Source organism: Anser cygnoides, chromosome 1 (assembly GCF_040182565.1).
Source record: "Anser cygnoides isolate HZ-2024a breed goose chromosome 1, Taihu_goose_T2T_genome, whole genome shotgun sequence".
Lineage (NCBI taxonomy): Eukaryota > Metazoa > Chordata > Aves > Anseriformes > Anatidae > Anser > Anser cygnoides.
The window spans coordinates 130,088,937-130,377,294 of record NC_089873.1 but is presented as its reverse complement, the minus strand read 5'-3'; the positions used below and the strand labels follow the sequence as shown (position 1 = coordinate 130,377,294).

Genomic DNA, 288,358 nt, shown 5'->3' with positions numbered 1-288,358 from the left:
CGTGCCCGTGCCCTGCCAGCGGGTCCCAGGAGCGGAGGCCGGCGCCTGCCCCTGCGCTTCCCCTCCTCGGGAGGCTGCGGAGAGCAGCGAGGTCGCCTCTGGGCCTCCTCTCCTCCAGGCTGGGCAGCCCAAGTGTCCCCAGCCTCCCCTTACAGCACATGCCTTCCAGCCCTGCCGCCTGCTGTGCTGGCCTCCTCTGGGCGCTTTCAGGGACCTCAGCAGCCCTTCTGTGCTGTGGAGCCCAGAACTGCACACAGTACTCAGGGTGAGGCCTCACCAACACTGAATACAGCAGGAGAATCGCCTCTTTTGACCGGCTGGCTGTGCTGTGTGTAATGCACCCCAAAATGGGGTTTGCCCTCTGTCTGGCAGGGCACACTGCTGGCTGGTGCTGAGCCTGCTGCCGACCAGCAACCCCAGGGCCCTTTCTGCCGAGCTGCTCCCCAGCCACCCGGCTCCCAGTCTGTGCCTGTGTCCGGCTTTACTCTGTCCCAGGGCAGAACATGGCATTTCCCTTTGTTAAACTTCATGCCTTTGCTGATTGACCAATTTACCAATGTATATAAATCCTTCAGCAAAGAGAGATTTTGCAGCTAATGAAAAAGAAAAGGGGGGGGGGGGGGGCGGATCTTGGTGACCCATAGTTATAGTTCATGCTCCTCCGATTCCTTGCAAGGTCTAGTAATAGGTTTTGTAACCTCACACAGTGATGTGCAATGAGTAGTGTTCTCAGCTAAGTCAGACTTTCATTAAAATTTCATTATTCTGGTTCTCCAGGTCAAAAGACTCAGGAAAAGAGATGTTTATGGAGCAGTGACAGAAAGCAGTGAATGGGCAGGAAATGAAAAGGGCTTCTTCCCTGCAGCAGTTCCCACAGCACTGACTCACGAGGACACAGCTGAGAAGGGACTGAAATTGTTCTGATGTCTCAATTACCAGGGGGAGGTATGGCTTCTCCACTGCAGCACCTCATCCAGGAAACACAGCCAGAGCCCTCAGGATTGTGTGGTCAAAGGGAACAAAGTATGACAAGAAGTCTAACACGCGGTCATGACCACTCAGACATGATCAACATGTGTCTGCTGCTCCTCCTTCCTGCCTTGGGTATTTTTCTGCTTCTTTCTCCTTCTACAGTCCTGGTTACAAGAAAATGCTGCCATCTGAATGTATTATGCTTTTGGTGATATTTATGCAAGCTGTACTGGTGTTGTACATACTTCATTGTATGTAACTGGTGTTACTTCATTTGTGCACATTTTAAAGGTATATAAAGCTTCTATGCTACATTTTGGTTGCCTGATTATTCCAGCAGTTTATAGATGTTCTCTGACCCAAATATATCGGAGATGGACAAAGATGGTGAGGCAGAGCTTAATTCATTTCCAATATCGTGTCAGATGAACAAGAATGGACACTGTAAAAAGCTCTCTAGTGCTCTCTTGACCTGGAAGATGCAATTTCTTTCCCCCAAAAGTTAGAACGAAGGATAAAAAACAGTCTTTTTTTTTTTTTAAACTTTTCATATTTTTGGCATCCCTTTGTACAGTTTATGAATCATTCGATATTACCTCTCTGCCTTGGAAATGTTTCCCAGCTAAAAACCAGCCAGCTGGCAATGCATGACACCAGTTTCTGTAGCTGTGCACACCCCATTCATAAAAGTGCATGGAGACTGGAGGCAGTGCTTTGCATGCTGTTGACTGCAGGTGAGAGGAGGGAAGACAGCAAACCTGCCTACACTGGGCACAGGACCTCATAGTCTTAAATAAGCTGCAAACTGTGAAGAAGCAGAGGTGAGCAGGGGAGACTGAGCATGGGGATGTTTCAAGGGGTAAAGTCCTATGTGAGGAGTTTGCTGGCTGCAGGTAACAGTTTGGCTCAGTGACAGTGTTTAGGAGTAGTAAATGAAGCTTCCTCGCTTTCATTTTGCCTATGTAGCATTTACTCCCTTCTCTCTAAGTAGGCAAAAACACCAAATAAATTACTTTAGCTACTTTTAAATTTCATTATTACACAATAGGACCCATGGGGCAATCCCACACATCTGGGGCAAATATGCAGTAGATTTTGTTTGTTCATGCAGTAATCATGTTAAGTGTCACATTAGCTATTATTAAAGATTTTCAGCTGCTGTCACAGTCACTGGCTCAACTAAGAAGTATAGAAAGCAGGATAAACTTCAGAGAGATGTGTTAAGGGGTCTAAGTAGCTTCTCCTCTATCACAGGCATGAATCAGTGCAGTGCTTCCAGGCATGGCTAAATAGAGATTTTGCCAGACCCTTTCCTGAAATGCTCTTTTGTTTCTAGCAGTAAATATCACCTTGTGATTTACTTCTTGGATAGCTTCACTCAGTGAACGGTTTCTGTTCAATCCACACTTCAACACATTCTACTTTACAACACCATCCTACTCCTCTCCTGGAAGAGAGAGAGAGAGAGACGGCTGTGTGTTGAGAAATACAGCCTGTCTCACAGCTCCAAACACAATGAATACCAGTCCCCTTCTCTGAATCCCTTTGGGACCCTCACATCAGCTTTGTTTTGTCAGGGAAGAAGGCTCCATCCCATATGAGTGCCTTCAGCAGATTTCTTATCCCGAGAACACACCACAAATTAGCTCAGTTGCCTTCCTCCTTTTCCCCTCCAAGCTTAATACCTTCAGTTTAATACCTTCCTTCTTGACCTGAGCCCAAGTATATTTCCTTTGTGGTAAGCAGATGGAGTATACTCCATCTTCTGAGTGATGCAAGTGCTGAATATGAAGAGTTTGGTGGGTAATTAATGATGATAAATAATACAAATTCCCAAAGTTTCACAGAGGGAATTAAAAGAAGCATGGGATTGACGCAGTGCAGTGCCGATGACAGGTCTCAGTCAGTAGTGTGCAGACTCTGGAGGCCACGTAGTGATCCTCATTTTCTCCGGTGCCCTCTGTTCTCATTGTGTCCCCAGGAGGCACCAGCATCCTGCTATGTTGGTTTGTTGGCTGCCCTGATGTGTGCCCAGGCACCGTGCTAGCTGGAAAGCAGTGATGAGGACAGGATACAGACCATGCTGCATCCTATAGCCAGATTCCTGGCTCTAATGAAGCTTTTTTTCTGCATCATCTAATGCGGTGGGGACAATCCTGTAGGCAAGGATCTTTATAAAAATACAGTTATTCCTAATCTGTAAATACCACAAAGATGGTAACAGAGAAGGAATGAAACCATGTATATCCTCCTCCTCCAGACCCTCCAAGGAGAATGAAAAATGAGTCCTCTTGTGGCTAGGAGCTCCCACTGAGTGCGTCCTCTTCTCTGTGTTGTGAGGGTCTTAAAAGCCTAATGGAGCATGTCACTTCTTGACGATGCAGCTGGGGCCATATACTGCTATGGCATCATGTCTGGGAAAAAATGTAATTGCTGAGATCTGGACCCAAATGTTGGTGAAAAGAATGGAACAGCATATGTGTAAGTCTCAAAGCAAATATTATAACTGAGATACGGTTGATAGCACACCAGATCCCTTGATTAAACATAAAGTTACTGTGCACAATGTAGGAAGCTTGGGAAAGGGAAAAAACTTCTGACTACTAATTAGCTGTAAAAAAAGGCTATCAACAGGTTCTTTCTGAAAAGTTGTTTATTATGCATCCCTTTTCTGTATTTAGAAGAAAGGGCTGACTTGCATCCTGGGCAGTGGTGGGGATGGAGAAATTCTCATCTGTGCTATAGCTGAGCTAATGGAGCAAACAAAAGACACGATGTGAAAGCACAACTGATTTTGCAATGCTCTTTTGAAACACACTATGGGAAGGCATGACTTAGAGACTTCTCATTCTGTGATAATTACAAGTGGAGAGTGTAGGATGAATAGGAAAAAAAAATTGTCTAAGGATCAGATGATGAGAAAGCCTAAGGATGGTATGGCATGAAAGACCAGAAGTTCCCCATTGAGTGGTAAACAAGATCTTGCTTTGATACATAACAGAGCAGATTATTATGAAAAAATAGCAGCTATGCAGTAGTCATTAAAGTAAAAGGCGTTTAGAACATTAGAAACATTCAGTGTTTCTCTGCAGATATTCTTCCATCTGAGTCTGCTGAGGACAAGTAAAAACTAAAAAAATAAATTATAATCACAGGGAAAAGAAGAGAGACCATCTACTGCTTGCTTATTAGGAATTTTCTTTTCCTCATTGCATACTTTAAATCATTAAGTTAATAGATAGCCTTTGCACTTTGTAGCTCTTTGAAAGCATCCATGCTAGAAGTCGTGTTATTCCACATGTTCATAAGTCTTATGGAAAAATGAGGTAATGAAATTTGTTGATGACGCTCTATTATTTCAGGCAATAAAATAGAATTCAACTGTGAAGAGTTGCAGATGGCTCACAATACTGAGTGACTGGGCAAAAAATAGCAGATGAGATGCTGATAAATATTGCACATGGGTAAAACCGTTCTTAACCATGTATAACAGTGATGGGCTCTAAATGAGCTATCAGCATGCAGAAAAAGCAATGTTTGAGTTACTGTTGACAGTTCCATTAAAATCTCAATGCCGTGTTCAGGGTCCATCAAAAAGGTAAATAAAACATTAGGAATTCTGAAGAAAGGAACAGAGAACAAGCAGAATAATAATCCTCTGCCAATCCTTTTACCAGCTCATAAAGTATGTTTGTGTTGTGAATATTATGTGCTGTCCTGACTCTTTCATCCTCCAAGGGGACAGAAGTAGAAAATATACAAAGACAGGCAAGAGCCATTGAAGGTATGGAATTACTTTTATATAAGGAAAGTTTAAAGAGCTCAAAATGTTTTCATTGCTGAGAAAGGGCTAAGAGAAGATATGGTGTGTACAGTTGTGAATGATGTGTAGAAACGAACAGGAACTCAAATTCACTATTTCTTGCAACAAAATATTTGAAGGTCCACTGATGAAATTCTCAGGTAGTATGATTAAAACTTTAAAAATGGGGGTGGGGATAAGAGATGTAAAATGAATAATTAAACATGGATTAATCACCACAAGATCTCATGGCTGCCTGAAGTTTAGATTGATTCAGAAACTGATTAGATGAGTTTGCAAGGAGAAGGCCCATGCAAGACTACTAAGCAGGCTTTATTTTCTTTCTGGCTCAGGAAATATACCTTCATATGTTCACTATTTTTATAACATTTCCCTCAACCTCCTTTACCAGACCCAGTCAAGGACAGGATACAGAATTAAATGGGACTTTGTTAGACTGAATGTGGGCTCTATGGTGTTGATTTTTAAAAAGTGTGTTTAAAAATGTATATTAAAAAAAATAAATAAATGAGCAGACAGGGTTTCCTTCTCTTTTTGAAGGCACTGTGGTCAAATCCTCTCAGCATGTCTTGTTGTTTTTCTCCAACGAGCTCCCAGGATGATGGTCTCTTGTGGGACACTGGACTAGCTTCTCCAAGGCACCCAAGGGAACAGAGATGAAAAGCTGAGGCTATCCTGAGGAATTCATGAGCTGGCTACCTCTCAGGAACTGTATGTCTCTCTGTGGAACAAGGTCAAATCTAGACCCAAGTACCTTTCCTGAGCAACACAAGAAGAAAAGATCCGAGTACTACACAAGGTATCCTTAGGGAGCCAACAGAATAATTGCATCATTCAGATTAAAAACATTCTCACTCACAAGAGTGGTGGACAAGAAGCAGACTGATACATGTGCACCTCAAAAAACAGCATCTCCATGTCACATAATTATTTGAAAGCTACTTAGGACATTTGATGGGGTAGATTCCTCATCTCTCACAGGTTACCCTTGCTAAGCTTTCTGAAAGAAAAAAAAAAAAACAAAAACAAAACAAAAAAACACATCAAGGGAAGCTTTACAAAAAGCCAGGGGGATCTGGGGATCTCTCTTCTCTCATGTTAGACTCCAAATGAATTTGAAGAGCTGTCTTTTGAATTACTGACTCAATTTGACCAGTGAGCACAGACAGAAGTTCTCTTTCATAAGGGGATGGCACGCATTTTGGACTTGGATGAAGGTCATAAAATCATAGGCCTTGTCTATTTTTATAAGTCAAACGCTACAGAATATTTCTGTGTAGTACTTGTTAGACCAGTCCTTGGTTCAACTTAACTTGGGCTAGTTAGTACTCTCCTGGAGAACTGTAGGGCATACCTGATGAGTCAGCGCAGGCCAACGAACTGTCTGCCAACAGCCAGTTTTACAGGATAAAGGAGTTCAACAGTATGGACACACTGTCATTCTTCTTTTGACACTCTTCCGTTGGCCTCCATTTTCCTTGACCCACAGTGCCCAAAACTGGACAAGATATTCTTTCTGAGGACTTACTGATACATTAGGTGTTTTGCCAACTCCAACAGTACATGTTATGTTCTGCTGGCAATACACTACAATCCCACAGATCCTTTTCTGAAGAGCAACCCAACTAGCTAGTACCTATGCACCTGAAAAATATTTTCTTCGGGCATTCCCTTGCAGTTGTCCTTGCTGATTTTTTTTCATGACTTTAATTTGTCAAGACAACTTTGAAACCTAAACCTGTTTCTCAACCCTGCCTTGGGTCATCTCTAAATCATAAAACACAGGATGGTTTGGGTTGGAAGGGACCGTAAAGATCACCAAGTTCCAACCCCCTGCCATGGGCAGGGACACCTCCCACTCCAACCTGGCCTTGAACACTTCCAGGGATGGGGCATCCACAGCTTCTCTGGGTAACCTATTCCAGTGCCTCACCACCTTCTTAGTAAAGAATTTCTTCTGAATATCTAATCTAAATCTCCCCTTTTTAGTTTAAAGCCATTACTCTTTGTCCTATCCCTACACTCCCAGACAAAGTGTCCCTCTCCAGCTTTCTTGTAGGCCCCCTTTAGGTACTGGAAGACTGCTATAAGGTTTCCCTGGAGCCTTCTCTTCTCCAAGCTGAAAAAAACAACTCCCTCATTCTGTCTTCATAGGAAAGGTGTTCCAGTCCTTCAGTCATCCTCATGGCCCTACTCTGGACTTGCTGTAATAGGTCCATGTCCTTCATATATTGGGAGCCCCAGAGCTGAATGCAGTACTCCAGTTGGGCCTCACAAGAGTAGAGAGGGGGAGAATCACCTCGCTTGACTTGTTGGTCATGCTTCTTTTGATGCACATTGCAAGAACACATTGCCAGTTCACGTTGAGTTTCTCATCAACCAACACTCCCAAGTCCTTCTCCTTAGATCTGCTCTCAATCTGTTTTCCACTGAGCCTGTATTTGTGCTTGGGATTGCCCTGACTCAGGTGCAGAACCTTGCACTTGGTCTTGTTGCACTTCATGAGGTTCTCACAGGCCCACTGCTCAAGCCTGTCCAGGTTCCTCTGGATGGCATTCCTTCCCTTCAGCATATCAGCCCCACCACACAGCTTCGTATTGTCTGCAAACTTGCTGAGGGTGCACTCACTCCCACTGTCCATATCACCAACAAAGATGTTAAACAGCACCAGTTGCAATCCCAGCTCCTGAGAAACATAACTCATCACTGACCTCCGCTTGGACATCGAGCAATTCTTTGAGTGCAATCATCCAGACAATAAATTATGAGCAGCTTCACTGATGCAAATACTGAGCCGAATCAGTGCAGAAGGAACTCTGTAAGATCCCTTACTACCTTTTTATATTTTGTCAATGAGCTAATTCTTAATACAGATACAGACCTTGTTTTGTATACAATGTCCAGTAATTTCATCCAGACTGTATTTCTTTTGCTGGTTTATAAGAATATCATGTAAGATCAAATCAAAAGATTTCCTAATGTGAAGTTCTATGGATTAGTTCCACATCTCCTTTTTTACCACAGAGGAAAATTAGATTATTTTTATACAATTTGTTCTTTATGAAATCCTACAGTCTGCTTCTCAACTATTTCTTTATCTCACAAGTACATTCTAACTACTTCATTATTTGATCTGAATTATTTCTCAGAGCTCAGGTTAAGCTCACTGATGTATAGTTCTCCATATCCTCTTCTTTTCACAGGGAGAGACACTACCAGTGACCTACAAAAATGAGAAGGCTCTTTCTTTAAGAAGTAGAGGGAAGGAAAATGCTTGTTATGGAAGGCATATGCTAGGCCAATTGACCAGGTCTAGTGTAAGTGATGAGAACACCCACTGTTCATGGTGGACTGAAGAGATGCCTCATGGTGGCCTGCAGCTTCCTCACGAGGAGAGTGGAGGGGCAGCTGCTGAGCTCTGCTCTCTGGGGACAGTGACAGGACCCAAGGGAATGGCATGGAACTGGGACAGGGGAAGGTCAGGCTGGGTGTTAGGGAGAGTGGTCGGGCACTGGGACAGGCTCCCCCGGGCAGTGGTCACAGCATCTAGCCTGCCGGAGTTCAAGGAGTGTTTGGGTAATGCTCTCACACACATGGTCTGATTTTTGGGTGGTGCTGTGTTGAGCCAGGAGTTGGAGTCAATGATCCTTTCCAACTAGAGATATTCTTTGATTGTATAGATGTCTTGTCAAAAGAAATTTTTACTCAAAAGTGGAAGAGCCAAGAGGTCCAGGAATGCCCAGAGCCCTCACTTTGAAATAAAGCAGACCGACAGAGTTCTTGAATGGGTGTGAACTGTGTAACATATATATTTGACTGAAAGTAGGGTCTCTTCCCAGAAATTCTGCTGTAATAGTACTTCTAAATAAAGGAGTCAAAATAAATATATAGAAATAAATATTATTCATTAATTATTCCATTATGGAATTTTCTTTGCAATTTTCTAATAGAATCAATCCAGAATTTTATCAATTCCATTGCCTGTACTTCATCTGAAGAAAAAAAAAAAGAAAAAAAAAAAAAGAAGAAGAAGATAAATTTATTCTTCCACCTATCTTGCCTGCTTTTGGTGAAGTATTTTTTACATAATTGCTAAGCAATTTTTCAAAATTCCTAAATTCTTATCAATGGGATTGGGACCATGAAGGACAGCACTTGTGCAGAACAAACTGCCTAATGATGGATGGGACCATCCATGGAGCATTTTTACATGGCCCAGACTGACATAAATTGCAGGTAAAATACCATAAAAGCTAATGTAAGGATTTGATTTAAAATAATAATAATAATAATTAAATTATAGAAATATAGTTAGTGTTGCTCAGCACAATTTTCTGGATAACAAAAATCTTGTCAAGCAAATATGATTTCATTCTTCAATAAGATGACATTTAATGATTAAATGTAAGTGCACTGACATAACAGACTTACAGTGTGTAAAGGCATTTGATTTAGTAACTCATGACACTCTGATTAAAAACATAGAATTATAGGAAAGAAAAAAGCAGAGGCTGAAGAGAAAAATCATTATCTCATCGACAGATTTCAAGTTTCTTCCAACAGGGAAATCACTGAAGAAGGATTTATCTTCCTTGTAAATCTTCCCCATTACTCAGTAATCTCATCAGTGATCTGCAAGTAGATATACAGTCACTTCTGGTAGATCACAGACAGAAGTTAGTGAGGTGGTCAACAAACACTAAAGACCAGGGAAACATAACATGTTGGGTTATTCAGTAAATTCCCACATTGAGGAAAGTCCATTGGGTTGTAAGAGAGATGGGCATTCTTCTCAAAGAGAGGCCTGCACATGGAAAACCAGGGTGTCTGATAGATGTGTTGATCTTTCAGAAGAGAATCAAACCAATACAATCTTTATGGAAAATACCTTGGCAAAAAGGGTGAATAAAATTGGTCATCCTGCATAATGAACTGGGAAAGACCAACATTCAAGTGTTCCTTAGTACCATTAAATTGGTACTTACCAATTGGTAACAGAAATTAAAATGAGAACAAGGCTGGAAGGTGGCATTGAAAGCATGTTTTCAGATGCTCTGAAGCATCTGAAAAAATATATATTTCAGCTTCAGGGCAATACCAACAGCAGGAGAGTGCACTTGGACTGCTGCTGCTGCTGAGCCACCTAGGTACCAAACTACCTGTAAAGCACATATATACTCTTTAAGGTGAAGCGCTCTGAGTATGAGTGAACTTCATATGTAAGTGTTCTACCATGTCCACACAGAAAAAGGTGTGATGGCACAGCCTTCTGCTTGAAACAAAGAAAGACTAGATGTCCACACTTCATTTTTATATATTTTAACTAATCTAAGTTAGTCATGAAAAAATAAGTCTAATGAAAAAGTATGATGCATTGCATGGACTGAATTCAGACAGTATCTTAAGTTTTCATGACTTTTTTTCCTTGTAAATGCTTGCAATCTGGCAAGTGTTAGGCTACTTGTCACTACTGTTTGTCTTCTGAATTTAAATGTGATTTGCTGAAGTGTTTTGTAAGGTTCAGGCATAATAAAGATCTATGAAATTTCATAGACCATGCTGAGACCTTCTCTTACACTGCGACTTCATTTTATTTATTAGTGCTACAGATGTAATGGGCTCATGCTATAGAGAGGGAAAGAAAGGCTCTAAATAGGAGCAGTAAACATTTATGCAATGGCCAGAAAAGTGTAACACTGATTTATTATTTTATTGTTGAAAATGTGATTGTGCTTTTTAAATCTGTGTCTGATTACTAATTCATTCAGTGCCCTTGTCTTCATACCAGTTATCATGAATGATTTGTGAAGGTGGATTGGATGACAGAGGAAGTGCTCTTGGCAGTGGTGACGATGTGAAGGCGCTTGTCATCCAGGCGTCATTAATGGCCTGACACTGCAAGTAGTGAGCAACTGCAATGCTTGCTGACTTCAGTGTAAGGCTTAAGCTTTCTGAAATTCAGGCTGTAAGTTACTGTGCAATGAACCGAACCTGCCAAGACAAACAATTAAGTCCATGTGTCTGAATTAATTATAGGGGCACAGGGTATTGTTAGCTGTGATTGATATAACCTGGAATTGATTGGAAACAAAGCTTTAACATTCTTTGTTAGTGGGAAACGTACTCACAGTGCAGAAGGAAACAGACGCAGCATTACCTCTTTCATCTAGGCAGCCAGAGCACCAGGAAGAGCAGTCTGTGTAGTTTCTTTGAAGTTAATGGCATTAATTATGCTGTCTGAAGATGCACTAATATGGAGGCATGTTTTGAAGGCAGAGACACTGTGGTCCTGATCCTCACTGCATCCACTTGTGAACTCACATGAGGGCGGGATGTTTCTGAGTTGCACCCGCTCAGAGTGGCCTTCCTCCAGTTCCCAGGTATGAACAGCTTCCCCCCAAGGTTGTTTCCACAACCCTGTTGTGGACAATATCTCTTGCAGGAGACAAGCAGGTTCTCTTTACTTACAAGTGACAGAATGTCCAAAATGGTTGTATTTATAGGTAGAAAGCGAGACCCAAATGAGGACATGACAGTGGCTGGATCAGAGACAACAGGTGAGTGAAATCATTTGTTGACAGATATAGGAAGTTGAGTTTCTTATGAAAAGCTCCCTTATATGCTTCGTTTGCCTTTCCTTCCACCACTTTTTTACCTGCAAATCACAGCAACGACTCCATGTCACATATAATACATGCTACAGATCTTCTACTTCTGGCCTAGGGGGTAATTTTCATGTCACCAAACAGGCTGTTCTTGTTGGCAAGTAACAAACATGATAGACAAAGAAACATTTTCCCTTCATCTTTTAAATTCTACTTTTTTTTTTCTTTTTTTTTTTTTCCCCCCATGTCTTGCCTTGATATGTGTTCCTAACTCTCATTTTAAATTCTGTAACAGGCAGCATCCTAGAATTGTTGACACCAAACTCCACAGCGCAATCTGACACATGACCACTGGGGAGCGGGGAGAAACAATTTGGAGAGTTAATATATTTGAATTAATTGGCCCAGAAGAAGCAGAGGGAAGAAGACGGTGGAGAAAAAGGCGTGGGCTAGCTTTGTGTTTGGTACCGGTTGTCCAGTTTGTATTTGCTGATTGCACCGAAAATAAGCACCTGCTTCTAGTTGCCCAGAATTTTCCTTCACTGTGTTACCAGTTGTTACCAGAAGCTAAAAGATACATCCTAATTTCTACTGTTCTAGAGCACTAACAAAAATGGGGAAAGACTGGTGGATTGGCTTGTTTTTGTTTTTGTTTTGTTTTGTTTTTACTCATGATGATTGTATAAAAAAAATAAAAATAAAAAGGGGGTTTATTGAAAGTGGGAATTTCAGCATGGAGTCTGCAAGAGTAAATGACAATATTTTGGATGAGGTTTGAAGCCTCAATGTTCACTAGACTTTTGAATGACATCTACTGTGTCATTTTAGACTTCCTCTTCTTCAAAATGACAAAAGGATGTGTTGCTTGGAGACATAGAAATGCAAATTATCCTTACTAGAAGTTACCACATCTTCTTGACTTCTTTTTCAATGACTTCCAAAAATTAAGTTTTCAAATGTATGTTTAGCCCCATAAATAACTGCAACAAAATTTACAAATATGCATTTTGAGCCAGAATTTGCAAATTTACTCTTCAGTGCCTTAATGTCTCTAGAAGATTCTTTTTAACTATCTGTATTTTTTAAAAAAATGTTATTCTTGAATAATAACATAATTTACGTTACCTTTAATTCAGTCCAAATTCAGTTATTTTTACCATCTATATTTAGTGTTTACTTACTGGAGCATGCTTAGTCTTCCTGTGTAAAATCTCTCAGTGAAGGTCAAGTCTCTTTGCATGTAAATTTTCAAAATTTAAGAGGAGAGATGTATGGGTTAAGCAACTTCTTCTTTGGCAAACCCAACAGGCAAAACTCTAAGTTAGCTTGTCCATTAATTTTCCTGAAAAGCAGCAATAAATTAAGTTTTCTAAACACCCACTTCTGAAAAAAAAATAAATATATATATATATATTTTAATGGTATTTGGATAGCAAAAGATTCCTGACCATATGAATACACCTTCAAATCTAAGCTGAGTGTTCTCATTCCTGATTAGAAAATTTTGCTTCTTCCTTTGCTAGCTATTAGAAGTAAAGGCATTCCTTATTACAAAAGTAGGAATGTAGATAGCCTTCTAAATTAAAGAACATAGTCAGAATATTGTGTGCACAGTAAAGAAGTGTGCACATTTGACTATATGCAACTCAACATAATCGACATAGACATTAATTTCCTGTGCAAAATGCTATGAAGTAAGTGATGACACCTATAAGGTGGGGGGCAACCAACTCCAAAGTTACGGTGAAAATGGCAGATGAGCACCATAAACAATTTGCAGGAGAAAAAAACTTCTTTTGACAGTCACAGGCAGAAGGAAAGCAACTCACACAGCAGTTCTCCTGAGTTGCATTAGAAGTCAGACTGGGTTTCAACATTCCCTGGAAGCCCTTAACAGATCAACAAAGAAAAAGAAAGAAGGAGAGCACTGAAGGGCATACCTACAGCACCTGAGACTGTCTGAGAAAAAATGACAGACATATTTACGGCATGACCTTCCTTCGAGTTTGTATTCTGTAACAAGCAAAAGAGCAGCATTGACTCCAAGTGCACTGAGTCCCTAAGAACAGCTACTCATCCACTTTTAGGTACAGCGTATCTTAGAAATGCATGTGCAGACCATTAAGAACAATGATGATACAGACAGGCAGAGTACAAGACTATTATTCCTCTCCACTGGCCCTGCAAATTTGCTCTGTGTATTTTTTGTTGAATAAATTCCCTCAAAATCCCATTGGAGTCCTCAAGACAGAATAATTGTAATCCATCTTTTTCCCCAGTGTAATCCTCATACAGTCATTTAACAACTTTGAGGGGAAAAAAAAAAAAGAGCTTGAAAATAGCAATGACAGCTTAGAAGTGGTTAGAGTTAAGTGGTATAAAATTTCACAACAACCTGTTAGATTTTCAATATAAAATGTTTACCTTTCCCTTCCTTTCCAAGGACAGTAAAAGCAGAGGGGTAGATCTTGCAGAATACTATGTTTAGCTTAATTCTTTACCAGCAATCCAAGCTTCCTCCAGGGAAGGTTAAATGGACCGAACTGGAAAGCAACTTTTGTATTTGCTATTGACTGATTCACTCCAAATCTTACTGTCCACCAATATCATATGGAGCCCATTGCAGCTAGAGTTCCTGAGTGATAATTTCTTGATAAATATTTGGTGGTTTTCAGCCCAAGACTGCAGTCTTGCAAGAATACATCACTAAGAACAGAACTACAGAAACATAGTTCAACCTCAATAATAAATTCTGATCTAACGAAATGCTCTAGTTAATGAGATATACTGGTAAGATTTAATCAATTTCAGTACATGCCTCTAATCCCCATTTCCAAAGCACATGCTAGTGGTCTAAATATTTGAGTTTCTATTTCTCAACCTTCCCAAAAAGACTCGTGGAAAACAAGACTGACGTGTCGAAGGATTGCGAAAATTGCACCCTTTCTCCCCTGAACACCTCCAGGATACCGAGTGTTCACCTATTCCCAGTGCTTACACACCCTCCAAGATGCATCAGACATGAATGTGGAAAGTATTAAGCTTTTCTGAAGTCCTGAATCTTGGTTAGTTTGACTCATTATGGAGTCTGTTAGTCTTCAGCTGTGCCTGGCAAATATAACCTCTGCCAGTTTCTGAGGAAAGGACGCCCCTTTTCCCTCTTTCACGTTTGTCAGAACTCCTGGCCAGCTCTTGCACCTTGGCTAGTCTTGAACTTTGAGATGGTGAGCCAACGTAAAATGTCATACATGCCATATGTTATCTGTAGTCCTTTAAACAATTCTGGGAACACTGGCCTGCCCTCCTTACAAGCTGTCTGTGGGCTTTGTTGCGCCAGTAATTTCTTACATCCAGTGGGCTTCTGGGCAGGTTCTCTGTGCTGGCAGCCCCCTGGAATGAATGAGTTACTAAACAGTAGATTTCTTGTACTGAAAGAGTCACCACCACAATCATGTTAACTGGCACAATGTATTTAATTGGCTGGTTCAGGGGGATGATGGTAGTCCAAAAGCAATGTTTTACATGCCATCAGGAGGATCATATTGCAGCGCTTTCTTAATGATATCAAAGAAATCAGTAGCAAAGAAGCTCTTTCATTACTCATAAACTATGACAGTAAAATGGAAAATGAGCAAAGATGATCATTTGGTTTGAAGTTTAATAAAGTTATGAAGAGCCAGCTAGTTCTGCTGTCTGAAATGCAGTTGGGAACAAAGAAGGAGGCAATAATACACAGTAGAGCAAAACTGTATTTTAACATACCAGCACTGCAAACAGAGATGGAGATTCTCAGCTTTGTCTTCCAGAAAGGGCCTGCAGCTCCGTAATAAGAAACTTTGGTGAATCCAGCATCCAGGCAAGGCACAGACAACCCAGCAACTGTTCTCTGTTGGTTACAGCTTTTAACAACTTTTGGATGCAGAAAGCTGAGAAAAGAGCTGACAGGAAGACACTGCAAGAAGCATCAACACTGGGACTAGAATGGGGAGGCAAAGAGCAGCTGAGGATAGGGTGGCCATGCAATGACAGAATTCACATTTCTTGAGAAAGGAAAAAAATAAAGCAAAATAAGCTGGCTTCAGAAAGTCAGCCTTCCAGAAAATCATCTGAGATCCAAATCTGGAAGGGGAAAAGGGAGTTAAAGGGAGCTTGAGTGTCCTCAAAGGAACAGATCCCAGGATATGTTTTGTGGTGCAGCTAGCTAAACAGACACTGGGCAGAGTGAATGAGAACCTAAGCAAAGAAAAGATCATAGAATCATAGAATCATAGAATATCCTGAGTTGGAAGGGACCCTTAAGGATCATCAAGTCCAACTCTTGATACCGCACAGGTCTACCCAAAAGTTCAGACCATGTGACTAAGTGCACAGTCCAATCTCTTCTTAAATTCAGACAGGCTCGGTGCAGTGACCACTTCCCTGGGGAGCCTGTTCCAGTGTGCAACCACCCTCTCTGTGAAGAACCCCCTCCTGATGTCGAGCCTAAATTTCCCCTGCCTCAGCTTAACCCCGTTCCCGCGGGTCCTGTCACTGGTGTTAATGGAGAAAAGGTCTCCTGCCTCTCGACACCCCCTTACAAGGAAGTTGTAGACTGTGATGAGGTCTCCCCTCAGCCTCCTCTTCTCCAGGCTGAACAGGCCCAGTGACCTCAGCCGTTCCTCGTACGTCTTCCCCTCCAGGCCTTTCACCATCTTCGTAGCCCTCCTCTGTACACTCTCCAACAGTTTCATGTCCTTTTTATACTGTGGTGCCCAGAACTGCACACAGTACTCGAGGTGAGGCCGCACCAGCGCAGAGTAGAGCGGGACAATCACCTCCCTTGACCTACTAGCGATGCCGTGCTTGATGCACCCCAGGACACGGTTGGCCCTCCTGGCCGCCAGGGCACACTGCTGGCTCATATTCAACTTGCTGTCTACCACGACCCCCAGATCCCTCTCTTCTAGGCTGCTCTCTAGCGTCACATCGCCCAGTCTGTACGTGCAGCCAGGGTTTCCCCGTCCCAGGTGCAGGACCCAGCACTTGCTCTTATTGAACTTCATGCGGTTGGTGATCACCCAGCTCTCCAACCAAATCCAAGATAATAATTTCCTCTTCTTGGGAAGGACAGCAGCAGGTATATCAGATGTCTCTGATTAGGGGCCTGAGGATCTGCCCCCAAACAGGGGTAATCATGAGGCAGGCTGTGCTTTAGTACTTACTTCTAGTGAAGTTGAGTGTGCCTGTCCCATAAGTCACTATCTAACCAGTTGTCCCTTCAGAACAAAGTCCATATTATCAAGTCAATCAAAATAAATAAATAAATAAATAAATAAATCTATGGAAACCTCTTATAGATACTCTTCTACCTCAGCCTCCATGCTGCTCTCTTAACTTCACCATGCATTTCTTCCTGGCAAATTCTTGCCCTCCTATTTCATCTTCTACCACCTCTTCAGGATCTCTGATGCCAGTTTCAAATCTCTGTACCCTTCATTGTACTCACCTTTCTGGCACGTATCTGACACAGCAGAAGTGCTAGGTTTTTATGCAGGAGTCATATTTTATCCTGTTTTCCTTTAAACTGCAGATTTTAAAAAACCGTCTTGTTCATTCCAATATGTTAAATAAGGATTATATAAAAATAATAGCAGCAGTTTCTTCTGGTCATCGCAATGCCTCTTCTTTAGCAAATTTTCAATTAATAATAATAATAATAATAATAATTTAAAAGAAGATTAGAAAGAGTAAAGACAACCACAAAGTTCAGGTGTGAAACAGTGGGTACAATGCTATCTATGTGGTAGTCGATGTGAGTTTTGTTATTGCTTCCAGCAACCTACTTAGGGCTCAAAGTACCCCACACATTACATTACATTACTATCATGTACGCCAGAATGATTTGTCCTGCATTTTCTGTAAAATCTCATTTCTTCCCTGATCTTATTATAGACATTGCAGCCATGGAGTAGAATTAAACATCCTGGTCACTTTCACAGATAAGAAATTTTTGGCTTCTGTTTCTGGATTTGGGAGGAAAAACATGTAAAATATATTTATCAGAAATTGTCAGCACAACTAGAAAGGAACACCAACCTTCCACACAGGGCAGAAGAGGTGAGCAGTTTTAAGGGAGCAGTTCAATTGTGTCCAACTCTCTATATCTTTTCCCCAAGTATTCTATTTTATAGCATTAATATCAAGAAAATAACAAGATCAAAACATTGCTCTTTTCCGAACTGTAGAAACTGAGCCACAAAGCCTTTAATAAAAAAGTTGCAGTTCAAGAATCAAAGTTAACTGAGGCTGATGTATCATGCTCTTGCAGAAATAGGTAATCGAAAAAGCGGGTCTGGAGGAGGGCCAGGTGATGGGGAGGAGTACTGAACAAGTGGAATCAGCAAACAAAAAGCAAGAGTAGATGAGGCAGCAGTGGGTACAGAGTGGATTAGGGTCAATCTCCAACCTCCAAGCTAAATAGGGACTGAGCTATGATGGCATCATGGATTTCAAAGAGGCAATCATCAAAAAGTGGGAGAGAGTGCCCAGAACCAGCAGAGGTTGTCTGAATGAACCCAAGCAGCTGGTCCATCTTGCTAAAGGAACTGAAGTTCCCACAGCTGAGATGGCCAATGCAGAAATGAAGACAAGAAACCCAGAAAAAAAAATAAAAAAAAAAAAAAAATGGGCAGTTAGGAAAGAAGTTGTAACAAAATTAGCATGCAGTCAAGGCACATAGTTTGGAAGAAACAAGTGTTTATCTACTTTAAAAAACTCAAGGGGAGGAATATGCTTAGCCTTAAAAATATTGCTTTTTCTGTCTGTTTTCTTCAGACACTGCCTTTCTACTCCTCTTTGCAAGTTCAGTACACTTGAGCTGTGTGCAGTTTATACGCTGTTTTCTACTACCACACAGTTACTGTTTCCTTCTGTTCCTTAGGGAAAGATCTGATCCTCCCAGCACCAGTTCTGATTAAAAGACGTAGATTTCTTGTAACAAGAAAAAGTCTAATAGTATTAATTGATGCTTCTCCACACAGGCAAATAATGTTTTGCACATGTCAAAAGCTGTATTAAATAGCCATGTTAAAAACTCTCAGCAGAGAAATATTCACACAGGAAAGATTGTGCAGATGCAGAGTGCAGCACTTACAAACTTTGCAACATCTTACACGAGCCCAGATGCATTCATGCCAATTATTTGAGTAATAATTTCCAAGGATATTGGCCAATATCCTTGCTTCATTTTATTTTGGGAATACCTGATAAAACTCTCTGTTTCTAAGATGTGGCATTAATGTTTTTTTACTACCATTGTCTCCAGTAATTTGCCCTTTTTCCAATCTTCCATCACTCCCACGAACAGTATGATGACAATGCTACTTTTTTCAGCAAGAACCCGCCTCAGCATGTCATGATGAAGATTGATATCCAGATCCTCAAAAAGTTCATACGTGCTCTTCTTAAAACTATCAAAGCCTCAAAATATGGCCTTGATGAGCTTCAGTTTGTTATTGTATCACCCCACAAGCGCCTGTGGACTGCCACTTATTTGACCACAGTCTCAACATTGTGCTTGTGCCTGACCATACTAATCCCACCTTCCTGGAGACACTGTTAAATTCCTCCCTTGTAGCTGTCATTTGCTTTTCTTTCTGGCTCTAGCTAAAGTGCAGCATACCCTCTGTTTTATCCCCAGGTTGTTCACTTACTTAGGTAATAGTGCAGTGATTAGCACCAGTACACAGGCAATGGGAGAGCAGTGCATTATTTCCTCCTTTACCTAATATTGTATGCCTTTCTGAAAACCTTTTGGAGAGCAAATGGAGTGGGTTCTGATGGTGCACAATAAGGCTATTTTGCCAAGAATTGCATTTTCAATGAATAGCAAAAGAACAGGTGGCGATTTATTAAAAACTTCATACTTTTCAATTGCTCAAAATGAAACTCCAGCCAGAAAAACAATCCGGAGCTACTAATGGTCTTCCTTAACTGGTGTGAGTAGCAGCACCGACACTTTTTTGTACTGTAAGCAGCACAGATTGTGATGCAGGTCAACAAACATCTAATCCTTGCTCACCTGGTCACTAAGCATAGTTAAACAGCATCTGCCTGTTATGTCATTGAAAATATACCCACTGAAGAGTAACAATGCTGAAAGACATTTTTCCATTTCACATTTAGACTATTAATCATGTTCAGCATCAGCTCAGTGGAAATGTTTGCTGCTATACCTGGCCTTAGAATTGTTCAGCTCCAACTCAGGAATCAAAGCTGGCTAATTTGTGATTAATCACAATTCATCTGTTTCTTATTTCCTATTCCCTGTTTTGGTTTGTTTTAAATAATGAATATCTCCATACCTTTCATAGCCTTCTCCTTGCTGGCAAATATCTGACCCAGCATAAATAATGAAAAGTTCAATAGATTTCTGTTTCTTGTCTTTCCTTACTATGTTCTTTTGAAGTACGATCTCAGTGCATCTCTTTGTAGCAATACCTCCCTGGTCATCTCACCAAACATGACTTAACAAGGTTACCATAGATATACAAAGAGGGAAAGTCTCATCTTGGAAATCACTGAGCATTTTTCTCTTTTAAGCCACTTTCTCCTCTTTAAGTACTGGGAACTGACAGTAACTGAGATTCATCTCACTAGAGGTAGGTATTCACATTATAGATATCTGCATTGGAATTGTCATCCTGGGCTCCCAGTGCAGTCAATGAAGAGAGAGGGATCTCTGTAGCGTGATTCACCTCTGATCAACGAATGAATCCTGCCTGGAAATGTCTGTTTCTTTCCACTGCCCAGTGAGGGAGTCTGGATTCAGTCATTCATACATCATTCCAGTTTTTGACTGGTGAAACTCCATCAGCAAGATGAATCTCTAAGCTTTAATATTAATTCATACTGCCCAAACAGACAGAATGGTTTTGACTTGTGGACAAAAAGTATCCCACCCCTTTCTCCATGCCAGTCTTGCCTACTACCTATATCACATGCAAGGCATCCTCTGTGCTCTGGCTCTTGATACTCCAAGGTAAGGAGGGAAGTGCCTGAGCACGTCCATTGCTCTTAGCTGGACCCAGACTCTCACCCTTACATACTCACACAACACAACATGTCCAGAAATCAGCTTCTAAGCAGAGTGGGTGCCTCACCAGGTCTCAGTTGAGTTACGGGAAGCAAAAGCATGGTCCAAGCATGCAGACACAGCCCCAGAAGGCTGAGAGACTGGCCCTAGAGCATCCCCCTTTATAGCGTGCTTGTTTATTTGTATTGCCCACAGCACTTTCACTGAGCTGTGTCGGTTGAAATGGCTCTTTATTCAGCACGCACCATATTAACAAAAGGAGAATAACACCTGAAACAAACTCTTGTTTCTCTAACAAAAAGAGACAGCATATATTCACTCTGGCCCCATGCTAGTTTAATTCCTTCAGACTCAGTGGTTAGATTAAATTGACATTGGAATGATACGTGGGTGAATTGGGACCAAAAAAGAAGAGTTGTTACACATGTGAGCTTGACTTCTCAAGTACTCAATGCCTGATGAGCTCAGAGCTCTTCTAAATAACAGCCTGTATAACAGCTGAACTCCTTTGGGAAGCCCTGACTCCAGTTGTAAGTGATGCACACACCGGAAAACTCACTCCTATGTGACAACAACGGGTGCGGCTTGGAGCATCTGTCATTTTCTCTTCCTTCCCCAATAAAAATCTGTCAGGCAGCTTCATCTGCAGTGCAAAGGGCATGTAAATCAACATGCTCAACTGCTGTTGACTGGTGGAGAAGGTGCTTGTCATTACAATAGGAAGTTATGCCAACTGGCACTCATCCATCTTGCTGAAATCTCATACATAATAGAGACTGTTTATCAAAGAGATGAGATGTAAAACAGGACAGTCTTTTTGTAGTTGAAGGGGTGCCAGAACATAATAATAAATAAATAAATAAACGAAACCCTTAGTTACAGCTATGTTTTTACACTCCAAGTGCAGGACTATCTGATCAACTGGCATGATGTCTGTCACGAGCTTGTAGCAAACACAAGAGGGACTATTTATATTTGCACATGTTCTGTGCAGATGTTAAAAAAAAAATCAGCATTGTTAATGTGGATTTTTCTGGAAAAGTAATTTTGCTCAAGTGCTGTAATATTTCTCAGTAGGTCTGTTAGTTGGGAAAATTTCTTCCAGGCATATGCACAGCTGGTTCCTCTGCTTGTGTATGGTCTTCTTAGTCATGTAATAGACAGGATGACTGTGAGAACTGGCAAATACTTTTTCTTGAAAAGAGAGACTGAAGAGTGAAATAAACTATCGAGGGTTGCACAGTATTTCAAGAGCTGAGGGGTGAGGTTTGCTGGTTGTCTTTGCCTGCCTTTAGACAGATCCATTAATCCTCTACTTCAATAACTATCGAACACACTCTAAATTTACAGCAAAGCAAATTACTTTTGGGAGGAGCATTGACTTTCAGGGAGAGAGAATGAGGGTGAAAGAGAAGGAAATGCATCCAGTGTAAAAGTAGGGCTTTTGTATTCTGCAAGTACAAATAAGTAAATAGAAGCTCTGGGGTTCATTAAACGAACTGATGGGATGAGGGTTAGGAAAAATAAGTTTCTTGCAAAAAGAACTTCCTCCCTTATATACAACAATGAAAAATTGTTAATGCAGTGTCTGCCAAATCAAAAACATGTATGTATTTCACACCTGTAACAGTGAGACACCCTAACTCACACAAGCTGCAACTTTTCCACACATTGCTTCTGAGCAACTTCTGAAAATCACCCTGGCATGGGAGGGAACTTCTCTTATCAGCTGGCAGCTAGTTAGTGCCAGAAAAGTACCTTATTGTAGGCATCATGTACAACCCTGGTCAAAGGGTTTCAAGGTTTATGCAGTTTTCTTGCAGCACTGGGAGAAGGGAGGGGAAAGCTGCCTGCAGGCACGGGGAGCACCCAGGAGCACAGGCTGTTAGCAGGAAGGTGGGAAGTGTGGGTCTGCGCAAGCTGTGGCTGCGGATGGACCCAGGTGGCTTTCTAGGGAAGAGCCGAATGTTCAGGCACCACCGGGGCTCACAGAGATTTTGTTAAAAAGCACTTTTGTCCTGTTTCACATACGTAAATGCAATAATTGTGCCATCTCGTTAATCAGAAGCTTACAAACGCTGTGGCAGTGTCACATTAAACAGCACACGCCTGGCCACGTCCAACTGAGTATTTCAATTTATGTTTGAATCTGACCTCTAGCTTTAACATAATTCAGGGATGAGAGAATTTGTTTTGTTTTGTTTCTCAACAATTTAATGAGAAGCATTAGCCCAACGGAGTAGTGGTACCTCCGTTAGGGAAGAGGTTTCAGGGTCTAAGAGAATCCTCCTCCCTCCCCCTGCCCCAGCACATCAGGCAGAAGGCCTGTCCTCATTGTATTTGACAGGTGAAAAGCTGAATATCCATGCTGATATCAAAAACAGGAAATCTAACACCCCTTTCTTCTGTGTTTTAGAAGAAGTTTTATTTTTTAAGATTTCCTTGACTTTCTGTCATTAAAGCTATCTGATTCTATAACCATGTGCTCATTTGGCAGAGGGGCAATTTATAACAGTAGACAAGAGCTGATTTTGCTGTCATCATGGGCAAAGAGGGAGGGAGAAAGCAAAGCAATTAATTGAGCATTTGGGGATATGAAGTAAACACAAATCCATTCTCTTCCCTACCTCCTCCACTACACCCACACACAATCGCACAGCTCTCTAATTTGCTGTTTTGCATGAGACAGGACTTCAGGGAAGCTGTAAGACTGGATACATTCTGTTTAGAATAAGCAAGAACTAACCTAGAAATTGGATTTTAGGCTAACAATATGTGCCAGCCCAGTCATTTGTTCCAGAACAAACTTCAAAATACTGTGGGTGTTGTAAAGTCTAACCTGAAGAATAAAGGAGCATATTGCAATTTAGGCTATATTTTGACCTTATAACCTTTATGGGACTAGAAGTTCTTTCCTATTTTCTGCTAACAAAGTGCCTCATTTGTTCATTTGTTGCCTCTCCACTGAGATGTCTTGACAATTCTACCAATAAGATATAATCCCTGCCCCAAAAAGCTTGAAATCTTTAGGGGTCAAAATGGGGAGAATAAAGGTGCTGAGGGAAAGATGAGAAAAGCACGTCAGTTTTCAAGCTTGGCAAAGCTAACAGGACAAATTGATTTGCTACCTATAACAAGTTTTTCATCTCCATCCAGCTTTCTACCTTAGTGCTGCTTGCCTTCGCTGCGGAGCAGAGAGCTTGGATGTGGAGATCCAGACACAGAGCACCAGTGCATGTTTGTCAGGGGTTAGAACAGGAAAGACCCACTGTATTTGCAGAAATTCCTTGCTGTAGGTGCAGCCTGACAGTAGTGCAGTGCTCCCACTGGTTCCTTGCTTTGCTGCTGCAAGTACAGGTCGCTTTGGTCCCAGGCATGTGACACACAACTAACAGAAGGGCGAACTAATGCACCAAAAAAGAGTTGGAGTCTAAAGTAACCAGAAACGTGCAAGTTATAGCAATGAACCACATCCAGATATTTAAGACATGTTTAGCTCCATGTCTGTCCTCATGCAAGTGTATCTTAGGGATTTTGACAGAGGCAGAGATTTGTCTCTCAATACAGGTGTTTTAATTGACCAAATGAATTACTCTAAATGTCACAAAATCAGTGTTAAAGAGAGTTTTCCCTTGGTGAAAATAGTACCATTTCAAATCAAAGTTTCCAGAAGATCAGAAAAATTGGTTTGTTTTTGACATATATATTTAATATGCTAAAAAGTATAGCTCAGGTCATTCCAAAACTCACCACTGTTTCTGGCTGAGTTTCACTGCACCCACAAAGTAGCCACAATAGGGCATGACCATTCAGGCAGCCCCTCAGCAGTTACAGCACAAATCTGGGTTTAGGGCAGGTTCAATTTTTTCTTCTGGCCACAGGAGCCTGCCATGTGTCCCTTCTGCTCTCCCTCAAACCCCTTCCTCTGCCTGAAGCATCCTGAAACAGGAGCAACACTGGGGCTGTTTGTGTTATCTTCTGCAGGCAGTATTTTCCTTTGTGCACATGAGCTCTCACTTCAAATTGTTTAAGAGCTTTTTCGCAGACACCTCCTCCTGGGCATCTATCCCAGCCTGGCTACCCCAACAGTGTGAAAATTTCTCCTTAGTTCCAGCCAAAATGTACTAATACCTCATTTGGGGCCTTTTGTCTTCTTATTTAGAAGCGTAAAGAGTACTTTTCTTGTCCTGATATTTACTCCTACAAAGTTTTTAGAGGCAATAATCTTAGCTAAGCCTTTGTAGTTCTAGGCTGAACAAGAGAAAAGCTCTTTCATTTTCCTTCTGTAAAGGTTCATCCATGATCCTTCAGGTAGGTTATGTATATATGTCTTAGCTTTAATCTATCATTTTTTCACATCAGAGAATGGAGCTCCACATATTCCTATATCCTGTATCCCAGTATCTTATTTAACTTAACATGGAGGTCTCGTTATTCTGTTAGATAATATGCCCATATCTTGCTCCTCTTTATTTATTCCCAACTGAACAATACGTATGTGAAACATTTATCACTTATTCAGAACCCCTCCTTTTGCAATGAAAATTGATTTTAATTGAATTTTTAGAGCTAAACAAAACCATTCAGCCATGGCATTCAATCTCCATCACGCTTTCTTATTAACATGAGGAGAAATTTTGGAAAATCAGTTGTGCCAAAAGCTTTCCTCCTTTCCTTCTTCCCCCACCCCTGGCAAAGTTTAAATGGTTTTCATTTTTTATCTCTGAGACAATGTAGTGAAAACAACTTTGAATCTGAAACTAAAATCAAGAATGGAGGCGAGCAGTTGATGAAGCAAATGAAAAAGTATGCATCCATCAGGTAACATCAGTTGAGATTATTATGTTATTTGCTTAATGGGGTTCTAGCACACAATAATAGAAATTAATAACAGAGAATTAAAACTGTAAAATTATGTCAGGATCCATCTTTTAAAGCATCATCATATCAAGGGATAATTGACTGTATCCAAGAAGAATAAAAAGAAGTAAAAAAAACAAAGGCTAGCTAAAAGTGATTCTGCAGTTCGGTGGTGGAGGATCAGTCATCTGAATCCACAACAGTGGATAGATCAGGCAGCCAAATGAGTCTCATAGCTGTGGCTGTTTTTTCTTTACCACAAACTCTTCTGCAGATGCTGCCACCCAGGTACAAAGCTTTTTAATTCTCAAGCCAGAGCTTTTCACTGTTTTGTTCTGTTCCACCAAAAGATGACTCTTCGGCAAAATAAACAACATAGAACTGTAGAAACATAGAATCAGAAGATGGTTTGGATTTGAAAGGATCTTAAAGACCACGTGGTTCCAAAACCCTGGGATGGGCAGGGACACCTCCCACCAGACCAGGTTGCTCAAAGCTCCATCCAATGTGAGCTATCTAAAGTCTTTGTGTTTAAAGCTCTTTTTACAGAGTATGAATTTAAAAAAATAAATAAAATCTTGGAGAAGTCCCTTTCAGGATGGGTTCCTAAAAGGTTCCAGCTGTTCAGCTCATGGTGACACCTGTCACTTTTCATCCTGCTGGCTCGCTATAGACCCATGCAGGAGGCAAAAGCTGAGGAGAGAAACAGCAAATAGCTATTTACAGATTTATTTATCTTTTAATTATATAAAGTAGACGAATTACAAGAGTTTGTTTGGGCAATACAAGAAAAGAGCATGTAAAACATTTCATAAAGAAATACTTCCTTGCAGCACCTGATTCCACAGCAAGTCTTGCCACTTCAGATTGAAAATCAGGTGAACTAACAGGTGGCTGCTGCATACGGACTACATCAAGAAGGAGCATAGCCTTCAGGCTGCTGACATTGGAGGACTGTAGATAACATTGTAATGACATTGGAGAGGGAAAAATATTGACAACACGACTTAGTTCTGCAGAAGAGATAAAAACGTGCTTACTATATGGTTTACTAGATGTTGAGAAGGTTTAGAACATGTGTTATCTAGAATGATTTTTTATATGCAAGCAGTAAGTTGCCCCCATTTGCTGATTAGTCACACCATGAAAGCAAAGCCAAGTGTAACTTAACTTTTCTTTATCAACTACTGGGTTTTATTCATGTGGGAAAAAGTGGAGGGTGGAGCCTTGAGCTTCTTTTCTGGTTCTTAAAACAGTAAACCAGCTGGAAAACTGCCCTAATGGATAACAGAGAAAGCTGCAAGAAAAGTATGGCTTCCACTCTCCATTGCTGCCCTCAGAAGTATGCCTGAGCACATAAGAGCATGCAGCAGCCTAAATGGCCAAGGACAAGACAGGACAGGAGGTAGCTTTCAGAAAGGCTTTGCCGTCCCTCAGCTCATTGCACTGAACATCAATCTTCCAGATGAATTATTGACAATAGCTGTGTTATCCTCTGCCTTCTGCAGCTACTTCGAGAGGAACCACATGCCAAGTTTGTTTTTTCTTTCAGCATTTCCAAGGGAAGTTCTCTCCAAGGGCAAAAGTAACGCTTTGCTGCTGCTGCTGCTTGATGAGATTTGCAACACAGGCACAGGCCACACAAACATACAAGGCTTGAAGTGCAAATGGGAGGGCCTGTTCTGAACTGCTATTTTGGTGCTTGTTTTCAGATTAACGTCATTTTTAATGATGTCTCACTTCCCTATGCAGAGATCTGAGCTCTGATTATTGGCAAGCAAATGCTGTGTTGAAAATCATCCATGTGTCTGGATTATGATTAGGCCATAATGAAGCAGAGAAAATATCAAAAAATGAAATGACTTGTGGAGATTATTTACACAGGGAAAGAAATTTTAGTGTTCACATAAGAATTAACCTCTCTTCATCTATTAAATTCTACATAAAACTATAAAGGAAATTATTTACATTTCTAGTTAGCACTTACCTGAGCCAATTCTGAGGGAACAGTTTTTACTTTTGGCTCCTCTGTCTTTGTCTTGCACAGGCATCAAGAGTGGAAATCTCAGAAATATGGAGAGCGTGAAATAAAAACAGCAAGCAGAGGCGTGATTTAAAACTGTCAAGCTCTAGTAAAATAAACTTCTATTAGTGAATCATAATGCTGAGCATATATTAAGTTCTGCTTTGCCAAATACAGTTTTATATATCCTCAAGCGAACCATCAGTGTAAGAATGTGAATTGTACTATTGAGTAGATGTTTATGTAATTCTCCCAGAAAACACAGTTTAACTCTCAGCGCTCATGCAAGCTGTACTGCCTTGTACTTGCAGAAGGACAGACACCACTCTTGCAGGGTGTCCCAGCCTGGCAAACAACGGTCAAGTCCTTTTCCCTGCATTTGTTGGGGACTACGTCCCCCTAAATGTACAGTGTTACAGCAAGTCAGTAGAAAAATGAAAGTGTGGGACCTTACTGTCTGAAGGAACATATCTCTAAATTTATAATTACAAAATCAAAATCAGGTCTTAGAGTCTCACTGGCCACTAATTTAATATGTTAAAAAAAAAAACCAAAACACTTCCTAGCGTTCAAGCTAACCTACTGTGGAGTAAGAATACCTCCCCATGTTGCCATAATTCTGAGCACACTATCTCTCAGCAAGGTAAAGTGGCATTTTTGTCACTAATCTAAAAGTCTTCCTGCCAGAATGGTAACAGTCTCTTTTTTTTTAATTTTTAACCATCTGAGGAAGCACTTGCATTCCTGACAGCTCAAGACACATGGTGGTTTTGCTGGAGATATCCAGAACATACGTGAATACTAATAAGTTAGCCATGAACAAATGACCAAGTGTTAACATTTCTAGGACCTGGCCACCAGACATCATACACAGTTATTCTCAATCCTACTGCCTTCAAATGTCAGGCACAACTAATTTTCAACAGCCAGGCTGCAAAAGACCATGCACTGAGTGAAGCCGTGCTTAGACTATAGCTGCCAAGTTCAAATGAAGACCAGTACAATAAGACAATCAAGGAACATTACCTTTTCTTTTAAGCAATATTTTAGTGGTAGCACAAGACTTAAGCAATATCTCGTACCCCTTAGTTCTGAATTTGTTGTGGATGTGTAATGCCACATTAATAGCTACATGATAACTTGGGATTTATTTGAGAACAACAAATATATGACTTGTGGTCTATAAACACATTCACAAGCTAGAGTTGCGCCAGAATTTTATCTTTTGTTTATTTAACTGGGGAATGTATGTTGCCCCTGTTTGTTAATGAGAGCTTTTCAGTCCTACCAATGAGAATCATCACTCATCTAGGATGGCTCAATTTATTCTCATACATTTGCTGCAGAGCTTTTTGTAATTTATTTCCACAACAGTAATATACCATGATGTCACCAGGGGCTTCTGTGTGACTCTTTCTCTTTGAGTCTCTTTTTATTCATGAAGGTCTGTCTTGGGCTGGTTCTTCTCTTTTCTTATGGTCTCTCTAAATAATCTCACCCCTCATTTCACATCAACATCTGCAAACGTATTTGCAGATCTGCTCCATGTTTACCTCCCACACTCAGAACAGAGCTCCTGTGGCTGTTCTGCCATCAGGCACAGGCAATGTTATTGTAGTTGATTTTAATTACCGGTGACTGTTGAAAATACTCTGGGATTCTGGGAACTGAAATATTTCTAGTCAAATTAAACTGGAGGAAAAACAAAATTAAATGTTGTAACTAAGGATTCTGACTTCCAAATGACTTTTTTTTTTTTTTTGGGGGGGGGGGGGGCGAGGGGGATGGGGAGAAATTAAAGCCTCCAAATGAACACACAGCTAATGGCAACAAGGCTATGAAAATTACCACAACAGTTCTGGGAAAGAATAAAATAAAAATCATGAGCTCAGATGAAACTGAAGAAGAAAACAAAGATAGGAATCAACTATTTTCTACTAAACCTACCAAATGAGTAGCAGTATGATAAAGAACAGTAAAAAAAAAAAAAAAGAAAAAGCTATCAAAGGTGACTTGTGTCATACAATATCTGTCTTCAGTAAGAATCTGGTTTTCAAAAAAGAATTCTAAACTGCACAATGGATCATACCCATCTGGACTTACATGTAATAGGTGACAAGCTGCCCCACATAATAATTTATTGCTGAAGATGGAGAAGCAAATATAAATATGAGCACTGCAAAGTGATCAATTGGATGGATTTATTTTTTCTTTTTTTTCCTTTTTGTTTACTTTTTTGTTGTTTTCATTATTTCAGAGATAAAATTATGTCAGGTATTGAAAATGGCAATACTGGCATTTGGGAGTTTATCAGAGAAGTTTTCAAAGGTAGGGATGAAATTTTGAGATTTCTTTTTTCTCTTTTCATATCATTTTCTCTTTTCTCTTTTTCATCATCAGTGATCTGATACATCACTGGGATATTTTTCAATGACGTTTACAGGTGGTTGGGGTTGGGGTTTAGAAAAGGCTTGGGAGACCATACATGAAGAACTGGATGACTTTGAGATCTACAATTACAGACATGAGCTGAAATTCAAAGAAAGAAAAAGAGAAAGAAAGAAAAATGCAATCCTAAAAAAAGTCAAGAGATTTCCAAAAGAGGTATTCTGAGGTCCAGAAACATCTGCGGTGTAGGAGAAAACTTAGCTGCTAATGAGATATTCTAGCATGGCGACCAGTAGTAGCTGAGGACGCAACTGAAGAGATTCCTTCATAACTAAGAGATTCCAAATTAAAAAATGCCCCAAAATGAAAGCCTTCTCTTACACTACTTCAACTATATCTTATGTAGGACATTGTGGGCCAACTTTAGACAAACTAGCTAGGCTGCATGTGAGCAAGATGAAAACTCTGTGTGGGATGCCAAACCCAAGAGAAATCCAATTCAACTACTCTGGTAGCTACCTTAAATCTTTACCTCAGTTGCCCACTTCCAGAGCAATGGCTGGCAGTCCCTGAACTCAGTAGCTGGCAGAAGGCTTGGGGTTGTCTGCATGCATCCAAAGCTCTGTTTTGCTTTACAGCATAAATTAAACATTTACAAAATAAATACTAAAAGCTCCTTGTTTTTCTGTCATTACAGAAAGGAATGTTTTGCTCAAGAAACAAATAGCAAGAATATGCTGTTTAATCAATACATGGTAAACACTTAGATTTGTTACTGTCTAAGTGACTAATGAGATACCCAATTTCCTTCATTTCCATAGAAAGCATAAAACACAAAACTTCAAACATGTATTGAAAAGTTGCCTGCCTGCCTTTGAGCAGGCAGTATGACCACTTAGCTTGGTAACTGCCAGAAGCATTTTTCCACTGGGGAGAGTGTCAGCATTTAAAAAAAATAATAATAAAATTTGAATGGTAAGTAAAATTCAAATTGGATTTGTGTCTGTGAGGAGAAAGCTAACAAACCTCATCTTTGAAAAAGAAGGCATCTGAGGTAACAGAGACTGGTAAGTGCAGATAATGTAAATAGGAACAAGTGGTATCAGGGCATTTACATATAAATCATATTTGTACAAGACAATAAAATATTTACAGGTAGAGTTAAACTGAAAGATCATTTCTCTGTTAAAAAAAAAAAAAAGGCAAAAGGGAGCAAAAATTTTTTGAGGCAAATTGTGTTATAATCAAGTTCCCAGAAATCCATAGGAAGGAAGAGCTATTTCCTTGCCTTGCAGCCCTGAGCAGAGAGCACAGATGTGGCATGCGCAGGAATATTTGCCCTTGTGATATTGCAAAAGCTTTTGAAAATATTCAGTTGTAAAGGGAAGAGGATTTTGGAGGAAAATTCTGACCTTCTGCCACCTTCCAGTGTCAGAGAAGGGAGAGGAATGAGCATGAAACAGGGGGCCCTCAAGATGGGCACCAAGATAAGTTGGCAAAAGGGCATCAGTAGAGACAGACACATGGCTGGTGACGGGAGGGAAGACACAAAGAGTAAAAATATGTGAGAGGAAGGAGTCAGTAAAAGCCAGTTAGAGCCAAGCCATCCTGGCATGAAGTTACACTGAGCGGCCCCTTGTTCTCCCAGCACTGACTGCTCCTGCACGTAGGCACTGGTTTCCTCAGCAGAAAGGAGCCTTCACTATGTTATTGACAAAGGAAATCGGTTACGTGGGTGTTTATACCCATGTTGTGTGGAGCAGTGTGCTTTGTCGTTTTTAAAGCCCATGACAACTTCTGCAAATATAAGGCAGAAGTAAAGCTCAGTCTGGACCTGGACTAAACTTATGATACCATTTGTCCCCAGACACCTACAGCCAACCACAAATTTTATCTGGAGTGATCTCACTTCTATACCATGTGTGGTGAAATTCTGTCATTTTTATATAACTGCTCTCAGAAGAAAAGTTGCTCTGCGTTTTTGTCTGAAATGCCACCTGACAATATCAAAAAGACTAAGTGTTGCCCAAGGACTAAGCTGAAATGTCAGATGGTGGCTCACAGCGGTGCTCTGTAATACTATTCCAGCACAGTCTGGCTGATGGACTTATTGGCTACATGGAAATATCCTCCAGTGGCATCAACAGCAGAGGTGCTAATAAGAAGGATCTCATTCCTGATCCATAGTTTTAGCATGGAAAATAAATGATAATTTGAGCAAGAGAATTGATGAAGCCCAATCCCCTTTGCCATCAGATCCTTATGGATTTTTTTGGGGGGTTGACAATAGTCTGTCCGCTATAAAGGCACTACTGCTGTCTCTTTCATTTACCCGGCTGCTTATTTTCGGCTGGGTAAAATATTCTAGTGTAGGTTGGAACTTGTCTGTAGTTCAAAAGTTAAGAGAGTGGAATAGAAACACAGACACATACAAACACACAGAGGCCAAGGAAGCTTTATTTCCTTTGGGGATCAGGCTTAACAATAAGCCGTAGCAATCACTTCCCAGACAGATAGAAACAAGACCCATCAATAAAGAGAAAATTGCAACCTAAATAGATTTTAATAGTGATCTCAGTATTTGGTATAGGATCGGCTGCTAAAACAGTGTACAGCACTGCAACTTTCAGGTGTTTACTTCACATTCAAACAGACTATTGAAGAAATAAGTCATCATGCCAACAGTCAATGATGGAGTAAATGTTCTGAATATTTTTTTTTGAAGACCAGATTTCTCTCATACGGAAAGCCATGGCACTACAGCCCACTCGAGCACTGAGACCAGGTTTTCATTAAAAAGTCCATAAGCTCACAGCTGCTCCAGGAGCAGTGCTGGGGGAGCCAAGGATAAATCACATATCAGACACAGTTGACAACCAAGCTCTTTCAAGACAAAGTAACACATGTCATGCCCACCTCACAGCACATCTTTGGTGCCCAAAGCACATCTCTCCTGGGAAAAGGCAGCATGGGCACTTTCCACAAGTGACCAGTGGCCTCCCTGAAGTGGTGGTGGGACAATGGCCAAAGAGAACAGGAGTGGTTTGGCAAGCACACGGTCTAGGAGGTAAGAAAGGGATCTAGCTTTGCTTTCCTGCATCATATCAGCTTTCCCTTGTCCCTGAACACACATCTAGCTGTTAGGGTCAGTCCTGGAGAGGGCTGTGTTTGCCAGGGTAGAGCTGACAGAGATGTTATGGGCAGAAGTCACCCTCAGCTCCTCTGCTGCTGTTTACAGCAAGCACCTTGTGTGACTCCCCACGTCAGGACACAAACCAGACTGCTCATTAATATTCTGCTAACAGCACACTTCCCTCTCCCTTCCCCAACAGAGAGAACATGAAAAGGACAAAATCCTGTCATTCTGTTTTCCCTCTCTTATTCATCCTACTCAAGGGATATCTGGTCTAGTCATGAGAGATGTAGTAGTCCATTTTCAGGACTGAATCCATCTCCCTCTCCACCCCAGTTACCCCATAGTTCCCACAACACTCTGCAGTCAAACCCTGCAGCACCTTATTTTTAAATACTTTTTAGAGACATTCTAGCTCTCACTGCTTCCCCCTCTGAAGCTGAGAGCTCACATCCTTTCATTCCCTGTGATGGAGCATCTTTGGAACAGTTCCCTGAACATTTTTGGTTCTTCCTGGCAGCTATTTCTGCACCACCTCTCACCTGATACCACTCCTCAGGCCAGGAAATGTCCCCCAGGGTGCGTACTGAGTCTCCTTGTTTTAAAATCCCATGCCATAGAGGGTGTTTGGCATTAATTGTATGCTACAAAGCTGTGGTCCTCCAAGCAGTGCTGGCAGCCTGGTCCTCACCAAGACACAGACAAGCTATGCGGTGCTGTTTGCTGTACATCACTGCCGGGTGAGCTGTCAGGCGTGTGCTGCTGTGGGAGATGCCAATTAGCAGACCGTTGGGCTGGCATGACAATGATGGTGGTGGGAATAACTGTGGGGCGGGACCAAGTGGAAGCTCTTGCTCAGTTTATGGGCATCTTTCCCTGCAATAAGGTGCTTTTTGGCTTGGGGTCTGAAGAGTACATAAAGCCATGGTTTCCCCTAGGCCTTAAGGGACAAGGCATGCCTGTGATATTTGCAAATCAGAGCCTCAGGTCCCAATGCCTCCACCCATGTTATTTGTAAAAAATCAGAAAAAAATGAATTTAAGGGAGTTCATACACACAGTCCCTCTTCCAGCCCATCCTGCACCAGCAGACTGCTCATGCTGGTCTTGTCAAGGGAAAGAAAGCCCTGGGCAATCCAGTAAGGCTAAGAGACACTGTTGCCAGTCTGTGCATGATGAGCAGCCTGTCCTCCCATGGGCTAGCTTAGGAACAAAGGGGCTAGAAATCCTTTGGAAGAAGCAGAGAACTGGAGACAGTTCCACCAAAGGCTTACAGATACACCTTCCTGTCTCATAGCAGCTTATTGCCCTTTTGGTTCTTCCTCTGTACACAAATGGGCATTTCAGTTGCAGGGAAGATGAAACCAGGTCAATAATAAGCGGTTAAGGATGACATGGTTTATGCTTGATTTCACAAGGTGTGGCCTAACAGCTTCATTATGTCAGCCAAGGTAAGGTATTTAATTGCACAAACCAAAGCTCCTGTCATCGTGGTTTTTGGTTTTGTTTTGTTTTTGTTTGTTGTTTTGGTTTGGTTTGTTTGTTTTTCCTAATTGTATCCTGTAAATAATCACTACCTTATGTTTTTCTATCTCTCTGTAAGCACTCTGACACAGCATAAGTCTTCTGCTACCCTGCTGCAAGTACCTTGCCCATGCTGGTGCAGCATCCTAATTGTTCCTGACTCAGCATATTAAAGATACCTTATTTCTAGGATTAAAATGAACATAGTCAACTACAATAATTTTTGAATCACTCTAGAGATATCCCCTTAGTGAAATTTATTTTCATTTCATTTAATTCTGTAACACAATGACTATCACAGCATACATTAGAAACATCTTTTTCCACACTGAAAATGTCAATTTACTGGCATGCTCCCTAAGTCTAGCCTGAGATGAAAAGCCGTTGCAGGCAGCAGAGGCCGAAGGCTTGATGCCAAGTTGTATGATGCATTTCCTATATGTAAGAAGATCAGTCCACTCATGAATGCCACTTCGAGGAGATTTCCAGCTCCAGCAGAGAGGAACTATCAAGGAAGGAGAGAGAGATTCCACTTATGTGAGAACAGGCAGATGTAGGACCAAGAAGAAGTAGGAAAGGGAGTCTGCAGAGGAAGAGAAATTGGAAGAAAAGAGGAACAGAATAAAAGGAAAGCATGGCAGAATGGAAGATGAGAAGTGGAAAAAAGAGAGAGCTGGGAAAAGAAAATGCATTGGAGTTGAAGCAGTGTGGAGGATGTACCATGATGGAGAAGGGAAAAGATGTATGTAAAACATTGAGTGATGACAGGGGAAAGGAAGTCACTCTGCTTGTGTTTAATATTGCCATTCAGATCCTAAAAGTTTAGTTTGATTCTCTGCAGTGCAAAAGATCTTCAGTGGTATTTGGAACTAGTTAGCACATCAGTCAAAACAATGATCAAAACCCAAGACTACTGTATGTTACTGAGGAATAAGATATAAACAGAAATTACCACTTTAAGGGGCTATTAGTTGCAAGACCCAACATGACATATAACAAAGTGTATCATCTTCTCAGCCCAAATAACCAGGACAAGTGACTGAGGCTCCCTAAAGGGGAATTCAGACTGAGCTGGTTTTGCCACCAGACTCATTCATTGCCTTTCGTCTTAAAAAATGGTGTGTATAGGGTCATAATTTTGATTTTTTAATGTCCTTACAACTCTATACATCTAGTCAGCAAGTAATAGTCCTCATTGCAAATTGCCATTCTAGACACTATGTACTCATCCTACACATGCCATCTTTTTCAAGGCAGTTAAAGAAAGAAAAAAAAAATCAGTTTCTATCCATATTTTAAAGGTATAAATGCACAAGAAGATCTCATGCTGGCCAGAGAGATGAGAAAGGCCAAGGTTTAGTCCAGCGCTGTTTCTCTGCCCCATGACTCCATGCAGCTGGGGAGAATATCTTAACGCTTCATCTCCTACATTTTTTCAGGCTAAGCTGTACATAGGATGTAAAATTAGTATTTGCATATGGGCAACATTTCCAAAACTTTCATTTAAAATCTCAACTATCCCTCTTACCTGGCAGACCAGGCTCTAGTTAAACGTGAGAACAGGGCAAGAGTCTGCAATATGTCTCTAGCTTCTCAGATTCTGTTGCAATATTACTGTATTGATTTCTTTCCCAAAGAGAGCTAAAAATGAGATTCAAAAGTTCAAGGGCATGAAAATCAAGAAATACTGACAACCATTAAGAAAGATGTGTTTTCCTCCTGTAGCTTTGTCCCAAACTAAAACCTTTAATTTCTAGCCTTCCTTCTCATGTGTTCTCTATTTCTATGTTTACATCCTTTTCCTAATCTGCCTGAGAGCAGGTTGTAAAGTTCTTGATTTTGACTTTGACAAGTCTTCCCCACCCAATACAAAGTGTGTTTCACAGACAACTGTTGTGGTTTGCTGCTTTCAGCACAGCGTTTACCCCTTTTTTATCCTTCTGCAGTACATCAACATAACTTGATTGGTCTTCGTTGGCAAGGTACTTTATCACCAAGGCTTACTCTGCAGAGTATTTCTTACACAGTTAATTTATAATCCTTTCCTTACACCCCAAATGATGTCCATCTTGACCCCCTACTTTAGATTTCTTTTTCCATTTCCATCTTGGTGGTTTTTCTCTGTAACCTCTACCTTAAAATTTGTTTTCCAAATGCCTTCAGAATGATTTCCTTGTCTTCCTTCATATTACTCTTTATGATGCTCCTCTTTTTTGTGGTTTCTCTAAGCTTTTACCTACTACTATACTGCAGTCACTGTTTCACTCATTTTTTCCTTGGTTCACAGCTTCTGGGGAAGGTTCTTACACCCAACATATTTCTCAGTATCCATCTGTAGTCTCACAGTTGTCCCTCATCTAATCAGCTCTTAAATCAAGCTGTGGTAGCCAACAGGATGCTGGCTTCTGGACAATGGTTACTATATTTTCATTATAATTTGTACAGTGATGATGTGAAATGTGCAATCTTTGCAGTCAGAAAGGATGTGCTCACTGGGAGTCTCTAAAAGAAGTATTTTAATAAAGCCACACTACTTTCCTAAAGCTGTATCTTTTGACCACATGTAAAACAACAAACAGAAATAATTAATATGCACAAAATGTGCATGAAAAATACACATTTGTATCAAAAATATGTTACATTCTTTCTTGTTACTTCCCACCAAGGTAGAAATGACTCCACCAGCATGCAAGTAATGTGACATCTACAGTTAATAAGGACAGCAACGATACTTTTCTACCTACAATAAGTCTAATTCCAATCTTCCTCTTGGTGAGCAACACTATGTAATTTTCTTTTTAGTATGCTCTGAGTATTACTCCTCATTGAAAAGAGTACGGTAATCATAACTTCATCCCTTACAAAACAGTAATTAACGCTGTCTTCGTGTATAGCTGAACAGCATTTGTCACTCTTTGGATGTCAAAGTCTTGAGCTCAGGTAATGTAAAACAAAATTATTCCCACTTTTGAGACAGAAAGGTAAGCTTAGGTTAATTGAGCTGTGGGACTAGCAGTGTTTTGTATTCTGGTTGATTATCAAGGTAATACTGGATTTGGTTCAGTTTTGCTGAAGAAGAAACTGATAAACTCTCTTCAACAACTTTTTCTTAAAATTCTTGTCAATCTACTCCCTGACTTTTTGTGCTATGTTTAGAGTTTTTTAGAATCTAAATCTACAGACCTTTTCTAATTGAAATTTAAAAATGAATGCATATTCTTTTTCTTCTTTTTTTTTTTTTTGTTTCTTTTTTGTTTGTTGGTTGATTGGTTTTGTCTCCATCAGGAAGACATCCAAATACTGAAACGAATGACCTTTTCTACTAACATAGCTGAAAGGACGGCACTGTGCACTTTACAAATATATAGCAAGAATGGGATGGCAGGAATTTCAAAAACCATCAGAAAGGGACAGAGTGGAGCTTGGGGAGATCAGGAGAAATATAAGTGTTAAGTTTGTATTACATGTGACTGAAAAGTCAAAAGACAGGAAAACATTGTGCTATGAAAAATGTGTGTACAGTGAACATTGCAGGCATGAATTACAATGTAGAGAAAGCACTTCAAAAATGTAATTTGAAGAAAAACAAGGCTGGATAATGTCACTATTCTTTAGGAGCAAAAAAAAAAAAAAAAAAAAAAAAGAGAGAGAAGAGAGAGAGAGAGAAAGAGAGACATACCTAGATAGAAAATTAGACGAACAGAAAAGAAATCAAATCCCAGAGAGCAAGAGAAGGGAAACTTGTCCCCCCAGCACTTGGCCAGAGATTTCTGCATAAATCCTCTTGCACATTTCTTGACTAGAAGAACAAAGAAGAACCAGGATAGTGGCACAAAGAGAGGATGGAGGGAGAAAAAAAGAGAGTATTATAAAGAAAGGAGCTGCTCTGCTTCACCTTCTTGTTTCACCTCAGGAAGGACGGCATCCCGTGGGAGGGACCCCACGTGGAGCAGGGGCAGAGAGTGACTGTGAAGGAGCGGCGGAGACGAAGCGTCAGGGACTGACCGCAGCCCCCATTCCCCTGCGGCGCTTGGGGGAGAGGAGGTGGAAGAGGGTGGATGTGGGGAAGGTGTTTTTAGTTTGCTTTTTTAGTTTCTCACTGCTCTGGCTTGTTAGTAATAGCTAATAAATTATATTATACTCCCTATGCTGAATCTGTTTTGTACATGATGATAATTTTTTAGTGATCTCCCTGTCCTTACCTCAACCCATAAGCCCATTTCATCATATTTTCTCCCACATTCCATTTGAGGAGGGGGAGTAAGAGAGCAGTTGTGGTGGAGCTCAGCTGTCCAGCTGGGTAAAACTGCCACAGTGAGCCAGAAGAGAACTGGTTGATCCGTATTGCTCATGGCATCTGATAACTGAGGAATAAAACATGAGCTAAGCTCTTAGAATAAAAGCCTTTAGATGGAGTCTGTGATCCATGCAGATTTACCAAGGAGATCAACCAAATACAGAGTTTTGCTAATTACCAGCACACTGTGGATTCCCCACTTTCCTACTAAACCAGTGCTAAATGCAACAATGTGATAATAAGCCTATGTTTACAGCTCTTTCTTATCTCCACTCCTGTTGAGATCTCAAGTCTCTCTTGTTCACATTGGGGCCACAGACTCTCTTGTCTACCACCTTTGCATTTGGCTGATGATTTTTATAGACCATTTAGGCCTGTTGACTTTTGCTTCTGTTTCATGCTCCATGGGGAAGTCAGTGCTAAAAGCAACATAGTCATTAAGACATAAACTAAAAATAAAAGCTTGTAATTGGTGCTCAGAAGTGATCTGACAAATTGTATATTATGTTCCTCTATATCGCTATGCTTAAATGGACAATTTTAATATTTACTTTACAATACTTCATGATCATTGTCCTATGCCTCAATGCTCTTTAGTTCAATGATCAGAGGAAACCAGAGACTGGTGAACACATCCAAGGGGATGTGGAAGAGTAGACCACGTACCAAGTTTTTCAGGACAAAAAACACAAGACAGAATAATGAGCACAAAATCTGTTTTAAGCCATTCTCTTCCCCTTTCTCAGGTGCCTAATAACTAGAATTCTGCTACCCAACTAAAATCTACCTAATGTAAACAGTGATGTTCTTATTATTTATTCTGTATAACCCTTATATTTCAATTGTTTGATAGTTGTAGGAAAAAAAAAAATATTAGGTATATATATCTACACAATGACTAGACCATGGACTAGTGCTGGGACCTGTTTTATTAAACATTCTTGTCAATGACCTGAACAAGAGAGTTCATACTAAAATCCCCAAGTCTGTAGATGATACTCAGCTCTTTGCAGTAGCTCAGTGCAGTACCAATGGCAAGCAACTCCAGGAAGACCTCATACAGGCAAAAAAGTTGTCTATTAAGTTCAAGGCATATGCAAAATGATGAAAAAAAAAAAAATCTAAAGCTTATCTCCGTGATGTTGAACTCCAGTTTATCAGGGAAGATATCTTGGAGTCATCATTGGTAGGTCACTAAATCACTGAATGAACACTGGCAGGTGGAAAGGAGGCCAAGAACATATTGAACATCATTAGGAGAGGAACTAAGAATAAGGCAACCGGCATCATCTGGCTACTTTAATAAGACAATGAGCATCATTTTGCTACTGTGTAAGATCAAGTCTACATCTTGAGTCCTGTGGATAGTTCTGGTCTTCATATCTCAAGAAGAATGGAGTGAAGTTAGACTAAGTGCAGAAAGGTTTAAAAGGATGGAGTTCTTTGTTTTAGGAGGAGACCTACAAGAAGATGTTTTTGAGGTTCAAAAGACCTTTAAGGTGGAAAGTAAATTGAATGCAGAACTATTGATCATCTAATCTCACAGCATATCTCAACTTTAATGTGCCTTATACCAGAGTTTTGGATGCCAAGGTAGCATCAGGGTAATGGACCACTGAAAATGCCGAAATTTGCATACATTTAAATAACATCAACTTTTTCTAGTGTTGGATGTGGAATATCCATCTGGATGGGGCTTGATCTGACCTGTCAGGATAGTTCTTTGTTTAATTAGATCTCTGTCCCTTGGGCTGTGTAGTGCATCTCCTCAGGTTTCCCTTAGCAAGCATCAAACTGTTGAAGGAAACAAACTCTTCCTGCAGCTACCCTATACATTTTCCCCCAATTGCCACATGTTCACATAATTCCTAATATATATAATATGAAAATTAACTGATCATAATTGTCCTTTTTTCAGTAGAAGATATGATAACTTGTTCATATAAAAGACTATATCTGCTCTGAAGAAGTGGATTATTTCATCCCTTCTATGTCCAGAATTAGAGTGCAGAGTGAAGGTTTTGTATTCATTGCATGTTTAGGGAGACAAAATATTTCTCTTTTTTGCCTGTTCACTAATACAGGCTTATTTTATAAGCATTCATATGAGATTAATAGCTGTACTGATAAAATCTTTCCTCTAGTGAACAAATGATGATGTTATAGTCATGGAAAGAAGCCTACTGTTATCTTTATTTTCACATTTGAAGAACCATTAACTTCTGATGTGACTACCAGAGCTTGTATTTAATGAGGAGCTGTTTACACTGACAACTACATACAGGCTGTTGAGCTGAAATATTCACACTGAGTTAAATGAGCAACAAGAATATCCTTATAACCTTAAGAATATCCTTCTTACCCATCAAACGGTAATAGTACTTACCTGGGGTAACATACTGCTGCAAACTGATCTTATATTCATTCACATATGATCTTTGTGGCACAGTTTCCCCTATGTAAAATGGGGATGATAACAGTAAGAACTTGGCTATAAAAGTAATGTTTTCTTCCATCAAAGTCAAGTTGTGGGGATGACTAATGATTGCACATTTAAAGTATTTGGGTGCTTTGCTCAAGTTGCTTGGTAGCTTCCTTGTGTGTGAATATACACAGAAATGGGCATAACTAATTCTGGAAACTTACTCTTGACATTTATTTTCAGGGAGTTTGGCTCATCAACTTCCAAAAGATCTGCAAGAACCAAGAGCTAATTTCATCAGAAAACTATTAATGAGACATGGTACCCCAAAGATTGCCTGTATGAAGATTTTATTAGACTATGTTATATTTCCCTGATAAATGTAACACACAAGAGGCAAAGGAAGTCTTCCTAACTCCTACTCACTTTATCAGTGAAGTTCTAATTGCCCTCTCTCACTTGAACTGATGCACATACAAAGAAACCCATTAATTGAGTTCTGCTAAGATAACACTCATGAGAAAGAGGAATTAACCTCCATGGTCTAAGTCTAAGAAAGATGAAAGCCTCTGTGAGTTATCTTATGATTTATTCTTTTTAGAAAAATTGTTCAGTCTTTCTGAAGATAAGATTTATTACTATTGCTATTGTTATTACTAAGATTTATTATAATGATAAAAAACAAAATAGAGAACAGAATGGGCAAAAGAACTGATAAGCAAGTTTTTTGGACAACTGAAAGGGATGACTGTGAGGTGACACTGTCAGTCTGGCTAGTACCACAGAAAAATATAAAGACAGAGAGATTTTTGACTAAACCAAGGTGCTAGTGTCTCTGGGTGAAACAAAATGAGTGTCAGTGGTAGAGAGTACTTGGAGCAGCTGGCTCCAAGCATGCTAGAGTCTACAACAAAGGTTAAGCATTTCTCCTTATTAATTTAAAGGGAAATAGATTTGCAATCTAATCAAATGTGAGCTTGTGGCATATTATCCTTTATCTAACACTACCTTCTATTTTAAAAAAAATATAAATTCTTCTTCCCAGCTAAATGTGTACATCAATCTCTCAACACAGTGAAAGCAAACATCACAGATATTTATAGATGGAAGACAATGTGTATATATAAAGCTATAATTTTTTGAATCTGGGCCATCAAACAGAAAGGTTTACCCAATCGTGTTTGGTTGTTTGTTTGTTTATTTTCAAGTGGGTATAAGAGACCATTACAACACTAATTTACGCAGCTCTGTGTTCGCTGAAATAGATATGACCATGTGTCTAAGCCATCCCAGACTGATACATGCATAACCCCTTCCCAAAAACCTCAGCCAGGTACTTAGCCTATTTCAGTGCTTTGCCAACTTTACCAGAGAGCTGTGAGAAGATGGGCAAGCCCTACATACTGGTAGAAGGAGCAAGCTACTTCAAAGAAAAATGTGAGCATTTCATCTCCACAGTGGGTGCAAACGCTTGTTGCAGGACATTGTAACTTCCTGCTTGAATATGAACATGTAATGGAAAATGTGACTGATTCAATATTTGCTGCCTTCCCTGGTACAGATATAGGGAGAGGAGACTGTGTGACCTTCTTACATGGGACAGGCAAAGCCCTAATAATCTGACCAATAAATTATGTATCTGTATACTAATCCAGGAATGCGCAACCAAAGCAATAACAACGACTGTAAGAACTTGGGCAAAAGTAGCTAAGATCTGGACTTTTCAATACAATGCAAATGTTCTACCACAGTAAACCAAGGCTCCACTGGCACTCTCCTTTTCGTCCTTTTCATAAAAGGTAAGTTTGCTTTTTTTCATTTCCTAATGTCTCTGTACTTGCAAAAGAAAGGCATAAATAAAGTTTAGCTACTCCAGTGGCTTGTTTTACGTTCACAAGGCAAGAGAGGCTCTGGTTTTCACTCTGGCCCCTTTGAAGACAGAAGTTTAGCACCAGAACATATAGAAATGGACCTAAAATCTCCAGATGCTACACTCACATAGTTTCTTTCAGACAACAGGACAATAACAATTGTAGGTTTTGTACAGAAAAAAAAAAAAAAAAAAAAAAAAGAAAAAAAAAGAAAAAAAATAGTTAGACAAGGTGACTTAAGCCCTGAAGAAAGGCAGATATTATGTTGCCCTTGTGTTACTGTCTCCTGATGCATACGGCAAGTGTTTTGTCTCCCTTTAGGATCTGAGATTCAAGTAAGCAGTATGGGGTAATGCCTGTCTGCAAAGGCAAAGAGAATAAAATTGGACCTTGTCCTTGGAAACACTCAGTGTAGACAAAATGCATCATGGTGGCCAGGGAGGTGGGCAGCAGGCTCTCACAGAACTAACTCAGATAAAACATATTTATCTGAAATTGAGGTGCAAGTAGCCTTGGGGGCTTGGTCCCTGAACCTGTCACATGCTGAGGATTAGCAGGTTTGCAAGCAGTAGTTGTGAGAAACTGTGCAAAAGTCTCACAGGAAATCTTAATTTTCAGGAGACCGATAAAATTCTTATAATAATCAAAATGATACAAACAGCTGAGTTTCAAAGAGGAATGTTAAGATTGACCTTAATACAAGATAATAATTTGTTTTGTGAAATAGTCAGTCTGAAAAGGACACAGTCCTGACTGAAGTTTTCAGTCTAACTGAGCATAGACCTTCACATATTAGGGACTGCCCAGCATGCATGCCTCTAATTTCAGTTCCTCCTCATTTAACCCCTGTTGTATAAATTGTTTTCTATCACTGTCTCATAAAACTTCTTTTTTTGATTAGATGTGAGTGAGTGACTCACACTAAACCATGTGTTTAGCAGGAACAGAGAATTTTTTAGTTTGTATCCACAAATAATCTAATTTTTATTCGTTTCGTTGCTATGCCAAATAATTTAATGAATGCTTTCTGAAACAAAATGTCAGCTTGCGGCACGATTACAAAGAGTTCAATAGATGTATTCCTACCTCTAGTCATTATTCTTATAAATCTGCATTCAAATACTGGCTGGCCTCAATGATTGATGTAAACACTCAATGTCACGAATTACCTGAGCTTCCAAATAAGCCTTTCCTGTAGCTAAATCCCAGGTAAGCACTCAAAATTTATTCTGCCTGTATATTTAAATGAATATGATAATGCAGACAAAAAAAAATTGGAAAAGAAAAAAAAAAAAGGCAGACTAAAGAGGAGATGAGCCCAGTGAAAACCACAGTAGAAGATAATACTTTCCCTCCAGACTTTTCCTCCCTCCCTCCTCACTGAAGAGATTCACTGCTGTGAGTCCATCTTCTAAGCTGTAGATTGCCCCAATCCTGGATACTAAAAGTATCCTTCTAGATTCTGAATTTTGTAGTCAAGTTGCTAGCTCTGTTAAAACCTATGGCAAAGTGGCCATAACACTGGGGAGGGTCAGAATGCTGCCCTGTGTATGAAAACCCATCTGCATTTCACAGAAACAAGCTCCTGTGTCCAGGGTTGCTAACGTGAGTCAGAGTGACAGAGACCAGTGCAAAACAGTGAGTTTTTTTCTTCAGTTTGTCTATCACTTCGAACCTGAGGCAGAGATTCATCATCAGCAACAAGTGTTTAAAAGAGCAATTCATACATTTTTTTGTCTTTTGAATTTTAAAAAATATTTTCAATGTTTTTTTGTTCTTCTTTTTGATTTGCTTCTTAACCCCCATAGTAATGTATGGCAGAAATGAAGCTAAGAAGTGACTCTGCAGATACAAAATTAAATTCTCCACTCCTAAACATCATCAAACGACATCAGTCCCATGTCGTGTTTTTATCCACAGAGGGCTTCTTCCTGTGCTTCATCACAGCATCATGGTCACTACCAGCATCATGTATAGGCTAAGACAGTTGTCCAAGTTCCCCATGTAGGTACCAGTTTCCCCAGGAAAACAGGCACTTTCGGAGGGCAATTAAACACTAACTTTTGGATACTGCAGATAGCTGAGAGGAATCCCATCAAAAAAAGAATAGAGAGAGACCCATACACAGCTCATACCACAGCCAAGTTAGCCAGGTGAAGACAGGGTGAACAGAGTGTAGCAGGAGCAAAAGTAGCAGCACACAGACCACAGTCATTTATAGCTACAGCCATTGAAAATATTTGGCTATGAGTGAATCATTATGTAAGGATGTACCATGCTTTGCTTTACTTAATGCTGCCTTTACAGCTAAATTACCTCCAGCATTTTCTGTCTCTTCAGAAGCTGGTGCTATTTTCCAAGTTACCTTGCCTACAAAGACTGAAGTCTCAGCAATGCTAGGATGGGAGAGAGAAAATGCATAGTGAAATTGATTTCAAATGTTGAGTCCCAAGAAAACAATGGTAGTAGAATTTTGAAATAAGAATTTTAAACCAAAATGATTTTTTTTTTTAAATCTGCCAGCAGGTTTCATGGTTGCTGGAGAAAAGGGATGAGTCACATAAGCTAAAGATAGTGCAATACCATAAAGCCTATTCCCTTAGGAAATCAAGCAAGCAGTATACTTCAAAATGTCCACTAAACAATTTGTATGGGGGAAAAAAATAAAAGGAAATCTGTTGTCCCATGCGTTCTGTGTAAAACATGCCATGTAAGACTGTAATGATGTATGAAGGGTGGAGAGGACAATGTTCAGAAAGAAGAAAAATTAAATATGTTACTGCTGCAGGCAGAAAAATGGCAAAATGGATTCTTTCCAAATATACATCATGAATTTTCAACCTGGTATGATGCCAATTAAAATTGCCTGTCTCCAATTATGTGGCACTGTACAACCATTATTGCATACTGCATTTAAGAAACATTTTTCTAAGACCAGATGATTAAGTGGATCAAAAGCACCACATTTTAGCAAATATACATGGAAAGGTTGTTACTTTCAATCTTCATCTTCATTTACCTAAGCAGTGATGATGAAAGAACAGGATGCTTCAGGCAGACTCAGGTTAATAGGTATAAATTGTGCTCTGGAGTATTGACTCTCTCAAGTAAGTTATTGATTCCTATAAAACAGCCTAAACCTAATTATTTTTTATCTTACTGTAGAAAATGTATAGGAAATAACCACATGCATGTAAAATAAAATTGTGAAATTAATATTCAGCTTTCAGTTCTATATTTAATGAAGTGTGCTCCCCCTGAAGTTCAGCCAGAGATCAATTGTAAGCTCTTCTCTGTCCATTGAAGCTTTCATTCCAAAATGCCCATTTCACACTGAAAGGCTGCGAAACACACGCACACACACACACACACCTAGCAGCCTATCCAGGAGTTTGGTGTCTACATGCTGTAGAAGGTCGAGCAGATCAGAGCCCTGAATTTAAACTGTCCACTTCCCAGATAAGTGTGCTGACCCCTAGGCTACGTGCCAGTTGATGATGTGTTTATGTTAATCACATTTATTTTAACTTGGAATGTCATACTGGATACAAGGAACTTTCCCAAGGAAAATTTTCACAACTGGTGCATTCCTTCCAAAATTTTCATATCTGAAAAACTGATGTCTTGTAACAGAGGGGAAACAATATAACTCACGTTCCAAATCATTCTGATTTGTATTAGAGAGATCAAGAACTGCTGACATTGGGATGTCACTCTAGCAAGAGTGGGAGTGGTAGTGGGATTCATTGCTCAGACTGAAATAACTACAGTGTAGATATTGAATTAGCTACCCTCAAGTATTTCTATGATCACTGGTGAAAGTCATTCCGCCCTATCACAGAGAGCTAAAATAGACCAGATGACTCAAATCCCAATAGTGTCTTTTTTCACTCTATTTCTTCAAGGCAACTTAGTGGTGACCAGCTAAAGTGTAGATTTCTGGAGAATAGTAAGGTATATTGCAGTCCAAGGGTCCTTGCCCTGAAGGGATAAGGGAACAGAGAAGGGAAGTTATTTGCTTGTTGTCATGCTCCAGACACATCACCAAGAGTATCTGTATTTCTCTAGCTACTAGACAGTATGGCTGCCTTTTCAGATTAAAATCCCATCCAGGACATTGAGGCAGTGTTGATGAGTATTTGGGAGTGGCAGAAAAAACATTCACTTCATACGTAATTAGTTCAGTATCTATTGCTCCACTCATTAGGCAGTCTGGCTACATAAAATGTCTTACTGTTGATAAAGACCTCAGCCTGGCACTTGGACCCAGCAATCCTCATCAGGTAGTACTTAGCAACTGATGTACCATAAAATGTAACACTTTTCCTTTTAAGATGCAGATTTAGTTAGAATTAAGTGACATTCAGCACAATGAACATTTACACCTTAAGTATCAAAAGTAATAACTACACAATAATACAGCTGCTGTTTTCCACCTGTTCCACTCAGACGCATATCTCAATATTTCCATTTGTTATAATGAAGAACTTCCTTGGCAGATGTGTTTCTTCTGCGGTTAGTTTGGTCTGTTTCAAGCTCCATGAATTTGCTTTGCTTTAGCAGGGCTAGCCTCTATCTCTTTTAGCCTGTGCTCAGGAAACCCTAGCACACATCTGTCTGTCTCAAACTTCTGCTGCTTTTCCCAGCTCACCGCTTCAGTCTTGCTGAGATGCTTCAAGAATAACTGGGATTTGTAGCCAAAGAAGCCAGAAAGAAACCTGTTGGAGGGGCCAGTCTGAAACTCAGTCTTCTGTGAATAAAGTCACAACATCCCTTTGAACATGTATGTTGTCTGACAGATCATCACATGTGTCTGCTTCTGAGCTTATGTCTTCTCAGCAGCAGAGCAATTCTCACTGTATCAAAACTGGTAATTCACATATGCAAAACGAATGCGAGTTTAGATTTAGTGCTCCATCTGAACTTCATTTAACTTAAATATCTACTTAGAGGGTTCCATTTTCTATTCATTTTTTGCAACATTAGCTTTGTCTTTCAGCCCCAGTGGAAATCACCTGCCCTCTCTGTGAATGAATTGACTCTGAGTGGCCAATTCATTAGTGTGTTATAGGCAGAACTTATCACAGAAACTCTCTGCCAAGCATTCCGGTTGGCCAGCTGATGCAGAATAGTCAGCATCAGTGGAGTGATCATACCTCATTATCTGTCAGAATATGTATATTAGTAAGATTATATACACGAATAAGTGCTGACAGCATCTGTAACCTCTTAAGAGCATAGCAGCACAAATGTGTTGACGTTATAAAAAAAATAAGCACACCACATATTATTTTGCATTTTTTTAACCTTCATTTGTAATATATTTTAAGATTGATACTATGAACATTAGAGCATTTATACAGGTCCATCTACACCATTGTCCCATCTGTACTGCAGATGTATATGTTTTTTGGAAACCACACAAGAAATAGGGGAGATATATTAATCTTTTTCTCCTTGCGTGTCCTCCCAGCAATCTGTGGAATAGGGATGTCCTGAGCTCACGGTTATGCGTGTGTTTAATTAGTTTAATCATTGGATTTTTCACACCTTTGATTATCTTCTTTTAACCCATTTATAGCTTTTGCCTCCACACGTGTTAGTCATTAGTTTCACTGCTTAATTATACATTTGGTGAAAAAATATTCATTTTCCTTTGCAATACAATGGCTTCCCAATAATCTCACTGGGTACCTTTTAGAGACTGTGTTATGAGAAACAGTAAATGACTGTTCTTTAATCACTTCTGTGCACTAGCCATTATTTTATGTTTTACTGTCTTATACTTCTTCACATATTTCTCTTCCATCCAAGCCTGTTTAATTTCTTCATATGGAAACTAAGCTGGGCTTTTGATCATCCTCAATTCCATTTTCTGCAGTTTTTTTTCTTTCTGCGATATATGGAGAATTCAGACCAACTTTGTATGCAATATTCAAAATGTAAACACGCTGTGGATTTATACCCAACATATTAAGGTTTTCTGGTTTGTTCTCTATTCCTTTCCTAATAATCCTTAACAAGCCCATTTGATGTGGGTTTTTTGTATTTTTTGTACCACTGCCAAGACTGAACTATTCTTTACAAAGAATGAACGGCAATAGTCTCTGCTCTGAATGATAATAGATAATTTTGAGCTCGTAACTGTGTAAATACAGTTAAAGCTAGTTTTCCTTGTGTATCCTACTTCGAATCTGTCAATACTGAATTTCATTTGCTCTTTTCTCAATAAAATAAAATCCTCTAAGACTCTTTGATGAAACCTCCTTTTTTTGTTTTCTAAATTCTGGTCCACAACAAATATTGCTACATTATTATTCAATCTTTTTTCCATATCATTTAAAATACAAATCTATTTTGTACTTCATCAATAACCACTCTGTTTTAAAGACTGACTTTAAATTCTTAACCTTTGCATCCTGCCTTTTAATAAGCTTTTAATTCTGGAAAGAATCTTTACTCTTACAACCATCTTAAGTGCAGGAATGTGAAAGAACATGTCAAAGCTTTTTCGGAAACCAACGTAATACCATCTCCTTCTGGCTCCATGCAAGATTCTAACAGGCATAATAAATTTTATTTTTTGGAAAAAATGGAAATTTAGAAAATACTGATTCTTCCCAATTTTGTTGTACATATCCAGGAGTATAGCAGTTCTCTTCAATAACATAATTTCTTCCAGTTTTCTAGGTAAAGAAAACATCCTAGTCTGTGATCCTCAATGACTTCTTTCACTTGACATTTTAAAAAAAATTAATATCACATTTCATTTGGACCCTTCTGTTCTTGTTGTAGTAGGACTGGTTTAAGAGGTAGATATACATCACTAATAGTAGTTTGGGATTTTCACATCTGAATTCTTTGAGAATACCATGAATTATTTGAGAATACCTGTTAGTCCTGTGTGTTCATTACATTTTACATTTTTTTTTCTAAGATGAATTCTTTGGCCACTCCAATTCAAGATAGTTCTTCTGATCCAAGAGACAAATGTATTTTCTACTCCTTTTGCAAGAAATTTAACACCTGTTCTTTTGATGTCTCCTGTGACATTACACATTTTACATTGTATTGTTTGTTGATTAAATGTTTGAATCACAAGAAAGTCTTTCCCTAGGAAGCTAACAAGTTTCACTAGCAAGGCTTTCTTAAGACTTACAGCATTACTTACTTCAGTGTTACCATATTTGTATTCTAACCCAGAAGCTTAAGTGACCCAAGGAGAATGCCATCTCCCCAGCTTAAACTAGTCTGTAGCAGTTTCAGATCTGTGTAATGATAGAGTCTAAAGTATATGAAGCCTCTGCTCATATTTCTCAAGGAAGGTTTTGCAACTGGGATACATATTGCTTTTGAGCATCAGATTGATGTGAATACAAAAGTCATGTGGTGGAATGATACGGATTATTGACTGCACTGCAGGGAGTATGAAAGCAGAAAGGAGTGCATTAGTGTGTACATATAGCTGAGCTAAACAAGGATGCCAAATGTTCCCCACTAAGAAGTATTTGAGCCATGACCTCTAACTAGCAATTTTCATTTTTTCCAAAATACTCTTTTTCAATTTAACAGAAATCACTGCTAAGGGGGAAGCCTTGTTTTTTTCCTGCTCATTTTTCAAATTGTTTAAGTGCCTGAAAACAGTTGAGCTGCTTAAGAAGAGCACTGAGAAAGAAAGAAAAAAAAAATCTGCCAAAAAGGTGTGTGAAACAGCTACTTTCACTACTTTGAGAGTAAAAAGCTGAGTTTCCTCTGTATGGGATTTTCTTCCTCCCATAAAAGCTCTATAAAGTGTTGTAAAGTTTCTCAGTGCACAGTCAGAAGTAAAACACAACTGCATAAGGACAGGCATAAATACTCATCCTTCATGAAGAGGTGTCAAGGGCACTGGCTCGGGGAGAAAGTCTAGAGTTTAGAAGCACAATCTGGGAGAAGCTGTTTATTTGCTAAATCTCCCATTGTGATTTCTTTGCTGGGAAGAAAAGATATGCTTAATTTTCTTAAACTTCCAAAACGGGGAAGCTTAAATAATGGGAGAGTCACCATTCACATCAGACATAAATAAGAGAAATAAGACCAGAGGAATGTGTTTGGGATTGGTTTTTGCCTTCTTCCAGCTGGTATGGAGGAAAACAACTGTATCTCTAAGAAAATATGGTACAAACCAGAAGGCCTGGGAAGACCCTTTTTCCAGGGGAAAAGAGGAAGTGGGACTGAGAGTTCATGTGGTATTAAAAGCAATCAGCTACCTCAAGCAGAAAGTTGTGAGGGAAAGAGAAAAGAAAAATCACGTCCACTATAGGAACTTAGCGTAGTTCTTTAAACATACTCTGAAGACACCTTGACAGATCGTCTCTTCTTTCCCAGGTTGTTTACAGAACCACTTGGAAAACACTTACTAGAATTCCTACTGAGAAAGCTGAAAACAGGAGGAGGAGTGGGAGGAGGGTGGTTCCTCCTTTTCTTATGATGACCTTTGACTCTTTTTTTTTTTTACAACCTTTGCATTTTTTTGATTACCTTTGTGATCTTTGCTGCATATCAGTTGGGAAGAGGATGATTTGAGTCACTTCAGGTAGCTGCTGTTTGGATTTTCTCCCAACAGCTATAATCTCTAACTTCTTTTCTCCATTGATTTGCTGATGAGGCACTGTCTTGGTAGCAGCTTTAGACAATTATCGTATTGTGGGAAATAAGTAAAATCACACCTGATTATAACTTTGACATGTTTTTGTCATTGTATCTTAGTCCATGCTCCCAGTTTGATTCAGGAAATTACCAAGGACAAGTGAGAAAAAAATCATAAATCTTGTCAACTATTTTAACATATTTTTTCATTATTATTTCAGTGGTATTTGTCTTAATTTTCCTCTTAAATTAGATGTTAATGTCTCCCAGGGGAGACGTATTTTTAGGTATGTGAGCTAGGTCCAGGAGCATCAAATCAGATGGTTCAGCAGCTGTGCTACATGTGTCATAGGGCTAGGAGTCACCACACTGTACGTGTCATTGGGAGCACCACCTTTACTTTCTGCCTCTGTTTCCTCATACAGTTTATCTGAGTATCAGAACTGCCATTTAATGTATTGTCTAGCAGTGTAGAATGAGGGAAGAAAATGGCAAAAATTATCTCCTTATCACCAATGCAGTGACTAGTCTGCTGTTCTTACCAAATTTTGTCACACTCTAACCTCAAGCTTTTCTTCTCCCAACAGCATCTGCTTCCCAGGTAAAGGGGAAGTGCCCATACCAGGAGGTCTCTTTGACTGGTTCCAACCCCCCTGCCCTGGGCAGGGACACCTCCCACCAGACCAGGCTGCCCAAAGCCCCATCCAGCCTGGCCTTGAACACCTCCAGGGATGGGGCACCCACAGCTTCTCTGGGCAACCTGTGCCAGTGCCTCACCACTTAGGAGGAAAGAATTCCCTCCTAACCTCTAATCTAAATCTCCCCTCTTTTAGTTTAAAACCATTCCCCCTTTTCTATCACCGTCTGCCTGTGTAAAAAGTCACTATCTATCTTTCTTATAAGTACTCTTTTAAGTACTGAAGGGTCACAATGAGGGCTCCCTGCAGCTTTCTCTTCTCCAGACTGAATGTCTTCAGCTCTCTCAGTCTTTCCTCATAGGATAGGTGCTCCAGCCCTCTGATCATCTTTGTGACCCTCCTCTGGACCCATTCTAACAGCTCCATATCCTTCTTGTGCTTGGGACCCCAGACCTGGATGCAGCACTCCAGGTGGGGCCTCACAAGGGCAGAGCAGAGGGGCACAATCACCTCCCTCGCCCTGCTGGCCAATGTTCTTGTGATGCAGCCCAGGATGCAGTTGGCCTTCTGGCTCATGTCGAGCTTTTCATCCACCAGAACTCCCAAAGTCCTTCTTCAGAGGGCTGCTCTCAATGAGTTCTCTCAGTCTGTACTCATGTCTGGGATTGCCCCAACCCAGGTGCATCACCTTGCACTTAGATTTGTTGAACCTTATAAGGATCGCAAAGGCCCACTTCTTAAACTTGTGCAGGTCCCTTTGGATGGCATCCCTTCCTCCTGTTGTATCAACTGCACCACTCAGCTTGGTGCCATCTGCAAACTTGCAGATAGAGGCACTGGATCCCACTGAATATGTCATTGATGAAGATACTAAACAGCACTGGTCCCAAAATGGACCCCTGAGGGATACCACTTGTCACCAGCCTCCACCTGGACATAGAGCCATTGACCACCACTCTCTGTGTGGTCAATGTACTCCCACCATGTTTCTATGATAGCAATTAAGTCATAGCTTTCTAATTGCACTGTGGTTTCTAACTCCTCCTGCTCATTTCCCATGCTGTGTGCATTGGTGTAGAGGCACTTCAGCTGGGCTATCAGCCACATCACCTTTTCAGAGAAGCCCTCTCTAAATCCTTTGGGACAATTCACAGGTATTTCCCTGTTGCTTCCTAAAGTGTTGGTGTTTCCTGGTTCTTCTCTGTCACTCAGAAGTACACCTCCTTCCCCTGCTGAATGTAGCTTGAGGTCCTGTTAATAAGTCCAACTAGCTTGCTGCCCAGAATACTCTTGCCACACCTGATCAGGTGCATCCCATCTGGTATCAACATGCCCAGTCTCTCGAAGGTGCGTCTGAGATTGTAGAATCCAAAACCCTAAGTGTCACACCATCCACACAGCCTGTCATTCACCTGATCCATATATCTCCTTCTTTTGGGTCCCAGTCTCCAACTAGGAGGACAGAGAACACTGTTTGCACTCCCAATCCCTCCAGCATCTTTCCAAGGGATATAAAGTCCCTTCTGATATTGTGGAGTCTCCTTGTTGGAGCCTCCTTCAGCCCTGCATGAAAGAGTAGGAATGGGTTGCAGTCCTCTGGCTTTACCAAGCTTGGTAGTGTCTTTGTGATATCATGAATGCGGGCCCCCAGCAGGCAGCAAACCTCTCTAGAGAGATTGTCCAGACAGCAAATGGATGCTTCGTTTATCATGTCGAAGGATGTTTCAGCTCAGTCTGTGGGCTGCCTTACTGATATAAAGGAATTAACATGTCAAACAATATCATTTTCCTTTGGCCTCAGATTTATTGTGTTATAAAGATCAAGACCTACTAAGTCATCTCTGGCAAATTTCACTCTTCTAATGCCCTCATCTATTTTATGATGATGAATTTTGCTCATGAAAAACAGACAGTAATTTCCCAGTGTCTGATAAAAGTGTAGATTTGTTGAATGGGTGTTAGATGATATCAGAAAATAAAGTTTCTGACACTTTTTGTGGAGTCTGGTGTTTGTTACTCAACAGATTTATGAGGCAAAAAATCCATCCAAAAAACTCAGACCACAGCTATATCTATAGGAATATCCTTAATGATGTTAATGATGGTTTTTTTTTGTTTGTTTGTTTTGTTGTCTTTTTTTACTTTGTCTTGTAGTGTAGTGTGTCCTTTTGGCAGAAAAGTAATTAAGTATATTTATAGATGTGATACTTTGACATAGCAGGACACTTTGAAAAATAAAAACATAAATATGCTCCAAGATTGGACAAGATAATATGTTCTATAGTCAATACAAACAGTTTGTTCCTCTTATCTATTCTAACTGAACATAAGAGAATACCATAGAACAAGACTTTTTTGAATTTTTGGATGATGTTTTTCCATCAAAAATGCTGCTGGGAAAGCAAGCATTTCAGCAGGAAGGTGGAATTTCCCATTTAGATAACATTACAGAGTTATGAAACTACCCACTTATCCCATTTCATCATTTTCTGAACTAAGGGTTTTAACATGGTTTGAAAGGCTTGGATTTATTGGATTTATTATATATATATATATAAAAATGTGAATTATACTACTTTAATCAAAAGCAAAATTTATGATATCAAATTATTTAAATGACAAATGTTTTAAATTATTTAGATGACAAATATTTTCTGTTTTTGAAGACTGACATGATTTGTTTGTTTGTTTCTCTGTTTTGGACAGAAATTATCAATTCATACGTTGTTTGGGTTTTTAATCTCTAATTTGACAAGTGTTGGATCAAAATATGCCGTGCCCAATTTCAGCAAAAGCCGGGTGAGGTACTCTGAGTTGTGTGAGGTGCCTGTGAGTTACCAGGTCAATGTGCTTTCCAGGATGTATCTCTCAGATCATAATATATAGATGTGGCAAAGACACACAGTCTTTGTAATTATTCCCAAGGCAATTCCTCAGATATACATGCAAATTTTATCTCCACTGAAATCGGTGGCTTTTGGAGAGGCCTAGAAACTACTTTGTAAATTTGGCCAGGTGTCTTGGCTCTAAGCCCCGAGTCTAAAACAGTGTGTGCAAAGCAGCCGTGTGAGTGCAATGTTTGTACCATTTGTGTACCCGCAAATTGAAAGCACTAGTATGTGGACATCATGCTCATTGTAGTACATTTATGGAGAGAATTCACAAGGAGATGAGTTCATGGTTTGGATTAGTGATGACTGAGCAAGTCACAACAACACCAGGCTTCACCTTCTGCTAAGTACAGCAAAGCAAGCTGAAGGCGCATATTTTCTGAAATCCAAGGCGCTAAGTCTAACCTGGTATTTCTTTTCTCCCTGTTCTCTGTTACTGTTTGATACCAAATTAAAGGCTTTGCAGCAGCACTAGTGCTGCACTGAGCTAACAACCAGCAGGTTTGCTAATGTGGGGAGAAAGCCTTATTGTTGGCAGCAGGTGTGGCTGCCAGTGTGGTCTCTGGGTACTACTGGAAATTATCAGCCTGGGTGGGCACCACCCTGTCTTCAGTGATTCTGTAAAGAGGCTGCAAAGGCCTTCCTCTGTAAGAGTTTCTTGAGGAGACCAAGTGCAACATGAATGTGAAGTTCCTAGAGAGTCATGGAAAAAGTCTCTTTTGGCATTTTTGACTAGGATGAATGCATAATATGGACACAGAAGAGCAAAAACACATTTGAGGGAAGAGAAAGCAAAACAGATACAGAGCAAGAACTCAATGCTTGACCAACTCACAGGCAGAAATGACACAGCTGAAGGGTCTCCAGCTGCCACGTTTCAGCCCGAGACCTCCCCAAGCAGATATCTCTGCAGACATCTCCCTGACTCACTGCTGGCCTCATTGCTACGGGGGCTTCACCCTGCCATCAACCATCTCAATCTGTAAGGCCCTGCAGGGAGGAGCTTGTTTGCTTTTCAAATATCCATAGTCTCAAGCAAAAGTATTGTTTTCTTTGCCTTCCAGACTCCCTAAAAGGGCTTGAGAGACAAGGCTCCTTCATAACACCAACTTCTGATACACACTGTGATGCAACACTTTTTATAACTAATGCTTGTCATTAGGTCAATATCTGAACTTTTCCGCAGAAATAAGAAAATGATTATGGGCTCCACACTGCAAATTGGGGCCCTTGAGCTAAAGCTGAATACGCGGGAAGGAGGGGTCAGGCTGTGGCAGCAGGTCCGTGCAGCCGTGGGACTAGAGGTGACCTCACTGCAGCATTTCCAGGCTGGTTCCTGGCACAGCTACATACCTGGGCTGCTGCTTGGCTCTGCCTGAGGCATAATGCTGAGCTAAAGCGTGTGTGAAATTTAGCTGAATGAGCTGACACTGAACAGCACGAAATGTCAGTTCTCAGCAAGGGTAATAATGCTACAGAGACATAAATCTTCTGCTGGACCACAGCCAGACAGAAGCAAATTGCAGGCCTAATAACAGAAAATATACATGATATACGCTAGGTGTGATTAAGCTCCAGGGCAAATATCTGCCAAATATATGGATTGCAGCACGGAGGACAGCATAGAGCAGAGCCAGCACAAGTAGCGAGGGAGGATTGTGACTGGAAGTAGCTGAGGTGCATTTCAGTCCATGAGCCAGGGCTAATCTCCACTTTCTGAAAGAAAAGAGGCAGCTGAGTGTAGCTCTGGAGAAGCACAGCTTGGGGACAACCCCACCACTTGTCTTCCTGTAGCACCCATCGTGACTTGGAATGGCTGGAAACACAGCAGCGGCAAGCAGGACGGTCACAAGCACAATGTATTCCACAGAGCCTTTCACTCTGTGACATGACTCACCCCCTGGGAAGCCCAGCATTGTCATAATCTGTGTCCATGGTCAGGAAAATAAATTTTTTGGCTGAAATCCCCCTCTCACCCTGACAAGTTAATGATGGGTCAACAAGAACCTCAAGCCTTCTTGTCTATGAGAAAACACTTTCCTTGGCCTGGCACAGCATCTCTGTGGCAGCTAGCTGCTCTCTTCCCAGCTGGACACTCCACATGCCCCATTCTGACAGCCCTGCTCCCTTTCCTTCCTGCCCCAAGGGGGCTGAGCTTCTCCTCTGGGAGCATCTCCCAAACACAGTCAGTTGGGAGCACCTGGTGTCCAAACCTACAAGCAGATCTCCAAGGTAAAGCCTTAACACACCTACAAAAAATATTTTTTTCATTACAGGAAAATGACTTGTACCTGATGTGGGTCTGGTGGCATACCTAAAGCTGGGCAGGTTTCTAGAGGCTACAAGATTCATCTAAGTCACACGCTCCACCTTGGCACAGGGGCATAAATTCTGAAAATGAGGCTTATACTGAATCCCATGAGAATTTTACCTTCACAAGAACAAGTAAAAAGTGGTGAGTAACTAAGACAGAGTAGCTGATACCAATCAGCTATTTTTCAGCTTTACTTATTTGAGAATGGCATTGGTATTATAGCAACATTTTTCTTGATAAGCAGAAAACAAATGTATCAGATTAATAGTTAACATGCCTGTCCCTCATAAGATAACAGACTAGAGTGTTTTGGTTGGTTGGTTGGTTTTTATTTAGGCATAATGGTACATTAAAAAATCTTAAATTGTAATATGGTATACAGAGTTACTTCAGTGAAGTGTTACTGTTACTTAAACACAAAGAATAATCTCTTCTAGGGGACAGCACGGCTATTCTCAGTAAATAGATGCACTCTAATTTCCATCTCACAATTACATGCGCTTACCACTGAACAGGAATATTCTGTGATGTGAAGTCAATGAGTTCAGGCTTTTACCTGAGATACTCAAATTTGCATATGTTGATTGAAGAATGTCTGACTCACTCAGCTGTATAAATCTGATTTAAGCCTACTGTAAAAATAATAATAATAATTTTCAGAATTATGCAATAGCACAACCTACAGCCACTATTTCCAGGGTATTTTGTAAGACATGAGGCAATTACTTCACTTTCAAATGTGGAAATTGTATATGCAATTAGACATTGGACAAACATGAGCACTTTAGGACTGCAATCTCCAGAAACAAACTATGTTTTTCTTGTTTTACCTTGAATTCATCATCAGGGAGACTGTTGAAGCAAGACAGTAGGGCAGGGCAAATCAAGGCAAGGCAAAGCAAGGCAGAAAAAGGCAAAGCAAAGTAAGACAAGGCAGGGAAAGGAAAGAAACAAAAACAGTACACACACACACACACAAAAAAAGAAGTTTAAATTGTGAAGGATTACTTGTTTTAGTTTTTCAGGCCATTTCTGTAACCTAGCTACAGAATATTTGTGACATATCATTTCCCTCTGTTGAAAATACTTGCCAACATCTGTGGCATATAAAAGGAATCACAGGACAAAAAGCTAGTGGGAATTTATAAAACATGTCCATTGAAACATGCAGATAGCTTATTTTAATGGTAGAACTCGTACCTTTTTCTAGCTACTTTCACACTGTTAACTCTTTTTCTATACAGGTAACAGTATGCAGGTAATAATCACTTGCCTCTGAGTTGCTTGGGACCAATATTTAAATTGTCACAGGATTTTCATTCAATGACTGAAGAACTTGCAGATTCCCTGAAATTACTGTCAGGGAGAAGAGCGAATTTACCAAAAGAATCACTGCACAGATAAATATTTTTAACAAGAAAGCCTGTAAAAAATAGAATGGAAAATAAAAAATAAATAAATAATAATCAACGTAAAGACAAGAAAAGTGGTATGTAGAGAAACAAACTCCTTGTCTAATGGAGAAAACATTTATCTATCTTTGTGTGTTGTACAGTCTGTTTATCCTGGTGGCTAGACTATAAACCATGATACGTCAGCATGTTGATTATGAATTAAATGTGATGGTTTAGATTATGGCATGTATAAAAATATTTTAAGGATATTTAATGACCTTGATCACACACAGAAATACATTGAAAAAATAATACAGATGTTATGTTTATTGATTTTTTCTTAAGACTTCTACCTGCAGAGACACTGCAGCTACAGAGACTTCAGCAGAACTCAGGCACCCAAGCATGAAACTGCTGAAATAACTTTGATTCATAAAACATGGGAGTCGCAGATTCAGTTTTTTCCATATTTCTCTTACTGTCCCATATTATGACAACAAGCAAACTTTTAGCTTCTCTGGGCAACCTGTTCCACTGCCTCACCACCTTCTTATTAAAGAATTTCTTCTGAATATCTAATCTAAATCTACCTTTTTTTCAGTTTAAATACGTTACTCCTTGCAACATCTTTCTGTATCCCTACACTCCGTGACAAAGAGTCCCTGCCCAGCTTTCCTGTAGCCCCCTTTAGATACTGGAAGGCCGCTCCCTGGCGCCTTCTCTTCTCCAGGCTGAACAATCCCAACTCCCTCAGCCTGTCTTTGTAGGAGAGGTGCTCCAGACCCTTGATCATCTTTGTAGCCCTAATAATGCAGAAAAGTGTGCAAAGTAAGTAAATTAAAACTTTTAATCCTTAGTCAGAGAAATTAGGACCTAATTATTCGTTGTATTGGGCTTTCCCCCACCTGTCATGACCCATCAAAATAAAAGACAAGATAATACTGTCAGTATTTGAAAATGGCTTTCTATCCAAGAAAGGGTAAGAAACCAAAGAAAAAGCCAAACAAATCACAGTAAGAAATAACAATGGTTTCAATCTCTGCCTTTTTGTATGTCTCATTGTGAAGAACTTCTAAGAGCGAGCAGGTTTTTGAAAGTTGACCCTCAAAAGGGACTGAAGTTCTTTATTTCCTAAACCGCTACTGAACTCTACTTCAGACTGTCATAGATCCAACAGCTTATGTACATGCAAAATTAATTTTAAACTTATAGGTTCTGCTTGGTTTATCTGCTTGAAGAAAGTAATTTCTGCTCACTTCAGAAGAATCTTTCAGGTTTTTTCCACGGAGAGGGACTCCCTGGGGCCTCCTTCTGACGTGGCTGAAGCTGCTGTCTTCTCATTCACTCAGCATATTTCTGGGCTGATGTGAATCATCCCTCCAGTTCCTAGTTATACAACCTGCACTATGTAAAGCTGGAAATTAACCAATAGCTCTCAGGAAATCATCTGATATTTTTAGAGCTATAGCTTTCTTCTTTTCAACTGTTTTCTGAAAAGTGATTTTAAGCTCCAGTGTTTGAATAGAAACACCATATCAGATTAGTCTTTGAATAGAACTGATAGAGTTTAATAGCCCATTCTCTCTCCCAGTCAAGAGAATTTCTTCTTAAAAACCTCTGGGAAGCATTTCTTGCAGCTGAGTTCAGTGAGGTATTATCTAATGTACCGCAAAGTAACAATTATATTGACTGGAGAATTGAACTGACTTCTTTGTACGTTACTCTTCATGCTATCACATTAAAAAAATTATCAGGAGGTAATTAACTAAAACATTGTTTAAAGAGATCTAATATAAATCTCTCAGGAGAAATATATTTCAAGCATTTAGTGAACCACCAAAGTTTATCTCACTGACATGAAATGTGAGTTAGATAAGGAGGCTTAGTGTTTCCTTTAGAACATATTCCACTCTCTAGAATTTGAATGCTTTGGAGAATATATATCTTGAAATACAGTTTAAAGTAAAGGCCGGATTTCTTCATAGAAAAACATGAGAGAACTGAAGAAGGTCAATCTATAAAGCATGGTTGATATTATTTTTGTAACGTTCCTGGCATTTCTTTCTGTTAAAAACTAAAACACCAACGTCTATTTTTCTTTTAGTCATTTTTTTCCTACCAAGAGATATTTATTTTCCTGGGATGAAACTCCTTCCATTCCTGTGTCAGCTCACTGTCTATATAAGAAGGGGTGTCTATTTCTGTAAAGGGATTGTTACCTGCTTGCCCTTTGAGAAAGAGAAAGCAGTTCACAGCTGATGCTCTGCCACAGGTGCTGTATGTACACTCCTTCCAGCTACCCAGTGATGTACAACATCCCTGGCAAGCTGGTAACATCCAGGAGGAGGTGGAAGTGATAACTCTTACTGATAAAACAGTTGTCCATGTGTACTGAGCACATCTACAAAAATCTGGTAATATAAAGGTAATGAACATCACTTAAAATTTTCTGTTTAAACACCCTTTGCCAAGGCTTATACTTCCCAAACCAAGCTCATAAAGTAATGGGTTTTCAAACAATATAGAAGGTAGGAAGGCTAAAGAAACACAGCAAGTATTCTAAGTGCAAAGGTGTCAGTCCCTTTTGGCTCTTAAAAGGTGATAGAAGACTTTTTACTTGTACTACCTTTACTTGTAGGTGATAGAAAACAGAAACCTTCTGTTACTCTTTTGGTTAATCTCTCATTTAATATAAAAAGTATCTTACCAAGAAAAAAAAATCTATGTAAAGAAGTTGTAATCTGCAGACATGTAAGAAAGTAATTATTATTGGTTTTTAATGTGGAAGCAAGTTTATAATGATTCAGCTACTAAATACAATTTGTCAAGAACAAATAGCATCAAACCAATCTAATTATCTCCTATGATAGGATAACAGATTTTGCAGAGGGGAGGGGAAGAAGTGCTAGATGTTGCATATGTCTGGACTTCCGAGAAAAAAAAAAAAAAAAAGAAAAAAAAAGTGCTAGCTAGAGATTCTGTGAGTGAAGAATTGGTTAGAAAACAATATTCAGAAATATGTCATCAAGAATTCATTGTGATAGGAGAACCAGGGCTCAGCAGGAGTATCTTCTGAATCAAGTTTTGCCCAGTGCTTTCCATAGTAACTGAGCTGATAAGACAGTATCCACATACAAAATCTGCAAACCACATTAATTTAGGTGATGCTGAAGATATGTTTGAGGTCAGGATTGGACTTCTGAATTTTCATGACAAACTGGGGGAAAAGTCCAGGAAAAAATGTATGAAATTTAATGGGACAAGCTGACTTGCTGCACAGGCAGAAATAATCACAAAGACAGGGAGTCAGGTTGAGCTGTTTTTCTTCTAAATAAGATCTAGCAGTGGTTGTGAGACAAATGCTGAGCAGCTAGCAATATCAGTCAGGGGTGGTGAGGGGAGTGTAAGAAAAAATAAAAGAAAAAAATATATATATCATACAGGATTCTTTAAGCAGAAAGATCCTGCAGAACACGCAGAATTGTCCCTCTGCTCTAATCAAATTTTATACAGCCCTCATCATCAATTTTATCTGCCTTTGGAAATTTTTCTTGATATTAGTTTAGGCAAACACCTGTTAGGAAGGATGTAAGTGCAGCTGTTCCTCTCTTGGACAAAGGCATGGACTAGATGCTCTCTTATACTTTCGTCAAAAAATAATAATAAAAAATAAATCCATTATTTCATTATAAGAATAAAATACAGTAATATTAAACACTCTTGCTCAGTGCCAGATTTCCTCTGCTCTACTTTTCTTTTTCACTTACTCCTCTCCCATCAGTGTGGGAAGCCTAAGGTAAAAGGGAGTTGCTTTCTTCTCTCTATTCTTCTCCTTTGGCAGGATGCTCTTGGCTTGATCTTATCCTGCTTTTTTCACCCCTGCCACATCTTTCACAGACCACTGACCAGTTACTCTGCTAAGGGTGTATCTGCCTCCTAGGGGTGCCTGGTGTGGATAGAAAAGCAACTTGAGAGCAAGCCTCAGTATGCATCTTCTGCTCCAGGAACCACGTTAAAGATGCCGTGTCTGTGGCTTTTCTCTTAATTTCTGTAGCATTTTATAATCTCTAATCAGACTGTTAAATTGCTAGCTTTTATGTGGTGCACTTTGACACCTGGGCAGCCTTAGAGTAGAAACTGTATTTACCTTTCTCTTTGAAGCTGTGACATGTCTAAGAGTTAGAACTGGCAAACCTTGTTGCACTCCTCAAGAGCTGTTGAGGCTTTTTCCCCCCTTACTTTCCCATCTTTGTGCTCATGCCACCTCTTTTCATGCTCCTTGTAGGCTATCTGCGATAACCCTACTTTTCTAAAGGTGTTGTTGTCTGGAGCTGGTTACCCACATTTGTAGTAAGATGGTTAAAAACATGATGCTTGAGTGCAAAAGTGGTTCAGCTGGCCTTTGGGTACCCCAGTCTGAAAGCTTGCATTCTGTGTGAGGCTAATTGAGAGTGCTAAGACTGAAATGCTTTGTTTTCTTCATGTTCAGAAGGTCATATATCATAATTTTGTAAGAATGATCTTGACACTGGCAAAATGATTTACAAAACATGCATGCCTACCCTCCTCTCCAGCAACCATCTTTGCATTAAACCCCACTTTCAAAGGTCTCTGGCCATCTCGTAAAGCTGGTTTTTACCCTGCTTGAAAATCTAACTGTCACTTATTCCTCAATAGGAAAAGTTAGGAAAGACTGAGACATAGTTGGTAAAAAAATATAAAAATAAAAAAAAATAATAAAAAATGTAAGAAGAGATATCTGTTCTCCAGAGAGATCATTCCAGCCCCTTTGCTTTAGCTAAAGAGAAGGCAATGCTCATTTTTACTTTTGCTAGTGAGTTGTGGAGATTCAGCCTGCCACAGAATCAGGGTCAAACAGGCTATCAACAGAAACAATAAGTATTGTAGCTCAGCAGTTATGGATTGTTTCCACAAACACCTTGGCTGTACGTAATTATGATTGTAATTCACTACTGTACATTTATAACCAGTTTGCATGCTTTTATCATAACATATAAGACACAAAATATTATTCTTACATAGGACAAATTATTTTACATACTTTCAGAGACAGACTTGGAACATTGTAATGTGTTGTTTGTTTGTTTGTTTTTCCCACTAAAAGTATATTGTTTCCTAGCATGTAATCCTGTTCCTGTGCATTTTCCATTTATTCAATAATATAAAAAAGTAGCATTTCAAGTTTGGCAAACAGATCAATGTGGACATTACTGTCATCTTGATAAACAGATATTTCTGCAAGAGTTGAAATATGGATGTTTTGTCTACCAGAGAAGTTGGCATTCAGCCTAAGGGGTCTTCCTTGCTTGACATATCCTGTAACTTCTAGGTCTCTGAGAGACTGATAATGTCACAAGAAAGTTTTTTGGATGCTGCTGAGACCAAAGTTTGGCCCCTTTACAAAAGATGATAACTCCCAGCAGGTTTTTCATTTCATATAAGAAGATGAATTGGCTCAAAAGGCTGCAGAGAAATTTCCAGGTTAAATCACAGCTGCTGAGAGGACTGCATTAGATGGATTTCTGTGTTTCAAACCTGTATTAATAAAGCAAATAGAAAATGAGGAGGTGATCCAGAAAGTTCACTGTTTGAAGCAGCTGTTCAAAGAAAAAAGGCAAAATACCTCTCCCGGATATTTGGTTGTCTGCAGCCAGAAGGGAATGAGATTAATTCCAGTCATTGGTGTTTTGTTTTGTTTTGAACAAAACAATATGCATAAGGATAAATGCAAGAAGTTGCCTAACAGGTTAATTTTATTAAGCAATTCCCAAAGCAAAACAAATGTTTAAGAAAGCAATAGTAAAAGTGTGTGAACAGGATGTTACTGTTGGTGCGGGAAGGGAAGACACCCTTTTTTATATCCTGTAACATCTCACAAATTGTCATTGACATTTTACAATGACTGGGAAGTTCTCTCTGCTCTCTATCTATATTTCTAGTCAGTAAAACTGGGATCAGAGATGTTCCTCCAAATTTCTGAAGAACATCTAGGTCTGCAGACAAAGAAATGTTTACAGGAATCTCAAGTACAATTTTTATAGACTGTGACAACTTGATGGTCTCTAAGGGCCTCCCACTGGTCAAACAACAGAACTACATCGGTACCATATTAAAACAAGGATCCTTTCACTTTGGCATTAGATGTGTGAGGGCTTTGACTGCTTATACCAGATGAGGAGGGCTTAGGCACAGCCTGAGACTAGGCATGGGGAGATTCCCAAGATGATTTGGAATAGATTCTTATGTGATTAGGTGAAAAGAACAAACTTCCAGCTAGAAAGACACTTTCAATGCCCATTGACCCTCCTAATTTGCAACAGAGTCCTCCAGGGATGGGTATCCTGGTTGTACTGTATGTTGTTTTACAAATGAGCAAAGATTTTGGTGTCTAGACAAAGAATATTTAAAAATGGATGTACAGAAACTGGGATGAGTAGAATGCAAGGGATACGGAAAAGAAACCAGTGAGAGCATAATGGTAGGGCAGAAGGTAGGACTCAAATTTGTCATAAACCTGTTCCTCAAGTGATAAGCTTTCCTCAGCTGGATCAGAAATGGTCTCTAACTTGGCCTAGGGCTGCCAAGCACAGAGTCAGTTTTGTAAATATGCTCCTTCTTTGCATCGACTAAGAAGCCTGAATGCCAGCCCTCCTCAACCACATGGCAGGGTCCAAATCTGGATCCAGCCACATCGGTATCCCAGATATCCTGGACATATTTTTTTTTATGCTTTTTATGTTGTTACTATTTTTTATGTTACTATTTTTTTATTATGTTACTATGTTTTATGCTTTTTATCTTGTTACTATTCTCCTCTGTTCAATTTCTATTTCTGCATTACTCATCTCCATCATTTCCTCTTCCTCCTGCTCATGTGGGAGACCTTTCCTGTAGCAATTAGCTTGAGTATCCTCATACCACCCCACATGGTGCAATACATCATTGCTATGCCTGTGCTATGAGGCCACAGAAGCCTAGACAGTTCCTAGCTGCCCTGCAGCTGGCCTGAACACTTCCCGGTGATTGCCAGTGCACAGGCATCACACAAATCCCTCTTGCCTTGCAAAAAAGTGACTGGGCTCTGCTCAGAGAGGCCAACCCTGCAGTACCTCCCACCCCCCATCCTGCTACCAACACCTTGGCACATAAGTCCAACACAGTGACACAGAACTGTCCACTATTAAGTGGACAAATGACCAATTTGACCTCTAACCTTAGCTGTCCTGAAAAACAGTATGAATCTCCTGGAGGCAACTGACTCTCCTTACTGTGCCTACCAAAGTAGTCACTTAGCAATGAAAATTACACCTAAGGCTATACTCACATTATTAGTATATCTCACATCTATGCCCAAGGCTGTTGAGCTTTAGCTGTCTGTATCCATTGCTCCCTCTCAGTCCAAAGACACAGTGCTTCCTGGCTGTCACAGAATCACAGAATCATTAAGGTTGGAAGAGACCTCCAAGATCATCAGGTCCAAGCATCCCCCTACCACCAATGTCACCCACTAAACCATGTCCCTAAGCACCACGTCCAACCTTTCCTTGAACACCCCCAGGGACAGCGACTCTACCACCTCTCTGGGCAACCCATTCCGATGCCTGACTGCTCTTTCTGAGCTGAAATGTCCCTTCAGATCATCTTCCTGATGCAGCATGAGTGGAGTAGGAACTGGCAGCTTTCCATGAGGAGCAGCTCTCAAAATCACTTACCCACAGAGCTGAGCCTGGGAGCGGTCCTACCCTCTTCTGGGCAAGGCAAGCAGGCAAGTCTTGCCCACCCTCAAGATGCAGTTCAGGTTCCATTCTCAGTGGTCTCTCAACTGTCCATTTTCTGAGTGATGCCCAGGGACTGACTGTACCATCATGGATATAACAGTGATGAAGTGGATGCATATGACTAAAGCAGTCATGTAGGATAGAGATAGCCTTGCAGAGCCAAGGCCAGAAAAAGTGAATTCTTATTTCCTAGGTTTTGCTACTTCAAAACTGGCCTTTCATCTGATTAGAAATATAGACCATGTGCAAGTCCAAACTGAGATGGTCAGACACAGACAGAGAACAGATGCTGTTGTAGGTCAGTGCGGCTGGATAGGAGATTGCTTAAACTTCCTTGGTAACTGAACAAAAAATGTAAAAGAAGTTAAGTGCTCCAAGTCCTCTGCAAATACAGTTGAAAAAAAATGGAAATCACAGCAAACACAAGCAGCAGTTGACAAGCTCCTGTGTATTTTTTCTATTGATAGAAATGCATAATGAATTTTATTGAATGACCTAACTTTGAGAAAGAATGTTTGTGTTACTCTTTTGCACCTGTAGCAGACTTAACTTAACATGAACCCCCTCCCCAAAGCCAGATCTGTGATTGCTCTAAGCCAAGAAAACTAGTGCCTTCATGAAATCCCACCACTTTATACCCATCGAAGTTCTAGCCCCAAATTCAACCTCAGCTTCTGAGTTTGCCTCTGCCTTCCACCATGGGAGCAGTTCAGTCTTACACTATCTATAGACAACTCAGTCACGTGTTATGAAGTGGATTTATATGTCTTTCAAATCATTACAGATATTAATAAAACACCTAGGGTCCTTGACATTTAATCTACTGTAGTAATAGTGTTGGAAATAATCAAAATGTGGAAATTCGTTTCACAGTTTTGGCCTTTGATTACTGGCTGAGGATAACAGTTGGTGGCACCTGGTAAAGGGCAGGTGAGATCATGCCTTCCGTGTTACTTGAGAAAAATACTGAAGAATTCCATGTAGGAAATAGAAATAAGGTTCAAATTCTCCTTTCCTACTTCATCCCCCTTGTCTGCAGCCATTATCCATGTTGTGTGTCCCTTTGGCTCATCTGTCAGTATCACAGAGACATCAACACTAAGATCTACACAGTAACCACAGTCTTCGACTGAGAGTGGCAGAAACATACCAGCTCCACTAAGTCACCTCCAAAAACCTTGGCATGGAGGCCTTAGAAATATTTTTAGATAGGCCAGAATCCCATAGCTAGGCACCCGGAGGCTGATGCAGGAGCAGCCATACTGCCTGCAGAGGACACTGCGCAGGCCCTGGGAACAGGCAGTGGTCTGGAGCCTGCCCCAGGGCTGGTGAGCATTGACCCTTGCCTACCTTTGCCCACCTAGCTTTGGACATGAGGATGCAGCATCTCTTTCTATGAATGGTTGGTTTTACTGTGTAGAAGACACACATTCTGCTAATGTTAATCATTCAGTGCTCTCACTACCAGGCTAGCTTGAAGAAACTATTACACAGTCAATAAAGTTTAAAAGAACACAAAAAGCTCAGTTCCTCATGGAATAGATTGGAACAAAAAGCACTCAGAGCATCTTCTCTGCAGCAGCCACACAAAATAAGCACCACAGCAACTAAAGTGTCAGAAATGGAACTAGGACTTTAACAAAGAAACCTCTGTGCAAGAAAAGATGCCCAAAAAGCCCAGTTCTATTTTTTTGCTTACGAAAAAGCAAACAGATTCTTCAGCCTGGCAAGTAAGTTTGCCAGAAAAAATAAAATAATTTAAAAAAATAATGTCAGAAACACAACCTATATAACTTTGTTTCATACAAGGTATGTTGAGAATCAGGGTGGAAGCCTAACAAAACCTACCCTTGGATTCAAGGAGTTCAGGGTGGTTCTCAAGGTTTCTGCTCCCACTGACAGCCATGATGTTCAGTATAAATGCACATCTATGCATGAATAACAAAGTCAGAGATTGTGTGTACCATTGTGAACTATTCTCAAAGCCCAGCTCTGTGGTTGCACGTATTCTGACAGAGATACGCTCAGCTGTGACAAATGCTGAGGTTTTGTCCGTAGTACGCAAATACATAATCTCATGATATATCTGGATGTCCACGTCTCCTTGTCACTTCCCAGGCACGGGTAGGTTAGCAAAATACATGAATAACTAGAAAGCATTCTGTTCCCTTCTGGCCAGAGTGGGAGAAGTGGGGAGTGAGGCATGTGAGAAACTTTGGGTTGCTTAGGAAGGAACTGCAGCCTGCAACTACTTTGTTTCTTTGAAGAGGGGAGTGTGTGTGTGTGTGTATCTAACCTGCTGATCAGGATGAATGTTGGAGAAAAGCCTTCATGAAATCTGCTATATATTTTCCGACTTAGACTTCAAATTAGAGCAGGGCTAATAATTCATTGCAGTTAATCTGCTTGATGATTTCCCTACTTCCCCTGATCACAAATCATTCGCAAGTAGATTGCGAGTCTATTCTTCCACTAATTTCTTTAAGTACCCTAGGGCAGCCAAATACAGATGTAAGGACCACAGGCAAAACCAGAACTCCTATACAGTTAGGAGCACTGACAAGTCCACAGTACAGCTCACCAGCATCACAAGGCAGGAAATCCTGCAGCAGAAAATCCTAAAGCGAAATGTTGAATGGACTATTAAGCTGAGGGGGAAAGCCAAACGCAGCCCCACCAAGTAGCTGTGCAAGAAAGGAATACAAGTGCCGGGGCAATGCGTGCAGCTGGCAGAGACACAGCCTCTCAGGGGGAACAGCCATGCAGTCAGAAAAACATGGGGTGAATAGGCTCACTGCAGTACACAGCACAGGCTAATCCTGCTCTCAGGGATAAATCAGTTGCTGATTTATTACTGGATGGATGGTTCAGCTCGGGTTTGAAAAGTGTTGCCCTTTTGGTCAGACGTGAAGCTCTGCAAGGGCACCTGCACAGAGTGTGAGCACGGGTCATCTGTGGATGGCCATGTCGAATGTCAAGGCTTTGCCAGCACTTCCCCATCTGCCTGTTCAAGGCTGCTCCCTACACTTGTGGGTGTTACCAGGGTCCTGCTGTCATTTGTGACAGTGGCTTTCTGAAGAGGAACCATGTCCCAAGAGGAACCAGAGTTACCCTCAAAGACCTGTATGTAGCCTTACTTATGCCAATGGCAGAAGTTCTTAATGACCTTACAAAGAATTCAAGGCCACAAAACATCCAAAAAGGACAGTAGAAAGCCAAGTGACAGCAGTGCATTAAGCCTGCAGCTTCTGACATGAAGAGCTTCTTATCCCAGTACATAAAACCAAGCAGAACCTTAACTGGTGTCAAGACTGGTGGTCACTTGTTTATTAAAACATCCAGAAGACAGGAAATATTGAATTAGGGGTTTACCAGCAAGAGGATTTTCGTCCCAGACCTCTGCATTAATAACAAGTGTGTATCTTCACACTGATGTCAAACAGCAATAGAAAAAGCATGAACACTTATGAAATTGTGCAAACAAAGGTATCAGAAGAGGAAAAGAGGAGAAAATGTGATCTGGCAGATTAAGCCTCTCACTAAACCTCTTTTAATGTAAACTTGTCCGTTTTCAGTAGCCTTGCTGCCCTACAGAGACTGCCACCAAAGAGCAGTGAGGAGAGCCAGGTGTCACTGCATTGACCCTGCAATTGCCTCTATCATGGACGTGCCTCTGCAGTGGCTTGTTGTCATTTCTGAAAGACTGCTGTAGGAACGAGAGCCCAACATGCTGCTTCACCATTTTGAATGACAGCATTGTGAACAGTTTGCTGTTAATCAAATGAGATGGAGTTGAGGGTTTGCTTTTAGTATCTTAAGTAAAACCTATAGAGAAGTTGGCTTTTTTTGGATTAAGCAATTATTTGTCTGCCTTTTTATAGATTCTCAATTAAGTTTGTAAACTATGCCATGAATTTCAATGTCTTTTTCAAAACGAAATCCATATTGTCACTCTAGCAGACCATACTTATATGTAAATGGAGAAATACAGACAGCACTGAACAAACACACATTCTATAAAGAATAGAGAATCTGAGTTTCTTCCCCATTACTATGAATGAATGCTTGTATGAAACTGTCTTCTGTTCACTCAGAGCTGTACCTGACAGTAGTCGCTCATTTTAAAATAAGCAAAGGAAAATAACTTTTTCCTCTTAAATTTGGATTCTGATTTCAATTATTTGAATAGTTGTATGGATTGAGTCTCTGAAGTTTCTTAGTCCAGGATGAAAAGAAGTTCTTGTGTGTGATTCTCTTTTAATCAGTGCTGAAATTTGTTCTTTCTAATAACACTGCTTATTTTTAAAAAGCTTATTTCTGCTGTACTGAGTTTAGGATAAATTTTAAACTGTAAGCACCCATCTAGGAAGAACAGAATTACTCATTTAATAACAAAGCTATTTTTATTCCTAGTTGTATTTGTGGCGAAATAGGAAATGGTGCTCCTGTTTTCTATTGAGTGTACTTCAAGCCATCCCTCATAATAAAGCACAGGGTTGATTCACCACCATTGCTTTTCCAGTTGAAAAGTCAGCCTACATCATCTGTTAACACACGTATGTCTACATGGATACATTTTTAACTCAAAAACAATATTATAAATATAGAACAAAATGGTTGCCAAATAAGCCTATTTCCATGTTAATTAGAGTATCACATTAAACCCACACAGAGTATTTGAAACAGATAGAGATCATGAAAATGTCAGCTTTCTCCATTGACTCATTCCACCCAAGATTAACTGTTAATGCAGCTAATTGACTGGCCTGCAATCCTGTGCAGTCTTGGTAGAGTAAATGGAAAACTCATATTGGTGGTGCTCATAGAAGACAAAAAAAACTCTGTTCACTTTGTGGCTAATCTATAATCCTACATATTAATTGTCCAGTAATAGGACAGATCATTTCTTCCATTCAGTGACAAACCAGAAAACAGGAACCTAATGTTCTCCTATATGAGGCAGTTTTTCTGACTTTCAAACCACATGACATTTGGCATAAAGTCATTGTAAAATACAGCTATTGTCTTCCTCAACAATGCTGAAAATAGCTCTAGTTAAATATAATTTTCCAAATAGGGGAATGTCAGACTTTATCAGCAAGAGTCCACTATTTTTGAATACCTAGAATTTAACATTTGTTCTTCAGCTTTCTAATAATTCAAGTCTACTACAAATGCCTGCATTTCAAAGCCTCATCAGAATTAGATTTAACTGAATGGTACATGCAAGATCATAAATGAACTTTCTAGCACTTCAGGTAGGAACTCAACAGAATTAAAATAATAGGTGGAAATTTAGATCCATTTATAGTGTACTAGGAAGCATACTGGAATTTCAGAAGATTGTTAAAATGATTTCATTTTTTAAAAAGAGGATATTGGGATTAAAGCCATAGTGATCCCCATAGATCCAATTCTTACATTTTTAAATGCTTTTGAGGCCTAGAGATTCTTTTGAGAATTCCTGTTTTCATGTGTTTGTCTTACAAGCTTCATCTTCAGCAGACAGGCCTTTAAAAGAAGTTGCTCCACAGATTTTCAATGAGAGTTTTGTTTTGTTTACAATAATTTTGGAAATTAAAGTTTAAAAAGAAAAAAAAAACATTGAAGATGCTTGAAATTTTCTCTTTTTTTTTTTTTTTTTGCAAAACTCTAATAACCAAAGAGCAGCAAGACAATGTTGTGAATTATTGTAATTCATTACCCAATTATCCTTCAACTTACCACCCACTAAATTTTTTGGCCCATTGTTTGAATTCAAGCCACATTTATATCCAACAGGACTTGTGTCCTGTTCACACCCATTTTCATACTGCTTCCCCCCACTTTCCACATCATGAAACAAACTACAGCCTTTCCGGTGGCTTCAGCTTTGTCACAGGAGAGTCACTTTGTAACGTGGACTTCACAGTAGACTTTGCATGATCCTAAAAATGGTTGACTATCCCTATGGTCCCACCAAGAGAAGCTCCTGAAGAATAAAAAGGACCTACTTCTTGACTCCATGCATGCATGTCTGCTTTCCCCCAGTGTGGGTTTGAGCTGAGAGAGGCCAGTGCAGTGCTGGTCCTGTGAGTTGGCCATACAGGGAGAAAGAAGGCTGTGGTGCTGTTAGGAAACTTGCAGTGTTTAGCTGTAGCCACAGATGTCTGAAGACTGAGTCCAGAAAAGTGGCATACTTGTGGTCATATCTTTCATTAGATCAACTGAAAAATTAGACAATTTTTTGGCTGCCCAAAGCTAAACACAAGTTGAGAAAACTATTCAGAGTGTAACTAGATATATATAAGTTGTTCCACTTAAAAGTTGGTAGCAGGCACTTTACTAGTAGAGGGATAGAGGGTAAGAGACAATCAGCTAGTTATCTCCTAGGCAAAGAGCCAGAAAAGTGTTTTGTAATACATAGAGAAAGGTTATAAAACTAACAACAGAAACAATACCTCAGTTGTAACCATCTTTTTCTCATTATTACTAATAATTTTCATACCTAGTCTTTCAAAATTAATTACAGGTTTCCTTTGAGGATTAGGGCTAAGAGAGCAGAGATGAAGAGGCTGCTTTGCAGTACGTGTTTCCATGGGCCTGTGTCCAGCAACTGAGGCAGTGACCATGCAGACCTGCAGAACACAGTCTCATATGCTGGTGCAAAGTCCAGGGGGTGGTGGGATATTTGCTGTGATGGCAGTGGAAGTCCTGGCAAACCCTGGTGCTACAGCCTTGCTGCACAGATCCCAGGGAATTGCAGCTTGTTGAAAGTGAGAACAGCTACTTTGCTGGTTGGTTTGACAGCTAAAATATCTGAGTCAGGGAAGATGGCCTTTACACTGAGCATTAGGCAGACTGGGTACAAGCAGTTCGTTGCTGTCATTAAACTCCCACTCTGTCGATTGTCCCACTCTGGTGGAGTGCAGAGCACAAATAAAACACCACAAGGCACAAAATCCATGGCAGAGATGGGCAGATAAGACCAAATTTCCTTGGTTTCAGAGCCCTGCTAGCAAGAAAGTTGCATCAGGATCTCCATCACATAGCACTGGGTGGAAATGAAGGATCTCAGGGGATCTGCCCTTTGCTGTTACCGGATTCCCATAGCTCATTTTTATTTCAAAGTGGAGTTTCTGGTGACTGGAGCAGCCCAAGGGACTTTAGAGGAAGCCAAATAAAACTAGGTGAATGAGCAGTGGAAGTAATGATTTTACAACAGCAACAAATGATTTCAAGCAGGAATAAAAGCAAGAAAACTGGAAGATATGCTTTGAGGCACAGTAAGAGGCTATAAATGGTAAGCGTCGTTTTGGACAGCTCACTGGAAAACTGTGCAACAGCAGGTTAAAAAAAAAAAAAGTGTTGGATGAAAAACTAGCCTGGCTCTCAGCCCAGGGCCTGAGAGTGGCTAGAAGACTGGTAAAATGTCAAGAAAAATAGCACTGATAGATCGTTTTACAGCTTTAAATGTACAGGTGTGTCTATGGCTATAAGCCTATGCCCTCCGTGGCCTTTAAAAATGTACATCCATTATCCCACCGTTTCACCCATCCACCTTTTGTACTTGTTATTATGGTCCTTTATTTGCTTTTGATTCAATTGTGAGAGCTCAAGTGAAAAGCTCTGATTGAGTTGGAAGTCTGATTGGGTATTACTCTGGCTGAGACATCAGGCACCTTTTCAGGAAGTCTTGTAGTCACTTCAGAAAGAAATGGTTGTTTTTATGTATTTGAAGGACACAGGCTGTAGTTCATTTGAATTCAAAATCTCTCCTACCTTTTGGACACCTTAACTCCTTCCACTGAGTCTACATACTTTAAAAAGCACTCAGTTTGGCACTGCTCTAGAAACACAAAGCTGTGCACACCACAAGTTAAGGTAAAGAACATGTCTAAATAGCAAGGTCAGGTCAAACAGAGAAAATAGAAAAGATCATAAAATCTGTAAAACTGAGTGTAAAACTGTAAATTAGATAAGCCAAAAAAGAGTCTGAGGAACAACCAGTAGAAGAAGGAAGAAAAAGAAGAAAGAAAGAAAGAAAGAAAGAAAGAAAGAAAGAAAGAAAGAAAGAAAGAAAGAAAGAGAGAGAGAAAGAGAGAAAGAGAGAAAGAGAGAAAGAGAGAAAGAGAGAGAGAGAGAGAGAGAGAGAGAGAAAGAAAGAAAGAAAGAAAGAAAGAAAGAAAGAAAGAAAAAGAAAGAAAGAAAGAAAGAAAGAAAGAAAGAAAGAAAGAAAAAGAAAGAAAGAAAGAAAGAAAGAAAGAAAGAAAGAAAGAAAGAAAGAAAGAAAGAAAGAAAGAAAGAAAGAAAGAAAGAAAGAAAGAAAGAAAGAAAGAAAGAAAGAAAGAAAGAAAGAAAGAAAAGACTCCTTTCTCAGGCATATCAAAAGAAAGAATTCATAGTGCCAACTGATGCTCAGGGTATTAGCACGCTCTCAGAGAGGATAAGGCTGCTGCACAGAAAAAGAATGAATTCACATGGGAAGAAAATGCAATGTTTGCCATGCCCAAAGGAAGTGCTCAGGTTTGTCATAAGTGTGTATACATTTATATAGCAGTTTTGTTATTTCTTTTCCAGATTTTTCTTTATTAACTTCATTTCCAGTTACTCACTACTAAATAAGCCATTTAAATTCCCTATTTCTGACATTTCAATTATGATCTCTCCTTAACAGGAATCATTACCAAGGAACAGATTTTCCCCACAGAGTTGGAACTCTTCTATATTTCAGCAGTACTAGCACCTGCTTTATGGTTTGTGCCCTGCCTACTATGGGTGGATGCAGTTTGGACTTCCACAGTTTTTCAAATAAAGTGCTGTAGTGGTGGGTCACATGCAACATCTGAAGACAGCATAAGAATGTCCCACTGTCTGGAGAGATGAATCCAAGTGCCATGGTTATGATGGACTGGGGTTTGACATTTTCTGGATCTTGAAAATCCTGTTTGGGAACTGAAGCCACCTTTGTGCTTATATTCCCTCAGAGTTGCCTACCTCCAAGAGTAAAAAAATGGACGGGAAAACACACACATAGGAAGGAAAAACTAGAAGGACCCTGCAGGCATTCATTCTGCAGTGCAGAGGGAGGTTTCTAAAAAAATCATGAAGCTTAATAGATACCTGAATGCCAGAAAAGTGGGGAGGAAGTCGGAGTTAAATACTAAAGAAATCAAAAACATGATTCAAGTCTTGGAGAGAATGAACTGAAGAATTTTAAAACAGGGTGAAACCTATGTAGTGGGACTGTAGGAAATGAAATTATGTACTTGGAGGAGGCACAAAACTGACCACTGAGAGGTAGGGTGGAATGTGGGTGAGTCAGAATTACAAAGTGAGGGATAAGTGCACTGAAGGGAAAGAGAGACCAACTAATAAACCAGAATGGATAAGGAGAAATATGGGAGGATTCAAGCCTGACTACCTGTACAGATGAGAATCCAGAACTGCTGTGTACAGAAGGGCTTTGGTTTGGTTAACCCAAGTAACTTGGATGTGTGCACTTGTGTGCCTGCGTGAACACGTCTGTGTCCTCAAAGGAAGGAGAGTGGATGAAAAGACATGTCTTGCTGCAATTCTACCTTGTATTTTCTGTTATTCTGATTCCTTAGCAGTGCTAAACACTGGAGTTAAAGTCATTTTACAAAATCACAGACTGGCCAAGGTTGGAAGGGACCTCTGAAGATCACCTAGTCCAATCCCCCTGCCAAGCAGGATCACCTAGAGCACACTGTGCAGGATGGCATCCAGGTGGGTTTTGAATATCTCCAGAGAAGGAGACCCAACAACCTCTCTGGACAACCTATTCCAGTGCTTTGTCACCCTTTTATTTGTATTCTCCTGCTTTTTTCAACACATATCTACTATCTACTTGTGTCATATCAATGCTTTCTAACCTCAGTGTTTACCAAATCATTGAGGCAACTAGTTTGGCAAGAAGAACCAGCAACTACTCTCATCTCCGACTTTAATTAGGTGTTCTGCACATTGTTCTTATTCTTGGATTACAAAGATTATTCAGCAGTCATGGTACTTCATATTTAGAGGTGATATTACTGCACTGGTGTTGTCTGGTTTGGGAAGGCTCTGTAATATCAGCCACTGCTGTGAAGTGATAGACCCAGAAGTTCTGGAAAGCCAAGAAGTGGCAGCTCCTTAGGCAATGGCACAGCTAGTGTTCATGGAAGTACCACAGAAGCTGATGGTGATCAGTCAAAGCATCTTTCATCTGAGATTGCACATTGGGCAGTGCTTAGATAGCTTGCAGGCCCCTGAGAAGAACGTTGCCTGGATGCTGGGCAGATTTCTAACTGGACCTGTCCTGCAAAGGGGAAGCTGGAAGCCTGGAAGCCCTGAGCTCGAGGTTCACAACCCCCCACCAGCACAACTGCTTCCATTGCCAAATGCAGATAACGGTAGGCGAGAGGTTTTGGCACAAACCAACTAGAGCTGGTGCCGTGCAGCAATGTGTAATTGAGAGCTGAGCATCTGGAACACAGGCACCAAAAGAGGCAGGTCCCTGGCAGACCCTTCCCCGGGGAATTAATGAGCAAGCAGTGGGAAGGTGCTGAGTGGGAGAATGGAGCAGCCCTCACAGCTGGGAGTGGAAATCAGGGAGCAGCTGCAGGAAGAGGAGCTGAGGCAAGTTTTTTGCTCTGTACCAACGAGCCAGAAAAAGAGGAAGAAAATCAAGTACATGGCAACAGAGGGCACAGAAGCAAAGAATGTGTTAATTACCTCGGGAGGTTGGTGCAAATGTAGTGCAAAGGGGGAGTACCAAGTTCTGCATAACAGGGATAATATGTGGGAAATGTCTTTAAGTGGAGGAGAAAGAGAAAGACAAGGCTGTCTTGTTCAGAGGCTGAGTAGTGGCTGAATACCCTGCCCCTGACTGCAAGACCCAGAACTCATCTATGACACAGCAAAAGGGAAATCACCACGCAAAGGACACCTGAGCAGTGAATTCTGTCCTGATGATGCACAGATGAAAAATGCTTTGAAATGATTTAACTGACTCACGGCAGACGTGCATATATAGAGTTCAGAGCTCTAGCCCCCAAGGTACCATGCATGCACTGAAGTAAGCATTGCAAGATGAAGCAATAGCCAGCATTTGAAAGAAGATTAATGAAGGCTGTCAGACATCAGACTGTGCACAGGATAGATGAAAACAGACACTGGGGTTGGCTCAGAGGACCTCCTCACAGGCACAATAGGCAAAGCTGAGCTGCCCTGGGGGAAACCTGTAGTCGGAAGCTGTAGTGGTTTTACCGTGCTAGGCAGCTGAACACCACAACCGCTCTCTCACTCCCCCTCCTTAGATGAGGAGGGGAAGAAGTAAAGGAAAGAACAACTCATGGGTTGAGATAAGGATGATTTAATTAAAGGAAATAAAAATAAACAAAAAAAAATACTAAGGAAAGATTATTATTAATTAAACAATTTAACTAAACAGTTTAACTAAACAATTAACAATTTAACTAAAGGGGAAAAAAGGAAAGGGGAAAAGGGAGGGGGAAAGGGAAAACTAAACAAAACAAGTAAAGGCTATGAGGAAGTGCAGAGGAAAGAAATTACTCTCTGCTTCCCACCAGTGAACGATGCTTGACCACGTCCTTGAAGCAGGGCCTCAACGCATGTAGCCGGTGTTCAGGAGGAGGACAGACATTTTCACAACAAGAGCCCACCCCTTGTTCCAGTGCAGACTGGATCAGTCCATGGCAAATAGTAGGGCTGTGTTTCCACCCCTGGGGCAGTCGATTCCAGGTGTACTGGATGCCCCTCCAAGTGAATGCAAACTGCGGCCTGCATGCTGCTGTCAGAGGGATGGAGAAAAATGCATTAGCAATATCAATTGTGGCGTACCACTTGGCTGCCTTTGACTCTAGTTCGTACTGAAGTTCTAGCATGTCCGGCACGGCAGCACTCAGTGGTGGCGTGACTTCGCTCAGGCCACGATAGTCCACCATTAGTCTCCACTCGCCATTAGACTTTCGCACTGGCCTTATAGGACTATTAAAGGGTGAGCGAGTCTTGCTGATCACTCCTTGACTCTCCAGCCAATGAACCAACTCATGGATGGGAATCAGGGAGTCTCGGTTGGTGCGATATTGCCTTCGGTGCACCGTTGTGGTAGTGATTGGTACCTGCTGTTCTTCAACCTTCAGCAACCCCACAACAGAAGAGTCTTCTGAAAGGCCCGGCAGGGTAGACAGCTGCCTAATCTTCTCTGTGCTCAAAGCAGCTATGCCAAAAGCCCACTGGTACCCTTTTGGATCCTTGAAGTACCCTCTCTTGAGGTAGTCTGTGCCAAGGATGCATGGAGCCTCGGGGCCAGTCACAATGCGATGCTGTGCACTGGACTTCATCGGGATCTTGAGGTGTCTGGGCATTGTCCAAATCACTATAAATCATCTCCAGCACAGATGCAAAGTCATTCAGAGTCAGATACTAACCACAGGCCACATACAGCAACCTTAACAGTGAAAGCAGAGCCATGGGCACAGCAAGATATGGGTTTACAAGCTGTAGTAGGAAGCCCTCACACACTAAGAAATATTGTGGAAAAAAAAAGAAAAAAGAAAAAAAAAAAACATAAACAGTTTGGGCTTGGTACACTAGTCCTCCTTAACAGCATAGCATCATGTTTGGTCCTGAAAAAGGAGCAAGAAGGTGAAGGCAGCTGCATTGGGGAGGAGGAGCTCTCAGAAGTGCAGAGCTCACAGACCCCACACACATGGCATGCTTCTCCGCCATAGGGAAATGGGGGCACTTTTAAGGAAGAGAGTATGACTGGAGGGGCATGGTACTTTGGGAAGGAGTACAGAAAGTTGTGTTTGTGGTATGGTGCTTAATTGGAAATGGCACAAACTGAGCAGTCTGTATGGATCCAGTTCCACATAAGTGTTACAGGACTGATTTTCAAACAATGAAATAAGGCAGTGGGTCACACCTGTTCAACTCCAACCATGAGCTGGCTAGCCAACTTTAGGCACATCTCTTCTGCATCTCATCAGCCCCTGGAGGGGTAACACTGAAGTCTTCCAGGAGTCTCTGGCCACAGCCAGAGCTACCTCAGGCTGTAAAGCTATCCTTGAAATCCCCAAGCCCACTTATCCCACATCCTCTTTTTAAGTACATTAGTAGACACCCTCAGCACTTACCTCTGTAGCCTAGGGCATATTGGGAGGCCCCATCAGTTATCCATCCCTTCCACTTTGGAGAAGTCCAAGTCATTGAAAGCACACTAGTCTTTACAACCCTGTGGGCAGGGCAGTTCAGGGAAGACATCGCAAGCTAATTTTCCTTTCTGCATTCCTTTCTTCAGCTTCCTGCATTACCAACACTCGTCTACCCCATTTTTATTCATCTATTAGGTTCTAAAAGTCTTATGTGAAAGTCCAGCTGAAAGTTCACCATCTCAAGGTGACTATTTATATGCAAAACCTTCCCTCTAGAAATATCTGAGCATCCAAATACCATCCTGGCTGCCCTGCCTCCTTCCATGAGAGCCAACTGGGATGTATTTCCACTATAAGAAAGTTAAATTCAGATTAATAAGAAATCCAGTTGTTTTCATCACCAGATGAAAATTATTACTATTAACCACTTTTTGATTTATTTGAATTGAACTTTTTGGTGAGATATTAATGACATATGTGCTTGTTTCCCTATCATGATCAAACACATAGAACACAAAAGCCAAGGCCAAGCAAAGAGAAATGTATTTCAATATTTACTTTGGAGGTGACAGAAAATTATCAGTGAACAGTTCTCTTCCAATTAATGTTATCACTGCTGCTGCAAACAGTGAATGACAGCAAAATTTTCACATGCCATAAAGCCTGGGTCTCTGTCAGAGATGAATTAACGCTCATGATCAACTCTTAACTTCCATTCCTTCTAAATGATTAGAATGAAAGTGACAACAAAAAATCACTAGACCTTCACTAGGTAATGAAACTGTGAGTGATGAGTAGCCCATGATACTGCTTGTCATGCCATCTTGATTGCTTTCTGGATGGATTAACAAAATAAGTAGGTAGCAAAAAAAAAGTGGTGGGTGTCATACCTAAATGATGGTAAGGCATTTGATGACATGTCAAATAAATATTGTGCTGCAAATTCATTCAGACTGATTTGGATGTGAGTGCTCTTCCAGGACCTGCAAGACAACTGAGGGGACACTAATAATAAATGGAGGGGAAAAAATCAGTCAGGGGAAGGTGTTTAGTAAAGCACCAGAGGGTTCAAGGCTTTGTATCATGCACAGCCCCAATGCAGGATGTGGCCACTGGCACTTGTTTTCTGCTCTTGCCTTGGGAAGAGAGGAGGTGAAGAAGGTGCCTCCCTTGCTGCCTCTGTATGCCAAGATGCACAGGTGCTCAGGCACTGACTCATGAGAAAGAGGACAGGAGAAACTGCCCTTAAGTTTTAAGTTTTGCCTCACTTTGGTTTCAAACTTTCTTTTGTTTTGCCATGAAGTAACAAAGTGGGGTCTTATATTAGAAACTGCTTTCCTTTCAATCCTTTCTTTTTCTCAAAGTTCTATGCTTGCACAAATAATATTTAGAGGGAAGGAGTAAATGGGAGATTTAATTGAAGAGATGTTTTATGAAATTTGGATTTAGTAGTATCCACTAGCCTCACACAGGTGACATAGTTATAGTTAATAAAGTCTAAATAGCACATACAATGCTTCCAAATTCTTTGATCTTACACTAAAAATAAATCACCAGAGGCTAAAGAGATTAAAGAAGTGTGATTAAGGGCCTTAGCATAACCATGAAGTTACAATATAATTATACAGAATATATAGACGTTAGCAAAATTACATGCAAATTACATACATTAGATATAAGATGACTATACTCTGCAACTTGCTTTTTATGGAGAATTGTAACTATTGATGGCATGTACTAATAATCTTAACTTGTTCACATCTTCATTTTTTCCCTGTATTGAATAAGGTAGGTCTGCAAGCTACTTGCACCGATAACCACTCCAAGTATATTCCAGTGTGCTTACTCCCAGTAGTGATCATGGATGTAAAATTAAACTGATTAAATGGCACAGTTTATGAAATCTCAGATAAGCTACTTTAAAACAGAAAGTAAACTTCGTTAAAAGATTTCCAGCCCAAAGACCAAATATTACCCCATGAGATCCTGAGGTCCAAAAATATGTGCCACTTAAGGTGTAAATGTATTCACTTCTGCTCTGGAGCACCATGACATAGATTCTCCTGAGAAAACACACTGGAAAACAGATCAACAACTACCACAACAAATGAAATTGGGAATTATGTAAAAATGAGAAACTGTGGAATTTTTTTGCTTTAGCTGTGGTGGTTAGATATAAAAATACAATGAGCATTCATGCAGCTGAAATACAGCAGCTCAAGAGAGATCTTCAATCTGAGAAATGGTAATACGTTCCTCAGGACGCAATGATCTTGTTCAAAGCATAAAGAGAAATCAGGAGCTGAAAGAAGCTTGTGAATTTGCAGGCTGTCTCACAGGGAAATGAAAACCATTATCCTGAAAATATTCATAAACTTGCTGAACTTTACATATGAGAGTCATCCCATATTAATCATTTATATAAACTTATTTAGCAGAGTGATACATTTGTGGCCAGCAGCAGGCTGAACTATTCATTTCATATACACGGTCTGATGAATTTAATCTTCCTTTTGTGAATCATCCACAAACGGATCCTGATTTGACAGAGAACATGTTATCCTGAAGAGTAAGCCAAAAGTTTTGAACAGTTTTCACCTAATGGCCTATTCCCAAGAGATTCACTTCAGCACGTTCCTCTTTGTGGGCTGTTACTGATTATGTGCACCTAAATAGTGTCAATCCCATTCCTGAAACAGTTGGCCGAAATGTTTGGAGTGACAAAGCAAGGAGTGATGAGTGCTCCTGCTTGCTTAGATGTGGTGGTAGGAAAAGCCCCTGCTCCTCTGGGTGGCTGTAGAGCAAGCAGCAGTGGCCAGGGTGGGCCAGGCCAGGAGCAACCTTCAGTGCCCAGGGATGGAGGGAGAGCAAAAGAAAGCATGGGATGCTCCCTACAGCAGCCCAGACACCCTGGCTGGGAGTGTTAACAGAGACGATGGTAAGCAGCGAGTGGATGGCTGTGGCAGTCACCGATACAGCCTTCCCCACTTCGCAAATGCTGGTTTTTGAGCAAGGCTCTCTCACTCCCATTTTATCAGCTGTATCAGCTTCTCTCTATTATTGGTCACCACCATCTGTGAAGAAATAAAAACTACTTCTTCACTGTTTTTCTGAATCTCTATGCTGCAGAAGCTCACTGGCCTGTTAGCATTTTAGTCTCGACTTCTTGAGAAAGAAAAAAACAACACCATTACCATAATAACCTGAGTAAATCCCTTGAATGTCTCAAGACTCACTTCTGTTTCCCAAGAAAACAGTTGTCCTACTGAGAAAACCATCCTGCAAGGTCAACTTGATGCCAAGTCCAATTTATAATTATATTAAAATGACATATTTTGTGTTATTTCTATAAGGCACATGGGCTAAAATCTACTGACCAACTAAATGTTTAATGCATATTTATGGCTCACTAGCAAATGATTCTGTTTTCTAGGAGAATCAATAGGTAATTTGAGAGTGGAAAGCTCATCACAGTCATTAAACTTGGTGTGTTTTATAACCAGGAACAAGACTTCCATTTATCAGAAGCCAGCTGCAAGTGAGCCAGAGCACTTCAGAAAGTTTAGTCCAAAAATCTCAGAGACTTGACAGCTTCTTAGAAAGTAAAGAAGAAAAGGCTTTTTAATACAAGACTGTGTGATCCTTTCTTCTATGTGAACCTCTAGTTAAAGAGGCACAGAGCCTACAACACCAAGACACTTAAATTAGTTTCAAAACTAATGCTTGCATGTTAAGCCTTGAGTTTAGCATGTGTCAGAGCTCCAGTTAAGTACTAAAGCTTAATCCTGGATGCAGTAACTCTAAAGCAAACTGATTCTTTCTGTTGATCGAGTAATTTCAAACAATTTTCACTGAACAAAGACCAGCTGTTCCACTGGTATATGTGCTTGTTTGGAAGTAAGAATGGCTTGTCACTTATAGCTCTATCAGGTCTAATAAGGATCAACATCACCTGCACAGACTGGGGCTCACTAAACCATTTGAGTTTGAACAGAAACACGATGGATCTTGGAATTATTTGAACCGATTTATAAGTCATCAAGTACTGCTTACTCAGCATCAAGATCAACTGATGACTGTAAATCCTATGACTAAATTATCTTTATTTTACCCTAAGGAAAGTTTTAGCTGTCTCCAGAAATATTGTGCCTCCTTATTCTCTGGTTTGTTCTTTAGCAGTAGAGTGGACACTCATGAAGCAGTAACTGTTATGGCATAACTCATAGCTTCCTCTCCCACAAGACCAAAATGCTGCAGGAGCTGGGAGCAAAGAAACAAGACATCAGCCCTACAAGTGTTTATTTCCTATGACTTTGTTTCAGGCCTTGAGGTATTGGATTTTTCTACTTCTGCATGCTTGCACAGCACTGTCTACCATTGCATTTCTGGTAAGGAATTCCTATAGTGCAGTGGTCTTCCTGGGCTTTCATTTTTTGTTTTTCTTCTCTGTGTAAGGCTGGATCTTTATGTTGAGCATGATAACATGAGGCTTATCTCAATCAGAGGTGATCAAAACTTCAGTCTCACTCTAAACTAAAACAGACCCCAAGACAAAAAGTTTGTACATGAGCACATTCTGTAATGTATTATCTCTGCTTTCTCTCACTTGTATTATGCAGAGCCCTAAACCTTTGAGCCTGATTTACACAGCTGTGAGCAAACTATCAGCATCCACAGTAACAGTGTCTGTGTGTATTCCACGGTCAGAGGAGAAAAGCGGATCCAGAAGAACCTCGTAAGTTTGCTTTGCCTGTACCCAGCTGCTTCCTTTGCAGACCCAATATTATCCCACACAGTTTGTAGTGCAAATGGGAACTGAGGGATGAGTCACTCTCATCCGAATAATGTCCCCCTGCATTCATACAAGATGTGTTATGTCTCTTCCCAGCAGCACTCCTCCCTCCTCCAAGCAAGGCACCAGAGAGAGATGCCAGAGGTCTGGCTCAGCAGTGCCCCATGGACCCCCAAAAGGGATTGAGAGGGTTGTTCTGCCTGAGGAGACGCTGCATCCGAGGGAGCTTTCAACCATGAGAAGTCCTCAGGATGGGTTTATGAGGTCAAATGGGTCAACAACTGAGTTAGTAAGATGGAGGGAGAACCTGATCCTGCATGCATAGTCCACCCAAGGGGCTCAAATGCCCAGAAGACTCAAGAGTTTCAAATGAGCTCACCCATCACCCATCTGAATGCGAGATTCTCCCAAGTCCTGGCAATGTGTGGAAAACAGAAGGTTATTCTACCCTTAAAATTGCCTCATTTGATCTATACTTCACCTTCAGATATCACATTCGATGTTTACAGGATGCAAAGTGCAAGCTTAAAACAACAGGGAGAAAATTGCCTCTATAAGGCCAGAATACTAGAACCTTCCAACACCTGAAATATTTCTCCCTGAGGCTGTTTTCCTGATTTAGCTGGTATTTGTGGAGAAGAAATCACTTGCTGCTGCTGTATTTCAGCAAAGCAAAGAGGGGTGTAAGGCATACAAAGTAATCTTGGGCTGTTAAAAAAAAATACATTATGTTTCTAGAAATAAAAAATCCCCTAATGTCTTTGGAACACCAGCACAGTGATTTAGCAGAAACAAGCAAGGCTAAAAAAAATGCAATTATTCTTTACCAGCTAATGAGGAAAATCTTGCTTGCCAATACAAAAGGAAAAGTGCAGGGTAGAGAATGAGGCTGGGTGGGCTGCAACAGTTTGAAGTGGCAGCTTTTAGTGGGAGATCAAGGTGTCAGGAGTAGATCATTTCAAGATGATTGCCTGTCTTCTCATCATTTCTATTTGAATCACAGGGCACTTGGACACACGGCAGTGACCACCCACAGACCTGAGGCAAACAAACCTTTGCCCAGCCTAGAAGGCAAACCCAGCACTGATCCTACTGCTGAATGCAGCTCTCCCTGTTGTATTTCATGCTTATTTTATGGTACTTCACAGCACATTCCTAAAGAGCTCTTGTTTCAGATATGTAGGATTTTCTGCAAAGTGTTAACATAGGTTTTGCTAGCATGCATTAGTGTTATTTTGATCAAAGCAGACCTGACGCATAACTTTACAATAAAGGAATAAATTAGTTTACTGGAGGAGTTTAGTGGAACTGAACTGTATCAATAAGCAGTAACAGTCATATTAAGGCTTTTTGATATGGCTCATTTAGCTTTCTGGCTTTATTAGATCTGGGGTAATCTACACTGCACATCATGCAAGAGGAATTTGGTAGATTTTTTCAGTCTTTAATGAAATGCTTAAAAAAGAACAAGAAACAAGAAAATTAGAACAAGTTCTTACATAAGCAGTGGGTGATTTTGTCATTAAAAAGCATTCTCCTTAGAGCTCTGGCAAGCTGTAAGAAATCCAAATGGTATTTGCAGACTTATTAGGCTTAATTGTCCTTTTAACACATTCCTACTGAAAAGCTCGGTTTTGCCACCCTGAGAGAAAATTCTACCTTCTAATTTTGACTGGAGAGCTGTCAACTTTCTCACTCTCAGTAAAAATCCTAGCTTTCACAGTGGGATAGGGCCAAAATGTTGATGGATAGCTATGGCACACTGCAGTTCTCTCATCACATAAACCAACGTTCATACCTCAGCAGTCATTGCAAAAGGGGGAGAGATAGTCAAGAAGGAAGGGAATATTTCTGCAAATTTCCATAGAAGAAATCAAGCTGTTGGACCCGAGGGTAAGTTCAATAGTCATGGTTCACCACTAGATTTCAAGTTGCCTAGGAAGGTCACCTGAATAAAATCAATCTTTCCATCTACAAAATGCATAAAATATTGCAGGGGAGGAGAGGTGGCCTTCACAGTAAAATGGTTAACAGATCTTGGAGAACCAAAAAGTGGGAGTCCAAAAGTAAGTGAAAAATGAAAAGATGAAGTTTTATTCTGTGTTTATAAAGAGGGCATTGCAAAAAACACCTGACTGACAGTGAGGGTGAGCAGAGCAAAAGCACAAGCATCAGGACTTGATTGTTTTACACATGCAACAAAAAACAAACAAACAAACAAAAAAAAACATGAAAGCATAACACTGCTTCAGTGCCATATTAAGGCAGCCAGTGAGCAGAAGAGGTCCTTTCTCAACAAAATCTCCTAGTCAGTCCTGCCAGACCTGCTTGCCTAGCCTGCAGTTATTGGTTTAAATATGATTTTATCCAAGACATTGTCATTATCTCACCACATTTATGTTTATTTATCATTTGATTTTTGTTTATTTTTTGAAAATATCTCTTTGCAAACCTTGACAGGTGGAAAATTAAAGAAGGACAGCACTGGGTTTTTGCAAAGTATCTTCTCCTGTGGCCGTGTCTCCATAGTAGGGTGCAGATGACAGCAGGGTGCCCTGGCCTTTCTGAAGCCAATGTCAGGGAAATTGCTGTTTTACCTTCCAAATCTCTTCATTCCCATCAAGAACTGGTGAGGCTAGGGGGAAGCAGGTGGGTGTGTAGGTCATGCTTTTCCTGGAGAGGTGCTACAGCCGTTTTCCACCACGCTGAAAGAGTCAGCAGTAAAGCCCATGAGCAAAGAAACAAGATTAAAGCCACAGCAGCAGCATGCCAGAGCGAGTATCAAAAGTAGTGGAAATCTTGGTTGGGTGACCTATTCTTGCCAGGTAATGCTGCTTGCTCCAAGCCCTCACCAATGCAGCAGCGCTTGAGGTTAAGGGTCTCCCATCTGACAGCCAGTGACACGCACCTCTTCCTGCATTTCATTCTGCCCATGCTGGTTTCAGACCCACTGCACTAACTAGCACTTACACATTCATTTCAAACCAGAACCACTCCTGCCTGCAACAATGTTAGCTGGACCAACAGTAGATGTCACTAGCTGGGTTATGAAGGCTCCTCATGTCCATCTGGTGCTAAGCAAAATATAAACATAACCTTTCCTAGTGTATGACAATCCACACAATGTGAGATGAAGTCCAACCCACCCCTGCAGATAGTCCAACCTCTAGTAGGAGAGGGGACCAGAGGACCTCCAGAGCTCCCTGTGAATCAACACACCTGATTTCAAGGGTCTGTCACCTCTGCAGAGGTAGTGTGCCAACTTGAGAGGTCCCCAGCCAGAGGCAGGGATGCTGCATGCCATGACATAGTTACCCACGGAGTAGGGCAGGAGCAGCAAGCTGTGGGGTTACAGCCTGGGGTGGGCGGTCCCAGAGTGGCAGCTGGCGGGGACCTCTGGATGTCTCTACTCCAACCTCTTGCCCAAAGCAGGGCCAGCTCTGGGGCCAGACTAGGCTGCTAAGGGTCTGCTCCAGGCAGGGCTTGAAAAGTGACGTGAATAGAGAACCTACACCTTCTCTTGGTACTCCACTGAGTAATTTTCCTCATAATGAAAAGGTTTTAACTTTATACTCAGTCAGAATTTACCTCATATCTATTTATTACCACTGTGTCTTGTTCTCTAGCCATGCACTCACACAAAAACTGTCTCCGTCTTCTCAATAGTGTCCCTGTAGGCACTCAGAGGGAGGGAATGAGGTGTTGCTGTTAGGCCACCCTGAAATCAACCCTGCTCCACACTGGAAAAGCTCCAGTCCCTCAGTCTTTTCTCACAGGGCAAGTGTTCCAGCTCCTGAACATCCTGATGGTCCTTTGCTGAGGTCTCTCCAGCTGATAACTCAAATGGGTGAGAATAACTTAGGTAGAGGGAGGAGAGTAGAAGTGAAGAAGAAAACACAGAGAGACACTGTGTTTTTCTCCCATCCACATGACTGTGCTGCTTAGAAAGGGTGCAAGCCACAGCAAAACATCTAGGAAGCTAAACCTTCACAAACCCAACATGATAGCAAGCATGGGCAGCAGCCTTTTCACACATGGGAAAATTCAAGGAGTTCTTTGTCCAGAGATGAGGCCGTGTGTCAGACAGTGAGTGCAGTGTTGGGCTGGTGTTGTTTGATTATCCCACACAAAATGGAAGAACCACAACAGAGGAGGTGTAAGAGCCTGCAAAGAAGATTGAGGCTGGCTTGGCAGAACCACTAACCCAACAGGCTGTAGAGACACAACAGGCAAGGAAAAGAAACAAACAAAAACTTTTGTAAGAAAATAAACGCTATAGAATCAGCACACAGATTTCAGGTTTTTAAAAGATCTGAGGCTTCAGAAGGAATTTGTACCTTGGGGAAATCAAGCATTTTGTCACAATATGACATAATGAGCTAAGCTGGGAATAAACCAGCTGGTTAAATGTCTGTAGGGTAGATAGCCTGGAAATAACACTCACTCAGAGACTAGACAAGAGGAATGGACTGACCAACTCTACTGACATCCAATCTTGCAGCCTACCCACAAGGGCATCTTACTTTCTAAGCATAATGAAAGATCTGCTGCAGAGAAAATATGTCCATAAACTTACATTGATCTAAAGTTAATGTACTTGTGAAAAATTGCTGTCTAGGGTGTCAGTGTAAGTGCTATCAGCATGCCGGGAGCAAACAGAGAAAGTTATTCTGTTGGCATCTTGGAAAAGAGAAAATATATAAGAAATATGCTCTAGCGATATGCTGTATAAACAAGCAATGAGAAATATCTCAAGCAGGCTTTCTGATGGAATACCTGGTAAAATGAGAGACTAAGAGTGCACAGAGCACTTGTTATATTGAATGTTAATGTCTCTAAAATGCCTTGAAAACAGATAAACAACACGTGATAAATTGCTTGTCATTCCTTCCCCAGTGCACACTAGAAACCAGCATTGCTTCAGTAAATGGACTGAGAATTTCACTGGAACTTCTTCAAGCAGGTTTGTGCTCTCCGCTGAAGCACTCTTTCGCAAAACCTTGTCCCAGCACTCCTTGCCCCCCTGAGATGAATGTCTATCACCTCTGAGCAGGAGTCACACAAGCTCCTCGGAGAAGCTGGGTCAAGTCAGAAGCAATGCTGGGTTAACAGCAGAAAACAACTTAGAGCCAGCATAGCAGTCTTAGCTGGTATCTACATAAACATACCCCACACCAGTTTCAGATAGAGCTCCTCTGAAAAAAAAGAACTTAAGTTGATGGCAAGAAGGGAGTTAGGAAAAAAAGAAAAAAAAAGAGATGATTAAAAAAATAGAAAGAAAAATAAGGTGTTTGGGCTTGGTTGTGACCAAGCCAAGATCTCATGTGAGGGTGCAAGAACTGCTCTCCAATGTGTAGGCTTGCCTTGGAATCCACTGCCATATCTTGAACACTTAGTTTTAAAGCTGAGTCTTCAAGAATCTTTTTCTGAAGTCCAAGATTTGTCCAAGGATTTTACCTTAAAATATATGATCTCTTCGTCATGAAATTCTGGCAAGGAAGTGTAGAGTTTGCGCACCCATTAAATTCAACTGATGTGGTATTTGGGGGCATTTGTTTGTCTTTTGGCACACAAAGCCCATTTACTCTGATATCTGATCATTATCTGCTGTTATGTCTTTTTGCCTCTTTATCTGAATTTACATGCAACTTATTTGTAAAGGCTCCCTACTTTCCAAGTCATTAGTTGGTTCTCTCTGCTAATGTAAACCTGGAAGTTTTGACTAAAAAAATAGATCTGAAAAGTGCCTGTGGTTAATATGTAACTGTTTTCTCAAAGCAGCAAAGATCTAAGACTTTTATGTAGAATAGCTGTGTGGGTTAAATGCCTTGGTTTGGGTAAATGCGTTGGACAAACTCATTTTCATTTCATAGGCTTGTTCATGCCTGAAAAAGAAATAACTTGATAAAACATTTGCAGTCTCTGCCAACGTAAGCGATGTCTGAAATGCTTTGTCAATGAATGGAAGTTTTCAGATTATTTTTGGTGCCATGACGTACTGCTGTACATAACCCAGCTTGGAAAATAACTGACGGTCTCTGGCACCTTGGAGATAAGCAGTATCAGCCACCATTGAGTAGAGGACTGTGTCTCATGAGGAAAACAGATGCTGGCAGTTGCATTGGGAGAGAAAACCTCATTTTTTTTTCCAATAATCATATTGTTAGTGTGTTTTTAGTTTATTTTGATGCATATGCAGTCTTTGAATGACCATTAGCTTTCTTTGCCTACTGGTCTTTTCCCTTGGGCATCACCACTCATCTTATTTTGAGATGTGAATGAAAAGGAGACTAAGAACAAAAGCAAGTTCAAACACATGAAGCCATATCCTGAGTCTTGTGGCTTTCCCCTCACTCCATCACCTAAGTGCAAGAAGCAGAGAAAGAGGAGGAAGCGCCTCCCTCCCCAGAGGCTGACAGCCCCCAGCACCACAACAGCATGGGGCAGCCCACGGCTGCAAGAGCCATTGCAGAATTCACCCCACATCGCCAGCAGGACCCAGCGAGGGGCCTGGGTCACCAGCCAGAGTGGGCAACAGAGCAAACCTCCTGAAACTGCCAGGGCTGCTCCGTGCCCTGAGCTGTCTTTGATGCACAGAGACATTTTCCGAGTGTGTTTCTGGTTAACAAAGTGGTCAGATGTGCTGTGCCGACTGGAAGAAAAGCCAGAGCACTTTCCAGAGCAGATTACGTCCACTGTGTTGTTGATAATAATGACACATCAGGCAGGGTGTCTGACATAGCAGGAAAATGGGAACGGACATCTGCAGTTCGCTGTATTATTTTCCAATCCTATTCTCCATTAGCACACCCACATCTGGGCACTGTTACTACGCAATTGGTACAACGGTAGCCTCTGGCAATCCGAAGTCAAAAAAATATTATACATACAGTGCTCCTGATGTCTGAAGTCTGTCAGATGGTAACAGCAACCACAGGCACCCACTGTTTTTAAAGTGTTGACTCAGGGGGACAAAATCAGTTTCAATGACTCTGTTCTAGAGAGATGAGTTGTGTAGGATGATCACATCACGTGTCTTTGAAGGAGACCATAGTACTATCTCATTACAAAATATATTTTGTCCAAATCTGAAGCTAAAACAAACAGAAAAGAGTGACCAACAGAAACTATGTGTGTTTAAATGATGTAAATAGGCAAAACTGTCAGTACATATCCTCATCTGTTGAAACTCACTGGGTGGATGCTGTAAGTACCTGAGGAGAGAATTCATTCAGATGTCATCCAAAGCATGCAATAGTTTGAATACTTACTCTTTTAAATGCTCTTTTTTCACCTTTTCCCATGTTGCAGGCGTTTCTGCAGGCAGCAGTGCAGGAGTCCTCTCTTAAGCACTCCTCTTGTGAAATGTTTTCAGCCTATGGGTGGGTGTACTTCCCAGTGACTTACCCACCAGCCTGGAGGCCCTCAGGTTCATGTGCCAGAGCAAGCACCTTGCTCCTGCTCACAGGACACAGCAGCTACCCAGAGCTATGCCTGCAGGAGATGTCAGGCAGCAGCAGTTACCTAAAAAAGCCAAGAGCAATTTTCTACAAACTCCATCTATTTAGACCTCAGTTTGGGAAAACATTATTTCCTCCCTTCCCTTATCTCAAGCATTTTCTATATCTTACATACATTGTGAATCCCAGAGGTGACTGAAAGTCATTCAGAAGGGTTTCAGTGAATAACAATAGACTTGAGCAGTCATTTCAGATCCTTTGGAGAGCAAGAAGCCTGTTTGCCAAGGCATTCTGAGAATGACTGAGATCACTTCAGTAAAGGTACAGAGAAAGGGCTGTAAAGACTGAGATGGCTCTGGTTTTAGATAATAACATTACTCTGACACAGTACACGTAATTGTCTCTGGGGGGATGTTTTAATTAAAAGGGGAAAAAATAAGTTCATTTTCAATTTAATCTTCCCTCCACTTCTCATCACATAAAATGGAGGATAATTAGTCTCATTGACCTGAGCGGTTTGTGCTCAAAGCATTTGTGATAATATCCTGCTTTACTCTTGGTCTCCTGATTTCCCATAGAATACTATGAAATATCAGCCCAATGCTGAAATGCGTCAGTGCAGGCAGCCTTGGGGTCTTATATCTTCATATATGTTTTGACATCTGGTCAATCTTTAAACTTAACATTGATTTATGTGCTACTGTTATGAAGAGCTCCCTATGGCTACTGATCTGTCTGTTGTTTGGATATGCAAGGTCAACAGCAGTTTGTGCAGATCAATTCTTTGTGGTCAGTGCCAGAAGCTGATAGGAAAGCAAATATTCTGTGTTCTTAAAAATAAGCTGCAAATTATTTATATATATATATATTTAAAAAAAATAAAGTTATCATACACACCATGTGTCTTTAGCACAATAGCACAAGTAGTGGGGAATGGGATAAAGAATTAAATTGAAGGCAGTGCTGCATAGTTCTGAAGCTGAACTTCAGAATAATCACATTTCATCCCCCAAGAATATCCTTCCAGATGAAAGCATGAGATGAATACCATTGAGTTACCACACTGGAAGTTCTGGAAGGAAAATAATGAGGCAGAAAATATTTGACATGCATATGAAAGAGCTCCAGCAAATAATGCTTATGATTTCTTACTATCACCAAGTAAAAGAAACAGGTGATGAAATACACACTAAAGAAAAATGTTTCCTTTTTTCTGTCTTCCATATCTGGAGTTCCAAACCCATTTGCCAGGTTTATCATTTTATTTCTTTGTTGCACCAGGATAATCACTGCATGAAAAGTAAAATATATTACAAAAATTACTACCTTTTTATTTAAGAATATATATATATTATATATACATATAGGATTAAAAAAAAATTAACTGGTTTCAAAGTCCATTTTTCTTCTACCTTGGCTAGTGTATTCCAATACTACAGACTTTTATGATGAAGTTACAGATGAGGAATTACAGTAAAATCATTGAAGTATCTTGGTAATTGCTGTCTGGTTGCTTATCAGAGGTTGCGACTTGGCAACTTTTATTGGAAAGTACTTTGTCATAATCTGACAGGACAAATTAATTAGTGTAAAACTCCACTGTGCATTCATTAATGCCAATGTACCTCAAACTTGTGACATAATTGCTGTTGCATAATTTATTCAGTTTACCAGGAGCACTGTGAGACCCAGGTTTATTTCTATCAGAGCACACAGTAATCACTCTTTAAACTCCCTAAGCTTTTTAACAAGGTGATCAATATTGAAATGACTTTTTAATATTGTTAAGGTGCTGTATCCCTAGCTACTGAAATAATATTTTGTGAAATAGGTGTTTATGCACCTTCTCTGCATGTCTGTAGTAACACAGCTTAAACATTATTGTCCAAAGATTTTCTTTCTTGTGCTTTAAAGATCTTCCAGGTGCTTTATGGCCTCTCTCTGTTCCTATCAATGAAGGTAACAGAGCATTGCTAATTTTCATTGGCAAGCATTTGTCTCTGCTATGTAAATATGAAAGACTACAGATTAGCCAAGCAGGGTCTGTTGCTGGAGACTTTATAATTCATCTAAATTAAGAACATTTTCATTTTAAAAATATAGGGCTTGTGAGAGTATTAGGGATTGCTATAGAGATGAACTCCAATGTGGGACTGGCTGTGTGGAGGCAAGAAGACTACGTAGGTGAAGAAACAGGACTGAAGCCACAGGAAGTAATGCTTACAATTCCTTTAATACTCCTCCAGCCAAATCAGCTATGATATATGCTTTAGGAGGAGGAGTACTGAGCATAGCCCTGCTTGCCACCACTGCGTGGTGCAGACACAGATGTCCTGATGCCAGCCTCACAGGAGCCAGTACCTAAATTCTTGCCAACAGCAAGAAGATCAAACCTGAAAGCTTCTTCTCATCCTTTTCTACAAAGAATGTGATGTCACTGACTTGCAGAAAAATCAAATTTGGACAAGAACATACACACTCATTTTGTTCTTCATTTGCAGTTTTTTGGATCTAAGGGTGAAGCAGAAAGCCCCTCTCCACCGCAATGTCAACAGTGGTTGCTATTATCTCATCATGACTATGTTCCTATGAAAACGTTGATTGCCTAAAATTTTCTTTTATTCAGATACACTGCCACTGGCAGAAAAGACAACCCATATCTGAAAGACAATTACATTTTTTTACCTGGTGGCAGATAGGCAGGTGAGCCAGAAGCAGCACAAAAGAGTTGCATACCATCATCGTTTAGGCTGCTATTCTCCCCTGAAATGAGTGGAGAAAAAAAGTGGGGGAGGGAGGCTCTTTCCTGACTATGCCTTTCAGCCACCCCAACCCTGGGAGAAGACTTTTCCCTGCTCAGCTCCCATTGGGGCTGCACAGCCCCAGGAATAGGTGCAGGGGACACTGCAGCTTCTGCTTTGGGTTTTTCCTGTTCTGCTATTGAATGGGGTCAGGTGGTGTGGACAAATGAGCCTCCCACATGCACCGGCTGTTTCAGTCTCTCTCCAGGGACTACATACCCCTGGCTGGGTAGAAATGCCCAAAGGATGCTCTCATTGTACTGACCTGAACCTGGGGCTCAGCAGTCGCCCAGCCCAGGGGCTGTGGTGTTGGCACCAAGGCATCTGGAAAATTTCCAGCCTTCTGGAGAGCAACAGGTACCACTCACCCATGGGTAGGAGGTGGGTGAATGACATATGAAATGTATCTCTATATTTCACATTATATCAAAGCAATTTGAATAAGTGGTATCTGCCAATGAAGCATTGAATGAATTTGTTATTTTTTCAGAGTAAGCACCAGAACCCTGCCAATGCACAATAAAATATAGAAAAATGTGGCATCAGCCATCTGTTTAAAAAAATCCACTGTAGCAAAAGCAGAAAGTGGGCCTTGTCTGGGGTCTTACCAGGAACTCAGGTTCCCAAAACTGAGCGACCAGGTCTTTATCTTGATCTGCTGATTAAATTTTATATAGCTTTCACCTTTTTCACCTTTTTCATCTTAGAAGATTATTGCTATGAGCAAGAGCACAGTTGAGATACAGTCATTTGCAATGCTCTCAAAAAGTTGTGCAAAATCATTGTGCAAGCCTTCCTTTCATGCTCTTTGCTTAAAAATATGTCTCCCAACCGTTTAATTTGTATGTGACACTCAAAACTCAAATTTCTGATACGAAAAAAAGAAGATATGCAGAGATGATGCCAGGACTCACGTTGGTTCAGCACAATGGACGGGAAATAGAGAAAAAAAAAAGTCACTCTGAACTTCATTGTAATATGCCTGAAGCCCTGCAAATATCAAAACCAGGAGGAGGAATGGGGAACAAAGTCAAGGGCATGCAAATAGTATAAGAAGAGGAAAAGTCTATGTATTTATGTATTGTGTGCACAGTAGGTGTGACAAGCCCAGAGCCAGGCAAACAGTTTTGAAAAAGATGGTGGCAAAGTGGATCATAGTAAGACCAGAAAGAAGGAGGAAAAGACTTCCTCCCCAAGGAGTGCAGTGGTATGAAGAAGGGTGAAAATCTATCACAGAAACTGGAAAGTGACACAGTGAGATAAGTGTGAACAATATCAAATAAAAGACTTAATAAGTTCACTCTAAGAGTAACAAGATCTCTATTTTTAAGCAAGAAAGAGACTAAGTGGAACTGAGCTCAGAACAAGAAGTCTGGGTCAAGAGGTACATAGCACTCAACATTTGCTATATATATAGCAGCATAAAGGCAAATGTAGTAGGAGCTATGTTGTCTTCTGTTGTGCGACTGTTGAGCTACTGAGCAGCTGATGCACCCAGAAATCTTGTTTACACTTTTACAATACAACAGATTTGAAGCTCAGTCCAGGGCAGGAGCAACTGCTGGAGCTTCACGTGATTATATGAATCCATTCAACAGTGTGAGAGGAAAAGCGCAGTTATCCCAGTGGAGCAGAGCGAGATGCAAGCAAAAGAAACCAGCTGTAAGGTCATGAGTCTCTGTGGGACAGAGATGGGTAATCAGCATCTGCAGAAAGCAGGTGCTCCCTTGGTAACTGAGCTTCTTTGCTGGCGAGAGAGTTGAATTTGACTGGCCACTTAGTAGTCTCTTTGAAGACCAGGGGGGATTTTTAATGATACAGAAAGGAACGTTTGCAAACTAATTACACAAACCATAGCCATTTCAGCGCCAAAGTGGATCAGGCATGTTGCAGGGACAGCTGGTAAAGCAGTGACTCCTGGATAGGTCACTTTTAAGCATCTCTAATTGAGCATTCAGGTGCACATTTTCTTAAGAATTTAATGCTTAAAAAGATGGAGAAACAACCAAATGAATTTCAGAGGTATGTAGAAATTGACTGTCCATTGACATCAATAGGAAGTAGGTGTGGTAAGACTTCTAAAAAGTAACCATCTGCCTACCTACATCTTCACATGGACTAAACAGAATTCAAGGCCTTGACTGTCTATCCCATGTCTTTGGACATCTGAAGACCTATCAAAATCTGCCCTTCGCCCAGTCTCTCAAGCCAGGTGCAGCACAAGAGTAAGCTCTTTGCTGAATCTATGATTCTACGAATCTGGGTCGGGATAACCAGAACTATTTCTTCTCATCCTCAGACTCTTGCCAAGCTTCTTTCACCTCTTCAGCTTCCTTTCATGCTTTGATTTTGCAAGCAGGAGATTGAGAATTTTTGCTTTGTTTTTTTTTTTTGCCAATTTTAACTGGTAGGAAAAGTGTATTGCATTTACTATGTACCCAGGACTCTCCTTGAATTGCCAGTGTATACTAGCGATGCGTCTGTCAGATGTATTGTGCTACTAAAATTTTATTCCCACATGGGAAAAAAAAATGAAAAGGTGTTATTTGCACATTTGTAAGATGTTTTTTGATTGTTTTTTCTAGAGGGCAGGTAGAAGCTCAAATCAAACTAAAAGACATCCTCACACCTTTCTATTTTGATTCACATAAGCATTGTCTTTTCCTGTTGCGTGACTGATGATTATCAATAATATCTTGAGCTAATGTTAAAAGTAAAAACCTTTACATTAAAATAATAATTTTAAAAAAAGTCATTCTAATTTTCTACAGGAAATGAATAAGTGGCTCCCTATATCCAATTAATTCTAAGCTATTCCATCCTCTAGCAAACTAGTTTGAGCATATTTTCCCTTTAGATGGAGTAGATATTGAAGTGATTAGCTGAACAGACTACCAAAAAAAAAAAAAAAAGCATATTAGCACTAATGCACATGGCTTTAAATGAATGTCACCAATAAATGGGTACATTTAAAACACACCTGTCTTTCCATTCTGCAAAGGTGCATTAGTTATTTAATAAATCATGTACTTAGCAATGAAGCACAGTTAATTCTTTGTACAACTTGAGAGATATCTTTTTTTAAAGGTTTATCTCAAGTTTTGGGAATACAGGGCAATGTTTCCTATGGAATCATAACATTTCTTGCTGTTTCCCCACTATCAAAAGGTAGAAACATTGCAGGAAAGAATGCCTAGGTAAGTTGCAAGCCAACTTGCTGTACTTAGTACAGTATTTTCTATTTACTGTCGAAAGACAATGAATTGATTAATTTTATGAAACTGAGTAAACATCCAACACTCACCTTCTCCTGCATTAGAATTAGAAGTTTCATGAGAATAAACACCATACATAGAAGTTAATAGAAAAATAAAGAAGTTAAAAGATCAAAAAGATCTCCAAGTACTATAAACTATGGAATATTACAAGCAAGAATAATCTTCCTGATCTGTTTGTAAATCCACTAAAATTTTTATTTCCATTAAAAGAGTGACAAGGCAGATAATAAATTTCTTGCACAGAGAGATCTTCCCAATCATGCAGCCTATATTTTAAAGGGCTCTTAAAATAGATGTTATACTGAGGTATTTCAACCTCTTGTGCATATTGAAAGCACAGTAACAAGAAACTTCTTCCTTATGCTGTTATATTCTTCCTGCCCACTTGCCCCACCGTCCAGTTCCCAGCCATTATCACTGGAGTGCAAAGGGCAAAAATAATAATAATAAATAATAATAATAATGGAAACACATTAAAATATATTTTAATGGCTACAGAACAAAAAGATTTGACAGAGATCTTTAAAATTATGAATCTCATATCAAAATCATACACCCTTCATAGGCTTTCAGCATGTCCTTGCACTAAAGGTTGGACTAGATGATCTTGGAGGTCTCTTCCAACCTAGACGATTCTGTGATTCTGCGAAAGATAGAGCAGTGCTCATTCCAAATTATCTCCAAATTAGATCATTGGGTTTTTAGGCTTTCTCAAAGGTGAGCTTGTCCTTAGCTGCTTCCTGGGGACCTAAACATGCTTGCTTTGATGTCAATGAGATCAATGAAAGTTTTGCACTGGCATTTGAGCAGAACAGGAAACAACATTTAGACCACTTAATTCAATATGGCTGCAAATTTTTGCATCATGGCCCTAACATTGTGTGTTTAATTTTGTTACTTTTGGAGATATAGAACTTATTTCCAGGTTTAGATATTTCTTTTTATTTGCATTTTATATAATAGCAAGAGAAGTCTTGGAAGATATCTGCACTGATTTTGACCATGGCAATTTTCAAGGTACAATTGGGGGGGGGGGGGGGGGGAGGTATTTTTTGTTTGTTTTTTAAAGTCTAGAAAACATTGAGGAACATATTGCACAAAAGCTGTAAGCTAAATCCCCAGGTTCTTCTTGTGCAGCTATTTGCAAGATTAAGTCTCCAGCAGATTTTTACTGTCACTTCAGTGACATGGATAACAGCATACTTTCACAAACATTTTTGTTGGCACTGAGGATGGAGAGCAGAATTGCAACTGAAATAGATCTAAACGGTTGGGAAAGGTGATGGGAGATTAAAGGAAGTTATTTTAAGGACTGACGTCAGCTTCTTTTGGTGCCAGCCCCCTAGCAGGTATGAGAAACAAGTCCAAAGAATTAGTCCCACATGTTACCCTTTCTCCAGGATCTGATCAGCAGCAGTAAGGGCTGGTATGAAATTTAAAGGGGGTGCTGCTGAAACAATGCCTAAAGGCTCTACCTAGGAACTTGGGAAAATTAGGCCAAGCTTTTTGGCATTAATTTCTCCCATTTTCCAACACAAATCAGGTGGTTTAAAAAGCAATATGCGATTGAAGACTGCCTCACATGACACCAGCTTGCCAGGGCAACTTTGACAGCAGTGACTTCTATTTCAACAGACACAGAAGTAAAAATGAGCCTAGTCTTTTCACATGCAGGACAGTCTTAAAAGGTTGTCCTATATGAAAATCTCAAAGAAATATGAGAAATGATTCCTTTTCCTGTCCCTGCCTGCACCCTAATGATGGTTTTCACTTAACAAGTGCCTTCACTAGATACTAGACACTTCACTAGTGCCTCATCCTGCTGCAGTTAGCTATTGCAGTTACCCACCTGTTACTCCCTTTTCTCACCACCAGGATGTCAACAGTGCTGCCATTAATTTTCTAGTGGTCCCTCCACTCTAGAAATCTTTGGGGAAAGGGTGAGGAATGGGTTCACTCCTGATCTGGGCAGTTACTGGGCTTCTGCGATGAATGCATGCACATCTGTCTGTGGCTCATGACCAAAGAAAAAAGCAGAAAAGTAAAGAATAGGATCAAAGGTTTTAAAGGATGAGGGGTCAAGTTCAGTAAAACTGGTGTAAAGGAATCCTTCTTCCAGCATCTTATAGATCTTTGTCACATGCACAATATATCTGCTGAACTTGCAGCAGCTCGTGCTGCTCTTCCAAAAGCATGATGCCAAGTAGTCTGTATTTCCAAGTATTTCTCTTTCATGCCCTCCAAAGAATTAGAGAAACACACACAATCATTTCAAAGAACAATAAATAAAGTGAAAATTATCTGTCAACTTTACCGTGTAATTTTTATTTAAATCCATGTAATTACGTGTAACAATAATTGAATTCCCTTTACAGACTCATTTCAGAGTTAGAATTATACAGGATTAATGCTAATTTTTCATACTTAAAAAAATTAATTCATCTCAATATATTTGTATTAGGGGTGACAGGCAGGAAAGCACAAATCACTCAGCAGTGAGATGATGTACTCTTTAAAAACATCATTTTCCCTTGACAGCGTGTGATTATACAGGGCTTCCAAGATCACACAGAATCATTAAGTTGGAAAAGACCTTCAATATCATCTGGTCCAACCACTTCCCTACCACCAATATCACCTACTAGGCCATGTCCCTAAGCACCACATCCAACATTTCCTTAAAGGAACATACTAAGATGAGCACCAGACCACCTTTTATAATATTTCAAGATGGTCCCCATGGTTTTTAGTCAAGGATTTTGTGCAGATGCTAAAAGGCTGACTTCTCTTTTCTCGTCCATTCCCTTGACAGAATTAGAGGAAAGGAGGCTTCAGCCCTTATCTGGGCAGGTTCACATTCTGCCATCAGTCCTATGGTTGCTGCCAGGATATTTTCCCTCTACATGTTTAATACTAAGGGAAAAAAAGAAAAAAAAAAACAGCTATGTATGGATGTTCATTTCTAAGTAATAATGCAAGTAAAATGTTGGACAAGGTATGTGTTTTGCTATGCACACAGGCCCAAGCTATTGTGTGCTTTTGTGGACCTAGGAGACATGTTTAAGCACAAAATGCCATTTTCAGCTCAACCTGTTGGGACTCTGCACTGGGCAAGTGCCTTCTACTACTACACAGCTTCAGAAGAAAAGAGAGGGCATTTCATGGGGCCACTGAAGGAGCTCCCATATGTCACTTCCACCATGTGCTTTTCTTCAGGATTTGTTTCTTACATAGATAGGTGTAAGCTTACCTAATAGGTTCCTAATTTCTCAAAAAAAAAAAAAAAAAGTTATTGAAAGAATAAACTAGGCTAATGAAAAGAAGTGAAACCTCAAAATAATTTTTTTAAGCCAAGATACAGGGCAGCTATATTTCATTTGTCAGGTCAATAACACACTGAATAACTCAGTAATGCACTGTGCAGACCTGGCATATAATATTAGTAGAATGGAAGCACAACAGTAATTTTGTTAAATCAATAGTGCAGAAATGAATTATTATAACTACTTAATTTACTCTTACACTTTATAAGGAAAAAAAGAAAAAGCAAGCCTACACCAAAGGTAAACTAGTCCTTGTCTGCATCAGAAATGAGCATCATGAGATCTATTCTTATGTGTAACACCAAAGAACTTTTGCTTAAAGCCTACTTACAGACTGCCTAAGTATGTGTGGACTTCCAAAAGCCTCTCTTGAAGTCTCACATCATCACTTTTTTTTACCTCATTTTACTCTTCAATGCAAGACTTCTTTTTCTATTGAATATGTCATTTTTTCACTTCCATCTTATATTTCTCAGAAAGTTTTGTCTGAATATTTAAAATAATAATAAACTCAACATGCTGGTCAAGAAAAAGGAACAGGAGCCCACACCAATGAATTTGGGATGTTTAAATAGATGGACCCAAGGAGGCAGGGCAGGAGGGACAGGTGGAAAAGAGGCCTTGCAGCACAAAGATGCACTTGAGGAGGTATTTTAAGCAACTTTCAATGGGGGAGAGCTGTATCTGCAGTTTGTATTTCTAGGTCACAAGGCTTAGAATAATGCCAAGATTTTGGGTTGTGTTTGTTTGTTTTAAAGAAAACAAAACCTACCGCATTAATCATTCAATAGTATAGAAGTAATCAGCTGATGAAAGTGAGCACTCAATTCAGCAACAGGTGTGTGAAATCAATTTTCCCCACATTTTATCAAACCACCACCTTTCCAAGGCTCTGTTGCCACAGAAATGACCTTTTGGGCAGTCACTTCTTTCTTGGAAATGTTAAACTTATGTATGGCTCCTCAACAGCTTGGTTATTTTGAATATCTGAGTTAGAAAGACTAGGAGCTTAATGTCAGAAATGCCTTGAAGCGCTTCTGTATGAGGATACGTTAAAAGCAATACAGGCTTAGTGGCACATCCAAAGGTTATGATATGTTGTTTAGCTTTTACAGCACAGTAATTCCTACTGCAGCGACACCTGCCAGCCAGGGGGAAGTGCACAAAGGCACCATGGGACCACAGAGAGACACAGAGGAGCATGGACAACTCCTCTTGAATCTGCTGCCAAGAAAGGGATCATATATTAATAGGCCAAAGATTCATCTTCTATTGATTGTGTTTGGTTTTTGTTTTTGATTATGTTTATGTTTTTAAATCCACAGATTACTCCTCTCTTGTCATCTCATTTGTCCTATTCCCCCAGCCAGCCCCCACCACCTCTTCTCTCCCAGAGGTACTTTCCTCAAACCTGAGTTGTCCTTGTTCCTGCTGGGAGAGCAGACGGGAGAGGAAGGTACCCCGTGGTCAAGTACTCTTCTGGGTATCTGCTATCTTTCCTCCACCTCCATCTCCTGCCTTCTTGCTCCTCTCAGGGAAGGCTGAGCAGGAACGGAGCATTAAGGCAGTCATTGCCTTAAAACCTGGCGTAATTAAAATCTTCATTGGCGTCACTGAGCTGAGCATACTGCTACAATGAGGAGAATGATAATAGATAGTTTTATCACTTACAATAACAATAAAAGATAACTGGCAATGACCATGTGTCTCAAATAGTATTAACAGGATGTACAATTCATTAGTGAGAGGTAATTCAGATGTTAATGACTGTGATGTACAGGTATAATTTAATGTTCAGATATTGGACACAATTTTGCAAACCACAGCTCTTTGGCTCCCTGCACATGGAGCACCCGCTACCTCCAGTGGCAAGTTTGGGTGCAGAGCAAATCTCCAGCTTATGGACAACGTGTGGGGATGGCCCCAGAAGTGCTAGTGTTTTTAAGACTTCTAACCTTTAAAGCCTTATAGAGAAGTCTACTAGTTCCTAGACTTGTAGCTGAAGCTGTGGTTATAAGACCCAAAAAGCATTAAGAAAATTTTCTGCTTCTATACCTGTCCCACCTTAGGAGGGATGGAAAGAAAACCCTCTGTCAGTGCCTTGGCTCCTGCCTGCAGCAGGGCACTGGCTAGGCCTGCCCAAGAAGTGTCCACACCTGGATGACACCAAGAGAGATGTTCTGCCCAGGGTGGTTGCAACTGCGTCTTCGCCCTTGTGTGCATGACCTCAGCCTTCTGGAGATGGTAGGGTTTTAAAGAATAACAAAGTAAGGAGCTGACACAAGTAGAGGAGACAAAGTAAGTGATATGAGAGTGTGTCTGACAAATCTTTATGGACAGGTCTGATGGTTGGTTCAGTTGGTGCCATGATGCCCTTATTGCCTACTCTTTGCCACATTTCTCACCCAAAACGGTTTTCTGTGGTCAGTGTCTGTGTAGCCCCTCTGAAGAGCCACGCTGCTAAACTTGTGTCCCATAGCTGCTGTCATATTCCCCTTTGTCACTGCTCTTGAAGGCCCAAGCATACCAAAAAGGACATTGAACAACTAAAAAAGGTGCAGAGAGGGGCAGCAAGGATGATCATTGCTCTACAATGTCTTCCATATGGAAAGAGACCAAGATCTTTCAACTAGGAAAATAGATAGTGGAGGGGAATTTGCGTAGGAATGGGAGAATTGGATGAATAGGGAATAAATGGAGAACTGAGAGCCCTCAAATGAAAATATCACACATAGCAGACAAATTTGAAACAATCACAAGGCCAAACTACCCAATATAATTAAACCATTGAGTTCACCACTGCAGAAAATTATGTATGCAAAATGCAAAAACAATTAGCCACATTCGTAGAAGGAAAGTACTTTATAACATAAAACCCCAATTTATGACTGAAAAAGCCTCTAAGTGGCAGACTGGGATTGGAAGAGCTTACAGGGGCAGCACGACTGCAATCTTACTGTATGTGCTTGCTCGATGCCAGGGGATGGGTCGTCTCCCATCACCGCGCCCTTTGTCACCCTTTGTCCTGGGGATCAGTAACAGCCTGAGCACAGCAAGCCCAGCCACACCTGCCCCGTGTCTCATCAGAGAGGAGGGATGAAAATAACCAGGGGACCATGTCTAGAGTCAACACAGCATACAGGGCACTGGTGGCTTTCCATCTGATGATGCCTTCACACTTCTTAGAGCTGAGAGAAGATTTTCTCCCACCTCTGACTCAGGACTGAGCACTAACAATACTGAGCCCTATATAACTGATGAGTGCAGGTTATGTGATGTCATGACTGGTGCAATGACATCCCTTGATAATCACTTTTAATGTATTCCAGACCATCCTTGTATAGTTCCAAGCAAAATAGAGAGAAATGTTCAGTGGAAGGGAGACATGAAATTGAGATGTATGGAGTAAAAACACGTCCCCCTTGCAGGAGGTAAGGAAAATTCAAGTTCTTTCATTAGGCAGCAATTAAAATGCAGTTTATAGAGCAGGAAAACAGAATATTATTGAACAACTGTAAGACAGGTGAGCTAATCACTAACGGATTCTATTATGCTGCCTTCATCCAAAACGAAAGTGATTTCCCTGTAAATTAGAATGAATTAAGAGTGTATTTCCTGATTACACCTTACATAATGATGCAGGGGATGGTTCCTCTGTTCACATTTCCTTTCTCCTTTAATAAAACATGCCAGAGAGGAAAATTACCTAGCTGTTCCCATTAGCCATTTTGAACACGATGTATCTCACACTCACAAGAGGCAACTGGTAGTTTTGCTATGAATAGCAATTAGCTTTCAGCCCATCGTGAAGCAGTTTCATACAGTTGGTACTCCACAGATTAGGTCCACTTTACAAGCTACACAGCACAGGTTCAGTCATGTCCAGAGGCAGTTTCACTGGGTAAGGAATTTAGGACTGGACTGATTTCAGAAGGAGCTCAGTTGCTGGCTTTTTTCTTTTGACACCTCCAGGATTTATCCCACTTGGGAGTATTTTCCAAAACAGAGGAGTTCCCTGCCTGCCCGTTTCTGAAACGGCACTGCAGCTGTCTGGGAAAGGCAGGCTCCAAATAGCAAAATGATGCACACCTGCACCTGCATCCCTCTTTCCTTCCAATGCTGTGCAGTGCACCACTGCGTTGTAGATGCTCTCCATGGCTATCCGTGAAGCTGTTTCCACATGGAGCAAAGCTGCCATTCATCTCGTGTTTGCGGCATGCTGTGACCCCAGTTACGGCTCCCCAGCTCCAGAAATAGCAGCTAGCCTCTGGGAGAGGTCAGCCACAGCCAACTGCTTAATGTCAGCCACATCCGCTGTGGAAGGTCCCAAATCTGTCCTGCCTGGTTGCTCATCGCCCTTCTCGTCTTTGGGACTGGTCTCTCAAAAGGCTCTGCATTACTTCCCCGCAGCCCTGCCTCAGGAGATGAGCAAATTCTGCACGGAGTGGTCACCCTGCATGCCTTGTAGCCCTGTAAAGTCCTGTACACGGGTGAAGTTTTTGCAAGCTGGTCACAGGGTAGTTCCTAGGCAGCCTCTGCTCTGAGCACGTGTCTCAAGGGAGCTCCTTGGGATCTGGGATACGGGCAAGTTTTAAGAGGCCTCTTAAGAATATAAACACAGCCAGACTCAGAGCAAGGCTCTTTTAGAGTAACTCCCTGTTTCTGAAGGATGCTTAAGACTAGAGTGCAAAAAACACCTTTCTGCACTGATAGATCCTCCCAGTCTCTAGAAACCAATGTTTTAAGGACTTCTTGAGCCAGAAGTCACATACTCGTCATTGTGTGTAAGAACCATTGATGGTCCTTTTCTCCAGAAGCTTACCTAATCCCTTTCAAATTCATGTTTCTTTTTTGATAAATCTATGAATCTTTTGACAGCAAGGTCAATTTTTGGTGTTTCCTCTCTATCTCTCTCTCTCTCTCTCTCTCTCTCTCTTTTTTTTTTTTTTTTTTCATTTTGCTAATGTTTTGATACGCATTACAATAAGCAGCAAAGAGGTGGGGATGGAAAGGATGGAAGGTCTCACAGAAGATTGCACCCCAGGGCTGGAGTTCAGATGCTGACCCCTGGGTTGTTTCTGCCCAGACACCCATCCCCTCCCTGACCCCTGAGCCCACCACGCCAGCAGATGTGCTGCTCTGTCGTGGCAGCCAACAGCTCCTGGCACTGCTTCTCATAGCTGCTTGGGGAATGATAGCAAGGTCACAGGTGAGCTGTGTGTGCTTGAGGTGGGCAGTTCTGTCAGGAGGTGCTGAAGTTGCTGCTTATGTGGTCCATGTGGCCTGAGCCCAGGGCTCCCAGGGTTTCAACCCTGCCTGGGCCTGAAGGTGCAGACTGAGGGCAGCTCAGACCTCGCCCTAAGGAGGTCATGCACATGGGGTTATGCACCAGGAAGTGACAGTAGAGGTGGAACACCCCATATTTACCCCAAGATCTCCTCCCCACCATGCTCAGCAGGGTGCTCCCTCAAGCCCTGCCTGGCTGTGCTTCTTCACCTGCAGATGGGGTGGACACCCCACCTCAGGATCATGCGATAGGTGGTCCTTGCTTCTCCCTGCCCCTTCCCAACCTCATTTCCTTCAGCTCATCCAGGACACCTTTGCCCCCAGCCCGCAGGGACCTTAGCACAGGTCTGTCATCTCACACCCTTCCCTAGAGTGACTCCCTGTGGTCAACCAAGCCCCACAGACCTGAGTTCCCCTTCTCCACAGGAGCTTTATAGTCCTACCAAGCAGGCTGGGCTGTCCACAGGGCACGGGGGGCTGGAAATGTGGTTGGGACAGCATGGGGATATGGGGAGGCACTTGCAGAAGATGATACCCTTGGGACCAGAGACTTTGCCGTTAATGTCATATTACACCTGATCTGACTGTGACTTCCCACGGCAGCTCTGTGCTTTCTCCCTGGTGGCTCTTACTCCTTGCATGGTATCAAGGCAGCACGCGCACACCTGCTTTGGCTTCTTTCTCTCTTTGGTGGTTAATTGATGGGCCTCATTTTCTAGAAATGTCACTCCAGCACCATTCATGAACCTAAATGTCACTTTATTTTTTTAATTACAGATGGGCATAATTAATGTCAATTACTGTAATATATAAATACCAGAGATTCTTCCCTCACTGCAAAACCACTTTTCTCTACAACTCTTGATGTGGAGCCTGAGGTTATAACACCAAAAAGATAAGCACTCATAAAAATTATGAGATAGCTGCCTTGGCAGGTGTTAAAATGATCTCTTATAGGACAGTGACAAGCAGCATTTTAATTTTTATACACTCTTAGTGTTAACCTGGGGTCACTACAGCTGGCAGAGCACAGCCATAAACTGTTATTGCACCAAGGCACATGGGATTTTAATTCTGTTGTTTTTATGGCTCATAGCGGGCATTATCCAAAACATCTGGACATAGGTAACCAACAAGATGGATCTGGATGTGAACGAAAGCACACAGTAAGTGGGTTGGAGTTAGTGGTAAACTAATGAACTAAGGTAGTTAGCATTATTATTCCTTTCTCTGCACTGCAATAGTGCATACAACCCCATCCATGGGTCACAAACTTGTTCTGTTAGATGAAAAGAAAATCCCAGCCCCCAAGAGCATTACACAGCTGTTCACATATGTGTGCGCTTTCAGGAAAAAAAAAAAAAAAAGTGTTTACTCTTTGTTATCTGAACCACAACTTTGGCAACTGTAGCAGTAGCAACCACCTCTATAGCACTCTGGATCCAAGAGCTACATGGACAGTAGAAATAGACACAGCAATTCCATTAAAAATAATAATAGTTAATATGTGAAGGTTACAGGCGAAAGGAACATATTGGACTTCTAAGAAAAAGAAAAGACAAAGCATGAATAAAAGTCTGTTCTGGGAGGACATTTAGGCAATCATAGAATAAAAATAGCTAGATGGAGATAGCTCCCAAAAAAATGGAACTGGCAAAAGAAAAACATACTTTGAAATGGCAACAAAAGAGTGAATTATGCCTGGGAGTTGAGAAGCTGAATCAAAGTGCCAAGGTCAATAGGATGGTAGACAATGGTAAGAGGAGAAAGTTAAAAGGAGACTAGTCATTTGATAACTCAGCTACAAGGAAGAAAATTTGAGTTACAAAGAAAGAAAGAAAAAAGTGAGAACAAAACACAAATGAAAAGAGACAGCATTTGGTCCCAGATCACTGAGGAAACTGAAGAAGAAATAGAAGGCAGAAATAAACAGCACTACAGAAATCAAGAAACAGCAAGTACTGCAGACCTAAAAGTATAACAATCTAAAAATCAGAGTATCTTTTCTTTTCTCTGGAGTGCAAGAATAAGTTGATATGATTGGCTTGCTACACACATGAACAGAAATTTTGCAGGATGAGAAAAATATCGGTTATAGCTTGAGAAAAATACCCATATTTCTGAAAAGTGCAGAGCAAAATATAATTTCTGGTGAGGCAAGTGGGATTGAAAAGGTGAGATTTCCATTTGTGGTGATCACTGTACATTTTAGAAACAGAAATTTGTACTTGCTGACATATGGGAAAATCAATGAGAAACAGTATAGATACAATATCAAAGAAAAATAAATCATCTGAGTTTTCCACTGGAAGAACTGATGCTTGACTGTGAACAGTATTTTTGAGCTACAGAGAATGCAGAGATAATAAACAATTTCTTTCTCTGAAACATCTTAAAAACAAGCTGTAGAAATTCAAAGCAGAAGACATGCACAGATGAAAATAAGAGTTTACCTATATTCTCAATTATTTTCACTGATCAGTTTTTATACCTAAAGCAGGTTATAGGTTTTAATTTTCATCTAATGCAAACTAATAAAGTGTTCAGATCATCTTTAACAAGTGAGCACATCCCCAAAGCAAGGATCACAGGGAAGGTTTACGTCACCATTTGAAGCAGAGCAGCATTACGTAGACCATCGTATAACCATTTTTTTTTGCTGCACAAAACCCTGCAGCCCAGCTTTCAGAGTGACAGCGTCTCTCTGAACCCCTGGGAAATGTGGGAATCCAAGCGTGTCCCCAACGAAAGCTGCTGCTGGCTAGCTGATGGCCACCTCCATAGCTCTGTCAGGACAGGAGTCCTTAGCCTGGATCTCCTCCTGTACTCTGGCCTGAGCCAGACCCAAGAGGAGAGAGTTCTCCTTTCATCATAGCTCTTGCATGAGAAGAAAATAAATAAAGACTTTGAACACCTTGCATTCTGGAGCAATAGCTTTTACTTATGTGGAAATAGGGAAAATTTGGAAAGGGAGAGTAGACATGGGATATGGAGAGAAATGATCTGCAAGTCAGCATTAAAGGTTAGAACTCTTGTCCTTCACCACAGGCCTCAACCCACTGAGAGTGAGGATCTGCTGGTTTCTGCAAGGTGTGCCCAGGTGAGAAGACACAGTTCCCAGCAGCCATCTTCTGTGGTGTTCCCTGTTTAGGAGGATGCGTGTGACTCCTGTGTCCTTGTGCCCACGAGAAGCAGCACCTGAGGCTCCCAGCTGCTGCAGCCCCAGGCCCTCCCTGCTGGGCCCCATGGCAAGCACAAGAGAAAGCAGCTAGCTGGTGGCACCCAGCTCCATGTTCTGACACACGGGTTAAGGCAGGGCTGCTCCTGGTTGCTGAATCATGCCAGGAGAGCTGCAGGTTGTCAGACCAAAAGCCAGAGGAGTCTCTTCTCTCCTTAGAGTCATGGGCCACCTGGGGGTGTCTGAGCCAGCCTCGTCTTCCACGCTTCTAAACTTGGCTATTTCCTAAGGTCTTCAAGAAGTTATTGAAATACTGGTGAGCCAGTAACCTGCTGCAAAACTACATCAATCATTGCAATAATTCCATTTATTAAGAAAATTAATTTGTTTCCTCTGCTCAACTCGTATTGTGCAGTCCACCTCTAATTGATTGGATTTATAGCTTCTTTTCTTTTTTTGACCAAAGACAAATTCACACATGTCCAGACTCTCAGTTTTCCACTAACCAGCAGAAAGGTGACTCATTAAATCTATTGTCTGCACTAATGTGCTAAGTACTCATGCATGCTCTGAACTTGCTCCAAAATGTACTTCTGAGTGAAGGAATTTAGAGACTACACTTATCCAAACAGCTTGCGTCCCGTTTGTCAGATCTTTTAAGTGGCTTCTGTGAATTAATGGCAAGCCCAGAGGACACTGCATGTGAGGGATCAGTGCCAATGCCTTGCAAACCAAGAGCTCAAACCTGCGGAGTTTTGCACTGCTCAAAAGGTCTTTGGCATCCTTGGGTATACTGCCATCAATTAAGTCACTGCTGATGCTATCTAAACTTTCAGATAGTGCTGATATTTTCATCATTTAGCAAACTCACCTCACATTGTCCAATTTGCCTCTCTTATGCAAGCTCCACAAGGCCTGAGCCTTACCTTAAGTAACGCTAAATTGCACACATTTTCTCACTGTGAGATCTTTCAATCTGCAACAATTCAGCTGCAGGTTGACTTGTCGCACACTCACTCCATCCTAATGAGCAGCAGTAAGTCAACAGCAGAGATAAGCTATTTCCTCACTCTCTTTTTTTAAAAAATAACCAGAAGTCCAGAAAAAGAACCACATTTCAGTAAGCAGGGCTGTCCCCTTTGAGCATTTTCTCCAGAAACAACTTTTAGAGAACATAATGAAGATATTTTCCTGCCTTTGCTGGTTTCCAGACATAAGGATTAAAAAGTCAAGATTGTCGTCAACACTTACAGATAAAGTGAGAATCCTTATCTTAAACACTGGGCAGCAATAATAAAGGATTTATTTATTTTTTTTAATCTGCTCTTATTTAAAGCTACGCTCCTTTTCTATATTGGATGTTCTCCTATAAAATACTAATTTGGGCCCAAATTCCAGGTACTTTGGTATACATGTGATTGGCAGAGGCAAATAAAATACTACCTTGGGAATGTAAATGACATGATGTGAATACAAAATCTTGACATAATTCTGTAGTTATATTAAAGAAAACAAGGAAAATTTGAATTCAGATGACTTAATGAATACAGTTCAGCTTTATGGTGAATGGATTTGTTGACTTTTTTCTCACAGAACAATTGTTCCTGAAGAAGATCTGAAGAAACAAAAACACCCAATGGAAACACACTGTCCTGAAAGAAATTCTGTTTTGTCATTTTTCTGTTTTATTTTCTCATAACATCACATGACATTTAATATACAAAGGTTAAAATGCTTCAGTGAAATATTCCACATTATTTCTCCTCATGATGAAAATCCATAATTCCAGCTTTTCACTAGAAAAAAAAAAATATATTACAAACTCTGAACATTTCTCTAGGGACAGATTTTACGGGCTGTCTCTGGAATAATTGTAAGTTGTGTGAGTCACTTATGACCTGTGCAATGACCAGAAAGAGATGCCAGAGCATTGCGTGTTGTTCTTCGCATGTCTTGAGCCCAAGCAGAAGCCCAAGATGCAGAAAGGTAGCTCCCTCTTCCTTTTGTTCTGCTCAAACCTGCGGGCCGGGTGAGGATTTTACCTGCCTGGAGAAGGTAGCACCTTTCCTATTTGTAACATCAGCCAGCTCCTGGCATTATGTCAATAAAATTTTGAAGAGTTGTTTCATTTTTTTTTTCAGTCTATGTCTTTCATATCCTTGAACAGATAGAGTGGGAATTTGTCTGATATGCATAATCCTTACAATCCTGTGTGAGGTATTCAGCTTCCTCTGTATTAAATTTCTTTGCTCTTCCGAGAAATCTGTACATCTGACTGAAAGTTTGCTAACCCCAAAATGTTATTTGTTTGTTTGTTTTTCTTCCCATTTCATTTTCATGGGGCTGTGTGGCCTTCTAAGGAAATATGAAAGGGCATTTTTCACACTGCATCTCCCACTGGAAGGCAGACTGATTGGTAAAAAACATGGGGAAGCAGAAAAAAAAAAAAAACAGTGTGAGAAAATTCATTCACCCCAGCAGATTCAAATCACCGGGGAACATATTTTCATTTGCATGTGCCTAGTAGCATGCAGGGGAGAAGGGAACAGGAACATATTCTCTCTCCCAAGGGGAAAAGGCACTCCCTTTTTTCCACAACACCACAACAGACATGTTAATGTCACATCCGACACATTTGTCATGACAACAAATTTCTGCTAGCTAGAAACAACTGTGTCACAGAAACTACTATGAAAGGGCTGCTGAATACCAACAAGCACCAGATTATGATGAATTTCCTAAGACAGGTGAGGAGGACCCAAATTCAGACAGCAAATATTGGCTGAAGCATGTGGAAGATATGGATGTAGTGCTCACAAATTACAATGAACTTCAAACCAAAACATCCCATGCAACTTCTGTGGACACTGCACCATATACGCAAAGACAGGATATGTTATTATTCTAATTAAAGTCTCAAAAGTCTAATCAGGCAGTCATTACTAGTCCAGTTATAATGATACTTAAAGTTATTTTCCAAATTATATAATTATTATGGGAAAAACCTAATTAAAAATATTGTTAAATTTGTGCTAAATAAACTCCCTTGTATCCACCCTTCCCATGGTGTATTGCTCACTTTTCCCCTGCCCTTCTGGTTCCTTAGGTCACTGGAATGGGGGTCATAACATGTCATAACATATCTTCACCATGCCACATTCTTTGCTTGGAAGAATCTACTCTGCCCTGGTCAGGCCTCACCTGGAGTACTGTGTCTAGTTCTGGGCTCCCTGGTACAAAAAAGACAGGGATCTCCTGGAAAGAGTCCAGCAGAGGGCCACAAAGATGATACGGGGCGTGGAGCATCTTCCCTATGAAGAAAGGCTGAGAGGCCTGGGTCTGTTCAGCCTGGAGAAAAGAAGACTGAGAGGGGATCTCATCAATGTGTATAAATACCTGAGGTGTGGGAGACAGAAGGATTTGGCCAACCTCTTTTCAATGGTTTGTGGGGACAGGACGAGGCAATGGCCACAAGATAGAGCACAGGAAGTTCCTCACCAACATGTGAAAGAACTTCTTCACAGTGAGGGTGACGGAGCACTGGAACAGGCTGCCCAGGGAGGTTGTGGAGTCTCCTTCTCTGGAGATATTCAAGGCCCATCTGGACGCCTACCTGGGCAGCCTGCTCTAAGGAACCTGCTTTGGCAGGGGCTTGGACCCGATGATCTTTCGAGGTCCCTTCCAACCCCTTCAATTCTGTGATTCTGTGATTCTTTGAATGAGATGTTGATAGGGGAGGTTACTGTTACAAGTTAGCTAACACAGGCTCTTTCTTCGTTGGTCTTCATTCCTCATTCCTCCCTGTATCTGTTTTCTCTATGTACAGTAAGTTTCATGTGTGTTGGATGCTTGTCTCATCCTCTAAATCTGTTTTACCAAGGTCCTAAGGCTGGCTGAATTCCTTTAGTCATCAGTAATCAACCACTTCAGGCTTACTTTTACAGAGTTTCATCCATTCTTATCATCCCGTGTCTGCGTTTTCGGGGCCTCTCTCACCTCATTCCTATACTTTTGGGGGCCCCTACTATACGCTAGGTTTTCTTCAACAGCTTTCATGCTATGGTTTCCTGCTAACATAACTGATATTTAACAGCACATCCTAGTCAGACATACATTACTTGTTAAAAGGTCATTACTAATTCACTGTAGAAAAATAGTGATCCATTAGACAGCAGCTAGATAAGTAGTTACATGTAGATATAATGATTCGATAATTACTTGCTATTAATATTTCTTATAGTAGTATTGCCTGAATGTTATCAAAACAGCTTTATTGCATTTGCGGTGCACACCCAGTGCCACCTGACACAGGCAGGAGGCTTATGCAATGCATAGCTCTCTCGTTCTTCCTGAGCTAGATCCTCAGCTGATGCAAGGTGGTAAGGGCTGCAAGGTCAGGGACTGCCAGGGGAATAGCTGGACCTGTGCTCTCTAAAGAATGGTAGAGTGACCAGGAGGGGCAGCTCCACAGGTGTAGTATATTCTACTTAGTCCTTCCTTACTATGCACCTTGCACTTTTCATCTCCCACTCTGTTATTTTTGTAGCTCCTTAGTTTGCAAGTCTGGTTCTAGGTCAGTTCACAAAGCAGAGAGATTTTACTTTAAAAAAAAAAAAAAAAAAAAACTTTTCCATCATCTGAGGTCTCCAAGTTCTGATTGTGAGTCAAGCACCACTACACTTAATAAAGATACGGAGAGCAGCAGTTGTCCTCAATTCACACAAGTCCTTTGTATTCAGATTTTCTTCTCCATTAACTGTCAGTGTTCAGGGGGGGCACTGAAAGAGGAGTTGGTGAAAATGGATTACTGATTGCTGAAAGCTGTATTCAGCCTACTTAGTAGGATGTCTTAGGCAGACCAGGTAGTAGGAGCAGGAATTCCCATTAGGAACTTTAAAAGCCTGAATGGGTAATGAGGCCCCAGCAGGTTTTTCAGAGCTCTGCAGAGATCCTTTGGTTTCTAATTCAAGCACATAAACTAGAGGGATAAAGCTAGATGGAGAGGCTATCCTTACATGATGGCTTTATTCAAGAAGGCAGCAAGCAATTCAGAACTGCTACTGCCCAAGGCTGACAAACCCCAGCTCTCTGTACAGACACTGGAGAGAGGCAAGTGATGCCTGCCTTTAGAAAAGGCAAGAGGGATCCAGCTGATGGCCCTACCTCGGTTCTCAGCAGTGCTATGGACCTGTCCAGGCAAGTGAAGGAAAAGGTAGGTCAGCCTCCCCTCTTGCAGATCCCCAGAAAACAATGTATTTGGAGAGCATTTTCACCTCCTCAGAGAATCTGGGTGATCTTACAGAAATTTTACTGAGTTGAAATACTGAGCAAAGAATAAGTGAAAAGATCAAGACGTTATGATTCTACTTAGTATGTGTTGCACATTATCATATGGATGAGATCGGTTTTCTGAATGGTCTTGCTTTTAACCTATTACAACAATTCAAAAACTATTTCCAACCAAACTACTGGAAAACGGATATTCCTATACAATTTCCAGCATGAAATACACAGTCATGTGGCATATTCATGTACTGATCTAGGTAATACACACATATGTACATAACGTAGATAACACTGAAATTCTCAAAATACACTGTGGTGGGTGGACCTCAGCAAAAACCAAGCACACACACAGCCATTCGCTCTTGCAGGATGCAGAGGAAATAAAAGAAAAATGCATGGATTGAGATAAAGACAGTTTAAAACATAAAACCAAAACTGTATATGCAAGCAAAATAAAATGTTTATTCTCTACCTCCCATCAGTGGGCAGTTGTAGAGCCACTTCTTGGAAAACAAGGACACAGCATACATAACCGTGTCCTGGGAAGACAAACACCATGGTGACTAATGTCCCCCTTTCCTCCTCTTTCCTTGAGCTTTTGTCACTGAGCCCAATATCCTACAGTATGGAATATCCCTTTGGTCAGTTCAGGTCAGCTGCCCTGGCTGAGTCCCTCCCTAGCTTCTTGTGCACCCCCAGCCTTTGATTTTTGGGGGGTGGGGGAGGAAGTGGGAAAAGGAGAATGGATAACACTTTGATGCTGTGCAAGCACTGTTCAGCAATACCCAAAATGTTGTGTTATCAACACTGTCTTACTCACAAGTCAAAAATGCATACATAATGTCTCTACAAATAATTCTCATTTGATTCCAGGATACTCAGTCATTCTGATTTCTTAAACTGATCTCCTCCACCAATTTTTAGTTTCATCTTTTCCTACCTTTGATTCCTCCATAAACTTCCACAGTAAGTCCTGTGCGATCCCAAACTCCCTTTTACTCTGCATCCCATGTGTCCCACCCCCAGGCAGAAACCCTTCTAAGTCCAGAAGGTCATCTGGAGAGATGGTCCCGGTGACTTTTTGTGATGGGTTTCACACCTGCACTCTGGAGTTAAGGATCTCCTGGGAGATGCTTGGAGATGTCATTTATTCCTCTGAGTCCTTAGTTTGAGTTTCCACCTACCTTTGTGTGCCTGTGCTCCTCTGGGCTTGGGGACACAGGCCTGTGATGGACTGGTGGCTCCTGGGACGGGCCTAGGAGAGCCAGGGTATTATTTGGGCTCCCCCTCCTGCCATTGTCTCTCTGAGCTCCTTTGTGGGTGTGTAGAAGGGCTTTTATTGTGTAACCTAACAAATGAAAAATTAACTTTTGTGAATTATCTCTAAATGGTTTTGGCCATGGCTCTAGAAAGACACTAAGCATGGATTCAACATGCAAGAGCATGCACCCTGCTGAATAGAGCTTTCACGCTTTCACTGCTCTCTCCCAGCCTATATGACTAACTTTTGGTAGACAAGCCAAAGTCTGTAGGAAGATGTCTTGCTGGTCTTATAGCCAAAGGCATGTACCTATTCAATAACAACAGCTTTTCTTCACCTCACCAGTTGCAAGCAATTTCCATTTGTCATGTCGTATGCCACTCGGAACAGTACAAAGAGGTAACTGATGTCATCTTTCTTTTGTCTTCTGCCCAGCCTTGATAGACACTCTTTAGTATTCTTCATGCTGCCCTCAGTCCGTGACTTTCTTCCCCTGGGAATACAAATGTGGAAGAGGCAAACTAAATGACATTGTTTTAAGTCAGAGATAACTCTAGTCTGCAAGATCTCTTTGTTGGGATGTTATGTTGCAAAGCAAAAGCAAACCTTTACAATCTAGCCATCTTTCTACTGTAGCCATGTCCTTTTAACTAAAGTTAATCTCATCTGTTTTCATGAAGGTAAATTCAAATAAAAAGGAATTAACTGCATCTCAAAGACTGGAGGAGGAAAGAACTATGTTTCCAAAAAAGAACATTCTTTCATCTGCTGGCTTCCTTTCAAACAGCTGTAATATTAAGATGTCCAGCACACACTGGTCTGGTCCTCTGCTCTTTAATCTCTGATGACAGTGTGTGTATGTGTGTACTGAAAATTTTTCTCATTCTCACGTCAGTAAGAAAATGTATGAGTACAGAATGTCATTTTTCTTCTAGTAGATGTAAATATAAAAATAACCTTTTCTTGAAAAATCAGCCTACTTCCTGTTACATGAGGTAATTTACAGAGATGAAAGCACAGACATACTTTAGCAACAATGGACAATTTAATCTAGTATTTGAGAAATAAAATTAAGCACAAATTATGTAGATAATAGCTTTTTCATTGAGAGGCAACAGTATTTTGGAAAATAAAATAGATTTATCATTATATCTCTAGAGACATTTCTACTTTGATGTTGTCCTTAGGTTGACCATGAAGTTAAAAATGAATAAATAAATAAATAAATAAAGCCTTCTTTTTAAACTTCTTCATTTACATTTTTTTTCAGATTTGGGAGTTTGAGAGTTTGGAGAGAGAGGGAGGAGAGGGAGTTGGGGAGGACGGTTGGTTTTTGTTTTGTTTTGTTTTGTTTTGCTTTGAATTTGGAGAACCAAATCTGTGTAGTATCTAATAGAGAAGACAATTACTCAAGTAACCAGGTTTTGGGCCTCCATTTTCCAATAAGACCTCTACACTTGTACACTTGCCTCTATTACCAAAGAAAAACAGAAGCTCTGAAGAGCATTTTAAGCACACAGTGGGAGTTATCCTCTTATTTTTTCATTCAGTGTGCCTTGCAAAATCTTCCTCTGAGTCTCCAGGGCACCTGTAATGATGAACCAAGTGAAGGGATGGAGTGAGAAAGGGGGACATGTAGCTCATTGCATGTACCTGCCTGGTTCATAAGTACATCCATATTAGCACAGACAAAAATTTGAGTTCCCAGTTATGGAGATATGAACATCTAAGTAAGTAGTGCACCTCAGTGTGATTTAATGTTGTGTATAAAGCTGTTCAACGTGTCTATAACCCATGACAATGTGTGTGCTGTTGCACATCAGGTGTGCTGTTGCACATCAGGAAGCCAAGTCAGATTGTCAAAAGTGATAACTTACCCATCCCCAAAATGGACTATCTAATTCAAACTTTTCACTTGGATCATTTAGAAATGTTAATTTCTTGCTTGTTTCTCCAGGCTGGTTCCTCTTATAACTAAGAACACATCTCCCACTCTCAACTTTCATCTAGGGAGTGTGGTGTTTGATAGTCACCCCCAGAACACTAAACCAGTGCCAGTGCTCCTGAAAGAAGTCCTGCAGGGAAACAAAAGACTTCAATTACAGTAGCTAGAATTTTAAAAGTGAGTCAAAGGCTAAAGTTATCGATGTAACGTTGGTGTCAATTTGTCAATCCATCCCAATAGCTTCAGGTACTTAACTGAGGTGACAGAAATATGATTTCCCTTATCACGGAATCACAGAATCACAGAATCGTCTAGGCTGGAAGAGACCTCCAAGATCATCTAGTCCAACCTCTGCCCTAACACTAACAAGTCCTCCACTAAACCATATCACTAAGGGCTACATCTAAACGTCTTTTAAAGACCTCCAGGGATGGCGACTCAACCACCTCCCTGGGCAGCCCATTCCAATGCCTAACAACCCTTTCAGTAAAGAAGTTCTTCCTAACATCCAACCTAAACCTCCCCTGGCGCAACTTTAGCCCATTCCCCCTCGTCCTGTCACCAGGCACGTGGGAGAATAGACCAACCCCCACCTCTCTACAGCCTCCTTTAAGGTACCTATAGAGAGCGATGAGGTCTCCCCTGAGCCTCCTCTACTCCAGGCTAAACAACCCCAGCTCCCTCAGCCACTCCTCGTAAGACTTGTTCTCCAGACCCCTCACCAGCTTTGTTGCCCTTCTCTGGACTCTCTCGAGCACCTCCATGTCCTTCTTGTAGCGAGGGGCCCAAAACTGAACACAGTACTCGAGGTGCGGCCTCACCAGAGCCGAGTACAGGGGGATAATCACCTCCCTAGACCTGCTGGCCACACTGCTTCTTATGCAAGCCAGGATGCTGTTGGCCTTCTTGGCCACCTGAGCACACTGCTGGCTCACATTCAGCCGACTATCAACCAGTACTCCCAGGTCCTTCTCCGCCAGGCAGCTTTCCAGCCACTCATCTCCCAGCCTGTAGCGCTGCTTGGGGTTGTTAACGCCCCAGATGCAGGACCCGGCACTTGGCCTTGTTGAACTTCATGCAGTTGACCTCAGCCCATCGCTCCAGCCTATCCAGATCCTCCTGCAGAGCCTTCCTACCCTCGAGCAGATCAACACACGCACCTAACTTGGTGTCATCTGCAAACTTACTGAGGGTGCACTCGATCCCCTCATCCAGACCATCGATAAAGATATTAAAGAGCACCGGCCCCAGCACTGAGCCCTGGGGGACTCCACTAGTAACCGGCCTCCAACTGGATTTGGCTCCATTCACCACAACTCTTTGGGCCCGGCCATCCAGCCAGTTTTTAACCCAACAAAGCGTATGCCAGTCCAAGCCACGAGCAGCCAGTTTCTCGAGGAGAATGCTGTGGGAAACGGTGTCAAAAGCCTTACTGAAGTCAAGGTAGACCACATCCACAGCCTTCCCCTCATCCACCAAGCGTATCACTTGGTCATAGAAGGAGATCAGGTTTGTCAAGCAGGACCTGCCTTTCATAAACCCATGCTGACTGGGCCTGATCGCCTGGTTGCCCTGCAAGTGCCGCGTGATGACACTCAAGATAATCTGCTCCATGAGCTTCCCTGGCACTGAGGTCAAACTAACAGGCCTATAGTTCCCCGGATCTACCCTCCAGCCCTTCTTGTAGATGGGCATCATGTTTGCTAGCCGCCAGTTGACTGGGATCTCCCCTGATAGCCAGGACTGCTGATAAATGATGAAAAGCGGCTTGGCCAGCTCCTCCGCCAGTTCGCCCAGTACCCTCGGGTGCATCCCATCCGGCCCCATCGACTTGCGTACATCCAAGTGCTGTAGCAGGTCGCCAACCATTTCCTTGTGGATAGGGAGGGCCACATCCTGCTCCCCATCCCCTTCCACCAGCTCAGGGTACCAGGTATCCAGAGAACAACCGGTCTTGCCACTAAAGACTGAGGCAAAGAAAGCATTGAGCACCTCAGCCTTTTCCTCATCTTTTGTAACTGAGTTTCCCCCCGCATCCAGTAAGGGATGGAGATTCTCCTTAGTCCTCCTTTTTGCGTTGATGTATTTGTAAAAACGTTTTTTGTTATCTTTAACGGCAGTAGCCAGATTGAGCTCCAAATGAGCTTTGGCCTTTCTAATTTTGTCCCTGCACAGCCTCGCAACATCCTTATAGTCCTCCTGAGTAGCCCGCCCTCTTTTCCAAAGATTATAAACCCTCCTTTTTCTCCTAAGCTCGAGCCACAACTCTCTGCTCAGCCAGGCCGGTCTAGTTCCGCGTCGGCTCGTCTTTGGGCATGTGGGGACAGACCGCTCCTGAGCCATTAAGATTTCCTTCTTGAGGAATGCCCAGCCTTCCTGGACTCCTTTGCCCTTCAGAACCTCCTCCCAAGGGACTCTGCCAACCAGTGTCCTGAACAGCTCAAAGTCAGCCCTCCGGAAGTCCAAGACAGCGGTTTTACTGGTCCCCTTCCTGACTTCGCCAAGAATAGAGAACTGAACCATTTCGTGGTCACTCTGCCCGAGACAGCTCTCGACCACCACATCTCCCACGAGTCCGTCACTGTTTGTGAACAGAAGGTCTAGCGGGGCACCTCCCCTGGAGGGAGGTACCTTATGGTCAGTATCACCTTAGCTTGGACAACAGGAACTATCCACCTGAGAAACTCACCACTCTCACAGACCCTACAGGGATTGAGGGCAGCTGCTACACTGACACAGACACTCACAGGTGAGCCAGAAACTCCTCTGGGCAAAGGCCAGTCTTTCTGAGAATGCTGGCAAAGCTGAGCTGACACAGAGTGGGTGAGGATGTGTTCCCTCACCACCACGGTTGATCCAGGAGCTTCAGAAGCACAGAAGGGAGCTTTCAGTGGCTTCCAGCATGGAGGGACTGATGAGGCATCAGCTTCAGACTGGTTAGAGCTCTGCAGTCACACTATGATCCAGCTTCCTCTGAGAAGATGCAGCCCTAGCACCAAGCAAACTGTAATGACTTATAAGGTTATGAGTACACTTTGACATATTTTTCTCATGACAAGACAATAGCAAAATAAATATAGCTAGAAAAGTTATAGTCAATAAGCAAAAGGTGCCTACAAAAATTATTAAAAAAAAATTACTATTTTTGTTATTACGGAGTCTCAGTGCTTTGGTGTTTGTGATGTATCTCAAGGTTCACTAATGAATTTTTACCTTTCATAAATTTTGAACAGTATTTTCATTGGTCATCACTTTGCACAACTACTATTTACATGAATTATTTTCACAAATAATATAATAACCTTTTTCTTCACTGTTCTTGTTTTTCTTTTCTCTAAAAAGGACAAGCAATTGTAACTCAGAAATCACATCTATGTGTCTTTCCTTTTCTTCATTTCTTCTTCAGAACACTTTTCTTCTGACTAGTGCAAAAGATTTCTGTAGGCTGAACAAAAATGCCAGTGAAGTTATCTAGAAACATCCTACTCACTGCAATGGGAATAGCTTCAGACACATCAAACTCATGTTCCATTACATCTCCTTCATTTACAGTATAACAAAGGAGAAGAAGAATTACTTTTATATCCATTCAAGATTCCATTCTCACTGAATAGTTGGTAGTGTTTGATTCCCTTCTTCATGGGTGGCTAATTTTTACTGGCAGTAGGGAATGGTAATTGCTGTCATTCTGGTATAGCTCTAGGCTATACCTGGACTCACAAACATACCAAAAGCATCAAAGCTACCTGCTGTAGGAATTTCAATATATATATGTTAAAATTATATATTAGATTCAGCAGTTCCTTTTCCCTAGTAAATCTGGCCTTTGTGAGCTAGTACTGTACAAAATATCTGCCATGCATTCAAATACACAGAATTCCTCTGCAGAATAATTGCTGGGGGGGTTGCCCATTTGAAATCCATTTTCAGACTATGTCACCTAATAAATATCAGATCCCAATTTATGTTCAGGTAGAGGATTATATTAGCATTCTGGGAGTTCTATCACATTATCACATCCTGTCTGTATAAGATGAACATTTTTCTTTAGACATAGATGTCAACCTATACTGATGAGATTCTCCTGCTCCTAATAATTGGTACGAAATCATTCAACAGTTCCTCTATAGAAACATATAGAGCATTCTGTAATGAGCCATTCAGCATACACATGAAAAGTTAGCAAGAAAACCACCCTCTCCAAAAGCTAAAAAGACATATTAGTATTTGCAGAACTTGGTGTTTTATCAAAGAAAATTAAAACACTCTGCAAGACTCTGAGCAGAGCAGCACATGTACAGCCCTGCGTGTGCAATCCTCTTACCTCTCCTCTGATATGACAAAAGACAAAATTTAAAATTGCATATTAACTTTTTGCTTACAGAAGAATAATATAAATACAGAGCATCCAAAACTGTTCAAGATTTCATGGCATCTATTCATGGCCTTCTAGTCAACAGCTTGCTCATTTTTATCTCAGAGTGCCATAGTCTTTATTTTTTTCCCTTCTTTTCCTATAGTCATGGATAGGGCTGTTTTCTCAGGAAACTTACTGGGAGTATTGCTATGGAGTAAACGGCAAATGAATCACCTGCAGAAGAAATTCAAGGAGCCGTTAGATCCTTGTCGCACACTGAGGGAGAGATGGCCCTGTCTGATCAGACAGTTCTCAATATTTTCTGGTGAAGGGGATTCCGAAACCTCCCACATCTCTGTCACTGTATATCTTTGGAGTTTGCTTGTTTTCCCAAAATTGGATTTATATCTTCCCTGCAATTAAGCTGATGACTTCCTGCCAGTTGTGGAAAGCAATTTGACATGGAAAACAATTAACTGTTATGCTCTTCACAGCTGCCATTTACATATTATAAAATTTTTATGATGTTCCCCACCCCCATCCTCTCCTTATACAACCAAAGGCAACTCTTTCAACCTGCCCCTCAGAGGCAATGTCTCAAGTCATGTGTCTTATTAATGTTGCCCTCCAGCTTTTGGCATGCTCCAGTTCACACTTGGGTGGATTCAACCCTTCTCATGCTCACATAGCTGAAATGTGGGGAAATTAACCAAAGGAAAATCATCTTCACCTTCTACCTTGGGTGATGCTGAAGACCTCTAGGTGAAAGGAAAAGGAGAGAAGAGCGCCACATCTGGGAAGTGATTACATTTTTGAAACATTATTTTACATAGATCAGAGGGTTCATTTAAGAAAGTTTACATCCATTTCACATGGGCCACAGTGACTGAAGGAAACACTAAGGACTTATCCCAGATATGATGTGGGGAGAACCTTGAGATAGAGCCAGTGCTCACAGTACTGGTAGGTCTGCAGGAGTCCTGGCCACCACTTTTTTCTTCTGTTTTATTCTGGGAGAGGGTGAAACTGTTGAGAAACAATGGGTGACTACAGGGACAAACATGGGGAATCTCGGGACTCCTCTGAGTGAAATAAAAGTCCATGTGAGACAAGGCCAAAAAAAAAAAAAGAGTAAAAGAGTTGAGCACATTTTTATTGTCTGGTTGCTAATTTCTTCTGAAAGAAAAAAAATATATATTTTTTTTCCAAACAGTGGGCACAGTTCAGTCACCAACACAGGGGTATCTCTTCTTATGTGAGATGTCCTACAAACCTCCCCAGCTGAGAGATGCTGCTCCACAAGGGCATAGCCCTCCCATGGCTGTACATTCCCCGTCCTGCACAGATATCTCCGCTATCAAGGACAGCAAAACTGACACTGTGCTCAGACAACTCAACCAAACTTTATGTCTGCTTGCAGAGCAGGGCCAAAATAAAATCCCAGAAGATAAGAATTAACATCAGTTTAGTTCTCTTCTGTTGAACAGTCTTAAGTTTTCACAGACCATTTCTACTGCCTCATGTCATGCACATTTACACTTCTTGAGGGTCTGTGGGTTCATGAAGTATGATTTTCTGTCCTTGTGGAATAATAAAGGAATTCTTTATTAATTTTACCTATATATTCACAACTGAGTCACCCTCCAGCCTAAGCACCATTTTGTTGATAAACCATTCTATAAATTCCAGATACAGTTCATTACATTGAAGGGTGTTATCCAAACCCAAAATTGAGTTCCATGAAGTTTGACTGGAGGAGTTGGGTGGAAAACTGAGACTTTGATCTTCATTTGAGTCAGCATATGTTTGTCATCTGTTCTTCCAAGTGTGTTTCTGCCTGCTTCCCTGACATTTATATAACTACATAAGGATTCATATACAATCTTTCCTAAGTTTCTTTGGTAGTGGACAAAAAAGATAGACTCTCCAGACTCTATGAATGTCAACAATGATAAATACAAAGGGCCAGGAAGAATATTTAGACACTGAGCCTTTGAGTATATCTCTCTCCTTATTCCTTGATATATTTTAAATCACATCAACTAATTCTCTCTAAGATATCATCCAGAAGATGTCCAACCCAGAACACAGCAGAATAGTTCCCTCTAGACTGTATCCAAGCATGGGCTCCTCCTTCCCTGTGGGGTCATTCAGCGATACTCCAGCAGGCTTAGCACCCTCAAACAGATGTCCCACTTCAGGATGTGTAATCTTACATCCCACTGTACTGGTTCGGGCTGGGATGTTAACTTTCCCTGCAGCAGCCCATACAGTGCTGTGGTCTTCACTCGTAGCTAAAACAGCAATGGTATCACACCAGTGTTGTGTCTGCTGCTGAGCAGTGCTGGCACAGCATCAGGACTCTCTCTAACCTCCCTAGGGGTGGGCAAAAATGTGAGAAAAGAAGCATCACCAGGGCAGCTGACCTAACCCAACCAAAGAGATATTCCATACCATATGATGTCACACTCAGCGATAAAAGGTGGAAAAAGGAGGAAGAGGGGAGGGGTGGGCTCTCACTGTGAAAACATCTGTCCTCCTGCCGAACACCAGCTACGTGCGTTGAGGCCCTGCTTCAAGGACTTGGTCAAGCATCGCTCACTGGTGGGAAGTCGTAGAAGAGTAATTTCTTTCCTCTGCATTTCCACATAGCCTTTACTTGTTTTGTTTAGTTTTCCCTTTCCCCCTTCCTTTTCCCCTTTCTTTTTTTCCCCTCTTTAGTTAAATTGTTAATTGTTTGGTTAAATTGTTTAGTTAAATTGTTTAATTAATAATAATCTTTCCTTAATAATTATTTTTTTTCCTTCCCTTTAATTAAATCATCCTTATCTCAACCTGTGAGTTGTTCTTTCCTTTACTTCTTCCAGTCCTCATCTAAGGAGGGGGAGTGAGAGAGCGGTTGTGGTGTTCAGCTGCCTAGCACGGTAAAACCACCACACCTACTCTATGGAAACACCACTCAAAAAGTTTAAAGCACAGCCCTCCTGTTGTTTGAGGCACAGGGACTGAAATAACACACAGAAAAGTAAATCCAGCTTTGAGTCAGAGGAGCATCCGCATGGACCCAGCAGAAACCAGGGCCAAGTGCCATGTAGTTTAGACATCACCAATCTGCACTAACGGTGTGAACAATACAGATTTGAGCCAGTCTGCACCAGTTGGCCACACAGCCAGATTAATTCCTTACCTGGCCTTGTAATAGAAAGGTTATCTCCCCTAAGAGAGACAGCTTAGGACATCAAAGTCTTAAGTTTGGATGCCACTGGAAAATAAAATTAAAATAAAATAAAATAAAATAAAATAAAATAAAATAAAATAAAATAAAATAAAATAAAATAAAATAAAATAAAATAAAATAAAATAAAATAAAATAATAACCATATGTTGTTGATAATAGACAGTGTAGCCCAGATTTGTGGATCCCATCCAAAGGGCTTAGAGGGATGTTACAGACCACATGGGCTTTCCCTTCCTGCTCTCTCTTCTCACAGAACTGACTCAGAGGGAATTCCTACAGGCAAGCTACGTAGGAGAAAATCCTCATTATAAACATAATGAGAAGTCCTACTGACTGGATTGGTATAAATTTGGTAAGGGCAAGAGGGAGGGAATATTTATCCGAGTGTTTCTTAGCTGTTATGTGTTTTTTTCATATTGAAAGAAAACCATATAATTTCTCTCAGCAGATAACCCAAAATGTTTCTTATAATCTGTGTGGTGAAAAAAAAAAAAAAAAAAAAGCTTATTAACATGCAGAAATTGCAATGTATAAAATTACAGCTTTTAATTGAAAACTGGCATTGATACAAATATTTTGCTGGAAAGGGAAATATGGTTTGCAATACTAGCAGCATTGAGCCCCATAGTGGGCTGTTATTTATTGATGTTTTTATACATACAAAGCATACACCCATTAGCAAGCCACTTCAGCAGATTATTAGGGTACAAATGTAGTTAACAATTATTGCAACCAAGCCAGTACTGAATACAGACTCTTCTGATCTATACTCTGATTTACAGGCTTTCCCCTCTAAGCTCAGTGCTTATGCTAACGTGGAGAAATTAGTTCTTCTCTTTATATAATTTGCCTTTCTATGTCGTCTGCAGAATACAATAGCATCAGGGCTGAAACCCTCCAGCATGAGTCAGAGAACTAAGAAAAGTCACCAGCCACACTGTTAATGTGATGAGAACTTGCATGCAGAGCTGATAACTACTTCTCTGCAAAAAGCTTCCCCCGTGCTAACACCTCTCTGTTCATTGTCTTCATGTCATTGTTTCCACATATATATTTATATATATATATACATGGCAGGGGTGAGCATGGTGCAAAAAAGGTAGCAATAGAGGAGTCAGTCATAATACTCCTGGTGAGTTAACAAGAGATAACAGTTCTTATCTCTTCAGTCCTGAAGTCAATATGACTGTGAAAGACTACATCTAAACTGAGGACTTGAGCACAGTGTGGAGCATTTGTATTTTGGCTTATCGTGGAGGGAACCCCAACAAAGTCAGTGTGTTGAAAGCTTGAAATAGTCTCCATCACCAGCCCCCTAACTGAGACATGAAGAACATGCTGCAGCTGCTCTGCTTGGAGCCACGGCCAGCCCCTACTCCTCAGCTACTACAGCCCAGCCTTTAGCCAGATTTTCTCTTCCAGTAGACGCAGAATCTGCCAGTGTTACCTCACCTTTCAGTTGTGTTTGTTGCTAGACCCATTTCAAGGGAAAAGCAAAATCTCTTTTTTTTTTTCCCTCACAGAGGAGAGGAGCAATGTATTTTATTTATGGAACTGGGAATGAGGTTACAAAAAGAAACAAAAGGAAACCTACAAGCAGTAGGAGGTACCCAAAGAATTCATCTGTTCTCATCTGCTCTGTCAGAACTCTCTTGCAGATGTTGCTGAGGATATGCCATGGATACATGCATTCTCACAAGCAAAAAAACATCAGAGTGTTATTCTGGAGAGCCAGCCTCTTCCTCTGCCTACAGTCCCCTGTTTACAAGCTTCCTTAATAAGAAGTCTCTAAGCAGCAACGAACCTTCAAAATTTAACCTATTTCTCCAGTATTGCCTTTTCTTCTTTTAGCTCTAGAGTTTGCTCTGTATTTCAGCTTCATTTCTTTTTTTTCCCCGCCTGACCATCTGAGAGGTTCCTCCAGGCCAGTTTCCCATGTCACTGACACTGTGCCTGCTACCTGCAGCACCCATGTCTCAGATGTTGTTTAACTGCCATGGTAAGTGCAGGTAAAATGAGGTAGCTCACTTTTCTGAATTTTCGCATTTCTAGGTCCAGTTTAGCCAGTCTCATGTTTTACCACAAAATTTCTGAGATTATGTATTTACTGTTCCTTGAGATATTGTGGCACTTTGCTAGCACCCAGTTCAGCAGCTCTCTCCCCACAGATTTCAAGCACCCTGGCTGATATCCTGGCCTCCAAGGACCTTTTGCAGATGTTTGTGGAATCTGGCCATGCAATGGTACCCAGCACCCTCCCCTCTGCACTGGTTTTCTGTTCAGAGCATAAAAACAAAAACCATGGCCGACCAGAAAAACACAGCAGACCAAAAGCTAACTCAGACTGTGGGAAGTATGTTCTTCTCTAATTAGGGCACCTTCCCGCTATCTCTGTTTTTAACTGCTATGGCAACAGGCAATATGAACATTAACAAATTGAACTGAATGGGAGGGAATTCTATGAAACCAACAGAAAGACCACATTACGTGAATGGACTGTGCAAAATGAAGCAAAAGCCAATGAGTCTAGAATTGATTTGATAAATGATTTGCTAAGAGAACAGATTTCTTGAGCCTAGAAAATAGGATAAGAGGTATAAAGACTTAACAGCTGTATCCTGATAAGCTGTATCCTGTATAATTATCCTGACACCTTGATGCATCGATGCGTTGGCTGAAGTAACCAGCTTTTGTTTTCTATAACAAACCCAAGCAATTACTCTTCAATGCAAGAATGTAATTAAAGGAAATTCAGGGAAGTACAGCAGTACTGAAGTGGTTTCTTTTTCTCATGGCTCCTGAAGGAGCTGTAATATCTGCCTGCACTCATCTGCTAGGACCAGCACCTCATGTCCTCCAAAGACCAGAGGACAAACAAGAGCGCTCTGAAAGCCTTTCTAAAGCAGGACTGACAAACAGGATAAACTGAAATAGAACTTTTAACCCACAGTTACAGAAAAATGTAGATGAAATAATAATAATAATAATAATAAATAATGAAAAGCATGTGTATTTCAAGACAAAGGCACTGTAACATAAGACAAAATACTGGAACAACATATTTAAGACATGACCTGTGATTCTGATTCTCCTTCCTTCTCCCCATCTCCAGATGGTAAACCAGTTCTTTTTTATCCTTCATTACAGGCAAAACCCCGTTTTCGCTCTAGGCTGACACTACCACAAAATACATGGAAATAAGCTTGGAGGAGAGAAAAGCAGTAATTCCTTTCTTCACTACATTGACTGCAGAGCAATTTTTATGACTTTATCTTCTTAAGTTCTTTTTAACATATATGTACAATAAATTCATATGCATACAGAGCATGATGTAACCAAATAGAGAAAAGGCAAAATTGTTTTCTCCTAGAAAATCATCAAGGCAATGAACACAGAGTGATTACTTTTAAGTATTCTTAAATGCTGGAGTGCTACTCACTCACTACTAGTGGTTATATACCTATATATAAGTTATACAAGCATAACCAATTACACTCGTTGCTAGGAGCCATAAAAGCAGTCGTCATGTCAACGAGTATCAAACACCATCAGACCACCTGACCATCAAGCAGTCTTCCAGGAAAACCATCAGAAGTCATTATGCACTTGTCCTTCAGTGGGCGATGTTCCCTCCTATCAAATCTCAAAAAGAAAATACAAACTAGCAAGGTCTTCCTACGCAGGCCTGTGTGCTCCCATGTTCATCAAGGACCTCCCAGGCATCCAGCTAGGGGTCGGTGATCGCTGGGCTGCTGCTCACTTCTTCTCACCCTGCTCACCAGGACTCCACCGTCTCCCTGTAACCCGTCAGAGCAGGGGCAGCCTTAATCTGAGGACACTAGTTTACTCTCTGAGCAAATTTCTATAACTTTGGCTGGAGCTGGAAATAAGGAGTGAGCCATGTTTTTGCTAGAACTTATCTCTGGGCTAGATAGCAACACAGTAACAACGTAAACGTACATGAAAAAGTGGAGATGTCTGTAATCTAACTCATTGGTTCCTACATTGAAATTGAGAATTAAAAGCATTAATATTTAGTTTACAATTTAGAAAAGGAGAAGTTTGCTGTTTAAAGGTTTAAATTCATATGTCTATGAAAGACAAGACATGAATACTTAGATTCAAATGCACTCATTTTCCATTTCCAAGTATATGCTCAAGCAGTTCTTTATGCATACAGTTTTTTAAATCCTTTTTAACAGACATAAATAACTTTATTTTTAGTTCACAGCATTCTGGGCTTTATCAGCAAAACACTGTCTCTCATAGACTCTTCCCAAATTCGAATACAAATACATGCTGAAAATAGAATCATAGCATCGCAGAATGGTTTGGGCTGGAAGGGGCCTCAAAAAATCACACAGTTCTGACCCCCTTGCCATGGGCAGGGACACCTCCCACCAGACCAGGTTGCCCAAAGCCCCATCCAACCTGGCCTTGAGCACCTCCAGGGATGGGGCATCCACAGCTCCTCTGGGCAATCTCTCCCAGTGCCTCACCACCCTCTGAGTGAAGAATTTCTTCCTTATATCCAATCTAAACCTACCCTCTTTTAGTTTAAAGCCATTCCCCCTTGTCCTATCCCTACACTCCCTGACCAAGAGTCCCTCCACAGCTTCCCTGTAGGCCCCCTTTAGGTACTGTAAAGCTGCCGTAAGATCTCCCTGCAGCCTTCTCTTCTCCAGGCTGAACAACCTCAACTCCCTCCCTCAGCCTCAGCCAACTCCCTCCGTCCTTCATAGGAGAGGTGCTCCAGCTCTCTGATCATCCTTGTGGCCCTCCTCTGGAGTCACTCCAACAGGTCCACGTCCTTCTTGTGCTGGGGGCCCCAGAGCTGAAGTCAGCACTCCAGGTGGGGTCTCACAAGAGCAGAGCAGAGAAGGAGAATCCCCTCCCTCACCCTGCTGGCCATGCTGCTTTTGATGCAGCCCAGGGTACAGTTGGCTTTCTGGAATGCAAGTGCACATTGCCGGCTCATGTCGAGCTTCTCATCAACAAACACCCGCAGGTCCTTCTCCTCAGAGCTGCTCTCAGTCCATTTTCTGCCCAGCCTGTATCTGTGCTTGGGATTGCCTTTTCCCTGATGTGAGAAATTGCCATACCACTGCCCTAAAGATCTTGAACTGTACTATTTCATGATCACTGCAGACAAGGCTGCCCTTGAGCTTCACATTCCCCTCCAGCTCCTTCTCATTGGTGAGGTCCAGCACAGCACCTCTCCTCCTAGTTGGCTCCTCTATCACTTGGAGAAGGAAGCTATCATCAACGCATTCCAGGAGCCTCCTGGACAGCTTATGCCATGCTGTGTATTCCCTCCAACAGCTACCAGGATGATTGAAGTCTTCTGCTGACTTTGTTAGATCTATTTACTTTAAGATCCTTGCCTGTTTTTTAACTTTATTTACTGTTGTGTATTTACAGATTTAAATGTACACAGCAGGAAAAGGAAGGCAGGTGGGTTTTCAGAAAGTCTTCTCTAAAGACACCTCCCAAACAAAACTTGAGGTTTGCCTGTGTGCCTGCACTAACAGAGCTGCCCCAGCAGCCCTGCACCTGGCTCCAGTGCCCAGGTGGGGGCTGCAAGGGAGCTCCATGCTCACTTTCGTCCCCAGCACACCTTTCCCAGGAGAAGATTAATTAATATATTAATTTATGAACAGACAAAATGAACGGATTTAGATAATACCTTGATAGGTAATTAAAGAGCTCAGTGTCGCAGATGCCTTTGAGTCAAATAGCTGGACCAAGGTACTCCAGCCTGAAGAATTTAGTGAAATGTCACTAACCCATATGATGAATTATTGCCCATCAACACTGTATATTGGTTGGTCAGCTGAACTAACAAGCACTGCCTGCAGCTGCTGTAAGTCCTCCATAGTTCCAGTTTTCAACGTTGCATTTTCTACAGACACTAATTTTTGTTAGCTTGAAGTGAATTACATTGTTCTAGACATGAAGTTTACAAAATCATAAAGAGTAACTTCTGGTTTCCATTACTAAGAGAAGGGTGTTTGCCCAGCCTCAATGCCTAAGGTTTTTCCAAACTTCCTTTTCAAAAAAATCCTACATGCCCTGGCATTTTCTTCTGCTCTATAAAGTAGAAGTCTCCCATGCTTTTATTCACAAAAGAAGAAAGAAAGAAAAGAATAGAGAAAAAAAAAATCTTCGCACTCCTTTCTCCCATTCCCCCAATTTCTCCTAATACCCCCTATAGTTTGAAAACCAGATGCAGCTGCAGCACTGGTGAAAATGAGTGGGGGCAGAGATGGTATCTGAGGAGGCTTTGATGTCTCCTGAGTCTTTATTCCACTTAAACGAGCAAGGTAGAAGTGCACACCCTTCCTCTGGCCTCTCTGGTGAAGCTGAGGAGTTGCCCAGCATTTGCAGGTCCAGCTCATGTCTCCTGATCCCTGTGGCACTGACCACAGTGCAGCAGGACGGGGCAGAGGTGTGCTGAGTTGCTGGCTTGCTGGGCTTCAGCTGGGCAGAGGAACTTGAGGGCTTGCCCAGTCAAGGTAATCCTCAGCAGGAAAAATTTCCCCACCCTCCCCATCTCTGTCATTAGGAAGAGAGAAATAGCTCACCTGAGACACTTCTAACATCTGTAGCCAAGGCCATAAAGGGAAGGATTTTTCCATGGACAAATCCTGACTGCCTTTGCTAATATGTAGCATGTCACAGAATAAAAGGTACACTCCTGGATGGCCTAGAGGGGAAAATAATGTAAAATATCTTTCTGTACTGAAAGACATTTCTTGTGGAAATGAAGGCCATGACTGTGGAATCAAGTTGCACTGGAAAGGCCTTTAGTTTGTACGTCAGAAACACTTTCCTGGCATCACTGACCCCATTTTCATTTCCTTTGCCAGTTTCTGTCTTATGGAGCCTAAAACCTGGCTACTGCAGAGCAACACAGAGACTCACAGCTGCAAACTGATTGATTGATTGATTTATACTTAAGCCCTACTGTCAGTAGTCATACAGAGAAAAAAGGCTTATTTTTCTTTTGCAGGTCAAAGGCAGACTGCTGAGTGTGACACAAGCCAGCTGCAGTCATTTCAGAAAGGAACTGACTCAAGCTGGATCAAATGAGCCAAAGAAAAATCACTTAAGATACTCTACACCTCTTAAGAGACGGTTGCTTTTCTCAGGTAGGGTGAAAGGAACACTAAGGGGAGAAGTCCCTGCCTTACCCTGTTGTCCCAGTTTGCCCTGACCATAACCACTTAAAGCAATTTCTCTATATAAGCCAAGAAAAGTCCATTGTGGCAGTGGGAGCTTTTGACTTCATGGTGTCATGGATTAGATCTGTATTCATTAAGCTTCAGTGGTCTCCTTTTCCTCTGTCCTCTCCAAGCGGTGCCTGCTCTTACCCTGCTCTGACCCCTCACAGCCAGTAGAAAGCCTGATACTGCTACCCGTCTTCAAGATAATGTTACATTTGTCTCAATTCCACTAGCAAAATAAAACACCAGGGAGTTTTATTGCTCCAATACCAATGTGGAGAACATACATAAATTTTGTCAACAACGTACAAATGAACTCACACAACGATATGGCTTTGATTTAGGGAGGCAATCATTTTATCATTGAAAGTAGGTAGACATTTTGTTTTCTACCTGTAGCAAGATTTATTCTGAAGAGTTAAAATATATTCCAACACAATCACGCGCGCACACACTCATACACACACCCCTGCCCACAAAAGTTAGACTGCTTGTTTTAAAGCCTATCAGAATATTTTACCTTTGTCTATACAAACGATTCATCCCTGCGGGAATCACTTCGCATTATGTAATGTTGAGAAATAAATATAAGAATCCGTGTACTGACATTAACACAAGAACAGGTACCGACACTGTATACAGATGAGCAAGAAGCTGACTTCCCTTGCAGGTGTAGATAGAGATGTGATTTTTCTCTCACTGTCATATCTGCCTCTTTTAAGTATCCTATACATTCAATTCAGTTGGAGCCATTTCATTCCAGAAGTGGGTGTCTCACGACTTGACACACAGCTGTTGTCAATTAATAACAACGGGATATTATAATAAAACCAACAGCCTTTTACTTCACATCCTGCTTTATTTTTATGCCTCGCTCTCGAGAAAACCAATAGGCAGCTGCTCTGTGACTTTAAACTGGTCCCTATTCATTTCCTACAGGGTGTGCCTGGACACTGAAATGTATTATTCATGCACACCAACACAAAGGAAGCTCGTTGTTGCTTCTAGCATGTGAAAATAATACATTGGATGCAATCGTTATATAAATAGTAATAATTATGCAGAAAACAGCCCATGTTCCCTTGGTAATGGCACCTCATTAATTTTGCTGAAACCTCCCTAAATTATAGCAATGAATTCTGCTGTCAGGTTTTGGTTTGGGTTTTTTTGTTTGTTTGTTTTTTGCCTTTCATGAGCAAATTATACTATAGAAGAGTAGGACAGGAACATTTCTGCTGGGTTGGAATCAACAGATTTCTCATCATATAAAACTGTGGTGGGAGAGAGGAAGAGACATGGCTGATAGCACACACTAAAAATTGTGTTTGCTAGCAGCAGTAGAGAAATTCTTACTTCAAGAAAAAAATCTCAAGAAGCAGTTCCAGAACTAGTGGAGCCCAGTTTCCAATGGATTCATGTCTTGTAGGTAACTGAATTGTATGAAGGTTGCAGCGTGAACCTACTGTGTCAGTAGATATGAGAGAACCTGCTAAGGAGAAAGAAACAATGCTAATTAAGAGAAAACTGCCATTGTCCAGGGTTTTCTTTATTAGTAGTAAATGCCAAAGAATCCCCTTAGGAGCCAGTTGTTGATGGAGGAGAGCACTTTCCACTTGTTACTGTCCCCGTGTGCCACGCAGCTGATGGCCTGCCATGGCACACAAATTACTGGAGGCTTTGAAGGTGGCCAGAGTATCTCTTCCATCTCCGTGTGGATCCTCTGGCCACCAGTATGACTTGAGCTGAGGCTGCAATGCCTTTCCCTCAGTAAGGAAGTGAGCAGAAATGCAGTGTTTTGAGGCCTTCTACAGACTGTCAAATTTGGTTGAAACCGAACCAGAAGTTTGCAAGTTATTGCGAGGGGAGCTGAAGGTGGATATATCCATGCAGCATCAGAGAATGAGCTTAGTTCCTTAGGAAACAAGACTAATACACTTTCATTATCATCTTTCTAGATCACAGGGCTAGCTAATAACAGTGTCACCAAACTGATGGGCTCCAGGTAAAATTCCACACTTATTCCTCTCAACCTCTCTGTCTTTGAAAGTCCAGGCTTTTAATATATGCATTTCTTTTCATTGAATGAGCACTAAAGTAGTTTTCTACTATCCAAAATTTAGTGTCACTTAATTTTTCATACAGAAAAGTGCTCCAACTTACCAGGAAAAATGAGTGACTGACATCAGAAGAAGACAGTCTCAGTAGGTATATTGCTACATGCTGATTTACTTGTGTGCTGAAAAAGTAAATGATAACATAGCTCTCTGCCATCATTCTCTACTCCCATTTGCAAAAGACCACTGAGAGGCTTCACTGAAAAGAGACTCTAAGCTATTCTGATTCCATTTGCAGAATACTGGCCAGATAACCAACTGCTAATAAACACTTCACAAATCCCAGTGGCTTATGAACTTTTGTCCCTTGTTGCTGTTTGTGAAGACATAAAAAGGGATTGAGCTTCCTTTAGTTTGCATTTGGAAGGAGGGAAATTATTGCTGTAAAACCTCCTATACAAACTAACATTGATTGATAAGTAAAGTGCTCTTAGTGTTTTTCATTGTACTCTCTATACTACCAGAAACAGTTATAGGAAACGCTTATCAGGTTAACTCACCATTGATGCCCTTCTGCACATACAGAAGCATACTGATTCAATTACAATGTCTCAGGTTTGTGACTTCAGTTAGTTCACACAGTCAGAGTGTTTCTGATTTCTTTTTCTCGTCTTGATGTATGCCATGCCTTTCCATCCGTTGTGTTCTAAGAGATGCAGCTATAAAATGTCACCATTTTACTTCATTCCGTCTTATTCATTTCTTTCATAAATTATATGTGACATCTTCACCCATATTTCTCAACTTATAAGACTGTGTTAAAGAACCTTGATAGAGCAAATAGTATAATTGTAAAAACAACTATTAAAATACAATCTCAGAAAAATGAAAATGAAATCTGTCTCAACATTAGGCAATGAACAGATGAATTAACTGGCATGAGTATTGTGTATTTCTAAAAATACAACTGAGGAGGTTGGGGGAACACTAGGGAAATTTCTGGACCAGTTCTCCTTCCTATTGCAGTACTAGAATTGTACTGTTAATCATAGTCAATGCATCTGTAGAGCAAGGTTGCTGCTTTCAGACTCAGTTGGTCTGACATTTAGAAATATTCAGTATATGCAGACTGTAGCCTAGAGGTAGGAGATTTTAGTGACTGCAAAAAATTGCTTTTTCTAAATTAAATACCCAAGTGGGAAAAATATCAGTTGATGCCTTTCTTAATTATCAAATTATTCTTCTATTCCTTTTGTATAATGTTTACTCTTTTTAAAAGTCCTTCTGTGTCTATTTAATCAGTCTCCCTATCTAACACAATTTATTACTCTTCTGCTGGGTTGTTTCTTATCTAAATATATAATCACATGCTTTTGCTAAGTTTTAAGTACTAAAAATGTTCCATTTTTAATCAGAAATTGTGCCATTTAATCATTTTATATCATTTTTCTTGACCTTTTAAAGTCCATACTCTTTCTTTACAGGTGTAACACATTATTCATTCAATTCTTGAGGCACACATAGTACTTTGGACAAATGCGACAATAGTCTGTCCTCTAACAAGCTTACAGCTGACATAAAAGATGACAGAAGAAGCCTGAGCTGGGGGCAACCAGGGAGTGATGATATTTGCACAGTATACACTCAAAAATGAATTGACCACAGGATACGTATAGATCATCACATCCTCAATGGCATGTAACCATGTAATCAGGATCTATTAAAGGCTTCAAGACATCAAAGCAACAAGGTTTTAGAGCAACCTTCCTGTTAAGAGATGTGGCAATAAAGGAATAAGTCATGCTTAAGATGGAGCTTGACATGTTTCTGAAAAGGACTGCATGATGCTGTTGCCTGCAACAGCAGGAGGCTGGTTTTTTTTACTTTCCTTCACAGTGTTTTTGTATTTGCTTGATGTGGACATGAGGGGGAAAGGGGCTTTTTAGGGTGTAGGTCTGCAGAAGGTGAATGTCAAAGCTGCATGCGTGAGGAACAGCAGTCAAGGAACAGCAATTCATGAATGGAAAAAGAGTAGTAGCTACCGAGAAAGCAGGCTCTTATTCAATTCCAGTGGCTGGAAAATTCCTGTCTATTCCTGTGGAAGCTCTTGCCCATGTTCAAGAGATGAAATTACTGGGTTTATTGTACCAGAGATGTGCATGAGGCAGAATATTGCTGCAGCATATCACTGATGAACCCAAGGACGGCTGCCAAAGTGCAGTGCAGAACTGTCCTCTCACGTTGTGCCAACCCTGCAAACTTGCTGAACCACATTAAAATAAGCCACAAATTACTTTCCAAACAAGCACTGTGTCCCATGTTTCAGAGAGCTGATAAAGGCAGGAAAGAGAAGTAAGGTGGCCTGCCGGGTGGGGAAGGGAAGGGGTGCATGGCCAGACAATGATCTGACAGGTGGCAGTGATGGGTTTTTCAAAAATAGTTTGTATTCCATCTGAAAATAGTGTATTTCATAATAAATAGCAGTGTTGGCAGATTGGATAGACTTTTTAAGAAAAAATTAAATGGTTTATTTGATTAAATAATGAAGAATAAAGCATTTGCATATGCAAAGCATTATTGAATATCAAGTTCTTTATAGCTCTCAGAACATTACTGCAGAGTAAAGGTAGTGTCTTTTTCTTTTTCCTTTGTTCACTCATTGCTTTTTGACTATACACACACACACATCTTCCCCCAGTCTATTGCAAATCCTGTTGGATTTGCAGTTTATTTTCTGGTTTGAAATAGTCTTTCCCTGCTGGAGAAAATACTTTTATACCACTACTGGCAGGTTCCCGAATACTAGCATTCAGGAAGCAATGATGGGGAATGGCTCATTCTGCCTGTGTGTTTCTGTCACCAATCATACCTACAGACTGAATCCTGGCTGAAATCCAATTTTATTTCCTCAGTGACTGTTAATTGGGGAAAAAAATGTCTGAATGAAAAAAGCTAGCATAGTGGGGAGGTGGGGTATGAATGCAGCACTATTTTTTTATTGGTTTTCAAATACAAAGAATTTTTGTTATGGTGTTACGTGACAGGGAAATGTGGGAATGAGTGGGTCCTGGACAGGGATCAGAAGTGCACAGTTCCTGCACAGCACCTGCTGCTTGCTTCAGAACTGCTGAATTTCTCCATGTTTTCTGCTGTGCACTGATAGAAATGGGGCAATCTCCACTGAATGTCTCCAATTTCTGTCACTCTACAGAAGCCAGCAAAAGCTGGGTTTTGGAGTTTTTCAAGCACCTCTAGGTGCTCTGGTACCTAATTATTTCCACAAAACCTTCTTCAGCTCCTTCACACTCTGCCTGTTTCACCCTCCTCCTCAAATCCCCTTTGCTCTGTGGCTGCTGAAACCTTGGCACCACAAAGACACCTACTGTTTCTGCAGTTGCTGTCTACCACCCTGCCCATCAGAAGCTCATCAGCTAATTATATTGTCCAGTGGGAGGCAAGGATGGTCTTTGGCCAGCACCCAACATGATGGGATACTGCTCTGTGAAAACAGTCCTGAACAAAACAGCAACACAAACATATCAGCAAAATAGTTCTTGAAATAGAAAAAGGGACTCTGCCACAAAACTATTAAGAGCTGCTTCCCACTCTCTGTTACTGTGGGAAAAGGAGTTTGAGCTCTCCCCTGCACCGCCCTCACCAGATGTCTTCTGCAGAACATTCAGCCTTGGCTACTTCAAACCAAAGCAGCTGCCTCTAAGAGCATTCCTCTCTTTGTGTGCATCTCAAATGGAGACACAAAAGTCACACCCCCTCTTGTTTTGTTGAAAGAGTCTTTTTATTGCACTTAATCTGGTTTTGACTTGCTCTCTGTTATTTATTCTTAGGTGTCCTTCTGGCAACAGAGATGTATTTCCCACCATGACTGAGTGGGGAGTGTTTGTTCCTCAGCTCTCTCTGTAGATCTGCTCCACTTTACTTTGGCTCTTTCAGGATAATCCACCGATAGCAGGGCTGGGGAATTATAATAGACTGAACTTTCCAAAGCAAGGCAGGAGCAAAAAATCTCAGTTGTTATAGCTCAAGACTGGGATTTCACATCAATTTTGACATGGTCTTGGTGAGGGAAATGAGAACTAAGCTGTCCTCAGCTCTGAGGCCTACAGAGACATTTCACGCTCATATCAAGGTATGCAACCCACAAGCTCTTCTCCAGAAGCCCACTGATATTTACAGGCACAGTAAGCTATGGCATATAGTTCCTAATTCATGATGAAAATTACCTCCAAAAAGCCCCTGTGTATATATAATAGCAAGATATTAACACTCTGAATTCCCTGAAGATAGGCAGAAATCACGTAAAATGTGGAACAGGAGGGGAAGTGATAGGACCAGCAAGAAGTATAGTCAATGAAAGGCTCTCTAAAACATGGTGCTCCACCTTGTCCCTGGGCATCAAATTCACCTTGCCACTGACCATTTTTTTAACAGTTGATTGTGTGGGGAGGTTTTGCCCTGGAGACTCTTTCCTCATTGTGCCATTTGTGAAATAAAAACAGAGAGCCTCAGAGAAGTCTCAGCCTATCTTCAAAGAGCTTCCCAGAAAATATGTTTGTAGGTGCCATCAAACAAACTTCTTGATAAGTCTTTTCCTGGAGATCCAGCTTCTCTCTTGCTCTCCAGTCAGATTTATGTCAGTCACCTAAAATAGGTTATGCATTATTCCTTCATGTTCATTTAAAGATATTGGCCCAGGAGGTGTGGGCTCTGTAACATTTTAGATTTGTTTCAAGTACAGCTTTACCTCAAAAATAATCACAGGTTCGGAATAAGCCAAGCTTTGTTTTTGTCCTGACTATGTACTTAAGACCAACTAAAGTTACACATAAGCTGCTCATCAGGTCAGTTTCAAACTCTCCTATAAGAAAAGGTCCTGTTTAGATACACTGTCTACCTTGATATGAACTGAAACAATCATCAATATCTTGAATATAAAATATTTTTTTATGCTTCTACAATTTAAAAATAAATGAATAAAGAGAGTTTGTTGATAGCTATTATTAAGCAAGAGGACACCAAAAAGTGCTAAAACCCAGTTTCTTTAACCTTCTCCCAGAGTTTTTCGCTGTAGTTCTAACATCTGTAGTTTCCTTGGGAATACTTTACTTATCAGAAATTAAAATTCATTATCACTAATGAAATATTCTGATTTTAGATTGTCATTTCCGATTCTAAATATAAAAGTAATTACCAGCACACACTCTAATGAAACAATTTTATCCTCATTCCCGGAAGTAACATCAACGCTTTTGTTGTTTTTTGTAAACGAAAAACCTTTACCATAATGACCTCCTGAAAGTCAAGTAGAAGCTATTACATAGATACAAAAGAATGAAATAATTGCAGCAGTGATTTAGCAACATTTTCTACTTAAAAGAAAAAGAAATAAATACAAAAGGACAGTTATTATGCACAGTTATATAATGCAGCTTTTGTTTTTGTTTCCAAACTCGTGAAAAAAAAAGGCCCAAAATATGCTGCTGAGTTCTGAAAAGAGCAGCAACACCAGGCAGCAAAGAGAAGTTGGTGTTTTCTGTAAATCTCGGTAAATAAAAAGTCGCATCCTATCACTTCACCATGACACTCGCTTTGTAAACTATACAGCTGCTCACAAGAGGCCTTTTAAAGTACTAGCAGTGAATTCATAAAATATCTGAATTTCAGGGACAATTTTGTCAAGTGCAAAACTGACATCTGTGTCCTGCAAGACCTCTCCTTTTTCAGCATGCCTTTGGAAGTAGGCAAGCATTTCTGTTAGCATCACCTTCCCTCTCGTGATTTGGTCCTATTAGCCCTCTGTACTCTGTACTACATTTTCTGTGTTTCACACAGAGTATCACAAAGTGGCTAAAATGGTCACACAAGTAAAAAGACTTTTATAGACTTTCCCTTAACTTAACATTCACAGTTAAGATTAAACGTGTTACATTCTTGTACAACCTGTTCCTATTCTATAATTGTATTGAATAACCCTGTACATGTCTATATATTATAACACACATTTGTATAGTTCCCTCCATGTTTTATGTTAGATTTTTAGATGAGAAATATTGAGTGTATGAAGAACAGCAATTGATTATGTAAATGTATCAAGAACATTTCTTCACTTACTTACTACTGAAAAACTGTATTCTCCACACAGTGTTTATTTTAATTGGATTTTTTTCCAAATAAACCACCATACTGAATATCTGATGAGATCAATACTTAGACATTAATTATGTCACCTTTTCACATTGCCATTGCATGCCTATTTGAAAGACATGAGAACTCAGTGGATATTTACCAAAATTCTTCTCCACTTCTTGAGAAAATGACAATGAGGAGATTTGCTGAGCAAAGACTGAAACATCCTCTCAGATCATCAGAACCAGACTTCCAGACTTCTGTCATCTCTATTAGCCATGTCGTAGACGTTTTTTCATAAAGAGATAAGTACATAACATTGATTTTTTTTTTTTTTTAGTCTTACTAGAAACCAACTACCAGTTGGAACATTTCCACTTTGAAATCATTCTTGTCCATGTTTTTCCAGTCATTCTTGTATCAACATTTAGGTCAGTTAAATGCAGTAAAGCCCCTTGGTTAACTGTATGAAAACAGGCTCTCCTCTCTTCTGAGCATCCTCTCTCCCTTTTACCCCACTTCTTATTCCTCTTCAAAAAGGATGGATCCTCTCAACGATGCACAATGTTTTGGGTGAGAAATTACCAGTGGTTCTGGTAAGGTAAATGAGATTTTTCCAGTCTCTGTGGGATGTACTTTGCATGATCCAGCCAAAGACCCCTCTTTAGCCTTCCCACAGTTGTGCCTCAATCTGTTCATCCTGCAGCTGTTCAGTATAACGAGGTCATTTTCCTTCCTCATTTGTTTCCAGCTGATGAATTCCAGCTTACAGCAGGAATTTTTGCTACTTAGCAATGTTGTAATTCTGACTTTTACAATTTCATTACTCCTCTATTATGTCAAGATTTAAGACCGTCCTGTTGTTCCTGTACTGCTCCTACCTCCCAGCTGTTATGATGAAAAGGGTTCACTAGTGTGTTCCTGCTTTTTCTGACAAACTCTAAGATGTTTCTGAGTTCCACATCCAATCCCTGAGGAATCCGAGTCTTCTCTTTCTTCCTATTGATTAGTTCCCCTCCACTGCATGCTTCTTGCCATCTGCTTATTTGCCATTTCCTTAACTATCACACTAACCAATACACAAAACTCCAGACAGATTAATCGTCTCCAATGAGGAAATGGTTTACTGAAGTCCAGACAGACTGGAGATATCTCATTTCCCCTGTATCAAAAAATAATTAATTCATAAGAGGTAAGTATTAGGTAAAATTGGCACAATCTATTGTCAGGAGACTATAAATCATGTTGTGTTTTATCCCATTACCCATCCAGTTCCTTGCTTTTAATTAGTCTTTCAATAATTCTGAATATTGCCTCACTGCATAGTTTATCAGCAATCAGCTCTTTGAATTCAAATTTGAGTCAACATATCTTATCACCAAGTTCAGAATTACTTGGTTCAATTGAAAATGAGGTAAAACAGAATTATTTGTAAGGCTATCCTTAGATTACCATAATATGTCTATTTGGGCATCTATATTGATGAAGAAACATCTTACTTGTTTGAATGTGCATTACAAACTCTAAATGAGTGCCTTTCTTGAAGTTCTGACTTTAGTCATAATCTTCTTGATTTCCAAACTGTAATTTTTTGGTCGCTCCATTCCTTCTTTTTTTGCTGATCAGTCTTACAAGTGCCTGTTTCTCTCTTTGGATTCTGAAAAGATTTTAAACAGCTCAAATGCAACAAGTTTTCATCAGCATTTTAAGCACCCGAAGCCAGGAAAAATGAAATCCAGCCTGGGAGTCTTTCAAAATACACTGTAATTAATTCAGAAGCCACAGATGTGACACATAAAATAAGGCTCAGAGGCCTGTGTTGTGAAAATCATATATATGATGTTAACAGTCCCTTTGGATTTTTCTGTGGGCAATTAATGAGGAAGGCTGTCACTAACAAAAAATCCAAAAAAAAAAAAAAAAGTGCCCTACTGTTATTACCATTTCTCTTCATTCTAGACCTGAGAAGTTAGTTTCCTCAGTCATATTGGAATTCCTAGCATGTTTTTAACTTGGAGAAGTACTCAAATATTAATGTTCTCAAACACATTCACACGAGCAAGCAGAAGGATAACTTCTTAAAAAAAAAAACCTCAAAGGTGTGTGAAATAATTTTGCAGCACACAATACAGTCTGTACATTTCCTCTAGTAAAATTAGTAACAAAATTTCACTCTCAATGCCATTCTTGATAATGTCTTTATAATCACTTGAAGTGTTTATCTTCACATGTATTTCCAGTGTTGTAAGAAAACTAGTAAATTTAACCTCATTGCTAGCTTTAAGAGAAACAAGGCAGACAAAGCAAGAAGCTAGACATTTTCAAGTCAGGATGTTGCCAGGGTTACGGAAATTTGCTCTTACAGTACTCTCCACCACACTTTAACCATCCCAGTGCTGTTTTCTGGGCCCACACGCTGAAATAAGTGCATGTGCATAAATCTGGAGAATGTCATTTATAGATGATGGGAAATACAAGATGCTTTGTTCGGCATTGCTTTCAGCTCATTTTGTTCCTTATTTCTTATCAAACCAAATATTCTGTTTCAATAAAAACAATGAGGTGATCCTGGTTTGAGGAAGTTAATTTCGTTCTCAAGATGTTTCAGTGCTATTCCTGAAATGGCATCATTTGACTAGACTCTTAATATTTCATAAAGGACTTCATGACAGTGATGAAGAAGTACAGAAAAGCATAAGTTATGAAGTCTGTATTAATGCATACTTCACCATATCAGCAGCTTAACAAAACAAGATATTTGTTACAAAACAGTATGCCGCAAAACCCCTGCAGAGAAAGCCAAGTGTTAAGATTTGAAATGTGTAAGCCAGGAGCTGCCCTGGCCCTATCCTTGCTTGGGCTGCACTGCAGAATGGCTGCACCCAGCCCTGTCCCTTTTGGCCTCCCTCAGCAACTGGGCATCCCAGTCAGAGTCGTGCCTCCGGTCCTGGCTGGCTGTATGGACCTCAAACCCATGTCGCGGCATGCCTCTGTTGGTGCTGACTGGGCTCCAGTCTGACTTGTTACCTTGCCTCAGCTGGGACTGCTGGTGGATCCCACCTCCGTTACAGCCCCAGCCCTGCTCAGACCCTAAGGGACAGTGCTCTCTCAGAGGGTACAAACTAAACCAGCCTCCAAAGGCGACAGGGCTGACAACTCAGTGCAAAGAAAGCCCAAGCTCTATGGGAGGCAGTGGTGAGAAAGTCTTCCCCGCTCCTCGGTTCTTTGAAACTGCTCAGGCCTCCAGTCCAAGGGGGCACAGCTTGGCTGAAGCCTAACTACACTTCTGCTGTACGTCTTCTTTTGGACTCTGTGCAAGAAGGAATATGGCAACCTCTGCAGCAGCCAGCTTTGCATGTCTGTGGAGAGTTTTCTATTGCCTGGGGAGGTCCTTCTCTTTCCAGATTACACTCACCATACCAAGGCAGCTACCAAGCACACTTTCTGATGTCCTCTAGGATCCATGGGAGAAGCCAGCAGCATTTGATGCTGGGTGTCATCTCAGACATATCTGAGCAGTTCTCTGAACGCTGATTGCTAAAGATTCTCACCGCACCACAGGGTGTTAAAAACTAATTTTGGTTTCTGTGAGGACTCTGAAAAGTACCGCTTTCCTCCTCAGACTGTGCCACTTGTTCTAGTCTTTGCTTAGCTTTCTGTGGCTAGTCACTAATCATCCTATTGATTGATGTAGAAGGCTGTGAGGACAGGTTGTTTTTGACATTAAACCACTTTTAAAAAAATAAACCCTTTACAAAGAGAAGGTGGAGATGTAGTTTGTCTGAAGCCCACATGGGTAGAGCCAAAAGACCTGATAAACCCATAAGGAAAGTTGAGATGAGTGATGGGCTATGCTGTCATTAATAAAATGGGACCCAGCAAAGGGTTAACATTACTTAAGCATGTCTCACCTGGGTTTTTGTGAGGGCATTTAATGCCCTTTTCAGAACATCTTGGGCTTTGAAGTGCTCTGCTGTCATACCAAACAAGGGCAGGAACGAGTTCAGCCTGCTGATGGGCGATCCGCCACCCCGAGTGTATCGCAGTGTTACACAAATGTAAAGCCAGCAACCCTCGAGTTGTTCAGGCACATGTTTATAAATAAAACACACAGCATTCAGAGCACAGACATCACACCCTGCCTTGCATCATGGAACAGAGCACGGCCCAGCCCAGCCACTCTTTGCACAACCCAGCCCCAGTGCCTCTTAATTCCTGGCTCCACCACCTGCTCCAAAAGCAACTCCTGGTGCTCAGCAGCAGAGATGAAGGGTGGGAGGAGAGCTGGGCTTTCCCCACCTGCCCCTAAAGGCAGCCCTCCTGGCTCCCAGCCCTGCCGTATAGATGAGCAGCGTTCCTGTGGGGCGTAGATGAGTCTCCCTGGAGGAGGAGGAGGAGATGAAGAAAAAGATTACGCTGGAATGAAGAGCTGGGGCAGAAAAACTCATGGTATGACCCTGAACAGCAGTGTTCACTGTGGAAACATGTCCTGGGCTTGTCACCTCTCCTTTGTTCCCGTTCCAGCTGAGCACTCTTTGTACCAATTTTCTCCTAATCAGCACCACCCTTTGTGAACAACACAGGAAGTTTCCTATTTTCTAGATACAGCAAAATAACAGCTTGATTGAATTTCCTCTCTGGAGAGAGGCAGAGGGAGAAAAGCCTTATTCCACATCTGCCCCTACACCAACAGCCCCTTACTGCAACATCATCTACAATACTCAGAAACAGATTTAGCTGGCTGCCTCTTAAACTGAAAAACAAGGTGACAAAGAATAGCACAAAACCTGTGCTTAGCTGCTTCAAAACACCCTTTGACTGACAAAGCTGGTGTCAGGACGGAGGCATGTTCAGGCAGCAAATGGCTTAAGATGCAGTCTGGCAAGGTTACCAAACCTAGACTCCTCGTCTCATCCACTCTGAAGCTTATCTCCACAGCCTCTGACTCACCAAGCAAACATAAACAGCCACTGCAGCTATCTTCTTCTTTTTAAAGGGAGGTCCTCGCACTGTGTGACCCTCAGCACTAGTAGCACCATGACTAAAATGCCCTAATTGGATAGGGGCAGTATATGCATGCTGGACAATAAATATATCTTTGCAAGCAGTTCCCATTGGGAGTCTTGGAAATCATGCAGCGTGGTCAGTTAAACATTTGGCTTAGCTACAGCAAAGAGATAGAATTCAGATATAAAAAGACAGTGTCGGTTTGTGGGAACTTTATTCCGTGGTTTAATGGTCCCTGTGGCAGCATACGAGGAGTTACACATGGAAAAAGAAAACAGGCAAGTAGGCAGTGGTCCTGGCAAATGACATAGTCATTTGTTCTAATTAACTGAATTAAATTAAAGGAGTCAGACAAACTCTCTCTCCACTACCAGCCAACAAAATCAATACCAAGGCTTAGTCATAGCAAATTTAGTAGTGTTGCCTGCTATGAAGGTGGCTGAGCATTTCCTATTCGAAGGCCCACTTCTGAGCTAATTATTCCTTGCAAAACTTCATCTGTCTGGACTGAAATTTTCCATATGTGATATCTAATTTTGACTGATCCTTCCGGAAAAGTTTAGCAAGAAGAGGCCAACCATTTCCAAGAAAAGAAATAGCCAAAAAATGGTCTTGTTCCTTGCCTGGGTTTTTCTTTCTGCCTTCTTGCCCCTTGTTTTGCAGGAGTGGTTTGAAGTGCAGTAGAAATTGGAAGCTGGTGTCAGGAATGCGACTTGCGCCTCTGCACAGAGTCTCGTAGAGGTTCCCCTCTAAACTCAGATAAGCTTCATGGTTCCCAGACACCCCACAGATGCTCTGGAGAGTATCTGACATCTTCAATGCAGAGTCCAGCCCTCCCTGAGCACACTGTGCCCAGCTCCCTCACTGACACAACCCAGAGGACTTTCAGCATACCAAAGTACAGGGAAACTCCCCTGAAAACCTCTCTCAGCCATTCCAGACCCACCTGGGACAAGCAAAGAATTTATGCTTAATTATGCCTTTGGTGGCACCCATGCAACCCAAGGGAGGGAGCAGACCCATTTTGAATGAGCAAGAGGTGCAAATCACAATAAAAAGAAAGGAGAAGGCTGGCAAGACACACAGCGTTCAAGGGAACTAGAAGGAAAAAGAGGCTGTGGGAAGAGGACCAAAAGGACCATGTTGGGCCAGGCGAAGGTCTGATTCCATACTCTGTGGAAGCCCTAGCATGTATCAGCATCCTCACCAAGGTGATTTACGTGGGGTTAAAGCTCCCTGGGTGCAAGCCAGAGAGAAACTTCACTGCAGGTGCTGATTAGGCCTGATGGGGAAAGCCAGGAAAAGGAGAGGAAAGACGCCTGGAAGGAAGCAATGGATATGGCACACCTCTAGGCAGGAGAGAACACTCCCCCTGCTTGTGAGAGAAGAATGATGAATATTTCCTCTAAAAGCAAAGAAATTGCAATCAATACATACTCAATAAATAAATTGATAAATAAAAGCAAACAATAAATATCAAAAAGACAGTAAGGCAAAATTAATGCATTAATTGCTATTAATCCTCTCGCTCTTCCAGCAGGTGTGTGGATTATTCCTAGCCCACAACACAGGAGGTAATCAAGCTTTATCCAACCATGCAACAGAGCCATCAATAACTCCATCGCCAGAATGCCTAGGGGAATTCTCTCCTAACCTCTTTAAGTCTCAATGAGTTTGGGAGTAGCTGTCAGAGCACACTTTGATGATCAGTTATAATCATCCTTTCAGGCCACTGGGGAAGAAATAAAACTGAACATTTTATTATCTGACCTGCTATGGGCTTGAGCCTGGGTGGTTTGTTTGTTTCTTTGTTCCATTTCTTATCTGAGAAATTCAACCTTCCAAGGACTGGCTCCAAAAACTTGTTACTCAATTGCTTGGTCTGGGGCCTCAGAGGCTAATTTAACCGTGGTCAGATGTGCTGTGCAGAAATGACTGTCAATCCATGTGCTATTGCTTCCCTGCTGGAGGTGAGCTCTACTCCCTGAGAATCAGGAGAACTGATTGCTTGAGCTTTCCTTAATCAGTCCTGTGCCAGCTGCCAGATTTATTTAATATTCACTAGAAGCCAGTTTAACCTACCCTGTCTTACTTGCCCTGAAGTGGAAGAAGAGACCTCATTTTTCCTCCACCTGGGGGAGCAATCACCTCTGAAATCATCACAGGTATTCCAGGAGGAATCATCTGTCTCTGTCCTAAACTTATGCTGTGCAAATACTTAGCACAAAGTTTATGTCTCAGAGCATCTGTTTGCTGCCACAATTTAGCCCATATAATCCTGAAAAAAAAAAAAAAAAAAAAAAAAGAAGGAAAGTGAGGAATACCCAGATGCTGCTGTATTTCAGCGACTGATAAACATTTGGGTTGGAGATGTTGGGATAGCTTACCTAGAAAAGAGCAAAGTAATCTGCACTCTGTTTATAACAGGATTCCCAGTGGTACCCATCTGCCATGGGAGAAGGTCGACCTTCTCCCTGTGTCTCCTCTCTTGTGAGTAGGAATTCTAAAAATGCATGAAGAAAAAGGTAATTCAAATATGCATAAGATCATGATTTATTAAACAAATGAAAGCAAAAACCAACCAAAAAAAAATAACACTGTCATAAATTTGCATGGTTTTGACAAAAAAAAAAAAAGGCCAGACACAGTGAAACCATCTAAATATGGCACATCAATGAGCAAATATCTCTCTGATTTTCATCCCAAAATAATTTGGTTTCAGCATTCTTAACAAGCAGGTGTCATTAAACAAAACTACATTAGACGTGCAGAGCCTGTGACTGATGAGACCAGGCATTACACTTCTGCTGTTTTGCCTCATCACAGAGAGCCACCAATGCAAGTGTTACCTGTCTGCAGCAGTCATGGAGACAGGCAAGTCGCCCAGGTAAGCACTCTGTCATCTCCCTTCAGCTTCCTTATCCCCGCTGGTGGGAAAGAAAACAACTGAAGACACACTTAATTCTTAGGATATCAATTAATTCTTCACAGCATAGGTTGAAAACCTGAAATCTTGTTTCAATCTGTGCTAGCTATCAGCTACCCTGATTTTTTAAGGTTTGAACTGACTTGTACCTTGTGGGAAAACCATGGGGAAAGGTCTATTGCCCAGCCACCTTTAGGAAGCTGTCACTGTAGTTTCAGTCACAGCAAAGGACTAATCCAATTTCAGGCAAGTATGAAAGGAGAGGGAGAGAAGAATGGAAACCCACTTTCATCTCTTCATCTCAAGTCACAGCATTTACTGCTGTCAGCTGTGTAGCAGTAAAGTCTGTTTGGCAATTCCCACTGAAGTTGCTGCTTGGAGAGGGAGGAACCCAGGTAAAACCTGGGCAGGCATCACGTCTGTGATCCTCTTCCCTTGGTACACGCATCTTGTTATACAGAGTGCATGGGCCTTCCTAAGGAGACTACTGCAAGTATTAATTTCTTTCCCCTGCATTAATTCATTAAAGAATTGCTGTCACTTATTTATTTTTAATATATTATTATTATTTACTATTTGGTACATAGTTATAATACTTTTATAGGAGAAAACAATCACTGGTTATAGCTGGCAATTGCCTACCACAGAGATAACAAGACAAAAAGAAAGAAAAGATAAAATGTTGGCCATGGTGCAACCCATTGCCTTGATACCTTGTGGAGCTTCAATTCCCCTCAGCCTCTTTTTTTTTTTTTTTAATTATTATTATGATTACAATTTTACTTGCTGCAGCATTTCTCTGTGTGGGTTTCTATGGTTCCTGTGCACTTGAATCCAAAAGGCATATATTAAACAATCTGTGTGAGCCTTTTTTCTTCATGAACAATTGCCAAGGGAAAAAAATAAAAAAATAAAAAAATAAAAGAGAGAGAGAGAGAGAGAAACAGAACAAATTGATATTTTTTTTTTTTACATCACTGCATAACCTTACCCTCTGGCCTCTCATACTTCCAGCCTCAAAGTTCTCCTGTTCATGTAAGGATCAAATAGATAATATTTTTGTTTTCATACAGTGTGTCTTCCTGTTTTTTTTCCAATATGGGCCTTGTATTCCTTGTGTTCATCGTATAAATAAAACATGCAGCTGTTCATAACAACAAGAATATGACTTTTTAGTTGAAAAATACCTCAGGGGACTCATATTCTCTCTTCCCTCCAGTCCTAGCCTTCTTCCATCCTTGGGATGAGAATACAGGCAATTTGACTATTTACAACCTTCTCTATTTGAGCCTAAGGTTGTTAAACTGCTTCCCAGCTGAAGCCTTAAGTCTTTCCTTGCAGCTGTCTTGATGCTGAATCTCCTGTCCATGCGACCAGACCTGCTAGGGATAAGTCTGCCCTATGCTCCTTGCCACCCCCTGGAAGCCAGTGAATGAAACCAGTGTGAGTATTCAGGTATTTAAGCAGCACACGCTCTCTAACCTAGAACCCTGTGAACAACGAGGAAGTTTAAATGCCAGAGGTCTCATAGCCTCACACCTACGGCATCATGAACTATTCCTCTTTGATAAGCTGAATTAGTGCTTCTGTTTTTCTTGGCCAAAGCCAGCCTTGATCTAAAGACCCAGCAACTCCTTCGGTGACAACTGTGCCCAGATTTTCACAATGTGTTAAACTCTTTGAAATATCTCCTTCCCTTCACATCAAAGAGATCTGGCCTCTTAATGGGTGTATCATAGTGAGACTAGAGAAAGCTTAATGAAATCCATGCTGGGATATTTCATTATCTTGCAGGCAATAAAGCCATCAAAACAAAGCCATTCATTATCTTTCCTATTAAGGAAGAAAACTGGCGATCTAGATCATTTAGATTGTATTATTGTCCTGCCTGGTCAAAAATAATAGTGGCATAAAGAACATGGAAGAAAGCAATGTATATTATTCAGTTGTTTGTTTCCACAGTAAGAAAACAGTGCTTTAAAAGTAGGAATAAGCTTGAGGGCTCAGCTGCATAAAAACTGTCTATTTTACAGCTCATTGCATTGTTAAGTAACATTACAGTGCAATTTGGGCTTTGGGATATAGTATTACATAGGGTAGGCATAGCACTTGCAAATTTCTTTTAATGTCCCATTCCCCCAAATACATTACACACAACCAAATTCAATATTTGGATTTTTAAATCTGCAGTAAATGGAAACAACTACAAGCACACACGGCAGCAGGCAGCTTCTGGACTCTAATTCTGAAAACATAATTGTTTCTGAAGCGATGCATTAAACACTTTGGAATGTTTTGCCTCTGTTGTCTGTCTTGTTAAAACATATTGCAAGCTCCTTATGGTAAGAGCTGTGTCCCATCTACATGCCATAAGGCTGTAAGCCTTGTAAGAGATTTGGGGTGTTGAAAATGCAGTAATAATAACCTTTTTTTCCTGTTTCCTAAGAAAAAGAGACTTCTGTGTCTCTTTCTCAGTCTGTCAGTGAGCTTCTCTTAACTCTCGGGAAATTTTCAATCAAGTGCAACAAGGAAGCAGGGGTGTCAGAAACGTTAATTTCCTCCAAAGTTTGTGGAAACAGGCTAGAAATAACTGGGTAAAAGGCAGTTATCACTGCCAAAGAGCCCCGGGGAGCCAGGTAAGTGCGTCAGCTAGCTGAGCAGCTTGCAGGCTCTGTCTGAGGCACATCCTCAGAGATGCCGCTGTCAGCCTCAGCCACCACCTCGGTCACCTTCAACTCCTCACGCCTCCCCAGCCCACGCAGGCTGGGCAGACCTGTGCTGCTGGCAAGGCTAGCCTCGGCTGGAGCTCTCCTGGCCTGGAGTCACAGGCAGCTTCTCCAGGGCTTACCTCCTTATCGCTGGTGGTAACAGGAGTGCTCTCCCACTAGCTCGAGCACGGGACACCTGGCTCCAAACCACAGATCTTCCACGGCAGTCTGCAACACGTGGGGCAAACAAAACCAACAGCTCAGCTGCAGCTGTTGCAATGTTTACTGGACACATTCTGCCCAAGCAGCAGCAGAAAACATACTACTGAGATGGGCAATATCATGACACATTCTTCTGAATTACCCCTTGATTTCAGTTGGTGCCTCTAAAACATTTATTTTGACTTCAGATTATTTCCCACAGCCAAGGAAACTAGGATCTCATTCTGACTTAATTGAAATAAAAATGCCATGGAAACTGTGAAAAAGAGTTTCTGAGATTTAAAATCCTAGCCTTGCTGAATCCGAATACTGTATAAGCCTACTCCAGACCAAAACACAGTTGCTTTGGTCTACTTCTGGGATAATCATTTTTAAATACAGTGTCTATGCTGGGTACCTTTCACGCGCAACCAGTGGTGATTCTGCTGTGGTAAATGTTCCCGTCCCCTCCTTTTTAAGCTTAGAAAGCTGAGAGCTGTCCTTCTCAGACCAGGCACGTTTTTCTTCTTTGGATCTGATGTCTGGCTACAGCACTCCCTTGGATGTGGTTAGGCCTTCTTAGAGGATGACCTGAAAAACAAGTCCTTATAAGCTAGTAAGGCTTATTAGCACAATACATTGTGGCCTAATCAAATATTTATAGGGAAGAATAAAGCAAGAATAAAAGTTGCATATTTTATTTGTCTTGTAGTAAGTACCAGGGAAAACAAAGGAGGAACACGAATTTATAATCTGGGATAGTACTCAGACTCTGTGAAAGAAATAATATTCCAGGTTCCCCCTACCAAGGATTTTCCCTGCAAATAATATGAACAGTATGAACAATATGAAACAATATGAAACAATATGAATATTTTTTTAAAAGCTCACTTGTAAGAACATTTTTTATTTAGTAGAAGAAATTAAAAATATGAAGAAAATAGTGACATTTCATTTTGTGAGAGAAGGGGGAATTCTGGATTATGGTTTGGAAATGGATTTTTAAAAAATTCTTCGCTGAATACTTACATGTTCAGGCAACAACACTGATGATCCAGTGGTAGCATTTCAGTTCCATATTATTAGATAGATAGAATAAATGGATACGTCATTCTCCAAAGTTGGACTTTCATTTTCAGATTCACCATAATGCACAAATCTTTAACTGTAGGTCATTGGTAGAACAGCCTTTGTAGCAATTTAGCTTTAAAGCAATTAAGTTCTTAATGCCACTGTAACATAAATTTTCCATACCATTTACAGCTTAGCTGAAAGCAGAGGGCCAAATATTGCCTTTGGGTACATTAATATGTTACATAGACAGATGAATGAACTTCATTTGGTATTTGGAGTTATAAATTCTCATTCAAATCCATAAGAGCTATATCTGACTCTAAAGCTGGTATCTAAAATACATCTCAGTTTAGGTCATAATGCATGAAACCATAATCCCTCAAATGATTTTTTCATCTCACCAAACATTTATACAGTACTTTTCATCCACAATGCTTTCCAAAGGACATCCATCTGGGTGAACTGAGGCATGTACTAACAAATTCACTTACCTAAGATCATATTGTGAGGAATAAGATCCTGTCTCTCAAGCCTCAGTTCTGGACTCTAACAGGGCATCTTCTCCAGAGCCTAAACCTGCTATGATCACATATGATCACACATCTATCCTACAAATTACAATACAGGTCAGAGATACGAAAGCTACCTTTAAAAAATATATATATCAAAAACTGCATAGCCATGGCAATAAGCAGAAGGACATATGGGGAATCACTACTGGATTCATAGATAATATGTACAAAAAGGTATAGTAGTCTTCACTTTTTTGTAGTTTTTCAAAGTAATACAACTAAGAAAACATGAGGTCCATTAAAGAAACATGGAAGAAAGCATGATAGACATCCAGTTGCTGATTCACCAAACTCATTTCAGAGGAAATTATAGCTAAAAGCCCCTGGGTAAGATAAATTAAAATTAAATATAAATATGTAAACCTCCAGACTGAGCTGGTCAAAAATCTGGAATGAGAAAGAAAGCACAGTAAGAATATTTTGCCAGAAGCGATGTTTATTCTTCCAAACAGAAAGGCTTCTTTCTTAAAATCCTCTTCAGGACTCTCACTTAATAAGTATGGTGCAAGCTGAGATATGCGAAGTGTAAGACATGACATAAAAGAAGAAAAAGATGGCATAATAAACAATTTTACAACACAATCTTAAAGACCCTCTTAAGTAAAGACCCTCTGAGTCAAATATTTGAAAACTCAATGGGAAAGAACATAAAGTAAAAGAATGTTTTCTCTAATACTTGGATATTTTTAATAAATGGTAGCCTGGGAGAATATATAGGGTGTCCTCCTTTGCTGAGTTGTTAGTCAAAAGAGGAAGAAGAGCCTGGCCGGTCTCAGGATGAAAGAAGTTCATAGGATGAATAAAAGTACACATAGGGTTGGACTTAACTTCACTGATACAGTTCATAAAATCCAACCTGAGCAACAGCAAAAAAGTACAGTTTAATTACCAGGGAACCTTTCTCAATTTCAGAAATGAAGAATGTCTTTGTCATTCAGCTTAATCATTTCACCTTAGAGTCCCAAACCTAGAACATCCATACTGTTGAAGATAATTGTGGACAAGATGTACTGGCAGATACTTAGCAATCTATGAATTAAGGATTCATCTTCAGTGATTATTTTGTGACAATAGTAAGTCAAATCATTTTCTAGCCAAAAAAAAAATGTAATTTTCAACTGTCAGAGGATGGTAAGTGCAAATATTTAGCTTATTAAGGGATTGTTGACCTGTCACAAAAACACAAATGAGAAACTGATGATGGATCCATTAATGTTTTCTATCCTGAAATACCTAAAAGCCTTGTAAAGTCTGATTAATTCCTTACAGAATAAAAATAAGGTAACAGAGCATCATGGACTACCCTAGAGTAGGGACAGAGAAATACAGTGGAAAAATACTGCTAAATTGATTCGGTATTTTTGGCACTGCAATGATGGGGCAACAGTAAATTGTGACATGGTTTGTGGGGAGAAGTAGTATTTTTATTAGACCAAGTTATAGTGTTAAGAAAAACAAAATTGCATGTACACAAGTTCTCCTTCAGATGATCTAAAAGCTTGTCAAAATTGTCTAGATAAATCTTTTAGTTTAGTGAAGATTCTTACATCTGCCTTCAAGCTTGTCTTCTCTCTTTAACTTTACAAAATGTCAACAAATGTGTCCAAGAGTGAGCAAAACATCTGGTATTAGTTTAGACGGCAGCAGGCACCTGCTCTTTTATCAAGTCCATGCTGCCAAACACTGCATTAAATATTACCAGAATTTTGATAAGGCTACAGAGTAGAAACAAAAGAGACATAAATTAACTCCTTTGCAAATTAAAGCTCATCACTGTGAGAAAATCAAAGCAAGCAAGCAAGCAGACTGCATAACAGTCTTTTATCTCTTTCACATTCACATATTCCTCCACCTGACAGGACGAGGTGAACAACAGATGCTGAAGGTATCACCTTAGAAAAAACAGTTCCAGAGAAGAGTCATGTACACATTTTATTTTGTACCTATATTTTTACTTTACACAGCTATATTTTAAGCTGTGCTGAGGCTCTTGGTCAAACTTTTATATCTGCACCACAGGAACATAAAATATAAAAGCACATAAACTCCATCTGCCTGTTTTGTGTGATTACTCTAGCCTGCCCCAGGAAGAGTCCTGTCAAAACTTTCCACTAAAGCAATCCTAGGATTTCATCTACACACTTCTCTATTCTGTGAGAAATCACATCTTCACTTGCTAGCGAACACAGAGCTACACTGCTGTATCTAGTAAAAGCGGATCATTACATGTATAATGTCATCCTTAATTCACTTCCTAGGCCAGTAGCAAATCTCCTACTTCATGCCCCTCAGGAGGTCTGACCCTCTCCTGCTCACAACACTGTGCTGCTATCAAAATTCGTGTAGCCAGGAGATCTTTGTGTCTTCAACTGGTCAGAGAGAAATGCTTGTTGGTCAAACCTTTCTTAAAGTTTATGTAAACCTGAACGAATATGCTCCCAAGACTGCTACCCTTGTGAGGCTGTATGCGCAAGTCTGGTAATAACATCAACAGTAAGATGGGGGAAACCTTCCAATGCAGCGTACACTGAAATAACTCTGAATCGTGAACCTGCTTTATGCTCAGCAATTACTTAGCACTGACCAAACTCTGTAAAAGCTGTCACGTTATGCTACCAAGACTAAGCGCAGGCAAAGTACATTAGCCAGCCACAAGCCTTAGAAGTTAATGTTTGATGGTTCAAACTTGGATGCTTATTCAAATTCCTCAAACCCTGAGACTCAATCAAGGCAGGTATGTTAACAGGAGTTCAAGCTCTTCCAAGTAGTGATTGTGGTGGAACCACTCTGAGAACAGTTTTCTTTTATGTTTACAAGCTTCTTTATATCCCTCTTGGAATAAACTAAATTAAAGTCCTGGGTAGGACAGATGAATGAGTGAGTAGCACATCCAGCAGAGGAAAAGCTAATAAGCATTCCCCAGCCTGAGGCTGGCACTAGCAGAAACAGAAGTTGGCACAGGCTGTTATGAACTAGCAGGGATAATAAGTGGATGGACAAAGCAGTGATGCAGCAAGTTCCAAGCATTAGAGAAAAAAAAAAAAAAGAAAAAAAAAAAGGTGCCGTCACTTCTTCCTGTTGAATCTGTGCCACCCTGGAGAAAAGGTTCAAGACACACTTGGCCAAAAAGAGAAAAAAAAAGGTTCATTAGCCTATTTATTATGGCACTAGTATATTAAAGGGAGGGCCTATGCTCTGGGGCTCTTTGTGAAGGACTGTTTCTGGATTTTATTCAATAGCTACTTAAAATACATACATAGTCTACACACCTGGACTCACGTTCCCTCCCTCCCAAGGGCCTACCTCTTACTTGATCTGCAGAATCATATATTTACTGTTTCTCCAACACAAGAATGGTGGCTTTTTTGCAGATCACCCCAATGGCAATGAATATTGGATCTTTGAACAGATTTTAACCATGTTGAGGAATTGGCCCCCAAAGGAGAGGGGGGTCTGGCTGCCACTTAAACTCAGGATGAAGTTGACCAGGAGTCCCCATGCTCCTGGGGAATTGCTCTGGGAAACATTATTATTTCCAGCCTTACTTCTGTTCCTGGTGAGATCACGGAGCAGATCCTCCAGGAAACTATGCTAAATCACACGGAAAATAAGGAGGTGATTGGTGACAGCTAACATGGCTTCACCAGGAGCAAATCGTGCCTGACAAATCTGGTGGCCTTCCACAATGGGATTACAGTATTGGTGGATAAGGGAAAAAAACTGCTATCACCTACCTGGACTTGTGGAAAGCATTTGACAGAGTCCCGCATGACATCCTTGTCTCTAAATTGGACAAATATGGATTTGACAGTTGGACCACTCGATGGATAACGAATTAGCTGGATGGTTGCTCTCAAAGAGCTGCAATCAACATTGTCCAGGTGGAGACCAGTGATAAGTGGTGTTCCTCAGGGGTTGGTATTGGGACTGGTATTATCTAATATCTTTGTTGGCAACATAGACAGTGGGATGGAAGGCACCCTCAGCAAGTTTGCAGACAACACCAAGCTGCAGTCAACACGCTGGAGAGAAGGAATGCTATCCAGAGGGACCTGGACAGGCTGGAGAGGTGGGCCTGTGCAAACCTCATGAGGTTCAACAAGGCCTAGTGCAAGATCCTGCATCTTGGTCGGGGTGATCCCAAGCACAAATAGAGGCTGGGTGGAGAATGGATTGAGAGCAGCGCTGAGAAGGATCTGGGGGTGTTGGTTGATGAGAAGCTTGACATGAGCCAGCAATGCCAGAAAGCCAACCGTATCCTGGGCTACATCAAAATAATCGTGGCCAGCAGGGTGTTGGAGGTGATTTGTCCCCCTCTGCTCTGCTCTCGTGAGACCCCACCTGGAGCCCTGCATTCAGCTCAGCTCAGCCATCATAAGGATGTGGACCTGTTGGAGCAAGTCCAGAGGAGGGCTACAAGGATGATCAGAGGGCTGGAACATGGCTCCTATGAAGACAGGCTGAGGGCGTTGGGGTTGTTCAGCCTGGAGAAGAGAAGGCTCTGGGGAGACCTTACAGTGGCCTTCCAGTACCTAAACGGGGCTACAGGAAAGCTGGGGAGGGACACTTTGTCAGGGAGTGTAGGGATAGGACAAGGGGGAATGGTTTTAAACTAAAAAAAATAATAGATTTAGATTAGATACAAGGAAGAAATTCTTTGCTATGAGAGTGGTGAGGCACTGGGAGAGGTTGCCCAGAGAAGCTGTGGATGCCCCATCCCTGGAGGTGCTCAAGGCCAGGCTGGATGGGGCTTTGGGCAGCCTGGTCTGGTGGGAGGTGTCTCTGCCCAGGGCAGGGGGGTTGTAAACAGGTGATCTTTAAGTTCCCTTCAAGCCCAAACCATTCTGTGACTCTATGGCAAGGGACGGAGACAGTGGAACAAAGAAATGCAGATGCTGCTGCTGCTGTCTTTCATGGAGCTCTGCCCAGCAAGGGTATTCAGAGAATGCTGTTCTGAGCAAGCACACTGGGGAGACTCTGACACAGGATCCTGGCCAGGCTTAGACAAGAAATAGTTGCTAAATTTGTGTCCTCAAATATCATGAGGATGATTTAAGACCTACAGGAATGATGAATGTTGTACTCTAGGGAAGCTTCAACCAGGGGTGAATCTGCTTACCTGAACTCCCCAAAACAAGGGCACAAGTTATATCTAGCCAATTGGAAATGATAGGCTGGTGATAGTGACTAATTCTCATTTCAGCATCTACACTTAGAAACTGGATTCATCCAACCACAGACATGTGAGGCATTTGGGCCAGGCTCTTCTTTACGGTTCATGACAAGAAAGAAGCAATATCCATGAGTGATTCATCTGATTTGTTAAGGATGACTGAAAAGTGCCTGTTGTTCTCTACTGATAATAAAAGGAGCCTGCAGTGAGTATCTCATACATAGACATTGACATTTAGCTAAATTGATGCTGTGCAGGTGCTTAGATGAGCATGGTTCACATGCTTTAAAACAATGACAATGGTGCTGCATTTTGCACAACGTCCCGCCTCTCAAGTGGGACACTTACCGGGCTCAAAGAGGACCCACATCAGGCCATCCAGGGTGACTTGAACACAGTGCTATCTGCTTTCTGGTCTCATGTGGAGATACAGTCCCAGCAACTCAGAGCAGGACATGTCGAAATTTGTGGGAGCTTTCAGCAAAAAAATGAAGAAACAGTGAATTTACAGGGCTGCTTGATTGTGTGGCAGCTGCAGTGAGAAACCTCTGTGTGATGGTTTTCAATACAGGCACTCAGCTCCTATCCTAGTCCTCTTTTAAGGTATTTAGGCTGAAAGCTCTTCTCTGGATCTTGCTCTTTGCAGGGCTGGACTTCAGCTGGGTTCCCAGTAACCTGGTACAACAGGAGTGGAGTCATAGTTTGAAGTGGTCAGTGCTGCCCAGTTGTGCTCCTTTAATATTTGGTTTGGTATTTACTTCAGAACAGATACAGCCTGGCCCAGAGCCGGATGTTTCAACATACCTGTGGGTTGACACTTTCTGGTGTAACTGTGTTATATTAACCATTGCTTCCTCAGCCGCAGTCCCTTTGGGCCTCCCTGTCAATACATGTGCTTCTGACAGCTCGCATTAGTGTGTTGGCAAGCCCATCACCACCGTCTGTAGAATACATCACCTGTAGAGATCTTGTTTCTGTTCCACCTCATGCCATTCCTGAGTGGCACTGTGGCACTGCTGCCTCCCTGCTGCGAGTTGGACTAAGGCCTCGTTATCACGTGGATCTTCAGGCTTTGTTGCATTGGGAAGTGGGGTAAGAAAGGAAGTGTGCTGAAGTTTGTCCTGAAGCCTCAGTAACAACACCTCGAAGTACCTGGCACACAACCTCTTATATCTTCTTTTCCTTGAGGGAAGACAGAATATCTGAGCAGACAAAGACCAAGTGAAACACAGGTTTTCTGCTGAACAGGGCAGGTGACCTAATGACAAAGGACATGGAAAAGATTGGCACATTCAGTGGCTTCTTTGCCTAGGTCTCCATCAGCACACTCTGCGCTCAGGCCCAGGCCTCCAAGATCCTTGTGTATAATGGCAGTTTGCTGAAGCGAGTGATAATCATGGCAGCTGGAATTCATCATGTTGACACAGCACACTGCTAAGGCAAGCTGTAAGGAGAGGGCTGATGGGACATTTCTGGATGTGCCTTCACAGGGGTCCTATGTTAAGTCAGCTATAGGAATGCCACAGGGAATCCTCCTTATTCTCCTGCATGGAGAATCAAAGGCTCAGAAGTCCAGACTGGCTCAGCAGTATGCTCCCACTTGAAGACTTCTGGAAGCTCTCCAGAAAACCACCTGCCAGACAACCCTGATGCCAGTTGTTCAAGAACGTTCCCTTCACATTTTGAAATGTAATGCAACCTTGCTTCCCAGTCCTTACACTCATCAGTAGTCAGGAGATAAGCAACCTCCAAGGATAGTCACTGAGATAACCTGCTGCCCAAGAAACTTCTCTGTACTTCAACGTATTCATGAGCAGTGTAGTTTTCTTGAGGCCCCAAACTGGACCTCTTTGAATTTTCTGAGAGGTGGAAGGTGTTAAATATTGCAGAGTAGGAATGGAAAATGAATTGAAGAGAGAGTTGAGGTGTGACAGCCAAATGGTGAACAGACAGGATGGTGAACACATCACCCACGTAGTGTAGGAAGCATTTCTGGGCATCACTGGAACACTTGATAGTTTGAGAGCCTTCCATTGGTGCTTATACATGAGATGCGTGTTGGAGGCCCCCATATGAGTTCAGAACTGAATCACCCCAAGATTTGGAATGGATCTTCAGTTTTAGTTCCTCCAGGAAGAACTGAGACTTGGTGCACAAAAACTGCCGTGAGGAACCAGCGACACATAGTACACGGAGAGGGTTTGTGTCAAAACTGCACTATTTCTACAACTTGCTAATTCAGACTTGAACAAGAAAGAGCATGTTCCAAAGACAGGAAAAGTGGTACTCAAACTAAATGACACCTGAGGTCACATTTTTAATTCTCAAATGAACTCTGTGAAATCAGGAGTTTATTGAAGCTATTATTGGGTGAGATTATGGTATGCAGAAACTGAGATTAGACTATCCCAACTATTCCTTTAAGTAGATTAAGTTTTGGATTGTGCTTTAATCCAAGACTTGAGTCAGTTCTTAGGTTATCCAAACTACATTATTGTTAACTTCAGTAGCAGTTTCCAATTCTTAAATCTTAAATTCTTAAATTCTTAAAATCAATTTCTTAAATTTTTAATCAGACAGCCCAGAGACATAGAAAAGACAGACTTACCTTTCCCACAGCACTCCTGAAACACAGGATGCTGCCTGCATTTCAGGAAAAGCTGGTTTTCTAGTAAGAGCATGTTACCAGGAGGTCCAATAATGCAATCAATTTCCTCAGCTAAGGATGTTACAAGGAGAGAAAATATTTCATGTACAAACAAACCATCAAAGCGTAAAGATTAAAGTACACGGGTTTTACAAAATGAAAGACAGTTTAATAGTCATTATTGTAGCAACAGGTCAGCTAGGTCAGACGAGGATGCTAGATCCTGCAATCCAGAAGGAATTTTAAGGAGCAAGGAACCAGACAGTACTGAAGATGAGTCACTTTTATAAGAATAAAGAACAGGATTAGTCCATCTCTGTACTCCATGAAAGCTGCACACAGGTAAGAGTAAAAGAATCAAACAGTGATTGGAAAATCAGCATTCTTGGAATTATTTCTAACTTTCAACTGAAGCAACACAATTTTTCTTTGGATAGCTAACAGATATTTATGTAAATATTCCGAGTCATTATATGGTTACACAAATATAAAACTCTTTCATGGTAGAAAACATGTAGATTCTTTTTATATCCCTGTTTTCATAGAATCATCTAGGTTGGAAAAGATCTTCAAGATCATCAGGTCCAACCATCAACCTGATCTACTAAGTCCCATCACTAAACCATGCCCCTTACTGCCACATCCACATTTCTTAAATACCTTCAGGGATGGGGACTCCACCACTTCCCAGGGCAGCCCGTTCAATGCTCAACCACCCTCTCCTCATCTAATCTAACCCTCCCTGGTGCAGTTTGATGTTATTTCCTTACATCCTGTCACTTGCCACCTGCAAAAAGAGACTGACCCTCCTCACTGCAACCTCCTTTCAAGTAGTTGTAGAGAGCAATAAGGTCTCCCCTTAGCCTTGTCTTCTCCAGACTGAATAACCCCATTCCCCATTCCCTCAGTTGCTCCTCATAAGTCTCACCAGTGCTGCATGCAAGGGGACAGTCACTTCCCTAGTCCTGCTGGCCACATTATTTCTGATGCAGGCCAGGATGCCATCGGCCTTCCTGACCATCTGGGCACACTGCTGGCTCATGTTCAGCAGGCTGTTGACCGGCAACCCCATGTCCTTTTCTACTGGACAAACTACCAGCCGCTCTTCCCCAAGCCTATACTGCTGCACAGGGTTGTTATGAACGAAGTGCAGGACCGAGCACTGACCCTGGGTGAATTTCATGTGATTGTACTTAGCACATCAATCTGGCCTATCCAGATGCCTCTGCAGAGCCTTCCTACCCTCAAACAGATCAATAGTCCCTCCTAATTTGGTGTCATCTGCAAACTTACTGAGGGTGCACTCGATCCCCTCATCCACATCATTGATGAAAACGTGAAACAAAACTGCCCTTGATACTGAGCCCTGAAGAACACCACTGGTGACTGTCCACTAACCTGACTGAACTCCATTCACTATGACTCTGAGCCCAGCCATCCAGCCAGTTCTTCACCCAGTGAACCATACACCTGTCCAAGCCATGAGTTTCTCCAGGAGAATGCTATGGAACGCACTTGTCAAATGTTTTACTAAAATTCAGGTAAACAACATCCACAGCCTTTCCCTCTTCTACTAAGCAGGTCATTTTGTCATAGACGATCAGGTTAGTCAGGAAGGACTTGACTTTAATAAACCCATACTGTCTGCATCTGATCACTTAACTGTCCCATAGACAAGTCCTTAACTTATTTCATTTTAATCCTTAATTAATTTTATTTTAAAGAAGTCCTTAATTTATTTAATCCTGTCAGTTTATGGTGGTCTACAATTCAGGTACAGAAGAATGCTTGAAAAATCTAGACAGTACTGACACCCTGATCTGGTGACACTAAACTGATCTGGTGACACCCTGATCTGAGACACTAACCTAATTGCTACAAAAAAATTGCTACAAAAAAATATAAAGGCTGCTAATTGGGAAGATGTGTGAAATCCTTTAACATAGCAGTGACCATGTCAACACTGTGTACAGGGTGAACTGGCAAGAGAAAGGCCTCATGTGGAAGTCATCAAAGAGCTTGTCACTACTGATTTGCTACGGTACCAGAGAAAAACTTAGCACCATGTGGGATGAAATGCTGAGACACAAAAGTATAACAGGACTTTTACATAGATGATCAAGTTAAGGAGCCTCCTCCAGCTTATGTGCAAGGATCAGGTGTTAGTCAGTCCTACGTATTGAAAGCATTGTATTGTTTGTTTTCTCTGTCACACTGCAGTGAGTTTCCCCAGGATACTGGAGGAGGCCAAGTGCTCTCACAAAGCATAATGTTATTCTGATTCCTTCCTTGATCTCCCTTTTACTCCCTTTGTCAGCAAATTTCAGCCACCTAACGTGTTACACGCACGGTTACACTCACTGTTACAGTGAAGTTGAGGGAAATGAGCTTTAGCCAGTCCCACATAGGTTTCTACAGCCCCCGTTCATTTCCATGGTGACCTGGCTTCACTGTCAGCCATAGCCCAGCTGACTCAGAAGTCCTATGTGCTGTAATTACACTCCCTACTGTCATCAAGACGCACACAGTTTGGGGAGAACATTTCATTTGCTTTGCTATGGTAACTAACATTGCTACCATGAGGAGGTTAGCTCAGACTGTTAACTTGTCTGTTGCTTTGACACAAAATTCTCCCTTTACCTCCTCCACATCTTTTTGGGCAGCAAGGCCCTGCCCTTGTGGTCATTGCCAATCTGCCTCTTCTCTGCTGAAAACTTCCTTTGGCTTGGGGCTGCAATTCCTGCTTGCAGAAGTTCTTGCAGAGAATGCATCCTCTGCTTTCAAGCTGTTGTTCAAAACTCCCCAAATATCTTCCTGACAAGGCAGGGCTCAGACACCTGCAGAGAAGTTTTAGGAGAACCATGCCTGAGTTACATCCTATATTTAAGTAGAATTTCCTGTGTTTCAGTTCCTGCTCATTGTGTCTTCTTCTGTCACTGGGCACTACTGAGAAAAGTCTTCCTCCGTCTACTTTGTTCCCTTCACATCAGGGAAGGGAACATCATATTATACTTCGATAAGATCCCCCTTAAAGCCTTCACTTCTCCACACTAATGATGACAACTTTCTTAGCCTCTCATATCACAGACACTCCATCTCAATTGCCCTTCACTGGCCTCATTCCAGCATGTCCATAAAGGTTTAGCTGTATGGATACAATCATCGCCACTGCAGTTGGACTCAAAACAGACTATTGTCCCTGCTATAATTTATTTGCTGTTACAAATACAGACCTTGAGCTTAAGCAACAGTCAACTAATGAATCAACAGAGGATGGAAAATATAGATATCAGAGCTTGATGTTCTCCAAGCATGTATTAAAGAAGAGTTTTTACCAGTGGTACCTGATCTAGACAGTTTAGTGCATTAGGTCACCTGCTCAACAGTTCATGTTTCCTGAGGATGAAGAACTGATCCCAGTCTGTCAAGACAAGGTCACAAAAAGCATGGAAGCAGATCAGACTCCCACAATGTATCTCTCTTCTATATATCTTCCATTATATACTCCATTTTGGAATAATAAATCCAAAGCAAACTGCTTTATTTCATTGTTAGCCCTTACAAGAATCCAAATTTCATTGTTCACATGCAAATAAAAACCATATAAGCAACCACATTTTGATAAAACTTGGTGTGCACTTCCATACTAGCAGGCTTTCTTGTCCTGTCAGTGCTAACAAAATACTGCTCTCTGCTATATATATAACACCAGGAAAGGAATATATTTCCACTAGAGATCCTTACTGGAACAGGATGAGAGGTCTGAAAATACACAAAAGCATACTTCACAAACATTTTGTTTCAAAGGGATAATATTCAACCTTCAAATTTTGCCCTCTGCCCATGCTTAAGAATTACTTCTTCACACTTACGATTGTGTGTAAAACTTTTGGCTTTTCACATTCTCTTCTCTCTTTAGCTAGTGAAGCTTAGCAACAGGCTGCTTGTGCCAACAATACTCCTTTTCATAGAATGGCTGAGGTTGAAATGGATCTCTGGAAGTTGTCTGGTCCGACCCCCCTACCCGAGCAGGCTGCTCAGGCTCATCTCCAGGTGGCTTTCAAATATCTCCAAGAAGGAGACTCCACGACCTCTCTGGGCATCCTGTGCCAGCACTCCGTCAGCCACACAGCATGGAAGTGCTGCCTGGTGTTGACAGGGAGGCCCCTGTGCTCCAGTTTCTGCCCACTGCCTTTTGTCCTGGCACTGGGCACCACTCAAAAGAGCCTGGTTCCATCTTCTTTGTACCTTCCCTTCAGGTGGGTTTGTATACATTGCCAAGTTCCCCCACATCTTCTCTTCTCCAGGCTGAACAGTCCCAGCTTTCTCAGCCTTTCCTCACAGGAGAGATGCTCCAGTCCCTTATTCATCTTTGTGGTCTTTCACTGGACTCTCTCCAGTATGCTCATGTTTCCTCTTGTACTGGGAAGCCCAGTACTGGACACACTACTCCAAGTGTGGCTTTAACAGCACTGAGAAGAGAGAAAACCTTCTTCAGTCTGAAGGCAACACTCTTCCTAGTGTAGCCCAGAATTGGCTGGAAAAGGCCTGTTTGCCTTCTTCAGTTTTGGAAATGGCATATGCTGCCTCTACCAGCTCAAGCGGGAGATAGATACCCTGTGGCAGTGATGTGTCTATCTCCAGGACAGTCTTTTGTGTAGAATAGTTAGCAGGAAGAGGTTTGGGAAGGGCACTGGAAGATTAAGGTGCTGTTTCCAGCTCCATTCCATGTTGTGTTTATTTTTCTCCCTCATTTTTTGGGGGGAATAAATCACAACTTCTCTGTAACACAGCTACACAAAACCAACTTTAGCAGCTTCCTAGGACATTTAACTCCTACTGTTTCATCTTGATGAACCAGGAACATACACATCAGACAGATGTGGCCACATCACAGACAATACAACTGGAAATGACAGACTGAAAAATTCCCTCTCTGACACCACAGCTCACAACTGGCACCAAGATTCTTTAAGACAGCATCTAAACACTTCTGAATAACACCATTAAATATACTTGAAAATACATTTGAACGTTACAGATAGAGTTAGGAAATGTTTTGCTTTTCACAAGCCAGTAGCCAGTCTCTCATTGGGAAAGACATACAGTGATACCAATTCTGACAATACCTGCTATTTGTAAGGCACATATTTGCAAAACACTTTAAAACAACCACTTCCATAGGAACACTTTTTATTTCATTACCATTAAAGCTTCTTTAGTGAAGAGATATATTGTTTGAGTAACCTGAGATTTCATAAAGCAATACAAAGCTCTCAAACTTACTGTTTTACAAAACTGTAAAAGGGACATGGTGCTTTTTGTTTTCGTACAGATATTTACCTTTTGATCAACTAAAAAAAGCCACTTTCCCCAAAATCATAGTGAAACATAAAGCTAACAATTAAAATGATTTTTTTATAGGAAGGGGTGCCTCAAGCATTTGGGGCCTATCAATTACATAGCTCAGGTCCATTTCCTCTGACAGCTCTGCTGATGCCACTGTGCTAATGGGATCCAGCCTTGCACACAGTACCTCACCTCTCACCTTCCCTTTCTGTCTCTGTGATTCAGGCTATTGTCCTGGCTTTGCAAGAGCAGCCTGCACTTGTCACACAATGAAGTAACTTGTGATTTTTAAATTTAAATACACTGTTTTGTCCTACTGCAAGTGAGTCCCATCACCATGCTGTGGTCACTGGATGAGGGAGAACAAGGGTGAACTTTAATTCAGTGTTATACTCAATTGTTGAAATTAAATGAGTGTTATACAACTGGATCCCAGATTATGCTCCACGTTTATGACTGGTTCTTCTACAACTTTCGTGCAAGCATACAGCTTGCATTTTAAAATATGAGTGCATTTACTTTCTCTCTTACAAAATATGAATACAAAAACGCCTTCTAATATCACTTCTGTAACTTGGTAGGTTCAATATTATCAGAGTTTCAGGGGAAACAGAGCAAACAAACTTGAATTTTTGTCAAATGGAATCACGTATAAAAGCCAAGAGAAAAGACATGCATATCCAACATCAATTATTATAATCACAGACAGCTGAAATACAAAAACAATTTCTCATTTGTACATATTGAACAGCAAAAAAAAAAAGAAAGAAAAAATATATACACATACATACAACAAGCTTAACAGGGAAACAAACCCGAAACCGTTCTCTACTGCTCATGGACAAGACAACTGCCCCTTAAATTTTTTGTGCATTCCCTCCTCATTGACAAAGACGAATGTATTTCATCTTACTGTTCTAAGGTGAAATGAAAACAATCAAACTTTCCTTCAAAGCAAGAATAACTGTGAACTGGTGAAATAATGCATATTCACCTGAGATCATTCTGAAATATAGGACAAGATCAATAATGATTAACAGCCAAGGTGCACAACCATTTATGTCATTTTTAAAGAGAAACAGCGTTTATACAAACAGATTTTGCTAAAGGACAGAAGAACTGTTTTCTGTAAAGAGAATAATTGAAAATAGTAAGTGAGGAGATACTGTATTCTCATAATAAGGAGCACAAGCAGCTTACTCTTCCACTTTCTTCTATTCAGTATTGCCCCATTTCCAACTTCCTGTAACATAAAAAGAGGGAGGGGAAGGAAGAACAAAAGGAAAAAATAATTATTAAAAACATTTCTTCTGTAACTCAGTTTACCTTGTGCTTATGCCAGTTTCTTTCAATTCCAAAGTAGTTGCATGGTAAACACTACAGGTATTCTATCATTTGTTTAGATCTGGAATTCCTTCTAGAGTAATTCTGTTGAATACAGTTGGTATCCACCAGTGACATGTCTGTGACTACTGGCTACTACGCTTGAAAGCATCACGTAAGAACATTCATCGAAGCACTGAAAAAGTCACAACTGCTATGGTAAACAGACAATTGTCATTCCTAAGTCCTATTGAGAAAAGCAAGATCAGAGCTAACGGGCCTGTCCTGCACTATATGACAGTCTGAAGAAACAGAGCCATATCAATGTTTGGAGGTAGGAAGGATCTGGGCAAGAGTGAAAAGAAACATTATGTCTACTTATTTTTCTGGTCATTCTAGGACATGCATCAGTACTGTACCTGCATGCAGATCATGCAATCATTTAACATTCTATTCTCCTTTCTCATGATTTGGGGATGTAGTATCATCTTTAATATGTGATGCATGAGAGGGAAGAATAAATGTCACAGAAGAAACCCATGTTGTGGCTAAGGACAAAATTCTAATTTCTAGCATCTCACACCAGTATTTTAATCATCAGGTGGAAATGCATCATTCATATGCAGCCTCAATCACTAGCTTAGTGATTAAGCACAGCTGCTTAGTAACTACATGATGTGAATGGAATAAAATCAGAGCAGGAAAAAGTTGTATCCTGCTTACAGAAGTGCTCAAAAATACTAAAAAGCATGAATGTACATATGGATAAGAGCTCCTTGCCAGACAAAACTCTGATGAATGTGTGTTGAGAAGAGTAAGACTGAGATTCAGGCCCAGATTCTGCAGAGGTCCCAGATTCTGCAGAGGCCAGGTGGCTCACAGGAAATATGATCTCCAGACTGAAAAGGAATCTCATCTACCAGCAATGTCAGGCTACCATCTTTACATGTTAAAAAAACAACCAGCCCTATAAGAAACATCCCTGTGGCAAACAAAGCCACAATTTTATAAAACTTGTTTGTATATCAACCACCACGCAGATTGAATCCAAATATTTATCTTGGAATGTATTTGATAAACAGTGCATAAAATAAAATTAAAAATGAATATTAAGGAAAAAAAAAAGTTGTATCAATATGGTGTACTCAAAGTGATCCAAACTTGCAAACCAAAGTAACAGAAAACATGATATTTGAATGTGCTTTCATTGCATCTTCTAACACTAACACAACTTGATTTTGTACAGCATCCTACATATAAGCTGTACCCAAAACACTTAGCAGACTTTAATAATGTAATTGCTGAGTTAAGCAGCAGAAAAGGAGAATAATTAACTGCTGCAGGCAAGGAAGAAAACATAAGCTCTCAGACGGGATTTGAAACAAACGGGAGAATCAAGATAACGTTGTCTCCTGTTTTAAGTCAAGAACAAATAAATGTCGTAAAGCAGTATCAAAACAATCCAGTTTACCTCAATAGCATCGTCCATTTCTGTGTTCTCATACAACCATTTCAGCTTGTTTCTGAATTAGGAAACTCTTTCTCTGGAGAGCTGTCATCACTGAGGTCACTGTAGCTGTCACTGTTAAAAGCAATACACAGTTAGAAAATATGTACAGCAATACATATTTTACTTCAAGCCCTCCAACCCAGATGATGAATATGACAAACACTTTCCTCAAATGCAACCCATTTCCAGAAAACTATTTTAACCTACTGCTCAATTTTTGTATTTTAGAATATATTCCTCTATAGAAATGGGCTTCTACAAGAAAGTTTGGAGTCTAAGAACTGATGAGAAACAATATTCCACCATAAAAACAGTATGTCCGATTTGTTTTTTTTTCTGTTTGGATACTGTATGTTCATTCTATAGTTTGCTGGTGCCATACACATGCAATCATAATCAACAGCATGGAGCATAACAGGTATTCAGCATAAGACTAGAAGGAATTTCTTTTTTATGGTAAAGAAAATGACCAAAGAAGTTAAGACTTTATTTACTCAGAAAGCTTATATTTATACTTAAATTATGATTCTTGCTTTTCCAGTAAGAACATCAATCATTTTCATTCCACCAAGCAATATCCTGACACTTTTTCCTGAGGTTTTACCCTCTTCTGTTATTTTCTGAGAGAAATAGACTGTTTTTCACAGAACAAGCTGCCATGCAAATGATCATTTTATAAGTGGCTAGAACAAGGAAACAGTGAAGGACGGAAATCACCACAGTGACTGAAAGAAAGAAGTACCCACAAACCATAAATTCTTAGTCAGCTGGACAGGGCCTTGTGGTATCTACCCAGTGATGTCTATCATGTCTCCAGGTTTATCTTAATTGTAAGTGCACACACTGCACCTCTTCAGAAAAACCTCCAGACTCAACCTCCTCACCTCTACAGTCTGTCTTCCAGATATCTGAGTTTCCTAAGATTAGAAGCCAGCAAAGGGAGTCCAGGGAACTGACAAGTACATGTGAACAGCAATAATGCTGGTCAGTTCTGTGATACTTCAGAGCGCAGTGTATGGTTAACAGAATACAGGTGGGGATGTCAGACTTCATTTGTGTGGGTACGCCAGTGCTAGCCTTGGGTACCACCTCTACTCCAGCCATCACATACCTGTCTTGCTACCTCTTACTCTTAATCACCAAGCCAACAGGACCTCAGTCACGTAACACTCCCTGCCTCTGGGCATGGTCTCCCATTAGGCCATCAAGCACATAACCAACCCATGACCCACCTAGACACAGCCTTATCAGTTGATCTGCAGTGACTGTAGTGTTTCAAAGGGAACTATGTAATACCACAGTTGGAGATCTTTGATCCAGACTATAATGTGGGATAGTGAACAAACTGAACTCAGTCATACTCATGCTCGTTACTAAGCACTGTTTTCTAGACTGAATTTCAGCTCCTCCACTTTGCAAAAACTCGACTAAAGATTAAGTAAAAACATAGCCATTTTAACAGAGTGAGACAGGAGGAAAAGAACCAACAGCCATCTCTTTAATTTCTACCTCTGACTTCAGGGAGCCTCCCACAACTACAGCAAACCACTGTAGCAACTTCTGTACAAGACAGGGTAGATATTCCGACTGTTCTAACAACTATTAAGACTTTGCCTACAGTATTCTGCCCTTTCTTTGCATATTGCTGATGTGGATCTTGTAAAGAGTGTGCCATATCAGGCTAACTAGAAATGCTCAATTCGATCATTTCTCCAGCTGCCGAACAATTACACAGTTCAAGTGAGGAAAGTGTTGTTAACAGTATGATCAAGCATGCCAGATGCACACACACAAACACAACATCACTGACACTGTACTTACTTCTTTCTGAAAGTACCCGTGGAAACATGGAATAAAAATTCAGTATTATTAAAACAGTTTTACATTTTCACATAACAGCAAAATAGCAAAAATTGTCCATAGAACACAGACCAAAATTACTGATTGCAGAGAGCTGTTCAGTCTCATGATAACTCTGGTTTAAGCCCAAAACTTTCAGAGAACTGAGTGTTCTCTGCGTTACTTTTTTTTTATTGTCTTTGCTGCCTAGTGGCAGCACAAAAATATAACCCAGATCATCCTATACCCTTATAAGGCCCTCAGGCATCTAAGTAAAAACACTCAGGAACCAATGAAGTGAATGGAGAACTGCTTATCTTCATCTCTTGAAGAGCGTTAGGCATTTATCTCCACCAAACATTCTCATCACCAGTACTCCCCTCCTCAGTGATGTAGGTTTTGGAGTCAGTCACCCACAGGAGCTGTCACACGTTGCCGGATGCTTCAGTCATTTCATTGACTTATCAACCCCAACTTTCCATTCCATTTTCAGTGTGTAGAAGCTGAGGGTGGCTAGTAGCTTAACTAGTGACTAGCCCAGAGGCTAAACCAGTGACTTGGCAGATGACAACTTTGTTCCTGTTCCCACACTGCCCAGTCAGTACAAGGTTTGAATCCACTTCCCAGAAAAGGGCTCTTGTCACTACTTTCTTGACTGTTTTGCAGTAGCACCCCACTGTCTCTCCTAATTTACAACAGTTCTGCTGGATGTAAGTCAGTTTTATTTCTAACAGGCAGGCCACAATGGCAAGAAAGGGAGGGGAAATACCTAGGTAGTGGTCAACCCTTGGGCTTCATACACAGGTAATTGTCAGTCTCACAGTTTCATCTGTTTGAATTGCCTCTCTAAGCATCCCTAGAAGCTGTGGCATCAGGCTAACAAGATGAAATTAGACTCCCAGAAGACCTGAACTCCTTCAAGAGCTAAGCTGCAAACAGGCACACATGAATCTTAGCATATCTGGGCCTGGGTGCTATCGCATCAAACCGACAGTGATGTGAAGTTCCTAACATTTCCTGTGATATGAACTATATTCAACTGACAAATAATGTGAAGAAAAACTCCAGGTGGTATTAACCGCAAAATAGCCGTTACCTCTTAGGAATAAATGTGTGCTTCCTTCCAAACTACACTGAGTTGCTACACAGATATTAAACACAAAGATGAAATGGATATTTTGTGATCACACCTACTACTATTCCATATGCTGTATAAATCTTAATTAAATGTGCTGGCTATGAAAGCGTGTATGTGTGGTGGTGGTGGTGGTGAATAAATCATATAAGCCTGGCTTTTCCTTTATGAAATTCTTTTTCACACTGCCCTCAACTGAAAAAATATGCTTATAACTTCCTTCAGCAACTTTTCTCTCAGTTTGCGTAAAAATTAATAAACATCTTGGCCAAGATATTCATCTTGTTTGTAACCACTCTTGCAACACTAGATTCCTACAACAAAAAGGAGATAGTGAGCAACTCTGAGGCCACCACAGCAGTTCTAGTCCATCTTTTTTTTTCCCCATGAGATCTGCAGTATAAAGATAAGGCCAAGCAGAAGAAGAAAAAAAAAAAGAACAAAACATGGAGTACACAGTGTCACTACATCTAGTCAATCTTCAAGACAGTCTGCTGAGGTTACAGAGATGAAGAATTTTGGTCACTTTTATCCTTACCTAATCTAACCATAGCTAACAGAAATACGGTACCGAGCTTGTATTTCACTTTGCAGTGAACTGCAACAGCAGTTGCAGTGACTGCCACTGGAGCCACTCCTCTTGCCTTCTCTGGGGACTGTGGCACTGCTTCCTGCTGGTGAGAACACAACCCCTACCACTACAGCTGCCACCCCTGGCTTCTGGATTGTCTTTTTTTTTTTTTTTGGTGGAACAGTCCGTCTCCTGCTGCTCTCTGACAGTTTTCAATCCACAAGATTTCCTTCACTTTCCTCTGAAGTGCCTGGTTTTCGCTAATAGCAGAAATATAACAGTGCGCCAGATGTGTTATCGTTTGGGACAAGTAGGACAGTTCCTTTCATCCTATTTGTCCTACTAACTTACGCTGCTAAGGATATCACACATTCTAGTTTATGAAGTATTAAGTGACACATTCTTTGTTATACTACTGTGAAGTGTAACTCACTCACTAAATCTTTCTTGATGCAGCTCACTTTTCACCTTCAGAAAACCGAATTCCGTTACAGCTACTTGTAATTCTTCAACAGTGCTTCTTTGATAACATCCTTCACCCTTTAAAACTATCAATATGACATATTATTTACCACTGTCAGTTCTAAAGAGGTCCAACCCTTTCAATGCTATATGCCAGATTCTAATTTTGGAGCAACTCTGAGAGGTCCTTTTGCAATTCCATGACAGTCATTCCCTCTTCCCACCTACAAAGTAAGTGGACCCAAGTACTTAACAGGGGACATCAGGGATAGCCCTGCCGATATCTTTGTCACTTACACACCAAAAAAGGTTACACAGGCTTTTTACTGTCCTGTTTACACGTGCTTGCCCAAACCTCCCTAACACAACAGGTTTGGGAGACAGTTGGACTGTGTCAGTGCAGTGAGCACCACATGGACGAATCTATCTTCTAAGGTTTTTGGTTTGTTTGATTTTTTTTTCCTTTATGCATTACTTTCTATCCTTTGACCACTTTTGTTCCTTGTCCCTGAATATGACTTATGGGTCATCTTTTATTAGTAACCTGCCCAGAACTTAAAAGATTACTCTTACCAGATGGTGTTGCATTGGTTCCTTCCCTTACCATGTTCACAAGTGACTTGCAGAAATTTACGTTGGCAGCAGTCTTATTTGCCAACACTTTCTCACCTAGGAACATATCTCACTTACTACATACCGTCCCCATTTACTGGACATTTATGTTTAAATTATTTACCTTTACCCTGTTGCCCTCCTCCTCCACAGAAACATATCATTTCATTATTTACAGCTCAGATTTCTAAATTTTCTGTATCTTTTTATACTATTTCTTTGTTCTGAATAGTGCTTTCAGCTCTCCCTTATTTGAAACTATTTGCAGTGATCATTAATGTGCTATAGCCTAATTTTGCGGGCCATTAATAAAGATGTTGGCTTCAGGGAAAGAAGAAAAAAATGCCTACAGCAGCATGGTTTTATTGTCCATTAGTGGTTTTGCATTCCATAGGACAGTGCCCAAAGATAAGACAGCTCTCGTTACTTTTTCCAAGTGAAATTCTGTAAGACACTGTAAAAACTAATAATATTACATCTGAAGTTCTCCTCTTCCTCCATCAGTTTTCTATTAAAACCTTTTGGTTTATTTTAAAGAAGAGTTCTGTATTTGAGGGTTTTGTATACTTTTTGAGAGTTTCTTGTGGTTCTGGTCTTCTCTGTCCTTTAAAATCAATCATGTAAACAGCCACACATCTTCCTTTGCTCCACGTGAAATGGTGACTTCAGTACTTCCATGTAAAGATTTGGAGAAGGTCATGATATAAAAGCATTCACCAGGAACTGAAGCGAATGATCATTAGGCACTTATGTCTTTGAGCACTAGAAGTCACAAAGGCAACTTACATGCTCAACTACCACTTTACCACTTCAGGTAACTAAGTAGTATCTCACTACTGAGATACTTTGTTCCATAGTTCGTAACTACCTCTAAGCACCAAAGTTCCTAGGAACTAAATTTATCCCAGATGAGGCATTCCTTTCTCAAATAGGGAAGCTCATGCCTGCGTGTAAGCATTTTCAGACGATTTACCAGAGTAGGCCTCACAAAAAGAAGTCTAAGTGAAGGTTTATTTGCTTTAATTTATTTAGGACACTCTCCTAAGAAGTGTGATGCATCTTTAAATCAACTGTTTGCTTAGCTTAGAAGCTAGGGCTTCTGTCCATGTGTCAGATGTTCTAAAATTGTGTCCTAATTATGGGGCTGTTAAATGTTCTAACGTAATGATTTCCTGTTAAGAATCTCATGCTGAAATATGCATTTCCCTTTGTCTCAGGGCTGCAACATTAACTTTCCTTTTATTTATTTTTTTGGTTGGTTGGTTGATCTTTTTTTTAATATAGTTTAGGTAGTATTTTGCTCAACTTGCTGGCCTCCACAAATTCTTTTTCGGGTTACATCTTTGCTGCAGTCAACAGCATGACTACAACTCACGTAGGCAGTACAGGGTGAGGTGTACAGAAAATCCTCTTCTCAAATTTGTTTCAAAGTCTTGTTACTGCATGTCTTAGCTTCATTGTTCAATGACATCATTACCATTCTGGGGTTTAAAGGTTTAAACTGGAAATCCTTTCCACTCAGCAGGTGGATAGGTTAATATGAGCGGCTGCGGTGTAATGCAAATGCTCCTATCTTAGCCTCAGAATCTTTTGCTTTTCCAATGTTATTTCTCTCTCGGTGGGGACAGAGGGGGCTGTTTCCTGTGAAACGAAGTAAATGCTAAGATCTAGGGGTTTTTTTTGTTTCTTTTCTTTTCTTTTATATATATATATATATATATTATATATAAAGTTTGGGGGTTTTAACTTGTCTTTGCTAAATATTAGCGTTGGCTGGAGTTTTTTGTATGACCAGGAAGGAAAAAGTTGGGTATAAACTTACTTGAATTAATATATATTCAACAGAAGTTACGTGCAGCACATTCAGTAATTGCTGCAACCTCAGGTCAAGGTTAGAAAACATTCACTACATTGCCAAGGGATTTCAGTCGAAATTAGTAGGACACATGTGGACCACTTATTCAAAGCAAGTAATTCTTCTTTATCTCAGAGAGATGAATAGGTATACTTATAGGAGGAATTGGTAAGAGAAGGATATCGGGAGCTGGGAAACAATACCAGCTGTGAGGCAGAGAGCACTCACAAGAGGAAATGCCTGAAGATCATTGTGCTTGAAGACTACCATGCTACCAAGCACCATAAAATTTTGTCCTGTGTAATGCACTGGCACAGATTTTAAAAAGTATTTAAGGTTATGATCACTAATAATAATTTCCCCTTAAGGGAAAGGTAACAGGTTAAGGTAACAGGAATACTTTGGTTAAGGTAACAGGAATATTTTGATCACGCTGTAGTTTGGAGATCACAAAAATTATCTCTGTATGTACACAATTGCAGAATTGGCCAGAATAAGTGAAGACGAACTGTATTTATGAAAGACAGGTGATATCCATAAGGAGAGAAGTGGAGAGAAGTAACAAAATGGATTGTTCTGGTCTGGCTTGGCTATTTTACATTCCTACTGAAACCTCAGTAAAATTTCTAAAATTTCTATTTTTCTCATAAGAAAAGGAGCTCTATTTAAGAATAAAAAGCAGTGCTCAAAGAAAACAAAACTACTAAGTTCAATGCCTTGTACGAAAAGCCAGCAAGCCAGGATTGGATAGCGTTACTGTTTAACGGTTCTGAAGGGTTTTTTTGTTGTTGTTATTGTACCCTAGGATTTCCTGACCCCCTTATTAACATGAAATTTATTAAGAAAATTGTAACTTTTATTAATATCATTTGAATAAACAAAAATGAGCTAACACTTATTGAAAAGTATTGCTACACTCAACAAACACACTAAAAACTCTATGACCAAGGCAACTGGGATGCTTGAAAAAAAGAACATAAAACAACCAATATGGCTGAACCATAGTTTTAATCTAGATCCAAACCTTTCCGTAAGTTTAAAGGTATTACAACTGTTTTCTTTCAGGCCTGTTTCTACTAGACTATATTAATTATTTAGCTACTGCAAAATAGAATCAGGGTTTTCTGTTTTGTTACTGCAGCCACTAAAATACTGCTGGATAAGAATTACACTTCATTGCTTGATACTCTAGCAAATCTCTTTCCCTGTAAGGCTATCATTCATAGAAGTTAACACAGTAGGCCACAAACTTAGGTTTATTAAAGGTTTTTGTTTGTTTGTTTTACTTCTGGTTACAATGTACGAATTTGACTGTAGGCCTAATAGTCTCTGAAAACAAGGAAGTCAAGGAATATGCTCACTGCTTACAGACACTTTTATACCAGGGTTTATGCTAGGCTTGCACAGAACAAATATATTAAGAACTCCTTTTCCTTTTCTGGACTTCTGAAAAGCTGGACAGAATGGTCCTTCCAACAAAGTGACTGTGAAACTACAAGCAGGTAAGTATGAAAGATTACCTTGGAGACAATTTACAACCACGTTGCAGGTATGCATTGAGTGTTCCAGTTGCTGCAAGTAACAGTCCAAGGTATGGAGGTGAAGGTTTCATAGGTCTTGAGGAAAACTCTGGGTGGAACTGAACTCCCACAAAATATGGGTGGTCTACAAGACAGATGTCAAAGAAAATTAAAAGACGTAGGAAGAGAATAATAGAACTGTTTGAACAAAAGTTTATTGAAGATTTCACACAGGAAAACCAGAAACCAGATTACATGTGTGAATTTAAGGGTGGGGCAGTGGTAACCTCAACTTTATTCCATGGAAAGCAACTTACAACAGTGGCAGAAGGTTAGTAAAGCAAATTAATGAAAAATCATCCTGTGATTCAACTTTACCGTGCACAATGATGTAACTAAAAGCTGAATAATAAATCTGCACAGACATGTAAGGGGGAAAAAATGCTACATAGGCAACCCTAATTTTGCCTATTTCATGTTATTTTTCATAGTGGTTTGGTATCCAGCATTTACATTTAAGCATGCATACATATTCAGAACATGCACTTACACATACCTGAAGGGAAAATAGAACAGCTCCTGAAAGACCAGGCATTACCTTACAGCAACTATTTACACACTATGAGATGAATATGAAAGCAATATACACAGAAAATAGGGAAAAACAAGCTTCAGATAACTGGGCCTGCAAGAGATCTGCTGGGCCATTAAGTCTGGTCTCCTGTTATTGAATGCAGTGACATCACTTAGTCTCACACACAAATGGTCAAAGCTCTGCCATAACGTCTGCTGGGATTTTTTTGCTCCCATTGGAAAGTTCTTCTGATAGTCCCTCCTTTTGCTTAGAAACTTCTTCCTAATTCACAGGCCACGTTTTTTTACAGCCAAATTATGTCCATTTCTTATGGTACTCTTCTTTCCTGCAGTTTATCCTGGGTGATGAAGGATGACAATAACATCATCATTCAACACCGTTTATTACACTAATCAAGATGCGCTGGTTTGTCTTCTCTTAAATCTTTAGTTTTCTGTTTCTCCAGTCATAGCACCTTGTTATGGCTGCTTCTGCATCCCTCCTGTCTTCTTTGGAAGAATAAGGATAGAACATTATTTTCATGCTCTTCCATGCTGTGCACCTGTTCCTTCTTCGAATATCAGTTTAAAGAAGCTAACATTAACCAATTCTAGGATCAGGATACAGGATGAAATTAACGACAGACCCCTTCTGGTTTGACAATTTCCAAAACAATCCCAAACATTCAAGGAATTTCTCTGCAGTACAGAATAAGGGATAACAAGAAAGCAGGGCTTTTCTTCTTTGAAGATAAACAATATAAACAAGTATACTGCTCTTCCCTCTGCTGCTATGCCTTAAAAAAGAACCTGGGATCCTAAAATTATCCCATAACTTCTTTCTCTCTACTATGCAATTTAGTTCTTTGAAGCGGTAAAACAAGACAATGACAAAGCATTGTATATTTCCTGTGGGGATATTTTGCTAACAGCTTTGCCTGAGCTATCTGGTATAACATTATTTCTGTGCTTCCTCCCTATGATGATTGTTTTTCTTCTTTAGTAATCAGAGTCTCCTAGCAGCCCATTGTGAAATAATTCCAGGTTATACTGCTGCTTTTATTTTTTTCACAGTAACATGCAATTTAAAAATCCTGCCTGATTTATTTCATGATGCTCTTTATAGAAGTTGTTTCATGCAGGACAGACAAAATAGCCTTCCAACCAGTCACCAATATGCACAACAGGAACAAGCATGCATCTACTAGGAACAAACTAAATAAAGAATACCATGACAATTAGTAGTTTATGTATTTTTTGCTCTCATTTTACTCTCTACGGTGCAGCTGCTTGAAACTGTAAGTAGATGTCTATGTTCAAACCCTTGTTCAAAATCACAAGACTGTTCTTCAATATACCTTGGAGTACGAAATGAATTCTCACAAATATGTCAGAAATAACACTCTATATAGAATGATAATGTGTTCTCATGATATATTTCTGTTTCTGTGCATGGAGTTTATCTAAACCAATGGTAATTTTTGGCCATTTAAGAAAAGGAAAAAAAAAATCTTGTAAGGTAGCTGGCATATTCAGGTGCCTGGTACTCATCCTGCCAACTGTGACTTAACAGCAAGGAGTTACTCAAGGGTTCACGCAAAACCAAAAGGACTGTTTCTAAGAGCTGCTCTGTATAAATGTTCAATAAAAACATGCACTGTAGCTCCTTTTTATCTTGGAATGCTTTAGAAAAGGCATCAAGCTTTACTTGGTAAAGCAGTGCAGTGCTACCAGATTTCCACAGAATCAAACTCTCATTTATCTGAGTAGCTTCTGTGAAAGAAAGGAATTTGCTTTCTATATGATATTCATACTTGATTTTTTTTTCCTATGATTCCAAACAAGGGGTAATCAGACACGAACTGACTGAGTTTGGAAGATACCCTGGGAGGTCTCTAGTCCCATCTCCTGCTCAAAGCAGGTTCAACTTCAGGATTAAATCAGGTTGCTGACAACTTTGCCTAGTCAAGTTTTAAAGGTCTCTATCTGCAAGGATGGAGATGTCACAGTTTTACAATGCTTTGGTTATATAGCATGTACGCATATTTCATAAACTCAAGCAAACTAAATACATATGAGTTATTGAAACCTGACTGAAAAGATCCAAAGGTTGGCTTAGGGCCAACATCATTGCAAAATTGGCTTATACCTTTAAAAGGTTGAGGTGACCATGAGAAGTACCTGATGACTAGAAAAAGAGAGTCACCATGCCCATCTTCAACAAAGACAAGAAGAAGGATCTAGGGATCTAGAGGCCAGTCAGCCTAAATTTGGTTTATGGCAAGAATGCAAAATAAAGCCATTTTCAGACGCACAAAGGACAGTAACGCAACTAGGAATAATCAGTCTTTGGATAAGGGGAGAGCAGTAGCTTTCCTTAACTCTGACTGTAGCAAGGCTTTTGATACGGTTTCCTAGCACCCAAGATAGGAGCTATGGATAGAATGGGTAGACTACAAAATGTGTTAAACATGGCTGGACTGGGTTCAAAGAATAGTGGTGAGTGGTTTGAAGTCCAACCAATAACCAACTTGGAGACAGTCAAAACTTGACTGGATATGGCTCTTGGCAACCTTATCTGTATTTGAGGGTAGCCCTGTACTGAACAGAGGGTTGAACTAGACAACCTCCCAAATCGTTCTATGCTTCCACATAGCCAAATGCCACTGAGCTAGAATTATGACCTTTTGGAACAGGAGTGTCTCCCTGATAATCTGATACATGCACAGTCCTTGAGAAGAAGTATAAGACACTGGCTGATAAAATCCTCTGAATCTTCACCTATTGTAATACACAAGTGGAGTCAACAGTACTCCCTAATATGATCCTGGCTGTTATGACAGCTATGTGTTCATCTACATCCAATTTAGCTACCTATAGTTTACATAGTTTTAATAGATGCAGAAAGTACTACAGACAAGTGAAACACTTACTCTCCAATTCAATAATTTCCATTCTGTTCCCTTCTGTATCATGGCCAACAAATTTCAAACCTTTCTCTTCAAAGCTGTGAGTCAGTTCAGGGTTCACCTGAAATATTGAAAATAATAATAAAATTGTAGTTCTATTTTTTTTTTTTTGGTTTAACAAAATGTAGTAGTTAATTGTAGCACTTTTACTTATGTATACAGGAATGAAAAGAATTGGGAAAAGAGTTGGGAATTTTTGCTTTCTTGTTTTGATAACTCTCTGGTAGAAATATTCAAAAATGGGCACGCTTATTTTATATGAGATGAATCAGTAATTTAAAGCCTTAACAATAAATACATACAAAAGATTAAAGCCAGAGTCCCTCTTGCTTGCTGCCCTCCAATCAGTAATTTAAAACCTTAACACTAAATACATACAAAAGATTAAAGCCAGGGTCCCTCTTGCTTGCTGTCTTCCTGATTCTAAAGAGCTTGCATTCCTCGTTTTTGAAATGGTCTATCACAGCAGGGGGGAAGATTGACTTCCTCTTTGAATAACACAATTCAGCAGTCTATGACATGAGCTGTGGTTCAAAATCCCTCAGACAGGAGCTCTGGAGTAAGCTGTTTCATTTCCTTGGTGATGTTCTAACCACTCCATTAATATTCAGACTTTGAGCACTACCATCACATTCTCCTCCCAGCCTTCTAAGGAAACTTAACGCTGACTCAATCAATTTGTAACATGCAACATTTGATACTTCAGGCCCCTCTAGAGATGCTTATGGATTCAGGTGCCTTCTGAACCATCCCAGAGATGGTGTCCAGCTACTGCCTGTCTATTTGGATGACAGAATTTTGAACATAGAGAGATACCTTTGCTCAGATGTTCTCAAACAGAAGCGTGCACCTATAGCAGAGGTGTGGACCTATATCAGAGGCCTATAGAATCATAGAATCATTAAGGTTGGAAAAGACCTTCAAGATCATGTGATCCAACCATCCCCCTGCATCCCCCAACCATCCCCCTTGCTAAGAAGCAAGTGATCTGAATTAGCTTCTGAGTTCTCTCTCTGTGATCTGAATTAGCCTCTGAAATCTGCTTACATTCAGACTGTGAAAGAATGTGGACATCCTGAGCATAATCTAAGCCTAGGCAGACCAGAAGCAATCTACTTAAGGATTATAAACCTGTACCTTTCAAATACTTCACAGGAAGTCAAGTCAGTGGCTGCCATCACTCTCAAAAAATTTTATTAAGACAGTAAACTGCTCTGCTCCCCTCTGTTGAACACTTGCAAGAACACCTCTGCAATACTGTGTCCAGTTTATGGCCCCTCAGTACAACACAGACATTGACAAAATATTGCAAATCCAGAAGAGGTCCACCAGGATGGTCAGGGGGCTGGAGCACATACAACACAGGAGAAGAGACTGAAGGAGCTTGGTTTGTTCAGCCTGGAGCAGTGAAGGTGAAATATGGAGCTGGTTATTGACTTCAATTATCTAATGGGATAGTATAAAGAAGATGGAGAGAGACTCTGCTCAGAGGTTCACAGCAGAAGAGTGAAAGATAAATGACACAAAGTGACCAAGGGAATCTCCTATTAGACATAATGGAAGAATGGTTCAAACTAAGTGGTTAAGCATTAGAATGGATTGTCCAAAGATATTGTGGAATCTCCATCTCCAAAGACCTTCAAAAGAGAATGGGACAAAACCCTGAGAAGCCTGATTTAATTTTAGAGCTAGCTTAGCTCCAAGCCTTTAGTTGAACCAAAATACAGGGGTTCCTTCCAACCTCGATGTCTCTACCTAACCATTAGTAAACCTTGTTTTAACTTTATTTAAGAAATCTCTCATTGGCTTTAAAGCAAATCATACCTACCAGCAGAAACATGATTTGCTTAAGCTTTAAGTTTTGAACACAAAATGTATGAACAGAGCTTACCTCATATCGATGCCTGTGTCGCTCCTCTACAAACATTTCATCGCCATAAAGTTTCCCTGAATACACACACAAAAAAAAGCAATTAACACTAATGTGTTGCTTTAATAGTTGTTACAAATATGGCTTGTAATTTAAACTTTACTTTTTTTTCCACACGGAAAACACGTAACAGGACACTATTCATCTCACTCCAGCTTTCTGTTTTTCTGAGCAATGACTAGTTTCTTTTAATTTACTGTTACCTGAGTTTATTCAGGTTTCATACTCAACTTTCATCAAACAGAAGTAGCTTAGATAGACTTTAGAGTGTGAAGACCATGAATAAACTAATTTACACTGTAATACCCCAAATAATAATAATGAGAAAAAAAAACAACAGGAATGAAAAGAATGAAAAAGCAACATAAAATCCCTGCAGGTTTTACAACACTTGTATGCAAAATGTGCAGTGAAGGAAGCACCAGGGCCTTTTACTAACATCTGTTCCATTTTAATAGATTATGCCTGGCAGCTGGCATACCTCCAGTGACAAACTGAATGTTGTTTTTCTCTCTGTTTTCCTGATCTCTTTACCCAAATGACTTTTGCAGCCCTCTGAGCCTAATCTGGAATGCTCTACATTGAAAACCAACAAGGAGTAAGTTTAAGATATGTAGTAAACCAGCATTTAATCATCTCTATCACAGCCATGGCCCGAACTCCGCTTTAATTTATTATAGCATTATTAGGAGTACTGTCTCAGAGGGTTAGGACAAGAATTGAACTGCCAAAAAGATCTCCAAGAATTTGTAGAGCAGTAATACTGCAATTTTGCAAAAAACAGTGTATGACTTAATTCTAAGGAGCCCCTTTTTCAAAAACAGTAGTTCCACTCAAGGTGTAAAGCATTAGAAACAGGAATGAGAGAGACTTCCTGAGCAGACTACCAGAGCTTTCTCAAAGTCTTCGACAAGTATGGTCATTTAAACAACTGGTAATACTGATCAAGAGTAGCAACACATTGTAGCAATGTAGCAACACATTGTAATTTTTATTAAACTTTTCAAGAAATGTTGAGGCCACAGAAAAGCTAAAATAAGGTGAAAAGGGAAAAGCGCATGTTGCGATATGCATGTCTATATTACACCTAGGCAAAGTATCACCTGGGTCAGTCATCTCACTAGCACAGATACAGATATTCTCCCTAAAGACAGATTTTTCATTAAATTTGAATATGTATTATGCTTTGGTCTCCTGACGAAGTAGACATTTTTTAAATCTCAGAAGGATACTTTCCATAAGTTCAAAGTTAAATAGCTTAGACCAATAAAAATCAAATTAAAAAACAAATAAAAATCAAATTAAAAAAACAATAAAAATTAAATAGCTTAGACCAATATCTGAGCAGGGCAATACAGGAAATATGCCCAAATTTATTTATGAACAAGAAACTCTATTTTACACATTTTTAATATCATTTATATTACTACTGTATAGTAGGCTTGTTAGTAAGAGACCTAGATATTACTGTAATTTTAAAATACATATAGCTCAAATAGAATAATTTGTTCTATATTCTGATTGCTTCTATTTTGCCTTTTGAAGCATCCTGTTACAGAAAATTATTTTATTTTCCTGCAACAAATGATTTGCTCTCCCAAAACAAGACTGTTTCCAGGGCTGGGCTAGGCCTAGAGGGATGCTGGATCAGAGACTGGAGTTAAGCAAAGCCAGGCTATAATTAGGAAACAAACTAGCAACATTGTCAAGATAAGATGAGGACTTATATGGTGAGGCTAGATGACGTCTAAAGCTGAGATGTACCGGTGATTCTAGGGAATGATTAGCAACATTTAGGTCTGGGGAGAGCATGTGTAGGAATTTGGGTTAGTTCTACCAAAAAGGTAAAGGGGTAGAGCAAGAAGCCCTGGTTCACACTGGAGATAATGCATCATTTGCATGTCCTATCAACTCAAAGAAAATAGGAAGGAAACGAGAAGAGACATTCTTAGTAAATCCTTGCATTCTGATCTTCCCCCGCAAAATAGCAAATTAACCATAAAATGCATTTCGGGTATCTCAACAGTTTCCTCACTTCTTATTTAAAGTAAAATGCTGGGTTCTAATTCAGCTTTTCACTGAAATTTCCAGATTTCTCTCATTTCTCAGCTTTTCATTCTGATCCAGGGCAAACGTACATGGAAACAGAATCAGAGTGTATGAGCTCAAGGAAGCTGCCACCCAACTGCTTGCTTGAGGTTGTAGACCTTTAACAAAATGTACTTTGGTATTTTTGCTTTGCCATGTTACAGAGTTCCTGTCCAAAAGGCAGGCGATAAGAGCAAAAGTATATCTTACTTAAAATAGAATTTTGTGTTTTGAAAACAGTCCTCCTCTTCCCCAGTCTCATGGTTCCACCCATATCTCCAGGATTGTGTTCTGGCATGTCAATGACCTTTAGAGAAAAATTGTTTAAACACTGTTTTGTCCAACAAAGGAAAAAAAAATGCAACAATCACATAAAAGACTGCATAGATTTATAAATTGTAACATCAGAGTTTTCTTCCAAGAATTTCCAATTAGAATTTCTCTTTGGTTTTCCTAATGCTTTATTCTCAGTATTACTGTATACTAGGCCCTTCCTTATACTTTTTCTTATACTGTTAATTATATACAATATTCTTTCTTACACTAAGAGGCAGAAACAGCTGTCTTGATAAGACAGTGGAAGTTCTCTTTTTTTTTTTTTTTGAGAAGGGGAGGGCACAGGGAAGCAGAATGAACAGAAGACAAAACTTGCAACAAGACTATAACATTGTTAAAGCAGGGTACTAAAAGAGATGACTTCTACATGTGTGCTATTTCAGATTATATGCATAATTTATCACAGGGAGAAAACTGATGAAACTTCCCTCCTAAATCACTTTTGTAAAAGCATTTCTTTTCAGTGGTGCCCAGTGCCAGGACAAGAGGCAGTGGGCACGAACTGGACCACTGGAGGCTCCCTCTGAGCACCAGGCAGCACTTCTGTGCTGTGCAGGTGGCAGAGCCCTGGCACAGGCTGCCCAGAGAGCTGTGGGGTCTCCTCCTTGGAGGTCTTCAAAAGCCGCCTGGGCATGGCCCTGGGCAGCCTGCTCTGGGTGTCCCTGCTTGGGCAGGGCTTGGAGCAGGTGAGCCCAGAGGGCCCTGCCAGCCTCAGCCACGCTGTGAGTCTGTTTCTTAGCTGGCCTAAGCATCCACAGAATACTGGGTTGCCTCACATGAAGAACATGCTATTTAACATTTAAAAAAGAGGATATACAAACAGTGGGTTTGTGGACTGAAGCAGATGGGTCAAATGGCTGCTTCGTGGGTTAAATTAAATCCAAGACAATGGAATTCAGTGGATGTGAGAAAGAACCTCTTAAGGGAAGGATGGTGTTTAGTTTTACTCAGTCTGAATAATCCTGATGGGTCTCACAACTGTGTTTACAGAAAGCCTGTCTCACAGAGGTAAAACCATTCAGAATAGTAGAAATGAGCTGAAACTATGACCTACATGCCTGTATTTGCATATACATATTCAGTGAGAAATATGATTGACAAGGAAAGGTTCTAAAAATACAAATATTCACACATCCGGGTAATCTGGAAATGGATTTTTATTAACCTTAATTTGCCCTCTGGGAGTAATGAAAACAATTTCTGATGATACACTTCATAAAGTGAAGTTATTTAATTTACAAGGGATGGTGGAAAGTGCTTAGCCTTTGGCCTTGTGCCAATGCATTTCAGCTGTGCAATTATCTCTGTATAACCTTATACCTTCAAAATGTTATTTATAAACTATATACTCATTATAAAATGTCATGAGCAGAAGTTGTGATCAAACCAGTAGGATATTACAAATCCTCTAATTACCTCCCAAAAATCCAAAGGTGATGACTGTGCAGCTAAAAAAAAAACCTCAAAGAAAAAACTCAAGAAATACACAAAATAAAATCATTCATTAAATCCATGCTACTTTAAAAATGACGACTGTCTTGTTTATTTCCTTCCATTTACTTTCACTTCTTTTCTGTAATAGTAGACATAAAAAACAAACCAAAACAAAAAAAAACACAGCACAAGACAACAGAAGCAGTTAGAGCATTTACAATAAGCTGTGTGTATATGTCAAATACTCTGGCCCTCTGAAACCACACACAAGTTTTCCAGATTTTATTTACTTGCTTATACCCACACTACAGATAATTTTAAAGTTGTACTCCTGACTCCCATCAAATGGGGATGAAGTGGTCTCAAGCAGCTACCAAATATTTCAGTCGCGTGCTTCTCTTCCAATCACAAAAATATAAAAATTCCACTTTAGTGGCTGTTTCATGAGCATTTGCAGTTGACGAGACAAACACTAAGATTGAAAAAAAAAAATTGGAGGCTAAAGTGAAGATTTGACATTCCTTCATTCTCAAAAGTGTATCAAGCACCTAACTACTGCCCCTAACCTCAGCTTCAGATTTTTCATCCTAAAAATTTGAGTCAGAACGTCTTGATTTAAATTTGTTAACTGAATCTTGGTAATAATGAGGTCATCCCACGCCCCCCAGAGAAATTTATATTTCACTGTTTTCTTGCCTTTCATTATTTGCTGAACTAAGATCTTCTATCAAAGTATTCCAAGAGTAATACCATGAACAGAACCGTGGGAGATACAATATGGGAGATAACTTCTTGAAAGACATTGGTCAACTCAAACTGCTTAATTAAAACACTGATTCCAAATTAAGTGGACCTGTCTATGCAGGCCATAGAAAATTTCACTAATTTACTGTGTTTAAATGTGTTCTTCAGGAAGATTCAAAACCATTAGTTGTCAAATGTATGTTTCATGTATGTGTGGTCAGGGGCACATAATCAGAAGAGGATCCAACCCTTAAAATGTGCATTAATGTCTGCTAAGTCTTAACTGAGATATATTTTAAGAAATATCGCATTATACAACTGTTCAATCTTGTTTCTATCGGTGGCAGATTTTGTACCAACGTAAAAGCCCTACCGAGTTTCAACATCAAGCAACTTACTGTGTGTGTTCATGTTTTGTTACTGATATGTTGCATTATAAACCAGCTCTCTATCTTCTCCAAGATTTTTTGGTTTATCATAGTAAAAGAATAGAAAAGGCCTCTGGTATTAATTTTTGTAGTCAGGTGAGGAAAGAAGTTACTTTTGAATTAGCAACACAGGGCTACTTTGACTCTGGATCTTACTTTTTGATCTGTCCTGTGGTTCTGCTCGATGTCAGCAGCTATCACAGCACAACCCTCAATGTTTATGTATTTATTACGTGAGTTTGCAACAAGGTCTGTGAAAGCAACTTTCAAAGGAGAAGCAACACTGCTGCCCTACAGCCCAAGGATAGTAATAAGCATCAGAAAATCAACTCATATTATGGAAAACTTTGCCATATTTTATGGAATTTATTTGATCAGATAAAAGACAAATCTTGAAGTGGTGGTTACTCTGAATAACTGAATAGATTCTTCAAAGAGCTTATGCTTCCCTCCACAGAATACATCAGCTGTCACCATGCATTAGTTCTTTGAAGAGCAAAAACAGCAAAGAACAAGAGGCACCACAAGCAACAAAAAAGCATCAGTAGGGAGGTGCAAGAAGAGATAAGGCATTAATTAGGTCTTTTTTACTCAAATCTCCGAAAACTGCTAACACTACAGGGATTTTACAGAGATCACATATTACACACCAGACAGCCAACATGAAACAGATAACAAATCACTGACATAACACAAAGCACATTCTAGATATAAAACAGTCTGATGGATATTAAATCACACTACTGATGAAAAGCAACTTTAACTACCCATGAAATACAATTTTCCTTCAGAAATCTACTGCTTGAATTGTTTCATTGTCATTAGAAAACATATTAAAGCTAATGAGAAAAGTTCGGACACTCAACATACAGCAACCAAGGCTCTGAAAATCCAACACGTATCACTTTACTAATCGCCACAGGACCATTAAGTTCTGTCTTTGTTTTGCTTCACGTCCTGCAATGCCATTTTGAAGAATATATCTACCCTGGTTACACTGGGGGAAGGCTAGGGGGTGGAAAGAAGGGGAAAGAATTGTTTGATTTGAACAACTGCTTGGTAAGTTATCTTTGGAAGTGGGTTTTTAGAGTTTTTGCCTTTTTTGCTCTGCTCTTGTCTGGTAAGCAAATGTCATTGCTGAAAGAAATCACTGTTCATGTAAGTGCTGATCAGAGCACCAGGAGAAGCCCTGATCCTAAAGATAAACTGAACACTGAAAAGAGGCCCTAAGACTGAGCACATAAGAGATGTGTGGAAGCAAAGGTGACAGGAGCAGGGAATACAAAGGCAAGCACTCTTGCGTATGAGTCTCTGCTGAGCACGGATTTGAAAAAAAAAAAAAATGCAACAAACCAACAAAGACTCAACCCAAACTAGAGGACCCATTCATTTACCAACTCTTCCATTTTTAAGAAAAAAAATTTACTGATGCAATGCTAAGAGTGGTGCTGAGAGCTTCCCACTTGGCAAGTAAGCAGAAAGATGTTCTTCCCTCATTCATTTAAAACCAGGGGTTTAACATATTCAAGTACCAAAAGAAGGAGCAAGGTGAACACACCTGCCCAAATCCCTTAGCCCCTTAAAGCTCTCCAGTTTCCAAGCAAACCCCACCACTGCCCATCTGTCTAAAGCATTTGGCCCTCTAGGATACAATTAATTGCCATAAAGGTATTGGAAGGTTTCAGAATACTCAGTGCTCTGTTACTCTGGTTTACTTTTGAAGTAATGTTTGTTTTCCAAAAAATGACAACCATCATGTATAAGATCAAAGCAGAAATCATCAATAGCTGATTCATTCAGCTACACAGAGATCTGAATAACCAGCTTGAAAAATCCTGTCCTCTGCCTCTCCACAGAACCACAGCACAGTATCCAAACATCCCAACAAATATCAAATTAAATTTCTTAAACTTTGGAAACTAATTTACATGACTTCTTTACCCAAGTTATTGTTCTGCTTGCAGGGTTTCCTTTTATCCTGAAAATCTGTGTGACCATCCCGCAGCATGTTATTGCCAACCATTTTCCAGTTTGGACAATCCTCTTTTCCAGAAATTTGTCATTTCCTATTTTAGGATTAAATAGTTGCCCTAAGGTATTTATTTCATTAAATACCAAAAAACTCTCTAAGATGGATTCTGCCTGAATAAGCAGAAATTCTGGTACAGAATGTTTTGTAGTACTTTCTTCAGGAAAAAAGTCACAAAAGCTGTACTGCTTTCTCAAACATTGCTCACTCACCCATTACTATAGTGCAGTGAACTGAGAAAGTTAATGGGGATGCTGATACGCAGAGCCTATACAGATATTGCCTAACAGCATTTCAGCATTTAAGCTAACAGCATAACAACATTTCAGAACTCACTCTAGTTATGCCAACCACACATCCCAGAGCTTGAATACTTAACCAATGTAAGTTTTCAGACTGTTAATGTTAACGAAATGAACAAGGTTAGATAGGGCTGGCTACAGAAAGATACCGGAGTGCCAGTCATGCCATGCCAGGAAGTGCAGGATTTGCTACAGACTTGAATAACTGTAAGTGGACGAGTGTTCTCAGACTTTGGACTGGTCCAGTTCGCTTGACAATTATTGACCAAATGCTCACTTGGTGTAATTTCGGAATGATCAGGCAGATATCTACATCTAGGAAAGCCTTCCCTCCCTACCACATACAACTATTCAACAATCAAAACTGTCACTGCATTTGAGGGGGACCTCAATGAAATTGCTAGATGAAATTTTGCCCTTACCAAATCCACATGAAATATGTCAGAAAAAGGAAGTCAAGAAGCAAGTCTCCCTCAGAGCATTCTGAAGCAGGAGAAAGACCCTAGAGAGGGAGACAGTCTTGTGTTCTCTCCATCAAACATGAAGCTGACGTAGGGATAATCACACACTTACAGCCTGAGGCTGGTTAAACAGCAGTATACTTTATGGCCCCTGACTGAGAGACTGGTTCTGTCTTACCGGCAACTGCCATGGAAGACTCAGCACAGACCAGCCCACTGCCTAAGCCATGCAAAGTAGTCAAGGAGACGTGAGATTGTCCTTAGTAGAGACAAAGCACAATGTATTATGTTCCCACTATGTTCTGTACTTTCTCTACCCTGAGTTATCTTGCACGAGCAAGCATCTATTCCACTTTCTTCTCATTTGTTAACAAAGTAGCGTTAGTTAGGATCACTTCATTATCAGCAAGCACTGAGCCACAGGAAAAATGGCTTACTTTAGGTACTCACTCCTCCAGACTTTCACCAAGATGAATTTCTAGTATCAACTTCCAGACCATACTCAATAGCATGACCTGTCCTCTCCTAGCATTTCTTGAACAAATTCCATCTATCTACCATTAAAAAAAAAAAAAAAAAAAAAGAATACATCCTTAGTAAACACAAGGAGAACTAGCAACTGTTTTCCATCCAACTTCACCAGCATAATCCGAACACTTCCAGACTTGCAAGCAAGTAAGACTGCCTGGATTACAACCTCTAATCCTTACCGCAGAACGGTGTCACAAATCATCCCAATATCCTGTCTATGTTCCAGACCTGCCCAGTGGTTAATTTCGTAATTGATGATCAAGGTCCAGGAACGGAGCCATTTCTTTTAGAAAAAGTGTTCAGCAAGCAGAAATTTGTAGATTGCCCTACTTTAGTTTTCATTATGCTTGGAAGGTACTTTTGCCATTGTATACAACTTCCCTGCTAACTTTTGAGAGGAGAATTGAGAGGAGAACAAATCCCTAGAAAAGTCCTGGATCAGTTCAAAAGTTTCTTTTGAGTAATCTTGCCACAGCCATTTGTTTCCTTTTTCAGGCCTGCCAAAACAGTCAGGGAGGAACATTTGCCACAGATGTGCTGAAATTATGTGCACATGCTAAAATAAAACAGTTATTGCAATAGAAAATAAATACATCTGTGGACTAATTATTGCGTTTATTGGGGATGGAAAAACATCCTATTGAAAGGATAGCTATTTAAATGAAAAAAAAAAAAAAAGGTAATGGTTCTTCAATACTGAAAAAGACTGGAAGTTTTCATGTGAGAGCTCTACTCCCAGATGAAAGTAAAAGGGCAAACACCATCCAGAGGTTGAAATCCATATCAGCTATAAGAATACAAACCTAAACATACCTGTATTTTTTGTGGTTTAGCTTCTGTTTTAAAAGAAACAGCTTTATCCCATCTGTGTTCCGGTCTGATAAATCATTTTTCTTTATCTGACAAAATATGCTTGCCCGAGTTTAACTTGATCAAGTTTAAGATGAATTCACCGATTAGCTTTAGTTACTGTACCTTTGGTTAAGATATCATTAAACTGAGGTTTTAAACTGAAGAGGAAAAAAGCACATACTATCACTATTGCTTAACACTGCCTTAAGAAATGCCTCATTAAAAAATTTGGAGTAAATGAATGAAAGAAAAACATAAAAGGATTCTAGGTCCATAAAGATTTCTGTGCCACAGATATATAGGAACCAGTCCAGTGTCATTCTTTCCAATGAAGGTATTAGACTTCATACCACGCCCAACCATCAGAGGCAGACCACAAGCTTTACTGGTTGATCACCTTTTGAAACAGACACTTTTTGAACAGACACCAGAATCTGAAACGTGACATTTCTACATCAAGAAGAGAATTCTCTGTTAGCTGAACTATATTAGTGTCTCTGGTAGGTGAGCATTTTATGAAAATAAGCTGAATAGAATGAAAAAGAATATATTTACTCAGAAAAACATCCCTATTCTTTTAATTTGCAACTTCTAAGAACAAACAAACAAAAAAAAAAACCACAATCCAAGTTCTCAATAAAAAGCAAAGCAGTGAGAAAATATCTTGAAATGCTTTAAAGACGCTTCTGAGTGAAGATGTCAAACCTCTTCTATAAGGTATTTTGTGGGTTGTATATTGTTGCCAAAAAATAAACAAACACACCACTGAAGTTATATAGAACTACTGCAGACACTTGTGAAAGTAAATGCTACTCTAGTCCTGGTGCCAAAATCCTGTGACAAATCTAATTAGCTTAACAAGCACTCAGCTGAGTCCACTCTGCAAAACCACACAAAGAAACAATTCAGGCCAACCACTGTAACTTTAATTGAAGCAATTTGTTCTGATGAGCAAGCCTGTTTTCTTCTCAACTCTTCTTTTATACTTAAGCTATAACTTTCTAGAGAAGATAATGAAGGCTAGAGTAAGTCTCAAACTCATTTACAGCATAGTCACACTTCTTATCTTCCACCTCCTTCTTCTTTTCTTTGTTTTCTATTTTTAAATTTTGAAATAGCATCTCACAAAGTATCATAACCAGAAACAACACTATGCAAGCTAAAGCAACTTCTTTCGGAAGGCAAGCAGGATCGCTTTTCTGTTTAAACAGCAATTCCTATCTACTATGCGGATATTGGAATATTTTATATTCTTCTTTGAAATCTTCTATTTTAGTTTATTTTTAAAATAAAGTGAAAGTCATTGTTTAAAAGTCATGTCTCCACCCAGTAACATTCTGCTACTCATAATAAAACCACACAAAATGAAAGAGCTTATGGAACTGAAGTTGGCTGCCCCATTACCTAGTGCTCCTCCCATTTACTTAATTTACCAATTTGAGAGATTCTGATAGTGATAATCTTATGGACTAATAGCAGAATAGACATACTATAACAGGGAATTTTTTGGCAGAAAGTCTCTAGCACAATCACTGTAATTTTATCTACTCCTATTCCTGTCTTCCATGGGATGCCTGAGATAATACACGTACCTTGGCCTATCTAGTCTCTGATGTCTGTAACTTTCCCAAAGTTACAGAGAACAATCTGAATGCTGGATATATCATTAGTCATACAGAACAGACATCTAGTCCCCTGGAAATCTCTCCAGCAATGAGTAATGTGATTTTCTTTCCCACCCCCCATGAAGTGAAGAGCAGCAGTGCAGATTACCTCCAGAAGTTGTTATCCTCCTTACCACAAATACACTGCAACCTTTCTCACACCAGCTGGAGAACTGGAAGAACTAAAGGAACTGCTGCATCTCATATAAAGGTAATCAAGGCACTGACTTCTAATTCTAGGATTTCCTAAGAATACTGTGAACTATATTAGAACCAAAAGAAGAAGAGAGCATAAGGAGATCATTTCAAAGATACAATTTCGTGAGTTAGATTACCTTGGAAAAGAAAAAAAAAAAAAAGTACCTTGGCATTTTCATTACTGTGTATACAACAATTGTACACATCTCATCAGTTTCAGAAAACCGAAAGGAATGATATATATATTAACCTCATAGCAAAGATAAATTACCTTAATTACACCTGCCAGCCACTTCAGGGATGCTTCAAGTCACACGCTCTACATTACATTTAATTATTTCCTGTTTCCACTCAGAGAAGTTTCATCTGTCCAAAGATCATCTTGCCTTGAAGAATCTTAACTCTGGAAGATGATTTATGACCTACAGTCCAAATCCCTTTTACTTCAAGCTGAAGCCATGATGTCTTCCTTCTCAGAAGGATCCTTCCTGTCTTGCCTTGTCTGTTCTGCCTCCTCCAAAAATCTGATAAACAGCGTTGTCCAGATCTTAACGTAGTTCTGAACTCCTTGTCAGCCTTCCCTTATTACATTAACTTCCTTGACCTCAACATCAAATGATCCAAAATCCCTTGGAATATGCTTTCTTTAATTGCGTCTACATAGGTATCTGGGGTCAAGTTCTGCATTTAAAAAAGACAAGTGGCTTCACCAGTTGCATCTATGCCATCTACCTCAGGAGAGCTCAAATGTCCATCACCTCCTCCCATCACAAGGTGCCTGTGAGGACCACTAGAATGCCTGGATTCAACTGTGGGCTGCAGCCTGGAGTTAACATGACAGTACAGACATACCTCTGCAGTTCTAGTTTGCTAACAGATCACATAATCAAAAGAATTACAAATCTACATATTCATTTTTAGAGATGAATACAGTAGACACTACTAAAATATAAAATCTACCGCAGATAAGAAAAGCATGAGAAAATAAGACAAGAAAAAAAGCGAAGAAAGAAGCAAAAAGGATGTGTGCATGCATGTGGAGAACTCTTAGCAAAAAGTCCAGAGAAGAGAAATGGATCTTTAGATCATTTCTCATTTAGCAACAATATGGTGAAAGCCTACCGGAAGCATTGTACCTATATTGTTTCAAAGAAAGTAACATCTAGAGAGTAATATCACCTTTACGCTGCCACAAATCAAGCAGGTATTTAATTAGCATGACATCAGGTGAACACACCCAAAATAATTCAGACACCCTCTGTGAAAAGTGTGGGTGGCAGGCTACGGATCGCTGCAGCAGATAATGCAACAGTCCCCTCAAAAGCTACGCATAAAATGTTTACGAAGCAACCAGCAAAAGAACGCCGGTATTGCCACACAGCAGAAGCTGTAGGCTGCGTCACCAGCTGGCACAGGACGGGACACAAGGTACGGCCAGCACAGCAGGTAACTCACATACAAAGGAACACGGAGGTGCTACAACCTCTCACACCAAAGCAATCCTCTATTTAATGGTGCCTATATGAAAATCATTTTTATCCTTCACCTGCAGATCTAATAGCTTGTGACTCTGATGGCAGAATGAAAAGTCAGAGAGCACATGAAAAAACGTTAAGTTAAAAAGCATAGGTCTACAATTAACCGCTATGGAAACCACTGCAAATGGAGTTCTGTTGTTCACTACCTGACTGCACACTATCTTATTACCACATACAAGTCAAGGATGGCAGGCAAATATATACAGAATTAAGTTTTCCCTTCTGGGTAACCTTTTTGTCTCCTTCTACCTCACTTTCAGCAGATAAAATTTATTGCGGAGGAGGAAAGGATAGGTATTTATTAAAAAGAAAACCTTGGCTAATAGCTTTCTGTTGTTGTTGTTATTAAAATGATATAGTTACAAACATAACGAATAGACCACTCACATCTCATTAAATCCACCCTCCAATAAAACCATGCAACTGATTTGAACTCCTCAATTTTTTTCTTCCCCTTGCACCCTTAGGCATATGTTCAATTCCAGTTCTCACACCCAGATGTCTGCAAAGCTGTTACAAAAATGATAGAAGTTCTCAGCTGCTGCATAAAATATCTCCTTTGTAGGCATCAAGCCACTTCACAAAGACAAGGATGTTTCATTACCTCTTTTCATTATATGAGAAAATTAAGATAGATTAAGTGACTTGTTTAACCTAGTAGAAGCAGAAACCAGCACTTCTGAGATACCTGATCTTATTCCTACATTTTAGAAAAAAGGCAGCTAATGATATCTCCCTACTGTAAAAACCAACAGATTCCCAGGCAAGCCTCTAACAGTTCACGAATATATTTCATCAATTCTATCTTGGCTCTAAAAGGAAAGCAGGGTTCTTCCCTTTTAATTTTTTTTTTTAATCTCAAATAAGTGTCTTCTCAGTGTCACTTGTCACTCAAACTTCAGGATATGCTGAGTTTACAAGGACATGGTGGAATGAAAAAGAAATTAAATCAAGTCCCTAATGAAAGAACTTTTAGAATCTGTTTCAGTTGTTTGCTTAGGTACTGGCTTTCTAACGGCCTCAAAAGACAGAGATGATTAAATTTGTCTTGTCACTTGAGGTCCAGCTCAGACAACACAGGGAAAAAGCAGGTAAGTTAGCTGAGAAGGTGTTAATATAAATATATCCAACACATAATGGGGCTAATGATAATAAATTTAAAAAACAGTAATTTATTTCGTCTTGCAGAATTCATACGGTTTTTGTTACCATCACTTACAGGAAAAGAACACAAGCCTTGCAAGAAGGTTTATCTAATTATCTCTATTTAAAACGGATTATACTGAGAAAGTTAGAATACTTTTTTTGCCACAAGGAAAAAAAAAGAAGTTTTGCACAGAGTCAAGCTGTGCAAGAAAGCAATGGTTGCTGATCTGTTATTTGCAGACACAGCATGTCTGCTGTGATTTGTCAAAACTTATTTTTCAGTTTACAGATTGAGCAATACTGAGGTTTTCGTATTTTTGCCAGGCTCTTGGGCAACTGTTGGGCTTCCTTTTCATCAGTGAAGACCAATGCTAACAGTTTCATGGCAAGTTAATCTCCAATCCCTATGCAGGCTGTCTGTAATTAGCCAGGCCAAATGATAATCCCAATAGAAGCCACAGCTAATTAAATCTATATTATGTTTTAGCCACAACAAATAATCACCAAGTGCTTTTATACATAAATTTTCATTATTTTCAAATCTATAATTCCACATTCTTCATAGCTAGATTTTAGGGCTTTTTAATTGTAGGATGCAATGGACAAGCGAAGGCAAGCGTGCAGAGGTGGTGGGAAAATCATCTTTAGTAATGTCTCAGAGGAAAACCAATGTTTCTCCTTTTTTTCAATGCTACGCTAGTTCTGAAATACAGAGCATGCACAAATATCTTTGGTTTACATAGGCCTGTTCCAAACTGATCCTAACCTTGAGGCCTAGCTCCACTTTACACTCAGTGCACACCCTTACAAACTAAAGGCACTTGAAACTTTCTTATAGAATTGTCTCCATTCTTGGTTCCAAATCCAAGGAGTTACCTTTAAGAAGTTAAGACAATTAAGTTCAAGAAACTAAGAAAATATTTAAAGCTGTACTTTGTTACAGAAAAACCGTGAAATTCCTCATGTTACTGGTGAGAAGGAAAAACCTTTCTGTGTTGAAGGCAAGACTAGTCAGCAACCAAAAATAAATTAAATTGGCTGTGATGTTGAATCTTAAATTCGACTTAATTGATAGTCAGGTTCTTCACTGGCACGACTTACAAATGAGTTATGACTGACAGGAGTAACTTGTTAAATTCAGTTTATTATAAAATGCAAATCTACTTCTTTGAAATTCTGTTTTACAATTTATAAAAACTGCGCATTTGATGCATTTGCGTAAACTGAGAACTTACAAACTACTACTGCTGATACTTACTGAAGTTATGATAATTTGGCCTTGATTGAATAATTATTTTAAATTAGAAACACTAAAATTAAGCTAGATACATAAGCATTATCCATTCTTGACTATAGTTTTTGTATAGATATATGTCTGTCAATAGGCCATAATCACAAATATAATATTTAGACACCTGCTTAGTATTCTTAGACAATAGCTACTCTTACCATAATCCTGGTTTAGGATTTAAGCTTTGGTTTTCCTCATGTCCTAGGGTAACACTTGACTTGGTCAAAATGGAGAGGGGATAAAAAAAGAAAAAAAAAGCATCTCTAGCAGCCTTTTGCTTCCATTGTCACAAATTCTCCTAACAGGGATGACAAGCAGAGTTATTCATGGCAATTTATTTAGAGAGCTTTTTGACAATCTTCCCTTGGAAAGAAATCAGTGAATATCTGTTATATCTACAAATCACTACACTGTAGTGCTAACAAATGAGAGATTTGTATGCCAAAGGTAAAGCCATTACTTTATAATATCATTTTTATTATGTTTCACACCAGTAATAAAAATATCAAACATATCCCAGAATACAACCAATAATCTTACTAATGTTAGGCATTTCACACTGCAGACTTCTGAGAATTAGCAACTACTGGAGCTCAAATAGAGCACGTAAGCACCCCTTTCTCTGAATCAAAGGGAAAGTCTATGGTTCTTACCACTGCCTAGCCACCTATGCTATTTATTTTTCTGCCTCTGCATTTTATGCTGCTGAGTGGCCAGGACAGCGAGGCTGACTTTGTTGTTCTAACATGGGTGCTGAAGGCACAGAAACTGAACAGAGATTTAGCGGTGGCTACCAGAGAAGCCTTATATAAAATTACCTTCATTTCTGCCTCCCTTAAGAGCACCTCACACAGTTGCTGACTTTTTCTCCAAATGCACTCGATCCTGCAGGAAAGTAAGTGCTTGTTTCCTACGGCAAGCATCTTTACTGAAGCACCATGGTAATGTCTCAGAAATTCCCTTCTACTTCAGCAGCAATGCCAGAATAGCTGCAACAGGGTCACAGTGCCCCAAAGGCTCCTTGTAGCAAAATTGTGTTAAAAAGACTTCAGTGTTTTACTTCCTTGAACATTTTAACTGTGCTGAGGGCCCATTGTCCCTGCTCGGTGTACAAGGACATCCAGGCATCCTGTTCAATGGTACACACTGCCACATGTGGTCAAAAATTCAGAGTTCTCACTCTCCCAGCTCCTGACCTTTAATATAAAAGGCACAATAGTTTTAGAAAGAGAAGCCAGAACCCAGGATTCCCCATCCTCCGCACATGCACACAAACGTGTGCAAAAATCAAGAGTAACCCACCATGTTAATATACGAAACACCATCTTGAGCTGTTGGCTTGTTTTGAAAACAAGCATCATTAACTCATATCAGGCCCCTTTTCAAAGCATATCAGATAAGATGCTAGAATACATATTGGATAAGGCCCTTCCAGGATCGAGACAATCAGATGTGTAATTTCTGACTCACTATTGGGATTGTGCTGGATTATTATGCTCACAGACAGCAGTCCTGGACTTGCATGAAAGCATAATGTAGGTATCTCTAGACAAGAAAGAAGCTGGACAAAGGAGCTCCTTACTAGTATCTTTCATGCTTCGGGATTTAGACATCTCAATTCCAAGTGACTCCAACATTGCATGACCATGTTGTTTCTTAAAGTGCACCTCTAGGCCTCTTTTTGTCTGTCCATAAGGTTTTGCACTGATGAGAGCCATAACACTTTGAAAAAACTACTGAACCTGATCCTACCTTACCTCATCAACTTCATGTTCGTGATGAGGCAGGGTTCTGAGATACAACTGAAACATCTAGAGAGCTCAGGAACCTGCAAGGCCAGACAACAGCTGAGAGAGAAGACAATCTCACCAGGAAAATGAAGAGCTTTCTAATGCCACTTGTACTGCATTTGCTTACTTATACTTATCTGACTTTGCCCTATCTGAAACTCAACAAAATGTTAATCCTTGGTAAACCTACATGTGCCTTGCTGAAACGCACATTTATGCATTTTTGAACACTCTCAAATTCCAAAAAACAAATCTGTTTAGGAAGGAACAAATAAATATATATATTTACCAATTACACTAACTGTAAATTTCAGGTGCAGCATATTTATAAACAACAGCCTTATTGCACTGCTACATGAGCCAAGGCTCAGAAAGTGGAAGGAGAAAACCCCTTCCTGAAACACAGTCTCCCTCAAAACTGTCTCATGTAGCATGGAATATCTGTAACACAGGGAGCTTCTGCGATACCATTATTTGTCTGCCAGATGTGTATATATGACAACATAAGCTGACACATATAGCTACAATGAATAACACCACCAATTTAAAGCTGACTACAAACAATGCATCATATTAAATTATTCATCCCTGTAGCAGCCCCACCCAGTCCTGTTTAGGGAGACACCTTCAACATCTTATGAGGTATAGTTACAGTATAACAAGGATAACCCATATAGTTTGAGTTTCATTTGTGAGATGAGACAGCCCTTTTACACGTCACCACTCAAAGCCTGACAACAATAGAAATTTTAGCATAAGGAATGCATCACTTGTGACACATAAAGGATTTTACAATTCATCTTCATCTTGCAAATATCAGTGTCATACCTCAGAGCAATGACAGGTTCACTACAATGACTGTAGTGCAGCTCTCTGAACTTCTCGCACAAAATTATTTAATCATTTTCAGAAAATTTGTTAACTGGATGCTCCTTATCTACCAATCTGTCCTTTCTTTTTTTTCATGACAGTAAGATCTCGTGGCACTAGCAACATTAGAAAGTTCTACCACAACTCCCCACATTTGCACTAGAATTAGCTCTCACCTCTACCAACATACACCTTGAGAAAGGTCCTACGTGTAGACTACCAGCACTCCAGCTTTAAAACCTTTTCTTTTGGCAGGTGGTGCAAGAATGGCTGGAGATAACTGACCAAACAGAGGACTTTGATCTAATGACTGATGCCTGGAAGCTAGAGATGATGTGCAAGCAGTATACAAGCAGAAATAACTGAATACTAAGCACATTAACAACCCCCGCTCTTTGTTTCCATATGTACAACATTCACAAACATATGCTCTCAGTTACAGCCAACTTCACCTTGACAGTAGACATTTCTATACCGCAGGCAGGCTGCAACATAGGCCTCAGACTCCTCAGATCACTCTTAACTCATCAGGACTCACATGCAAGTAACAGTGGTGATAGTACTCAAAAATACACCTGGGAAACTGGAAAAATACTGGATGGGTAGGGTGTTAACCCATCAGCAGAGGATTAAACAGGATGACTGAGACAGTTGTTGCCCCCAGGTGACAGCAGCTCCACCTCTCTGGCATAGGCCCTGTCCCTTCCAGCGGTGTCAGTGGCATGGAAATCTACTCAAAGATTAACCCAGTTTATAGTCCAGCATGTTAAGGTAAACAAGGTGCACAGATTCACATGCCATTCAGCCATCCACAGTGGAAAAAAGGATGTGACACAGACAAAAAATGATAGCACCTGAGTTACCATTCTACTTAATCCATAATTAAACAGGCATCAAGATCTTGTGACCATGATGCCATAAGTTCCACCACTCCTACCACTAGCAGCGGTGCCCACACTTCAGCCATCCCTGCAGCTAGTATTCTCCTACTCTCCAACATGACTAGAATTGCTTGCTTCAAATATGCCAGTAAAACAGTTTATCAGGGCAATACACAGCAACAGCCCATTTTGAGTGAATTTTGAATCTGCAGACAGCATCACAGAAAGTGAAACACAATTATCACAGGGACGTGTGTGATGTGCATCCCTAAAAAGATTGACAACACATGATCAGTTCAGTTCGTTGGTTTTTTTTGGTTTTTTGGTTTTTTTTTGCTAATGGCCTTGTATCTAAGCTACAATAAAAACGTCAATTCCAAAAGGATATAGTGCTTGCTAACATGACTTCTCTAGCCCAGGGCAAACCCAACTGAATTATGCCATAAACTGCAGGAACGATATATATTCATATACCGAAGAAAGAGCAGCAAAACATTGTAACCAAATCTGGAACGCTGCTTCTACACTGGAAGTCAGCTTACACAGACATCAGTCAAAGCTTGATACCAAGGACTGTTATTCAGCATAGATAAATGCTGCTGCCTGCTAGTCACACATCACCTAATAGTGGCAACAGTAACATACTTGAACTTTTGTTCAAATTCTTAGATAGTGACCACAATTCCTTACCTCTGGACAGCATTCTTCAAATGCTGGGTGGCACCAGATAAACTCTGTACCTATTTCAGAACAACAGTTACGTTGTACAAAGTGGTCTTGTAGAGAATCAACAGGGGTCTGTCAAACTGAGCTCTGTTACGATTTTGATACGGAGCTCAGACAGACATACCACATAAACCATTGGAGGGGGCGGTCTGTCTGAGAGAGAAGAGGACAAAGAATTGGGAGATCAAACTACAAGTCCCAACTCTCTGTCATTCAGATTACCCCTTACAGATTACAGCACCAGATTACAGTGAATAAAACTGATCTGAGGAGACTGGATTCATCCCAAGGTTCAGCTACAACTCCTGTGTAACTCTTAAGTGGGTCACTACATTTCCAGACATCAGTCTCTCACTGCCATGGGTAGATGCTTCAGTAAAACTGGTTATGCTATTTTGCAATCAGGTCTTCTTCCTTAATGAACCTTTAACAGGTTAACAAGGCTAATGTGCTGAATTCCTTGAGCTGTTATCCCTCGAAATACAATTCTGCTTCCATACTTCTAAGCAGCTTACCACTACATCTTCAAGACTGGTGACAGCAAAGTGCCTGTGGTACAAGTAAAGACAAGCCATTTGAAATTTAAAGGAATTTTGCAAATACTGTAATGTCAACAATACTAGGAACTAGATGATCTTTACAGTCTCTTCCAACCCAAGCCATTCTGTGATGATAATACACATCAGGCACATCAGGTTCCTGACGCTGCTTCTGAAAGGGACAAAGTGTTGCAAGGCTACTACATGCAGGAGCTATAAGCAAGCTAAATTAGCAGAAGGGAAGTGGGAGCATTAGCAGGTCACCTGGTAATTCACTACTGTTAAAATTTCATCATCTACCAAAAGTTAAAAACAAGACGGCAGGAGAAAGACAGATGTTTTTCATTTTGTTCAGGAAAAGAAATTAAAAAGAAAATGGATTCTATCTTATTGTCATGAATGAGCTTAAAGTTCATGGCTCAGTTTGGTGTATGGGACTGTCCTAATCCATACAACACATTATAGACTCACAGACTTACTTGCACTGATACCACCATCGACAGTGGCAGCAGTAGAGGTTCTGCTAGTGAGGACAGCAGCAGCTATTGACTTTCTGTTGAGTCAAGAAACAAGCAGGAGAAAGCGTGTTTCCAGCTTCATCTCTCAGTTGGACAGACGTAGGCTGGGGGATGCCTGACCCCAGTTCTCTGACCCTCAAGCTAACGCCAGACTTTTGTGCTGAATTTGAAAACAATGTATATGTCGTCCCCACAACAAGCTTGGAATAAAGCAACAAGAAACTTGACAAAGTCTTCTACTATCAAACACGGTAGCCTGCTACCTTCCTGTAAAATTACATACAGGCTCCCACCATCAACCAAGTGCTTCAGGCGTTATATAAAACTGAACACCATGAGCATCCATTCAGAGTGGTGAACAATCTGTACAGCTTGCAACACAGCATCTTGAGGAGGATGTAAACCAACTGCAGAAAGCCACGAAAAGATGAGTAGATCCAAGAAGAAGGACTCCCAAAGGAAGACTAAACTAGCAAGGATTTCTGAACAGGAAAACAAACAAACGAAAAAAAAAAAAGAAGAAAGAAAAGGATGGGATTTCTCTATGTTAAACACCTTTTTAGGAACGTAGACAATAGTCTGTTTTCCCTATTTGTAGTAAAGGGTTTAAGTGCAGCAAGGCATGAGGCCATTATCCTATGTCTTATTGGACAGTTAGATATTGTCTAATAATAAAGATAAGCAACAAAGCAGATAAGGAGGCTGGAGAGTCTCCATCATTTAAGCACTTCAGAATAGCTTAAGCAGGTATCCAACATAAATAGCAGTGATCACAATCTAGGGGAAAGGGAATAAAGAATTAGATGATCTCTAGAGGACTCTCCCAATCCCATTCTCTATGACACTTCAGGAAGTTGAGTATAAGCACATGCAAGTAGGCTGCTAATGGTGCAAGGTGTATATCTATATGATTCATTTAGCAAAGTTTGCTAACGAAAGTCTACCCAGGAAACCTCCAACTTACCCGGCGTGTATCTGAAACCCATACACCTGCAGTTTCAAAAAAATGCTCCCCCCCAGCGAATCCATCTTCTACAGACCCACAAAGCTCTTGGTTCAGGAGACCTACAAAATTTTCTCAGCAAGTGATGCTCAGTGTAAAAGATCTAGTCAGCAGGCACAGAGCTAAACACCAGAACCCAACAACAGTAGACATCAGGTAGATTGGAAACCACAGCCACAGCCACCAACTCATCCCACTATGCAAAAACAGCATCAGTACTTCACTCAGTATTGGGCTGTGAAGCATCAGCCTCTAGGGCAGTACATCACTCAAACATGCCTCACAGACCATCAGTTGAACATGATTTCAGAACCTGCTGAACACAATACTCAGTTACGCTCCCCAAAAGGAACAATTTTTCAGAACCTTAGATTCAACTTTCCCATTAAGAATGGCTCATTCTTTTGCCATTCACATCATGGAGTGTTTGGATTCTTAATATTGGCAACCAAAATTTCATCCCGGAGCACATTCGTTGTTCTCCTACACTAACAAATAGCACAAGATTTGGAGAATAGGCTTTGGTGTTGGTCATCATCAACTCATAAAAAGGGCAAATGTCTCCTTCATGTTTTATATATGCTTAAATCTATTTAAAAACGATTTTTTTTTTTTTAGCATTTCCAAAAGTCTATTATAAGAACAAATGCTATACGTATCCCCACAGAAGCCTTTTTCAGGCTGCTTTGGGTATGATATGTCTTGAAGTATAAAATACACAAATTGAAGAGAAAAAACCTCTCCAGGATGGCCTATAAAGACCAAGAACACCTATATCAAGTGCAGTAGTAGATGCTGATCATGGCCCATTTCAGAAAATAAAAAATAAAAATAAAAAATTAGTCATTTATACTGCCAAGGTACCCTATTCCTTTGACTACTGAAAACACAATAGAACTACTGCACTGACTCAATGACAAATACTAGTTTCATAATCGGGGTGGAGCATGCAGGCAACTATAAAGGTAGCCCCAGTCTGAGACTCTCACTTGTGCTGGATACTTTTGAAGGCTCTGGATTTTGAGAGAGGTAAGCAAGACCTAAACACCTTGGGTGTTTCTAATCTTTGAATCTAATTTAAATATTTTTCCCCATAAGAGTTAAGCCAGTTTTACAGAAAAAAAAAATAATAATCTTTTCATCTAGTTTAAGTATTGATGATTTTTTATGTTTAGTAAACCAACAAACTGGGTGTCAGATGTATTTCAAAAAATGTTTTGATACATAGGATTATTATTGTCTGCTTTGTTTCCAGTTATTCTACAAGACAACATCTGAGAAACATGGAACATTTACTCAATGATAACCTTCTGAAATATTTTACCCAATATGCTTTAATGGAGGGTAGCACCTCTGCACTGTCCATTGGTGGGTTGAAAAATCTGCTTCAGAATCAATTTGCACAGTACCTGAAGGTAAGTCTCACTCTTGTTATGTTCACTGTACTTCCTATGAAATAGATAGGAAAAAGGAGATACTTTTGCAAGTATCTTTTGAAAGGCGGATTAAGTGCCCAAATGGTTTCCCAGACTCCATAAATAATCCTTAAGGGTTGGTTTATGAAACTTTATTCACATTAATAAACAGTAGCTCCAAACAGATAACTATGTAGGGAGTTTATAAAAAAAACTCCTATGAAATAAAATACAAAAATCTAAAGTTTTTAATGTTATCCAGTTTTCACCTAGAATACTGCACCTGAGTCTTATAAAATACATTTTGTTTCAATCTAAATAACATATTTTCAATCTAGAAAATATATAGAAAAATCTGTAAGTTAAACAGCAGGGCAAATTTAAAAGTAAGAGACATGGTCCAATTTCTATCTAGTCAAATTTCTCACCATCACAAAGTAAGCAAATATTTGCCACTTCAGAAAGATGCCAAGTGCAGAAAAGAGATGCCACCAAGCCAGAGAGAAAAATATCAATTTTCTGTCAATAGAAAAAAAGAAATTTAGGTTCTGATTTCATATATAATCTCTGCCAGATCTTTCACAAACTATATTATGAATCAAATCTACATTCCCTTGCTAGACAGATAAAATACGTCTTAAATAACGTCTTTTGGATAGCAAAACAAAACAAGAGCAATTTTTGCTACAGGTCTGAAAGAAGTTGCACCTCAACAGAAAATCCTGTATTTTAAGAACTAGTGCAATCCAGTTCAGTTATTTCACTAACAGGAAGTGGCTTATTCAAACAAACAAACTTCATAGAATACATGAAGCTGTTTTCCCTTTTAAAAACAACTGTCAGAAGAAATTAATTACCAAAATTTATAGGAAATGTGATGATAAATTCAGAAAGATAATGCTTTTTGTATTAGATGTAGACCGTTAGTGCAGGACCCATTTCCACAGGTATGTGGAAATGGAAGTGTTCAGAAAAAAATAATACATTTTTTCATCTGGATATCAGACATTTTCAACCATCTACTCTGCTTGCAAAAATATATGGTACCATAATAAATTAACATAAAAGCAGGACAGAACAGTACAAAACAGACATAAAAAATGAAGAAAGAAAAAATTTAAATATATATATTATATTCAAAACTATTTTTATAATATTTAACTACCCTCATCAGGGATATTATCAGAATACTCCCTGCATCAGGATGTCACATATGAAGAAGAGAAGTTAATAATGTAAACTGGATTTATTACTTTAACATGAATCTTCCAACAGTGAACAAAGTATTCCTACGAAAGAGGAGAAAAGGGGAGTGAAAGAGACTCTCAGGTCCTGGTCCAAAGACTGCTGAAAGTAGCAACGTTTTCAAACAGCACATGTGCGCCCTAGATTAGTATCTAATAAAGCAGTAGGTGGTGCGCATGTTAATTTTTAATGGTGACTACGTGCATGCTGCAGCTGTTGCACCTGCTCTTTTTGTTAAATTTTGTAAGGTAACCCAAACAAAATTTACCCACAAGACTGAAGTAACCTGTCTGAGTAATACTTGGAGTTTGGTTATGACAGGCACACTGGCTTTTTCACAAGGTATACGTGGATGTCTTGGTAGTATAAACTATTATTTAGGAGCACTCAGGTTATAGTCACCTACTGAAATGGCAAGTGAAAAATGAAACAATAGTTTATACTTCTCATATTGTTATTGTAACTTTGTTAACGTTTTTGGCAGGCAATAGCAGGCACTATAGTTCCAGTTCAACCAGTAAAACTGGTAAATACAACCAGTAACATCTTCAAGCAACACTCTTACTGACTGAACGCTTCTTGGCAATGTTCCTCACAGGAAAACAGTTGTGGCAATTCGCTTCATTATTTTTTTTTTCTCTACAAAAACAGGACTCATTCTCACTTGACAACGTAATTAAATCATTGGACAAAAATAATGATGGAAGTGTCAGCTTTGATGAGTTTGTGATGCTGATAAAAAAGATAACCGGTACAGGACAGTGAGGCGTCTACGAGAATGGCTATCACTGCTTTGTGGGAGAAGAGCCTGGCATTCATGGACAGTATATGTATACATGTAAATCCACAGATTTCCTTGTTGCGATTTTAAAAAATACAGAATAAAGATTTATACGACATACAACAGATTAAGTCTTGCATTGTGTTCCCTGCATGTTGACTAGGCACACTTTCCAGCTAGGCTGCCTAAAAATTAGTTTGGAACTCACTGTCTTTATTTCACACTACTAAAATGTTATTTGAGAAAATGTTGTTTAACAAAACCTGCTTTTTCTGAGTTAATTATTTTGACCTCTAGAGCAATTCAAATAAAATGCTTTCTAGAAAACATACAAAAGATACGTTATTCCATTTGGACAGTGTCCCCTAGTGTATACTAGCTAATACTCTGTCCCGTTCAGCTTCATCATTCATATAAGATGACATTTCCATATGGTAAGCAGTTCAAACTTTTCAAAAAAACAAGGTATTTATTTTCAATAACAAGGTAAAATTGCTATGTTAAATATGATGACTGCAAATTTCCATCTTAGTTTCAAGTTATATTTACATAAGCATTTATTTCCTTTTTGTTATGAAACTTGTAAATGAGAATGCATAAGTATATATAGGAACTAAGTTATTACTTTTCAAATTAAAACATCTATTACATCTATTTGCTGTGGTTTTAACCTTTTCATTGCATAATTCCCCGTGACACATATATTTTCAGCATATTTCATGAGGATTATTAATTGCTTTATCAAAAGGAAATTAACGAAAAAGATAAAGGAGGAGAAAGGGAACTTTTACTCAGCCAGGCAGCCAAACTGCACCACAACTGCCCTCTCGCTCACCCTCCTTAAAGGGAAAGGGGTAGAAAATAGGATGAAAATGGCTCAGGGGCTGAGATAAGGACAGGGAGATCACTCAACAATTATCATCATGGGTAAAACAGACTCAGCATAAGGAGATTAATATAATTTATTGCCTATCACTACTGGACTAGTGCAGTGAGAACTGAAAGAAAAACAAAAACACCTTCCCCTCCATCCACCCTTTTCTACGTCGTCCCCCAAGCAGTGCAGGGGAATGGGGAATGGGGGCTGCGGTCAGTCCCTAACACTTCGTCCTTCTCGGTCCCTCCCTGCCCCTGCTCCCCGTGGGGTCCCTCCCACGGGATGCCGTCCTGCCCGAACTGAGCCTGCGGGGGCTGCCCACAGGCAGCAGCTCTTCAAGCACTGCTCCCACACGGCTCCGTACCACGGGGTCCATCCATCCCCCAGGAGCAAACTGCTCCAGCACGGGTCCCCCACGGGCGGCAGCTCCCCCCAGACCCCCTGCTCCTGCGTGGGCTCCTCTCCACGGGCTGCAGCTCCGGCCCGGGGCCTGCTCCTGCGGGGGCTCTCCATGGGCCGCAGCCTCCTCCAGGCCACATCCACCTGCTCCACCGGGGGCTCCTCCACGGGCTGCAGCGTGGAGATCTGCTCCGTGTGGGACCCACGGGCTGCAGGGGGACAGCCTGCTCCACCAGGGGCCTCTCCCTGCACAGCCCGCAGGGGAACTGCTGCTGCCTGCCTGGAGCACCTCCTGCCCTCCTGCTGCACTCACCTTGGGGGCTGCAGGGCTGCTTCTCTCTCCTCTCTCTCCCAGCTGCTGTTGCACAGCAGTTTTTCTTTCCCCTTCCTTAAATCTGCTGTCCCAACCAGCATCACACCCTGGCTCGGCTCTGGCCAACTGCAGGTCCCTTTCGGAGCTGGCTGGAGCTGGCTCTGATGGGACATGGGGCAGCTGCTGGGCTCTGCTCACAGAGGCCACCCCTGCAGATCCCCTCCTACCAAAACCTTGCCATGTAAACCCAATACACTTGACAGAAAACTAATTCAGTGGATTAGGCACTAATCCTATTATAGAACTAAAAATTTTGGACTGAATTTTACCATCAACATCCACCCATTATCCTGATAGACCAATTAGGTCCAGATCCCCGTGTCACTTAAGGACTTTAAGACTCACGGTAATGGTAAAGCACATCAAGTGCATTGAAGACCCCATATGAGTTATTCCCATGCCTGCATTCCCGCACTAAAGAATGCAGAATAAAGCACTTCACAGCAGTGCTGCATTCATAGCTGCCTCAAAAATTATGGTATTTAAACACGATATGAATGTTCCTACAGGCTACTGGGCCATACTTTTACACAAACCCTTTAGCTGCTAAAGTGTGTTATGTTTCTTGGGAGAAAACAAAAATCCTAACACTCAGTATTTTTTCTGGTTTATGAAAAAAAAATACTTTTCTAAATTAACAATATACTTTAATTTTAATACAAAATGCACCACACACACATTTGCTTACTAACCAACGTTAGCTACTTCACACACAATATCACAGAATTTTAAGAAGTGCCTTTGCATGAGCAGGACACGTTCCTTTTCATCTGATGGAAAACATTTTATATTTTAGAGTTCAATCAGGTTACTGACATCTTGAATGGGACAAGTGGGCATCCATAAACGTGTTATAAGAGCGTCACCTACTGGCAAAATCTATTTCTACACAATTTCTTGAGATTGTAGAACATGCACTTTATTTTACTCTATACAATACTTAAAGTTTCACAGTGCTACACAAGATGAAATAGGTCATGAAAAACCATGGTCACAATTAATAGTAGCTTAAAAAAAGAATTATTTCTGGATTTTTTTTTCTAGAATGGTACCAGATGAACCTGAAATAAAATTTATGAGCCTTTTTCATTATTTTCTTTAACAAAACAAAAAAGACAATCAAAGTTTAAAAGTAGAAGAAAAGACAAGGAAGATGGAACTAAATGCAAATCAGTTTTGCCACCCAGTGAATCAACTTCACTAGCATTTCACAGAATACACAGATTCCTTTTAAAAGGAATTATTATTATCTTAAAGGAATTATTGTTGGTTAAAATTATCATTTTCAACACAAGACTCATGCTAGGCACTACTCTGACATCAGTGCATTACTTTTCTAAAAAGCTACCTTTCCAGCAAAGAACAACAATAATTTACCTATTGTTATTATCCAAAGGGCTGGAAAGTAGAGCAGAAAGCTTAAGAAAATATAATGGGAACATGACCAATAAATAATCGACCAAGATGAGAAAAGAAATGTGCAGGACTGATCAGTGCTTATACACTTAATTCATTTTCCTTAGTGAAATCAAACCTGTGTTGAAGAAAAACCGAACTCAAAAACTTAACATGGTAATTTAATGCTAAATGGTCTTGTGGAAACAGATCAAAACTCCTATATCAAAAGATCATTGAACAGGTCATCTTGAATGCAATCACACAGCATGTGCAGGACAACCGGGGAATCAGGCACAGTCAGCACTGGTTCATGAAAGGCAAGTCCTGCCTGACGAACCTCATCTCATTCTACAACTGGGTGACCTGCCTGGTGGTTGAGGGAAAGGCTGTTGACGTAGTCTACTTAGACTTCAGCAAAGCCTTTGACACAGTCTCCCACAGTATTCTCCTGGAGAAGCTGGCAGCCCGTGGCTTGGACAGGTACACGCTTTGCCGGGTTAAAAACTGGCTGAATGGCCAGGCCCAGAGAGAGGTGGTGAACAGAGTGATATCCAGCTGGTGACCGGTCACCAGTGCTGTTCCCCAGGGATCGGTGATGGGGCCCATCCTCTTTAATATCTTTACTGATGACTTGGATGAGGGAATTGAATGCACCCTGAGTAAGTTTACAGATGACACCAAGTTGGGGGGAAGTGTAGATCTGCCGGAGGGTAGGAAGGCCCTGCAGAGGGACCTGGACAGGACGGGTCAACGCGCAGAGGCCACAGAATCACAGAATCGTCTACGTTGGAAGAGACCTCCAAGATCATCTAGTCCAACCTCTGACCTAACACTAACAAGTCCTACAATAAACCATATCACTAAGGGCTACATCTAAACGTCTTTTAAAGACCTCCAGGGATGGCGACTCAACCACCTCCCTGGGAGGTTATGTTACAGTAACGCAGCATTCAGTATGAATTATAGCACTGCCTCAAATAATATTCTCTTAAGTATACCAGAGAAGCATGGTGAAGAAAAAATCCTCATCAGGTAGGTATGCAGTTGGCCAGAAAAAACAAAAGAAACAAACAACAAAAAACACTGTGAACATGTACTTATCAATGGCTCATCATCAACATTGGAACTTACACCTTATTACTTCCACCTACCTTTTATTCAAAATCTGATGGCTTTATTTGCAAGAGGTTTTATGGTCTAATTTAAATCACAGTTGACACGAAAAAGATCACAAGGTACATTGGGGTAGAAAAAAAGTGAGGGTTCATGTTTGTTGTTGTTGTTGTTGTTGATTTTAATTTATAGATTTTTATTATCAATTATTCAAAAGTGATTATCCAGTCCTGCATTATACTTATGTTGCAATCTGCTTCTGTAGCCCTTCATGAAATCCATCCATTATAAACAGAGAAAAACAATTTCTTTACTAGATCCAAAAAAAAAAAATATATATATATATTACTGGTTTTATTTTTTTCCAGAAATACTAAGAGCTAATATAACAACAACAATTCTGAAAACCTTTTACGACATTCAGATAACGTCAATTCACAGAACCACAGAATGGTTGAGGTTGGAAGGGACCTCTGGGTCCATCTGGTCCAACCCCTGCTCAAGCAGGGAACCCCAGAGCAGGCTGCCCAGGACCATGTCCAGGAGGCTTTTAAGGATCTCCAAGGAGGGAGACTCCACAGCCTCTTTGGGCAACCTGTTCCTGTGAACCTGTTCCAGTGAACCTGTTCCAGTTAGGCCAATGGGATAAGGTTCAACATGGCTAAGTGCTGGGTCCCGCACTTTGGCCACAACAACCCCAGGCAGCGCTCAAGACCTGGGGGAGTGTGGCTCAAAAGCTATGCAGAGGAAAATGATCTGGGGGCGCTGGTCGATGCTCGCCTGAACACGAGCCAGCAGTGTGCCCAGGTGGCCAAGAAGGCCAACGGCATTCTGGCTTGTATCAGGAATAGTGCAGCCAGCAGGACCAGGGAGGTGATCATCCCCCTGTACTCTGCTCTGGTAAGGCCGCACCTCGAGTACTGCCTTCAGTTTTGGGCCCCTCACTACAAGAAGGACATCGAGGCCCTGGAGCGTGTCCAGAACAGGGCTACGAAGCTGGTGAAGGGCCTGGAGCACAAGTCCTGTGAGGAGCGGCTGAGGGAACTGGGGTTGTTTAGGCTGGAGTCTTCTCCAGGAAGCTCAGGGGAGACCTTATTGCTCTCTACAACTACCTGAAAGGAAGGTGTGGGGAGCTGGGGGTTGGCCTCTCCTCACAGGTAACTAGTGATAGGACTAGAGGGAATGGCCTCAAGTTGCACCAGGGGAGGGTTAGGTTGGAAATTAGGAGACATTTCTTCTCAGAAAGATCAGTCAGGCATTGGAACGGGTTGCCCAAGAAAGTGGTAGAGCCACCATCCCTGGGGGTGTTTCAGGAGTGGTTGGACATGGTGCTTAGGGACATGGTTCAGTGGGTGACATTGGTAGTAGGGGGATGGTTGGACCAGGTGATCTTGGAGGTCTTTTCCAATCTTAATGATTCTATGATTGTTCTTTTTTCTTCAGAGTAAACATCTTGAATTTAAACTGTAATGAAAAATATCAAATAATTTCAAATCTCTCAAATTCTACTTATAACCCACAGACTATTAATATTTTCAAATTCTATCTGGAATTTCCTCTAAGTTTTCACCACATCAATATTCAGCTTTAGGATTTTTTTCTCACAGGTGATTTTACAGAGCCCAGGTTGAGTAATATTGTTGTAGTGGTAATCAATAGAATAAGAAATGGATGAATAGCTGAAATGAAACAAATATTCAGCATTGCATGCAACACTGTATTTGCATGTTCAGTTGTACATTATTATTCAAAACAGAACAAGCTACATTGCCTCACACTAAAAACTTTAAAAGTAAAAGTGTTCAGGACTTGTTACTAATACAATGTTCTTCTATAGTAGAACTTGTGCCATTTTAATTGAGAGAGTTAACAATAATCATTTCTCACCATTTCAGTCACTTGTAGTTCCTTTGGAAGCCTAATTCCAAGTTAATTACTTGACAATCTCAGTTTTTATTTTTAATTGAAAAAATTTCATGTTTTCACAGATGCAGAGAAATAGGAGAATGAGAACAACAACTTTTAGAGACAAAGTCAAAAGGCAAATAATGAAGCAAAGTACACCAAGATTTTATGTGTACTTTAGAAGAAACTATTTTGGTAAGAACTGTTTTGAGTATTTGAATGCTTAACAAACCGAGAAGGGATACAGGAAGATGCATATTTTATGGCTGCCCCTCAGTTCTCCTGACAAACTACATTTTTTGTTTTTTCCTTCTTCTTAAAAATTAAAGAAAATAGAACTGCTGACTCACTAGTGCTTTTCTTCTCCCCCTTCAGTTTCCAAAGGAGCAGGAACCAAAAGAAAAGTACACTGGCTTGGTTCTAAATTAGGACTCAGCTGAATCACACGGTGGCATCACAAGATATTATCAGTGCTGATATGGTGTTTCCAACCTTCATAGATAATGAAACATCTACATCAGTTCAGTAGTTCACAAACTCTACTAATCTGCTTCTCTTCCAATCATTTTTATTGATTTGTTATTATATAGAATATCTGAAGTTTTTTAGCATAAGACAGACTCTGCTAAAACAGATTATTTCACAGTTATAATTATTGATAGTGCAAGATTCCTCTAGTGCAATCATATAGGGATGATTCACAGCTGTTTCTCACCCGGAACTGAGATGTCAAGATGTTATATTGTACTGATAAACACTACCATTTCTATAACAGAAAAAACTGCCAGTAGGGCTGCAGCAGACAAGCTTCCATGTTCCAGACTTTGGCTAAATGTTGAGCTCTGCATCTGAGCCAGCTACTGTGAACAATCCTCAGAATCCTGGAGACAAACAGGCAATTCCAATGGGTGACTCACCCCTTCCTGAAGCAGGCTTCTGAAATACATGATCTGACTGCATCCTGAAAAGGTACCTGAGGTGACCAGCTGAAATGCAGTCATCTGAAGTTACGTAAGATGTATCCCACACTCCAAGACTTCAGGTCCCTGAAAATTAGGAGCCTACTTTACACCAGGCAGAAGGATCTCCCATCATGCAGTGAAGTAGGGCAGGTGTGCAAAACTGAACAACTTGTTATTTGCAAGCATTTTCTGCTGCATTTTAATGGAGAGACCTGCATGCCTAGTTTAGACCACCAGCTCTCAGCATCAGAACTTAGGCAGTACTAATCCAAAACCAACAGTTTATTAGAATGGAAGAGCAGAAACTTTCTGCAATTAGAGCACATCACAGTTAATAATGTAAAGATAATCATGAGCCCAAATAGCCAGTTTTATGATCCAAATTAGCTTCAAACTTCTTCCAAAGAAGCTGATGCTGATTTAGACAAAATCAAGGTCTATCAGTTATTTAAAGCAAAAAAAAAAAACACCAACAACATCATCTCTAATAGTGTTACAGTCATTGCCTACTGAAGCAAGGATGCTTGAATTACTAGAAAAATAAGAGTAAGTACCATGAAAAACTGCAAACATCACTTTTGGCAGTTGAATAAATATAAGGTGGCAATAGAAGACGAAACTCTGCCCTATTCTACCTGGCAATAGCAAAGTATCCTGTACATTTGAAACTATCACTAAAACGTCCTAGAAACAAAGATGTCCCAGAATCAATCTGCTGTTCTTGCTTCCCCCAAAATTTACAGTAAACTTTCAACAATTTCCACATTTTATAACACATTGCTATTATGAAATGGATCCCTTTGGAGAAAAAGTACATTCAAGAAGGGTGAAGGAAGAGACCTCTTACGATGCCAAACCCACAGATTTGACGCCAAATACAAAGTTTACCTTTATTCACCTAAGTACATGTCCCACCACGAAGTCTCACACTGATTGGAACCCTGAAGGTCTCTAATTTACCTTCAAAAGTTCAGACTAGATTATCCCTCCAATGTGTATAAACAACACGGACAAACAGGTCAAATACTTTAAAAAACTGCTATTTGCATGTTACAGACTAAGCAGATGTGAAAAAAAATACATTTTACTTACAAATCCCAACAAAATTATTGTGAAGGAAGTTAATAAGCTACTTGTTTCTGCATCATGAGCCACCTACCTAATCCACTAAAAGATCCTGCACTAAGGTAGTGCTTTCCTACATGTACTTTTCTGTTATTTTTCTTACAAACCCTTTCTTGCTTTACCATTATGGTCACGTGATACCATACTCTCCTGAACTAGAACACATCTGTAGGAACTCCACTCTCAAATTCTACCACTGGCATCCTATATTGAGAGCCCTGTCTTATTTACAGCATTAAAATTTTTCTCAAGAGGAGAACTGTGAGATGCATATGCATTTTGGGGATGGGGGCAGAGGGGAAGGAGTGCCTATTTAATACTACTCAAATAAAGGAAAGAAAAAAAAATCATCTTTCCATAAATTCTCTATTTTTTTTTATATAAAATTATATTCTGGTAATAGCTTTGTACTACACTTTCCAGCTTCCCTTTATATTTTATTATCTAGTAAAGCCAATTTAAACATTGTCTACTCCCACTTGCCTACAGCCAAGGAAACCATTACAAAACTTACAAAAATAAAGCCACAGCAAATCTGAGAAGTTAGCAGGTGAAGGCAGGGGACTATTCAAAAACAAAATACCTTTTTAAGCAATACTGAATAAGGACAATGGACACCTTTTCATGTCCTACCATGTAAAAATATAGATAAACCTTAACTTACATAGTTAACTCCCTTTTTAACATAAGATTTATGCTCGCAAAACACAAGTAGGAGAAAAATCAGCACTTACAACAGGGTTTTTTGTGTCTGGGTCAAATTCTGTAGAATTTGCATCTGAAAGAAGTTCAAAATAAACTCATTACCATTGTTCTACACACACTACAGACTCATAGGAACAGTTCTGCATCATTTTAGGACTTGCCTGCATCTGAGCTACAATCCCGTGTGTTAAAACACATATTGCACCAATTTTGAAACAGCCACGGGGATTATATGGCCTCAGTCACGCATACTCCATTTCCTACTTCCCAAACTTTCTTCCTCTCAGTTCTTAGTGGTAATAGTTCACTGGTGAGCTAAAACTCTTCAAATTACTACTGCAATGGCTACAGTTTGGCTATTCTAACTAACAAAGTATGCAAAAGAAAGTGAGAAAACCCCTTCTCACCTTTTACTCATCACCACCCGTGCACTCTAGAGCAAGACTACAGGAGTGAACCACAAGCACACTTTCTGCTACACTCTTTAAGTCAGGAAGCAGGTTTCAGGCAATCGGCATAGATCCTACTCCTTTGCGCACAGAGTGCTTAGCTCTTGCAACACAAACAGTTTGAGCTAAGAATAATCACGGGATCTATATAATATATCTAATAATAGATACATATTTCATGTACAGAATAATATTTCTTCTAAGCAAATCATATCCACACTAGCATTCTGAGCTTACCTTTCCAATTCAAACAGTTTCTTGCAAATTCCACAACTGCTAATTGCATTCCCAGGCAAACTCCTAAAAGAAAAACAAAACCACAGAATTTAACAGCACAAAGAGCAGGACAGCAAATGTACTTGCTCTTTTCATCTTAAATGTGACTGCTTGTTTAGAAATCTTGGTACCCAGTGTATATACACAGACTTACCAAATAGATAAAACAAAAACAGCAACTCAAGGTAAAACAGATTCTTCAAAATTTGGCATATTGTTAATATATATGAAACAATCGTGCAAAAAAATTGTTGCTTTTTTTCCTCTCCCATCTATTTTGCTAATAATTACTGTAAAGATAAACAAAAGCTAAAGCTTTTGCTTATGTCCAGAATCAAATTTTACTTTAGCAACTAACCAAAGTAGTTGCTGTTACTTATAAAATTGTAAAAAACCTAGGGTAGGAACCAAAGCTTCAGAGGCATTTACACAAAAAGCATCTAGCTCATAGGCCAGATGGCACCTTTAGACATTACTGTAATAAGATAGATCAATATATCAACAAAAAATATTTAACATAGCAAATGTATCCAAAGACAGCTATGTTTTCTGCACACGAATTAATAAGTATAATGATAGTGATTTAATTCAATTGAGAAGCACAGATTCTCTAAATAAAATGTGAATATAGCAAATAAAGCCTTTGGAGTAGGAATGGTCTTTCTCTTCCTTCCTCATACAGCGTCTGTAGTGAGCCGGGGCATTATTTCCAAGGCAGATATTCACAACAGCACACATACTTCCCCAAGACAGGATCCCTCCCTAGTATTATATTGATTCTATTGTTCTTTTTTACTCACCAATCACATGCTGGGGTGGAGGGGGTAGAGGAGGTAGTCTACAAAGTTGTTTGTTTGTTTGTTTGTTTAAGATATCAAATCAATTAGCTTTCTATACACCTCCAAAAGACAGTAAATTCTGACACTAATGATCTTACCGAGGAAAGGTTTTTTCTTTGTTCTTGCCCAGGAGATAGCTTGGAGTTTGCCTTCCGTTCCTCTAATTCCAAACCCCCCCGGGACAAGAATGCCACTGCAATGAAAGCCATATATATAACATCCAACACGTAGAATCAAGCCAGCAAAAGAAGTCCATACAAGTTTAGAAAGACTTTTTAGGTTACAGAACAGCACGCACAGTGCATGAAAGGCACGTTTTGTATTATCATTCCAAATACACAGAATTTAAATTTGGACGTTTCTGTCTCATCTACACAGGCTGTCTCATCTTACCCCACACTTCACAGTGAAGTTCTCACTGCTTAAATATATATTGCTTGAATAAACTAGATACATAGTCACAACTTTAGGATCTTAAAACTGAAACTTTATGGGTACTAAGTAATACTGAAGAAATTAATGCATTTGGACAATAAATTACATGCCTTTACAAGTACAAATTGAAAGCCCAACAACTCTTAACAAAGAGGTTTTCAGAGTGCCATAGGCATTTACTAAGCTTTTATCTAACAAACAAAACCATTGACAACTGCCTGCACTGTAAGGAAACTATGTTGTCTAGCTATCCAAAAAAAAAAAAAAACAAACAAACAAAAAAAAAAAACCTGCAACTTGTCCAAAGGGATTACAACAGAGTTTGAGGATATAGGTTGATACTATAATTTGCTGTGTCTAAGACTTGTCACCAACCATGCAAATCCATCTGCTTCCATAACAAAAGTTTGGATGTACTAAGAAACGATTCACTGAAGAATTTTTCATCACATGAAGTAACTATCACACTCTACACTTGGGACACAAAATACCCGATGCCACTTACTCTGCTTTGCATAGCTTGTGCCATGCCTGGTGATATTTCACTGAGTTCTCCGCTTCTGTAGAACGTTCAAGTTCTGTTGAATCTATGTACTACAAAAGAAAAATATGTAGTAAAATAGTATTTTTTTTTCCCACAGAAAGAGCAGCACACACTATATAACCAACTTTTATATAATATGGCTATAAAGAGTTTCAATAATTTCTCAGTAAACCTTTAACTACTACAATTAAGACCCAATATTTGCTTCTCTCTTTGCATGCAACTCCAGAGCTCTGGCCACCTCCAGTCCTAATTTTCCTACCCTCCAGGTAAGCAGACTTGCTAGAGTGCTCTACAGCTGTATACCCAGCTTTTCTTCCTATGGAAATCAGGGCACCGATCAAAGGCTGGTGCTGACCTTATCCCGACATCCAAATGAAATATGGTCAGGATAGTCACTTCACTATCTTTTGGGTGTCACTTTTTACCTAATCTTACCTTAAGACTGGATAAACCTGCATTGTCTAGCCCACAAGAAAGGCACTCCTGTGGACTGATTGAAAGCATCAACTGTAAAGAGGAAGTCAGACTCATTATGTATGTCCTACCAGAGATTTTGCATTAGAATCACTGCTGCCAGTAATAACCATGGCTCCTGAGGTACCACTAGAGTAAATGAGTGGGGCGGTTACATACTGCATTAGCCATAAAGTATCAGAGTTTGATTCTTGGTTTTAACATAGTCTTTCTGAGAACAGCATAGAGGCCACCCACCATAAAAGCCAGATTATCTGAAATGACAGGACTCATTTGTGTATGGAGAAGTGAAACAGACAAAGATTGCCTAGAGTTTTCCAGATAGGATTGCCTTCTAGCTAATACTTTTATTTTTTCTCATGCTCCAAAAGGCATCAGAACTACAACAGAAAAACAACTACTTATGAACCTTGCTGTTCTGCACTGGTATGAGAATATAGAATAGACTGAAAGAATATAATAGACTGGAAGCGTAGAAAAAGAAAAAAAAAAACATTAATTACAGCTAAAGTTAATTGTGGTTTCCTTGCCAAACACATTGAACCAGCAAATTTATTACTTTAAGCAGCATCAACATTTCATCATTCACATATGTAGATACTGGGTTATAAGCTGGACCCCACATACAATAATAATAAGTTCTTTCAGAACACAAGTTTATATGCAGAACCTTCAGACAAAAAAGAACTACAGAGGAGGTTAACACATGCAGCTAAATACAGAAGGAGTCCTTGTCTGTTAGCACTTCAGCGCCAAGCTGGAAGTAGTTACAACAAACACTTATTCCCATGCTTGTTAAAGCAAAAGCTCCACTGAGCTTAGATTTGTGTGCAGGTAGACTTGTTAACCATGTACTTGCAAGACTTTGCACACTTCACATTTTTGCTAAAAAACAAAGTTACTTACATAGAAAAATTTCCCACTATGCTACTGCCAGTATAAAACAGTATTTAGAGTGACAGAATCAGGTTGGTTGGATATGGCCTTGGGAAGACTCTAGCCAAGCCTATCATGCTCAAACCATGTCAAATTAAAGAAGGTTACTCAGGGCCATTGTTGGTCAGGATCTGAAGATCTCCAGATTTCACTGGAGACAACCACTTTGGGCATGTTGTTTCAGGGTTTGACCACCCTCACAATGAAAACTTACTTCCTTTTATCAAGTCAGAATTTCTCACATTCCTGTCTGTGTCTGTTCTCTCTACATCTTCTGATGTGCGCTTCTGAAAGGTGCCTGACTCCATTTTCTCTTTCCCCTCTTTGATAGTTACAGACAGCAATAAGATTCTCCCCTAAGCTTTCCCTTCTCCAGACTGAACAAACTTACTTCTCAACCTCTCTTCATCTGCCGTGCACTTCATCCTTCTAAACTTGGTGGCCCTACCTCAGATTCACTTGTGTCAGTGCACGTCTTGTACTGGGGAGACAAAAGCTGAATACCATGCTCCAAATGTGGTCTCAGAAGTACTGAATAGAAGCGAACTGTGACTATCCTCAATTTGCCTGCTACACTCTTGCTTAGTATGGCCTGGGATGTTGGCTTTCTTTACAACAAGGGCACACTGTTGGCTTGTGCTCAATTTGTCATCTACCAGGATTTCCAGACCCTTTTCTGCAAGCCACTTTTTAGCCAGCCAGAACCCATTCTGTACTCAGATGGGGTTACTCAATGTCACATGCAGGACTTTGCATTTGCCTTTGTTGAATTTCATGAGGTTCCTATCAGCCTGTTCCTATGGCCTTAGGTCCCTTTGAATAGCAGCCCTGCTTTCCACTATACAAAGAGCTCCCCCCCCAGTTTGGTATCATCTTTAGACTTGCTGAGGGTGCCCTCCACCTCATCTTCCATACCATTAATAAAGACACTAAACAGTTTCTGTGTGTGTTTGTTTCTCCTTTTCTGTTGGTTAGAAGTGCTTCCTTCCACCTCCCCAGACAACAAATTAACCCACTTATCTCTGTACAGATGACCTACAGAAAAAAGATTTCAGCTGCCCCCTTTAATCAATATCTTGCATCACTTCGGGAATCACACTGCAGCAGCATGTTAGTGCTGATACTTTGTGACTATGTACTACCATTTTGCTACTGCAAGATGCCAAAATATCCTCTGTACCCCTTAACTGATACTAATAGACACCTTCACACTGGTTCTCCACCCCACACCTTTCCACCCCAAGCAGCAAAACTCTGCAATGGAAATGGATAGTTCCAGGAATAGGAAGCTGGTAACAGATTTCTGTGTAGTTTAACTTTCTGCTCTCATTAAAACAAGACATTTGTCTTATTTGTCTCTAATAGTACTTTATAGTAAATAGAGCAACTACTTTCTTGGAGAAACTGACCTAATTCTGATGTCACTAGAATCTTGAAGATAACTTCTTGAGAGCAATCAAATTTAACTGCAATGAAGAACATCAGCTTCTGACACCAGATTTTAAAAAGAAAGTCAATTGTTTTTCAATTCACCTATTTTCTCTTGTCTTTCTTACACTAATCTCATTAAAGCAATAAGCAGTCTCACTAGAACAAATAAAACCTACCTTTGAGAGTAAATCAAATCATCGGATCCAGTTTTGAGTAGTCACAGTGTTCCTTTCAGATAATCCTACTTCCAAATAAACTAATCTCTAAACAAGTCTTTTATAAAAAAATGAAATGCTTAGCTAGTCTGTATTTATACACAATTCATTTTCTAATTTCTGTATGAATTAAAACTACTTTATATGACAGAAACTAGTAAAGCATATTCAGAGTATTCCTGAAAGCAAAATCCAGAAATATCCTCACCATTAAATCCAGTTTGTGATTAATTGCCAGCGCAGAGTGTTCCAGAGCCTTGAAAACAGATGCATAGCAATCACTTAGTTTTGTGTACTTGCCAACGAGAGCTATGGAACACACCTTCAGCAACCTTTCATACCTGACAAAAATGAGATGTTGTGTTATTACCCCAATTTTCACAATGTTTCACAATTTTCACAATGTTTGCTTTTTCTTTAACTTCACAAAATACCTTCTAAAATCCCCAAAGCGTCAATGCTTTTAAACCCAGAGCTTCCACGGGTGTTGCAGTAGCAGGATGCTCCTGACCCAAACCCAATTTGGTCACTTCAGTGCAGCTAAAAACCTAACTTGAATTCAAACACTTCTACTTTTGAAAGAGCAGCAGGAGTTAAAATACCTGTCAGCCATTTTTCTCCATTTCATTAGAAGATCACTTGGTTGGTCATCAATGGGTAAATTTAACCTCTGTTTAAAATACTTAATGATGCCTTGCTCCTCCAACAGAATTGGTACTCGGTAAGTGGAAGAAACATCATGGATAAATATCACCTAATAAAAAAAAAAACACAATATAAAAGTCTTACCTAAATATTTCTTATGCTAAACATACATTCTATTTTGTATACTACATACATTTTGTATTCTACATACATCCTACTTTTTAAGTTCTTTTCCTTTGAATGAGCAGGGTAGTTGTTGTAGTGTAACGTAACCCCAACAGACAGCTAAGCACCACACAGCTGCTTGTTCACTCACCCCAGCAGGATGGGGAGAGAGAACTGGAACAGTAAGAGTGAGAAAACTCCTGGGCTGAAATGAAGACAGTTTAACAGGTAAAGCAAAAGCTACAAGCAAAGCAAAATAAGAATTAATTCACTACTTCCCATCAGCAGGCAGATGTTTAGCTACTTCCAGTAAAGCAAGGTTTCATCACACACAACCGTTATTTTGGAATAAAGATGCCAAAATTCTGAATGTCTGTCCTTCATTCCCCCAAGCTTTTATTAAAATCACAGAATCACAGAATGGTTTGGGCTGGAAGGAACATTAAAGATCATCCTGTTCCAACGCCCCTGCCATGGGCAGGGACACCTCCCACCAGACCAGGTTGCCCAAAGCCCCATCCAGCCTGGCTGGAACAGGAGCCCCATCCCTGAAAGAATATGAAACCTCACAAAACAGACCCAAGCACAATGTGATGAAGTTTCCTAAAAGAATTTTCTTAGTGAATTGGATTATGTAATTAAATGATGAGTATAGCCCATTCAAGGGCCATTTAATTAAGAATGTGTATTTATAAACAGTGTCCAAACTGCTTGTAGTTAAGTTCACTGCACTTGGCTTATGCAAGATGGTAGAGTTTGGAATCCTGAGTACAAGTGTACACAAGAAGTAAAGGATACTTGCTTAGTTAGTGATCCTTGACTTGCATTCACCACATAAGTATGTAAACATGCACGCTACTTCACACCTCTCTGTGTGCCCATTCAACAGCAAAAAGGTGTAATCACAGCCCTCCTACAGTGAGAGGAAGGCTTATCCAACTGGTCTTCCAAAACTGGTAGCGGAAAACAGAAACGCACAGATATCTTTGTATGCTGTCCCACATATTTAATGATGAGTAAAGTACTGACCTGCTCAGGCTCCACGTGGCAGAACATTGAGATCTTTTCCTTCACTGCCATTTCTATAGGTTTTGCACTTCTGCAGACAATCTGTCATAATATTCGAAAAAAAAAATCATAAATCTTCACCAGAAAAAAACAATAGAAGATCCTCAATACTGTTCATGAAGAAGCTCACATCCTTTGGAAGCACAGTGCAAGCAAGCACACCTTTTTTTTCTGCCCTCCTTTGGAGTTCTATCAATATATCATAGCTCACATATATCTCCTAGCAAGGCAGAAGTAATCAGTCAACCTGCCCTTACTGACCCATTTGTATTAATCTTTCTTTGGCATCCTCTGTATGCTACTTCCTCATGTTCTCCTTCCTTTTAGCTACTATTGAAACATTCTTTAGGTAAAGTCATAAAGCTCTGTAAGTACGAATCAAAAGAAATATTTTGATCTTCTCAGGTAAGTTCAGAGCAATAATACTTAGCTTATATGCATGCTTTCTACCATTTCAATACTTCAGCACATTTTTTGTAATTCTTAATTTGTACATCATTGCAAAAAGAAGGCTGAAGAAGAGAAAATTCTCTCTTAACTTTGTGGACTTTTTCTGGTGCAATTATTTTGCTGATACATATAAAACTTGGGAATTTTAGAAAATACTGTCAATTTTTTTACCAACAAAGAAAACAAGTGTGTTTATTGGTGTTTGTTGGAAGGGATTTTTTTTTTTGCAATATCTAATTTCAGGCAACTAACTAAATGCAAAACTGCTCCCTATATGTGCCTTTGGAAAACTTAGTCTCCTACCTCAAGTTATTTTGAATCTTGAAAGTTTAATAGAAAGTTGTACTGTTAAAAGATGAATTCACTATTTTCCCCATCTTTCTCGCAAACATAACTACTTAACACATTAAGCCCTTTTTTGTTCAGAAACTTGTAGCTAACCTTTGATTACCTTGCTAGAACACAGTTTAGCTACGCTGATATTGATGAACTCTAATCAACTTCTCCTACCCTTGCAAAAACTTCTAGAATCAGGAAAATCAATGCCAAGTATAAGGGAAAATTAGTGTGCGTTCTAATAATCAAAAAAGACTTATGTAACAATTTGTACATTCTCTTGAACTAAGCCCAACTTATACTTAAGAATTGGATACTATTTGAAAACATTATTCATAAACGTTGATAGTATGAACACATGATCAAATCCACTAGGAAATCTATCATCCTTCTCACTGAGACAGGTTTCAATTTAATAGAGTCACAGAAATCAAAAACATCAGAAGCAGCATGGAAATACAAAACTACGATAACAGTGGCCAAGAAGCAGCTCAAAGCAACATAATACAAATAAGACAATGAACAATTCAATTGAATAGGGCAGCAAAGACAAACATATAATCAGCTTTCAAAATGCAGCAACAGAGTCCATTAAATCTGCAGACACAGTGTATTCATTAAGCGCTTAGAACCCGCCGTGGAGAACAGAAAGGCTCCCGCTTACAGACAGCTGAGACTGGCCCAAAATGCCACCTCAGGGACGCCTAGGACCAGACAGCAAGGCAGCAGCTGTCACAAACAGGTCAAGCCAAGCTTACATCAGGCAGCCTGGCTGCACAGCTTGTCAAGGAAGCCCACCCGACTGCTGTTCTAGGAACTTCCCCAGGTGTTGTCTTGGCCTTGCACCAAGAAAAAGAGCAACCATTTACAGATTTTCTTGAAGCAGTGCCTTAGCAACTTACTGACATGGCCAAGAGGTGTTGCTCACACTGTAATTCCTCTATGCTTTGGTGCTCACCATCAGCAGTAAAAAAAAAAAAAAAAAAAAAAGTACAGTGCCCCAGAACTGTCCCAGGCAAGAACTCAAAATGTGAGAGAGTGACTAGATGAGTCTGCTTTCCTTTTCCACATATATACACATTTAACAAGCTTTAACAATTAATTTGGGAGGGAGCTGGACACTGGCAGATATCTTAAAGGCCTCCAAAAATCACATTCAACTTTCCATATGTAATTAGTACCACAAAAGGGATTTTGAACTTTAGGCCCTGAAGCTTGGAATATAGAGCAGCACTGCACAAATAAAACCCTTTCCTTCCTCAACCTATTACAGTTAACAGGTTACAACAGTTTGAAGCTACCAAAACACATCCTTCATACACCTTATTTATAAAACCATTGGATTTGTAGTTTAAAACATGCACGTTGATAAACTTAAAATTCTAGGTCCTGTTACAACATAAAATCTGAAAATGTGGATAAGTAAATAAGTAAGTACATGCTCTCTCCTATCCAATTCAAATATAGATATTTGAAAACTGTGCCTATAGTACAAACATCAGTACAGTTGATAATGTACAGATTATCAATGGCTGTGTGAATTGCTGATCACTTGACAAGTATCTACATATCTTCATGATGAGAACAGGTTACCTCTTCTCATTATATAAATATTCACCATTTATCCACTAACAGTAAAAATGCTGGTTAGTGCTTGTAGAAATTTTCAGGGAAAAAAAAGGGTTTGTGCAACCTAATAGGAAAACATTATCGATGTTATCAATGCAAAGTTACCCTGCATCAGAAGTTAATACCAGATATTGATACAGAATTGTTTTTGTTTTGTAATTAGAAAAATCAAAGTGCAAAAAAGCACTTTTATTTCAAGTAAAAATTGAGGCTGGTGTGTGGCAGATTCTTTGTTCTCATTCACAGTATTGTGTTAGCAGGTGAATTAGTATTTGGGCCAGGGCTTAAAGCCGGTCTGCTCTGAACCAAGATTGCCCACACTGTTTAATCATTAGCTTGCTCATTAACTCTGCTTTGGATGCTTTATCCAGCTTCTCCCAAGACAACTTTGCTCTACAGGGGGCCAACCCTAATGAAATCTTAGTTATGCTTTTAAGCGTTTTTTTGAAAAAGGCTGGAAAGACCTTTAACATTTTTAACACACCTCATATTTTTTCACTTGATGTGGCAAATTGTGGCGTAAAAGCATTTTTTAAAATGGAATCTATTCCCACCGGATTTCTGTCACTAATTCAAGTAGTTGTACTCTTCCCTGGAAAGTGGCAACAAGATGAGGCCCCTAGAACATCCAGAAACTAGAAAAGCACATAAGCCAAAAAGTCACCTCTTGCAAAAGTTCAAGGAGAAAAAAAAAAATCAGAAAGAAGCACAACACAGAGTTTAGTTGTGCAACTATTCTTTTAAGAATCATTCCTCCTTTGTGAGGATATAAATATTATACAGAACCAGTGACTATTGTCTCTTTCATTTCTAAGAAGAGTTAGGTAGGAAGCTTTTTCTACCAATAGACTTTACGGCAATGGAAAGGGCTCAATGACTTCCAGAATTAAATATGGAAAATATTCTTTGACTTAACAAGCAACCTCACATGAAAGAGTAAAATTATTCTTTTTCTTTCTTGAAGAACTAGAAACGCAGTTCAGCTGCATTACCTGCAGCTCAGGAAAACACGAAGCATAAGTTTGAACTGTGGTTGTATTGGCATTTGAAGCTGTGCTGCCCTGGCTTCACTGCTAGCAGAAACACTTGAGCAAGCAGATTAACATCGCTCAGTGGCATACAGGTATCACAACAGGGAGCTTTAATTAACTTATGTCTCCTCTCTGCTCCCTACGAAAAGTGCCAGTGAAGCAACAAATGCATCCAGGAAATAAGTACATACTCATTTCTAGGCACCAGGGAGAGAGAATGGAAGTTGAGCGTTTGTCATCATCTGCCAATTCACATGACATGAAACTTGTTTCCTTTGAGTTCACTACACCACGTGGTGCAAGTCCAACAAAAGAAAGAAACTGAGGAACCTTACTTTGAGGATTCACCCATGTGTTTCATATTTCCTTTTTAAAGGTTTTCACAGGTAAGATTGCTTCTTCTTAATATCATGCATAAAAAGAAACTAGAGAAAGAATGTTAGAAGCCAGAAGCATTCTACCTCTTCTAGGTCTTCCCACAAAGTGAACTGAGACATCTGAACTTTAGATTATTTTTAAGCAATGCAGAATGACTTTTCTGCAAAGATCCTATTAGAAGAGCATAGGTAGAGGCTCAAGATTTTGCTAAGAGTTATCTGGATTATGTTAACTTAGAGTAAATAGGAGTAGTTGTAGTGGGTTTACGTGGCAAGATTTGGTAGCAGGGGGCCATAGGGGTGGCTTCTGTGAGAAGAATCTAGAAGCTGCCCCATGTTAGGTAAGGGCCCTGCTGCTGACCAGAGCTGAGCCAATAAGCGATGTTGTTTGTGCCTCCGTGAGAGCATATTTAAGACAGGGAAAAAAAACGCTCCACCACACAGCAGCTGGGAGAGTGAGAGGAGTGAGAAACAGCCTTGCAGGCGCCAAGGTCAGTGAAGAAGGAGGGGGAGAGGTGTTCCAGGTGCTGGAGCAGAAGTCCCCTGCGGCCTGTGGTGAGGACCATGGTGAAGCAGGCTGTCCCCCTGCAGCCCATGGAGTACCACGGTGGAGCAGGGTTCCACGCTGCAGCCCATGGAGGAGACCACGGTGGAGCAGGTGGACCTGCACTGACAGAGACTGCGGCCTGCGGAAGACCCCTGCTGGAGCAGATTCCGGGCCGGACCTGTAGCCCGTGGAGAGGAGCCCACGCAGAAGCAGGTGACCTGGCAGGAGCTGCTGCCCGTGGGGGATCCAGGTTGGAGCAGTTTGCTCCTGAGGGTTGGACCCCGTGGTACGGACGCATATCTGGAGCAGTTCTTGACGAGCTGCTGCCTGTGGGCAGCCCACGCCGGATCATTTCAGCAAGGACTGCATCCCATGGGAGGGACCCCACAGCACAGGGGACGAGAGTGACCGAGAAGGAGCGGCGGAGAAGAAGTGCTATAGACTGACCATAACCCCATTCCCCTGCGCTGCTCGGGGGGAGGAGGTGGAAGAGAGTGCAGGTGGGGTAAGGCGTTTTTGGTTTCTTTCCTTTGTCTCTCACTTCTCTAGCTTATTAGTAATAGGTAATAAATCTTACTATCTCCCTATGCTGAGTCTGTTTTGCCCGTCACGATAATTACTGTGTGATCTCCCTGTCCTTATCTCAACCCTTGAGCCCTTTACATCGTATTTTCTCCCTGTTCCTCTTTGAGGAGGGGGAGTGAGAGAGCGGTTGTGGTGAAGCTCGGCTGCCCACTCGAGTAAAACCACCACAGTAGTTTAACTTCCTGTGTCTTCAGTCAAGTAGTACAGCACATACGTTGCATTTCTTCTAAAATTCTTGTCTCTTGTGGGAGGCTAAGGCTCATTCTTTGATCACTGGTTATGCATGGATACTTCTAGATGACCTGTAAACAAAACTCTGCATTTATTGACTAATGTACTCACCAAATCTGGAGACAAGCCTAGACCCCTCAGTGCTCGAACACTGTTCTGTGTTGGTTTTGTCTTCTGTTCACCGGTGGCATTAGGCTAGAAAAACATATTTTTAAAGTTCAAATAGGAAATTTATTAAACAAAATACATTAACAGAGAAGTTGTAAGTTAAAAGTGAAAAGTCATTGCAAGTAATAATACTTGCAGGAAGTAAGCATATCGAAACAGAGCCACAAAAGAAATGTCACTACAATTACTACAAACATTAAAAATTCTGTGAAGAAGCACATGGCCCTAATTTAGGTCAAGTTTATTTTGTTATTTGTCTTTCAAAGTAAAAGTTCCAATATAATTGACTCAGGTAAGCGAAATATTTCATAATTTGGCCTTTGCTAATAAATGCAAAGTGTCCAACAGCACAAAGCCTTCAGTACTCAGAAATAATCAGATGCAGTAAATAATTCACAAAATCAAACCCACTGAATATTAGATGCAGTGGTAAATATTCTCTTTTTATCTACACAAAGTGTGATCATACCATCATTATCAACATTTCATTAACGAAATCTCCCCAGTGAATACTTACCTCTTAAAATAAAATCTACTCGCGAATTAAAATTAAAAAAAAATGCTTTCAGCCTTGTACAGTAAGTTGTAGTGGTCCTAACTGGAATACCACTGTACATCAGGGAGTTAGTGATCCACGTAAAAGTTAACCTGAGTAGACCCAGACCTCTGTTATGCTGAGCTATGCTGCACATCCAGCCGGCCTCCAGGCACTGTTGTTCTGCACCAATCCCTTGGCTGTAGGATAAATAGTCATGGAATAACCTCAACTAGCTCACTGTACCAGAAGAGCACGCAAGCAGCTCACACTTGGTACCGAAACTTACATCACCTATCTGACCTTGTCTTTATCTAGCAATGCAGCAACAAGTTCTCATAAGAACATCGTTTGTGCTTGACAGCAGAAATGATAGAGTCGTTTCCTTGTAAGAAAGTCATGTAATAAATTCAAATGACCAAAAGGGAAGAATCTCGTCTATGGATGGAGTCAGCCCAGCATGCTGCATGTAGTTCAATGCAACACCACCTGGGCTTCCTTCCACCTAAAGGGAGGTATGATTATCTATATTATCCATTCCTTACAGTGTTACCTCAAACAGAATTTTAAATAATATCTTACAGAGGCGGAGTACCTTTCTTACTGGGATGATAACATACCAGCACCTCCCAGCGCAAAACAGAAGCATATTTAGCCTTCTAGATAAATTAGTATTTATTAACCTTTTTTTTGGATAACTTAGAACATTAAAACACATTCTCACATCAATAAAGTAATTAACAAGGCTTTTATTTACCCAAATGAGATTGGCTTTCATCTCAATTTCTAAACGCCTCCAACATCCCTTCTTAATTAGAGAAGTAAACAAATATAAAGCTCAATACAGAATAAAAGTTGCCAACAATTAAAATGTGTATTAAAATAACTTACCTGTGGTACTAGACTGACATGGATGTTACAGAAGTTCTCCCTTTTTGCTTTGAACTGAAACTGTCTAAATGCTTCAACAAATGGCATTCCTTCAATGTCTCCAATAGTTCCACCCAGCTGAAAAAGAAAGGTTGAATCTGTCAGTGGCAGAAAGTAAAAAATATATATATATTTTAAAGAGTCTACCTTTTACAGATTCAACAAGTTATCTGAATTTTTTATCTAGTAAATCCAAAAATTTGCAGGCATACTCTACAAAGAGCCCTCACCTATTCCACTTATTGTTTCTTGTGGAAAACAAAACAATTTTCCTGTTTCTTTATACTGACTTTACACCAAACACATCAGATTCCCATAGGAAGACGTATGGTGCTATGGAATAAGCACCATACTTTTACTAACTTCTAAGTGGTGAACAAAAGTTAATGAATAGTTAGACTGATGTGACTATTTTTGTATAGAGATATTCAGGTATTATACCTTTTCCTGACAGACAGATTAATCAGCAGTCAGGACCAACAAGATACAGACATCTAGCAGTATTATCATGGCTTTTGAACATTGATAAATGATATATATAAACAATGCAAATAATATATTATAAACATTTAATATGTTACCAACCCAAAGTCCAAGACTAAGTCCATGACAAACCTGACTTAAAGACGTGAATTCGATGTTTTTCAAAGACATAAAGAGCTGTAGTAAACTAAACACTGAATAAAGCAGTCTAGCATGGAAGTCTTGTGAAGCAAGAGTGTTTCAGAATGATCCTTTTGTGCCACCATGTGGCTTTTGACAGAGTTGCGCATTTGTGTTCACAGTACCAGAAAAACTTCTGACAACCACACTCCTTCAGAATTTTGCAATGGAAAAAGAATTCTCTAGGACTGTAAGAGTAAAGGTAGATATTTTTATGAGGCTAGAGGTATAACAAAAAAAAAACTTAACATGGAGGAAACAAAATTATGTTTGAAGTTAAAGGACTGACAAGCTCATCTCTTATTAATGTTCTTGAGCAACTTCTATATTTACAGCTTTTACATTTGCTTTAAATGAAACATTTGAGTCACTGTCCACATCATAAAAGAGACCTATAGCTATATTTATATTTTAACCAAGGTATACTTTTCTGTGTAAGAAATCCTGACCAACTTGATGGCCTGGGTCTTGAAATTTATCACCCTATCGATTACAGCAGTGCCTTCGGGCATGAAATCTATGACACGTTCTACCCAGGTTTGATCTTCTGTATTTTCCGCTCTAATAGTAATACCTAGCAGTTAACAACTGCACTTCTTCCAGTTGTCTCCAGGCACCACTAAGAATGGGTGAAAATCATTAGTTCAATTCTGCAGAACATCAGTGCATTAAGTGATTAACAAAGTTACTTCCAGAGATCTTAAATATATAAACAGAAAGTGGGAAACTAACTCATACAATGTTTAAATATATCCCTGCAAATATTCCACAGGCAACAATGTGAAGCATTTGAAGTCATACAGAAAGTTAAAATGCTACAGGATCCCCAACTGGCCATGGGTGTTTCAGGTATTACACGTTTTCTCAATGCTATTAACAGTATGCAGCTTCAGTCAAATGTCTGTAACCTGGAAGAAATACTTCACATTACAGTAATTGACTTTCTTAATTTTATAAATTAATAAATTCTTAAGCAACTCCATTTCAACAGTATTCTGGAAGGGATTTAGTCAAGTTACAGAAACTGTATAGGGATAAGACCACGCCTATCATTCGCAGAACAAATCATAAAGAATACAAAATGTGTGCTTGTATTATAGCTCACCACAGAACTTCAGTCTGACCTTTTTTTTTTTTTTACAGTAAATAGCAAAGAGAAAGCAAGCTAGTTTTTTGCGTTTGCTGCGGATATAGATCCTAAAAGATTCTATACTTGCCTCAATTACACATATTTGTGGCTCTTTTCTGTCATCATCCACAGGAACTTTTGCCTGATTCATTACCCATTCTTGAACTGCATCAGTGATGTGTGGAACAACTACAAGACAAAGGAAAAGTACTAAGGCAAGCACATCTCAAATGTACATATGTACATGTTTTTGCATGCAAGGAGGGAAAAACAAGCAGGAAGTCGAAAGGGAACAACCTCTTTTTTTATACTCCTTATTTCCCTGAACCCAGAAGCCCAACATTATAGAAATATTCTCAGATCTCCTAGGAAGGAGAAAGGAATAAGCTGACACAGGAAGAAGCAGCTTGTTTTTCCCACTCTTTTATAAAGTCTGAATGGATTAGTATACCACAGAATGTAAAATCCTACCTTGAACAGTCTTTCCCAGGTAATCACCATGTCTTTCTTTATTGATAACATGCTGATATATCTTTCCGGTGGTGATATTGTTATCTTTATAGAGATTAATGTCCAAGAATCTTTCATAATTTCCTAAATCTAAGTCAACTTCTCCACCATCATTCAGTACAAAAACTTCACCTGAAAAAAAGAAAGTGAAAACGTTAAAAATAACATAGAAAAGTTTAGGATGAAAAACATAACAGACAGAAAAGCAATAAAATAACCACAAGTTATTAAACACGTAGGTGTACCACAAACATATCTTCAAATTGAAGAAACATTTCTTTTAAAAGACACATTGCAATGACACACCAATAAAGTACATACTGCAACTGGATCTGCGTTGTCATTCTGTCTTAATATTTGAGTCATTACTTTTACACTGAATGTCTATCCCTCAGTCACTAATAGTTTTGAAAATGAATGTAAGTTATATTGCCAAAATATTTAAGTGACTTAAAAATATTTAACCAGTATTTCAATAGCCTGCTACAATCCCCAACTGGATGACAGTAATTTCCAGGAATCATAAATCAGTAATAAATAAAACATCAATTTACATGTGGCAGACAAAAACTGTGCTTTTATAAGCATGAATTATCACCCACTTTCCAAGTGTTCCAGTATAAATTCTTGTTGTATGGAACTATTCGAATGATTAAGGCTTGGACCAGGAGTGAAGTTATGATGTACATAAATGCTTATTCAAGTGTGATAACTATTTATTATTCAGTTGTTTCATCTCATATATTCAGTTCACTATGCTCACAGCGAGGTTTACTTCTGGCTCTGGAAAATCTAATGAAAATATTCTTCACGGTTCAGACTTCTCTTAAAGCAAAGAGTCTGCAAATAATGCTGAAGCTCATCAACCTCTGAAGGATCTAAAGTTGCTAGATGCTAGGGTAAAGCTGGAAAACTCTGCACATGAGAAAAGAAACAATTCCCCTGAAGGTAGGGAAATTCTGTAGACTACGGAAATATACATCCCAGCTAGATACCACAATCCAATGAGCAGTTTAACAAAAACAAAAGAAAAACACCACAATGCATGCAATAGAGAGGAAGATTTATGCCTGGTCCCATGAAGCAATGAGTTCCTTCTCTTTACCATTAATTCACTATTAAAGTCAACAGAAGCAGAGTGGAACTGACATTTCTCAAAAGCGGGCCTTTGGGGAATAAAAACTGTATTAAAAAAAAAAAAAAACTTTAAGTGGAAATCTCTAAATTATAATCCTTTGACTCAATCAGTTTTCCCCCAAAACGTTCACAAAAGAGGCTTGCCATTCTGGCTTGTGTGAACTGCTACTTACTACCCCACAAGTCTGTGGTTTTTTTTTTTTAAGCAGTATGAAAATCCTTCTAAAACGGAGGAAAAACAAGTAGTGTGGGAATTAGATACCACATTTGCCCCCTTGTCCATTATGTGATCCACGGAAGGAATACACCCTCACAATCTCAAGTCACTGCAGGTGTCTTACCACCAGAGGTAACATGCATGACAGATGAAGTAATGTTCAACATTATAAATGCCCGTCAGAGTGTCTTGCAGCTCATCAGCAATGTAGAGAGCCAACCAAACAAAGCATCTACTTTAAAATGACATGACAGCCAGCTCTCTAAGCTCCACTGTTTTGACTGGATCTTCATTGTCACAAATTAGAGCTTAATCTAACTCTCATGAAGACATTCAAACTAGGGACACTGACAGCTGACATCCCAGTAAGAGCATTCACAAGGAACTGTCCAGGAAAACAGTTTCAAATAAGTTTTGCAGTACCATTCCAACTTTTTATCAAGTTGAACTGAAGACAGCATAGACTGGATAAGGCCAACAGCTAGGATTTTTCCCAACAAAGCAGAATTTCATAGAAAGTAAGCAGCTACTCTTCAAAGTATCTTCACCAACCAGGCTTCACCTCTCTTTACTTAGAGCAGACAATGTCCTTAAGCATATGCAGTAGGGAACAAGCTTGCATTGCCAAATAGGTGATAAAATGACTAATAACTACCATAGTACTATTTTTCAAAGAAAATAAATAAGCATGATTATGAATACAAGATTTACACAAAAGGTAACAGCACAGTCTTCCGTACCATGTTCATACGGTGAAAATGTTCCAGCATCTATGTTTATGTATGGATCGATTTTGATTGCCGTGACACGCAGACCACATGATTTCAGTATGGTGCCAATGCTGCTTGCGATGATCCCTTTGCCAATGCCTGAGATGACACCACCAGTTACCAGGATGTACTTCATCGGAAAATCAGCACGAGAACACAGATCTCGAGGTGGAAATCTAAAATGACAAAGAGGTACATTTACTTAACGCAAATTCATGCCTTGGAAGAACACAGTAGGATCAATCCCTCCCAGCTTATATGCCCATATTTAAGCTATATGCCTAAGTCCTCTCCACAGTCAGTAGAAAAACAGAGGTACCATTTTGATGCACTGCCCTGTAGGGATGCCAAAGACAGGCATAGTTCGTCTGACCTATTTCTCTACTATGACAGGAACAGCCAGCTATCTTTTAGAACCACAAGTTCGGCAAGAGGACAGGCTGAGAGAGCTGGGCCTGTTTAGCCTGGAAAAGAGAAGACTGAAGGGAGACTTCATCAATATGTACAAATATCTGAGAGGAGGGTGTCAAGAGGATGGAGCTGGTTTCTTTTCAGTTATGCCCAGTGACAGGACAAGCAGCAACGGACACAAGCTGAAGCACAGAAGGTTCCGGATCAATACGAGGGGGCATTTCTTTACTGTGAGGGTGACAGAGCAGTGGGACAGGTTGCCCAGAGAGGTTGCAGAGTCTCCTTCTTTGGAGATATCCAAAACCCGCCTGGATGCCATCCTGTACAACGTGCTCTAGGTGATCATGCTAGGCAGGAGGATTGGACTAGGTGATCTTCAGAGGTCCCTTCCAACCTCAGCCATTCTGTGATTTTGTGAAGATGAATCTCACCCTGGGTTCTTTCTAAATGAAAGAAATTAAAAATTTAATTTGTGTTGAGAAGTTAGCTCAAAGATTGTTCCTTGCTACATCAGCCAGAACAGTCACATTCTCTCTCCAGTTGATTTACCCTCCAAAAATTCTGATTGTAGCTAACCATACACATTAAAGTCAGAACACTATACCATCCGCTATGTTTTTCAGCAGATTTCCCCTCTCCAATTCACAGTGTACCAAGTGTATCACCAAAGGTCTTACAATATCCTACAGAACAATGGAACATGAGAGCAAGAAAGAAAAACTGAACCCAAACATCCATATTTATACAATAGCAAATTATTAATCATGAGTCTAGAAGCCTTTCTTCACATGCCTACCCACCCTCCCTCTCCAAGTTACTAATGAGAAGGAAAAATAAAAAGAAATTTTTAAAGCTGGAGAACTTTACTCTCGAGGAGGACCTGCACGTAGGACAAGACTAGGCCAGACCACAGAAACATATGAATGCCTGCATGGGAGCAAGATGAGTGTGGACGGTAACAGAGCCAGAACTATTACAAAAACACAAGGACTTTTGATAAAAAATTTAGAAAACTACAGTCCCAATTAAAAGTTCTTCACCATCCTTCTTGTTGTGATAATCTGCTATTCTCATCAAATGCTGCTGATGCTGTCCCTCCTATTCTCCTGCTTCTTCTGCCTTTCACACAAGCATAGATTTTACTACCATTTCTTCACCCCACCTGAAACAGACAGATGTTGAACGTGTCTCATCTGTAACTGCACTCATATTATATTCAGGCAGATGTAGGGGCTAATCCTTGGAATAATGCTTGAACATTTTGCCACAGAGCAAAAATTTTACGGTCAAGAATCATCTTTCCTTACCTACGTACCTAATTTGTTCAAAACATGCAACAGCACATGATCTAACAGTGCTTACAACAAACAAAAGCAGTACAGTTCTTTACGCACTGGTAGTAAGCAGCCGCTTGTGAATGAGTGTTGTAGCTCCTCCTATTAAGTTATTAAGTAACATAAATAAATATGGTCCACAGCTTCAGGAGGCAGAGTTCAAGGAGGTAACAATGTTATCAATGCTCTTACAACTAATAATAAGAAATAATAAAGCATTACTTCTGTGCCACTGTGGACAAAAGGGAGACTGTAGCCATCAAAAGCACTTAACTCAGGAGAAAGGGACCCTTGGAATTTACTCAAGACTGATATAGGCAGACACAAAGCAAACACTAGCGGGGGAATAGAAAGTTTCCTTACCTTCCCCGTCATTACCTGCAAACATGCCAATAACACAACTGCAGAGTAATATAAAGCAAATCGAGAAATAAAAAACATGCAAAATTCGTTTACTGAAACAAGCCAAACCAGACAGCTGTTACGACAAATTTTAAAGACCCACAGAGCACGAAAGTGCGCTCCACAGGAAAACAAACCCTAATCCGCATAATTAGGAAATAACTTTTCCCTGCTATTTAATTTTAATAGATAATTTTTTTTTTTTTTTTACAGTAGAGATCTTAAGGTTTGGAAACACTCTGTTTCAGACTCTTTGTGAATTAGCTAATGGAGTTGTCAACATTAACGTTTCATAACCATATAAGTCAGTTTCAAAGCTGTTTATAGAAAGAAAGAAAAAAGAGGGAAAAAGAGGGAGAAACTTCATCCACAGGTATAAACCCTGACTACGTGCCACTCGAAACTGACGAAGCCCGTCACCTTCCTGTCAGCACCGAACCGCGGAGCTCCCCGTGACGTGACGCCCCCGAGGGCAGCCCCCCAGCAGCGCGAGGAAGCCCAGCGCTGCCTCGCAGCAGACACAAAGAGCCCCAGGGCCGTGACTTGCAGGGCCCGGCCGGGGGCACGGGGACGGGCACGGGGACGGGACCACCCCAGAGCAGCGGCTCCCCCCAGCCCCCCTCAGCCGCGGCGGGGGGCGGCCGTTGGGGGGCGGCCGTTGGGGCCCCTCCCCCCGGGCAGGCGCAGCCTCGCGCCGCGGCCGTTACCTTCCGCGCGGCGTCCACGCGAGGCGCGCGCACGCGCACGTGAAATGGGGGGGGGGGGGGTGCGGGGGGGGGGTGGCCGCCGCCGCGGCGGGGGTTGTGAGCCCCGCCCCGCCTCGGGGGCCACGCCCACCCGGAAGTAACGTATGCGGAAGGAGCGGGGGGGGCTCGGCCGTTGGCCGGCGGGGCGCTGCTGTTAACCGCCGTTAAGCGGCCGGCCGCCATGTTGCGCGGGCTGGGCAGCTGGCTGGGGCTGGAGCGGGCGGGCGAGGAGAAGCTGCTGCTGCCGGCCGAGGAGGGCGGCGGCCCCGCTGAGGAGGAGGAGCGGAAGCAGCGGGAGGAGGAGGAGGACGGAGCCGTGCGGAGCCAGGAGCCGGCGGACTCGGAGGCGCTCCTCAGCCAGGCCAAGGGACTCGGCAGTGAGTGTCGGCCCGCCGCCGTGCCGGGGGCTGGGGGGGAAACCCCCACACGCCGCCACCACCGCCCCGCTTCCCCTCCGGTACCCCCCGGCCCGAGTGTCCCCGTCCTCCCGGTGCCTAAAGGGGGCCTGCTTAGCCGCTGGTCCTGTTGTCGCTGCAGGAGTGGTGCCTTTGCGTTTTTGTCATCTTTCCTAGGAAAATAATGATTTTTTGATGATTTCGGGGGGCTTATCCCTTGTGAGGTAGGGCTGTAGGCAAGGATTCTGCACTGCTGTTGTAGATTCTTAAGTAAAACTCCCCCAAAACAGGGCTCTGCAGGCAAGGTGTTTCTCACTGGTGCCCTGATCTTCTGTGACATTAGTCTGAGGTGTTGCTTTAACGTACTTGTCCTGGGTTTCTGAAACGCAGCAAATTATCTGTGTAGTTTGGTCAGACACTTGCCTGGTTGTTCATCTAAGTAGAACCTAATCTGCTGTCCCCTCCGATTGTCCAGGAGGGAAAAAATACTTTGAATTTTCAGAAGAATAAGTATTGAGTGTTATGGATAAAAAAGTCCGTCCTATAACTTGCTCTGATAAAGAAACTTTGATAAACAGATGCATGCATACATTCCCTGTGACACCAGAAAAGACTGTCGTGGAAAGGTCCTTTTGTAAGAATTGGGACGTCACTACTGTAACACGTGATAACCCTAGAAATATTTGCATGACTAATGACCAAGGTAGCTGTGTGAAAGACTCCCCTAGCACTTAAAAAGTATTCTACTGATAAAACCCGAAGCCTTATATTTGTTCTTTTGTTTAATATGTCATTAGAAAGGATAGGAGAATTTGTCATTACAAATTAACAATAAACGTATTGTTAGGTGTATATTCTTAATACAGGCATAGATTTGTAAGAGGAACCAAAACTTTCTCTTTCATTTGAAAGTCAAAGTGTTTTTCCACCACTAATTCCGTTCCAAGGTTAAGTACCACGTCGTACAGGGGCTTTGTAAGTGCCTTGGCATAAGAAGAATGCCCATCCTTAATGGAAAGAAAAAAAAACATTTTGCTTTTCAGACTGTTTTCAGGACTGGCCAAAAGCACTTTGCTCAATACCAAAAAGTTGCCAGGCAGCAAATGTTTCAGACTGTTTTGCACTTAAAGCAATTGCGTATCAAATGCAAAACAATTGCGTTGCAAAGGAAGCTTCCATGGATACGTAAAATAACCAATAAAAGCTTGTGAGGAGGAAACAATCCAGTAGGCTGCTGCTTCCTCTACTGTCCCAAGAGGGATACTGTATTTCTGTCTATATGAAGGGTAGTAGATAGGCATGTTGGTTTTTTTTTATCAAGCATGTGATGGGATGTGAAGCCTGATAACAGATGGCAAAGATATGGGCAAGTTATTGTAGGAAGTTCGGTTGCCACCATTCTGTGCCTTACAGAAGGAAGTTGTGTATGAAAAAATGGCTGGTTTAACGGATAGCTAGGCCTCTCCATTTTTCAGTATTAATTTGGTGGTATCGTTAAGAAAGAATGTTTTATGTGCTTCAGAGAACGACAGTCAGCTTTCCAGAAGGTGACATGAATGTTCCAAAGTAACTCATTCTACCAGTGGTGAGCAACCATGTGTTAAAACATTTTTTTTCATGTGGTAAGGTTATTTGTTACATTGCTAACTGATAAGGAACTTGAATTTTTGTGAGACCCTTCCTGAAAATGAAGGTGTTTTTTCATTTGTTTGTTTTAAACAGAAGTGATGTTTGTTTTTGAAAGCCCCGTGTATAAAAGTGCGGGTCAGTTCCGGGATAACTGAAAGATCCTTATTGTCCCACGTGTTTTGTGTTCTTACTAATGCTTCAAGTGTATCTTCGGTAGCGACCATGCAATTTAGGTCCACCATTACTACTTCCCTCCTTCTAACCCTAGAATTATATTATTTACTATAGCACTTACTGACATTGTAAATACCACAGCAGTGATATTACAGTAATAATAGATCTGATTAAACGTAATAAAGTGTTTGTGACATTGCGTAATTATCTGAGAAATAAACAGTGTCAATGTTGTTTTTAAGATCCTCTGTCAATAAACTGGTATTTAACGTTTCTAAAGGTTCCTGGTAGACCTCTTGCTGCTTGCCTTTGTTCTGACTCCTTTAATTGTAAGCTAACAATACAAGCAACTGCCTGTGCTACATAGTTCCTTCCCTGCCACCTTTCTGCCCTTCAGCACTGCCAATACAGAAAACGCTAGTTACAGTTTTTAAAGTAATTGTTCTCCCACTGAACATATTTAGAAAAACAAACATTGTCACACTGTTTCTAATGGAGCTAGAACACCACCACAGTGGGAAATAGAAAAGGGCAAGCACCAACACCAAGCTTCAGTCTTAAGAATTTTGAAGGAATGTGAAGTGTTACTTACCAGGACTTTTTCATGCATTCATTTGTCTCGCTTCATCAGACTTTATTGTGCATGTTGATATTCTAAAAAATATAATTATTTTAATACTGTTGCTAGAGTTACTTCATTGCTTAAGGTCTCAGAAATACTTAAGTGAAATTATGAAAGCCATTGTTTCCGAATATTGATTGAAAAGCAGTGTGTCAAGAGAAATTAGGAGTGTTTGATTTAGTAATCAACATTCAAGTATAGAGATTTGTTTCCCAGAAAACTTTGATCAAATATATGGTTTGATCATTGTCTAGACTAGAGAAGATGTGAACTAGAAAGGGATAAGAATAGGATTTTAGGATTTCTTTGGAGGTCAGAGCTGGGTTAAATGATTTTGAAAGAAGACTTCAAGTATGTATCCAAACGTATAAAGAGAAATGTGATATTAGTATGAGAACTGGATGTAAAGATACCTTTTTTCAACTCTTGTCCTTCTCATCTGTGAAAGGTTACCTCTTCAATTTCGCCACTGCTGCCACAAAAAAGATATCTGAATCCGTTGCCGAAACAGCACAGACCATAAAGAAGTCTGTAGAAGAAGGAAAAATCGACAGTATCATTGATAAGGTATTTTATTTCTTGATACTTTATCTGAAAGATCTGCTTGCATACTGTCCTGGTAATGTGTAACAAATCCAGCATGTGATAACATTTCTTTAAGCTGGTTTTAGCAATTGCGTATTTCATTTACAGGTATCTCCTGTCACGATAAATGATGTGACTGAAATGTTCATTCAGGATAAGTGTGCAAAAAAAAGTCAAATCTGCTTTACTCAATGCTGCACCTGTGTTTACTTCCTTCAGGATGTAAATATACTGGAGAAAGAACAGCAGAAAACATAAAGTGATGAAATAGGGGAAAAGGCTGGAAGAATTAGAGACAGACAGTTGGGAGATGCGTAGTTATTTTTCTTTTTCCAATTAAGTGGGAAGAGGAAATGCTGTAGCATGTCTCATAAATGTATCTCTGTAGCAAGATTCAGAATGAGGTCAGCTTTGTGGATATTGTGTAGTAAGGGCCTAGAGCTATACAGGTATGTGTTCATAAGACCTAGTGAGCTAATGAAACACCTTGCTATGGTCCTGTTCTTTTCCCTCACCCTGCCATTCATCTCTTGCCCTCCCATTTCTTGGCTGCAGGCTCCCGTTGCTTTAATTCTGCAGCAAGTGTTTTTGTAGAGGAAAGGTAGCTTGGAAGGGAAGTGGCCAAAACCAAGCCAGTTGTAGTGGAACTGTGCATCCGGGAGTGCCAGGCACAGGAGATACAGCTAGCCCCATCCTACTGCTACTCTCAGACACCCCTTCCCAGAAACTAAAGAATTACTTTTTTTTTTAATACAATGAGATTCAGTTTTTGTTGTAATAAATGTTTGTGTCCTTTTTCCAAATTAATCATCAAAACACACTTTAAATTTCTGTTATGGTTTAATTTTTAATGATGCTGGGGAAAAAAGGGAAGAATAGACTAAGAAGGTTATTTGATCATTTATTACACAAGCAGTAGCACTCATAAAATATGCTGTAGGTACTTAGTGACAGTTTCTTACGCCTAAAGTTTCATTTTCTTTTCTCTGTACTTTAGGTAATGTAAATTCTGTATTTTGACTTAAAAGTTTACATATGGCAGAAATAGGATTATAGCTTCTATAGCATCCTAAAGCTGTTCTCTTAACCATATCAATTATTTTATTCTATAAATGCTAAAAAATCATGTAACTTACACCCAGAAGGAACCACAATGATTTATTATTATAATAGGCACTACAATAGCTTTCTCATTGATACTAACCTTAAGCTGAAATGGTGGGGCGTTGAATTAAAAAAAAAAAAAAATTGATAGGTATTCATCATGATTTTTCCTGACATCTTACATGCTTTTTGGCAACTTGTTGATCCGTTTGATTACTTCTTAAAATTTGTATCTTGAAATATCTTACAATAGGTTTAAGTATTCACTTCTAATTTCCAGCAATATTCCTTTTTCTTTTTTGCCTGTGCTTTCAAGTACAGAAAAACATTTGCATTGTTAAATAGGTTATGGCATTCCTACCTATGAAATTTGTTTTAAATGGCCTCAAGTTTGCACCAGGGGAAGATTAGGTTGGTTATTGGGAAAAATTTCATTACTGAAAGGGTTGTGAAGTATTGGAACATGCTACCCAGGCAAGCAGTTGAGTCACCATCCCTGGAGGTCTTCAAAAAATGTGTAGATATAGAGTTTAGGGACATGGGTCTTGCTTAGGGACACGTTGGGCTTGCCAGTGTTAGGTTAAAGGTTGGACCAGGTATCTTACAGGTCTTTTCCAACCAAAATGATTCTATGATTCTAAATCTCTGAAACTTTTGCCGCAAAATGCACAATGCTGTGTTTTACATCAAGTGTATAACTCTTCCATGACCATTCCCTATTTTTCAATGTTAATTTCTATAAAGGATATTTCTGAATGTAATTTTATGATGAAAATTTGTCACCGTTATAGGTGGAGAAATTATTTGATTTCAGCTAAGCACACCTTCTGAAAGTCATACTTGACAATTTTATAAGTCTGATTTATTGCAATGGATTTATTTCTTAGTCAAGTCTTGAATCTTACCCTAAGACCAAGCGTATTTTAAGTTCTTAGTCTTTCTTAAAACACGTTTAAATAGGTCTAAACAGTCTGTCTGTCTGATATGTAAGGAGGGAAAGGTATGCACGGTATGCTGATGTTCAGGTTAAGTCCATAAACTGGGACTTTCCGTTGTGATCTTTGTCCCCTGAACTTAATAAAGTTATAAATGTAATTTTTGAAAGAGTTCATTTAGTTTAAATGCAAAATCAAATGCTTGAGCAAAGCAGAATGTATGATTGCCGCAAAGAGTCCTTAACTTACAGAAAGGGCCTGAGAGAAGACATACAAGAATGTGTTACTGAGAAGTATTTGAAAGCATTTTCTGAACAGACATGAAACAAAGGAAGCGAGTTTGTTTATTGTGGTTCCATAATTTTTATTTTAGACAATTATTGGAGACTTTCAGAAGGAACAAAAGAAGTTTGTCCAAGAACAGCAAACAAAAAAATCAGGTAATATAAACTATTTTGAATAATGCACGATACTGCATAAACTAAAATTTTCTGAGGGCTGGGTAACTGAGCTATATCTAGGCCTAATCCATCAGATCTCTGTTTAACGAAACATTTATATGGCAGAACTTTATATATTTGGTGGGATAGGAAGATGACATTTTTAAGTGATGTCATCGTTACGTTGTCTTGTAAGTTTAGATTTGGCTTTTTAACCAAATTCAACTTTTGAAATCAACTGAAAGATCAGTGTGCTAGCAAAGCTGTTGCCTTACGGTTGTTTTGAATTTCAAGCCTGTGTATTTATTGAAAACAGTCATGCTGATTACCTTTCTTTTGAGTTTTGGCAGTTGCGTCACGTTTTCTTAATGAAATGAAAAACACGGGTTAGGGGTTGCACTGTAATATTTAATGAGTCACTGTAGGAGTAGTTGCTCTGCTTACATTAAAGGCATAATTGCTCTTTTGCTTTCCCGTAACTCTTTTGCTCTGTAATTATCTGTGATCTAAATCCTATGAGTTATCCACCCATGTACTATTAAGACAAGTGGATGTATCTGAGACTTTAAAATAGGCACTTTTTTCTACATTATGCTTCATCATTTGGGTTATATCTCTTTTAATGTGTTACCTGGATATAATAATTTGTTACAGTTTGAATAATTAGTGGCTTTATTGTTAATCTTGTATTTGTGAGTAAACTTTGGAATCTGATGAAATATTCCTACAAGTTTCATGAAACTGGGTGGCTACATTGACAAGAAAGAGGAGACAGGGAGAGAGATGGCCTAATGGATTAGCATGGCCTAATGGATTAGCATTCACGTTAGCATGTGAATCCACGTGGGTAAAAGTTTGCTTAGATCAAGTAAATACGCATAGATAATTGAGTGCACAAGAATTGTGTTAACTCGTTCGGATGAATTATAGTATCTCTGCGGGCTGAATTTGCATCGGCAGTGAAGAGATTAATAAAGTTTTATACATCTAGAATAGTTTATTTTCTCTGTGTGCAGGCTACAGAATTATTCTGGAAGCATCTGTGTAAATATGTAAATCAGGTCAGCTGCAGTATGCTTTTTCAATGTATAATTCATTGTAATTTGTAATAAATCTGTATTTTTCACCATAGGTGAAGAATTGGTGTCCTCTGGTTATCAGAAAATTAATATGCTAATAAATATTTTGAAATTTTAATTTAGGCAAAGTTTACATGTTTAAAGTGAGTCTAGAAATTTCTATTTGCAGGCAGCTTACACAGTTACACAGCTTTACTTCAGTAACTAAACAAAGAGGCAGTAAATTCTGACACTGAAGAAACCTCCACAGTTTTTGTTTTATAATTACAGAAATCAGCAACTATTTAAATTTTTTCTTTACCTCTGATAAGCAAAGATCCAGGCCTACAGTGGTCTTATGGATGTCTTGTGCCTGAAGCTTAGTTTAAGAAAAAGGAACAATGAACTAACTTGCTGATGCAAGTCTACTTATTTTTGAGACTTTTGTTTTTTAAAGTAGTACAAATGCAAATATTTTCCTTCTTTCAATAACAGAAGCAGCAGTTCCTCCTTGGGTAGACAGCAATGAAGAAGAGACAATTCAACAACAAATACTGGCCTTATCAGCAGTAAGTATTTATCTGTTTTTTTGTTGTTGGAAAGATTAAAACTGCTTTTGTTTTTCTAAAGGAAGTTTGTCTGACATTGTTAAATTATTTTCAAAATACTTCTTTAAATGTGTGTCACAGTACTGATCTTGTGCGAAGTAAGCAGGATTTATTTCAGCATTAACTTGAGTCAAAGTAGATCAACAGTATGATTTTTGATTTTTATAAAAAGCTTTACAGCTTTGTGCTGTAATAGAATTATGTCAGAAGTGGGATTTGGTGGTGGTGGTGTGTGAAAAGCAATAACCTTTTTTTGATATTAGTTAACTGTCATATGTTTTTCAAAGGATAAACGAAACTTTCTGAGGGATCCTCCAGCAGGTGTTCAGTTTAATTTTGACTTTGATCAAATGTACCCTGTTGCGATGGTGATGTTACAAGAAGATCAGCTTCTCAATAGGATGAGGTTTGATCTCGTCCCTAAACAGTAAGTAATTTTTGCTGGTAACTGTATAACACAGTACTTTTAATGTATCTGTAAATATTCCTAACTTACAACCTTTTTTTCTACTTCCTTCAATTCTTTCTGTACTTCCTCTGTATGTATTTTATATCTACCAGTTTCAAATACATGGGATATTGCACGTGCATTGCAGTTTAGCAATTAAAGTAAAGAACAGAAGTCTTACAAATTTGGAACTACTAAGGACCCCTTGTTTTTAGTATAGGAGAAGTCTTAATTTTTTTTCTAAGTCTAGTGCGGTAAATAGTTGAAAACCTTTTTCCCAAACAAAGGTAAATGCAGCAACAAAAAAATTCATATCCAAGGATGTAATTGACACCCCCAAGAGATGATTACAGATAGTCAGAGGCTCCCTGGAGAAATGACAAAATAATACAAAACAGTAGTATTGCAAGCAAGAGAAACTGGTTTTGAGCAGACAATGTAACTGTTGTGGAAGAGATCAAGAATTTTTATAATGATAGACTTTTTTTTTTAATTGCTTATATCACAAATTTCTAAGTTTTCACTTGAGGCAGCTCTGCTTAACCCTTTCCTCTGCATATTTATTTTTAGTTCATTGCTAGATGGTGAAAGCAAACATATTTCCAAATGTAGTAATCAATATCTGTTTCTCTCTCTATAGTGTAAAGGAGGAGGTGTTCTGGAGAAATTATTTCTACAGAGTGTCCCTAATTAAACAATCTGCACAGCTCACCGCACTTGCTGCTCAACAGCAAGCAGCAGGGAAAGAAGAGAACAAAGGCAGAGAAGAGGATAGTCAACTGACAGGTGTGGAAGAAATTTGTTTTGGCACAGGTTATTAAGTTAAAGTCGTGCCTACTGACTGTATGCATCATGTGACAGAATTTTTATCCTTGATTTTCTATGAAATCAGGACTTCTCTCATCATACTCAGTCTGTTTGTTAGAAGGGGGGAAGGGGGCTCCCAGTGCTTTTAACCGGTTTTGCAATTTCAGCCAACTTTGGAAGAAGACTGCAAGTCTCAAGAGATGAAATTTTATACTCTGCTTATAACGGCTCTCCACCACCAGTGGTTTCTGGTGCACTATTTTGACCTGCCAGAAGTCCCAGGTACCTTTGGTTCACCTGACAGATAACAGCTCCTAGCCAACCCAGCATGCCCTTTGCTCTCGCTTGTCTCAGCACATGTTCTTTTGCTTAGGCCTCAGGTCAAACAGAAGTAAGTTAGTGATATTGGGGTAAAATTACTGTGGTGGCAGAGGCACGTAGGACATGGAAAGGCATGCAATGTGTTATAGAAATGGAGGAAGACCAGTACATAACGCTGTCCAAGATTCAACCTTGAGATAAAAAAGCCACCTTAACGTATGTTTCTTCAGTTATGCTGATCAGTGTATGCAATACATTCTTACTGACCCTCTTTTGAGTCACTGGGCATCTTTACCTGCATGCAAACAAATTCTTCCTGCAGGAATATGTGCGGCTTAAGAGTACGAAGCAGTTACTGGCTAAGACACAAAAGATATCTAGTAGCTCATAAAATAATAGCCTGAGCTAGGTTACATTCACCACCTCCAATGAATTTTTGCAGGTGGAATAGGCACTGGGCAGGAGGATAAAGCCTTTGCTGTACCTTGGAAAGATTTGCGTATCCCCAGATTAAAAAAAAAAAAAATCATCATCAAATCCACTAGTGCTGATGTTGTCCTCATGACCTTGCCAGCCTGACTGACAACCTGCTGATCAGTGCCAAGCTGACTCCGTTTTCCCTCTTTCAGATATATCTTTCCATGTTGATAGTTTTCCTCTCTAGTCTTTACACTACTAATGATCCCATCTTTGTAATGCTACTTCAGTCTCTAATATCACCTTTCTTAACTTTTTACAGGCTTTCTCACAGCATTCTTGCTCAACTTGGTAATTTTCCACACAATCTGAGCCAAGGTTACTCATCTGGGCCCTGGTTCCTTGGATATAGGCAGCTAAATCTTGGGTTGCAGGGAAGGTTATTGGGAGATTACAGAGCTGGGCTGGCATGTTGCATAGAAGGTACTTTTTTCAAAAAGGATTGTAGTTTCCTCAAGTTGTTTTTTTGTTTGATTTTGTTTTGTGCGTGTGCATGCCTTTGTCACTTTGCCTCATTCTGTTTCTTTCTCGTAGGATTTGTTCAGCGTGTGTGTGTGTGTTAGCACAGGCAAAGACCCTCTAGAATGAACAAAGCAGAGTGGAGTCAGTGGAGTCCTTGTTCCATAGCTGTATAATCACAGATGACTTTGACTCTGCTAAAGGTGCTGCCTTTTGGTGTCACCTTCCCTGCCTCTGTGGCAACTGTTTCGGTGGATAGTCTCCTGCTCTTTTGTGCTGTGCTGTATGGTTTTGTCTATTTTGTCTGTCTGTCTATTTGACAGACTCCTCCTGATCATTTGCACTCACATTCTCTCTTTAATCTTACCTGCATAAGTAGCTTCAATTCTGTACTTTTTTTTTACTAGTAATGATTACTAAAGTCTACTCATCTGATTTTTACATGTCATGTAGCTCTGTATTCTCATGTAAATCTAGCATCTTGTCATAGGTGCCTTATATTTTGCTTGCCCAAAACCATGAACCGTGTTTTTCTTCCTTTTGTATACTATTTCCATACTTAATTGCATTAATTGGAAATCAGACAAGACGTATAGTAATACTATTGATAACTAGCATTATTTAGGATTTCTGATTTTTCATAAAATATTGTTCATGTGTTCATGCATTTCTTAACCCTTATGCTTATCAAAATATGGGCCAAAAAGTCATTTCTTCAGGAAGCTATAAACTGGTCAGCAATTATAAAGGAAGGATAGTTTGAGATGGGTGAAAAAAAGTCAACTGTATATGAAAAACAGCCTCAAAGATGTTAATTCTTGACAAAGTTCATATAATTATTAGATGTCTGTGTAAAAAAAAAAAATCAAACAAAATGAAGATGGAAGGAAAACATAAAAGGAAAAAAGAAAACACAGTCACTTTTTACCAAGAGTTAACTGAGAACCCCCCAAGATTTGTTTTTGTGGAAGCTGCAACTTTATTTTTTTTCCTTGTATAACAGAACTGTTCTTCAATGCCTTACGCTAACTCTTTAATCAAAGTAGAGATTTTCTGTCTTTAGCTTCTGGTGCAGGCTGTACTTAAGCTTGTTTCCTAATTAACTGTTCATCTCGTAGCATTCCTACAGTCTCACCGCATTCAGCCCCCATTTTTGTCGTATCCTATGAGCAAATTGTGTTTACTGCTACCCTGTATAGGTGCCATCCAACTCAGGAAATTGCTGGGATTCTCACTGTTTCATAAACCTTTACACCTAACTGCCATCTAAATGCATTTATATAATTTTTTCTTCTTGGACGTCTTTATTTTTTGAGAGTTTGGGGGTTTGGCTTGTTTTTGTTGTTGGTAGTGGTAATTTTGTTCTTTTTCTTTTGGATTTCCTTTTAGATTTCTTTTCCTTTGGTTTTTTCATTACACCAACTGATAGGGTTGTATTGTAGACTATTAAGAGTGGTTACTGTCTTCTCTGGTGTCTGTAGTGCCTCACAGTAAATCTTTATATTGTATCCTTTCATTTATTACTGCCTTTTAGTTCTTTTGGTTGCATTTGGAAAGACCAGAAAAGAAAAGTTCTGCCAAAAGATTTTCTTCATTATAGTTGATAAGCATACTCCTTGCAAAGCCTTTTTACTATTAGTAAGCTTCCCCTTACCCCTGAGCTTTTTGATTTCTGTTTCTGCATATCACTGCTTCAGTAAACCAATTCCAGAAAAAAAGAAAGCTATCACTGTTGTGGCTGATTGGCTAGTCAAATAAAAGTTTTTTTCTGTCATTAATTAAAATGCTGAAGGTTTCCTTTACAACCTTGTTTTTTTTAAAAAAAAAGTTCAATACTCAAATTTGCCAAGCCATGTCTGTTCTGGTGGAAGTGTCTCAATTCTACAGGAGAGACAGGGCAACTGAACTTACTGAACAACAAAACTGTCATTGTTGAGTCATCCAAGTGCTTAGAAAGTGCTAGAGAAAGTTGCTGGATTATACCCAAAGAGCTCTTCCAGTAAAACTTTACCATTGTGACTGAAAACAAAACATATGTTCATTTTGGGGGGAAAAATATATAGCATCTTTTGGCCTGTGAAGGTTCTCATATGATTCAGAAGACTGCTATAGAGATATGCAGATAGGTTAACCATCCTAATGGCTATATTTTATGCAATGGAAAGATACATTTACTAAACTACAGTAAATATGTTTTGTTTGATTTCGAGACTTCCTAGGCGTAGGAGCTCTGAATCATCTGTGTTGGTTTTGTTTTATATGACCTTTTTGAAGGTTGGCTTCCCTAATTGGGGGGGGGTAAAACTAGCAATACTTGCCTGTTGGTAACTTTTCATAATATTCAGAGTGTCTCGTAAAGCTAAGTCTACAAAACAGAATTAATTGCCTTCATTTTATCTCTATCTGTCTCCTCTTTACGTGTTGTTTTCACAAAGTTTAACTAGCATGATTCATGTGAAGGAGGAAAAAAGGAACAAATGGAAAGCTTTTCATGTTCTGACCTAGAAACTCTATGCATGTAAGTTCTATGACAATGTTAGATTCCGCTCCTTCAGGCAGAGCTATTTACTTGGGAGTTAAGTTACCTCATGGGCAGGGAGCACATCAGCAGCAGAGGGTACGATGCTAGGCCAGTAGACGCAGAGCAGTGCCAATGGTACGTTAGTTGCATTAGACTGGTGCACGGCCTAGCACAGCGCTGCTGTGCTGCTTCTGCATGAGAGAAGGAGGTGGAGCCCAAGGCACCTCTTCTGCCCAGTGCTTTGGGTGCCCATTGAGCAGCAAAGCGCTAGTGCAGTGTTCCACAGCCTCCCCTGGCTGGGAATAGTGGAGCCTCTTTGGACGTGGTGTTGGGTACAAGAACAGATCCTGTGAAGATTTAGGGAGGGGAAGGAGAAAAGAGGATGTGACAGAGCAGTGGCCGTTTAGCAGATGAGCTGTATAAGCTGTGACAGCTACCAATTAGAGAATTATTTTAATTAGAGCTGATCTTAATTTTGGAAATTAAACCTGAAAAATTCCCTCTTCAGAAATCACTGAGTAAGCAGGAAAGGTCCACCCGGCTACACTGCAATAAACACAGCTGCAAGCTCACAGCTGCTTTGCATGTTTAAACAAATAAACTGCTAAGCAAGCACTCCATCACTACTACAACCTGCCCAGCATGTTAATTGTTCCTGCAGCCATCTCTTATTGTTAACCCTCTACCCCACTAGTGACATGAGGAGGAAAGTTGGGGTGTTCCTTTATCTACCAAGAAAAAGATCTGTACTTCTTTGTCAACAATCATTGTCTTCCCAGTACCTTGCTGCTACATTGAGAATGCGCAGTGAGTTTTAGGAAATCTGGAACACCTTCTAGGGTTTGTTTTTCAATGACTTCTGCCTGTGTGAAAGGTGAGACTCCGGAGCACTCTTGTGTAGTTTTAGGGGTATGTGTGCAGATAGTCTGCTGTATGTAAGAGCTGGTACCCATGTCAGTAGTAGTACCCAAGCAGGGAAGTTTGGTAAGTTCCATGGTAGGTGGTACCTGTATTTCCTGAGGAAGTCTACATGTTTGTACTTGAAATATCTCGCAGCATGTGATGCAATCTGTGAGTTTTTTATAGAAAACATTTTTCCCCATTTCCAGCTGTTCCTATTTATGTGGTTCTTTGGATTGTTTAATGGGGCAGAGGGGTTCCAGCGATTTAACTTTGGATTCATAATAAGTAAATGGTTTGCTGAATTTGCCTCAGTTAATTAAGATCAGAAATTTCCTTCTCTAGGTTTTGTTTGTTGCAAATGCCTTACCACTTATAGATGAACTCAGCCTCTAACCACCAGGATTCATTCAAGTTAAAAATAGTGTTTCCTTCTATATTTAGTATCTGTTGAGATTTCATTTACTCGTTATGTATTTACATGTAATCTATGATTTTCTCTCTCTTGCTAGAAACAATACGGCCAAAAACACCACCTGTTACAATAAAGCCTCAGATAAAATCTCAAGAGGTAAAAACATGTATTTATCTGGCATTTATTATGTGAAACTGTTATTTCATTGTTAATTATGCATCCTTTTGAGTAAGTTGAAACTGTAATAATATCTGACAGTCCAGTTCTAACTTGCTGCTGTTCTGCCATAATATTCATTTTCAGTAGAAGAAATAGTAATTTATCTGAAGTATCCTTTCATTAGTATCCTGCACGTTACAATAACAAAGATATTTTTACTCTTCACAGTAGCATTTCTAAAATCTTCAGAGTAGAAGGTTTGCGTTGTATTTAGGCACAGTGGATACCTTCATAAAAATGTGTACTATGTTTTGTCCAACTCTTCAGCAGTGTCGAGCATAAATGTGGGAAATCTAAATTATGCATTGCCATAGCAACATTATTTTGTTGCAACAGCAAGAAGAGCTTTGACACTACAGAAAACTTCACCTTAGATACCTAATGACCCTTGTTCATTTCTGAACTGTAAAATCAGTGCCAGAGAACACTTGGCAAAGCAGATCTGTGCATTCACTTGGCAATAATACGCAGTGGACTAAATTAAGCGAGAAACATTTCTGAAGAAGAGTCTTCTCTTAATCTTATTTGTGTGTAGAAAACTATTATTGAATTAATGGTCAAAATTTAGTATCAGTCTTACGTACTTTTCTAAACTACTTATGAGTTCAGTATTGTTTCTGAACACTATGAAAACAGTTTTAAAGTTTTTAAGAGAATGCAGAAAGGGCCTAGGATGAAAAGCAGATCGTTTTCAGATTAAGTGTCTGTTGTTAGCTGTACAAAAAATGGTCTTAAAGGAAAATAGCCTGTGCAGGAAAAGAATTGTCAGGGTAATGCATTTGGTTTGTTGGGTTTTCTGTTTTGTTTTGGTTTGGTTTTTTTTCTGGCTGTAACTAAAAGGCAGTCATTTGAAAGTTTATATTGGTGACATTCTATCCTCCCACTTTTTGGGTAAGCTTTTACAACACTATCTTATTACAGGATGAGGAAGAGATTTCCACAAGTCCAGGTGTATCAGAATTTGTGAGTGATGCCTTTGATGCCTGTAATTTGAATCAGGAAGACCTAAGAAAAGAAATGGAACAACTGGTGCTAGACAAAAAGAGAGGAGAGACCTCAGTAGTAGAAGGTAAAGCAGTTAGTACCTTCTGTGTCTTAAATACAATAATTCTAAGATAGGTTGATTTAAAAATAAATATATATTTTAATTAAGTTTAGAAAAGTAGATTTGTGACCCTTTTTCAAATTGTATTAAATATTTTGCAATTAAATATTACAGAAATTAATAATAGTTCTTACCACCAAACTGTGTCATGTACAGAATGTTATCTGTGAGGAGTGTAAGTCCAAAGTAACTGACAATTCTTAGGTGGCTGTTTTATGAAAGTGACGGTGAAGTATTGTTTTGTCTACCTTTCTCTTCATTCTCTTTCATAGGTCATTATGTGCATGTGTTTTTTTCTTTATTTAATGTAGGTAAAGTACAGTATTTGGAAGTAAAAGCTTCTTGTGATACCTGCTAAAAAGTCATTTTTTGCACCAGACTGAGTTTGCCAGGTGCCTTTGCTGTAAAAGGTTTACATGCATTTGGAATGGTTAACATTCAATAAATAGCTTTGACAATGTTGAGAAGAAAAAAAAAAAAGCAGGGTTTATTCTAAAAAAAAAAAAAAGTGTTTCAGGAGAACTAATACTGATGTAAAAAAGCATAAAAACAGTCTATAATGATGTAGCTCTGGCCATACTCAATGAGCTATTTACAGTGAAGACACTTTTATAAGTAGATAATTATAATACGTTTTCCAGAAGTTATTTTTCATTGTGTTTTGGATGTTGCTGAATCCTTGTTTTTTGAAATTGCTATTTTTTCCAATACGTAGCCAAGCTTGCATCTAAATTTTTCTATGGAAGTGTTTCAATAATCCATTAATGAGTAATTTGTTCAAAGAAATCTCAGCTGGCCTTACTGACTTGGACTGTGGAATTACCCACCTTCTAGGCTGAAGTACTAACCAACATGTAACACATCAAACACCCACTTCTTCCCCCACGCTCTTACGTATCATAGGCAAAGTTAATTAAACAGAGATTAAAAACACAGGAGTGCCTTCTGACTCATTTTTTTGCCCTGAAGTATGAAATATGATTACCTTCAACTGGGATTAAATGGGCTTGCCTAGCTACAAATGTCAGTGAGGAGAAAAATTGCTTCACTTCAAAATTATCCACAGTATTTGATCCTGTTTTTTTCTTAATAGTATATTCAACGAACTTTATAACTTCATTCATTTTCTAAATAGCACAGCTTCCATCCACATCCCCCCAAGATTTAAAAGCATGAAGGGAGATTCCATTGATAGTAAACTGAAAGTCTGTAGGAAAAAAGTTAGCAAATGGATGCTTGTTACAGCTAAGCTATATATTCGCTTTTTATCTTTCTTTATTATAGTGTGCACACAGGAATACAGGCTAGTGTATTAATTAATTCCTATCTGTGGTCAGTCAGAAGATGAATTTCTGATCTTGTGGTTTCTTTAGTTTTGAAGGAGGATTGTCCATAAAATTCAAGGGACATAAGTGAGACTCAGTGCAAATTCATCTTGTTTTATATAAATAAGCAACATTTTTTGTCATCAAGTTTATTCTCACAAATAATTTCTCTCTCACAGAAGAGACTGCTGATTGGGAAAAGGAATTGCAACAAGAGCTTCAAGAGTATGAGGTGGTGACAGAATCAGAAAAACGTGATGAAAACTGGGATAAAGAAATAGAAGAAATGCTGCAAGAAGAAAGTTAAGCATTTTCACAAAATCACTATAACCCTAAACTTTTTCTGAAAACTGACATGGATTTCTGCTTTCATGTTTTGTTTCCTAAAGATCTTCAAAAGACGTAAAAGAATTTAAAATTGTTATAATTCCATATTGGGATACAACCAGTATTTCTGTTCTTTATATGAGCAATTTCTGAACTTCTTCATTCTTTTAAAGAAAAAAAAGACAGACACTGCAGGTTATATCTAATAATTAAAAATGATAACATTAGTCCATGAAGCAACGGTTTAGTTTGAGGCATTCTTAGCCAGTCAAGAAGCTCTGCAAGGACATTTCTAAATCTAAGAATCTCAAGTTAAGATTGTCTGCAGCCTTCAGTTTGGGATGTAAAAATGGATGTTGTAACTTAGTCCCTGAAAACAACACTTGTATTGTGTTTGCACTCTGATCCCTGTATAATCTGTAAATGTGTATTATTTTAAGGTACTTGTAGCTAGTAGCTTTCATGTGTATTTAACTTCCTTAACATATGTAGCCAAAGAATGTATAGAATACCCTATCAATTAACTTATAATGTTTAAAATACTTGTTCAGACTCCAAAAGAAGTACTGGTTTATTATTGATCAAAATGATTAACTGGCAAACATTTAAACAAGAACAGAGTTTCTACCTTCTCGAGTTAACCTGTTGTTTTTATTAAATCATCATATTAAGATACCGCCTTTTCCTATAGAGGAAAACGGTTTAATGCATTCTTTATTTGGATAAATGCTATGTTTCCATTTAATTTTGCCGAGTGAGAAGAAATTAAATGTTTCTTTTTAAGTGCTGAAACATTTATGTAGAACTTTGGCTGGTTTGGACATCTTTATTAAATACTGTAGATATGTATAAAATTGGCTCACTTATTTGGAGGGAGGGCATGGTGGGGGACAAAAGTTTCAGACTTAATGCAGTTTTCAAAACTATACTTTGTCACCGTGTTTAAGATGTGGAGTTTAAATAAAAAGTTTTCTTTAAAGGATTTTTATCCTTATTAGGTATATGGGTTTTTCCTGTAGTTTTATCGTTAAGTCAGTTTCTTTATATATATAAATGAAAATTTAATGTTCTATTTGTCATCAATTTCACAAACCATGACAAAGCATTCACAAAGTCCTAAATATGAAAGAAAATCAGTAAAATGAAGGAGCCATTAAGTACAATTGAATTATAGTTGTGTTACTTGCAGAAAGCTGTCTTAATGACATAATTCTGCAGAAAACTTTTGGAAAGAGACTGAGAAGATTATAGCTGTAATTATTCACTCTGTTCATTCTGTGAGAATCAAAAAGAGCTATTTTTAACTGCTGTTTACTGTAAGAAAATACTATTTAAAATTGTTTTGATTAGCAGCTTGTACAGGAAGCTCTTCTGTATTTCTCATCGTGAAAAATCATTTCAAACATGTATATGTTCAGCTTCCGAAATTAGTTTTGTTATTGCTATGCATTTTCTCAACTACAAATCATCTTAAGCACAATTTATTTTTATAGTGTTTTTCACCTTTAAGGCCCACTTTCCCTCCTAGTTAACAGATGCAAAATAATCATGGGGTAGGTAAGGGGTGCTTTAGGGCTGTTTATATCTGGAATTAAAGGTCACAAATGTTAAATCCATCATCCTCACTAAAATTAGACTATTGAAAATTTAATGCTTATTCTTACATTTCGACAAACAAAATTGCTCACAGATTTAAGCTGGAGGCACGAGGATGTCTACTACACATTTTGACATGACACCTGACATGACTTAAAAAAGCCAGGTAGTTCTGTTCTGATACTGGCAAATTTTCCCTGGATGACTCAGAGCTCAGTATCTTCCTTCAAAGGTGTAACTTCTTGAAAACCAGCCTGAATCATTACTGACGTTTTCAAATTCATGACTTGTTTATTTGCATGGAGTTTATACATCAAGCTTCATCTTTCTTTTCATGTAAGCATAGCCTATATAATTGTTATAGGTATAAAACTCAGTATTTCATAAAAGATCATTGCTACATACAGTGCTTTAGCTTGACAAGTCTTATGAAAAGCAAGTTTAAAAAAAAAAAAAACACTAGCTCTGCATTTGAAAAGGCAATAATGTAGCAAGGTTTAATATGGCTGAGCTTTGATATTTAAAATCTTATCAAAAATCATGTTAATATTTTCAAATCTCCATATCTGGTTTTAACCTGGAATGCTGAAGTAAGGCTTTGGTAATCCCATGCAGTCTTCAGGACTGTTCCATACCTTTTATTTAGTTTAGTGTTACAATAGTCAGTTTTAATTGCACTTGACAAGAAGGTAAACACAGACCTCTTCATTTTCAGTGTATTTTGTAGGCTTTTGTAGCCCAAATGTTTCGTAACATATTTAATAAGCAAATATGCTGCTTTTTTTTAACAATGTTCCGAGCACTGGAATTGAATAGCTGCTAAAATGCACTATATATATATATATTTAATACTAAACTAATATAAAGGAAAATGTAGTCTAAAACATTGAGGATAAGCGAAAAAAAAAAGCCAAATTATTATTATTAACAAGTTTTGTTTAGAAGAAACTAAAGCATTGTAAACGTTTGAAAAAAAAAATGTAGTAAAATGTTTCCCTTTGACTTTACTCAGATACTTGTAGCTGTTCTCTTAAAGCTTCAGTTAACTTTAATTTTTTTTTTTTAATTTCCTGAATTGTGTCAGTAAACTTTAAATTTCTTAATTTGTGACTTCATTTGGATCATGAAACTAGTTTTTTTATTTGCTGTTTGGTTATCTTCCTCTTTGTTTGGTGGGGGTATGTACGTAGTACAGCACAGTCAGTCAATTTTAACCCTGTGCATTTAAAGAATATCACTAAGTGCGGGGTTGTTCTTTAATCACCCCTTTCACGTGACTGTGAGATGCATCCTTGAACTGTTGGGCACTCAAATATTATTGACTTTTACTTTGCAATAGCTATTACATAAAGGAAGATGAAGTGCATATGGTTACTTATCAGTGCCCAGAGAAGAAATAGCCTCACTGGGCTCTAGGTCTAGAGTCTAGTTGTGGAATTACAATGTGGAGATTCACACTGATAATGGTCTGGGTTTTGATACAGCAAATGTTTAGAAGACAGCTGTATTATAGAATCATAGAATCATTAAGGTTGGAAAAGACCTCCAAGATCACCTGGTCCAACCATCCCCCTACCACCAATGTCATTCACTAAGCCATGTCCCTAACACCAGGTCCAACCTTTCCTTGAACACTCCCAGGATGGTGACGCCACCACCTCCCTGAGCAACCTATTCCAGTACCTGACCACTCTTTCTGAGAAGAAATGTCTGCTCATCTCCAATCTGAACTTCCCCTGATGCAACTTGAGGGCATTCCCTCTAGTCCTATCACTAGTTACCTGTGAGGAGAGGCCGACCCCCAGCTCCCCACACCTTCCTGTCAGGTAGCTGTAGAGAGCAATGAGGTCTCCCCGGAGCCTCCTCTTCCCCAGACTAAACAACCCCAGTTCCCTCAGCCGCTCCTCACAGGACTTGTGTTCCAGGCCCTTCACCAGCTTCGTAGCCCTGCTCTGGATATGTTCCACGGCCTCGACGTCCTTCTTGTAGTGAGGGGCCCAAAACTGAAGGCAGTACTCGAGGTGTGGCCTTACCAGAGCAGAGTACAGGGGGACGATCACCTCCCTGGTCCTGCTGGCTGCACTATTCCTGATACAAGCCAGGATGCCATTGGCCTTCTTGGCCACCTGGGCACACTGCTGGCTCATGTTCAGGCGAGCATCGACCAGCACCCCCAGATCCTTTTCCTCTGCACAACTTCCGAGCCACTCTGCCCCAAGCCTTTAGCGCTGCATGGGGTTGTTGTGGCCAAAGTGTGGGACCCAGCACTTAGCCATGTTGAACCTTATCCCATCGGCCTCTGCCCATCAACCAGTCCTGTCCAGGTCCCTCTGCAGGGCCTTCCTACCCTCCGGCAGATCTACACTTCCCCCCAACTTGGTGTCATCTGTAAACTTACTCGGGGTGCATTCAATTCCCTCATCCAAGTCCTCAATAAAGATATTAAAGAGGATGGACCCCAACACCAATCTCTGGGGTACACCACTGGTGACCGGTCACCAGCTGGATATCACTCTGTTCACCACCTCTCTCTGGGCCCAGCCGTCCAGCCAGTTTTTAACCCAGCAAAGCAGGTACCTGTCCAAGCCATGCACTGCCAGCTTATCCGGGAGAATACTGTGGGAGACTGTGTCAAAGGCTTTGCTGAAGTCTAGGTAGACTACGTCAACAGCCTTTCCCTCAACCACCAGGCAGGTCACCCAGTCGTAGAATGAGATGAGGTTGGTCAGGCAGGACTTGCCCTTCATGAACCCATGCTGACTGAGCCTGATCCCCCAGTTGCCCTGCATACATTGCGGATGTAAAAGGATGTAAAAGGATGACCTTTTCCATCACCTTTCCTGGCACTGAGATGAGGCTGACAGGCCTGTAGTTCCCTGGGTCCTCCTTACGACCCTTCTTATAGATGGGTGTCACATTAGCAAGTCTCCAGCCGTCTGGGACCTCTCCGGATGACCATGACCACTGATAGATGATGGAAAGTGGCCCAGCACTCACATCCACCAACTCCCTCAGCACCACTGGGTGGATCCCACCAGGCCCCATGGACTTGTGACAGTCCAGGTGGAGCAGCAGGTCTCTGTTTCCACGTGAATCTTGGGGCATTTATTCTGCTCTCTGTCCCAGACTTCCATGTCGGGAGGCTGAGTACCCCGAGGATAAGTGGTCTGGCTAGTAAAGAACGCATTAAGAACTTCAGCCTTTTCCTTATCCTCAGTAGTCATGTTCCCCACCGCATCCAGTAAAGGATGGAGATTCTCCTTGGCCCTCCTCTTTCTGTTAATATATTTGTAAAAACACTTTTGTTGTCTCTTACCACAGTGACCAGGCTGAGCTCATACTGGACTTTGGCCTTTCTGATTTTTTCCCTGCATATGCTGGCAACTTCCTTGTACTCTTCCCAAGTTGCCTGTCCCTTACGTTCCACCGGACATAAGCTCTCTTTTTCTTCTGGAGACTCAGCAAAAGTTCCCTGTTCAGCCACATCAGTCTTCTTCCCTGCCGGCTCATCTTATGGCACACGGGGACAGCCTGCTTCTGTGTCTTTAAGACTTCTGTCTTGAGCAGTGTCCGGTCTTGTATGGCCTGAAACTGTATGTCTCAGTAAATGTTGACTAATACCTCCGTAACAACAATTGTACTGTAGCATAGCATCAAATGATGTTATCCACTAGTAGATTCTTTTTTGAGCTACTCCTTTCCAATCCTTTTTTTCCCTTTTTTTAAATATGTTTAAATATTGGGATATTTTTAGTTCATTGTTGTTGATTTTTATTTTATTTTTTTTAACAACATGGCAAATGAATTTCCTGCTGTATTTTCTTTGCGTTATATTGAAGTTCATTACTTCAGAAAATGGCAGTTCCTGTAAAACACTGTAAGACTCGCATGTCTTCATCTTCTTCTCAGTTTAGTCATTTAGTGCTTGGTCTTCATATATATAAATATATATATATATATATAAATGCAAAGACAAATCTACTAGTGTGTCTAAATATACTCTGAAACTCATAATGTACTTTTCAGCTGTTACTTCCAACTAAATACCACTGCAAGAGGAGGAGCAACTAAAATAATTGTCATTAGTTTGTCACTCTGTCATTTTTAATGAGACAGCACCCTGCAAAAATTCGCTTGAAGAATGAATCACTTGCTTTATTTCATAAAAGCATGGTTTTCATTATGGGACAGATTGTGAACGTTTTCATGTGCTAATTCAGGGATTCATGAGGCTATGACAAACCTTTCCAGATATACTTAAGAGGTGTGCTTAATCCGAAACTACATGGGCAGGAAGGTTGCTTTTTTTCCATTCAGGAGGTCCTGGCAAAGTAGGGAAAGACAAAAGAAAAACATAATTAGTTAAGGGTTATATATAAAATTAAAGGAGTAAAGATCCGATGCCTGCTTTGATATATGATGCTATAAAAAAAAAAGTTGTGTGGGGGTTCTTTAAACTGCATGCATGCACCAAACCTTAATTCTACAAGTACTTTTATTTATTTGTTCTCTTAAGCAATGGTTTCCATGCTCAAATGTGAAGGTTTCAGAGCCAGATAAAGCTAGTGTTTCTCTGTATCTTCTCCTTCCTGAGGAGAAATGACCCAATGTAACAGTCAAATAATGACCAGAGAACAGATTGATTGCACCTAGCTTCTTCTCCCACCTAGTTCAGAAATGTTAATGCTGGCCATGTGCTCTTTCGTCTGACTTTGATGCCTGCAATTTAAACATCAAACAGTTTTGCTTCTGCTGTATCATCACCAGCTTGCATCCTGTACCATGTATAACAGGACTTTCAAGCCCATCATGTGCTGGGCGGATGAAAAGTGCTACTTGTAAGAGCATTGCTGGGGTGGAGAGAAGCCTCTGCATACATTTAGGGTGGATGTGGAAACAATAATCCTTCTCAGTTGGATGTGGCCTCAAAGAAGTAGTGGGAATGTGAATGAAAGACCTGGAACCATTGCCTAAGCAGGCAAAAATACTGGAGCACAGGATCTTTAAGGAGGAGGAAACACACCTGCATCAAAACAGGTGCACTTCTGGTCTTTCTGGCTATGTCTGCATTAGTCCACTGAGCAGTGCCTGAGCTCATGCTGACACCAAATGCCTGTAGAGGTAATCTGTTAGAAAGACCCCTAAAAATGCTTGCCCTGAGCCAAATGGTTTTCTCTCCATTCGTTCCTGGCCACTGAGTTATTCCCAGTGGAGCTCACCCACCTTTGGAGACAGAGCACCTGGGCTATGACTGGGCATGGTCTGTATCCTGTTGGTCTTGGTGCTGGGGGACAATTGCAACAAGGTTTAACTCACTACTGCAAGCATAGCCTCTGCCTTGGGTATCCTGATTTCGGTACTGGCTGTTGTAAAAAATGACACAAGTGTTAAGTTAGGCAGAGAAGGGTTAATCAGCTCCCCAGATTGATCAAAGTGATCAGAAGATTTGCCCTTGGACCCCCATGAATGACATCTGTATTCTCTTTCAAAAAATATTTGCAATAACCCATAACTGTCTATAATTCCTGTCAATACGACAAATGATGAGTTCCTTTTTTATTCCTGTCCCTGACTTCATTGGTATTGTGAGGAAATCAATTTATTAAGGTATGTGGGGAGAATGTCTTCTTATTGGCTTTAAACGTACCACTTTGTAATTTAACTGAACTTTGCCCTACAAAGTAAAACAGAAGAACCTGATTTTTCTTCTTCTTTTCATCGTGTCCTGCTTATTGCTTTCCTGAGACAACCAGACAATTTCAAACTTTTCACTCTTGTCACACAGGAGCATTTCTATGCCCCCAGTAGTTGTTTTTGCCGGCTTTCCTTAGAGCCCATTGACCTTCAGCATCCTTGTTCAGGGATGGAGGTGTGACATACACAACAAGCATGTAGGTGAATGCACCACCCAGCTGACACATGCGGGTTTTATTTTTCTGTATTACTCCTCATCCCATTCCTTGTGCATCCTGACATCTTGGTTTTTATTTAATATTTTAATTATAGCTGTATGTTAAGCCAGTACATGTTTACAGTATTGTCCATATGAGGTTCCAGGTCAATTCCCCTAATTGCCATCATTTAATTTTAGGATTCTGTGAAGTATAGGAGTGGTGATTTGTTTGTTTGTTTTTTTCCTTCTGTTTCCCTCCTCTGTTTTCATTTTCGATTGGTCATTTTGTGTAAAGTAATGCTGGAAGAATTTTGTTTTCTATCCAGTACCAGGGAGAAAGTATTCAAAAAAAAAAAAAAACCTGGTAGCCCATGGTTTCTTGAAAAAAATTATAAAAGCAATCATGACATTTTTACTTACAATAAAAACAATCCTGAGAAAAAGGACACAATGAAATTTGGTGCTGCATTTCAATAGTTGTCTCCCTGTTTTACATGTTGTAACAATGCTCGAAAAAAAAAATACTACCTTTATTTCATAGTTTCTCAATTGTCATTGATAAGATTTTTAAGCATCTAGTTCTAGTTATCATCTTACAACATTCTTACTGATTTTTTAAAACAAATATTGAAACAACTCATTTTTCACCAAGTTGCCTAGGAGTCCCCAACAAAATGAAAGCAATGAAGTAGTTGAGAGGTGTTAAACTGACTTCATGAAGTCAGACTACCCATACGTACAGTAACAACCACATAACTTTGTTGTAGTTAGTAATATTATATTTAAAAATATATATATTGAAAGTTGATGACTAAAGATTTTTACAAATTGATACTTGATTATATCCTAAAAATAAATAAAAATAAAATAAAAAAACACACGATTTTCTTGGCTGCTCCTAGTATATAGTCTATACCCGCTCATCCCTCATACGAGCAATCTCCAGGAATGCTGTGAACAGGACATAAGTGCAAACGTGTCCTCATCCTCTTGTGAATATTTGCATTTACTTGTAAGACTGGAATACTAATTTCAAGTACTTTTGATATGCACTTTTCTGTTAAGTGAATTTTTGAAAAAAAAAAAAAAAAGTTTACCAAAACACATGAAGAGACATCAGAAGAGAACGGTAAGCATAAGAGAAAATATTGAATGTAGTTATTTAGTTCATTTTCACATTTGTATTCTTCAGAGGGCAATAACACAGCAAGCAATCTTGGCATCTGAGATCTGTGACTGAGTTTGGAAGCTGGAAGTTCAAAATGATTAAAATTGTCACTGTCACTGTATCAGCAGAAAAAAAAACCTGCCAGTTCCTGTGTGAAAAGAATTACTGCTGAAAATATACACTCCAACATCCTGCATTTTTTCAAGAAAACTTTGTTCTACTTGATGGAATGGGCTCCCTCACCATGCTTCTGCTGCCTGACACATGCTAACTTCTTTGTCACCCAAGTTGATTGAAACAGGCCTTGGAATGAATTTTCTGACAGTAAAGGCTTACAGCCAACAGGAACTCTGTGGTTCTTGATTCTGTTCTCTCCCAAACTATCTCATCTTTATAGTTAAGTCCTCCTTCTATTCCAAAAAGCGCCTTTCTGGTGAAGGTGAAGGAGGGAGCGAGACTGATGTTTTGTTATGTATATACTTTCAAACAATGCTTGGGAGAAATTAAAAGTAATACTAAAGCCATAGTCAAGGGTTGGATGGACAAGGGTTGTCCTGGCACGGAGAGGAGCACCTCAGCAGGGACCTCTTGCTAGTCTCAAATGGAACGGGTGTGGGGGAGAAATATTAAACCATCAAAAGTCTGCAATGCGAAAGAAGGGTCCCATTCTTTCTTTTTCCAAGAATTGTAACAGTATTATGCGTGTTTGTAAAAGAAGTCGTCTTATTTTGGGGGAAAAAAAAAAAAAAAAAAAACAACAAAAAAACCCTCCATCTAAAGATCAGGATAGACGCCAAAAACGTATTTATTTATTTATTATCTTGAAATCAGCAGTTGGATAGGTCTGGTGAGCACAGGTTTAGGATGTAAGGACAAAGCAATTTAAGCAGAGATGACTTTACTTAAGGCAACCTGCCTCCCGAAGCCCACAAGGCCCTGGGCGACCTCTCCCCCCGGGCTGCTCGCCACCCCCCCCCCCTCCTCGCCCCACAGCCGCCCCCCGCCCGCCGCGGCGTGCGAGCAGGCCCCGCGGCAGCGCCGCCGCGCCTACATCTCCCGGCACGCCCCGCGGCACTCCGTCAGCCTCGAGCACGGCGGCGCCGCGAAGATCACGCTGGGAAGCGTAGTCCGCTCCTCCTTCCCCTCCCACGTGAGGCGCGGAGCGGCGCGCTGATTGGCCGCCGAAAGCAGAAAAGGGCGGGCCGACGGGGAAGGGGACAGCTTCCGGTGTGCGGCGGCCGGGCCGCTTGTTTGGATGCTGCCGTCACATCATGGCGACGCGCGGAGCCGAGGCGGCGCGGGGAGGCGGCAGCGGCGGCGGCAGCGGGGCGGCGGAGGCGGCACGGAGCCGGCGCCACAGCCAGGGCCGGGGCGGCGACGAGGAAGAGGAGGCGGCGGCGGCCGGCACCCCTGAGGTGAGGGCAGCGCGAAGCCGGAGCCCGGAGCCCTCCCCCAGTCCCTCCGCGCTGCGCGGCCGGCGGTTGTGGGGGGGGGGGGGGGAAGGCGGGGCCTGCCCCGGGCACGCGGCGGCCGTTGGGGGCCGTTGGGGGCGCGAGGCGGCCGTTGGGGGCACGTGGCGGTTACCGGCGTCGTGCCGGCGTTCGGCCCCGAGCCCCGCCGTCAGGGGGCCGGGTTCAGCCCGGGGAGCCAGCTCTCCCCGCGCGGCGTTTAACGGCTTTTAACGTGTTTTTTTCCCCCTTTCCCGGTACGCGGGGGTTCGGGGCTCGGCCGCCCCGCTCCTTCCAGAAGGGTTCAGGGGACGGCCGGGGAGCTGCCGGGGTTGGGGTGAGGAGGAAGTGAAACCTCGTTGCGGGAAGTGATTCGCGCCGCGTTCAGTGTGCTCCTCATTAGCACCTGTCTCGGACGCCCGCGTTTAGAAGGGCCGGTGGGGTGTGCAGCGCCGCGGGCCCTGCCTGCGAGTGCGCTGGACGTTTCCGCCTGAGCACCGGGTTCTTTCGGTGAGATTTTTGCTAGAACGACAGGAAGCGTTTTCTAGTGTTCTGTGATAAAACAGCGCTTTCAGAGCACTGAAAGGAAAGATACAAACCCAGCCTCTTCTTTCCTTGAGGTCGTTTGAGGTAAATTAAAAAGCTATTTTTTAAAAGCATGAGTCTTCTGTGTTGCAAGGCCACGGGAAAATGTAAGAAGCACAGAAATGCTACAAAAAAAAAAAAAGGCAAGGACCACAGGTAGTAGCCATATGAAAATGCAGCTGTCTGAACCACTATTAAAGACTAAAATGTGAGGCCAACAGTGTTAATAACAAAATACTTCTGACATTTTAAAGATGAAATACGGGCTTTCAAGTGAGTTGTTTCTCAATCTTCCTTCTGCTCTGTTGGGACACCTAGCCTTGCGATGCCTTGGGACTAACAATGAGCAAATACCGAAGACGCCTCACTCTGGTCTTTTGAAAGCAGATAAAGGAGCACTCAGAACGTTGCTTTTAGTGCGATGGCAGAACAGGGTGAAATACTTGTGAGACCAGAAGGTCGTTTCAAACAGCTAAGATCTCAGATCTTTGGGGAAGCCACCTCAAAAGGCCTCAGGTTTTCAGAAAGGTATGATTAGGCTGCATGGTCACTTAGGTCAGTGAGCGCGCTATATGGAAGTATGGCATGAAGAAATAAACTTAATAAACTAGTCGTGTGGTTACAAACACCTGAATTACTGTTGCTAGACCGGTGGATGAAGGTCCACCTGCTATAAAATTGAAACTCAAATTTTATGGCATCCCAAAATACTAATTTTTATGAAGGAGATGGATAAAGTTGGAACCCAGAATGACTTTAAGCTGACTTTTAATCGTAATACAGTTATATTAAAAATATTTTTCTTGAGTATCTATGCCAAGGAAAAATCCATTACATATGTGTTCTTTAGAACCAAGTTTTCCTGTTAGCAGACAAAAGTAAATTGGTGGGACGTGGGAAGCCTAAAATTTGTTCCAGTCTATAAACCTTTAAGATAAAGATGACATATGATGCATTTGCTCTTTCTAAAGCTTCTAGAATTTTTTTCATGTATAAACAGTACTGAAGGCTAAGGCTGTAAAAGCAGCTTTATAAACATAAACCAACCACTACTATGGGGAGTGTAGGAAATGCTTTTAATAGATTAATATTTTAAGGGTAATTTAGGGTAATTTAAAGATTAGGAATATTTAGGAGAAATTGGAAGTTGGGGTAGGTACTAATTATCTTTTATTAAAAGGCACAGAGAGGTACCTCATTTTCAGGTGGAGAGGAGAAGATTGAGAATGTGTATGTGCACAGTAAGTGTATGGCTTGTGTGGGAAGCGTAAGGTACAGGCACTTCAGTACACATAATATCAACACTATGCACAGTGTAGTTTTAGATAAAACTTTTTGTTAGAGACTTTTTTGGGTAGTAAACAACAAAAAAAATGTGACTGGCTTGCCATGGTAGGTAGGATAGACTCTGTGTAGGTGTTCCTGTGTAGCGCATGTTGCTGAAGCAGTACTGTTTGACGTAGAAGAATGTTGGATTAAGCTCTTGTGATCATGGGCAGTTTCATAAATAGGGTGCCTGTCTTTGTGCTCTCACCTCTTAGGCATGAAGTATGGTAGAGTTGTTCTGATGTGCGCCTTTTTGATCAAGGTACGAGTTGAGAGAACAGAGCAGACTACTGACCTAAAACTTCAGGGTGAACAGGAGTGATGTTACCAGTAATTTTCCTACAGGCATCCTCAAACCATTTGGTCTGTAACTCTGAAATAGATTAAAGGTGATGTGCTTATGCAGAAATGTCAGTGTCTTGTAACAGCTGGATTCGCTGCTAGGTATGTAGCAAGCATCTTACTTCTTAATGGTTGAATTCTAAGTTTTGGTAAGTAACTCTTGTGATCTTGTGTTACAAAGTGCCACACGGTGCAAAATGTTCTTGGTTGAGTCACCATCCCTGGAGGTCTTCAAAAGACGTTTAGATGTAGAGCTTAATGATATAGTTTAGTGGAGGACTGGTTAGTGTTAGGTCAGAGGTTGGACTCGGTGATCTTGGAGGTCTCTTCCAACCTAGATGATTCTGTCATTCTGTGATGTCCCTTAATGAAAGTCTTTCTAGGTATGTTATCTAATTCTGGTCTGTCAAATTTTAAGCCACACATCGCTAAATCTGTCTGGAAGCTAAGAGACCGTGGCAGCAGCTGAAAAAGGTAGCAGCGATTTCAGTAGATAGTCTTTGGTGGGGTGATTTTATTGTGTTTTTATTCAGTCAGTACTGAATCAGCACTGTTACACAATGTGCTGTTGGAAGTGCTCTGTTCTGGCTGGAACGTTGAATGAGAAGTTCACTTGTCTGATTAGCACATGTTTGGGGGGGAAAAATAAAAGGTAGTATTTTGGGTTGTTCTGTCTGTCTCAGTAGGGGGGCAATTTCAGTGGTACTGGTACAGTGCAGTGTAATGTTTTCATTGTGGCATTTATTATTGTTATGCTTCAACATGAAGATTGATACAAAGCAAATCTGAAATTATCTGGTGCTTTAAGACTATGCTTTTAATATCTGAAGTGACAGCTCAGAACACTAATGCAGAAAATTCTTTGTTAATCATGATCAGGAGGTCATCTAGCTATTATTGTTTGTGGCCCCTGTCAGGCGATAGCAGACTTGTCAGTGCTTAAAATAAAGGCTCTCCAATCTAGGTTAAACACATTAGAGTTTTAATATGTTGTCCCACTACCTGTCTGTCCTACCAGGATGTATGGGTGACAACTTGAGGGAATTGAACTTTTTTTTTGTTATCCTTATATGTAATCAGGTTGTTTTAGCTGCTGGTAGAACCTTTTATCTGACTACAGTATTCTAGCCTGTGGTCACCTATTTCTAATTATATTTAAGACAGGAAAATTGGATGCTTTACAAAAACTGTGTACTGCCACATGTGTTTTAGTTTTGGAGGGAACAGGCTTGCATGTCACTAAGCTTAAATTTGCTCCATATTCATTGGAAAACCAGGAAACCAAAAGAAGGATGAGAAGTTCTATTTAAAAAAATCTTTTTTTTCTGCTATTGTTGTCACTTTCAAATATATTTGAAATGTGCAAGGCACGTGTACACAAACCTTGATCATCAATTCAGTAAGCTGATGGATGATTTCTCCATTCTCTGCCAAACTTTGGAGGATGAGACTGATCTAAAAATCCTTTTTTTTTTTGACCAAGGAATTGAGAAATACTGGAGTTGAGAAATGATTATTGTCAGTAAGGAATCAAAAAGCTCTGCCAAATTACCAAGGTGGCAGTGTTCACTGGGGGAAAGTTCCAGGTGCTCAGGAATGCACATAGTAATTGCTGGCTCTGAAATAACAGGTATTTAAGATATGATGACAGTTTGCTAGTAGGGGGTGGGCATTTCTCAATCACTGATCACATCTGTGCCCCTGCCAGTTGTCCGATTTTCCCCAGAAAGGGCAGGCTTTTTGCAGATGAAAATAGCTGCTGAAAATCTTGGGGTTGCCTAAATTTGAAGCGATGCATCTTGTGCGTGTCTTCTTGCTGACAGTGCTCCAGATCCGCAGTGGTCTGTGTTCCCTACGCACCTGTGGTTAGGATATACGGTATTTTGGGCTTGGTTCCTTGCGCTCTGGCTCTGATCAAACTGCCTTTTTTTAGTCTCTCTCGTGTCTTGGCATCTCTCCAAACATCGTGCTAGCTCTTCTGTTGGGTTGGCAGAATTGCCTATTGCTGTGCAGTGAACTGGGCTGAGGTACTGGTCTGGCTACGAAATTTGTTAGGGCAAGTTGTGTGAACCTCGTTGCCAGCACAAGGGAGAGGTGCCGTGGGGCAGGGGAATGAGAAACGATAGCAGAAGCGCTGCTCCTGTTCAGCCTGCAACTGCAGCTGGTCAGGCCTCCTCAGCTGCCTACTGCACTTCCTACCAATTTTGTGCTCGACTTGCAGAGAGAAAACCTTGAGTCTGCTTATGGGTTTCAGAAAGTCCCAAACCAGAGGCTTGGAGCTTAAGGCAGGCTTTCCCTACCTTTCACCGGGCTTCTCAGGCACAAGAACCTGAATTGGAAGTTTCTGTCCTATGTAAAAGAAAAAAACTGCAAGTGTCGGCTGGTGTGATGGTTCTGCAGTTCTACCTTGGGGTCATGTTGTGCTCAGTTGCCTCTGATCTTTCTGGTCTCTTCGATCTAATGTGAGCCCTACAGTACTCAGTATTCAGCTTCAGCAAGAATTGTGTTTTGTAGAGAAGATCCGTGCCATAATTTCAACCATTGGTATGTACAAAAAGTTGAAACGAGCAATAGAGTTTTATCTCTTGTCCTGTTTTAGGAAGAAGCTCTTGGTTGCTAAACTCGGAGCAGTGAGCCTTTCCGATGGAAGCCTTGCAGCTTAAGACAATCTAAGGAAAAATTACAAATTTTACAGCTTGAAGAGAAAATCAACTGTTATGTGTTGGGACTGATCATTTGTTGCAACAGTTCTCTTACTGCATTACCTTCAGAGCCATTCATCAAGTACATGGCCTGGCATGACTGCAGAAAGATTAAAAACTGCAGTGAGCTTGTTTGTCCATAAAGGAGATGCATCATTTCAACACTTACAAAGAGCAGTGCGAAGTAAAAATCTTCTTTGATAAGCAAAAAGTTGTTCCTTAATGTCTACGTAGAGTATTTGCATAACAAAGCTCACTGTCCTTCCTGAAAGGTGTTGTGTTAATTCCACCTTCAGGAGGAGTCTGCCTTGAGCTAAGCTCTAAAGCTGGGGACTTGCTTTGAGCATAGAGAGCAACTAAGCTCTTGTGTATATTTTTAACAATATTAATGCGTGTTTGTGTAATGATTTTAAATCTACCAAGCATGCTAAAGAACTAGGGAGTTGAACTATTGCTCAAAATATTATTGTTATTGTTGGCTGTGTTCCTTTGATGTTCGCTAATTTCTTTTCAAGAGGAAAATGGTCCATCTGTGTAGAATATACAGCCCAATGTAAACTCCTCCTTTTACAAATTAGCACATTTTTAATAGTGAAATATCTGAATTGTTCTGTGCTTAAACAGCATCACTCAGCATATAAACGAGCCTTGTTTTTATAACTATTTCGGCTGTAACTTTTTAAGGAAATTTACTTTCAGTTCACTGAATAAACCGATGAGAATGATCACTTTACTTTGGCAGTGAAGTGACTTCAACTCTGCTTATCATACTTAAGCTATGTATGCACTTTGTAAAGTAGGATTGCAAATGGACAGCAAAAAATATCTGGTTGCTTCCAAGTACTTCCCTGAGTCCTGACCCCTGTATTTTTAAAAAAAATAAAACTCTGAAATGATTCTAGAGATTAAGAATGCTGTTCTTATGATTAAGGAAGGATTCTGGTGTTGCTTTATAAGTTTTATGGAGATATCAGCATGTATTCCGCTCCCAAATATGCATGTATCACTGCAGTGTTAAAACAATGGGTGATGTTTAGCTTTTTGGTTAAATAATTGCTTCTGTATTTAAGAAATCTCCCAAGACAATTCTGTTTAATTGGGCAGAAGTAATGTATTGCTTAAAAAAACCTACAAAACGTAGGTAGTAGACCTCCGAATCTGAAGCCAGTGAATATTCATGTTTTTCTGGGATGATTTAATGGAGGTAAATTGTAATATTTTGAAAATAGGTGTCTTCCTGGTCTTGTTTATCACTCTTGTGAAAAAGTTTTTCTCCAAACGTAAATTGACAATCATGTTTGGCATTCTGGTTGAAGTAGTTTGAGCTCTTATCCTTGTATGTTATTGAAACAATATATTTCTATGGGTTTCTTTAGGTTTCCTAGCACCATATGCTTTTCACTTTTTCTTCTGCTTTGGCTCCTGAGTTATCTGAAAACCAAAGTCTTTCAGTTCTCTGAAACTAGTACGTAATAAAGCTGTCCTTAATCACAACACGTCCTTGTTTAAAATTGTAGATCCTATTTTTCATTTTACAGTATATAGTATTTCCTATATTTAGTGTTGATTTTGTGAGATAATGCTTTTTAAACTATGATGGAGGAATATTTTAAGATTGGGTAATTTAACAACTGAGATGAAATCAAATTAGTTTCAGAGCCTAAAGAGCAGATTTCCATGTGAATTTTCAATTTCTAGTATGTAAATATTTTTGCAGTGACGAGGTATTGAAATTATGTAATAGAAATTAATATTTTGGGCTCTTGTGTGTTGCTTTCTTCATCGCTTCTTAGGCTTATGCACTTTACATTTTATTTGTATACCTGTCTTGACAACGGTGAGCATCATCTTGATCAATGTGAATAAAGGTGGAATTTTACTTTTTTTCCATACTAAAGAAGGATGGAAGTTTTCATTTTCAATTCGGTTGCTTGACATCTGCTTTTTCCTTTCCCTTCTGAAGTTGGTTATTGGTGCAATGGAAGAAGCTGGATCTCAGGAGATGGGAATGAATAACCAGGATCAGGTGGTGAACAGCAAATGCAATGAATCGTCTGATGCAGCATTGCAGCATACTGAGTCCAACTGTGATGGCCTGGAAAACGCGGGCACACTGGAAGAAGCTGAGTACATCACAAAGAACAGAAAGCGCCTAGGGTCCTTGTGCTGCTCTCAGGAGTCTCGTGAGGAGACTCCTGGGAGAGAAGAAGCCCGTACTGATCCACCTGATGGCCAGCAAGATCCAGAGAGTGAAAAACACAAAGAGAAAACTTTAGGTGTGTTCTTCTTGGCATTCTGACTCTCAAAATTTAAATGGCTTTAATTTCAAAGACAGGCTTTAGTATTTTCATAAAATAGCTATGCGTTTTCTCTTAGGTCTCACATTTATTTTGTAGCCAGAACTTCTCAGAATATTCTGTTAAAGGTAACAAAATATGTACTTTTTGTGTAAGGAAGGTCGGTTCTTAATATGTATCATAGAATCCTTCTGCTGATAATGCTATTTTTATAGCAGCCTTAAAAAAAAAAAGGTCAGTACTAATAAGCTTTTTAAACTTTCTGATTGTTGGATTCGTTGTTAAATTTGTGACTGTGGTGGTCAGTGCTGATATTTAAATTCCAAAAGGTATGTTTAAAGGCATTTGTGTGAATATCTTTTATCTTTGAATATCTTTTTATCTTTTTGAATATCTTTGTTTCAAGTTTTTCTTTTCTATTATAAATCATAAAACAAAAATGTTAGTGTGGTTTTAAGGTTAAAGTAACTTTTGCTATCCAAGTTGTTTAATGGCATATAGCCAAAACAAATGGTTCCTATTGTGATGACTTCCCAATTGTCACTTGTTACATATTATGCAGCTATCAAACCAGAGAACAACTTAGAAGCATGAGGAATTAGTGATTTATATTTGCTTTCTAAAGGCAGGGTGGCTTTTCTGATACATTTTTTTCTCAGTATGGTTGTCTTCCTTTTTTTCATAGGAAAAGAAGTGCTATTATTAATGCAAGCCTTGAACACGCTTTCTACTCCAGAGGAAAAGTTGGCAGCTTTGTGCAAAAAGTATGCTGATCTGGTAAGTAATTTGTAAAGATAGCAAGAGTTATTCATGTGTTAATACTAACAGTGGAATGTAAGAACTTCTAATACAGGACAGTTAACATTTCTGAATGTTTCACAGTGTTGGTAGGAAAATTAAAATGAACACACAGACTTATTACAAATATTGCTTCAGCCAAACTTGTGTGTAGTCTTTTCATGTCTACATGACTGCCTAAATCTAAAGAAAAATTGGATTATGATACCTTTTTGTTAACCTAGTACTGAAGCATAACATTAGGATTAACAGAAAAGCTAAGTTTCTTTTGAAAGTAAATGTTTTCCTAGCTCCTGTCTGTTGACAGTGCTTTTGTGCTAGCATTTTATAACTTATGTGCTTTAGGGTAATGGGAAAGAACATACTGTGTTTTTTTGAAAAAAATCAGTTATGCTTAACTCTTTAGTGCTTGGGGATGGAGTTGGAAAGATGTAGTTTTAATCTTCCTTTGTGATTTGCAGTGATACAAAGGAATGCATTAGGAAAGTATGTATTTCTTCAGCAACAGACCAAAAAGGCAAAACATGAGCAGTTATTGATCATGGAGTGCATTCCCACCCCAAGTAGCAGAAAGGACAATATATTCTCTAAATTAATTGGTGGCAAAATCGGCTCATAAGTTTCAGTGTGTGTCTGTAAATGAAAATACTTCACTTGTTCATCTTGAGACAGGGACAGACAAGAATGGAAATACTGTGTATGTGTTTTCCCACCATATTTAGATATAAAATGAAAGCAAAAGTAAATAGATAACTGAATAGCTTGAAAAAGCCAAGGATTGCCTTCTCTTGTTGTCTGGTATGTTATGTATGGGAATGTTTCTAAAAATGACATAATGGCTGTGCAAGATGGCCTAAATCTTCTAAAATTAATTTTTCTTTTGAGATTAGCGATGTTTCTAGAGCTTAGAGAATGAGCTAGTACCTAGTCTTTTTAGTCACACAGCCAGTAATAACTATTTAGCTTAGTTTTGTTTTTGCAGCTCCGGAGTCCTCCTTGGAGGTCTGTTGATATTTTTTGCTTTGTTTCCTTGCTCTCACATGCATGCTCTTGTTCACATGAGTGAATTTCCTTTGAAACCAACAGCTTCTCTAAGAAACCGCTTTCATTTAAATGAGAAACAATAGTTCCATACTGCAACTCAAGGATGGGAAGCCCACATAAAAATGATACTGTGAGAGAAAATGCAGTAAATGAGTTCGATCTTATGAACAATTGCTTGCGCATGTGGTGCCTTTTCAGGCAGCTCCTATGTCAAGTCAGTGATGAAGATGGTGGCCTATGTGAGGAGCTAGGTTAGGGTGAGTTCCTTAATTCTGCAGAAAGAAAAGAGTCTGCTCCATCTTCACTTCTTGATTTATGTTGTTGAAGGAAAGAGTTCAAACCACTTGAGGAAGTGCCACACTAAATGAATAGTAATTTCCTTCCAGAAGTTCGGCAATCAGGAGAGACCTGTTCACATTTTGATTTTTTTCCCCTTCCTGTAGAGGATCCATAGTCTACTGGTCTGTTGTTAGAATTACAATCCTAGAAAACCAGTTGCTCTCCCTGTGATGCTCAGAATTGCTGGGAAGTTGGGTGGGAGTTCGTGCAGGAATGAGAGTAGCTTAGTTTTAGTACTTGGAGGTAATCTGTTCCCCTTAGGTTCAGTTTGATCTGGTTATGCTCCTCGTAGGATGCATTCTTTTCTCCATGGTTATGGTGGTGAACCACTGGCATAGGTGTCAAATTTAATGCCAGCAAAGGTTTGAACTGTTTATGACAGTGCACCTACAATGCTTGTTTTCTTTTTTTAAAGATTCATCATCTTTAAAGCTCACTGTCAGGTTTTTCAGTGGTGTCTCATGAAAAGGACTGTACAATAAAGGTAGGAATGCCACTCTCCTGGCAAAAGATCTTCCACAATTTTTTTTCCTATTTTGGAATCTATCAGGAGATCAGTTTGTGATGCAGGAAGGTTTGCATCCTTGGTGATATGTCTCCCACTGGCATACTTTTACAGGCCTGACGTTTCATAGGTATGCAGACAGCACAGCCACTTGAAGTGTTTTTTCTGGCCACCCAAGAAAAGGGCTTTTCATGTTTGGGTATCAGAATGTTTCCTTAAGGTTCCTTTACTCCAAACCGGATGAGATACAAATTTGATTTACTGTTGTCAAGGAGGTCCTTAACTTTTTTTTAACTTATTATTTCTTCTGTGCTTTAGAATTATTTTGAGCTCTTTCAGAAAACCATCATTGTATTCTTGTGTCACGATGATGTTCCTGGTTGCCAGCCAGCCTTTTCCTGTGGTGTCCGGAGGCTGAGGCACTAATAAGGAGCAGTACTACACTTAACATTGTTACCACCTGTACAATAGATCAGACTCTAATGTGGTTTCTTGGGGAGCCCAAAAATCAAATGCAGTGGAACACATTCACAACTAGGTATTACTGCAAGAAACTCCTCAATTCACTGGATGTTCATACAATAGATTTTGAAGTCTGCACTGATAAAAAGTTTAGCACTATTAGCTACCATCTAAATTGTCTAAAGGAAATGGATTCAATATTTTATTTCAAATGGTTGAGACTACAGATTGCTTAAGTCACCATTAAGCCTGGGCTGTGCAGCTTTAATAATATTTGACATGATTTGTGTCAGGGCTGCTGGTTGTATCTGTTTCTGAAGTAACTTACCATTTTACAAACTTGTGTAGCCTACTGCCTCCTTCAGTAGGAGCTCCTGATGATAAATCTGCACAGTTTTGTGGGGTTTTCTTTTTGACAGTAAAGAGAGCTGCTGGATAAATGATTTTGTGTAACATACAGATAAGAGTGGAAACAATTGTGACTTGCTGAAATGCCAGTCTCAGTTGGATTTTAATTGCCCCATCCTTCTTTCTCAGGCCTAGTCCTACCCCTGTAACTGAATTCAAGCTGATAGCCCATGGTCAACAGGTCTGCGGTCCCTGTCCTCAGTGACAAATATTTGTCGTGTTGGAATGTGTGTATTTTCTTCTATGCTTACATACTTAGAATTTTATGGAAGATGATGGGAGCTTCTTTTAAGTTCAGTGTAAGGGGTCAAATAATTGTTTGATTTCTTTGTTTTCATCTGGAATGTCTAAATGCTTGTTCGGCCTGCTAGTGTAGATGCATAAAGATAGTCTTGGCTATATTTATTTCATAAATATACTCTCTAATGTTAGTTGGAGGAGAGCCGGAATGTTCAAAAGCAGATGAAGATACTGCAGAAAAAGCAAGCACAAGTTGTGAAGGAGAAAGTCCACTTGCAGAGTGAGCACAGCAAGGCCATTTTGGCACGCAGCAAACTGGAATCTCTCTGTCGGGAGCTTCAGCGTCATAACAAGACTTTAAAGGTTAGTTTATTGACATAAATCACAGTGCTGGGGGAGGTGGTTTGAATTCCTGGTTATTGATTATTGCTTAAAATCAGGGCTGCTGACTTCATATATTATTATGTCCCATGTCTGTGTTAGAAAAATCTTTAGATAGTGAGTAATGTATGGTGTAAGTGTGCCTGATTTTCGAGGTAAAGAACATGGGGATACTTAAATGAGCTAAAACTTTTTCCTCAGACTGGTTCATAGATCGTGTTACTTGCTGTGTGTGGTCTTGCCATATTTATTTCTGGGAACAGTAATGATGACTGCTGGAAAAAAAATAGCACAAGTGAAATAACAGCAGCATGAAATGGCAGTGTATCAAAAAAGGCTTATTTATGTTAGAATGCAGTTGCTAGGAGTGAGATGGAAGAGCCATGAGATTCTTATCTGTAATTAGTGTAGGAAAGTACGTTATATTATCAATTCTGGTTTTAACATCTGGGTAATTCTTACTCTTGCATAGGTAATCATGTAGTATCTTAAAACGCCAGTGGAATTGGTAATAACAAAATTCTCTAAAAGTTTTGGAACTTTATATAGGTAGATCAGTATGATGTTACAATTGTGGCTTACATTAACTCTAGCATTTTAGAACTTTAAACTGCACAGAAGTGAATTATTACCTGACTCAAATAGGAAAAAGGTACCTGGTCTGTCTGTCTTGAACATCATTACTTTCTCATACTGTCTAATAAAAGGAAGAAAACATGCAGCAAGCACGTGAAGAAGAAGAGAGGCGAAAAGAAGCAACCGCACACTTCCAGATTACACTGAATGAAATTCAGGCTCAACTGGAACAGCATGATATACATAATGCCAAGCTCCGTCAGGAGAATATTGAACTTGGGGAAAAACTGAAGAAGCTCATTGAGCAGTACGCGTTGCGAGAAGAGGTACTTAATTTATGCTTCTGATGGGAGTCTCTTAGTTCTTTGACTGTAAGGATCAGATAATTATTTAAAGGGAGGAAAAAAAATTAGTACTTCGTGTTCATCATATATGTGATCTAAAACATTTTGTTCTTGACTACCTTGAAAAATTATGCAGTTGTTTGGCCTATTATCTGCCTTTTTTTCCATGGTTTTGCATCCATATATTTAAGATGCATTAAAAAAACCTTACACAGTGAAAGTGGTCAAATAAGTTGTCCAGAGGCAACTTGTGGAATCCTTGTCCTTGGAAGTATTCACAACTCAATTGGGCAAGGTGTGAACAACCTGATTACTTTGAAGTTGACCCTGCTTTCAGTGGGCATTTGGACTAAATTACTTCCAAAGGTTATTTCCAACATACATATGCATTAATACTTGAAGTTCTTCTAAAGTATAATTTCACTTTATAATGTGAGAGGATATAAGTTGTTCTCTTGTTTTGGTTCATCAAGATCTTGTTTTTGTTTGAGCTACTTTGTAGCTCTTGTTGGTATTCAAACATCGTAAGCTATCATGTTTTCAGAGTATATATGGAGTGGTATTAGGGAAATGACTATTTTAGGGCTGAGTTAGCTTTTAATAGTGTGGGAGCTACCCAGTCTAAGTTAAAGTAGTGTGGAAACTCAAGGTTGGCCTGTTCTTGTCAGAGAGAACTAAGTTTCGAGGTGTTCTGTAGTTTGGGAGGAAAAAAACAAACAGGCAGCATTGCTAGTTGGCATAGGAGGTTTGGAATATGGCTGCTTTTTTTATCTGGATTAGTGAGAAAGTTCACTGTATACTATGGTTCTCCACCTTCTGTGATCGTGGAATATTTGTATATACAATGAGATAATTTGGGGAAAAGGTAGGAAGTTGCCTTGTGCTACTTTATGTTTAGAAGTAAGACTGCATGCTTGTTAATTGATTTGTGAAGTATCATGAGCCTATGTTTAGAAGTAAGACTGCATGCTTGTTAATTGATTTGTGAAGTATCATGAGCCAAATGATTTGCAAACTTTGCTTGTTTGGAGTTTTTTTAATTTATGAAGACTAGAGGTTTTACGAGTAACATTCGAAGTACTTAAAGGGTTAGAGGTAGATCCACCAGCTTTAAGAGAGGATGTAGGCTACTTGTTACAGGATTTCTGAAAACACCTAGTGTGAAGTGACATACAGTATTCTACCAATTTAATAAAATATGCTTCTAACCAAGGTTTCCATTAAAGACAAAAAAAAAGTGTAGCTATAATGGAGAAAAAGAGCATGTAAAACAGTTTTTTACTGCTTTTTCTTTCTGCATGAAACTTCTCAAGAATATGCGTTCCCCAACCCATACACAAAAACTTACCTTAACTGACCTGTGCACGGTTTATCTTTGACCAATACGATTTTTTTTGTTGTTTAGCATATTGATAAAGTGTTCAAACATAAAGAACTGCAGCAGCAACTGGTGGATGCCAAACTACAACAAACTACCCAACTTATTAAAGAAGCAGAGGAAAAACATCAGCGAGAAAGGGAGTTTGTAAGTGAATTCAAATTCATGTTAAAAGAACTAACAACCCACTGAAGCACACTTTTCATGATTTAAAATAAATACAGCAGACAGAAAACTAAGGGGAGTGTATTTTGAAAGTTAGGATAGTTTTTCAACGTCAGGACTGAGATGTAAGCTTTGCATGAATGATGCGTACAGCATGTGTCCGTATACACAGGCAAATAGTGTTACTGTTTACATTTACTCAGCAAACATTCTGGATATCACTTGGAGTTTTTTTAGATTGGGAGAAGTGTTGAGGTTAAACACCAAAGGTACTTTCTTGCTGTTGTGTGGTTGTAACTTCTGGTGTTATGCTATAGCAAGTAACAAAATAAACTGTAGGCTCACAGAATAAAGCATGTGCTTTTCTGAACTGCCTGTCCCCAAAACTGTCTGTTTCATTTGTGTGTTGGTAATCAGCAGTTCACTTGCAGTCTTTCAAGAAATCAGTTTTCAATTAAAAATAGTAGAAGTGTTTTCTTCTTAATGGAGCTGTAACTTACAGGAAAAGCAAGACTTCTTGCCTAGATAATCTCAAAATGGTCATCCGGTATTGAACTAGAACATCTAGTGTTAAGTTATTAAAAAATTTTGGAATCCTAAGCTGATGAAAATTTATTCAAAGATGAATCTACAAAAATGGTCACAAATTGAATCAAAATTGGTTTGAACCAATCTATAAAGGTAATATTAATGACTAGAGAAACAGAGGTCGAAAATAAATTACAAGAGTTATGAAACACTTACAAATTACATATAGCGCATCAATGAACTACTTGTATAATTTTAGCAGTTCGAAGTTGATACCAAAATAGAAACGTAATTGAATCACGTACCAACTAAAAAGAGTCTCAATAAAATTGTCTGTATGTCAGCACATGCTTTAAATAGTATATATCAAAGTACAGTGTAGTGATAATAATTTCAAAAAAGTCATGTGAGGAAAATGTTGTGTGAATGGCCTGTCACTGATGTTAACTTTTGTTCACTTTTTATCATAGATTAAATTTTTTATGCTATTCTTATGAGTATTTTTCTGTGTTTTCTGTGTTTTCTAGCTTCTAAAAGAAGCTACTGAGTCCAGACACAAGTGTGAACAGATGAAGCAACAGGAAGCTCAGCTCAAGCAGCAGGTACTTTTTGAAATGGAATGCCCTTCAATAACAGTTTTTCCAAAATGAAAATGTGGCTAGTGAAATGTAACATAACTTGTAAAAAAAAAAATGCATGTTATCATTCATTGGATACGCGAAGTACTTGTCACAAAAAAACATTGTTTTTTAATTAAATCTTTAATTTTCAGCAAGTAACTCCTCAATAGTGTTGTATGAAGCATAAATAGTAGAGACTTGACATTTAGTAGTTGCTATTTAAGACCTCTGGAGAGTTCTGTTAATTGGAAGGTGCTAAACATTGAATTGCTAGAGTTGCTATCCTCTTAAATTCACAGCAATAACATTAGAAAGCGTATTGGTTCTTTTTTTTTCCCATTCCTTGCCTGCTTTGAAGCTGTTCTTTCTTTCAAAGGTATTTTATCCTCTTTATAGCTGTTCAGGACGAGAAAGACCCTTACGCCTCTTTCTATAAAGAATTGGGTGTGATTTTAAAAGTGTAGGTTTTAAAATTTGTTTCTTACTGTTTCTATCCCATCCTTTTGTAGGGGAATGGGAGCAAGAAGTGTTTTGTTTATCCTTGTAGTTACTGAGACTTTGTAACCTAAATCTAAGTGTCCACAAAAAAAAACATACTGTCTTCAAATTGTTTTCTTGCTGTAAACACTACAGCCAAATCCTCTCTGAGTGGAGAGATGGTCTCCAGTTTTTGTGCTGCTGTTCTGGATCACCTGCAGTCATTGGCCACATGTGAGCTCAGCACATAAGGCAAAGGGAAATGGTAGGTTAAGCTAACATTGTAACAGCTGAGAAGCAGCAGCTATTACTTTCACTGTATGCCTGTTATTGCTTCAGTTTTGAGTTTTGTATTAAGTCTCCTTGAAAGCTGTTTCGTGCCCCTTTTTCATACTTAACTCTACCTAATTCTTTTCCCAGCTTTCCAAACAGTCACGTTTAAAGTGTATGCATGTAGTTAAGAGTAGTTGTACATGCACATCTTCACTAAAAATTGGACTCATTTAAAGTCCAGATTCTTCCAAATACTTTTTTGCTGTTTGTCCAAAAAGGTTTTCTACCACATGTAGTCTTTTATGTTTTGTCTTCAAATTAGTTATCTTCTGTTGAAAATCCCAATGCCTATTTTTATAGTAACAATGGGTATATCTGTGCTTTCCTGTGGCCAGTAGATTTTTTTTGAATTCAGGTGGAAGTTCAGTCACAGTAATGGCAGAGTCGTAATCTGACAGCTAACTCTTCTTATGAAAACTTTTCTTATGAAATTTCATCTTCTTTTAGAGGAAAATGCAGTATCTGTGTTGTGAATTGTCCTGCAATCCTTGATGTAAGCATTGAAAGAACTGATTACTTTTTGAGATTGGGTAAAAAGTTCCTAGTAAATTGTCTTGGCGTTTCAAACCATTGTATTCTCAGAACATTGTATTACACACTGATTATAAAGCATAAACCTAAAAATAACTTACGTTTTAAGACCTTTTTTTGGAAAATGATGCTTCAATACATTTTGCTGTTCTGATGACTGACCTTGTGGTGCAGGGCAAGAAACTTTTCTGTAACTGAATATTAATACTCTTCGTTCATTAAAACTGGGGCTTTTCAACGTTGAATGAATTCCTTGTTGATATTCACTTCCCATAATTTTTGCTCACTAGCTGAATTTTATATGCTGTGAATGTATATTTTGAATTCCGGGTTTGATGATGTTTATTTTATCCCAGCCTTGGTTGTTAGCTTTGACTGGTTAAGGTGGAAAAGTAGAATTCTCTCGTAGTAGTATTTATTCTTTTGTGCTGAGTTTCCTCTGTATTAAAGTCCACAGCTTTTTTTTCAGTGGGGAGACAAAAATGGTAGTGATGACTAAATACAGTGACTTCCAACATTTTTATTAATAGTTATATCCTTTTCTTTAGAATGTATTACTGTTCTATTAAAACGGGTTGCTCTCCTTTCATATATAATTTGAATAGCGTGTTTTCAGTCAAGCTCTCCACACTCCTCAGATGAAAATTGCGGGATAGTATGGAGAAGATTAAACGTAGTTCATCTTCTATATTGTTTCATTTTTCCCTTGTACCTTAATGGATATTTTTGTATTCATGTACAGCTGTTCAAATTAACGTTCCTGCTCTTTTACCAACAGCTTTCTCTTTACATGGACAAATTTGAGGAATTCCAGACTACCATGGCAAAAAGCAATGAACTCTTTACAACCTTCAGGCAAGAAATGGAGAAGGTACTTTTAGGATTACTTAGAGCATCATTTTATATATATATATATATATATATATATAAAAACGCATGCTGTTAGTAGGATGCATTTTGTATCTTATAATAGTGTTCGCCTTCTGAAAATGTGTTATTTTGACGCTTCTTTTGGATCTTGAGATAGGAAATAGGATTTGTCATATTGTGGAAGAGAAGTGCTTTTTTAAATTGACATATCTAAATCCTGATGTCAATGTTTTATCAATGGCATATAACACGTTTGGTTCTCTTCTGTTGTGGTTATGTTTTAAAACTTATTTTCTTGTAGAATTTTAATAGTTGTTCCTGAAGGTTGGTAATTTATTTCTTTTATGAATCAGTCTTGTTTTCTTTGAGGGCAGGCTTGGTACTTGTGGAGTTGATTTTGAGCAGAAAGATTCTTCTGTAAAATAATCTGTTCAAACTGGACTTCAAAAGTAACGTTATAGGTCAAATTATTAACGTATACCTATCTGTTATAAAGCAAGCCACATAAGTCTTCCTTTCGTCTTTTGTAGATGACAAAGAAGATTAAGAAACTGGAAAAGGAAACTATAGTCTGGCGTACAAAATGGGAAAACAACAACAAGGCTCTTCTTCAAATGGCTGAAGAGGTAATTATTTCTATCTTTTAAGCAGCTGTACAGCTAAACTAGAGTCTGCACTCTGGAGAACTTCACACAGTGTTTTGATTACGGATGACTGGTGGTAAGAGATGGTAGCCTCTTCTTGGACTGTCTCCATTGTATTTTCTGCTGTGTGATGGTACTGTTCTCCCCCAGCATGGAAAATGAGTTTAGGTTTAGGTAGCGGCTTTTCATGACCAGAAGAACCTCAGCCTTATCTTTCCTTGCTCAGTTTGCCCACAATTAGTCAGATACTGTGTATGAAATCATGCAAGTTGAATGAATTGACCGTTTTAAAATATGCTATGCAAAATTCAATTAGTGCTGCAACAGAGACCTTTTTTAAATATACAAGACCCACATGAAGGAAATAACCTGTGGGTAACGAAACACTTGCTTCCATGCATTGCTGCTTCTTTTGAGGTCATGAGGTGCTATTACTTTATTGCAGTCCAGCAGAAGAGCTAAAACAGTTTTCACATGGGCTGTAAGCATACAGTTCTGAGTTGCTCTCCTACATTTCCGAACTTCTAGTTCAATTATATTTATGATCTTGCTAAACTATATTGGGACATCCCTAATTTTCCTATAGGTTCTGCTATAGCACTGCTTATCTTTACCTGTTTAAAGAGCTAATTGAAGAGCCATGAATACATTACCTTCTGACCTGTTTTGCTGCTGAATTGTAGATTTCCCAGTTATACTCCCTTCTGCTCCCTCTAGTTGCCTTTATTTGTGTAGTGATTCACTGCTCTATGGGACTTCATAATCACCATTTCTGGTGATACTCAGCCCTCACAATTAGCATTATGGAGTTACCTGGTTCTCGCTGTTAAGTTTCTAAAGGTGTCTGTTGCCAGTCTTAGACAAACCGTCTGAAGTGCAGTGTCAAGTAAGTATTCTGAGCAAGGATTTGACCTACTGGATTAATTAACACTTAATTTCCAGGATTAAATAATGGTGATTCTTTTCATTAATTTAGGAAAACAAACAAACAAAAAACAGTGGCATCCTGAAACTTCTGTTTGTTTTTTGTCCCTCAGAAAACAGTAAGAGATAAAGAATACAAAGGCTTTCAAATAAAACTGGAGCGTTTGGAGAAGCTATGCAGGGCCCTTCAGACAGAAAGGAATGAGCTGAATGAGAAGGTGGAGATCCTTAAGGAGCAGGTTTCTCTCAGAGAAGCAGATGTGGATCTAGCTGTGCAGGTGTTGCAGTCCTGCACGCTCAATTCCCACGAGGAGCTGGAAAGTCCCACTGACACGGAACCAGGAATCCAGCCCAGTGTTGAATCACAAGCGGCAAATCGTTCTGAAAAGACTGTCTCAACAAGTCCTGTTCCTGGCACTGAATCTGTAGACTAAAATGAAGTGTAAACACTGTATTGAGAGATATATTTTGTGTATAACTTTCTCTGTTGGTGGTAACTATTGGTTTTGTGGTGAAAATTTTCTTACTTTTTCTACCATATCTGTATTTTCTTAGAACTACTGGACTTATGTGGTACAGGAAGCTGCATAGCAGCTTTAAATAGCTTAAACTATAAATTTTCCACAACTGTGTTGCACATCTGCCTCATTTTTTAAAAGAAAATATTTTTCCATAAAAGGATGCATGTGCATTTCCTCCCCACAACACAAATCACTGTCATTGAAGACTGTGTACAGACGTAACATCGTTAGGGGGAAAATAGTGACAGCTTGTCACTTCTTTTGGTTTAAAGAACAGCATTCTGGTTTTGTTCATTGAGTTGGCACTCAATATACTAAAAGTTACCAAGTTTTTCAGTAAGTTTATCTACACGAGGATGTCTAATGGCCAGTAAAAATGTCAGCTTTCCCCTCTAGTATGTTTTCATGTATATGAAAAGCTAAAGGTCCAGAATATAGTAAAAATGTATGTTTAAGGGGTTTTATGTACTTTGTGGTATGGAAAAACAACAGCTTTGAAATACGTTGATTTGCAGCTGGTGAAACAGGGTGTACAACTTCTTTGCAGACTTCTCAGGGTTGTGTTGTAAAAGTTATTTGGGACTAGTAGCCCTACCTGTGAGGATGCTAAATAGAAATGTGTCAGGAAACGTACAGCAGTGTTACGGAGTGGAATTTTGCAGTTGGGTCGTGTCCTGTTACACAGACATTGGTCACGTTCTTCCCTCTTAGCTGCGGTGTGTCCATAACATGATTATGCTGCCTAGAGAAATCACATGTTGTCGAGACACATCTGTGGATTATCTGAAGGGCTGGGAAAAAAACATTTACTGCCTGAGGTGTAGCAGACACAAGCCTCTAGCATATAGGCTTTTAGTAGCCGTATATGCAATGTATGTAAGTATTAGTTAAAGTATGTACTTGTTTAAATTGGACATGTAGAGTCAGATACTTCTCCTGAAGTGTACAACGTTCAATATCTTGCACGCTCAACCTTGAAGCTGTACCAGTTGGCAGAGTGCCTTCCCAGTTAGGTTATCTGTAAAGTTGGTACTTCAGATTCTTACAGTAACATGCCACAAGCAAAGCACCCTTGTTAACCTTAAGCCATGTAGGCTTTTCCTTTTAAAAAAAAGTCATATCCATATTTTGACTTTATTCTGAGAAACTGGGACCAACTTTTTTTGGCAAGGCAATGTGTGAAATAATTACAAGTTACCCTTAACTTTAGTTCATATGTATTTACTTTCTAGTTTTGGTTGCTGTCATTTTAAGGAATATGAAAATGTGTAGCCTTTTCTGGTACTTAAAGTTCTTTGCACTTACTTGGGAGGGGATTTCTGAATCAAGCACATCTCAATGAGCTTCCCACCCTCATTGCCCTTGACAGTTTAGTGGCTAAATTACTTGAATGTTCAGGCTGCACTGAGCTCCTGATCCTTTTCCTGTAGTGATGTACATTGAAATAATGTAGCTGTCTCTTAAAGAGAGTAAGGTTATGTAAGGCCTGATAAATGTGTTGTAGCTCATACCACTGAGAGGAACTGTGTGAAACTGACATTTCTTTAATGGTGGAGCAGTTGGGAGGCTGGCCATTTTTCTCCTAGATTTGTGCAAGTTTTGTGTTTGTGGTCCAAGCACAATGCAGGAATGAAAGAAGGTAGCAGTGAGCAGTCAGTCAAGGAAGACTCAGAGCTTTGAAGTGTTAATCATGCTAACCATATGGCCTAAAAGTACTAGAAAGTATTTCAGACTTGTGATTTAAATGACTTGCTTTGTAGAATCAATCTGTTTAAAAAAAAATAGTTGTTGCAAGAACTGGTTTTCAGCTAACACTAAGCACGAAATAATTTTCCTGAGGGAAAGTGAAAAAACTTTGTATCTGATTCATCATACCCTTGGCAAGGTAGGACATGAAGTTTTCTATTTTTATGATTTATTATTTGGACATTTGTATCTAATGATTCTTTTGATAGTGCTTGTTCTATATGGGGGCAAGAGCGAATTTTGGACCCTGCTGCAAGAATATTTTAAAGGGCTTTTAGAGACCTGACAGATGTATAGAACAGCAATATAATTATATTTGTTACTGACTTAATTTGTAAATGAAGCAGAATGCCCCAAGTGAGAGGCTTTAAAAATGGGGATATCTCTTTCTCTTTCCTACCCTTAACATTCCCATATCGCATCAACTTTTCATCTGGCCAAGGTGAGCTATACTTCGCTTCCTGAAACCAGTCAGTACCTTTTCATGCATTGCTTTAAAGAGTGTTGTTTTAAATAAGAAATAACACCCCCATACAAATTTTTATCAAGGGATAAGCTCAGCACTCTAACTGATCTGCCATACAGCAGGCTATCGCACTGCCAGTCTGCAGCCAAATTGGCTCCAGTAAGGTTTTTAAGTGAACTTGTATTAATGCCTTTCTTCCACTACCATAAACTGTTTAATCAGGGCTGTAAGCTGATGTAGCCTGAAATAAGTACGTCTAATTGTCAGAACTCTGGGGCTTGATTGACAGTTTCACCATGATTAAGCTGCGAAAAAGCTGAATTATACGTGATGCAAGACCCGAGTATGTGTATACATACACAGGTAAGTTAGGGCTGTATCTAATGTTTTGTCCTTCCTTTCATTACACTTACACCTGGTTACGTTACAGTTCAATTCTCAGGTGTTGCAGAAAATCTACCTCTTTGGACTGTAGATGGAAATAACTGTGAAAAAAGTGATGCAGAAATCTAGTTTGTGCTAAACACACTGCTTTATTTTTACAACCCATGTCTGCTTTCATGAGGAAAAAATGATAAATGAACAGGCAGTCTTTGTTTTGCTTTTCAAAAACATTTTGTAGAGATTTTTCACTAATGTGAATCTGAAATTTTATCTACTCAATTCTGTATAGATTAAGTAAATAAGTATGCTTAATATATTGGACTCTGAGTTTTTCTTTTACATCGTATTCGTGTCTGACCGGATCTACCAAACTCATTCTGTACGTTTGAAAACTCGAGAATGAAAATTAAAAGATGTGAAATGTGAGTTCAAGCGTACTGCTCCAGTTAAGTGCCCCACCAAGGGTGGCGTTGCGGAGACGTCGGAGGCCTGCATGTTACCGGGAGGAGTCTCACAGGCAGAAAGCGCAGAAGAGCTGCGTGCACCCAGCAGGCTGCGGGCATGAGGAGGGGCGCGGCGTGTCTGAGCACGGAGAGCAGCAGCATGGACTGAACCTGTGGCTGCCTGCTTGAATGCTGCAGTTGGTTGTCTACCACAGCTAGGCTGCATGCAGCATGAAAAACGTGGTGGGGGTTGCAGTGGGTCGCCTAGTAACTTCAGGTGTTCCTCATTCCATAATAAGAACGTAGGGTCATGCAT

General features: G+C 40.0%; 3 protein-coding genes across 7 annotated transcripts; 2 read left to right on the top strand and 1 right to left on the bottom strand.

The window, feature by feature from the left end:
• Window positions 1-166,927: 166,927 nt before the first annotated feature.
• CTPS2 (CTP synthase 2) lies at window positions 166,928-238,704 on the bottom strand. 3 transcript variants are annotated; one of them, XM_066981509.1, is made up of 19 exons: window positions 238,646-238,704; window positions 235,762-235,967; window positions 233,629-233,799; window positions 233,246-233,346; window positions 231,327-231,443; window positions 229,844-229,927; window positions 224,508-224,588; window positions 223,271-223,422; window positions 222,877-223,009; window positions 219,571-219,659; window positions 218,729-218,823; window positions 217,753-217,815; window positions 217,096-217,139; window positions 185,698-185,794; window positions 183,361-183,416; window positions 181,434-181,530; window positions 177,928-178,072; window positions 169,895-170,005; window positions 166,928-168,343 (listed from the first exon to the last, which is right to left on the bottom strand). In XM_066981509.1, the coding sequence occupies exons 2-18, from the start codon at window positions 235,925-235,927 to the stop codon at window positions 169,936-169,938; spliced, it is 1,761 nt and encodes a 586-aa protein (XP_066837610.1). In that variant the 5' UTR covers window positions 235,928-235,967; window positions 238,646-238,704; the 3' UTR covers window positions 166,928-168,343; window positions 169,895-169,935. The 3 variants fall into 3 exon arrangements, with proteins under 3 accessions (XP_066837610.1, XP_066837615.1, XP_066837624.1); XM_066981514.1 differs by lacking the exon at window positions 238,646-238,704 and adding an exon at window positions 238,359-238,610; XM_066981523.1 differs by lacking the exons at window positions 166,928-168,343; window positions 169,895-170,005; window positions 177,928-178,072 and adding an exon at window positions 178,127-179,010.
• Window positions 238,705-238,784: 80 nt separating this feature from the next.
• Window positions 238,785-256,540, top strand: SYAP1 (synapse associated protein 1). The gene is made up of 9 exons (XM_048066703.2): window positions 238,785-239,061; window positions 241,953-242,071; window positions 244,502-244,568; window positions 246,122-246,195; window positions 246,522-246,661; window positions 247,323-247,468; window positions 252,680-252,738; window positions 253,723-253,870; window positions 255,411-256,540. The coding sequence occupies exons 1-9, from the start codon at window positions 238,866-238,868 to the stop codon at window positions 255,536-255,538; spliced, it is 1,077 nt and encodes a 358-aa protein (XP_047922660.2). The 5' UTR covers window positions 238,785-238,865; the 3' UTR covers window positions 255,539-256,540.
• Window positions 256,541-265,266: 8,726 nt separating this feature from the next.
• Window positions 265,267-287,913, top strand: TXLNG (taxilin gamma). Of its 3 annotated transcripts, none has more exons than XM_066981480.1 (10): window positions 265,267-265,630; window positions 272,582-272,894; window positions 273,601-273,692; window positions 276,904-277,074; window positions 277,800-277,994; window positions 279,418-279,537; window positions 280,611-280,685; window positions 282,823-282,915; window positions 283,445-283,540; window positions 284,596-287,913. In XM_066981480.1, the coding sequence occupies exons 1-10, from the start codon at window positions 265,487-265,489 to the stop codon at window positions 284,914-284,916; spliced, it is 1,620 nt and encodes a 539-aa protein (XP_066837581.1). In that variant the 5' UTR covers window positions 265,267-265,486; the 3' UTR covers window positions 284,917-287,913. The 3 variants fall into 3 exon arrangements, with proteins under 3 accessions (XP_066837581.1, XP_047922656.2, XP_013039432.3); XM_048066699.2 differs by lacking the exon at window positions 265,267-265,630 and adding an exon at window positions 265,815-266,173; XM_013183978.3 differs by lacking the exon at window positions 265,267-265,630 and adding an exon at window positions 270,539-270,802.
• Window positions 287,914-288,358: the final 445 nt, after the last annotated feature.

What these genes read in the sequence shown, in the direction of transcription:
- TXLNG (XM_066981480.1), top strand. Translation starts at nt 265,487, where the DNA reads ATGGCGACGCGCGGAGCCGAGGCGGCGCGGGGAGGCGGCAGCGGCGGC. An exon ending in ATCAGCGAGAAAGGGAGTTT is followed by an intron (nt 279,538 to 280,610) that starts GTAAGTGAATTC and finishes TGTGTTTTCTAG; the next exon opens with CTTCTAAAAGAAGCTACTGA. An exon ending in AAGCTCAGCTCAAGCAGCAG is followed by an intron (nt 280,686 to 282,822) that starts GTACTTTTTGAA and finishes TTTTACCAACAG; the next exon opens with CTTTCTCTTTACATGGACAA.
- SYAP1 (XM_048066703.2), top strand. Translation starts at nt 238,866, where the DNA reads ATGTTGCGCGGGCTGGGCAGCTGGCTGGGGCTGGAGCGGGCGGGCGAG. An exon ending in ACAGCAAACAAAAAAATCAG is followed by an intron (nt 244,569 to 246,121) that starts GTAATATAAACT and finishes TTTCAATAACAG; the next exon opens with AAGCAGCAGTTCCTCCTTGG. An exon ending in AAATACTGGCCTTATCAGCA is followed by an intron (nt 246,196 to 246,521) that starts GTAAGTATTTAT and finishes TGTTTTTCAAAG; the next exon opens with GATAAACGAAACTTTCTGAG.
- CTPS2 (XM_066981509.1), bottom strand. Translation starts at nt 235,927, where the DNA reads ATGAAGTACATCCTGGTAACTGGTGGTGTCATCTCAGGCATTGGCAAA. An exon ending in ATCACAAACTGGATTTAATG is followed by an intron (nt 219,660 to 222,876) that starts GTGAGGATATTT and finishes TTTCTTTTGTAG; the next exon opens with TACATAGATTCAACAGAACT. An exon ending in GGTTGTAAATTGTCTCCAAG is followed by an intron (nt 170,006 to 177,927) that starts GTAATCTTTCAT and finishes TGCTTTTAACAG; the next exon opens with TGACAGCTACAGTGACCTCA.